The sequence below is a fragment of the Colletotrichum phormii genome, assembly GCF_030913505.1.
Source record: "Colletotrichum phormii strain CBS 102054 chromosome Unknown BDP81scaffold_27, whole genome shotgun sequence".
Lineage (NCBI taxonomy): Eukaryota > Fungi > Ascomycota > Sordariomycetes > Glomerellales > Glomerellaceae > Colletotrichum > Colletotrichum phormii.
The window spans coordinates 1-211304 of NW_026851469.1; the positions used below are offsets into that span (position 1 = coordinate 1).

General features: G+C 52.1%; 71 protein-coding genes and 4 non-coding genes across 75 annotated transcripts; 45 read left to right on the top strand and 30 right to left on the bottom strand.

Moving 5' to 3' along the window:
• Positions 1 to 2059: 2059 nt before the first annotated feature.
• Positions 2060 to 3094, bottom strand: BDP81DRAFT_454141 (uncharacterized protein; the record flags this gene model as incomplete). Its single annotated transcript, XM_060592902.1, has 2 exons — positions 2060 to 2559; positions 2647 to 3094. The coding sequence occupies 2 exons, from the start codon at positions 3092 to 3094 to the stop codon at positions 2060 to 2062; spliced, it is 948 nt and encodes a 315-aa protein (XP_060439678.1).
• Positions 3095 to 3955: 861 nt separating this feature from the next.
• BDP81DRAFT_331235 (uncharacterized protein) lies at positions 3956 to 4317 on the top strand (the record flags this gene model as incomplete). Its single annotated transcript, XM_060585487.1, has 2 exons — positions 3956 to 4154; positions 4217 to 4317. The coding sequence occupies 2 exons, from the start codon at positions 3956 to 3958 to the stop codon at positions 4315 to 4317; spliced, it is 300 nt and encodes a 99-aa protein (XP_060439679.1).
• A 338-nt stretch (positions 4318 to 4655) lies between these two features.
• On the top strand, positions 4656 to 4750 carry BDP81DRAFT_t320. Its single transcript has one exon. It is a non-coding gene; the product is annotated as a tRNA-Leu (tRNA).
• A 590-nt stretch (positions 4751 to 5340) lies between these two features.
• BDP81DRAFT_t321 lies at positions 5341 to 5427 on the top strand. The gene has a single exon. It is a non-coding gene; the product is annotated as a tRNA-Glu (tRNA).
• Positions 5428 to 6779: 1352 nt separating this feature from the next.
• Positions 6780 to 7220, top strand: BDP81DRAFT_116383 (uncharacterized protein). Its single transcript, XM_060581545.1, has one exon. The coding sequence runs from the start codon at positions 6849 to 6851 to the stop codon at positions 7116 to 7118; it is 270 nt and encodes an 89-aa protein (XP_060439680.1). The 5' UTR covers positions 6780 to 6848; the 3' UTR covers positions 7119 to 7220.
• A 101-nt stretch (positions 7221 to 7321) lies between these two features.
• On the top strand, positions 7322 to 9105 carry BDP81DRAFT_331376 (cytochrome P450; the record flags this gene model as incomplete). The annotated part of the gene is made up of 3 exons (XM_060585498.1): positions 7322 to 7426; positions 7556 to 8373; positions 8424 to 9105. 3 exons carry the CDS (start codon positions 7322 to 7324, stop codon positions 9103 to 9105), a joined length of 1605 nt encoding a protein of 534 aa, XP_060439681.1.
• Positions 9106 to 10636: 1531 nt separating this feature from the next.
• BDP81DRAFT_331291 (uncharacterized protein) lies at positions 10637 to 11593 on the top strand (the record flags this gene model as incomplete). The annotated part of the gene is made up of 1 exon (XM_060585491.1): positions 10637 to 11593. The coding sequence occupies one exon, from the start codon at positions 10637 to 10639 to the stop codon at positions 11591 to 11593; it is 957 nt and encodes a 318-aa protein (XP_060439682.1).
• Positions 11594 to 11664: 71 nt separating this feature from the next.
• BDP81DRAFT_116400 (methyltransferase domain-containing protein) lies at positions 11665 to 13202 on the bottom strand. The gene is made up of 2 exons (XM_060581546.1): positions 11758 to 13202; positions 11665 to 11699 (listed from the first exon to the last, which is right to left on the bottom strand). The coding sequence occupies exon 1, from the start codon at positions 13169 to 13171 to the stop codon at positions 11795 to 11797; it is 1377 nt and encodes a 458-aa protein (XP_060439683.1). The 5' UTR covers positions 13172 to 13202; the 3' UTR covers positions 11665 to 11699; positions 11758 to 11794.
• A 544-nt stretch (positions 13203 to 13746) lies between these two features.
• Positions 13747 to 15495, bottom strand: BDP81DRAFT_331377 (uncharacterized protein; the record flags this gene model as incomplete). The annotated part of the gene is made up of 3 exons (XM_060585499.1): positions 13747 to 14566; positions 14623 to 14804; positions 14869 to 15495. The coding sequence occupies 3 exons, from the start codon at positions 15493 to 15495 to the stop codon at positions 13747 to 13749; spliced, it is 1629 nt and encodes a 542-aa protein (XP_060439684.1).
• A 1297-nt stretch (positions 15496 to 16792) lies between these two features.
• BDP81DRAFT_270161 (uncharacterized protein) lies at positions 16793 to 16990 on the bottom strand (the record flags this gene model as incomplete). Its single annotated transcript, XM_060582925.1, has 1 exon — positions 16793 to 16990. A coding segment is annotated over one exon (198 nt), but the record flags the coding sequence as incomplete, so codon positions are not given.
• Positions 16991 to 17419: 429 nt separating this feature from the next.
• BDP81DRAFT_484650 (uncharacterized protein) lies at positions 17420 to 19009 on the bottom strand (the record flags this gene model as incomplete). Its single annotated transcript, XM_060595114.1, has 6 exons — positions 17420 to 17526; positions 17632 to 17938; positions 17990 to 18063; positions 18118 to 18757; positions 18829 to 18887; positions 18984 to 19009. Coding segments are annotated over 6 exons (1213 nt in total), but the record flags the coding sequence as incomplete, so codon positions are not given.
• Positions 19010 to 19809: 800 nt separating this feature from the next.
• BDP81DRAFT_358466 (uncharacterized protein) lies at positions 19810 to 21869 on the bottom strand. The gene is made up of 4 exons (XM_060586358.1): positions 21449 to 21869; positions 21108 to 21391; positions 20899 to 21023; positions 19810 to 20846 (listed from the first exon to the last, which is right to left on the bottom strand). The coding sequence occupies exons 1-4, from the start codon at positions 21753 to 21755 to the stop codon at positions 20174 to 20176; spliced, it is 1389 nt and encodes a 462-aa protein (XP_060439687.1). The 5' UTR covers positions 21756 to 21869; the 3' UTR covers positions 19810 to 20173.
• Positions 21870 to 22110: 241 nt separating this feature from the next.
• Positions 22111 to 24299, top strand: BDP81DRAFT_484652 (cytochrome P450). The gene is made up of 4 exons (XM_060595115.1): positions 22111 to 22535; positions 22594 to 22744; positions 22817 to 24065; positions 24122 to 24299. The coding sequence occupies exons 1-4, from the start codon at positions 22370 to 22372 to the stop codon at positions 24155 to 24157; spliced, it is 1602 nt and encodes a 533-aa protein (XP_060439688.1). The 5' UTR covers positions 22111 to 22369; the 3' UTR covers positions 24158 to 24299.
• A 123-nt stretch (positions 24300 to 24422) lies between these two features.
• Positions 24423 to 25196, bottom strand: BDP81DRAFT_502524 (uncharacterized protein; the record flags this gene model as incomplete). Its single annotated transcript, XM_060595570.1, has 1 exon — positions 24423 to 25196. The coding sequence occupies one exon, from the start codon at positions 25194 to 25196 to the stop codon at positions 24423 to 24425; it is 774 nt and encodes a 257-aa protein (XP_060439689.1).
• A 510-nt stretch (positions 25197 to 25706) lies between these two features.
• BDP81DRAFT_t322 lies at positions 25707 to 25801 on the top strand. The gene has a single exon. It is a non-coding gene; the product is annotated as a tRNA-Ile (tRNA).
• Positions 25802 to 27169: 1368 nt separating this feature from the next.
• On the top strand, positions 27170 to 28937 carry BDP81DRAFT_410385 (family 10 glycosyl hydrolase). Its single transcript, XM_060589122.1, has 4 exons — positions 27170 to 27472; positions 27545 to 27600; positions 27656 to 27904; positions 27965 to 28937. Exons 1-4 carry the CDS (start codon positions 27218 to 27220, stop codon positions 28629 to 28631), a joined length of 1227 nt encoding a protein of 408 aa, XP_060439690.1. The 5' UTR covers positions 27170 to 27217; the 3' UTR covers positions 28632 to 28937.
• A 1416-nt stretch (positions 28938 to 30353) lies between these two features.
• Positions 30354 to 31539, top strand: BDP81DRAFT_399064 (zinc-binding dehydrogenase; the record flags this gene model as incomplete). The annotated part of the gene is made up of 2 exons (XM_060588537.1): positions 30354 to 30540; positions 30638 to 31539. The coding sequence occupies 2 exons, from the start codon at positions 30354 to 30356 to the stop codon at positions 31537 to 31539; spliced, it is 1089 nt and encodes a 362-aa protein (XP_060439691.1).
• Positions 31540 to 32185: 646 nt separating this feature from the next.
• On the bottom strand, positions 32186 to 33619 carry BDP81DRAFT_465051 (oxidase; the record flags this gene model as incomplete). The annotated part of the gene is made up of 3 exons (XM_060594227.1): positions 32186 to 32516; positions 32581 to 32755; positions 32809 to 33619. 3 exons carry the CDS (start codon positions 33617 to 33619, stop codon positions 32186 to 32188), a joined length of 1317 nt encoding a protein of 438 aa, XP_060439692.1.
• A 2093-nt stretch (positions 33620 to 35712) lies between these two features.
• BDP81DRAFT_358480 (CFEM domain-containing protein) lies at positions 35713 to 37638 on the top strand (the record flags this gene model as incomplete). The annotated part of the gene is made up of 8 exons (XM_060586359.1): positions 35713 to 35823; positions 35880 to 36018; positions 36075 to 36259; positions 36317 to 36353; positions 36408 to 36475; positions 36530 to 36912; positions 36966 to 37033; positions 37088 to 37638. The coding sequence occupies 8 exons, from the start codon at positions 35713 to 35715 to the stop codon at positions 37453 to 37455; spliced, it is 1359 nt and encodes a 452-aa protein (XP_060439693.1). The 3' UTR covers positions 37456 to 37638.
• A 1555-nt stretch (positions 37639 to 39193) lies between these two features.
• Positions 39194 to 41410, top strand: BDP81DRAFT_475400 (uncharacterized protein; the record flags this gene model as incomplete). Its single annotated transcript, XM_060594733.1, has 4 exons — positions 39194 to 39252; positions 39318 to 39585; positions 39641 to 40282; positions 40337 to 41410. The coding sequence occupies 4 exons, from the start codon at positions 39194 to 39196 to the stop codon at positions 41408 to 41410; spliced, it is 2043 nt and encodes a 680-aa protein (XP_060439694.1).
• Positions 41411 to 47523: 6113 nt separating this feature from the next.
• Positions 47524 to 50538, top strand: BDP81DRAFT_438688 (glycoside hydrolase superfamily). Its single transcript, XM_060591337.1, has 3 exons — positions 47524 to 48033; positions 48090 to 48408; positions 48459 to 50538. Exons 1-3 carry the CDS (start codon positions 47808 to 47810, stop codon positions 50413 to 50415), a joined length of 2502 nt encoding a protein of 833 aa, XP_060439695.1. The 5' UTR covers positions 47524 to 47807; the 3' UTR covers positions 50416 to 50538.
• Positions 50539 to 51321: 783 nt separating this feature from the next.
• On the top strand, positions 51322 to 52874 carry BDP81DRAFT_484658 (uncharacterized protein; the record flags this gene model as incomplete). Its single annotated transcript, XM_060595116.1, has 5 exons — positions 51322 to 51510; positions 51565 to 51813; positions 51853 to 51936; positions 52024 to 52378; positions 52441 to 52874. 5 exons carry the CDS (start codon positions 51322 to 51324, stop codon positions 52485 to 52487), a joined length of 924 nt encoding a protein of 307 aa, XP_060439696.1. The 3' UTR covers positions 52488 to 52874.
• A 459-nt stretch (positions 52875 to 53333) lies between these two features.
• On the top strand, positions 53334 to 54883 carry BDP81DRAFT_484659 (UbiA prenyltransferase). Its single transcript, XM_060595117.1, has 2 exons — positions 53334 to 53781; positions 53848 to 54883. The coding sequence occupies exons 1-2, from the start codon at positions 53689 to 53691 to the stop codon at positions 54721 to 54723; spliced, it is 969 nt and encodes a 322-aa protein (XP_060439697.1). The 5' UTR covers positions 53334 to 53688; the 3' UTR covers positions 54724 to 54883.
• Positions 54884 to 55070: 187 nt separating this feature from the next.
• On the bottom strand, positions 55071 to 55247 carry BDP81DRAFT_271689 (uncharacterized protein; the record flags this gene model as incomplete). The annotated part of the gene is made up of 1 exon (XM_060582934.1): positions 55071 to 55247. A coding segment is annotated over one exon (177 nt), but the record flags the coding sequence as incomplete, so codon positions are not given.
• A 1307-nt stretch (positions 55248 to 56554) lies between these two features.
• Positions 56555 to 58157, bottom strand: BDP81DRAFT_410392 (uncharacterized protein; the record flags this gene model as incomplete). Its single annotated transcript, XM_060589123.1, has 5 exons — positions 56555 to 56783; positions 56831 to 57257; positions 57324 to 57388; positions 57443 to 57930; positions 58002 to 58157. 5 exons carry the CDS (start codon positions 58152 to 58154, stop codon positions 56750 to 56752), a joined length of 1167 nt encoding a protein of 388 aa, XP_060439699.1. The 3' UTR covers positions 56555 to 56749.
• Positions 58158 to 61408: 3251 nt separating this feature from the next.
• On the top strand, positions 61409 to 62195 carry BDP81DRAFT_502564 (uncharacterized protein; the record flags this gene model as incomplete). The annotated part of the gene is made up of 1 exon (XM_060595571.1): positions 61409 to 62195. One exon carries the CDS (start codon positions 61409 to 61411, stop codon positions 62108 to 62110), a length of 702 nt encoding a protein of 233 aa, XP_060439700.1. The 3' UTR covers positions 62111 to 62195.
• A 1602-nt stretch (positions 62196 to 63797) lies between these two features.
• BDP81DRAFT_438698 (uncharacterized protein) lies at positions 63798 to 66021 on the top strand. Its single transcript, XM_060591338.1, has 5 exons — positions 63798 to 63850; positions 63927 to 64067; positions 64121 to 64457; positions 64516 to 64745; positions 64798 to 66021. Exons 1-5 carry the CDS (start codon positions 63812 to 63814, stop codon positions 65884 to 65886), a joined length of 1836 nt encoding a protein of 611 aa, XP_060439701.1. The 5' UTR covers positions 63798 to 63811; the 3' UTR covers positions 65887 to 66021.
• A 5504-nt stretch (positions 66022 to 71525) lies between these two features.
• On the bottom strand, positions 71526 to 72949 carry BDP81DRAFT_383924 (lipase/esterase). Its single transcript, XM_060586943.1, has 3 exons — positions 72743 to 72949; positions 72664 to 72679; positions 71526 to 72611 (listed from the first exon to the last, which is right to left on the bottom strand). Exons 1-3 carry the CDS (start codon positions 72823 to 72825, stop codon positions 71631 to 71633), a joined length of 1080 nt encoding a protein of 359 aa, XP_060439702.1. The 5' UTR covers positions 72826 to 72949; the 3' UTR covers positions 71526 to 71630.
• A 1106-nt stretch (positions 72950 to 74055) lies between these two features.
• On the top strand, positions 74056 to 74241 carry BDP81DRAFT_268806 (uncharacterized protein; the record flags this gene model as incomplete). Its single annotated transcript, XM_060582914.1, has 1 exon — positions 74056 to 74241. A coding segment is annotated over one exon (186 nt), but the record flags the coding sequence as incomplete, so codon positions are not given.
• A 113-nt stretch (positions 74242 to 74354) lies between these two features.
• Positions 74355 to 76091, bottom strand: BDP81DRAFT_358504 (GDSL-like Lipase/Acylhydrolase). The gene is made up of 3 exons (XM_060586360.1): positions 75420 to 76091; positions 75273 to 75354; positions 74355 to 75207 (listed from the first exon to the last, which is right to left on the bottom strand). Exons 1-3 carry the CDS (start codon positions 75739 to 75741, stop codon positions 74751 to 74753), a joined length of 861 nt encoding a protein of 286 aa, XP_060439704.1. The 5' UTR covers positions 75742 to 76091; the 3' UTR covers positions 74355 to 74750.
• Positions 76092 to 76799: 708 nt separating this feature from the next.
• On the bottom strand, positions 76800 to 77573 carry BDP81DRAFT_438703 (uncharacterized protein). Its single transcript, XM_060591339.1, has 2 exons — positions 77536 to 77573; positions 76800 to 77368 (listed from the first exon to the last, which is right to left on the bottom strand). The coding sequence occupies exon 2, from the start codon at positions 77329 to 77331 to the stop codon at positions 76936 to 76938; it is 396 nt and encodes a 131-aa protein (XP_060439705.1). The 5' UTR covers positions 77332 to 77368; positions 77536 to 77573; the 3' UTR covers positions 76800 to 76935.
• A 203-nt stretch (positions 77574 to 77776) lies between these two features.
• Positions 77777 to 80825, top strand: BDP81DRAFT_438704 (PX-associated-domain-containing protein). Its single transcript, XM_060591340.1, has 3 exons — positions 77777 to 78885; positions 78950 to 79195; positions 79262 to 80825. Exons 1-3 carry the CDS (start codon positions 78269 to 78271, stop codon positions 80418 to 80420), a joined length of 2022 nt encoding a protein of 673 aa, XP_060439706.1. The 5' UTR covers positions 77777 to 78268; the 3' UTR covers positions 80421 to 80825.
• Positions 80826 to 81441: 616 nt separating this feature from the next.
• On the top strand, positions 81442 to 82856 carry BDP81DRAFT_331344 (cation diffusion facilitator 1; the record flags this gene model as incomplete). The annotated part of the gene is made up of 4 exons (XM_060585496.1): positions 81442 to 81594; positions 81628 to 82456; positions 82515 to 82729; positions 82830 to 82856. 4 exons carry the CDS (start codon positions 81442 to 81444, stop codon positions 82854 to 82856), a joined length of 1224 nt encoding a protein of 407 aa, XP_060439707.1.
• A 1489-nt stretch (positions 82857 to 84345) lies between these two features.
• On the top strand, positions 84346 to 89761 carry BDP81DRAFT_116619 (uncharacterized protein). Its single transcript, XM_060581549.1, has 5 exons — positions 84346 to 84869; positions 84922 to 86451; positions 86509 to 87318; positions 87381 to 89657; positions 89713 to 89761. The coding sequence occupies exons 1-4, from the start codon at positions 84576 to 84578 to the stop codon at positions 89508 to 89510; spliced, it is 4764 nt and encodes a 1587-aa protein (XP_060439708.1). The 5' UTR covers positions 84346 to 84575; the 3' UTR covers positions 89511 to 89657; positions 89713 to 89761.
• An 823-nt stretch (positions 89762 to 90584) lies between these two features.
• BDP81DRAFT_465062 (glycosyl hydrolase family 53-domain-containing protein) lies at positions 90585 to 91753 on the top strand (the record flags this gene model as incomplete). Its single annotated transcript, XM_060594228.1, has 3 exons — positions 90585 to 90683; positions 90849 to 91405; positions 91531 to 91753. 3 exons carry the CDS (start codon positions 90585 to 90587, stop codon positions 91751 to 91753), a joined length of 879 nt encoding a protein of 292 aa, XP_060439709.1.
• A 1175-nt stretch (positions 91754 to 92928) lies between these two features.
• Positions 92929 to 94735, top strand: BDP81DRAFT_454168 (uncharacterized protein; the record flags this gene model as incomplete). Its single annotated transcript, XM_060592903.1, has 3 exons — positions 92929 to 93533; positions 93595 to 94307; positions 94353 to 94735. The coding sequence occupies 3 exons, from the start codon at positions 92929 to 92931 to the stop codon at positions 94733 to 94735; spliced, it is 1701 nt and encodes a 566-aa protein (XP_060439710.1).
• A 2690-nt stretch (positions 94736 to 97425) lies between these two features.
• BDP81DRAFT_286469 (uncharacterized protein) lies at positions 97426 to 97818 on the bottom strand (the record flags this gene model as incomplete). The annotated part of the gene is made up of 2 exons (XM_060583032.1): positions 97426 to 97587; positions 97657 to 97818. Coding segments are annotated over 2 exons (324 nt in total), but the record flags the coding sequence as incomplete, so codon positions are not given.
• A 7156-nt stretch (positions 97819 to 104974) lies between these two features.
• Positions 104975 to 106082, bottom strand: BDP81DRAFT_438717 (uncharacterized protein). Its single transcript, XM_060591341.1, has one exon. The coding sequence runs from the start codon at positions 105837 to 105839 to the stop codon at positions 105315 to 105317; it is 525 nt and encodes a 174-aa protein (XP_060439712.1). The 5' UTR covers positions 105840 to 106082; the 3' UTR covers positions 104975 to 105314.
• Positions 106083 to 107950: 1868 nt separating this feature from the next.
• On the bottom strand, positions 107951 to 110015 carry BDP81DRAFT_438718 (uncharacterized protein). Its single transcript, XM_060591342.1, has one exon. It carries the CDS (start codon positions 109701 to 109703, stop codon positions 108348 to 108350), a length of 1356 nt encoding a protein of 451 aa, XP_060439713.1. The 5' UTR covers positions 109704 to 110015; the 3' UTR covers positions 107951 to 108347.
• Positions 110016 to 110523: 508 nt separating this feature from the next.
• Positions 110524 to 111152, top strand: BDP81DRAFT_116679 (uncharacterized protein). Its single transcript, XM_060581550.1, has 2 exons — positions 110524 to 110919; positions 110982 to 111152. Exons 1-2 carry the CDS (start codon positions 110667 to 110669, stop codon positions 111038 to 111040), a joined length of 312 nt encoding a protein of 103 aa, XP_060439714.1. The 5' UTR covers positions 110524 to 110666; the 3' UTR covers positions 111041 to 111152.
• Positions 111153 to 111861: 709 nt separating this feature from the next.
• BDP81DRAFT_454172 (uncharacterized protein) lies at positions 111862 to 113362 on the top strand (the record flags this gene model as incomplete). Its single annotated transcript, XM_060592904.1, has 3 exons — positions 111862 to 111895; positions 111944 to 113019; positions 113075 to 113362. The coding sequence occupies 3 exons, from the start codon at positions 111862 to 111864 to the stop codon at positions 113360 to 113362; spliced, it is 1398 nt and encodes a 465-aa protein (XP_060439715.1).
• Positions 113363 to 114694: 1332 nt separating this feature from the next.
• BDP81DRAFT_465067 (uncharacterized protein) lies at positions 114695 to 116895 on the top strand (the record flags this gene model as incomplete). Its single annotated transcript, XM_060594229.1, has 3 exons — positions 114695 to 115057; positions 115144 to 115698; positions 115747 to 116895. 3 exons carry the CDS (start codon positions 114695 to 114697, stop codon positions 116893 to 116895), a joined length of 2067 nt encoding a protein of 688 aa, XP_060439716.1.
• Positions 116896 to 121087: 4192 nt separating this feature from the next.
• Positions 121088 to 121594, bottom strand: BDP81DRAFT_454174 (uncharacterized protein; the record flags this gene model as incomplete). The annotated part of the gene is made up of 1 exon (XM_060592905.1): positions 121088 to 121594. The coding sequence occupies one exon, from the start codon at positions 121592 to 121594 to the stop codon at positions 121088 to 121090; it is 507 nt and encodes a 168-aa protein (XP_060439717.1).
• Positions 121595 to 122098: 504 nt separating this feature from the next.
• On the top strand, positions 122099 to 122841 carry BDP81DRAFT_116755 (uncharacterized protein). The gene has a single exon (XM_060581551.1). The coding sequence runs from the start codon at positions 122309 to 122311 to the stop codon at positions 122735 to 122737; it is 429 nt and encodes a 142-aa protein (XP_060439718.1). The 5' UTR covers positions 122099 to 122308; the 3' UTR covers positions 122738 to 122841.
• Positions 122842 to 123517: 676 nt separating this feature from the next.
• BDP81DRAFT_454175 (uncharacterized protein) lies at positions 123518 to 124417 on the top strand (the record flags this gene model as incomplete). The annotated part of the gene is made up of 1 exon (XM_060592906.1): positions 123518 to 124417. The coding sequence occupies one exon, from the start codon at positions 123518 to 123520 to the stop codon at positions 124415 to 124417; it is 900 nt and encodes a 299-aa protein (XP_060439719.1).
• A 416-nt stretch (positions 124418 to 124833) lies between these two features.
• Positions 124834 to 127291, top strand: BDP81DRAFT_454176 (uncharacterized protein; the record flags this gene model as incomplete). The annotated part of the gene is made up of 2 exons (XM_060592907.1): positions 124834 to 125225; positions 125416 to 127291. The coding sequence occupies 2 exons, from the start codon at positions 124834 to 124836 to the stop codon at positions 127289 to 127291; spliced, it is 2268 nt and encodes a 755-aa protein (XP_060439720.1).
• A 1904-nt stretch (positions 127292 to 129195) lies between these two features.
• BDP81DRAFT_502655 (uncharacterized protein) lies at positions 129196 to 130880 on the bottom strand (the record flags this gene model as incomplete). Its single annotated transcript, XM_060595572.1, has 2 exons — positions 130163 to 130880; positions 129196 to 130101 (listed from the first exon to the last, which is right to left on the bottom strand). The coding sequence occupies exons 1-2, from the start codon at positions 130757 to 130759 to the stop codon at positions 129196 to 129198; spliced, it is 1503 nt and encodes a 500-aa protein (XP_060439721.1). The 5' UTR covers positions 130760 to 130880.
• A 3468-nt stretch (positions 130881 to 134348) lies between these two features.
• Positions 134349 to 134714, bottom strand: BDP81DRAFT_454178 (uncharacterized protein; the record flags this gene model as incomplete). The annotated part of the gene is made up of 1 exon (XM_060592908.1): positions 134349 to 134714. One exon carries the CDS (start codon positions 134712 to 134714, stop codon positions 134349 to 134351), a length of 366 nt encoding a protein of 121 aa, XP_060439722.1.
• A 1810-nt stretch (positions 134715 to 136524) lies between these two features.
• Positions 136525 to 137902, top strand: BDP81DRAFT_438741 (heat-labile enterotoxin alpha chain-domain-containing protein). Its single transcript, XM_060591343.1, has one exon. It carries the CDS (start codon positions 136895 to 136897, stop codon positions 137630 to 137632), a length of 738 nt encoding a protein of 245 aa, XP_060439723.1. The 5' UTR covers positions 136525 to 136894; the 3' UTR covers positions 137633 to 137902.
• A 1926-nt stretch (positions 137903 to 139828) lies between these two features.
• BDP81DRAFT_331456 (uncharacterized protein) lies at positions 139829 to 140650 on the top strand (the record flags this gene model as incomplete). The annotated part of the gene is made up of 1 exon (XM_060585508.1): positions 139829 to 140650. The coding sequence occupies one exon, from the start codon at positions 139829 to 139831 to the stop codon at positions 140648 to 140650; it is 822 nt and encodes a 273-aa protein (XP_060439724.1).
• Positions 140651 to 142001: 1351 nt separating this feature from the next.
• BDP81DRAFT_454181 (vacuolar protein sorting-associated protein 35) lies at positions 142002 to 144897 on the top strand (the record flags this gene model as incomplete). Its single annotated transcript, XM_060592909.1, has 4 exons — positions 142002 to 142138; positions 142246 to 144469; positions 144521 to 144667; positions 144733 to 144897. The coding sequence occupies 4 exons, from the start codon at positions 142002 to 142004 to the stop codon at positions 144895 to 144897; spliced, it is 2673 nt and encodes an 890-aa protein (XP_060439725.1).
• A 536-nt stretch (positions 144898 to 145433) lies between these two features.
• On the bottom strand, positions 145434 to 148991 carry BDP81DRAFT_358536 (PA domain-containing protein). Its single transcript, XM_060586361.1, has 2 exons — positions 146068 to 148991; positions 145434 to 145989 (listed from the first exon to the last, which is right to left on the bottom strand). Exons 1-2 carry the CDS (start codon positions 148588 to 148590, stop codon positions 145783 to 145785), a joined length of 2730 nt encoding a protein of 909 aa, XP_060439726.1. The 5' UTR covers positions 148591 to 148991; the 3' UTR covers positions 145434 to 145782.
• Positions 148992 to 151543: 2552 nt separating this feature from the next.
• Positions 151544 to 152685, bottom strand: BDP81DRAFT_438749 (uncharacterized protein). The gene is made up of 3 exons (XM_060591344.1): positions 152494 to 152685; positions 152378 to 152400; positions 151544 to 152235 (listed from the first exon to the last, which is right to left on the bottom strand). The coding sequence occupies exons 1-3, from the start codon at positions 152589 to 152591 to the stop codon at positions 152006 to 152008; spliced, it is 351 nt and encodes a 116-aa protein (XP_060439727.1). The 5' UTR covers positions 152592 to 152685; the 3' UTR covers positions 151544 to 152005.
• A 5001-nt stretch (positions 152686 to 157686) lies between these two features.
• BDP81DRAFT_331452 (SET domain-containing protein) lies at positions 157687 to 159904 on the bottom strand (the record flags this gene model as incomplete). Its single annotated transcript, XM_060585506.1, has 4 exons — positions 157687 to 158346; positions 158407 to 158985; positions 159034 to 159432; positions 159713 to 159904. 4 exons carry the CDS (start codon positions 159902 to 159904, stop codon positions 157687 to 157689), a joined length of 1830 nt encoding a protein of 609 aa, XP_060439728.1.
• A 2153-nt stretch (positions 159905 to 162057) lies between these two features.
• On the bottom strand, positions 162058 to 164281 carry BDP81DRAFT_438759 (uncharacterized protein). Its single transcript, XM_060591345.1, has 7 exons — positions 163998 to 164281; positions 163388 to 163945; positions 162974 to 163290; positions 162622 to 162895; positions 162481 to 162532; positions 162216 to 162413; positions 162058 to 162164 (listed from the first exon to the last, which is right to left on the bottom strand). Exons 1-6 carry the CDS (start codon positions 164016 to 164018, stop codon positions 162397 to 162399), a joined length of 1239 nt encoding a protein of 412 aa, XP_060439729.1. The 5' UTR covers positions 164019 to 164281; the 3' UTR covers positions 162058 to 162164; positions 162216 to 162396.
• A 609-nt stretch (positions 164282 to 164890) lies between these two features.
• BDP81DRAFT_358546 (carboxylesterase) lies at positions 164891 to 169566 on the bottom strand. The gene is made up of 11 exons (XM_060586362.1): positions 169134 to 169566; positions 168793 to 169074; positions 168558 to 168733; positions 168131 to 168486; positions 167489 to 168069; positions 166728 to 166940; positions 166473 to 166648; positions 166373 to 166420; positions 166075 to 166259; positions 165676 to 166017; positions 164891 to 165613 (listed from the first exon to the last, which is right to left on the bottom strand). The coding sequence occupies exons 1-11, from the start codon at positions 169304 to 169306 to the stop codon at positions 165035 to 165037; spliced, it is 3111 nt and encodes a 1036-aa protein (XP_060439730.1). The 5' UTR covers positions 169307 to 169566; the 3' UTR covers positions 164891 to 165034.
• Positions 169567 to 170094: 528 nt separating this feature from the next.
• On the bottom strand, positions 170095 to 173307 carry BDP81DRAFT_358550 (uncharacterized protein). Its single transcript, XM_060586363.1, has 6 exons — positions 172943 to 173307; positions 171750 to 172878; positions 171557 to 171682; positions 170616 to 171480; positions 170371 to 170558; positions 170095 to 170310 (listed from the first exon to the last, which is right to left on the bottom strand). Exons 1-6 carry the CDS (start codon positions 173167 to 173169, stop codon positions 170206 to 170208), a joined length of 2640 nt encoding a protein of 879 aa, XP_060439731.1. The 5' UTR covers positions 173170 to 173307; the 3' UTR covers positions 170095 to 170205.
• A 225-nt stretch (positions 173308 to 173532) lies between these two features.
• On the bottom strand, positions 173533 to 175495 carry BDP81DRAFT_358554 (cytochrome P450). Its single transcript, XM_060586364.1, has 3 exons — positions 174876 to 175495; positions 174503 to 174806; positions 173533 to 174446 (listed from the first exon to the last, which is right to left on the bottom strand). The coding sequence occupies exons 1-3, from the start codon at positions 175455 to 175457 to the stop codon at positions 173704 to 173706; spliced, it is 1629 nt and encodes a 542-aa protein (XP_060439732.1). The 5' UTR covers positions 175458 to 175495; the 3' UTR covers positions 173533 to 173703.
• Positions 175496 to 175949: 454 nt separating this feature from the next.
• BDP81DRAFT_331349 (homogentisate 1,2-dioxygenase) lies at positions 175950 to 177473 on the top strand (the record flags this gene model as incomplete). The annotated part of the gene is made up of 2 exons (XM_060585497.1): positions 175950 to 176264; positions 176328 to 177473. 2 exons carry the CDS (start codon positions 175950 to 175952, stop codon positions 177471 to 177473), a joined length of 1461 nt encoding a protein of 486 aa, XP_060439733.1.
• A 269-nt stretch (positions 177474 to 177742) lies between these two features.
• Positions 177743 to 178996, bottom strand: BDP81DRAFT_383983 (uncharacterized protein; the record flags this gene model as incomplete). The annotated part of the gene is made up of 3 exons (XM_060586944.1): positions 178885 to 178996; positions 178437 to 178828; positions 177743 to 178375 (listed from the first exon to the last, which is right to left on the bottom strand). Exons 1-3 carry the CDS (start codon positions 178988 to 178990, stop codon positions 177743 to 177745), a joined length of 1131 nt encoding a protein of 376 aa, XP_060439734.1. The 5' UTR covers positions 178991 to 178996.
• Positions 178997 to 181142: 2146 nt separating this feature from the next.
• Positions 181143 to 184025, top strand: BDP81DRAFT_475433 (uncharacterized protein; the record flags this gene model as incomplete). The annotated part of the gene is made up of 7 exons (XM_060594734.1): positions 181143 to 181490; positions 181615 to 181668; positions 181727 to 182688; positions 182778 to 182878; positions 183061 to 183321; positions 183547 to 183893; positions 183926 to 184025. 7 exons carry the CDS (start codon positions 181143 to 181145, stop codon positions 184004 to 184006), a joined length of 2154 nt encoding a protein of 717 aa, XP_060439735.1. The 3' UTR covers positions 184007 to 184025.
• Positions 184026 to 184294: 269 nt separating this feature from the next.
• BDP81DRAFT_410415 (uncharacterized protein) lies at positions 184295 to 185162 on the top strand. The gene is made up of 3 exons (XM_060589124.1): positions 184295 to 184596; positions 184662 to 184773; positions 184841 to 185162. Exons 1-3 carry the CDS (start codon positions 184556 to 184558, stop codon positions 184922 to 184924), a joined length of 237 nt encoding a protein of 78 aa, XP_060439736.1. The 5' UTR covers positions 184295 to 184555; the 3' UTR covers positions 184925 to 185162.
• Positions 185163 to 185814: 652 nt separating this feature from the next.
• BDP81DRAFT_331561 (uncharacterized protein) lies at positions 185815 to 186639 on the top strand (the record flags this gene model as incomplete). Its single annotated transcript, XM_060585515.1, has 1 exon — positions 185815 to 186639. One exon carries the CDS (start codon positions 185815 to 185817, stop codon positions 186637 to 186639), a length of 825 nt encoding a protein of 274 aa, XP_060439737.1.
• A 940-nt stretch (positions 186640 to 187579) lies between these two features.
• BDP81DRAFT_454193 (uncharacterized protein) lies at positions 187580 to 189339 on the top strand (the record flags this gene model as incomplete). Its single annotated transcript, XM_060592910.1, has 4 exons — positions 187580 to 187692; positions 187729 to 188476; positions 188695 to 189176; positions 189279 to 189339. 4 exons carry the CDS (start codon positions 187580 to 187582, stop codon positions 189337 to 189339), a joined length of 1404 nt encoding a protein of 467 aa, XP_060439738.1.
• A 404-nt stretch (positions 189340 to 189743) lies between these two features.
• BDP81DRAFT_454194 (uncharacterized protein) lies at positions 189744 to 190241 on the top strand (the record flags this gene model as incomplete). Its single annotated transcript, XM_060592911.1, has 1 exon — positions 189744 to 190241. The coding sequence occupies one exon, from the start codon at positions 189744 to 189746 to the stop codon at positions 190239 to 190241; it is 498 nt and encodes a 165-aa protein (XP_060439739.1).
• Positions 190242 to 191682: 1441 nt separating this feature from the next.
• On the top strand, positions 191683 to 191763 carry BDP81DRAFT_t323. Its single transcript has one exon. It is a non-coding gene; the product is annotated as a tRNA-Thr (tRNA).
• Positions 191764 to 191792: 29 nt separating this feature from the next.
• On the bottom strand, positions 191793 to 192307 carry BDP81DRAFT_438775 (uncharacterized protein). Its single transcript, XM_060591346.1, has one exon. The coding sequence runs from the start codon at positions 192272 to 192274 to the stop codon at positions 191828 to 191830; it is 447 nt and encodes a 148-aa protein (XP_060439740.1). The 5' UTR covers positions 192275 to 192307; the 3' UTR covers positions 191793 to 191827.
• Positions 192308 to 194318: 2011 nt separating this feature from the next.
• BDP81DRAFT_278097 (uncharacterized protein) lies at positions 194319 to 194819 on the top strand (the record flags this gene model as incomplete). Its single annotated transcript, XM_060582984.1, has 1 exon — positions 194319 to 194819. A coding segment is annotated over one exon (501 nt), but the record flags the coding sequence as incomplete, so codon positions are not given.
• Positions 194820 to 196600: 1781 nt separating this feature from the next.
• Positions 196601 to 198759, top strand: BDP81DRAFT_454196 (uncharacterized protein; the record flags this gene model as incomplete). The annotated part of the gene is made up of 3 exons (XM_060592912.1): positions 196601 to 196691; positions 196783 to 198196; positions 198255 to 198759. 3 exons carry the CDS (start codon positions 196601 to 196603, stop codon positions 198757 to 198759), a joined length of 2010 nt encoding a protein of 669 aa, XP_060439742.1.
• A 1540-nt stretch (positions 198760 to 200299) lies between these two features.
• BDP81DRAFT_465080 (uncharacterized protein) lies at positions 200300 to 201256 on the top strand (the record flags this gene model as incomplete). Its single annotated transcript, XM_060594230.1, has 2 exons — positions 200300 to 200446; positions 200519 to 201256. The coding sequence occupies 2 exons, from the start codon at positions 200300 to 200302 to the stop codon at positions 201254 to 201256; spliced, it is 885 nt and encodes a 294-aa protein (XP_060439743.1).
• A 735-nt stretch (positions 201257 to 201991) lies between these two features.
• On the top strand, positions 201992 to 202816 carry BDP81DRAFT_117105 (uncharacterized protein). Its single transcript, XM_060581552.1, has one exon. The coding sequence runs from the start codon at positions 202101 to 202103 to the stop codon at positions 202773 to 202775; it is 675 nt and encodes a 224-aa protein (XP_060439744.1). The 5' UTR covers positions 201992 to 202100; the 3' UTR covers positions 202776 to 202816.
• Positions 202817 to 202858: 42 nt separating this feature from the next.
• Positions 202859 to 203695, bottom strand: BDP81DRAFT_331336 (uncharacterized protein; the record flags this gene model as incomplete). Its single annotated transcript, XM_060585495.1, has 1 exon — positions 202859 to 203695. The coding sequence occupies one exon, from the start codon at positions 203693 to 203695 to the stop codon at positions 202859 to 202861; it is 837 nt and encodes a 278-aa protein (XP_060439745.1).
• A 54-nt stretch (positions 203696 to 203749) lies between these two features.
• Positions 203750 to 203983, bottom strand: BDP81DRAFT_331546 (chaperonin 10-like protein; the record flags this gene model as incomplete). Its single annotated transcript, XM_060585514.1, has 1 exon — positions 203750 to 203983. A coding segment is annotated over one exon (234 nt), but the record flags the coding sequence as incomplete, so codon positions are not given.
• Positions 203984 to 206997: 3014 nt separating this feature from the next.
• Positions 206998 to 208050, top strand: BDP81DRAFT_331435 (GDSL-like Lipase/Acylhydrolase; the record flags this gene model as incomplete). Its single annotated transcript, XM_060585504.1, has 4 exons — positions 206998 to 207404; positions 207462 to 207540; positions 207603 to 207688; positions 207747 to 208050. 4 exons carry the CDS (start codon positions 206998 to 207000, stop codon positions 208048 to 208050), a joined length of 876 nt encoding a protein of 291 aa, XP_060439747.1.
• Positions 208051 to 209219: 1169 nt separating this feature from the next.
• Positions 209220 to 210402, top strand: BDP81DRAFT_117145 (kinase-like domain-containing protein). The gene is made up of 2 exons (XM_060581553.1): positions 209220 to 209709; positions 209774 to 210402. The coding sequence occupies exons 1-2, from the start codon at positions 209480 to 209482 to the stop codon at positions 210207 to 210209; spliced, it is 666 nt and encodes a 221-aa protein (XP_060439748.1). The 5' UTR covers positions 209220 to 209479; the 3' UTR covers positions 210210 to 210402.
• Positions 210403 to 211304: the final 902 nt, after the last annotated feature.

Consider the following 211304-nt stretch of genomic DNA (forward strand, 5'->3'; position numbering starts at 1 on the left):
CCCGATCCGGAAGGCCCCGTCGTCGTCGGTATAACCACCAGGCCCACCCAGATCACGTGCGTGAAGACTGGGCATCTCCAGCCTCACGAGCCGCCTCACGATTCGACTCTCTCGACGAGAAGTGGCAATCCTTCCTCCGTAGTAGTATTGAGCAGTCGTGGCAAAAGCTCTTCTACTACTATGACAAGTTAGGGGAGTCACCACTGTTCTATGGTGCGATCATTCTCCATCCGTCATATGGGATCTCATACTTACGAGATGTGGAGGCAATACTACTGTATTGGATCTGATGATGATGATGATAGGAAAAGCTGAGCGCTGGCTGGGCTGGATATCTGGGCAAGGTGTAGGTGGGGCAGCTCCGAGATGTGAAGGAGCTGCCTCACGTGACCCACCTGCACCTGCCACACGAGATGTATGGAGTGATGACCACCAAGAGGGATGGGTCGACAAGGCTCAGAAATAACAGGAACGTTAGGTGAAGACGGTAGCCTGTAATATAGTTTAGATTAGTATAGACCATGTCGGCATAGCGCCCGGCACGTCCTTTTGTTACCAGACGTTAAATACATCATCATCATCATCATCAAGAGGGATGGGTCGACAAGGCTCAGAAATCCCTCACAGAGTACTATGATAAGTGGTATCGGCAGAACGGCCCGGAAGAGAGTATCTCCGGCCACAGAGGGCAGCGCGGAGGCCTTGCCGTTGACCCCGGGGCTCGAGATGATGACGACAGTCACTTCCGGCAGTGGGTTAATAGCCGGCGCCGGCAGACCCCACCCCGGATGGATGAGCTCGATCTCTACCTCCGTCAACCTCCGGAGGAGACCTCCGAGCCCTTACGGTGGTGGCTGGACCATTCGGATACCTTCCCGACCCTCTCTCGGCTCGCGATCGACATCCTCGCCGTCCCAGCGATGGCGGCCGACTGCGAGAGGGCTTTCAGTACTGCTAAGTTAACCCTCACGTCGCAACGGATGAGTATGAAGCCAGAGACTATAGAAATTCTCCAGCTGTCGAAAAACTGGCTCAAGAGGGGGGTTATGCTGCAGAACAACGGCTTTGGACTACTGGGCCTATCGTGAATAGCTTCATATATCTCCCGCTTAGGTAATTGTAGATCACGTGTTTTTATATGGCGATTGATTGAATAACTTGCAAGTTAGCCAACTAATCAAAAACACCAAGAAAAATCTCATCAACAGCAAGTATGGGGGTCAAAATTGACTTGATTGCACTTGCGGGGCCGCTGATACCAGCTGGGTGCTTCAGATATGACTTGGCCATTGAATTTTACATCCACATCAAGGCAATGGAAGTTACCACGCGTAATGGATAGCCAGCTCGCCGTCGTCGGGTCCTTTGGACACCGCTACTCCCATTTCTCATCCTCCAATCCTCCACCAAAACGAAACCAGAAGGACCCAAGACAATGTTTGATTGCATGAACTCGTTTTCAAGAAAGATGGGATCACAGAAAGGATGCATGATGTCTTGGCCGTAAGCTGTAAATAGAGCTAAGTCGGGATCGGGAAAGCCCTGGGGTTCAGGACGTTGGAGGGTCAAGGAGAGAAGGCTGGCTTATCTGACAGGTTATATCTCGGTGTGTAAGAGCTAAGCCTTTCTGACTTTTACGAGCCATCAATCGATTCTGACGATGACATCAAGAAGGCCATATAACAAGACGGCAAGCCAACAAACATCTCTGTCGGATTGGAAGTCCAATTCGGCCGCGAGTAGGGGCAGAGCATGGGCCACCTCGAGGGGGTACACTTAGACCTCGACTACCCACCCAACCTCCGGTTGGAATCTCCCTTCTACTCCTTACGCAGAATCAATCAATACAGAGATATTGATACTTCGTCACCCCCAGGACCCGACGGTTCGAACCAAATTCCCTGTGAAAGGAATACCAACAATCTCCCTAACAAGGTGGCAAGTAATAGTGAAAGCCGGTATGGGGAAGTGTACTCGTGTAAATGGTGGAAGATTTGGGAGAAACCACATGGGAAGGCGTTGACCTCAGCTCGGTCATGTGAAAGATTTCAACTTAGATCTACTGTCCTTTCTCGATCTTTTCCATTTCCAGGTAAGCATCACCAGCGTCCTTACGCGCCTTCTCATCCAACCCGACAGCATCCCGAATAACCCCGAGCCTCTCCTTCCACAGCTGCCACCGTTCAGGACACAGCCCATCAGTTCCCTTGACCTTTCGTCTCAACTTGACAGCTTCTTTCTTGTCAAGCTTCCACAAAGGTCCTGCTGTTGTCCCACTTACCACCTCATCGCGCCCATGTAAGAGACGACCGGCGTGGATCATCCAGGCTGCGGCAGTACGTGTCTTGTGTGTGATATCCTCGACTGCGGCTGGGTCTGAGTTGACCTCGTCCGGAGCACCATGTACTGGCTTGACACTGCCTTCGAGCGCATCTACGAGCGCCCAGGTGGCGTTTGTCTCTAGCGGGACGAGGCCTAGGCCCGCGATTCGGGCTGCGTATGCTTGTAGGTTCACCTGACGGTCTTTTCTTGTGTCGTCACCAGGAGCTCTTAGGTCGCCTAAAGTTCTCACATCAGCAAGTAATCTATCAGAGCAGGGATTCTCAAAGGTATTTGCAAGACCGAAAGCGGAGGGTATGATCTTACCGTCACTGAGCGTCTCGTTCAAGGTATTCGCAAACATGGGGAGATTCTGCCACACATCGACCGAGCTCTCACTCGCGTCTCCCCATTCTTCGCCTAGAACCACCGTTTTGGGTGGGATGCAGGTAAGCACCTTGATAACTGCCGCCAGCTGATCTTGTTCTCGCTGGTCGTAGGGGATCTGGCGGGCTAGGACGTGCATGAGGTCCCAGAACCACCAGAGGAAAGACCCTGCTGTGCCATGTTCCTCGTAGTCTGATGCGAAGAGTGATTCTAGTGCAACGGCAGCTTCTTCGACTGAGACGCTGTTCTTTGGGTCAAAGGCAAAGTTGAGTATCTCGACCACTCTAGCGGCGAATGGAGGCGCACCGGGGTCTCCTAGAGAGCGACAGAACGTCCGAGGAGGCCTGGAGATAGCATAGAGAGCCCGTGGATTTATGAAAACGAGCATTCATATTAGGCGTCAAGGAACAACTTCCAAGTAGACTTGATATCCCAGCACCCCAGGCAGAGAATGGTGGGCAGGAGTTGAAAGTGTTACATCTGACCAGGGGTTGGATGTAAGGTACCACCACATCGAATCATTTACAGCCAGAGACAATGCATAAGGTAAGACGTGAGAGAGACTTTTGTGAGGTGGTTGACGGGAGGTGCCCAGGGCTCCTGGCCGGACAAATACCTCCTCCCTTTCCTAACGGAAAGGGCTGAGAAGTAGACAGGGGCACGGGGGCAAACGTGGCTTGAATGCGTGATGACGGCAGCCACAAGCGAGAGACAATATCCCTTCCTTCCCGCCCGGACAAACCACTCCGCTCTGTCCTCCTTCCTGTGGTGGGTTGAGTGTACGTACCTGCTCCTGCCGCAATTATCAGTGGTATGATTGGAAGGTTCCTTACCCTGTAATCTGGCGCCTTCTTCGAAATGCAGCAGGAGTGGCTGGAACGAGGTTGTGTGATTGCCTGTGTGGCTGGTGACGTCACGATGCCGACGTCACCCGCGACAATTCTCACCACACACGGCGGTCACTGGCGTCGGCTCCTGCCTCCCCCAACCCGCCGCTTTGGTTCGGTTGGGGTTAGGCAAGTCTCAGGCGGCAGCGCCCATCGCGTCACAAGGACGTTGTTTTTCGTCCGCGTGGGTTCTTTGCTTAAAGTCAACGGTGCGGCCAGATCTCCATGGACCTCTCAAGCTGTTGGAGCTAAATCTGAAGCTTCCATTTATTCACCTTTGCCCGACACGTCCAGAGCTCCCAAGTTTATTCACATACTGCCCAACGACACCAAAGACCAAAGCTATAACACACAACGTCAACATGGCCGTCTCCAACGCGATCCAGGATCTCTTCAGCAGCGTCTACGAGCTGCTCTCCTCCATTTTCAACGCCTTCTACCACGTCCTGCAGACCATCTTCAACACCATTATCGGCTTCTTCACCGGGCTTGTCAACCTCATTACCGATGTATTCCAGGGCGCAATCGACGTTGTTGGCGGACTCGGCAAGTTCGTCTTGAGTAAGTCCCACGCCACCCACATAGCTGTTAGTTGTCATGTGGCTAATTCCCCTTCTCAACAGGCAACTTCGTCATCATCGGTGTCATCGCAGCCGGCGGCTACGCATACGTTCGGTACACCTCCCAAGGTCGACAGGTCGCCACCGGCAAGAAGACTGCCTAAAGAACTTGGCCAATACAAAAATTCTCGGCGGAGAAGTTGCGCATGAGTTCGACGTGGAAGAGACGAAAGGTTAAGCCTGGTGGGAGGCACACGGGATGAACGTACAGGGATGGGCGTTGACGCAGCAGCAGAGGATTCGATGATACCACTATTGTAACTGGTTTTGATTTCCACCGAGATACCTATTAGCAACGCAGCAAGTTTCGCATTCTTTTCTTACGTTCCGGTCGCTTATTGCCTCGTGGGCTGCTGAGTCCACTCCGTCGCGATGTCTTGAGACCCTCCAGCCGGGCCTCACTCCGCAGCGGGTCCCAATCCGCTTCCGCAATCCTCATCATGGCAAGATGGCCGAGCGGTCTAAGGCGCCAGCTTCAGGTTCAACTTGGCTCTGCTGGTGTGGAAACACGCGCGAGTTCGAATCTCGTTCTTGTCATACTCCTTTTGATCCTGGGCTGTATTTGTTGCTTTTTGACTAAAGCGCATGGTCGGCGAACTGAGTCTGCGGCCGATGACCGAGAAGACGGACTACTTGCCACGCGCCCAACCTGAACAGACGCGATGCGGGACCAGACAAAGAAAGGCATGCGTCTCTTGGCTGCATCGAATGCTACCTTGGCACTATCACATCGGATCAGCGAGGATGTGTAACGGTACTTCGCGCGCTTAGGTTGCCGTCTGGCCAAACATTCCGGAGCCGATTCCGTCCGCAGTTACGCCGATTTCTTTGTCCGTGAAACGACTTGGAGGGTTCCGTTTTGGAAGTGGTGCATCTCATTTGGACCAAAGTCTACACTCTAGGATGCGCCATCTGCTCTCGTCTTTCTCTACGTCCTACTCAGCTTGACATTCTTATTGAACTTTCAATGTCCAGTGCGACCGATGTAGACGAAAACGGCGCGGCTAACCGCCGTGACACGCCCTCACTGGCACTATCCTGGAGACCTAGGGCCAGCCCAGCATCACTGCTCTACTCTCACAACACAGGATACTGAAGCACCAATTTTGCGGCAACAGACATGAACATCCGATATGGTGTAGTGGCCAACATGATGCCCTCTCATCTCTGTGAGAGGTTAGGCATAGCCCCGAGTTCGATTCTCGGTTTCGGAACCTTTGCCTCTTTCATAATAGGTTGTGATACTCTTTTGACAGGCTGTCGGTTGGGTGGCATTCTTCCTACCCTGCTGACGGGTGATGGATGGAATCGGCACAGTTTTATTTCACGCGGCGTGCGTTGAGATTACCTAAGTACTCGATGTACGTTGGGTATCACAGCAGACAAGCTGACGTTGAGTCGTTGGTTGAAGGTACTTTGAGTACTAACCTATCTTTATGCGCCGGTCTGTTCCAACATTGGAGATGCTCAACTCTGTTGGTGCTGCCAAGATCGTAGCTGTGCCGCTGTCCAAGAAAGCTTAGCATCTGCTGAAGAAGCAGGGGTTCGTCCGGAGTGGTATTTTTTCTCTTCTTTTTCACCCCCACCTCTGCCCCTCCCTCCTCACACGCCGGCGGCCGAGGGTTCGCTTTTGCTCCTCTGTGGACCGCCTGAAGTTCATGCTGCAAGCAGCCAGAACCGTAACACAAGATGCCGCTGTTGGACTGCGGCATAGGAAAACTTCGCACTGCTATGCGTAGTAATTAAGCTGTGCTTCGTACAGCTACAACATCCATTGCGGGCTTTGAAGCTCGTGTTGACCGAGACTCCCCGCTGTCTCCCCGTCTTGATGAAGAAGACGCAATTCGGCAGCCCAGCCAAGGCCCTGTGGACCTCTCCCACCGGCGGGATGTGGATTGTGTGGTGGATTGTCTCCGAGAATGAGGTTCTCAGATTCCCCCGTCATTGAATCTGGCATCTAATCTCATGCTCAGGCATTTTGCAGATTTGGCGCTCTTGAGAGTGTGATCATGTATGGCAAGCTCCCTGTGTGAGGTAATCAAAGAGCTTACCCAACTTTGTATCCTTCATTGCGGTAGATGATAGCCTGACGCGCCGGATCACATTCGCAAACCTTTTCTGAATCCTTGAAACTTTCTCGGTCACCGGCCACGCATCGGCGGACTCCCACCCACATTCCGCCTAGCTCTCTGCACGCAAAAACATAATGGATACAACGTACCATCCAGCAATACCAAATAGCCACGGAGATGCAAAAGTCCAGCAACGACCAAGGGAAACGAAGAAACTTCTTCCGGGGCACTTGAGTCTTTTCATGGCCCTCAACCAGCAGTTCCCGGTGGCTGGGCCAAGAGGCGAAGCAACGCCGCGGCGTCACCAATTCTCGAGTGCCGATGAGCGGACCGGACCGTTGACATAACAAAACTGAATCCTCCGCACGTTGACTGGTCGAGCCCTCTGGAAAAAAAGCCTGCAAACTCGCGCTAAAGAAACTGAAGCCATTGAAAATGGGGCCGCCGGCGTTTCTGACCACCATCCACGCCCCCTCGTTCATCACGACATGGAACCAATTCCGGGAACTTCCTCAAGTTCCTGCGTGGCCTTTTACTCATCTCACGCCCTCCCCTTCCCACCTATGTCGACCATTCTGAGTTCATCCAATCCGGGAATACTGATCTCTTTCAATCATCTTATCAGATCATCTAATCTGATCCTCTCGACCCCACCGTTCAGCAAAAGGATGCGACCTTCTCACGCATTGCACCCCCCCCCCAGTAAGACGTACTGGCGGGAGGACGATCACATCGAAAGGACCAAACTTACAGACCCCCCCTTGCTGAAGAAAAGAAAAAAAAGTGAAAGCGAGAGAGGCGTTTTTGCTCTGGTTATTTTGCCCCGAATCTGACATTACGTAGAGCCCAGGATTGGTAGGTCGTAGATGAAATTTGACCCTAATACCCCGCCATCTTCTTTCGCCATGTAGCTTTTTTCTCTCTTCTTGTCCTGAGTGTGGGCAGCAAGACTCTTCCGCCTTTTGTTTCTTTCCCTCCCTTTCGTCATCTTCCCGGCAAATAGCTTGGCGATACCCCCCAAGCTTTGAGGCTCACGATGTTTGGCGTTTCCAACTGGTTGATCGCGGCCAGCGTGGCTCTCGCCACGGCCGTGTACTGGGCTTTCAAGGCCGTGTACATGAGAACCAGATTCAGAGGATTGGTAAGAGCTTCATTCCAACTTAACCTCACTCCTCGATGGCTCGCGCCCGCGGCTATGAAGACGTGCGCAAAGCACACATCGCACAAGCATCACAACGCTGACTCTTTTTGATGTTTCCTCGAAATTTAGCCTCAACCGCCAAAACACTCGTGGATCTGGGCACACACCATCATCTGGGAAGAGCTGGCAGCCACCCTCCCGCTCTTCACCCACCCTCAGCACATCTACACCATCATGGCGCAAAAGTACAACCTCGGCGGAATTTTCTACGTCGACATGTGGCCCTTTGTCGAGTCCCAGGTCATCATCACCGACCCGGACGCCGCCCAGCTCGTCCTCACCACGAATCCGTACCCCAAGCACCCCACCATCGAGCAGTTCCTCCGCCCCTTCACCGGCAAGGACAGCATCGCCGCCTCCAACGGCGACCGCTGGAAGTACAACCACCGCATGGTCGGCTCTGGCTTCACGCCCACCTATGTCAAGCCCATGGCCGGCATGATTGCCGAGCAGGTCCTCATCTTCCACGAGCGCCTGCGCGCTTTCGCCGCCAAGGGCGAGTCGTTCAACATGGAGGAGGAGTCGGCCAAGACGATTTTTGATGTCGTCGGTAAGATTGTATTTGGTGTCTCACTTGAGGCGCAGAGGTCTGGATCGCCGTTGCTCGAGGATTTGCGCAACTCGATTAACCCCGCCACCACCTTCATCGGCACCCGCAACCCGTGGAAGAAGCGCAAGGCGCAGCAGAAGTTGCAGGCGCTCAAGGATCGCGTTAGAGATACCCTGGCTGGGGAGATGAAGGAGAGATTGCGCATCCTGCAGGACGAGAAGGAATTGCCTTCCCGGCGACAGGTCAAGAGTGTCCTGGACCGCATCGTCCTTGACAGAATCCAGAGCGGACCGGGCATAGGTCTCGACGACGAGTTCATCGACACCGCTGTCACCAAGTAAGTCTATCCCACGCTTCGCAACTGTGTCTCGCTAACAACCAACCCAGCCTCAAGGCTCTCCTTCTCGGAGGCCACGGCACCACCACCGACACCTTCACTTGGGTCACAATGTTCCTCTCCCTCTACCCCGACATCGTCGCCCGCCTCCGCGCCGAGCACGACGAGCACTTCTCCCCGGACCTCGACACCACCGTCGAGATGCTCACCGCGAACCCGCAAAAGACAAACGACATGGACTTCACCAACGCCGTCATCAAAGAGACGCTCCGCTTCTTCCCCATCGGCTTCACCATCCGCCAAGCCCCGCCCGGAACAACCCACCTCGAGTGGAACGGCCGCCGTTGGCCCGTCAAGAACCTCATGGTCATCCCCTGCGCGCACTCGACGCACATGGACCCCAAGGTCTGGGGCGAGGACAGCAAGAGCTTCCGGCCCGATCGGTTCCTGGGCGAGGATGCCAAGGACATGCACCGCTTCGCGTGGCGGCCATTTGAGCGCGGGTCTAGGGCTTGCATTGCGCAGGATTTGGCCATGGATGAGCTGCGCATCATGTTGTTGCTTACGGTGCGGTGGTTCGATTTCGAGACGATTGTGAAAGGGACTACGCAGAGGGTTGATTATATGGATATCGATCACAAGGTGGGCGATTTGGCTTTTCAGATGGTTGGTATGGAGGCTAGGCCGAGGCACGATATGAAGATGAAGGTGCTCGTGAGGGAGAGGAAGTGAGTGAGCTGGTCGCCGCCGGCTTGCTGGCCTGACTGAAGCTTGGTTTCTTGAGGCGACTTCTCCGCGAGTTCTGCCTTCGTAAACACCTGCTGAGCGATCTGGACGTCGTGCTGGCTTGAAGGACCGCAGTGGTGCCTCAACCAGGAGGATTGAGGAGTGAGTTGAGGGCACACAGTGGAGAGCATGATGGTGTACATAGGATGGACCATTGTCACACATTAATATCACTCTCAGAAGTTTATGAGAACTTGACGAGATGGTTTCAGGGTTATAGACGATGTCTGCCTACCTAGATTTCTCCGCATCCTGGGTCAGCAGTGTGATTGAAGCTGGGCAAGTCGCTCAGCTATCCATGATTAGACCAAACTAAATTGAATGAAATGACAATTCACTACAAGTGTTGTCGATATCGCGTGCCCCATTGTTATGGTGGTATGGGTATCATCCTGTCCGCGTCCGTACTTGTCGTTCATGTGCTCGTATTTTAAGAGAAATACTCAATTCCATTCAAGTTCCAACGACGATTGTCATTAGGTAAAGTATGATTCGGTTGATGATTGTGGTAGCACATCCCGTCCTGTTCTTTCTGCGGTAACTCCCCTGATCATCCAACTGCTTTTGCCAATAGAGGAGCATTGACTTTTCTTGAAAAACAATTCTCTGTCGGAGTCCATTCCGAACCATTCGGCCCGCTACCATCAAGTAAAGAGACGACAGGGAAAACCTCGTATCAGGCGCCCTCCCTTGACTCCCTTCCACGATCTGTGACATTCAAGCGGGGGCATGCCAAATAGAAAGTGTTCAGGAACATGACAGTAACTCGTTAGTATGGATAGAACATTCCAGCCCGAGATGAATTCTGGGGTGAGACCAAAGTCCGATTGACGCACGATTGACGTTGTTGATTTGATGGCCGTAGCCGAGATGGCGTACACTCCACGACCGTGGCGCCGAGGCTCGCCCCTTTTCTTGCCTCTTCCCCAGGAAAAACCTAAGACTTTGGCGTTTTAAGATTAAATAGGTGGACGTAGGTAAAAGAAAGCATAGCAGCGTTAGTCGTTCGGCGAGCCTGACGGTTGAAGCGCTAGCAAAAATACAAGAGACTAGGAGCCAAGTTCTCGAGGAAGAATACGAGACGCGACTAACTGAATTCTTGCAGTAGAACGAGGCACGTCAAACACAACAATGCTGGAATGTAACTGTCATCCAGACCGGATGCGATCCGAGTTTTACCAGCAAACTGCCCCTTGGCCATCAACGCTAGCTGAAATGTTTACGTTTAATCAACCGTCTTGGCTTCAAACTCGAGGTCCTATAAATGTTTACCAAAGTTCCCTTGCAGACTCAAACGTCCTTCACAACTCAACCCTCACACTCATTTACAACTCTGACATCAGTCTACCACACTCTTTTACACACGGTCTTCACCACTAAACTCAACAACATGTCTTCTCACGTGGCTCCTCTCCTAGCCGGCCTCATCCTCGGCGCCGTCCAGCTCACATCCGCCTCCCCCGTCGCCGACGCGCCCATGCCCGTCGCCGCCCTCCTCAGCAACGGCACCTACACCCAGGTCGTCACCGCGCTCACCACCTACTGCCCCGAGCCCACCGTCATCTACCACGGCGAGCACACCTACACCATCAAGGAGCCCATGACCTTCACCATCACCGACTGCCCCTGCACCATCACCCACACCGGCCCCGCCCCTACCGGCGTCGCCCCGAGCCCCGACTGCCCGGCCACCTGCGCCGCCGCCTACGACAAGTGCCGCAGCGCTCCCGACGCCAACCGCGCCTCTTGCGCTGCCGAGTACGCCGGCTGCCTCGGCTACAGCCCCTACGGCCCCGATGGCTCCCTCGTTACCCCCACCGCTTGCTCCGGCACCGCCGCGGTCCCCACTGGAACCGCCGTCCCTACCATCGTGACCGGCACCGCCCCGCCTACCGCGCCCTCCGGCCCTGAGTGCGCCGCCGCCTGCGCGGACGACTACAACAAGTGCCGCAGCGCTCCCGACGCCAACCGCGCCTCTTGCGCTGCCGAGTACGCCGGCTGCCTCGGCTACAGCCCCTTCGGCGCCGACGACTCCCTCGCCACCCCCACCGCTTGCTCCGGCACCGCTACCGCCGTCGCTCCCACCGCCACCGCTGTCCCCCCCATCGCGACTGGCGTCGTTCCCCCCGCGACCCCTACTGGCGCCGCTTGCGTTGCGGGCTGCAACGACTCGTACAACAAGTGCCGCAGCGCTCCTGATGCCAACCGCGCGAGCTGCGCTGCTGAGTACGCTGGCTGCCTCGGCTACAGCCCGTTCGGACCTGATGGTTCGCTTGTTACCCCCACTGCTTGCTCTGCTTCTGCTACGGGTGCTGTACCTACTGCTACTGCGAAGCCTTTGCCTTCTGTGGTTCAGGTTGCGTCTGCTGGACGTGCATCTTTCGGTGTCGCTGTTGCGGCTGTGTGTGGTCTTGTTGCCCTTGCTCTCTTCTAAGGGATGATTGGAGGAAGTGGAGTCTTTCGAGATTGCATCTCGGGTTTGTGTATTGGATTCTGTGTAGATAGTTGGCTTTAATATATTGTATTCATGAGACCGAATCCTCGAAGACCACGCATTAGTTATTATCCGCATGCACTCGGCGTAAGTAAAACGGTTACCTGCCGGTGAATCGTCTACTCAATTTGATGTATCAATCTATCCCTTGTCAGCCACAAACATCAGGTTCCGTGGTGATATCTTGTAATCAAATATCGGCACAACGTCAACATTCTGCCCTCCGTTCTCCGCCAGGAACAAGTACCGATCCAGGGCAATCACGCTTTCAACCACCTTGCAGCACAGCACACTGAGCGTCCACAAAATCGCTACTTTGCCCTCTTGACCTCGATACCTCTCCTCATAAGCAACAAGGTCGGCATCGCTGATCTTGCTCTCTTCCACGCCGAGACAAGCCATCGCTCTGCGTGCGAACGTGGTAAAACTGGCCATGTCACCTTTCCGCACACCCCACACAGGCCTGTCCTCTTTGTCGAGCTCTATCCCTTTATCGTGGAAGATCTTCTCTAGGAGGGCTCGATAGAAGCGCCGTTTCGAGTACACCGACTCTTTTTTACTCGGATCTGCCCTTTCCCAGTTGTTCGGCGCCTGGCAGCCCGTCATGAGCGCCATGGCACTCAGCGTGACGTCTTTTGCGCGCATCTTTGCACTGATGGGGAATCCATCAGGACAAGCAGCAGAACGCGGGACGATGTGGTTGTAGCAGCATCCAACGGCGCCAAGACATACGATGAACGGCACAGTGGCGAAGTATCTCAACATATGCTCCGAGAGGTTCCCGCACGCGTGCAAGCCAACGAGCATGCACTTCTCGTCTGCGGCCCAGACGGCAATCTCATCGGCAAGCGGCGGTGTGCCGTCAATGTAGCGCCGCATGTGCTGGATCCTGCTCTGGGGGATTCCCAGACTATCTGCGCAGGCTTTTGAGGCCGCAATCTGGGATTCGCTGCCGTCGATTGCTAACACGTGGAGCTCTGGGAAGAGGTATGCTAGCGCTACGGAGAGATATCCTTGGCCGGAGCCCGTGTCGATGATGTGGGTTATGCTGTTGGTCTGGCAGACGCTGTGGATGTATTTGACAGCGGTGGAGACTTCTGCAATCTTCTTGGGTTTCATGCGACTTGATAGGATCTCTGGTAGGTTGGTGGCAGTGCCAGGACGTTGGTCTCGTGGAAGTGCGAGAGACTGGACATTCTTGAGCCACTTAGACAACGACTCTGGCCGGTCTGGTAAGGGTAAATGTCGTTTGTCTTCATCTGCTTCGTCATTTGGTGGCGATGAGGGGTCCAGCTCTTCAATGCTGTCGATCAAGTCTTGTTGAGCTATTCGATGGTCTGATATTGACGCCCACCAGGATGTCCAGTCGGTGGGTAGGGCTTCCCATGCATTGTAGATGAGTGAATCGTTGACGTGGATATCACCGGTGATCTGGCGGACCAAGGGCGTTTCGCTGAATTCTATCAAGTCCCCCGCATACTCATCGATGTTGCTGTATGATCTTGGCAGTGTGATCATGTTCTGGGAAATTTAGGTTGTTTTGTTGGTGTTGTGTTACCGAGGTGTGGAAATATTCAACACTTTCAGGTGGAAGGCAAACCTTGGACGCTCTCTTGAGTGGAAGCGGTATGGGGCGGCAGAATTCGATATGGCAAGTTATCGAATGCAACGATATTGTCAGGCCCATCCCAGTACACTCGTTACAACGATTGTCACACTATGCCTATGAGACAATATGGTCTTACACAAGCATGACTAAGTTTGCCAAGGATATGCCAGTATAAAGAGTCTTCCCCTCACTATATAGATAGTCGGGATATTCCCATAGCCACTCGTTCTTCATACTCATCAATACATCCCATTGACCCCCTACCTGATAATCGCTGCCCAACAGATATATTGAATTGACTAGAACAAGGTCTTTGCAGTCTATCTTCGAGCTAGTCGAAGAAAACTTCCCTTATAACCTTGAATCTCAAGCGAAAAGTATTAACACATACATTAATGAGTTATTTGTTTGCTTCCTCTCAGTCTTTTCAATGCCCAGAAAACCTGAATCTCTAATCCACTCTGCACTCAAGATCCAAGTTCCGCTATATCCTTGCTCCCAAGGATCGAACTTGTATGAACACTATGTCCAAATGCTCGCCAGATGTGGAAGACTCGACTTCCATCGAACCACCTTCTTCCACCTCCTTGTGACCGACAAGCTCTCCATTTTCGTACACGGCCCACACACCTGCTCTCAAGTTGCGAATAGTTGGCTTCACAGTTTGTGTCTGGCCATCCCATGTCTCCATAGTCAGGACTAGTGCCTTTTCTTCATCATCCCATAATAATGCGCGCAGACAGTCCACATTCTGTTCCAGAGAAATGCCATCAACCCAAGGTTTCGAGGCCAACGTCTCACGAGTCCATGGCTTCTCCCACATGATCTTCTGTCCGTCTTTGACGTTGAGCCGCGCATATCCCAGCGCTGCATTTCCCGTAAAGGGGTCCATGTGAAAACACTCGCCATTTTCGTTGGCCCGATTGTTGTTTCGAGCATAACATAGGCCGCCTTTCTCCCAAGTAAAAGTTGGTTGAGGACTAGAGTCGGCATAGTCTAGAAGGTCTCGAAGTTCCTTCTCTTTTCCAAGTTCGGAAAGCCATTGAACGACGTACCCAAGGTATGGCGCAGTGAACGGAAACGGTCTGGGTGGCAGTTTCGCAGCCTCAGCCCTAGCCTTCTCGAGTACTGCCGCCCCGTCGACTGGAGCCTGTTCCTCCTTCAGTAGCTTGCGGTAAATCATGGCAACCGCTGGGTTTTGCAGCCGGACCCCGTTCTCGGTCTCTGCGATGAAGCCCAAAGCCTGTTTCTTGTATGAGGCGTAGACAAAGTCAGAGTTCCAGGCATTCATGAAGGCGTTTGCCCTTTGCGTTTGATATTAGTATGTCGCCGCAAGTGCTCGTTTCCAATGAGAACTTACCATGCAGCAGAAGTCACCCCTTTTGGCATATCCACATGATCCGGCTTCAAGTATAACCACTCGGCGTACAGACCATCGGAGCGCACCAAGCCTTTCTCGACGATTGCAGCCTTGTATTTTTCCAAGATTTGAGTCATGGTATCACGACCATCACGTACGTCATTGTAACGCATTGCAATAAGCTTGAACCGTCAGTTACACAGCGTTTCGAGTTGTTCAGCGCATGGATTGGATACAGGTACTCACTGGAAATTGGTTGCAGACAACAAAGACTCTGTTCGGCTCGCAGCACACCCCAACCCAGTTGTTACGTTCCATTTCACCAAGAATGACAGCCTCCAGACTACGGTTGTCGTAATGGTAAACCTCTGGTCCAAAGCCCCAGAAGATCGGGGCCCACGTGAACGTGATCCATCCCGGCTTTTCAAACTCGTCGTCGTCGAAAAGCATCGCATAAAGAATAGTCATTAGAAGAAGGTGCCCGCTGTACATGATTTTCTCAGTCGCAACGGGATCGGCCCATGGCTTTCTCAGCTCTTTGATATCCGGGTCGACGAATTTTCCAGACTGGCTGGTGAGATACCAATAGCCCCAAACTTCTGGTCGGAGCATTTTGTGGATGATGCGTCGAATGAGAGGCTTGAAGAGGCTCCTGGCGGCGGGAAGACGGTGGTAGTGGGCCACGGCCGCGCCGTAGCACATCTGGGCCAGTTGGTACCGGTAGGCGTCGAGGAACTCTTGGTGTGCGTCTTGCTGGGATCCCATTCCGTGCCAGTCGCCATCGATTTGAGAGACGAGGTTGTGCTGCTGATCATCGAGCTTTTCGTATCTTGACACATCGAGAGTCAGTTGCTGACTTGAACGGGACGCCATATTCGCCTGATTAGATGTAAGCTGTGGAAACAGAGATGCTTGACAAAAGTTAAGCAATGAGCTGCCACTCTGAATGTAATTATCGTCGACTCCATGACGATAGAGGCTTTTATCTATATGTTAACTCAAGGCTTTACATAATAAGCCAGGATGCTTGATTCCCTGGTCTTTCTGTAGGAAGAAACCCTAGGCCGAGGTGCCGCGGATATTGCCCACCTCCTCCATTGAATCTTTTGACTTGAACAAGACGATTCAGTTCTCAAGTAGGGCGGGGTTGACTTCGGGATAGCTGTCTCCTACAAATTCCGTATGAGCGTGATAGTCTTGGTGGGTGGTTGAATCACTGCCGATGTTGTCTGCCGACTTGTAAGAGCTGATATTGTGTGGTGGTTTGAATTGACCTGGAGCCATGCGATCGAGATTCGAACATCGAGTGTTAACCAGGCGCAAACGGTTTCCCAATGCGGTAGTGGGTTCCGTCGAGGCTTCCGCTCCAACAACAACCGCCCGAACTCTGGACCCGGAGCGATGCCCCGCTCCTACGGGGTTCGGGCTACATCCCGTGCCGACTAGGGAATACACAGATTCACAACCTCGGCGCTCCCGTTTTATAGGTGCGCGACTTTTTCTACTTGATCTTCTGCCCGTATTTCATGTTGAGCCATGAAGTTCCCGCTGCTTTGCTTGCTTTGCTTGCTTTGCCCACTTTTCAGCGCGAGCAACTGACCCGCCCCTAAATGCTCACAATGACTTGGATTTGATTTCAATTTCTTCGGATAACGGTCTAAAGGACTTGAAGCTGTGAACCACGCCGATTCACTGCAGTATGCTATCTACCTTCAACCAAGGATGTGATTACTCTGTCCGTGGTTTTGACGCCTTCGACCAATTGCGTAATGTAAAAGATCAGAAATAACGGGATTATATGCATGTTGTCATGCCCGTGAACCATTTGAAAACGTGGTTGATCCAGTTTTTCATAGTCGTGATGTTCTACTTTCGCTTTCAGCAGCATCTAAATCCGTTGGTTGAATGCTTCCTTTCACTTGACTCAACATCAAGCTAGACTGTAGTAGCCGAGACGTTCATTCCATTGAGTGTGTGTGCCCCTACATAATTCCATTCGAAACGAGATATTCTAGTCATTCTGCCCTCCCACCACGTTTCCTTCTCCCAATTCGAGCTTCTTTGTATCCCAAAATCTCCTATAACGATCCACGGCGCCCTGGCCATCTTCCTTGCCAATTGATTCAAGCCACCCCTCGTCAGCTTCGGGAAACTGATGGCAATCCGGCTTGGCCCCGGCGCCCAGCAGTATCTCGACGAGGTCCCAACATCCTTCGCATATAGCCGCATTGAGTGCGTTTCTGTATTTTCCGGCCCGAATATTGGTGTTCGCGCCCTTCTTAAGCAGCAGCTCGACGGCTTCTGTCTTGCCTTCGTACGTTGCTGCCTGCAAAGCCGTGCCAAAAAAGCCGCCTGTCATGTTGACGTCGATATCGGGGCAGTTGTCGAGGAGGTAGACGAGGCCATGGATATTCACGCGTTTGTCTAGTGTTGGATTCACAGGTGGAAAAGGAAAAGACTCGAGTATCGTGGGTAGCAACGATCACCGACTGTAGTGGTGATATTGCTTGTTCTTGTTGTCGTAGCCTCAGGACGAAGAATGAATACCTCCGCAAACTCCTCGAGACTCAACGGCTGCCTCGACGTAGCTAGCCATTTCATTGAGTCAATAACCTGGGATTGAAAGGCGGTGTCCAAGCTTAGGAACAGCCTGTTGTATGTGTCGTCAAGTCCAAGTGGGAGATTATCGAGAGCTGAAAGTATGGAATCTTCTGAATTCAAGTGTTGAAGTACTTCGAACTGGCAAACGAGGTATTGGAACCTAAACATGATGTTAGCTATGGTAATGTTTCCTTGTTTAATCCACTCTATTGACTTGCATCCCATCTGCCCTCGAGATCAGTATGTCCTTCGCTGTAGTCTTTGTCTCGGCGGGCCACAAGGCGTACGTTCCGGTAGCTAAGACTACGTCGATATACAGACTCAAGTCGTTATTCAAGCCCACGGAATGTTCCGTAAGATTAATGGCATTTTTACTCGGAAGAGGCAACTACTCGTCAATCTTGGTACAGATATCTGGCTCGGCCCTACTTGTGCAAAAAATATGGAGATTATCCGGCATTGCGGTGATGATGCTACTGAGGCAGTCCAAGAGCCTAGATCGCTCCCCATCCAGAGTCGGGCACTCATCGAGGGCATCTATAACGATGAATACCGCCGAAAACCCGCGAATGGTAGCCATTAGTGCATCTTTAAGTGCGTCTAAGTCTGGACGCTCGCCCCTGGCAATATGGTTCTCGAACCGTTTGATCGGCTGAGGCGTGTCTGGGCGACTCGCACACAGTTGTCTTACAATTGATGAGAGCATAACGGTCACCTTTTGTTGCTCGAAGTTACCGAAACTGAAAAATTAATACGCAAGCGCAACTTCGGGGTCCTGTTCGTGCTGGTCTTTCAAGTACTTGATGACCGATGAGCTCAGTATCGACTTTCCAGAGCCAGCTGCGAGTCGTCAGCGTGTACACCCATCGGATTGCCTAACTATGCATGCCATACCTTTGCCGTGGAGCCACAAGGAAGACTGTGGGGCTTTTTCCCACGTCTTGAAATCTTCGCTATCCTTGACCAGCCAATCGCAGGTGCCACTGCGGTGTTTGCTACGCGCAGTATTGTACTGCACAGAAGTGTCGACGGTACAAAGCCAGTCGAGCAATTCTTTGCGCTTCTTGTCATTCTGTATTTCCTCGACTCGTCTTCTTAGATCAGAAACATCCGTTCCGATGTTCTGCCAGTGAATCATGGCTTGTTGATGGCGCGCCTCCGCGTTTTCCCATTCGTCCCTATAAGTCTGGTCCCGCATGTGATTGCTTACTTTATCGAATTCGGTCTCCTGATATTTGATCTGTTTGAGCAGCTCCTCCCAATCGTGATGCTTCACCGAATCGAGTGTCATGCGAGAGGCAGTTTTGTGACTGTGGTAGCGATAGCAAACGATCTGAAACTTGAGAATCTCTCTGTACATCCTTTCCAAGACGACTCTGTAAGCAGCATGCGGCTCCGATAAAGTTTCATTGTTAAGAATCTCGTAACGCCGAACATAGAGATCCTCCCACATGGAGCTTCGCACTATGAGAGATGAGATATTTTCTAGTCCTTTGGCTAGGGCGGCAGCTTGATCTAAGGGGTTTAAAAGCAGCTGTGTGGGTCGTCCGGAATATATCAGTTTCCCGCAGCCAGCATCTGTGAAGAGCCTTGGCAATGACTTACCGGCAGTAACAAGCTCACACCGCTCCAAGCAATTGACGCATAGGGATTGGAGATCACAGCTTTCGCCACGAAGTCATTAGCCCAATCGACCACAGCCAGGATGGGTTTTACAATATCCTGGACTTCAACCTCGGAGCTCCCAAACTTCAACTTACAAGATTCTCGGTTGACTTGGTCCATCTTGTGCTTGAGAATCGTTGCCAGCCAATCTTTCGTTCCGGCCTGTGAACGTATGCCGGCGCCAAGGCCGGCACTCAAGTTGCCACATATCTGATCCTCAAACTCTTGGACAAGATTTTCTTCCTGATTTCGCAGGTTTTGATATGCCACATCCCACAACTGCCGAATAGATACTCCGCTGTATTTATGAAGCGCTGGCTTCTCGGTCGGCCCGTTTCGTGGATCTTCCTTGGGCGGGTTGAGCGGTTCGGTAGCTGAAATCGGTCGCGGCGTTCCTGACGAATCGGTGGTGCTGGAGCTGAGTGCCTTCTCCGCCAATTCATCTGCCTGCTCCTGAGGACTCGGCGGGCTATGAAGGGCTTTTTTGGAGGCGTCATTATCCTTCGAACCACGGATGACTTTCCTCCACCCCTTCCTCAGATCCAGGCGCATATTGACTGACTCACTGATTCAGGAATGATGTGGAAATGTCAAGAATGGGCTGCCAACTTCGGCGGCAATATTCCGATGAGGGGATGAGGGGGATAGGCAGTTGGACTACCCAACGCCCTCGCGAGCCTTCTGGGTGGCCAATAGAAATGAGGAAATTGAGTCGCGGTCGGTTGTATGCGACCAGCCACCGCCCCTTATCAGTGCAGTTGACATTGCCCAACTGGGCGACGGCTCCAACTTGCCAAGAACAGGTCGGCCAGCCAGCAGCAAGATCACATCAGTACTAAGTAGGTAAAAAGTCGGTTGTTGTTTCATATCGCAAATGGAAGGCGATAAAAGCAAGTATGTTGAAATTACTTAAGGATATGTGTTGAGCATTACATGTGTTCCGTAGCAGTGGTCTGAGAAACAGTTTCATAAATGATTCCATCCTATTTTGGCGCATTTCCTCACAGGGCGCAAAATAGCACGCGCTGAGAGCGCAGGATACAACCATTTACGGCCCTCAGCATTTGATGTGATTGATTGCGAAGAATGTTCACTACTACCTTCAAAGAACCTGGTATGTCCGGACTTTGAGGCTTCACTCGCCGGTGCAATGTAAACCTATTCCCTCTCTTACTCCTATTTGAGTTACTGGTCATGTCTCAAGCTGGACTAGCCCCTCGTTGTGGTCAATCAATCAGTACATCTGCACTTTATTGAGACTCAAAACATGAGTATCGACATTTTTTCAACTTTGAATTCCTAGAATAGTGTCCCAATGTGGTCGGAAAATGTCTTCGCCGTGGACTATGTCCAGCCAGAGAACACTTTTGAGATGGGCAAGCACACTGACCCAACTCTTCACTTGGTTGAATGCCACAACGTCTCTTGCCAAGCCAGTCAACCAGGTGTAATGCTGTGTCCCCTGTGAGGCAACCATGCCTATGTTCAGAAGCCAAATGAAGAGAGTGTTGTAGGACTGGGCGTAGGGCGCTAGGTCTTTCAGACTTTCCATAAGCTGATTGACAATCGTGTTGAATATCACAGCGTGCGAGTAATATGTCGGACCCTGAATGATAAATATGTAGAGTACAGTCGCTAGACGGATGCTTTCACTAGTTGCTGAGCGTGGCTCTGCTGATCCTGGCACTGATAGCAAAAGTCGGTGTATGACGAAACATGAAAGATCATGTAGTCTTGTTGGTTGTAGCGGTACTTGCTGCGCGCGTCGGAAAATACTTTGAAGCCGTATCAACACGTTTTCGACCTCGTTTTCGATCTTGATATCGCCAAGATAGGACAGATTACTGTCCAACACAGTTGGGTCTATCTGCCACTCCGGAGGCATAGACACTCCGTCGCCAATGCCCGCATCGCTTTGCGTTTCGAATTGCGGCAATCCGGTGACGATCATCGACACCCTTTTCCGACGTCAATACAGAATTTTCGGCTTAAGCAATAATTCAAACATACCAGCTAACCATTCTCGCAGTAAGAGGACTAGTTTGTCTTACTGAATTGATCCCTCCCCGCACGTTGACAAGTCTTTTCACTCCATCAACGTGCATTTTGCTCACTTGGATGTTGCCTTTACCAAACTGATGCATGGAGAGGGTTAGTGAACACGCAAAAGCTTTCAGTCATCCTGACACTTCGGGCTGAGATGATAGGCTGAGGCTCACCTCGATAGCTGCTAAAGTGATAACAGAATTCATGGTTCCATCTTGGATAGCCATTGAGTCGTCTTGAACCTTCCGGCGAAGTAGAGCAACTGAATCCGCCATCAAGATCTCTGATGACTGGAAGCCTTTTTGAGCCAATAACTCTTCGTCGAGACATGCTGTTTGTAAAGAGACGTGAAACAAAGCCGGATCGCCGAGGGCTAGTGGCCACCAGGAGACGAGGAATGGGTTTGACGTCGCGTTCAAGTCTAGAGGGTAGTATTCGAACGCGATCTTGTGGAGAACTACGTGGGTTGGTGAGCTAAACGTTGACCAATGAGCTTTAGTTGCGATGTGCTTACAACTGTGAATAAGACGCTGCACTTGCTCCCGTGGAAGTCTGGTTTGAGGATAAGAGTCAAAAGGATCAAGAGAACCGAATCTGTAGTTGGTCAAAGCACCGGATCCGTCCAGCGGAGGTCCCGGCGACGTTGTTGCGCTGCCCCCCGGTGCGGACCCGGAAGCTGCCGGCGCAGCCGTCAGGGGTTCGTTGGCGTAGGCGCACAGGACCCTGCGCTTGATGCAGCGGGAGCACCGCGGCGTGCGGAGGTCGCAACTGTGTTTAGACTTTGCACACGCAGCACAGGACCGACGTAGGGTTTGGCGCATGTTGTGCGAAATCGACTGGACTGGGGGATGAGGACATGGAGGAATTGGACTGAAGTGAGTCGATGGTCCCCCGGTGATGAGAAGCAACGAAAGGAGGGAAGATGAAAGTGATCCAATGGTGGAGACAATGGTCTGAGAGCTTCGCCCGCGTATCCGCGAGAGACTGAGAGAGCTGGCTCCCGCTTGTGAGTTGGCTTCTTGCGGTGCCCTGACCGAAAGGGGTTTAGTCGCCGCAGTTTCAATCGATGAGGGATCTCGCTGCTCAGTTCCCCCCCCCCTTGTCAAACTCCAGTTTTGTTTGCTGACAAACGTCGAGTTGATTACCGAAAGAGGTTTAGTCTCCGCAAGTCATTGAGATGCCAAGACTTCACAGGGCTGGCTTCTCCCGCGGTTTGGGAAGAGAAACGAACGATGTCTGCATGTGGTCCAACCAGACGGAGCCCAGTTGAAATGAGACTGTTTTTGGTGGTGTCGACAGTATACGAATACGCAAGACGAAGACCCCTTTGACGTTTTGATGGGCCTACTGGCTTCCTTTAAAGAGATGCTAAGATGCCCCTGTGCTGTTCCCCTGACGGGAAAGACGGTCCAGCAATGCCACTGTATGCTTTAAGATGGCTTCAGCAATTGTCGACACGCATATTTTGCAGCCTGAAGTAAGGCAAAAATGGTCTAACGAGACAGTCCTCCCGTCTGGCACGCTGCCGGCTTTCTTTTCGGGCTGGTCAACATGGCAATACATCGTCACTTTTCTTCTCGGCGTGGTGGTGTACGATCAGGGTACGGACGAACTTAAAGCTCCTCTATGGCAATACAAACGAGACTAACGCATTGCTAGTGATGTATCTCAAAAGGAAAGGCTCGATTGCGGGACCTACGTTTAAGATCCCCCTCATGGGACCCTTCATCCAGGCTTTACACCCCAAATTCGAGGAGTACCTTGCACAATGGGCGAGCGGTCCTCTCAGCTGCGTATCAGTCTTCCACAAGTTAGTAGCCATTTCAAGACTAGAACTTCCTCAAATCCATGCCGGCGGATTTACTGACAATTAGTGTTACAGATTCGTTGTTCTCGCTTCTGATCGCGACATTGCTCACAAGGTCTTCAAGTCTCCAGCCTACGCCGAGCCTTGCATCGTACCCATCGCAAAAGACATCCTCGGCCACAAGGCCTGGGTCTTTCTCCAGGGTAGGGAACATGCCGAGTATCGAAGGGGCTTGATGCCCCTGTTCACCAACAAGGCAATGGCAACCTATCTCCCGGTTCACGAGAAGGTGCTGGGCGAGTACTTTGACAAGTTCGTCGCCGCCAGCGAGGCAAACAACGGAAACCCCATGGCTTACATGGCTCTCTTCCGCGAAATCAACTGCGCGCTCTCGTGCCGTACCTTCTTTGGCGACTACATCTCCCAAGACGCCGTCAAGAAGATTGCCGACGACTTCTACCTCGTCACCGCAGCCCTCGAACTCGTCAACGTCCCCCTCTCGATGTACATCCCCGGAACAAAAGTCTGGCTCGGCAAGCGTGTCGCTGATCAGGTTCACGCCGAGTTCGCAAAGTGCGCCGCCGCGTGTAAAGCCAACATGGCCAAGGGCGCGACACCGACATCCATTGTCGACCACTGGGTGCTGCATATGATGGAGTCCAACAAGTATCGCGAGAAGGTTGCTGCTGGGGAGACTGATGCCGTGAGGCCTTCGAACATGATCAGAGAGTTTACAAATGAGGAGATCTCAGAGACGCTCTTTACCTTCCTCTTTGCATCGCAGGATGCGTCAAGCAGTGCCACCACCTGGCTCTTCCAAGTTCTCGCGCAGCGCCCCGATGTCGTCCAACGCCTTCGAGAGGAGAACCTCGTAGCGAGAGGCGGTGATAGCACGAAGCCCTTTGATCTACCCATGCTGGAGTCCCTCACCTTCACCAACGCCGTCATTAAGGAGCTCCTCCGCCTTCGGCCGCCCGTCATCTTCGTTCCCTACCTCGCGACAAAGAACTTCCCCGTCACGCCGAAATACACCGTCCCCAAGGGGTCCATGATAATTCCATCGTGCTACCCGGCCCTACACGACCCCGAGGTCTACCCCAACCCCGAGTTCTTCAACCCTGACCGATGGATCACCGGAGACGCCGAGTCCAAGACCAAGAATTGGCTGGTTTTCGGCGCTGGGCCACATGATTGCCTCGCAAGGAGGTATGTGCCGCTGACGATGGCTGCCATGATTGGCAAGGCGGCGTTGGAGATCGACTGGAAGCATCATGCAACGGAAAAGTCGGAGGAGATTAGGGTATTTGCTACTCTGTTCCCCATGGTAAGTCTTCGGCCACGTCTAAATGTCTAGATTGTTGATGCTAACTTTGTTTCAAGGATGAGTGCCAGTTGAGCTTTACCAAGCGACAGTGAGACGAACTTGCTGCAATAATATTCGCTTGTCTTGATGTGCTACTTCTACTTGAGCACGTAGTACTGCTCGTAATCATGGTTACACTAGAAAGCTTAAAATCATAAGACTATCATCTTAGAAACGAAAACATTCCAATTCGCGTTCAAATTGTTCTAGACTTCCTCTTCCTCATGTCCATTCCCCAACTAAAACTCCCTCCCCTATGTTGCAAACGAGAAAGCCCCAAACGCCCAAATAACAGTCCAATTTTCTCATACCCAACAATCAAATACTAGAATCCCAGATGTCAGAAAGGTCATCTGCAGCGGCCTCCAGCGCCTGCTGCTCTTCCAGGCTGGAGGTCCAATTTCGAGTCCCAACAAGGTGAACTAATTCAGAGTACTGAGGTGGGGGGGTTATCGGGGACGAGGGGAGTCGCTGGGAACTGCTGGAAACGCTGCTGACTTCCGAAAACACCGGCATCAAGGGGACTGGAGCAATGCTGTCTCGATAAAACATTTCCATCCGTCGCGAGCGGAGAGATGGTGAGAATGGCTCGCCGTGGAATCCAAATTGTCGATGGGACGCTTCCCCACCAAGCGTAGAACTCACCTCAAATTTCCGACGGCCTCGCGAAGACTCTGGAGCTGAAAGATTCAATCTGTTGGAGGGGTAATGGTTAGGACGGCTGATCAAGGCGGGCACCAGAGATCCTGCGTCCGACGATGTCGCACTGTTGCTGGTATCAGTTGGACGCCAAGGTGTGATCACGAAGGGGCCGTCTACTTCGCACTCAATCGTCATCGAACCTTGACCCAAGTAGCACTCCATGTCAGGAAGTCTGATGACGGTGCCGTTGGCTGCGATTGAGTCTGAGTATTCGCTTGTGCCAGCGTCTTCTACAGAGCTCGCTGCATCGAATTCGAGCGGTATAGCCCGGGTGGAAACTCGCAATGAAAAGTTACCAGCGCGACGACGTAATCGCCGACTACCCGGAAGCGTGCGGCTGGTTGCGGAGGATGGCGCCTCAGATCGACTGCGCTCAGATTGGAGCGACATCGTGGGTCAAGCACTGCTTGGGCTTCTATGGTGTAAGTTGTTGCCGAGTTTTGTGTCAAGACAAGTTGAAGATGCAGTTTACTAAAGCTACTGCATCAAGTCTAACTGCAGATACAAGTACTCTTGAGTTATTCTATATAAGAAACTAATGTTTGTTTTTAGAATTCTATAGCGAGAGTTGAGAGAGTTGTTAGACTTGACTTGTAGCTATGAGAGCGTTCGAGGTGCGGCCAAATAAAGGCGACTTCCATCTGGCTGTCGGTTCCGCCTCTAGACAACTCTCGTAGAGTCTATGCCAACAATTCAACCAAAGTTTCGTAAAGACTGTTGAATCAAAACTAAGAAATCTTCAAAGAAGCGGACTTCAGTGAGAGACAAGGTGTTGCAGCTTTGTCCTCGATCTTGCCCCCTTGTTCGGGGTGAATGAGCCCGCAGGTTGTTCTTGTGGAGCCGAGGGCAGCTCGTCCCGTCTTGAGTGCCGTCCCGCTCTCGATCACCAATTCGGAGACGGGTCGGTTAGCTCAGTTGGTCAGAGCGTGGTACTAATATTTCACCTGAAATGTTGTGTAATGCCAAGGCCGGGAGTTCAAGCCTCCCACTGATCATGTATTTTTTGCTGAGGGCATCATTCACAACTTTGCTGAAATGCCTGGTGTTGAGGAGAGGTTCTTGACAGATGTCTATGTCTGAGCGCGCTTGGGGCATGTGGAACGCAAATTTGCGTTTGAGTTTTGGAAGTTGCCGCTACGTCCAGACTAGAATTGGAGAAGAAGGTGCAGCTAGCTGGAGTTCCATCGCGATTAATCTGACTCCCTCAACTTCATGATACGCGTCAAGCAAGTGACCACAAATCGTGTACCAATCTTGCTAAGATCGGAATACCGGGACTGCAAATAGTTACGAAAATGCTCCACTGAACCTTTCACTGCCCGTCGATCGCATGCTCAAATTGTTGCGGTTGATAGCTGGCGGTGGCCGATTTTCCATTTCCAAACAAGCGCGTCTGCGACATCAAATTGGCTGTCCTGCCAAGCATCAGACGCCTGCTGCGATGTAACTCCAACGGGAAGGCAAACGAAAAGAAATTCAGGCTAATATGGGAGTGCGGCAATGGGCTGACCCTTGACTTTCCCGTAGCCACGGTTCCCTGACTATCAGGGCGTTCACCAAAGACCCTCGAATTTGAATTTCAGTATCGCACCGTGGGTGACTACTGGTGGAATATCCTCAGATCTCGGTATCTGGACCCAGACCTTGAAATGAGCTCGTCGACGCCCACCACTTGCGTACCATGACAACCTTTCTTTCTCGAATAAACCCTTTCTTCTGTTTCCTCCGTCTGCGCAGCAACCCCGCGCTCACATGCGACCATGTGGAAATCCTTGATTATAGGCCTACGGCGCAGGCGGGATGCCCACTTTCTCCCTCCTCGCGCTAGCCCAGGCACAGAAATTCTCGGAGCATCCTCCGAGCGCCAAGTCAGTTTGCCAGACATGGCCACGGCACTGCTGCTGTTGCTCCGTCTGACTTGCGCGGCCAGTGTGCCCATTTGGTACAGTGAGACACCAAAAGAGTTCTCAGCAATCTGCACATGACGCGATCGAGAGAGGTTGACTCCGGGTAAAAAGGTTGAATGGGTTTGCAGGAGATCTGATGGCCCGAACTGCTTGATGCTGAACGCTCACGATGATTTCCCCAACTTTTGCGAGTGTGGTTAGCAGCGGGAAGCACATCCTTCGGGCCGGCGATGCCACACCCCACGTGGAAAAGTTGACAATGCAAGACTATTCCAAGATCATGTCCGATGGTCAGACATCCTGATGAGAGCCACGACCGGAAGCTGAACGCCATGCAATGTGACCCCGGCTGGGAACTCGGCGGCGATGGTGGTTCGAGACCATCTATAAGTCTACGGTGCCCGTCACATGGAAGACGTCAGTTGGAGGTGATGCTCCAGTTGCCAGACGCGTGCGCATCGATCAGATAATCGATCATCACTCAATATCAGAGAGCCAAACATCATGTACGCCAAGGCTGTTCTCGCGGTTTTGCTGGGCTCCGGCCTCGTGTCGGCTCAGCTCAACACCCTTGCCGTCCGCGCCGGTCTGAAATACTTCGGCACGGCCGTCGATGAGCGCCGCACTACCACGGATGCCGCCTACATGGCCATCGTCAACAACACCGCTGACTTCGGTTCCCTGGTACCTGAGAACGGACAAAAGTGGGCGTACACCGAGCCTACTCAGAACACCTTCTCTTACACCTCAGGAGATGTCGTATGTGAAGCGCCAATCGCTGGGATCCGAATCGCTAGACTGGACGCTGGCTAACGAGATGACTTCGCCAAGATCCCGAATATTGCAAAGGCAAACGGACAGATTTTGAGATGCCACACGTTAACATGGTAAACCCCCCTCACATCTAGGTGTTGGTGGTGCGCAACTCTGACCAGGAACTAGGCACTCTCAACTCCCAAACTGGGTCTCGAGCGGATCATGGACAGCAGCAACTCTGACTGCCGTCATCAACACGCACATTTCCAACGTTTTGAAGCACTACCTTGGCCAGTGCTACGCCTGGGACGTCGTCAATGAAGCCGCAGCCGACGACGGAAGCTGGCGCACCAGCGTTTTCTACACTGTTCTCGGCACGGATTACCTCCCCATCTCCTTTAGAGCCGCCAGGGCCGCTGACCCCAACGCGAAGCTGTAAGTCAAAAAGGCATCTACCTCTCGCGACTAAATCCCATCACTAACGCAACGACTTAGCTATTACAACGACTACAACCTAGAGTACAACGGCGCAAAGACCAACCGCGTCTATGAGGCCGTCACCATTGTCCAGAATGCCGGCGCCCCCATCGACGGCGTCGGCTTCCAGGGCCACCTGATCGTGGGCTCCACCCCGGGCCGCAGCGCCCTCGCGACCGCCCTTCGCCGCTTCACCGCCCTCAACCTCGAAGTCGCCTACACGGAGCTCGACATCCGACACTCCAGCCTGCCCGCCTCCAGCGCCGCCCTCGTTACCCAGGGTAACGACTACGCCAACGTCGTCGGCTCCTGCCTGGACGTTGCTGGGTGCGTCGGTGTCACCATCTGGGGCTTCACCGACAAGTACAGCTGGATCCCCGAGACTTTCAGCGGTGCCGGTGATGCTCTGCTCTGGGATGCAAGCTTTAACAAGAAGCCTGCGTACACGTCTGTTTCGTCCGTTCTCGCTGCTGCTGCCACTGGTGCCGTTCCAACTACGACTTCTCGCGCGACGACTTTGATTACGACAACTACTTCTGCTGCTGCGACTACGAGTACTGCTGCCTCTGGCACGGGGCAGGTTCGCTGGGGCCAGTGCGGTGGTATTGGCTGGACTGGGTCTACTACGTGCCAGTCTCCTTACGTCTGCACGAAGTCCAATGACTACTACTCTCAGTGTCTCTGAGAATCTGCAGTCCATCAACCATGAGATCACTCTCTCTTTCTCGGGTAATGAGCAAGACGTAGGGAGGGTATGGCACTTTCAGGCATGGCGGGGTAGAGGTGGGGTTGGGTTCTGTAGGCCCTGTTGGTTGAACGAGATGTAAATACTTCACCTTCATGTTCATACTTACTTAGTACTGTCGAATCATGGCGAATGAATTCAACTGTGTACTCTCGTCATACACTCCTCTGGGTGTTGCCGGTTCTTTCGATGCAGTGTTTGATGTTTTGTGCAACCATCAACGTCACGATTGACAATCGCAGGGAGGCTCAGTCTTTCACGGGGAAAACACACTCAATCTCGCTCCCGAGCTCCCAGACTAAGCGTGTGGTTGTCGCTACCTCGCTTCAGGATGGTGACTACACGTAAGCATCGAGGTTGTAGCATGTTTGCCAATTGAATTTCCTGATATCATGCTGTACCTCGGCTCGTCGTCGTAGAGTTCAGTGCTCTTAAGTCCGGGAGTATAAAAATAACTTAGTTGGTAGAAACTGAGGTACGGATAGGCACATTTTAGAGACGTGAGACTGGAACCAGCTTCACGGCTAAATCAATCACCCCCCGTGGAAATGTATCATGTCATGCAGGGTAAACGCCGATGGTAACCTCCCTCATAGCCTATCACCGATGGATATTAGGAATTTGTAATGATGCCGCGGAAGCGGCGTAACACAAAGGGAGGGCAGCCAGGACAGCACAGGCTAGCTGAGGGGAAATCAAAGGCTATTCTGCGAATCTGCGATGCGATCGAATGACACGCGACGCCGGCGTCCCGGACGATCGGCAATAAGCATCTTAGTGCATACCAAGCACACTAACGCACATGTCTGCGTACCCTTAGGTTGGAAAGGGAACTAGAAACAAGCCAGCGAGCCAAGAAGAAAGTCTGTCAGCGCCTCCATCAGCAGGCTGCAGCAGAAAGAATGGAACCGATCTTTCAGTATTGTTCGGGAGGAAGCGTACGGAGTACATACGGATATTACGCTTGGCCTGCATTGTCCATTCACTGACAGGCTGTGCTACGCCGCACAACAGCATGGAAACGTCAGCTTATCTGACTCGCGCTTGCCCCGCGGGCAAAGGAAATCCGGACTTTTGGCCGTGGAGGGGCATTGGGGTTAGAACAAGTTAATCCAATTACATGTCTCAGTTTCCAAGAACAACCCCACTGAAGATTCCACCCCTCCTCTCTGCGTCATCATCTGAAGTGGCGGGCGAAGCTAGTCCTTTCCGGCCCAAGCACCACCGAGCTTGGAAGCTTGAAAGCTGATAGAACCACCAAAAAAACACGAACCCGTCCGACGGTCCGCGGCATTGACGGTTGCCCCTGGGCGTCGGAAGACTCCGTAAATATGCCGGCAAGCTGTCCAGACTGTTTCCACTCGGTATAGTGCCGTCTTAACTCCAGCTAGCTCCGGTTAAGAAGGTTCTTGATGACATGATGAGCGGAGGGAAATGGGTCCTAGCTCGCGGCATTTGTGGATGCCGTCATGGACCGTGGATTCGGAGCTTTGAATTCGAAAAGTTCATACATAAACTCAGTTCCCCTCCCAAGTTACTGCGAGTATCTCCTTGATCAATTCGCGCTCTACAAGCTTTAAAAACGAACATCGACTCCGATAACACCAAGTCAACAACACGAGCCAGCTTATCGCAGCCCAACACCACAACACACACATCATCATGTCTGACATTAAGTTCGAAGGATGGCTCGGCCACAGCCCCGACAGTGTCAATGGAAAGATGGAATGGGGCGCGTTCGAGCCCAAGAAGTGGACTGAGGACGATGTCGACATTGAGATCTCCCACTGCGGTATCTGCGGTTCTGACCTTCACATGCTCCGCTCGGGCTGGGCTGAGACCCCTTATCGTGAGTTTTCCCTCTTTACCCCGCCTCAATTCAAAACGCGGGGTTTCCAAGGACGAATTTGTCGATCGATCTTTGCTAACATGTGTCTCTTCTCTAGCTTGCTGCGTCGGACACGAGATCGTGGGCAAGGCCGTCCGCGTCGGCAAGAACGTGAAGCATGTTTCCATCGGTGACCGCGTCGGTGTCGGTGCTCAGGCTCGCTCCTGCATGAAATCCGACTGCCCCGAGTGCTCTATCGGTCGCGAGAACTACTGCGGCCGCGCCAACGTCAGCACATACGGCTCCGTCTACCCCGACGACGAGGGTAAGGCCATGGGTGGCTACGCCGACTACAACAGAACCAACGGACACTTCGTCATTAAGATCCCGGAGGGCATTCCTTCTGAAGATGCCGCGCCGATGTTGTGCGGTGGTATCACGGTCTTCTCTCCGTTGAAGGAGAACGGCTGCGGACCTGGAAAGACTGTTGGTGTCGTTGGTGTTGGTGGCCTTGGTCACTTTGCTGTGCTCTTCGCCAAGGCCCTTGGTGCCGATAAGGTCATTGGCATCTCCAGAAAGGCGTCCAAGAAGGATGAGGTCCTGAAGCTGGGAGCTGACGAGTACATTGCGACCGACGACGACAAGGATTGGTCCAAGACCAATGCCCGCTCCATCGATCTCATCATTTCTACCGTGTCAAGCGAGAAGATGCCTTTGCAACAGTACCTTAGACTCCTGAAGGTTTACGGCACCTTCATCCAGGTCGGTGCCCCAGACGGTGGCAACCTGCCCCCCATCAACGCCTTCACTCTTCTCGCCAGCGGTATCAAGGTCGGTGGTAGCGGTATCGGCTCCCCCTCCGACATCAGGGAGATGCTTGAGCTTGCCAAGGAGAAGAAGGTCAAGCCTTGGGTCCAGAAGCGCCCGCTCAAGGACGCCAACAAGGCTATTGTTGACATGGAGCAAGGCCATGCTCGTTACAGATATGTTCTGGTCAACGAGAAGCACGCCAAGTTGTAAAATTATCAAAAGGATTGGATTGGACTATGTAGATTAGAAGATGAATGATGAAATGATGATGCGTTGAAGTACAATTTCTGTGAATATTGTTGTCGAGCGTGCACGCGCTTTCAATAATTTCACGTCGCTTTCGACGTCGTATCGAAACATAAGACGAAGTATGAGGGTTGTAGGGACTTTGGGTTGACCAACTGCTGATCAAACAAACTTGGTACCGTACTTGAGCATGCGTACTTGATTTCTCAATCGGATCAATAGTTACGAAGGGTATAGTGGACCGTCAAGTACAGTAATACACGGCTGTTGCTTTTATAGTCAAGTGCTACCTAATCATATATTAGCGACTAGTGAACACACTCACTTCCCCCGCTCAGTTCCATCGGCATGTATGTCGTTGGTGACTCTCAGGCCATTGACAATGACAGTAAATTTAGAATGTGGGAGTTGGTCGGAAAAAATGATCAACTCGCGTTCACAATCCAAGTCTCCCTTAAATCCAAAGAGCGAAAGGTAGCAGTTCGATTGCCTCAACGGCATGGTTATGAATTAAATGGGGTAACCATCGGCTGATGATAGTCTTGTCGCTTGTACAAGTTTGGTTCTACATTATGCTGAATCATGGTACTCAGAGACGAGGATGATCATCTCAAAGGATGTTGTCAGCCATCTTTGCGCCGGGGTACTGTGCCTTGAGTCCTTCATCCAGACTCTTCCCGCCTACGGTCATATCCTTGAAGGCCGGGCAGGCCAGGTTAAGGATAGCCGCGCCAACGGTGTCAGTAACAAGCTTTAGAGGTGCCTCAATGATGGTGAAGATTGTAGACAGCGAGTTCGGAGAGGCAGTCTTAAGAATCTCAAAGACGAAGCACAACAGGTTGTTGCCTTCCAAAAGCTTGGTGAGATTCAGCACACCGCCGGTGAGGTCAGCTAGGTTGACTCCCGCAAAGCTGTTGACTTTTCCCATGTTTCCGCCAATGCTGTAGAGCGATACTCGTTAGCGTGATGCTTCTTCACTTATGGAATCGGATTGAATACACGTGCCTTCCCAACTCGGGGTACTTGGCGATCCAGGCGAGGATATCCAAGTTCAGCTGGACCAAGCCGTAGTCCACAGGAGTACGGTACCAGTTCTCTGGAATACGTTCCCAACCTCTGTTGTACGTGAGATTGCCCTCTTCACCCTCCACAGCGAAGAAGCTCTTCAGAGTTGCTTTGTCTGAACAGAATCAGCATTTTGCCCCCGTCTTGGATCTGGAGCTGATCACTTACTCAAGAGGCCTGTGGGGTTCTCGGAAGAGTGGTTTGCAAACAAGCGGCAAGCAAACAAGAAACCCGCATTGCGAGCAATCATGCCGGTAAAAGGACCATAGTAGAAGTTCGGGTTGGTTGCAATAGTCTCGTTGAAGCGAATAGAGGCTCTGTCGGCGAACAGCTCAAAGTTGTAATCACCCTCGCCGGATGACATGTCGTAGAAGGATTGGAACTGATCCATAACCATGGTGGAAGCGTCTCCCGTCATGTACAAATCGGCTCTGGTGTTGGATGAATCTCCCTCGATGATATTGTGGGAGCCATTCAGTCCGCGTGGCGTACCAAGGAGACCAATAAGATTGCCCAAGATGTTGTTGGATCCGCTGGCAGCGTCTCCGATGGAGAACCCTGGGTTGAGGGACAGAGGGTTTCCGACGAAGACAGTTCCCATCACTCCCAAAATCGTGGAAAGCTCCAATCCCATGCCAAAGACCGAGTTGATGGCAGCCGTGACCTCGACCAAGCTCGTCACGCCCTTGCGGCTGATGTAGCCGTGGTTCGCCAGGGCGTTCAGCCCTGGGCAGGGACCACGCTGGGCGCCGTTCTTGAAGTCGGGTGCGATGAACTCATGGTCGCCGCTGACATCGATGGGTGTTGTCAATGGGTCGAAAAGAAGCCTCTTCTCGTGTACTTCGTGGAATGCGCTGACGATGTGTCCGGAGAGCTTGGATGAGAGCTCTTCTCTGAGAGCATCAGCCGCGTATGCAGGGAACCCAAGAACGCCGCTGCTGAAGTAGGGCAGAATAGAAAGAGCGTAATGAAGCTTCATATTGAAGAAGCCAAGTCAAAAAGAGTGTGAGAATCGAATGATATGACGTGGGGTTGGAAGAGTGACGATGGATGACTGACGGTTGCCGGTGGGCGCGTGTCAATGATCTAGAGGTGGAGGATTTGAAATCGGAACATTATTCTTGGCCAGTCCCTTTTACTATGGGAGTTCGACGGGCCGCTGGTTCCGCGACGTGCGGAAACCAAAGATTGGGATCAACTTGAGTTGGCCTAATCGTGGGCATCGGAAGACTGCCGGCTAGGAGAAACAGCATGGGTGGGCAGTTATCGTCGGCTTCACTGTTGCGGCCCCCAAATCCCACCAGCACTTTCGCCTTCCTCATCATGCTAGGAAAGGATCTCTCCAGGCTCTTTAGCTGCTAAATCTCAGAATCAAGCCATTGGGAATCTGGTATCAATCTGTTGGAAAGCGCAACTCTCACCAGGGTGATAGTTGGGGGTTGCCCGGTTGGTTGCTGTCAAGAGAAACTTTACCAGTTTAGCTTCAATGCCCCCCTGGCCAGCATGTAACCCTTGAGAAATGAGCAATTGTCATATCGAGGCCGCCCGGGATTGATAACTCAAGCGATCTGCATTCAAATTCCCCGATGGCCCCATTTTTGAACTCTGAGGTCTCCAAAACTTTGACGGACTTTCCGGGAACGTAGCAAACTTCTGTCAACGTCTTCTAGTGTGAACAGTAGGACCTGTACAACTTGGCTGTCCACTGATCGGCTGGTAGGAACTTAGACTGGAGAAAAGCCCAGGCTTACAGAGTTGCATCAGGGCGCCGAAATCCACAGAATGCCGATTCGGGTTCTCACACTTCCCGAATAAACCGCACACCGCTGGTCGGCGCCCCTGCACGGTGCAGTGGTCCCGGTTCCATGGCTCAACGGATGCGATGTACGGAGTACATACTGACCATCCGCAAGACATCAGGGGCAGATTCCTATGAGCTCCAGCCGCTGGGGCAGTGTCAGACGCAATTGGGTAGTTGCTTGTCATTCCTTGTGTTCCTGGTCCCTATTCTAGCACCATACGACGAAGATCTCCAACAAAAACCGGGTATGGAATGCAGAAAGAATTTGAGAAAGAAACATCCACTGTACCGGGTCTCCGCGATTACTCCATCCCATCGCCTTCGCCGTCGCCTCACCACCTCTGAGCTCTGGCATCTCACCAGCCGTGCCAGCTCAACCCACAGTCCGTGGGCATGAAGTCGTGATGGCAGAGTCTAGGATGACTAGCATGTGGCCCAGTCGCAGGGTCTGAAACAGACCCCTGTCTGTCATAATTCACGATGCACCCCGCTAGACATGGGATCCCGGAAAGCTGACCGCTCCATATTTGATGTGTTTGGCAACGGTCTTTCAGGAGAAGAAGGAATGCGACATTCTCGCCTTGCCGCTTTCGAAGTAATGATGTGTAAAATGACTTTCAGAGAGGGTTACATAGACGATTAGGGGGCGTTCATTATGCACATGGGTAGATATACCAATCGAGCTAGTAGGGCTTGGTGATTTTCGCCAAGAAGTGGCAAAGACCAACAAGGACTCTCTTGCCATGGGAGGTAAGAAAGATCAGGGCCCGTCTGACGCAGTTCATTCAATGATCCAACGCGTCCCGTATCTGTTGATGGGCACCCGCCCACAAATCGAAACAAACCCTGCCGCCAGCTAACTTCCCAGAACCTGGTTTTGTCTTCGATGAAATGGAAACAATAACGTACGCCGGGATGTCGGCAGATGTGGCACAGATTCGGGGCCTTTTGGATCAAAAGATGAAAGAGCCTTGAATATGTTGTCGCAGCGCCACATGTGGCGCTGCCGGTTACTGCCGTACGATACCGCTTTCCACAAGCCGATTACCCGTCTTGTACGGTATATAGATATGACCCTCATACGGATCTTCCACTTAGAGGAATCAAGCCACTTTCTACTATACAAGTCTTCCACTTGCTACCTCGCTTTGTGATATAAGTCTTCATGCCAACGGGATTCAGTCATTCATTCCTCCTTCTCCGTCTCTTCTCCTTCCTTCTTTCGTCTTTTCGAATTCCGTCTCCTGCCCTCAAAGCTGGAACTTGAAACCATGAAGTTCTTTGCTTTTATTTTGTTACTTTCGGCGTGGTGTCAAGGCGTGTGGGGTCTGTCCAAAACAGTTGAGACCCCCGCGTCCACGGAGACTCCTCCGTTGTGCGGCGTAAGTCATAGATTCGGCTGGCTGCCGAAGGCCTTTTTGAACTGACATTGAAATAGTTGCAATGCATTCAATCAGTTACTTTGGCGACACAGCTATGCTCGCTTACCAACGCAACTTGCATATGCACAAACGTCGAGCTGAATGATAAGATTTCACTCTGTGTACACTCCAACTGCACTGTTCGGGAGGCACTACGTATGTTGATACTCGCTAATATTGACTGAAGTTTGACATGCTTACAAGATTACTAGAGGTTCAAAGCTACTCCAAGCATACTTGCGGCGCACCGTCACGAGATCGAACTGCCTTAGTATGGGTCACCGGAGTTGTTTTCCTTGTTCTTGGCCTTTTGGCGTTCGTGTTGAGAGTCATGGCCCGACTTTGCTTGGGTGGCCAGTCTTGGGGGCCAGATGACTGGGTTATGTGCATTGCCGTGGTGAGTCAACTCTCCTTGAGCCCTAGGCAAATTGTGGAATTACTAACAGAATGCCAGAGCATGATGATACCATTCAATGCTTTCTCGGTTCCAAGTAAGTCTCTCCAAGTTCAACCAGGATTTTGTGATGCTGACTCGTTGCCAAAAGTCTCACAAGTTGCTCTGGGCAAAGACATTTGGAATGTCCACCCTGACGACGTAACACAATTTCTCTATGTAAGTCTTTTTCTGCACGATTTCTTCAGTATCATGACTGACTTCCGATAACAGCTCTTCTACTGGGACGAGCTTCTCTACATTGGAGCTCTGCCGGTGACCAAAATCTCAATTCTGCTCTTCTATCTCAAAATCTTTCCCAAGAGAGAAATCAGAATTGGTTGCTGGGTCCTTATCGGGCTCAATGTTGCATACTTCATCACGTTCGAGCTCATCTCGATCTTCCAGTGCCGTCCGATCGATGGGGCCTGGAGAGCATGGGACAATGAGTACCCGGCAAAATGCAACAACATCAACGTCCAGGGTTGGGCCGCAGCGATTTTCAACATTCTTTTGGACTTGGCAACATTGATTCTTCCATTGAAAGAATTGTACAATCTTTCGCTGTCCATGAAGAAGAAGCTTATGGTTATTCTCATGTTCAGCGTTGGTTTCTTGTATGCTTGACATCTTTCCTCTTCTGGGGCATCTTGTGCTAACGGATACATAGTGTTACTATCGTGAGTGTAGTACGGTTGCATTCACTAGCCAGCTACGCAACTACCAGCAATGCGACGCGTAAGTTTCCTCTCCACGAAGCCGTGAGAAAGATTCATACTAACATTATTCCAGAGGACTATGTCGAGATCGGATACTGGAGCACTATCGAAGTCCCGGTAGGCATCATTTGTGCCAGCATGCCGGCCATCCGCTCTCTGTTCAGTCTGGTCTTCCCCAAGGTGTTTGGCACCACTCAAAGGGGCAAGTTAAACTACGCCAATCTTTCAAGCCAACAGAAGAATCTTTCCAACTCCCAGAAAGTTTCATCCAAGGGTTCATCGAAACCAGCCATCCAAGTACTCAAGGAGTTCTCGGTTAGGTCGAGACATCGGGACGATGTCTCATACGTCGAGCACGAACTCACGACTGGGCCTTTCACTGACCCCAGTTCACGCCCGTCATCAGAAAAGAAGCCAATTACTCCACATGAGTCTGTGTGAGTATGATGTCATGAGGAATTATACTGGCCGGCGTTCATTTGCCTTTTCTTATTTTCACTCCCTCATTCCTTTTCATGGTTTGGCAATATTTAGACACAGAAGAGGATCGATCCCGCTACCATTTTGTAATTCTGGCAGCATAAAGCTGCACTGAGATACCACATACGAACATAGAACATAAACATAATTCACACCGTCATTACGGAAGTCAAACCTTGCCCTGAGACTTTCCTGCAGTCCGCACTACCCGCCAGGTCAAAGTCCGAGACCCATGCTCCACGCCATCCAAATCTAGTCATGTTTCCTTGGAAATGTTTCTCTTGGTTAGCCCTACCCCAGACCTAGCTGTCGAGCTTACGGATACGCTAAAATCCCGAACGCCACTTGACGGGATGAAAATCCTCTTAATGGCCGTTGACCACTGCGCTAGCCAGTATGAGCGTTGAGCAGAAAACGTAAATGCTCGAGTGGAGCAAAGTCGTTGGAACATGGGTTGTTGTCAAGGGTCTCTCCTCAACGCATTGCCGATCTTTGCCCGTCTATGGCCTTCAAGAGGCTTCATGTCTTTCATTCCTATTTCGCCAAAACTTTCTCTACAGAGCATATCCCTCCGCCAGGGTCCCATTCTCATCTTCCTCCCCTGCGAAATCAATCTTTCTCGAAGGTTTCAGTGGCATGCAGTGGGGGCTATGCCATTTCCATCTTGGGACTTATTGAGGGTCTGGCCCCCCGTTGTATCTGTCATTGCGATCGTCTACCTTGCAGTTTTAGCCCAGCCGGGGGCTAGGAAGCGGTCCGCAGAAAGACTGCCCGCAGCAATGTCTGAGTCAACCTTCCTGCAGAGCCATTGTCAGAGCGCACATCGGCTTCCTCGCGCCCATAACCCTTGTTGATGCCGAAGCATCACGAATTGCACCAATGTCAGTCTAACGATGAAGTTAGTCTCATGTCTGCGTTGCATCGTCAGAATCAAGCCCTTGGCAGCTTTTATGCCAACGGTTGGTCTTGCTCGCAAGAAGCCTAGACAAACTTTCTGCTGCATGATCTAAGGTTTCTCGTGGCATTGCTTCCTTGTCGCTCATGGTTCTCCTCAAGTGACCAAAGTTGGATGCGGAAGCCTGCTCAACCTTGTATTCATTCAGTCCCAAATCAGTCTTCTTGTCCCATTCGCAATCCATGTATTGGAGGGTGGCATCGGCACTGAGAACTAACCCACTTGCCTTCTGCCTTCGTACGAATGAGCAGGGCCTGACACTGACAGGCTTGGGCTTTCCGTATCCATGAGTGCTCCAAAGTTGAGATCCTGGCTCATGGGAGAGGAGAACACAATTGCCCTCATGGCCGTGCCGTGGAGCAGTCCGCCAACCCGAAAAGGAGTCGTCATGGAGGACGATCAACATCAAGACCCGGTATCTTGAAGCGGAGCACGAACACGGCATCTCCTGAGCTTGTCACCTCGGACAATTCCCATCCCCTAAACTGGCAGTCTTCCGATGGGCCTCACTTCCACAAGACAGGGCTTGAATATCAGACCGCCTATCAACACCGCTTAGCTAATGGCTGACCTCTCCTTTCTTTTCCATTCGAGCTGTCTCATCACTGTCGTTGGCCCAGAATATCAAGCTTTCCAACGCGACTCGTCTTCGATCTGACTCGATGTTCTGAGACTTTCGTATCCATCCGACCCATTGTCACTCTCTTTTCACTTCCCAGCAGCCCGTGTTGCCAAGCGCCCAAGATGCGCATTTCACTCCTTTTCACACTCGTTACTGTTTTGGCCGACTCGGCCTCTTCCATGTAAGTGAAAGTCTTCATCGGCAGATTTCTTACTTAGGAACTCAAGAAGCTGACCTTGGCATTAGTGCTGTTCCATGGAAGACTACAAGACAACAACCACGTCATGAGCCCTTCATTGGTCGACGTGCCGCCAACACCACTCTTGATAACTACGACTATGTCGTTGTTGGCTCCGGTCCTGGAGGAGGCCCCGTTGCGGCCAATCTTGCCATTGCCGGCTACAAGGTGTTGCTGATTGATGCCGGAGGAGATTCGGGCGACGCATGGACGGAGAAGATTCCGGCTCTTCATCTTATGTCCACTGAGTTCGAAGACACGAGATGGAACTACTTTGTGAGTTTTTGGCGCGAAGGACTTGCTGGCAAGTGCCTTGACTAATGCCATGTAGGTCAACCACTACCCCGACCTTGACCAACAGAAGAGGGACTCCAAGATGACGTACGAGATGCCCGACGGTAGTTTCTACGTCGGACTTGATCCTCCAGCTGAAGCAACCCCTCTCGGTGTCTGGTACCCTCGCGCCGGAACGTTGGGTGGCTGTTCTCGCCACAACGCTCTTATCACCATCAATGCTCACGATAGCGATTGGTCCAACATTGCCACCCTCACCGGCGATGATACCTGGAGCCCAAGCAACATGCAGTCGTACTTCCAAAAGATTGAGAAGAACTTGTACCTGCCATCCAGCATCATCGGACACGGCTACAGTGGATGGCTTGGTACTTCGCTCACTTCTCTGTCACTCGTAGTCGAAGATCAGAAGCTTCTGTCGTTGATCATCGCAGCTGCTACTGCCATGGGAAAGAGTCTTCTTGGACTGCTGCTCAGCACCGTCGCTGGTCTCGGCCAGGTTCTACTTCGTGATCTGAATGCCCCCGGCCAGACGAGCAAGACTGGATTGTACCAGGTTCCGCTCTCGATGACTGATTCCATTCGTGGTGGTCCCAGAGACTTGATCTTGGATACAGCCAACGCTGTCAACGCTGATGGATCGCGCAAATATCACCTTGATATCAAGCTCGACACTCTGGTATGCCCACTTGATCCAGGGTTCCACGGGTCTTCATTTACTAACAGTGCGTAGGTCACGAAGATTCGATTTGATGAGAGTGGCGACACGCCTCGCGCTGTCGGTGTTGACTTCTTGGAGGGCTCCAGCCTTTACCGTGCCGATCCCCGCTCAGGAGCTGCTTCCTCAACCGGCTCTGGCAGTGTTGATGCTTCCCGTGAAGTCATCATCTCGGCTGGATCCTTCAACACACCACAGCTTTTGAAGCTCAGTGGCATTGGTCCAAAGGCCGAGCTCGACTCCTTCAAGATTCCTGTCGTCGTTGACCTCCCAGGTGTCGGTACCAACATGCAGGACCGATACGAGGCAACTGTGATTGGCAAGACCAACAGCGACTTTGTTATTACTAGCAAGTGTACCTTCTTGGAGACGTCTCCCGATCCTTGCCTCGAGGACTACAAGAACGGACTTGAGCCTATCACAAAGGGCGTGTACGCCACCAACGGCATCGCAATTGCCGTCATTCTCAAGTCCTCTGTCGCCGAGAACGAGCCCGACTTGCTCATCTCCGGTGCCCCGGCCAAGTTCAAGGGCTACTTCACCGGCTACGCCTCCGACTCGCTTGCCGATGCACAGCACTGGGCATGGATCATCCTCAAGGCTCACAGCAGAAACAACGCTGGTACTGTGACTCTGAAGTCGACCGATCCCAGAGACATGCCCCTCATCAACTTCAACTACTACGACACGGGCGTCAACAGCAACGGAGAAGCTGACAAGGATCTTCAGGCTACTTACGAGGGCTTTGAGTTCACCCGAAAGGCCTTTGACAGCCTCATCCCGCTCGACGGAAGCTTCCCCGAAGTCTGGCCTGGTACCAACACCTCCACAGAGGCAGACGCGAAGCAGTTCCTGAAGGACGAGACATGGGGACACCACGCCTCGTGCACTTGTCCCATTGGTGCTGATGATGACCCAATGGCTGTTCTCGATACCAACTTCAAGGTTCGCGGTACCAAGGGCCTCAGAGTCGTTGATGCCAGTGTATTCCCCAAGATTCCCGGATTTTACATTGCTTTGCCTCTGTATATTGTGTCTGAAAAAGCTAGCGACGTCATCATCCAGGAAGCCAAGGTGTCATCGGCTTAAGCACTCCAGAGCCATCCGTAGAATTACAGTAGTTTGTTGCGTTGGGCGCAACTTTGTCCCAACAGCACCCAAGGTTAAATCGGCTCAATATTCTGAATTAATAATTCAAAGATACCATCGTTCATTTCAAAAAGAGAGTTGCAGGGTTATGTGATGAATAGTCGGGGAAGTGACATGCAAGAAGCGGTGTCAGAGAAGAAAAAACGAATGCCACACTCACTATTCATGTTGTTTGTGCCAAAATGACACAGTCATCGTGGATAAGGTCATGACGAGGTTTGGATGATCTGTGATAAATTAATGGTTGCATGGTTTTACATAAAGGTTTTACTACTTGTCGCATTGCCTTTTTGCTTTTCCATGTATTTCGCTGTTCACTCAGTTTCTTGAGTCAAATAATACCTATCCTGAGCTAACATTGACTGACTGCCAACAGAGTACATGGCGTGCGTGACGTCTGGTGCAACAGAAAACCAGAACCATAAAGATGGAGAACAAATCAGATTGTTTGCTGACTGGGAGCATCCTTTCCCGAGTTGCTGTGAAGCTCTACAAACCAAATATTAATGAACCTATAGTTAGTGGCTTATCAGAATTGTTATCAAGGCAATTTAGACCAGTTTCAATGGCTTAAACAGCTTGAGTCATTAATAAGGTCAATTCTAGAGTCGGTGCATCATCCTGCACGTGACTGCTAGTCACAATATAATATTGAAAAGCTTACGGAACCTCATCACCAGAATGTGCCACACTTTGGTGGATCTTGCTCTCCCACTTATCACAGTCCGAGTAACTAAGCTATATACTTTGCTTGACACCGGGACAAATCAGATGCTGTGATTGAGAGTACAATTGATCTAAGCTGAGTGAATTCAAAATTTAAGTTATGAACTACCTAGGTATAACTGGAACTTGAAAGAGAAAGACACGTGTCTCGGCGGAGGAACTTCGGTAATCACAGTGACGAGCTACTGTCCAGTACTCATATACCGGGTTTGCCGGTGCTCTTCAAACGCAACAAAAGGACAGGTCAAGAAGCTTCAGGCGCGTGGTTACGTCTTGCTTGAAAATAAGACCAGGCCCTGTTGGATAGGTAGTTGTGCCGATTGCCAGTGCTGCGGCCTATCTCAGTCTTTTGTACTATGGCACAGTTTTAAACTTGCAGAGAGTATTATGGCTTTAATAATTTTCTCTTCTTCAGCAGCCTGACCGAGGGAGTAGCTTTTAGAAACCCAACTTAATGTTCTCAATCATTGTCATTCTCATAAACTTGGTGCTTCTGGTTGACCCTACACCTAGCTCATGGATGAGGAGACTAGGCCTGATACATGGAGCTTACGTCTCTCGACCGGGCGTGAGTGTTCACATGATTGGCACGATGACCCTTCAGCCACTCCGCTACTCACACGACCATGACCTTACCCAAGGGGGAATAGAATGGGATTGTGGTAGCCGTCGTAAGGAGAGCCGCAAACGATCGACATCAGTGGTTGTCTGCAAGCAGGGTCAACGGACCTGGATTCCTTCATCTTGCAGATGTCCCATGGCGACAATTAGTCAGGAACAGCTCAACAGACTGAGCCTCAGCGGGGCACTTGCACCTAGCATCACACGACATTTCAACACGTCTGCCCTCATCGTATACAGTTGTAGATGTTTCCAAAGATAATCATGTGGCCGTTCAGTGGACTCTTGATCGCTTAGACGTTTTACCTCGGCCAGTGAGAAAGGGTAAGACTTCTTTGGATCCATCAACGGCTAGTAATCAAACCCAGCCAAAAGGCATTTTCAAATGCTCTAATTGTAGGGCAGACCTTTCGATGTCCGAGTTCTAGGATGCTGGAAAGTAGAATACCTCGAACGAGTGACGATCAAATATGTGCCCACAGCGCGAGACCGCACGTCATTAAAGAAGCGGAATAGTAACTAGAGGTCAAGTTGGACAGAGTCGACGGGTCGGTAGACAAGAAACACGAGTTCAAGAAGAAGAAGTTTAGAAAATTTACCAGTTGTCTTTTCGCTTCAATCGTGCAAGCAAGGAACCATTCACTTTCACTCCCCACCCACACTCGCGATGTCGGAACCCGGGAACAGCGCTTCTACCGAGGTTGACCTCGGCTATGGAATGAACACCAAAAAACCTCGATGACTCTGTATAAACCCATTGTGTGATTTTATCTGTACTATGGCATGACACTCACTATCTTGGCCCCGTAACATGAGGTTATGGTTAAAAGCTGCGCGTCCAATTTCCAATCCATGATGAAAAGGGCCGAATAGATCAACGCTTGTGCACTTCCCGCCTCGACCCCAGTTTACAAACAAGAACCCCAAACTCCGCTATCCCATTGACTGCTGCTTAACGTCAGCGGAGCCCTTGTGCGGGGTACAGCCAATAAGGGCATACAGGCTCATCTGTGTCAGCCAATAATTAGGCACGTTTTAAGGTACTTATATTGTCTATATATTTGGGTTATGCCAAAGGTACCAGCAATCTCGGTCGGTACATAACGATACATCGCAATCTAAGCAGCCTTTTCGAGTATACCTTCGCAGCTTTCTAAGATTATTGCCAGATATCTCGCCTAGAGCCTGACGGGATCGTAAGGCTGTTATATTACTACAATAGGAGCAAGGCGAACAGGACTTTCTCGATCCCTTGCGATAGTGCTGCCAAGGAATAGAGGTATTCCTTTTATCTCTTGTTTGCTTAGGTCGTGATCTTTGCCGACCCCCTGCTAATAGTCCAAACTACTGGATAAGCTGGGCTGCAAGTAGTTGCCGCCATTGATACTACTTTTTAATAGATCGCCAACTAGGCTTACCCCAGAGCTGCAGTAGATAGCTATTCATAACGATCACTTCTAGCAGAAAGTCCCAAGCAATTGCCTGCTAGCCCCCTCGCCGGATAGGGTGGCCCCATTGATAATAGGACCTCATCTGGTCACTAATATCAACGCCGTTCATCTTATGATTATACTCGTCTATTAGTGCCGGTACTGACAGGTTCTTCCGGACGTCGGCGCCGAAGACTTTCCGGGCAGCCCGCTTTATAGTAGTATCTCCGGCCGGTCGGCGCCGGCTCTGGATAACATCCTGGCCTTCTCGGAAGACCGTTATCAAGAAGAGTACAATAGCATTGTCTTTCCAGGTAAACTGGTTGACCTAGAAGAACTGATTAGTATAAAAATCCTTAGAAGGTAGTTTTTATAACACTATACCTTCCCATCTAAAGTAAGAATATAATGTATCTTGCCCCAAGGGATATCTTGTCCTTCAGTTGCTTTCTCGGCAACAAGGGTCTTATCTATCCCGCTATCTTTCCGGCAAGTGCTAGAAGCTCCGACTTGCTGCTTCCGGAGAGCCCGGAAGAGCTGGATAGAAGAAGAGGTTATCTAGAAAGACGTGGTAGATTGTTGCCGGAAGTAGGGTAACTAGGGTCGTTAAAACCCGTTGCGTTGGCGTTAAAAGGGCCTGCTTTGCTGCCTCGTTATCCGGCGCTGGCCGGGCCTGTGGGACTAGCCCGTACGGGCCCTTTCCGTGGATATGCCAGAGCCACCGGAGACAGTAGCCTGATTGGGCAAGAATCCATATCTTGAAGCCGGTCGGGATCGGCTTAGTCGGGATTGTTGTTGTCTCAAGGGACCGGCCTGTGAATCGGACCATAGCCTCGTCAACGGTAAGGTCAGAGCCGGCCGTATAGAAGGAGTCCCCGGTATCCTAGATATGGGCCGACCACCCGTTAACCTTCCGATACGTATCCGGCATTGGATTTTCCTAGGGCCGGCGTCGGTACCGGCCATAGCTAGACTGACTAGGGAACTCAGAGGTATCGAATATCCGCAGCTGCCGGGATAGTCTTTGGTAACGGTTACGGGATATAAACCGGGTAAATAGATGAATAGGGTCCTCTTTCTCTTGCTGAGTTGCCCAGTATCTTGATAATTCATATTCCTTATGGATTCCCATATAAATACGGATTCCTAAGAAGAGGTATACCTCTTCTATAGAGGTCTTTTTCCACTTATACACTCTTGAGTATCTAGGCTGAGGGCCCTCCTTAGAAATCGGCGCTGCATTTGTCCACCGGACCCACTGCTCAACAAGGCTCCGGGGAACGTATCGGAGGAAAAGGTTAATCGGCGTTTCCGGTAGGTCCTGTATTTGCTGGTCCCGGGCCGGTATATCAAAGGGTATAAAGGAGCCGGGCAAGCCAGGCTCAGCCGGAGGCTCATAGGGCCGGACTGTGCTATTATCGCACTTCTCCGGGGTACAGTCGGCAGTATAGCCGACTTTAAGGTCTTCGGGAAGGAGCTCAACAAATATACAGCTCCGTACAGAGGTATCGGTAGCTACAGAGGCATCGGAAGCATCAGAATCACTGGAAGACATCGTAACATTGGTTGAGATAATGGTTTTGGTGGTGATAGAAGTCAAAAAAACATAGGGGTAAATGATGTTTCGTCTTGTACAGATTGAAGTGCGGGGTAAAAGCGGGTATTAATATGGGTCCGGCTCCGCTGACGTTAAGCAGCAGTCAATGGGATAACCATCATGGGAACAGCATCGGATTCCGAAGGAGCCTCAAGGACAAAAAAGAGTGGAAAGCTGCGTGACAGGCAAACATCAGTCAAGGTCCCCGCATGGCAGCCCAGGCTCCAGCTGAGGGCTGACAAACCCTGAGAGGCGGTAGAGGTCTAGTTCTCCAATACTTGCATGGCCAACTCCACAAAACTCAACTGTTTCCCCATGGGTGTGGTCTGCTTGGGAGGAGTGGCACAGTGATTTGATGGGGCCTGGATATCCCACAAATTGCTGTATACAGTAGTCTACTAGTATTCGAATGCCGGTGTTCTCCCCGGGTGTGGAATTATCATGACGTAGGCGCCGCTCACGAGACCTCCCGCACCGGGACACTGGGACTGTCGGGAGACTGGAGTCGGGCACGCAGAATGTTTGCCATGTTCGGCATCGTGAACGGCTTCTCTCCCATGGATGAAGACGGACTCTTGGCGTTAAGACCGGACCCCGCGCTAATCGGCCGATTAACCTGCTCAATAACCGTAGTTTTACCGGCGGCAGGCTGTTCGAGTTCTCTATGACATGTTCCACGGGCCACGAGGCTCGGTTTTCAGTGTAAATCATGACCCGAGGGCGAAGAACAGGGCCGATTAGATGTGCGGGGAAACCGGGGACAGAGTATTGTTTCTCTCCGATTTGGGTCGACCGGTTCCACGGCCTTGGCCCTCGTCGTCCCCTCAATTATGTGTGATCATGAAGAGATTCCCCTAAAGAGCTACTCCAACCGCCATCATGAAGAAATTTCAAAGAAAAAAACCTGCGTCTCTAGACCTCTAGTGTCGGCGCAATGTCGGACCTCCACACAAACTCGTGTGTCCCAGTGGTCCACTCACCTTCACGGCGGGGGCGGGGTGGCCGGGATCAAGCCGGGGGCGGTTCTTCTGCCTCGTGGAAAGCCGGTACGGAGTAAGCTTTGGGTGAGGTGAGTGAGTGTCCGGACCGGGGGTTCGCTCAGAAAACAAAAGCTTGGAGTCTCCAGGTTTTCCAGCTGTCACCCGATCCGCATCCCCTACATATTGGCTCGTGTTCCCTGTCCAGCCCACAGCGGCAGTTCTCCGGAAGTTAACTTTGAATGCTACGGCGGAAACACCTACAGTCAGGCGCGCCATGTGTAAATATTACTCGATTATACTCTGTAGACTTCGCCCATCGGTAAAGCGACCCCATGTTGACAGCCAGCAGTCGGCCTGATGCGGAGTTATCGCTGGTAGTTCTGGAAGCCGGGCGGTGAAGAGAGCTAAGACCTGTCGAAAGAGTCGATGGCTTTAGAGGCCCAATGACTTGATCTTCCCGCTTAACAGCTGTTCCAGCGATTCTATGACTAGTCATACCCGCCGTTAATGAGAATTACACCCCACAACCCATATGACGATGTGTGGCCACCTCTAATCAGACTGGGGACTCGGCAAGATTCCGCCTCCCCACGTGTATAGCAGAGCCTTTTCCGGTCCTCGCCGTCGGTTTGGCAACCATCTAGAGACTAGGCCTAGTGTAGTCATCGCGTGCGTTTCTTGGAAATCTACGGCTGATTACCCTGCCCAATATCCCACACTTCGCGCCTTAGTGAGCACCTCTCGGGTGTCAACCGGTGCGGGGCCGACTTCCGGACCATGACGATGTGCATTGCCAATGGGAGCTCGATCATGATCAGGTTTTCCCCGACTTTCTCATTGCCCGCGCGGAGGTTACGGGGAGAGGAGGGGTCTATCCAGGTCACCGGCTAGCAGAGTGCGAGGGCGACGAGGATATGGTGGACTGACGTTACGGCCGACGATGAACAGGTAACATATAAAGGACGGCATGTAACCCCCAATCGATGAGCTTCTTGGGATCTTCAGCACAAGCCGCCAGTCAACAGCTCAAGGATTTCACAATGTCCGCAGCTTTGTCTCTCTTCCTATCCGGCCTTCTGTTGGCACCCTCAGTCAACGCTCAGGCGTATGACTCTGGTGACCGATCTGAAGATGCCTTCAGCTGGATTCAGCCAGCGAACACCACCATCCTCGGTCCTTACGGGGACTCTGAGCCCGTCTACCCTTCTCGTGAGTTTCTCCAGTCAGATGACTTGAGGTTCAAAAACATCTAACTCTTTGTGAAGCCAACATCACTGGTACCGGTTGGGAGGATGCCCTCGCTAAGGCAAGGGAGTTTGTCTCTCAACTGACTGTTGAGGAGAAGGCTGATATGGTCACCGGTCAGCCCGGTCCTTGCGTCGGAAATATCGTCGCTATCCCTCGTCTCGGTTTCCAGGGTCTCTGCCTCCAGGATGGCCCCCTGTCCATCCGTGTTGCCGACTACGCCAGTGTCTTTTCCGCAGGTGTCTCTGCTGCAGCTACCTGGGACAGAGATATCCTCTACGAGAGAGGTCTTGCCATGGGCAAGGAGTTCAAGGCTAAGGGTGCCCACATTGCCCTCAGGTTCGTTCATCTCTCCCCATTGTGCCCAAGCTCTACTAACCTCCTCAAAGCCCCGTCGCCGGACCCCTCGGCCGCAGTGCCTACTCCGGCAGAAACTGGGAGGGCTTCAGTCCCGACCCGTACCTGACTGGTGTGGCCATGGAGGAAACCATCACCGGTCACCAGGATGCTGGTGTCCAGGCTACTGCTAAGCACTGGATCCTCAACGAGCAGGAGACTATGCGCAACCCGACCTTCGACCCCAATGGCACCTCCACAGACATCGAGGAGCAGGCTCTTTCCTCAAACGTCGATGACAGAACCGCCCACGAGCTCTACATCTGGCCTTTTGCCAACGCCGTCAAGGCTAAGGCCTCCTCCTTCATGTGCTCTTACCAGCGCATCAACGGCTCTTACGGCTGCCAGAACTCCAAGTCCCTGAACGGTCACCTGAAGACTGAGCTCGGATTCGACGGTTATGTTATGTCCGACTGGGGTGCCACCCACACCGGTGTTGCTGCTATTGAGGCCGGTCTTGATATGGATATGCCCGGTGGACTCGGCAAGTACGGCATGGATTGGCCCTCAGGATCTTTCTTCGGCGGCAACGTCACTCTCGCAGTCAACAACGGCACCCTTAACGTCGCCCGCGTCGATGACATGATTGTTCGCATCATGACCCCTTACTACTGGCTCAACCAGGACAAGGAGTACCCCACCGTTGACCCCTCCACCGGCGAGCTCAACACCTTCTCCCCCAGATCCACCTGGGTTCGCGAGTTCAACCTGACTGGCGAGAGCAGCCGTGATGTTCGCGAGAACCACGGTGAGCTGATCCGCAAGCACGGCTCCGCCGCCACTGTCCTCCTCAAGAACGAGAACAAGGCCCTTCCCCTCAAGGCTCCCAAGTCCATCGCCGTCTTTGGTAACGATGCTGGCGAAGATACCCAGGGATTCTACAACCAGGCTGACTTCGAGTACGGCACCCTTGTCGCTGGTGGTGGCTCCGGTACCGGTCGTCTCACCTACCTCGTCACCCCCCTTGAGGCCATCAAGGCTCGTGCCTCCAAGGATGGTGCTCTTGTCCAGCAGTGGCTCAACAACACCCTCATCATCAACTCCAACATCACCGACCTCTGGGTCCCCAAGGCCCCCGAGGTCTGCCTTGTCTTCCTCAAGACCTGGGCTGAGGAGGCCGCCGATCGCCAGCATTTGAGCGTCGACTGGAACGGTGACGACGTCGTCGAGAACGTCGCCAAGAACTGCAACAACACTATTGTCATCACCCACTCCTCCGGCATCAACGACCTCCCCTGGGCCGACCACCCCAACGTCACCGCCATCCTCGCCGCCCACTTCCCCGGCCAGGAGTCCGGCAACTCCCTCGTCGACGTCCTCTACGGCGACGTCAACCCCTCCGCCAGACTCCCCTACACCATCGCCCTGAACGGCACCGACTACAACGCCCCTCCCACCACCGGCATCAACACCACCGGCTGGTACGACTGGCAGAGCTGGTTCGATGAGAAGCTCGAGATCGACTACCGTTACTTCGACGCCCACAACATTTCTGTCCGCTACGAGTTCGGCTTCGGTCTCAGCTACACCACCTTTGAGGTTGCTGACTTCGAGGCCAGCCCCGCCGAGCAGGACATCACCTCCGCCCCTGAGCAGCGCCCCGTCGAGCCCGGTGGAAACCCCGCCCTCTGGGAGACCATCTACAACGCCACCGTTTCCATTACCAACTCTGGCGATGTCGAGGGTGCCGCCGTTCCCCAGCTCTACGTCACCTTCCCCGACTCTACCCCCGCTGGCACTCCTCCCAAGCAGCTTCGCGGTTTCGAGAAGGTTCCCCTGGCCGTCGGCGAGACCAAGAAGGTCGGTTTCGAGCTGATGCGTCGCGATCTCAGCTACTGGGACGTTGTCTCTCAACAGTGGCTAATTCCTGAGGGCGAGTTCACCCTCAGCCTCGGCTGGAGCAGCAGAGACTTGAAGACTACCGCCCAGATCACCCCTGTGCAGGCGTAAATCTTTGATTAATTGGCAGATATTTTGGTGGAGGAATGATACGATGGACGAATTATGACTCTGGATAATATTAGTAATAATGTCTGGATAACAGTAAAATAAATCTTTTTCACGTTCAAATAACTTTGGCTGCCGATAGTGAACATCCCATGCGCGCAGCTCAAAACACTTGAACATCTTGGAATGCATGGTTATTAAATAAAGTAGCCAGTCGTAACGGAACATGCTCTACTTCGTTTAGGTCAACATCGATCCTATTGGACAACGTGTGCTGGAGAGCATCCTTGCAATCAAGAACTCGTGCACGCCTATTAGAGATATGCCCCGTCCTTCGTGACTAGTGTCTACTTGTCCGTTACAGCTCAGCCAATTGCCGGCTGTGTTCATTCGATACTTCCAAGTACGAGCTGCGAGACTGGCCAGACCTACAGCCTACCTCGTCTTTCAAAGTCTTTCTTGCCATAGGTACGCTTAGCAACTGAGCCTCACTGATTTCTGCGGCTGAAACGCGAAGCTACGGGACACTCTCAGCTGAACAGCCTAGTGGGACCAGAGTAAGACAAGGTCCAACCCAATGTGCCGCTAATATGTACAACTGGTCCCTGGGCGCGTTGGCTCAAAAGCAGGAGAGCCTGAAAAAGATGCAGCCGACAATTTTCCCCGTTCTTCAAGCAACCGTCTTGACGTTATCCCCGCATCTCTCACCCTTGACTGTTGATACTCCTGGGAACGAGCTCTCTGTTAGCTCTCTGTCTTCTTCAACTGGCCGATACTGTTCTAAAAGATGACCTAGTAATCGAAATGGCATCAAATGTCGATGGAAACGAAAGCGCGGGCAACGTGAACACCACCGTCCATGAAGGACCGCCGACTACGGATGAGCATGATGGTCATGCTGATAACGGCATGGTTCCAATCAGCGCCTTACATGTGCAAACTTCACTCGGAAAGCGAGCGCCAACAGGACCGATTCCAGAAAGAACTTGGAATTTCTACCTGAATGCCTCCACCGGGCTCCTGTCGTACGAGAATATCCATGATCAACGAAATCAGTGTATACGATCTCGACGAGGGCACTCAATGTCACGATTCGAAGTGCACGACTCAGTAGCCCCCATGTCTGCTCAGGCCACAGGCGGAGGCAGTTAGCCGTATCCAGCCGAATATCGAAGGCTGGCGAAGTTGGACGGAGGGCGCGATATTGAGACCAGTGGCCATAACCCATCAGCCCAACAACTACCCGGAGGATTTACAACTGTGGTAACAAAGGATGCGACAATCAATAATCGCCTGTTTGGTATATCTCGAACATCTGTCAGAGTCTCAGTAGCCCGACGCCTACCGGTCTACATGGTTTTAGGCATTTTCCCCTGCGGCCAACCCAACCCAGTTGAAAAAGTAATGTTTTGTCATCAGCCTAAATATTTATTCCGACAGCTTGGACGGGACATTTTCCGTCTACGCGGTTTCTGGAAGACACTATTTTCCCTCAGACACGTAAAAAGATTCCGGGTATACAAAGTAAGTCTTCTAAGCGCCAAAAGCCTTTGCTAGATAACATTTAATTACCTTATGCAGTGGAGAGTATGTCACTGACCTTTTATGCAGTGTAATGCGCAGAACGGGACTCACGAACGCATCGACCTTGACAAAAACGGCGCTGCAGATTTGCAATTGCTCCTGCATACATACAAGCAATGGCGAGTCCCCGAGAACATTGCACTTGCTTGGGCAGACTGGATTCACCAAGAATTCAACAACGACTCACATGCCGTACTCATTGGAAAGTACTCACTTGAGATTGTGTTGGGCTGGTCTGTCACTAGGATTGTCGTCGTGATTCTCACACCTGTGTTGCTAAGCCTTGTTATCGGACTCTGGTTCAACTCGAAGGACTGGACGGATCTAACCACCATCCAGACCGCTTGGTCTATTGCATCCTATATTGTGACGGCAGGAGGCTGTAAGTATTTTCTGATCTTCTCATTATGTGAGCTTCGAAAGGGACGCGCTAACGGCCTTTAGTCATTGCCGCTCTTCTTGGTATTATGAGCAGTCTCGCGGATAAATAGGTCTTAGACGCAAAGAGCGTCAATGTCATGGCCGATTGACTCTGGAAGATGGTCAAATTTGACTTATATGACTTGGTTCAAATGTTCCTGCTACATCCGGTTGGCTCTGACTATGCTGCAGTCATAGTGTGACATTTTGTGAGGTGGTCAACATAGTTTAATGGTATTATGGGGGAGGCTCGGAGAGGTGGCCCACTTGTCTGTTGCCGATATCAGTAGCATCGCTTTTCCTCAATGCCTACTTTAGACTAACGAGTGAGTTATGTTTATCAGAAGCTTGCTAGCCCCTCCTGAATTCAAGATTGTCGCTTCCGTTGCCTTTGGAATGTGGTCGAGTGCCCTCAAGTAATCTTACACGTGATGCCATTGAAGAGCCGAATATAACGGTGAGCCCCGAATTGATTATATCCATCCCGTCCATGTATTCTCGGCCTGACAAGTAATTCGACAGCTTGGACACAGCTCGCCAGTAAATCAGTGCTCGAGGTAGATGCACGTCTTTTCTGCATGGAACTCTGGGCGGTGAACATATTGATAGGTTGTGGGGCGCAGCTAGTCCAAACGAGACTGTGGCGTCGAAGTTGGAAGCTGAAGCTTATCACCATAACATGCTCGTTACCTAATGAGATGCCGCGGACTTTTCAGTTCTCCACAATTTAGGTTAAGGACGTGTTCGATGTTTGTAACATGGGCTCAATTCGACTGAAGAGGGAAGTGCTGCGGCTGTGCGGCGAGCCCGAGACAAGCTGTGTTTGTTAGTTCAACCCTCAGCTAAGCTACAAGGCAACTAGAGTTCAGCTTCCCGTAATCTTAAACCAGGATTCGACTTGGTTTAAAAGAACTATCTACAACAAATGTCTCCGACTGGATTCCTATTTTGGAATTCGTCCCGCAGTTTCGGGTAATCCGGCCTGCCTCACGGAAACTCTCCAATGGTATCCTGCCAGGATCCAGTTCCCAATGTTGCGAAGCGCGCAGAGACAGCAACATCAGACGATGTCGTCACATCCACATTTTTGGACTATCCGGCCGAAGTAAACTGCTATCTTCGGCGCGGACTTCCCCACGCCTCTGGTAGTCAGGCGACTGGTTGAAATAGTAGGCCCATTTCCCCCTCCCAGCCATCATCACCACCATTGACAGACTGGATCCTCATCGACATTTTGGTTTGGAAGGAGATAACTGTCATATAATCGACATCATGAAAGTTGTCGAGAACAGCGTCTTGGGTGAGAAGCCTTCGAGTGCTCCCGTACCAGAATTTTACAGATCTGCAACGAAGCGCAGAACTTTGGTAAGAGACCAATTCCGCTTGGACGCTGCGCAAAGCCCCCATCAGCATCGTATTGATCCTTCTCAGGCACAAGCCGCATCCTTTCATCTCAAAACACTCTACTTATTCACCAGAAGCGACATCAAGACTGTACTAGCGCCTCAAATCATCTTCATCCTAGCAGCCGTGTTTAGTCGCGAATCCCTCACGACAGCGTTCGATCGAACAAATTGCTCAACTTTTCAAAGGCTACCTCTGGCAATTCTGTGGATATGGCTGAACCTGATCGTGTGCGGTATATCGAATCAGCGACTCGCGGACTCCATCGTCGAAGATGAGCACAACAAGCCCTGGAGGCCACTGGCTGCGAAGCGGTTAACCCCCCCACAAGCCCAGCGACTTCTCCTCGGGATGATACCACTCGTGGTAGCTATGAGCGCAGTACTGGGTGGCTTCAAACCGACGATATCCATGATGACGCTTCTGTGGATGTACAACGATCTTGACGGAAGCAGCATCAACATCTGGGCTCGCAATGCGATCAACACAGGCGGTATCATGTGCTTCAGCGCAGGGGCTTTAGAGGTTCTTTCTGGCGCAGATCTCCTTCCGAAGGCATGGGCTTGGATTGGGGTCACCGGCGCCATCATTGCCACAACAGTTCAAGCGCTGGATTTCCCAGACATGGAAGGAGATAAGGCTAGGGGTCGCAAGACCATTCCGCTGTTATATGGTGAAGGAGTCGCTCGTGGCGGGCTGGCCGTGATGGTTCTGCTGTGGTCTACTGCATGCCCGTTATTTTGGAACCTTCAACCAGCGGTTTGGGCGGCTCCTCTGGGAGTAGGAGTCTTGATGGCTGGACTGACAGTCGTAAGGCGGGACGAGAAGTCCGACGATGTTGTGGCGAAGCTGTGGTGTTTCTGGTTAGCTGTCTTGTACGTCTTACCTCTTTTCGCAGCGTAGGAGGCTTGTCCTCAGCATAGAATAAGAACAAGAACAAGTGTATCTAAGAAAGTCTGGTGTAACCTCAAGCCCCGATAATGGGGAAGGAAGTCCTCCCTACCAGACGGGATGACCTTGAGAGAAGTGAGAATGGTGAGGTTGTTTAATCGCATAGTTCTTGATGTAACGTGAACTTATTCTTGAAAGACTACCGACGGTGTCTCTTTGTGAATATTATTCCCAAACTTGACTGGGCGAGGTGACGTCCACCCAAGATCCCGCATCCGCCACCTTTCCCACATCTATTTTGCTTCCATTCTCAATGTATCTAAGCCTTCTGTCTCCTCCACAGACTCAATTCCAGGAACGCGCCAGTCGCAGCCGCAGGTGCAGCCCCAGGAAGCATTCTCGCATTCGGTGTGGCACTGATCGTAGCGAAGCTTGCCAGAGCTGTCGCAGCGGTAGTTGTAAGGGCGGTACTCGCACCAGAGCTTGGTGAAGGGGCAGACGATTTCGCACTCTCGGGTCTTGAGGACAGTGGCCTCATTCTCGGTGTTGATAGTGTCGACTCCATCTCTCTTGTTGAGGTCCAAGCGGATCTTCTGGGGGTTTATGCTAGGACCGGCGGCGACGCTGACGGCGAAGGCGGCAGCGCCAGTGAGGAAAACTGTGGGGTTACTGTCAGACCTTCTTTTTTTCTCGATGAATTTATAATTGGATTCCAGTGAAATTACCTTGGAATCTCATTTTAGAGATTCTGATGTCTGAAGTTTGGTTGCGGTTGTCGGTGTGAGAAATGGACGGAGGTTATCACAACGGGCAAGGGCGGTGGAAGGTGACTCAGGTGAGGTGCCGAAGGAAGGCATGGGAGTCTTGAGCTATTGGTCGAATATTTAAATGCTCAATGAGTATTCCGTGAAGGCGTTTGAATCCTCCAAACCGTCCAGGATTTTCCACTGACCGCTCTCACTGCCTGTTAAGTCAGGCTATTTGAGTAACGAGGGAAGGAGCAAACCATAGCAACCAAGCCTAGCTGTCTTTGCTCTTTCCTTGGACGAACCCACTTTGAAGATCTTAATCAAGGTATCCTCAGTGCATCAAGTTACAAATGTAATGATGAGGCTGCTCAGTTACCGTACTTTGTTCGCATGCAGATCGTTTGTGGAACATGAAGTAGCCCCTTACTATCAATCATCAGCGCAGACTGAGAGTTGAGACTCAGCTCGTCCGAGATTACAACCTCGAGTTGGAAAAGGCAGAAAGATTGCTTCTGGCAATCTCAGATTGTCTGAGTTGTTGGCGGTCGACTGCACAGAGACCGTGACTACTATAATATGGACATGTCGAGGTTCGAGGGGAATACTGCACCTACGAAACTTGAATGACGGAAGGCAAGATGGAAACGAGCTTGTCTCGCCCCAGATAGATGCTGGCAATTTCTCTTTGTCTATGTCAGTTGCAGATTGACAGTGCAAAGTGTTTGCCAGGCAAGTTCCGAGCAACATCAGACAAACACAACCCATGCAAACAGTGACACTGTCGGATTGGAAGTCCAATTCGGCCGCGAGTAGGGGCAGAGCATGGGCCACCTCGAGGGGGTACACTTAGACCTCGACTACCCACCCAACCTCCGGTTGGAATCTCCCTTCTACTCCTTACGCAGAATCAATCAATACAGAGATATTGATACTTCGTCACCCCCAGGACCCTACGGTTCGAACCAAATTCCCTGTGAAAGGAATACCAACAGTACTCTGCAATCCTTGATTGACATCTCGGTTACCTTTGTGGCCAATCTCTTGTTAAGGGGCACATGCTGTCGAACATGAGCAAGAGAGGGATGACATTAGTTGGTAGAATTGCTTCATGATTCTCATTACTATCATTACTTTATAGCGGAGGTGAGACCCTCCAGGTATCATCAAGCCTTAGATGTTAGAGGCCGTGGCTCTCATTCAAAGACATCAATACAACAGCGTCAGTACTTGCTTCATTTGCGCGACTGGCGATTTCGGCGCTACGCTTTTGGCGCCCCTCCTCGAGACAATCATAGCGCTCTTCCATAAAATTCCCGCTCGTCTCTGCGAAAAATTAGATCAAGAATCATCGCCATCTCGGGCCAACATACCTGATCTGTTCCTGATTATGGCTTTTATCGTTAATCCGATCATCATTACTGTAAATCTGATCATCGTCTGATCCTCCTTGACTTTCTTCATCCACGCTCCGGGCTCGCACAATTCCCTCAAGTTTGAAGTCTGGTATGTCCACCAAGAGACAGCTTCCGCTCCGTGGGAGGTTTCGTGCGCAATCCAGATTGGTCTCATCTACCGTCATTAGGGTACTTTTCCCAGTTGTAGAGGTAACTACGCTCCGGTACGTGTTGAGTTCGATGTTGTTCGAGTTTTCGTTGCTATTATCGTGGTTGACCTTGTTATCGTAGCCTAGGGTAGATGCCTTTTCTTTGATGAAAACTCGTAAGACTGGGATGGATGATCCAACTATTGCAGTAGCCGTTTCCACGGCGGTCCAGATGGTGACATCCTTTCCGTTGACTTAGAGGAAGATATTAGCAACTTGGAAAAAAGTGCTTCATGTTCAAAGGCAGCTGATCAACTCACAAAAGAAGTCACCTTGCTCCAGCTGAACGAGATAGATGCCCTTGATAATGGCACACACGCCTGCCCTATGGATAAAAGTCAGCATAAGGCAGCACAGCAGCATAATGACCTCAACATACAACCAGCCAAGGCTCATAGCAAAGCAAACTCCGAGCTTTTCGTGTTTCCTCAACCGCATTCCCCATATGAGCTTCCATGGGATTATCGCCAACACAAAGTCCATGAAAGCGCACCAGGCTGCGTTGAAGATGCCGTAATTAAGTGTCACCGACTCGTCCCAGCAGGTTCCCTCCATCTGCCTGTTGAAATTCTTCTGCACAGGGGTGCACTTCAGCCATGTCAAGGTTGCGCTGGGAAGCATGACCACTGTCAAGGTCGCAACGGCGAACCAGACGAATACCCTGAACCAGCCGGTCGTGAGCCGAAGGAGAGTCACACCAAACCCGACCTTGCTACCAGTTGAAGCAAAACACGATATTGACGCGCCTACTGAAGTGTATATGGCTATCGTCAAGAGATTGGTCTGTGGAGTGATGTCGTAGTAGTGACGGCCGAAACCTAAGTTGACGCCCATATGGGTGATGATCGACTCGACGAAGAGACAAGTCTATGTCTTCCTGTCAGTTGAGTTGCTAGATAGACAAGGTGCCCCACTGAAGGTTTCGTTCAATCACGTACCCACGAGAATAGGAAGATGTAGTCATCCCACCATAGCTTTTGTCCCCGACTCAACTTCGCGTACACTCGTAGTGCCAAAAAGGCACCGCAGAAGAAGCAGAGGAACCATGTGATCCCCGCTATCAGAGGACCATTGCTCTCAATTGGAGCCATCGCAGCCGCATTTGGATGAGAAGCTTCACGGCCCCGAACTCGAGCAAGTCGAGTTTGGAAGGTCGTCGGAGGGTATGAAGAGAATTCTGCCCAGGAGAGACCAAGGCCTAGAACCAAAGCGACGGGACCCTTTATTGGCTGATCGGCGCAAGTGCCGCTGCAAAGGGATGGTTAGACATTGATCGTCACTAGCTCAGCCTTTGACGATTTAGGGATGGAGAAGTCGTGATGAGATTGGGTAGGTCTCAGTGAGGTGTGTAATGCTAGCGTAAATACGATGTAACGTACACATACCTAGGCCGTTTACTGCGATGCAAACTCTTTGGAATACTTCAACGGATATGACTCGAGCCATGACGTGGTGAGAGTGGTTGGTAAGTGTTTCCGGGTGCATTCGTTATATCGAAACACACTGGGCAGACGGACTTTCGTCTGCCCAAAACAGGAAGCAAAAGCCGGAGCCGCGCCTTGCCCCCTCACGAGCGAACCTCCTCGTTTAAATTTCACCTTGAGGCGCACGGTGGCGGGTTATGAGCATTTCCTTCTCGAGCTGAGGCGGGAGTCGTTGCTTTTCCGCCTTCTCAAGGACACCTTCATCGTGCCGAACGGGGACACCGTTGTCGGAGCTGTCCATTTGGGGAGGCACATATCAGATGACTCTCGGGCGGTCCTCGGTGACTGTTGGATCTCTGAGCAGTCGGCAGAAAAGGTGGATCTGGAAGGCGGTATGGGCACTTACAAACGACCCCTTACATACCACTTCTGAGAGGCCGTGGGCTCTGCCCACAACCTCCTCCTTCCACCTCAAGACGCAGCAATAATAGACCATTATTGACACTTCGTTCCAACCGTACGGTTGCCCTGCTGACGTGTATACCAACAGTGACAGTGCTGAAATGGGTCGATCCAAACATTGTTCCAGACCACAGCACAAGGTTGTAAGATTCGGGGGACGAGCCGATGGCGGGAAATACTATCTATTTTGCCTAGAGCTTATGCAGAGTTGGGATGTGAGAGGCTCATGTTATTGGGCAGCGAGACCGATGCGGCCAGGCGAAGCTCCAGCTCGGTAGGGGCTTCTGATGATCCAGGACGAGCCAGCAAGATGTGAGTCAGTTTTTGGAGAGCAAATCACGCAGCAGCTCTTGCTCCGTGAAACGTCGAAGTACTCTAGGCGTTGCATGTGGCGTCAGGCTTCATTTCGCCATTACTTGTATCGATGTGTCCCCTCAAAACCCCTCTGAGCCCCCTCTTCCCAAGATCATCTGAGCTAGAAATGTTTTTATATCGGGCTCGATTGTCACCGTTGACCGAAGTTCAAGATAATCGCAACATCAACACGAAGTTCGGTACAAATCTGACTTTCTGGCCTGCTGCGTCTCCAACGCTGGTGAGATTGGGCCGAATCCACCGACCACTCATTTGCTTCCATGAAGATTCGAGACGCACACAATCTTGCTGTACAAAGAAAACCCAAATGGTGCTCGGACACAGATCTGCGTCAGCTAATGTGACATCTGTGCAGAGCATCAGATGCCGGCTCGAATGAGAGCACTCACCTCCTCGGTACGGAAAGGTTTTCTTGGCAACATCTCAAACCGCTTCAAGCTCGGTATTGACGTCGAAGTTTAAAAGCGCGATGCAGCCTTACCAAACTTGCCCACCACAACACGTTATTCTTATGTGATGACTTACGCGATCAGGCGGGGGTTTGGCCTCCGCATGAGCTTGAGGCGTCGGACCTCGTCTAGACCCCTCCGAATCTGGTGTTCGAAGCAAACCAGATCGCCAAGACGGGCATAATATCTTCTTGTGGATTCTCCGCTACAACCTAAATGACGAATAGGTAGATGAATCATAAAAGTAGAGTCAGATGTGTTCGGCGAGCGGTGGAGACAGCGGCTATTGAGCTGGCAAATCTGTCATTGAAGTAGGTACCTTGTGGCACGAAGGCACATGCTTCCTTCAAAAATTGAGGCTTCACCAAGGTTCATCCAGTATCTTCGATATTCACTCGTCGAGCCTTACAGGCGATAATCGGACCATTTCCTAGTCGTGAAACATGGTGTTTGGAATGATAATTTCTCACGATGTCCGGACCTCTCTGACACGATTTACCAGCGGGTTACGTCTCACTCTCAGTGATCGATGCAGATCGCCGTATAGGCTCTCGCAGTGCGTGCCGAGATCGAATCTTGACCAGCGCAAGTCACGAAAGAGACAACTTCCCAAATACCAAACCTCCTTTGAAGATCGTAGGCATGGCACGTTTGTTTGTAATACTCCGGAGTGAGAGGTCAGTGATCCAGCGGGGCTTCGGAAGACGGTACGGTCCGCTCAACGGAACCGAGGCCCGTTCACGTCCCGTGAGCCACTTTTCCAGGGCTACGGGCTGTGGATAACAAAGAGGTAAAGGTCCTCGGTTGTATCTGTATTCTAGGTAACATAAGAATGAGTTGGGGAGTTGCCAACTTGCTGTAGTCATGTATTTGTATAGTCCACTTAGCTATGCCATCGCAAATCGCAAGGAAAACAGCACCACTCTAGGTACCTTAGTAGAGCGTATTCCATGGCAAGAAACCATACCTTTCTGATCATCACCCCAATGGCCGTTTGAGACTTCAAGGCCGGCGATGACTAAACAAACGGAAATGGCACTCTGAGGGAAGTGGGGGCTTCGGAGGATGGCTCCGAGCCCGTAGTACCGATGCATCCCGCCGGATGAGCGTTGCGGCCGGACTCGAAAAATTGGCCGCGGTTTTGCTGCATCCTCGATTCGTAATAGCATACCCGTCGCTCTAGTCTGTTCCCGTTACCGGACTTGTAAGCTATGCCGGGTGTGTTTGACGGTTGAACTAGTGAGACGAACGGAAAACTTCTAGCGCTGCCGTCTCTCAGCTAACGCATGTGATGACTCCTAGTTTCTTCCAGTGACGTGTTCAGACGCGCGGAAGCCGTTGCGCCAGTCGAACTTATCAGGCCAACGGTCTTGAAATAGGATGGCAGATGAGAGGCTCGACCGCAGAGTCGCTGTCCTCGGCGATCCCTCAATAGCTCAGTTGGATCCCAGGGGCCTTCAGACCTGTTGCAAATCCGGTGGAGGCATAGGATATAGACCTGACCTGGAGATATTTGTAAATCATAACCGAACACCTAGGTGCTGTTCACGATTCGTGAGCATGCGAGGTTGGTAGGCTTTGGGCATGATACCTGTTGCTGCACGGCAAGGCGGGCAAAGAACGCCAATTGACGAAATGTCAACTCAAGCTAATGGCATCGTTTCTAGACCACCGGAAAGTCCTCATTCATCTAGTCCCTTGCGCAGTGTCACGCAGTCAAGACAAGAGATCCTGCAGGCCTGTCAGCTTCCCCAATTGGCACTGTTCAATCTGGTAGATCTTGTGAACCCGCCCCTGGAAGTGCTCGCAGGATTTCACACTAGCCATGCGCCTTATGAGCAGGGCGAAGTGGGAAGCGTCCTCCGATTCGCAGCAAACTTGGGGGCAGTAGGGGTCAACATGCACATGTGTTTCAAGTCGGACCCTGATTGGAATGTTCGGCTTGCCACATGTAAACTCTTGTTTCCTTCCAACCCCCTCTTGGTCCAGAACCTGCCTAATCACCACCTACTGACATGGTGGAAAGCAGGACAAATGTATCGTGATCTCGAGGCAAGCTGGCGGAGTTCCCCCGTTTCAACCCAGCTGAGCATCTCGCTTGATTCCGTCGCTGTCAGCACCACACAGTTCAGTCGAACGACTGACAGTTCAGTCGAACGACTGAAGATGGGCGAACGGACCAGCACCAGCCGCCCTACTTTTCAGTCTTTCCATCCGCACCTTTTCAGCGTGCTTCTAGCTGTGCAATTCTCTCTCAGCGTTGCGTGCCGTCACGGCTACGACATTGCTGAACCGTGCTCGACAAGGGGAACCGGGAGGCCCCTCCAAGCGACCTAAATTGGGAACTCAATCCTGGCGCCGAGTGATAAGGCGGTCCAATAAGAGAGTGGCCCCTCACGGCCAGGCCACATTTCGATAGCCGGTCTCACTTTTTCTGGCGCAGGCTGATTGAAGATGTGCAGTTCCGTGACAGCCGTTGCGACTCATGTTAAAAGCTAGTTCTTTGGGCCGAACACGTGCCCCATCTCTTTCACACGCTCATAAGGCACGACTGGTGTTAAGAGACAAGTATCTGTAGCCTCAGATGGTTCACTAGTGTGTGTGGTTATCAACTTGAAGTTTACTCTGCATGGCTGGCCTTTGTTAAGGAGAGCATGTTACAGGACGCGCGGCGCGCCAACTTTGGCTTTGAGAGACTCTGCAGAGAACCTCTGCTCTTTAACCGCGAAGTCGACCTTCAGGCTCCTGTAAGTCTGGCGCTGCGCCGTACTTTATGTACTGCGGTCGAATCTCCTCTTTCGTGATAACCTAACTGATCGGGCAAAGCTGCAATCAAGCACTGCCGGGCGCCCACACCGGAAGGTTTAACAAACGGATACTTCCAATGTTCCTAACTTCCCATAACTCATCGGTCCACTTGGCGTTCAGTCCAACACCTAGAATGACGGGGATCATGCAAACAGGCGACAGCCGTGCTAATTAATTCGTTGCCAGAATTGTAACTGTAATGTTAGGGGATGCTTTCCCCTGGCTTTGCCTCAGATCCTTAAAATACTTTCTATTAGTAGCAAATTAAGCTTCGGGTATCGATCTCGAGGCCGAATAAAATCATTGTCCCTCCCATCTCGTCAGCGTCGTGTTCTTGAACGAAACTGTTTACAACATCGAAGTCGCCCGCGCTGACTGACGAACCCCCTTTTTCGAGAGCCGTCCACATCCGTCCTCGCTCCACGCAACCGAAAGCTGAACGCTGACGATCTCGTACCGGCGCGTCCGCGGCGTGGTCAGATTGGGAAATTCAAGCTCGATTTCGATTCTCGTCCCCTGTCAAGTCCCCGGTTTTAACCTGGCCCCCAGCAGATTCCGTGCGAATCGCCCTGCGATTGTCTGGAGGCCGAGGTGACCTTTCTTGCGACGCTGATCGCCCCCGCCACGACTCGTATTTTCGCAGCGAGGAAAAAAGGGCCAAGCGTTCTGTCCTCTTCTTTTCGACTCGCGGTGGTTACGAAATCATGACTTCTCGTCAAAACTGGTAGAAAACACAACGGAAAGCGATCGAGATAACTCGCGCCGTCGCCGCATTACACTCCTTTCCTTTCTTCTCTCGCCATGGCCGTAAACCGGTCCATCTTCCGCCGAGCGCTGGCGGTAGCCGGGTCCGGTGGCGCCGGGCTGGTCCCGTGTCTCGCCGCGCTCGGGCTGGTGCTCCTACAGGTCGGCGCGGCGGTCAATCTCTGGAACTCCCGCGAGCGAGGGCAGTTCAACTTTTCGCCATCTTCGAGCTTAACGATATCCGAGTTTTTGAGGTTTTTGATTGCGACGCTTTTATTGAAACGCGAGGTTCGCAGACGAAATGCCAGCGCCGAATACTCATCGCTGGGCAACGGGTCGGAGGATTTGGATCTTGGCGGTGATGAAGAAGGACGGTCATCTGGCGAGTACGCCGCGGGGAAGCTATCGAGACAAGCTCCACGCATTGGAGGTGCGAGGGCACTCTGGCGTTATGTCTGGGGAGACGCGGACCTGAGGTTCGGACTGATGAGGATTGCTTTACTGCAAATGCTCAGTAACAACTTGGTATGGGACGTCAAAGCGCTTGGCACTTGGCGCCGGCGCAACATTGGATGAGGCAAAAGCTGATATTTTCTTCAAGCTGTTTCTCAACTATTTGGTCACCGATCCAGGCACCGTATCCATCACGAAGAGCGGTATCGCAGTCGCAGCTGCTCTCGTCACGACGCCAGCCCTTGGACTGAGGGGCCCAAAGGCTCGATGGATGGCTTTCTTGATTCAGGTAGGACAACGGCGCAACATTCCATCGACCGCTGTATCGCTAAACAGGAGTAGACGTCAGGCCTGGTCCTCTCCCAATTTTACCCGCAACATCGCACGAGGGCGTCAACATACCAGCTTCCCCTCTACGTCAGCATCGTCGGCCAAGCTAGCTTCAGTGCCTTGTCCGACATTCATAGCGAAAAGCTTTTGAAGGGTACCGACCTGAGCCCGAATGGCGCAAATATTGTGCTGGGAGCCTTTGGTGCGATCCTCAACTTGTTCGTGCATGCGCTTGTGCGACTATACAGCTCCTTCGAACCCACTTTCTTCGGCGGCTACGACAGCAAGGGCTTGTCGGTGGTCTTTTTGACCACTCTGACAGCTTTGGCCAGTACTGCAGCACACAAGAGTAGGTTTTAGACGAAGTTTGACTGTAGACTGTCGAGTGGATTGCTGACGTATCACAGAGGTCGACTCGTGGGTGAGATGGTTCATCAACGACACCACTAGCGTCGTGTTGATGCTTGTGTCCGCACACTTCTTCCTGTCCCGATACAGCATGTTCCTTATACCCGGTACAGCGCTCATCTTCATCGCTTCGCTTGCATACATCAAGTATGCCCCGTTGAAAGAGTACATCAGCTCGTCTCCAGTGGATGACGCCCCGAACACTTTCGCGCCACCTCCCTCCTATAAGGTCACTTGTCTTGATAGAGCACTTTGATGAGGGCAAACTAACACTCCTACAGAAAGCAAAGTTCGGCCTTCTTACACTTTTCAGCTTCCTGGGTGCAGGCATCATCCCCTACGCAACCCTCTCCGAACTCCCGCATACCCCCGAATACCGACTCGTCATGAGAGACGACACCGACGGACACTGCTCGACACCACCGGCGGAAATCATCACGCCCTTCACGGATAAGCAAGAGCCGTACAAGATCTCCACAGGTCCCGGCAACCTCACGGCCTCACCTTTTAGCAACACACTCGCCATGATTCGCTGGAACGCGAAGCGCATGGAGCGCGTGCCCCTCCTCATGAAGTACAAGCCATTCTATCACACCGTTCACATTTCCATGCCGGAGATGATCGAGGACAAGCCCGAAGACTGGCACAACCTCACACACTCCCAATACACGCATCACGAGACGATCTACATGCAAGTCGCCAGGACAATGAAGCTCATCCTCGACGAGCAACCCGATATCGAAGGCCTCATGTACTTCCACTTCGACTCCTGGATCGACCCGATGGCCTGGGTCGACGAGAATCGCGAGTCCATTTGGTTCCCGACATCTCACAACACGCGGCAATTCGAGGGCGACGGCCCGCGGTACATGTGTATGACCGACTGGCAGAAGTTCCCCCAGTGGTGGGGATGGTATCATAAGTGGAACGAGAAGGCCGTCACCGTCAACGGCGAGATTATCCGGATGAACCGCGGTTACACGATCGAGGAAGACGAGTTCTGCGTGGGTTGGTCAGATATTTTCTACATTCCCCGACGATTCTTTGCCGACTTTATCTTCCTGTCATCCGTGTATGGTTGCGCAGACCTGTTCCACGAGGTCGCAATCCCGACGATGCTCAACATTATCGACCGGAGCCGGAGGAGCGAGGAGGCCAAGTTCCAGTCGGTAATTGACCGAATTGGAGATTGCTGGGGAGGTTGCTGCGATGATTCGGCGACGGCCCATGACGTCAAGTGGACAAGGTGTGGTCACAGGTTGAATTACTTGAACCAGGAGGTGATTGATGCGCATTACAGCCGGTTGGACGAGCAAACTGCATGGCTCGGTCAGGCCGAGAGACAAAAGTCTGGAGGTAAGAGGCGTTGAGGGTTTGCTTTTGGGTAACACAGGTCTATGGGAGCATTAAAGTGGATATAGCGGTGTATTTGCTTCTGGCCCCTGTTACATTATATGAGGCGCAAGAAGTATCTAGCATTGAACTGGACATAACCTTATGTGGAGGCAATACTACTGTATTGGATCTGATGATGATGATGGGAAAAGCTGAGCGCTGGCTGGGCTGGATATCTGGGCAAGGTGTAGGTGGGGCAGCTCCGAGATGTGAAGGAGCTGCCTCACGTGACCCACCTGCACCTGCCACACCGCCCCTCAGGCCAGCCACAGTGAAAACTATCGTACATGTGAGAAGCAGGCTCAAATACCGACAATCCCAATTAGTCCTCCGCTGTATCCCATGCTCCGCCTATATCCTCCGTCCTGTGCCTGAGCCAAATAATCCTTTATCCCTTGTTTGTTCGGTCGGGTATAAGGATATCTATATGCTCATTTGCAAGCGATTTTCGTAAGGCCAAGCATTTTGACGAAGTTGGCGTGCTTCTCGTGATTTAACGGCTTCGTGAGTCCGTCAGCAGGCATGTCATGTGTTCGGATAAGTTTGAGGTTGAACAAGCCGTTTTTGACTTGATCGATGATCCACTTGTATCGTAGATCGATGTTCCTGGTTCGCGCCTGGTTTAGTGGATTCGTTACGTTGATCAGCGCGTTGCGGGAATCAGTAAATAGGACCGTAGGACGAGGTTGAGTGCAGCCGAGAAGTCTCAGCAGCTTATGAACCCATTGGACCGAAAGTCCCGTTGGAGTAAGGTTAATGAATTCAGCTTCCGTGGAGCTGGTTGTGACGTAAGTCTGTTTCTTCGACTTCCATATCACTGGGCCACCGGCAAGGATAACGACGTATCCTCCAGTGCTCACTCGGGTAAGGCGACAGTCGCCAAAGGCCGCGTCGCTGGCAGCATGGAGTCCGAGGTCATCAATAGGCATAGAAGCGTCAAAGGTGATGCCGAGGTCGACTGTGCCAGTGAGGTATCTCATGAGGTGCTTGATTGCTGCGAAGTGGTGCTCACCAGGGCGGCTGTTGGCTTCGCAGAGTTTGCTAGTTGCGTAAGTTATATCGGGGCGCGTACCGGTCGAGAGGAAATTAATAGAGCCTGTCATTTGCAAGTACAGCTTGCAACGGTCAGTTTCAACTGGTTCATACTCAACTGGCTACTTGGCGACGATATTGTGATCTATTGGTGTGCGGACTGGATGGAGGTCCACGTATCCGAACTTCTGAAGCATCCTGCGACAGAATTCGGCTTGTGATAGGTGGAGGGTCTTGGCTCTCTTATTGCGACAGACTTCGTAACCTAGGAATCTCTGAACGTCTCCCAGTTCTTTTATGCTGACAAATGACTTAAGGAGATCCTTGACTTTGCGAATAGTGTTCCGGTCTGGAGCAGCGATGACGTTGTCATTAACATATATTAAAACAATGTAGTTGTACTCGTTATGGATAAAAAGGCAGACTTCGCCTTCAATAGCTCGAAAACCGAGGTCAGTCATGTGACCTTTGATCTTGTTGAACCACCATACAGGTGCCATGGGGTGGCCGTAAAGGGCACGCTTGAGGAGGCAGACTTTGTCTCCTTGGCGATAGCCATGGGGCTGCTGGACGTACACCTTGGTATCGTCCGGGATAGAGGCGTGAAGAAAAGCTGTGTCGTAATCGAATAACTCTGCGATGTAGGTCTTGGTTGCAACAACAGCAAAGAAAACACGGATAGAGGTTGCATTAGCGACAGCTGCGTACAATTGTTCAGCGGACCAGTCAGATACCGCGTGGTTGCCACAGACAACCCATCGGGCACGATATCTGCCGTCAGACTTGATATCGCATATCCATTGGCCAGGAAGAACCTTTTCTCCGGTTGGAGGGTCAACGAGTTCCCAGGCTTCGGCTTGCTGTAGCGCCTTGATTTGCTTATCAAAAGCAGGTTGCCACTTGTCCCACTCAGGACCCTCTTTGGCCTGCTTGAAAGTGCGAGGTACGGTTGGACCAGCGAGTGCGGCAGCGGCGATGGCAGATAATACTGGAGGCTGGTTGTCTTCCCACACAACTGTGTCAAGGCTGACATAGGCTTGTTGATAACCATCAGACTTGCCATACGTGTTGCCTCGGAGAGAGCAACCGCTGAAACCGCCCCTCTTCTTGACCCAAGTGCCCTGTGAGTTTCTGACATGCTCACGTGTTGAGGCTCTGTTTGGTTGGCTTGGAGGAGGGCGAGATTGACGAGTTCGTCTAGTTGGTTGTGTTGTAGGTTGAAGATCGTGATCTTCTGTGGCAACTACTATAGTTGCTTCATCTATATCCTGTTGGATAGCTTCTTCGATAGCGTTATCGAAAGATGTATCAGTATCGTGCTGTTGAACAGTTATGTTAGCAGACATCTGCTGATCAATAGGGCTGTCTGGTTCAGGGGTTGGAAGAGGGTTTTGGGTAGTTGCCTCTTCGGCAGACTTGTTGTCAGTGGTTTCGTCCTGGCGGTCAGGAGTGCTGGACGACTTCTGTGCTCCTTCATACTCAACAGATGAGGTGCTGGTATCTGGATCAGCAAAAATGGCATCGTGATCAATGGTTGGGTCATTGTCTTCGTCCTGGTGCTTGCCCTGTTTATAGAAACGAATATCGCGGCAGCGGTATACCTTGTGGCTTTGAGGTACGTAGACGTAGAAGAGATGGCCGTGAAGTGAGTCGTATCTAACGAGATATCCCTTGATGGCTCTTGTCTCCATCTTGTTGGCGCGGGCTGGTTGCAATGACCCCTTGCGGTGGAGATAGGCAACGCAGCCGAAAGTGCGGATATGGTGGATATACGGTACGTGATGGGCTTCGTCAAGATTGAGATCTTTCGCGAGCATCTCGTGGGGGCTGAGATGGCCTGGATTGGTTGCTTTGGGCAACAGGTTGGCAATCGTGATGACTGTGGTGACGGCATAGTCCCAGAGATAATCAGGAAGGTTGGCGTCAATCAGCATGGTTCGGGCCGCCTCTGCAAAAGTCCGGCCAGCTCGCTCTGCCTTTCCATTCATGCTTGGGGTGTCAGCAACAGTCAATTTGACTTTAATGCCTCGTTTGGTGTACAGCTCCTGCGAAAGAGCATTGAAAAGCTCGGTGCCGTTGTTATTTGAAACGCCTTAATCGAAAGGTTGGTCTGGTTTTCGAAGAAGTTGATGAATTCTTCGATACGATCAAGCACTTCGTCAGCAGGCTTGCTCTTGAGCAAGTATCGCCACTGGAAGCCTGTACGCGCGTCGATCATGTGAATTAGATAACGTGACTTTGTATAGGACAAGGGTTCGAATTGTACCAAGTCCATGTGAATGAGATGACCGGGCTGGGCCTCTCGAATGGGGGTTTCTCTGCTGATGAGTTGTTGAGATTTGCCTAGGTGGCAAGCCTCGCAGTGAAAGGTGTCAATTTCTTGTTGAGGAAAAGTTATGCCCACACGACGGCAGGCTTCAACGACCCTGCTCTTGCCCGCGTGGCAAAGTCGCTTGTGCATAAGGTCAAATGTGACTTTGTTGTTATTCTTGCTTACCATAGCAAGGTTAAGGGCCGCGTTAATTTTCGGGCCTTCGTAGTTGTTGGTGACGATAACGGCAACATTGTTATGCCAATCGAGTTTGGCGATCGCGACGTTGTTTCCAATGTGGATAGTGTCGTCGCTGACCTTGTAGCCCTGCTGACGGAGTGTGCCTTGACTCAGCAGGTTGACTGGGCAGTCAGGGCAGTACTGTACATCCTCAATTGACCAGTCGACCACCTTGTTGCTGTCATCTGGATCAACGGCAGTGAAGTAAACCGTGCCGTAACCAGCTGGCGATGCGTACTGACCGTTGGCGACTTCCATGGGTGGCAGTATTGCCTCGGTGAAGGAGGTGAACCAACTGAGGTTGTTGAAAGTGGTTCGCGAGCACCCGGAATCCAGGATAATGTCGTTACGGTTAATTCTGCCCGTTGCTATCGAAGTTGAGCACGGTAAGACTGTATGTCCCATTGTGTTCTGGTGGAGAACGTTCGGCGTAGCCTTGACCGCGACTGCCTTACCCTCCCGGTATTCGGAGGTACAAGTATGAGCAGCAGCTTTCTTGAGTAGGTTCTTACGGTACTTATGGTTGGATGGGATGAGGTCGGGATGGGCGACCTAGCAAGAGGTAGTCGCATGTTTCTTGCCGCAGTGTTGGCAGTCAGGACCATTGTAGTTGTTGTTAGGTCGCTGATTGTTGTTTGAGGTGTTACCGGAGGCCTTGTTGTTGCCGTTGCTGTTGTTTCCAACGGCGACGTAGCCCTTCGCGGCATTGAGTGAAGCAGTCCTTTCGGCATTGGCCTTGAATGTGAGATCGCGTGTGAGATCTTCAAGGGTCTTGGTGTTGTCCTCGACGTACTTGTCGTAAAGTGCTGGATATTCTTGTTGGTATCCGTTGAGTAGGATGAACATGGCTTTCTTGTGCTAAGAGGGGACCAGCTCATCGATACGACGAATGAGATACTGGCCGCGCTGGAGATACTTATGGGTATCTGAGAAGTCCTTGCGCTTGAGGTTACAGAGCTCTCGAACGAGCTCGGCGACGGCATCCTCTGAAATCTTAGGGATGATGGTCTTCAATTTGTTCATGAGAAGGAAGGGGTTGCGGTCAGCCGTCTTGATGTCGTATCCATCAGCGAGGAGACGATCGAGGACTTTGCTGATTGATGCGATGATGATGCCGTACGTTTCAATGCGCTGGCTCTTCCAAGTAGTGAAGGCCACAGCCTGCGCTGGAGTGATAGGATCATCGCGATGGGGTTGAGAGACGTCTTCATCGACGTACTTCTCGTAATCGAGAGTCTCAAGGGTGAGATGCAGTACTGCGTACCATTGGTCCCAATTTTCTTCTCCCTTGAGGTCGGGCACCTCCCAGCGGGCGCGGTTGCCAGCCATGATGACGATGGAGGTGAAAGATTCGTGATAGTGTGTGTATAGGTGTAGACGGCCTGTACGGTCGCGTCTGTTATTGTTTTTTTTTTTTTTGAGGAATCTGTACCTCTGCCGTTGCCAGTCGCGACGCCGCGATCTCTGGTCGACAGATTAGTAACTGCTCAATTGAACGGGCTCTACGCAGAGCTGGGCGATCAATTCATATGTGGTAAAAAGAAAAAGAGTCAACGCTGGGCTCTCATAACCTGTGGAGGCAATACTACTGTATTGGATCTGATGATGATGATGGGAAAAGCTGAGCGCTGGCTGGGCTGGATATCTGGGCAAGGTGTAGGTGGGGCAGCTCCGAGATGTGAAGGAGCTGCCTCACGTGACCCACCTGCACCTGCCACACCTTAGGAATTTAAACACGAACAATATCTCTTAAGTTACTATTCTATCCTCAAATTTTTAAGCAGATTGGTGTCTTCGGGTGTTTGAGCTTGGAACTAGCCATTGAGGCTGGCTGGACAAGAGATCCCAAGGGCATCCGGCGGTACTGTGCATCTTGTGCAACTGTGTCTGTTGGTATTCCTTTCACAGGGAATTTGGTTCGAACCGTAGGGTCCTGGGGGTGACGAAGTATCAATATCTCTGTATTGATTGATTCTGCGTAAGGAGTAGAAGGGAGATTCCAACCGGAGGTTGGGTGGGTAGTCGAGGTCTAAGTGTACCCCCTCGAGGTGGCCCATGCTCTGCCCCTACTCGCGGCCGAATTGGACTTCCAATCCGACAAGTACTTTATGTGATAACATCCTAAAAGCTCTATTGTCACCGGAACACAGCCTCATAGGCCGATGACGAATTCTTCGGAACGGTCATGAAAGGATCCGCAACGACTGCCTTCTCAATCTCATCCTCCGAGGCCTCCTGCTTGAGAAGCCATCCGATTCCCTTGAAGATATCGATGTTTGCCTTAAACGCGGACTTGATTCCAGGGAATATGAAATGTCCATGTGGAGCACCGGGATACACATCCAAGCGGGTTTCAACCCCATGAGCTCTGAGAGCCATCTCGTAAACCAGCCCGTCGTCCCTGAGGAAGTCTAGACCACCGACCTGAACGACTGTCGGCGGCATCCCGACATGCGGAGTTTTCGAGTTGAATGGCGAATAGCCCGCTGACTTGATGTCTGCCTTGTAATTGGCTGCGAGATAACCCCAGGCCGCTTTACTGAAGATCGGTGCCTCGGCATTCTGCTCTCTTGCGAGGAAGATACCCTTGTACTCTGGAGGCACTATCTCGTCCTCGAGGAAGAGCGGAGCCAAGAGCCAGATGCCGGTGAGAGGGGCTCCGAGCTTCGTGGTGCCATCGACCGTCTTCTGGGCCATTACAGCCGCCAAATTCGCGCCGGCGGATGGGCCTCCGATGATGAACCCAGCACTTAGATCGCCGCCAAGCGTGTGCGCATTGTCAGAAACCCACTTGAGGCCATCTTCAACATCATTAGGGGCCGCGGGAAAGGGGTGGGTTGGCGCCAGGCGATAGGAAAGGTTGATGACTGTGGCGTTGAAGAGCTTTGTGGCGATCCTGGCCCAGGGGCTCATCTGACGGCAGTCGCCCATTGTGAAGGCACCTCCGTAGATCAGAATAATGACTGGGGACTTTGCGCCCGTTCGCGCGGAGGGCTTGTGGATGCGAGCTTCTTGTTGGCGGTCACCATCGCGCATTGGGATTTGGATGGAGTACTCGAACTCCGTGTCTGGGGCTGGGGGAGCTGACTCTGGTAGTGGATGCTCAGCTGCCAGGTACTGGAGTATGGTTAATCGTCAGATCTCGTTATATGGAAAAAACTTAACCAACCTGTGCGATCTCTGGGCTTCAGCGAATAGTCAGTTGACTTTGTTCCAAAAGTCGGAAATTTCTCACTACAATCACTTACTCAATGACGCTTAAAGCAGCGAGCTTTTCTTGCGTATCGTACTTCATCTCGTTCACAATGGTTTTGGTATCGAGAGAGCCCATCGTCACAGTCCTAGACTCTAATACCTGAGCAGAAATGCAAGTTTCGGGGTAGTATGGAAGAGCAATGCACACGAGAAAAAATAGAATGGATTGAGAAAAACTTACAACAGCGAGCAGCCACCGTCAATTTAAAGCAAGGTCGCTACGCTTGCTTTATCTGATGTGACGGAATCTGGGTTCCAACAGAGCTAAAAGATTACATGTTTGTCTAGTCCCAACGACAAGCGCGACTAAAGGTCGGACATGGTCTCCGCACCAATTGTCCGAGGGACCACAATGTCTTCGCTTCGATGGTCATTATTGATCGGCTCAAGGGTAGAAAGCGTATGCAGCAAATGAAACGAACCCCCCCCCCCCGCGGAAAGCCCCTCTTCCAGTGCAACGAATCATCCCACGTCAGCAAAATAACCATGCGACATTTCGGTGATTGTCCAACGAAAAGTCCTTTTTGGCAAACCCAACCCAACGGTCTGGCTGCAATTGAGGTTACATTGGAGATGCGCGTGCGAGGCCCAGTTCGGAGAAAGTAAGTCTTGGCGATGTTTGTGTCCCACAAACATGATTCATAAAGAGCAAAAGATCCTATTTACTCGGGACCACAAACATTTGACCAAATCAAGGCACTTATCTGCGATGCTCCAGAGGCGGTATGGTATCTAAGCACAATTTTACGGCGCGTCCTGCGTGTGTGGGAACTTCGACATTTTCCTGAGCCAGTAGTACCTTACCTAAGTCATGGCGAGATCGAATAGTCTGATTCGTCCCGAATACCTTGCCTGAGGTGAAGGACTCCTTTGTAGTGTTCTTTGACCTGAGAATCCAGAAAGGGCACTGAAGAGGTTGTCAGAACAGAGTTGAAGGAGTTAACTCGAAAAGACTGATTCAGCCTCTGTGCTTCAGAACACTTTCCTCTTTCACAAGGAGCAGGCGACAATGGCTCATGTTACCTTAGTCTAAGGTGTCAGTCTGAGCGATGGAACAAGACTTCTTCGCACCTATGAGTCTTATTGAAAGACGATACTTAGCGTCAAGGTCATGGCCGAAAATTATAAAAGTGCCTCTATTAAGTGGTCCTGGAAGCTTCCTCCAACTCATCCTCAACTCATCATTCTCAACGCATCAACCCCAGTTTCAAGTTCTTCTGGCTCTACAAACCGCTCACCACTTGACACCATCAGCTCCAATCATCACTCGTACTCGACAAGTTGCAAATCGCTCTACATCGCAACCATGTGCAACTATGTCCTCAACGTCACCAAGTGCCGTCAGTGCGGCCGCACCATCAGTTCGTCTCAGTCCGATTTCGTCTACTGCCCGTCTTACAAGAACGGCATCAGCTGCCAGACCATCCAGCGCGACTGCCGCACTCAGCTTACTTGCTGCTCGAGTTGCCAGAGCGCCTATCATCTCGAACCTACATGTACTGTCAATGGCCTCAGCGTCTTTGGTGACAAGGATTACGGTTCCGACTCTGAGGATGGCTTTGCTCCATCACAGTAGGTAGTGGAAACAGGTTGAAGTGGTAAGTGGGCTTATATACGGTTAGTGAGCACTTTTTCCTCAATTATTTTGGCGACTGTGTCTGCTATATTCCAAGTTTAGGTCTAGTCTTTGGTGCAGTTAATCCAAGTCTTTTCTCACAATTTCAAACAAATGTCGAGCCACAATCAGTCGCCAACTTTGAAGGTCATTCTTGACAACACTTACACAGTGAAGCTTTTGAAAAGTGATTCGCTGCACATGGAATTTTACTGGTCCAGCCTGCCTAAATCTTCAGAGATTGTGACCTTCCTATCCAGTCGGGCCCTTCGGTTTTCGCTAACTGACTCGTGACAGCACTTGACGTAGTCTATTGACTCTAATGATTGAAGTTTGCAAATTAAATGATAATACGCTTATCCCATCGATGAGGCCTTCTGGAGAAATTAGATGGGCAAAGTGGCATTAACCTGAAGGCAAGTCCCCAACCTATCGCCCTCCAGTCTCGACGTAGCATTAACAACATACTCCTGCAGCGTCGACGTCCCGCACTTAAGCCCCAAAACAAAAGCCCCAGCAAACGAGTCCGCCAGCTTTGGTGACATGTGCACGGCGTCCATCGGGTAGCCCTCGACAGCGGCCTGCTGGCCCTGCACCTGAAGGGCCTGGGCGCTGTAGTTGCCGTGCGGGACGTAGTAGATCCCGGCCGCGGGTCCGCCGAGGGACTCAACGACGTACCACGAGTACCACGAGTAGATGGTCGGCGTCCACAGGAAGATGCCGGTCGAGTAGGGGTTGATGGGGGTCGAGGTCGAGATTACTACGCGGGCGCCGAGAGAGAGGAAGGTTGAGGAGGCGTTGCGGAGGTAGGTAGTGTAAGTCCGTACAACTTCCGTTTGATTGCTGGAGACACTTAGATCATCATCATTTGGGAATGATATAGCCGTTATCAAGATCCATGGACGTACTTAAAAGGCACAGGACAGACGTTGTCACCGATACCGGGGCAGTCAACTCGGTTCTTGACTGTATCGTTGATTGGGTTTCCGGCTAGACTTTTGTTAAAGGGATTGTTCCATTGCTAAGGGGAAACCAGGCAAAGGCTAGATACATACGTCCGTCATTGTGACCAAACTCAATCACAACCCAATCACCAGCCTTGACTTCGTCAATGATGCGCTGAAATCGGCCCTCTCTTGTAAACGTGCGCGCGCTTCTTCCAGCGTACGCAGAGTTGTTGACTCGGATCTTTGATGAATCAAGAGAGTAGTGCAGGTATTCTCCCCATCCCTGGGTGCCGTTATGTCCACCACCCGGTGCCATCGTGCTGTCGCCAGCAAGCCAGAGTACTTGTCGGTCATCGACATCTGAGCGCTCGGTAGGTGCCGCGAGTGTCGATCCAGCTCCCAGGAGGAGGGAAACAACGGACAGCTTCATCGTCGGTTTCTTTCCTTCTGTGTGGAATGGATACTGGTAGAGACTGATGCGAGAGCTTGCGAACTGCCAGGCTAGAAAATCCCATCAGGGAGTCTCTTTCTTTTTTCTTTTTCTTTCCATGGCGAAGGTGTCATTGACAGCGGATCTCGGCACCCAGCACCATCTAGGGTGCCAGGGATACCGTTATGTCTCCCCGCATCTAACTGAACTGACAAGCCTCTGAGCTGGCATTTCCCCGCGTAATCCAGGGGTCATTTGGAGGCAAAAGACGCAACGGCGGGACCGCTAAGCTGGATGAATGCTGAAAGGCCGTTGCTCATTTTGCGCACGAGTGGGAAAGCAATTGAATGGTATTTGATGAAGCGCTCCTCATTCGTGGGAAGAAGGTGGGTGGATTTTGACTCGGGCCAACAGGGGCCGAGTCCACCATGAAGTAGGCTTTCGGCCGACCGCTTGCCGAGTGAACCCGGGCAGATGGATCATGACCCCGTGGGGAGATGATCGTTTAGGGTCCGTCTGATCCGGGGTTGATTAGTTCCGCTGCACCCGGAGCTACTTTGTGCTTCATGTGATGATATACAGGCCGCAATCATTTCTCGGTCTCCTGAACTGAACTCATGCACAGCGAATTGAGTGACTACTCCTGACGTAGGAGTCAAGACGAAGAGGCTTATGTCAATGTCATGTGCTATAACCCGGATGATGAGCAGGTCTGCCAGGCAAGGTTGCACAAAATATCTTGGTCCTCGAGGCAATTCAAAAATTGAAAGCTGATAGCATTGTTGTGGCTTGTTCTATCGTGAGATCGGATCTAGTCCTGTGGCTTTGACCTTAGCTGCTGCGGCCTCGGATCCATTTGACAGCTTGTGACGCGGCCCGATCTAGAAAGACGAGTAATCCGATGGATTGCTACATTCGGAAGCGGGATAGCCATCAGATCCAGTGCCGTCCGATTGCGAGTCCGACTCGCCATTCCAAATGAATGGTTATCATCTATTGGAGTGATCCTCCGATGGACATTGCAACTTCGCACAGTTCAGTTGTAGCTGATCTTACTGCCAGAGGCAACTTCGATGTGGTTTTGCTAGTCACCCTACATGAACATTATAGTTACACTACTAGAAGACATCATGTCGCCATATGAGTAAGGTAAATTTCTCTATCGACGATGATATCAAACCCGGTTCTTCGGGCCTAGACGCACGATATCAAGCCAAACGGGACTGGCCGCCACTGGAAAGATCGAGGATTAGCCTTGGTGTGATTACCTGTTTGGGCATTGAGCTCGTGCTTTGACTCGGGCCCTCGGACGTGTTCCTGGTGTGGGGGGCAAACATTGACTTTTGCCATGACAGGATTGAAACCCGACGCATTCGGTTGCGGGGGTTCTCGAGGGTCGCATTTCATGCCGGGGGGAAGATGCCGGCCGGGGGACCGAACACGAGGTGAATACTGGATCCATTCTGAGGTGGATAACAAACGCGAAGTCAAGCCAGTGGGCGCATTGAGCCAACCTCGGGTTTGTGACAGATGATTCTTTCGAATGAGATTATCTAGTATAGCCGGCCGGATATGAGAATGCGTCTTCATTTGAGCTTGATGCTGAATAGCTTCCACCCTCCGCGCCCTGCAGAATGTGCTTAGCTCGAATAAGTTTACACAGCCACAATACCTCAACATCCCCAGCCAAGGGCAGTAGTTTCCCACAGTCCAAGGGAGCTGGATGTGACGAGGCATCCAATCATTTCAGAAAACGGACGAAACTTGTAGGAGAAGGCATTGAATGACACGTACTCTGCTTGATATATGCAAGCAATGGGAAGCTGAGCTGAGCTGAGCCTGCATATGATCCTCTATGCCTCGGGAGGAATCTTAGTGCACATGCCACACATAGCAGTGGGAATGAGGTAGATCCAAGGCAGGTAATGCACCAGAATCAGATGCTTGGAAAGAGTCAAGTCAGATCTAGGAGTCTGCACTGATGCAAGGTGCTGCAGATAGCCGAATAAGAAAGGAGGGTCGCTCAGACAAAGCCGACAGGGGCAGGCCAGAGACACTGGGGACTCTGGCACTTGACACGGCGACTCCCGCAGTCTGTTCGCTGTTTCTATTCAGAGAACCCATGAATCAAAGAGAATATTTTTAAAATCCTTAAGTGGTGAATATTCCCCCCCTCCCCTACCTCTACACGCATCCTACGAAGAACAAACCAGTGACATACAGTCTCGTGACGTCACTTACCCGTGATCCACAATTCAACCGGAGGACCGGTGACCGAACACGATCGCGGGGACCTTCCAGAAACGCAACATCCTTTTCACCTCACCGGAAGCTGCTACCACCTAGCTCCTGCCTACAAAATAATTCACATCGCCAACGTGAAGTACCGACCCGACCGGATCTTTCCCCCAACCAACCGCCGCCGCTACAACTCACCATATTGTCAACACCGTTCGAGAGAGATAGCCAGAGGCAGAGGAAGCTCCAGCAATAGATGGCCATTGGCATATCGTGAATACTACCCATCATGGTGGCCCAGCAGCCCTCCGGCCTCACTGCCGAGCAGACAAAGGCCCTGTTCAACATCCTCACCCATTTCGAAACGTACCACGAGATCGAAGACTTCAAGAAGCCAGAAACCATTTCCGACTATGGCTACCCCTTTGCGCAGAGCTCCGAACCCGGCGAGGCCGTCGCCTACGCCCCAGAATCCTCCGCGCCCCTCCTACAATCACTCTTCACCAGATTCGTCCTGAAGCTGCCAGGCGTCTCCTCCTTTGTCCCCGAGTTCTGGAACGTCCGCGTCCAGGGTATCCTCAAGAACTTCGCCGAAGCCGAGCTGTCCGAGAGCTATGAGAAGGGCGCCTTGGGTACTAGAAAGACCCTGGCGACCGCCTCGTCCACTGTAATAGAGACCGTTGCGCGTGGCATGATTGGTGGCGGACCCTACAGCGACCCGGCGACCCGGCTAAAGCAGTACGATTTGGAGAGGGCGGAAGACCTGGCGCAAGCGTGGGATGATGCTATGCATGACCTTGTGTACGAGGACCTCTGCGACAGCTTGCTCGACCATCTTGCTGAGACGGACGATTTTGAGTCGCACTCTCCAATGACCAGAGCGGCGAATGAGTACATCATTGTCCAGTCAGTATTGCTCCTTGCGAAAGCAGTTTGAGGAAGAAAGGCCAACTAACACGGACTTTTGCAGCCTGGCTGGACTTGCCCACCAAGTCCTAGTTGACTCCCCCGAGGGCCAGTACCTAGTCAAGCTCATGGAGCAGGTTCACAAGATGGTGCCATACAACATGGTCAGGCAGACACTCAAGGTCGGTAATGCTGCGACCATGATTGCAGGCATGATGAAGATCTTCCTGGCCAAGCTCAGCGTCGGCTCGGTCTCGAACTGGTTTGGCCTCACAAAGGATGCTGCAGACGGCATGAATCTTATGCAGAGGTTCGTTTTCCCCAAGCTGAGGGTCGTAATACCTTGAGAGACGTAGAGAGACTAACGCAACTGCAGGATCATCTCCGTCATCCTCGGCTGGGACTGCGCAGACTTCAAGAAGACGGTCGACAGGATCGCCAAAGACAAGAACAGGCCAAGCAAGGGCGCCCTAGACGCCATCAAGACCCATACCCAATCACCTCCAACCGAGCGCGAAGTAATCCGAGCCATGAGCGCGCAGCAAGACAAGTCCATCATCGCTGTCATCCTCGAAACCGCGAACCCTATCCTCTTATCTGACCTCAGCGAGGAAGAGCATACGATGTGCCTGGAGTACTATGCAGCGCTACTAGCTATCCGCGACCGGGAAGAAATCATCAGCATCCTCTGCAGGCAGAGCCCGGACTACCTCACCCAGGCTGTCCGCGAGGCAGTAGCGGGGATGGATCCCATCATCCGCGCCGTACACAATAAGGTCGACCTCTCGGACCACGTCAGGGATTACCACATGTTCCTCGACCAGCTGATCGCCTGCAGCAAACCGAAGAAAGGAAAGAACAAGGACGATCCGGAGACCATGCCAACCGTGGAGGACTACGTCAAGCTGTGCAAGAACAACAAGCACCTCCTGTACAAGTGGCTGCACGCTGTGGGTGGTAAATGCCCAGAAGTGATGGACCAATTCAGAACGTGGGCAAAGGACTCCCTGGTTGCGTTCCACAAGACCAAGAATGGCGGCGCGAGCATCGAGGAGCAGCTTGGCGATATTTTCAACCAGGTTCCCGACAATAGCAGGGCGGCCCTGCTTCCAATCATTGACGCCCACGCCGTGTACCTGCGGGACCTGGAAAGACTGTCCTTGACGCGGATGCAGACCATCATTGAGGGCAATTCGACAAGCATGGCCGGTCCGGGTATCTACTTGGTGCGGTGGCAGAACCTGATGGACGACACTCTCATCACGCCGGTGAGGCCCGTCGGCCCGGTGCGATTAGGCAGAGACGTCAAGGGGGCGGCGCCGTCGCAGGGTAAGCGGGGTTCCGCGTCGAGCGATGCCGGCGAGATCATTGCGGCGGTACGCGACATGAATCTGTCTTCTCTACCTGAAGCGCCAGATGTGCAGGCCGTCATCCAAGCGCTAGGGCCTAGGTTCAAACAGATGCTCACGGTAGCGTCTAGAGCCAACGGTCCTCCAACGAATGGCGCGGCCAATGGAAATGCTGCGTCAGTCTGAGCTTGGATGGACTGCAGACGAGTACCATGACATGTTTTTGAGGACTTCTTTTGGCCTTTCGGGGTGGATTAGCATGGTGTCACATGATGACTACTACAAACGACTTGCATAAGAACATGGTTTGATGGTCTTTAGGGATTGGCCAGGCGTTTACGGGAATTGGTGTTACCTTGGACTTGGACTGGACTGCTAGTACTGGACGGCAGGCGGGATACTTGCTGTAGAGCCAGCCATAGACATTGAACAGAGATGGCACAAAGTAACCGGAATATCGCAGTGCTGTGACAGTGGTAGCCTGAGAAAACTCGCCGTGGCAACGTGAGGTATTCGACGAGCCAAGAGCATTGGCATACGTGTGCGAAGCTTATCCCAGCCTTGACTGGCAGAACGAAGTACGCGTGCCTAGCTGCCAGTCAATTTCGGATGTATCCATCAGTCTCCGAGACTGTGTCATGACAATTGGCCGTAGCATAGCCTCACTCTCACATTTCTTCTTAGCGTTCATCCACCCGCACACAGTTGACATGGTACAGGTAGATCATCTTGGCAACATTGTTGCGGCAATCAACGGCCAGGAATTGTCAGCAAACAAGCATCCCGTCATCCAAGAAGCAGCGGCAAAGGTTTGCCGCCAGCCCATACCAAGTCAGGTAGCTCGTCGAGATCATCTGGCGTCGCTAACCGATTTGCCCCAAGCTCATCCCTGTCTAGCGTCGAAGAAGCGGCGCACATGGGGATGTTTAGACGAATGATCCGCCGTCAGCTCGCTTCAAATATCCCTCACTCATCTCGCTTTCGTTTAGACTTGCCCTGGAACTGGTTGCCTCCCTGGTCGGGCCCACTGGACTTTCCCTCCCTTCCGACCTCGCCCGCCTCAACTTTCCCTGCCTCATTACACATCATCCTCGTCTTAATTCTTGGGATATTTCTGTCATCTCTCTCTCAGAGCTCTTCTCAATACTACACAACTCTATTGTGACAACAGCTTGCAAGTCTTGTCTATCAAGTAATTCGTCTCATAATGTCTACTACAACAACCACCACCCGTGCCCCAAGCACGGGCATAGACCTCACCAACCTCTCTCCCTCCCAGGACCCAGACTCCAGCTCCTTCTCCTCAGAGATCAACGACCCCTACAACCTAGGCACACACATCAAATCCGACGCCGACATAGTCCAAATCACCTCAGCCTACAACACGAACAAGCCGCGAAGCACCAACACCAGCACCCGAAGACGCCTAATCCACCACAGCTTCACTCGTGGCGGCGCCAAAGATGCAAAGCTCCAAGACTTTTACCGTGCCCAAAACGACAAGATCCGCTCCTATCTCAAGAGCGTAGACGACCACGAGCGCGAGGCAAAAGAGACGCAGGGCGACAATAATCTGAAGTACCAGATCGCTGTAAAGGGTAGCTTAGCGGCCAATGTCGTTCTCTCGGCGCTGCAACTTTACGCTGCGATTACCTCTGGCTCGCTTTCGCTCTTCACCACCATGGCCGACTCTGTCTTTGATCCGCTCTCGGGTGTCCTGCTGCTGCTTTCTCATCGCGCGGTGAAGAAGGTTGATACGCAGAAGTACCCCTCTGGCAAATCACGCATCTCGACGGCGGGAAACATCGTCTTCTCATTCATCATGTTCTCCGTCTCGTTGGTCTTGATCGTCATGTCGGCTCGGGACTTGGCTGCTGGATCTGAGGAGGATACTAACGAGTTCCACTTCACATCTGTCATTGCCGTCGCCATTGCGTTCGGGACGAAGTTCTGTTTGTGGCTGTACTGCTGGTCTATCAAGGATATCTACTCCCAAGTTGAGATCCTCTGGCGTGACCACCGCAACGATCTCTTCATCAACGGGTTTGGTATCTTTACCTTCTCAGCTGGGAGCAAGATCAAGTGGTGGATTGATCCCATGGGCGCCATTCTCTTGTCCTTTTTGATTGCGGGGTTGTGGTTGAGGACTGCGTATGAGGAGTTCCAGTTGTTGATTGGGGTGTCTGCTGAGCCTGAGTTTTTGCAACTCATCACTTACATCGGTAAGCCGGTCTTGACCTCTCCTGAGAAAGAACTGGGAACTAATAGACTTGCCCATAGCCATGACCCATTCTCCCGAAGTCAAACAGATTGACACTGTTCGCGCGTATCACAGCGGGCCTCGCTACATCGTTGAGATCGACGTCGTCATGGACCGCCACGAGAGACTTGAGATTGCCCATGATGTTGCCGAGGCTTTGCAGATCAAGATTGAGAAACTTCCAGGAGTTGAGAGAGCTTTTGTCCACGTTGACTATGAGACGAGTCACAAACCTGTAAGTGGTTTTGGTCCCCATTCATTTATATAAAGTAGACTCCATTTGACATTAATGTTCTCCCTTCATTATTTTTATCCGCTGACGCTGGAAGCAACAGGAACATGACTTGAAGAAGGACCTATGATAGTTCGTAGTTTGAATGACTTCGGGATTGCTGCTAAAGCACCTGGAAATAAATATTGGGGGTTTGTTGTCTAATTAATCTGCCCATAATTGAGGTACAACAGAATTCCAAGTTGCTGTGACATAAGGTAGGTACTAAGAGAACAAAAAGTTCCTGAACTGGTGATACAACGTCAACACCATATAGTAATCAAGCGACTAATCAAGGGACACGAGATGCTTCAAACGACTGTGATCAACTTATCAGGCCTCAAGCAACAAGAGGATATCTAATCATATTTACCGATAAGCCTTCTATCACAAAGCGAGGTAGCAAGTGGAAGACTTGTATGGTAGAAAGTGGCTTGATTCCTCTAAGTGGAAGACCCGTATGAGGGTCCTATCTATATACCGTACAAGACGGGTAATCGGCTTGTGGAAAGCGGTATCGTACGGCAGTAACCGGCAGCGCCACGTGTGGCGCTGCGACATCAGTCCTTCCATACAGGAGAGAGAATCAGAGACAGGCTCCAAGAGCTTGTAGATGAATATGATGAATACATCAGAGAATGCTTACACATCATGGATAGGTTCAGCTTGGCAACTCAGCTTGTAAGTTGGCCGCAGTCTGCAGCTCGTTCCAGGGGCGTACCGTTTATTGATATATTTCGAGTAGGAAATCAGTCAAATTGGCCGCAGTGATGCCAAGACGAACCAAGAGATATCACGAGTCAATCTGGATGTTGCCCAAATGACACGATGGGACGGAAGCATCATGAAATCAATCGCGGTGTTAGGAATGATTTTCCTGCTTCTTTCGCAACGGTGCGTAATCCAGTTTCTCAAAGAGTTCAAGAGATGCGAGGCTAAGATTATCCGAGGCATTCTTCTCCATGGATTTTTTTGATGAATTTCTTTGATCTTCCGAAAGAAGGGAAAGAGGGAACATTATCAACTGTTCTGGATCTACGTACTAGCCGCGGTCCTGTTGACGTTGGGCACGATGGCTATCTTCTATTTCTGTATCTTGAAGAAAAGGACCACGGAGGCTGGAAGCGGCAGGAGATCAACAACAGTTTCATTCGCGTAAGATATCATGTTATGTCGCGGACATTTTGATATTGACAAGACGAGCGGCTTTTAATCCCTAGTTGGGTGACCGGGCTAAGACTTAGCAGGCAAGTAAGCTGACCTCAGATCACACCCATTGAGTAGCTCTAAACCTTTTGGCCAACTGCCTATGTTACACAGTAATCGAACATTCGTTAGTGCGGGAAGAGACGATTCGACGCATGCAGCGGCTATTGGTTTGGTACTTTAGGCACCCATGTCGGCTCAGCCGCAATTTGGCAGCTCGTACTCCGTACTCGACTGAAAACCCTTGTTGGTAATCACCCCCACCATTTGTCGCGCAAGAAGAGGCTTTTGGCGCTGCCAGTAACGTCAGATCAGGCTGCAGGATTGCTGGCGAGAATTGGTCAGTTCCCCACCTATGTGCTCAATCTGTCTACTCGACCGCAAGATCGTCTACGCGCTTTGTACATCAACAACGGACACTTCTTTTCCTCTTCTCATATTTGGAATGTTCTGTTGACTCAGGCCAATATCAGCAGTCGTCGTAGCTCCAGTTGTCTCTTAAGACACTGCGAGAACCAAGATATCTGGCGGAGCAAACTCCTCCACTCGGCGCTGCTTCTTTGCTCCCATCTACTAAATACTTTGCTTGAAGAAAAGCGATACGATGAGAGAACAGGACCCATCTGATTCGCCGGGGAAGAAATTCGCCAATGGAGACAGGCCCATGCATGAGATTTGGGCGGCCGCAGCCGAGCATTTCCGGGAAATATGCGGCGAGTCGCTGAACAAGGGCGAGCTGAAGAGCTTCGAAGACGTACAGAAACAAATCGAGAACAGCGGCAAAGTCAATACGAGTCCGATTCCGGAAGATAGCTGGGAGACAGCTAAAAGTGTCGGCTTGAGTTCTCTTAAGTACCTCAAAATGCTCGTGGGAGTTGCTTCGCAGGCCTCTTCATTTGTGAGTATTGCTAAAGGCCATCTTTACAAACCTGGTTTTCTGATGTAATTAGATTCCCATTCCAGCTGTGGCTAGTAACACTACAGCCAGTGCGCTATCATTCGTGTTCGACATCCCTCAAGCTATCAAAGGCTACAATGATGCAGTAGATCAAGTCTTCAGCGAAGTGTCATCGGCGCTGTCTCAATTTCAGATCTACCAGTCCATGGATAGCGTCGATCGCCTGCTTATCAACCAGATCAACCTGGTTCTCATACGCTTTGTCGAGGTTTGCGCTCATGTTGTCAAGCACCGTCAGGGCCGTAGACGGGACCGAGTCTTCCAACGAGTCAATTCCATCTTCGACAGCGATACAGACTTGGCTGGTGCTATGGCTGCCTTCAAAGGGGCCATGCAGGGACAGCGCGACGTTGAGGGGACTGTCACTCTTGCTGTGGTTGTAGAGACGCAGAGGGCGGTGCAAGAAACTCACAAGGGTGTCCAGTCTCTGACAGACGACGCTGACCGCACAAGGACATTGACCAAGATCCGCGATAATCTTGGCGTGCTGTCAACGGTCCGGCTCGACACCAATACCACGCAGACCGTTACCACCATCTCTGACAAATGTTTCAACGGCACAGGTTCTTGGATATGGACACACGAAGCATACACGACTTGGACAGCATCCAACGATAAAGATGTCTTGGTTGTGTCCGGCCCTAAATCATCCGGCAAGACATCAGTCACCGCCCTCGTCACCAAACGCCTCGAGGAACAAAAAGGCCGCACCTACGTTGCCCATTACTTCTTTCCTGTCAGTACTAAGAAGTCTGAAAGTGACAAAAACCCGGTGCAGACGGCGTTGAAGTACATGGCTTTCCAGATTGCTCGTGTTGATGTCACGGTGCGGAAGGCCTTGAGCAAGGCATGTGACGCCGGTCCCGCGGCGTTCCGTCGCTCGTCGACCACCGAGAACTTGGAAAAGCTGTGGTCGGACCTTAAGATTGGGGCTCCTGGATCGGGAGCTACATACTACCTCGTATTCGATGGCATTGAGAATCTGCATCTGGATCAGTTGAAGATGCTCCTTGAATTTGTCTTTGGTTCTCGGACGAAAGCGAAGCCGACTCGGCGAGTGCGCATCTTGGTGAGTGGCATGGACGAGAATTTGAAGACTGCTTACCAGCCCAACTTCGACGATGCGTTGAGAATCCAGATGGATAAGGAGAACGAGAAGGACATGCGGATCGTCATCCTCGAATCTATGAACAAACAAGGTGTGCTTCCAAACGCTGGAACCAACTCACAACATCAGAAGGCAAGGGACAAGATTCTCGAAAAGCTTCCACAGAATGTCAACGGAAGATACTCAACATTCCAGCCTCAGCTAGACGGAGTCATACGTCTCTTGAGCACACGTATGGCTACGGTCGAAGAGCTAGACCGCATGCTCGATCAGTCAATGAGCGGCCTCGAAGCGGCGATCAATGATCTCCAGCGGTCATTGACAGCTGATGAGATCCTGGAGCTGAATGAAATGCTTAAATGGGCCTTGTACAGCGACTATTATCTCACGCTGGACCAACTTGAGTCTGCCATGGTAAGGAGTTCTGCATTGATTTCTTAGTTGTATAGAAGCTGACATAGATAAATGAAGAGGCTACTTTCGGGCATAGAATCTCTCACGTCTCTCGAGTACGTCATCAGAAATAAATACTCGGCTCTGTTGATGATCGATGAGGGTAGTGTCTATCCTCAAGACGGTGTTGTAGAGTATCTCCAGAAGCAGAGAGAGCTTGCGAACCGCTCGTCCAACTCCAAAGACCGTCCCACCATCAGCATGACCATCACCATCAATAACGTCGACCAAGAGCTTTGTGGGCACTTTCTCTGGGATCTTGCGGATATGGCGATCCGGGACAAGTTCAAATTTGATTTCAACAACTCGGGTGCCTTACACAACAGCGCCCAGCGTATTATTTCAGTGGATGAGTTTGAGGCCAATCAAACAATCGTGACTCGAGCATTTCATTACCTGAAAGGCGATCCCCAAGAACAGACCAAAGACATTGGAGAGTATCTCATCTGCTGGCTCCCCTACCATCTGGGCCAACTTCGACAACTCGAGGACGAGGGCAAGGGAGAACTTACTACAAATGAACGGGCCGAGATTGGAAGTAACTTGTACAATCTTTTCAAAGATGATTCAGTCTTTAAACGGCACAAAGCAACTCTTGGAGAGGTCTATTGGTGGGCAGACGAGATGACAGACGTTCAGAAGTGGTTGACCGACCCAGCAGTCGTCCGAAGGCTCGACAAGCCATGGCGCGCGAAAATGGAGCGTGCACGATATCCCCCGAGAGGATATCTCAAGGAACTCGTCAATATGGTCGTGCGGGGGTTCCTTAGAGAAAGGAGCTGGGGTATTCCGAGCGCTTGTCGGTGGCTGAAGGAGTTTATGGCCGCGGTAAGCCTCTCTCAATTATCCCTCAGAAGACGTTCAGCCTATTGACGTGGGTATGAAAACAGGACAAAGACGAGGTTGAAACGCTTCCAGACACCTCAACCCCCAACGGAGATGATGCGAACCCAGATGGCTCATCACCTTCACCCTCTTCCGCTGGGTCCAGCGATGAAATAGACTGGGATGTCGCCAGCAAATGGTGCCAAGAAATTCTCGGGCTGTCAGATGCAGGGCTTGATTCGCTCTGGTACGAAAGACTTGCTGAGGCATCGTCTTGCGTGGGGAACAATCCCTATCAAGCACTGTTACTCTATCAGAAAGCTGCTCAACTCAAGAACCCAAGTTGGCAATGTTACCACGGCCTGGGTGTGACGTACTACAACCGAGATCAATTGGGTCAGGCCATAGAACAAGTTGAGCTTGCTCTGAAGGAGGCTGAATCAGAGAACACAATGCCGAAGCCAGATTCGAAGGAAATCACCGAGTTGCATTTATTGCTGGGAAAGTACACCTATGAGGCGCAGAACATGGTCACCGCAGCAAAGCACTACTTGGTGGCATCTCGAAGCGACGACACCGAACAGGCGGTTGCCGGACAATTAGGTCTCCTGAAGGCAAATCTGATGTCATCAGATGTCGCAGAGGCTGCACAATTGCTGAAGACCATGATTGCTGCAGAAGGCGGCGAAAGCAAGATAACTAATATTCTGAAGAAGATAGCGAGGGACTCTGAGCATGACACTCTCGCCTCAAGCATGTTCAGAATCACCAAAGACGATCCCGAGCTTCTAGAGAAGATGGTCCACACAATGTACTCGGCCACGCAGAAGTCCACCGCGCAAGAAGAACGCAACACCGAGCCCTCTAACGCGGATGCGCAATATGAGGAATACGAAGCCCAAGGGGTCCTGCTCTATGACCTAGGCCTCGCAGCCTACAAGTTTGGAATCACACTGGATGGAAAAGAGCGCGTGAGCGAAGCTCTGCGTCTTTGGACCGAGAGTCGAGACCAGCTCGCCAACGTGGGCGGCCGCAACGCCTACGTCACACGTTCAAACGCCACCTCGGCTCTTGCGAATCACTACTTATTAAACCGAGGGAATGGGAAAGACGAAGAAAACCTCGAGGCACTGGCCAAACTCGCTAATGACGAATTGCATGTGTACGACGACTCTCTGCGGGCACACTTAGCCGCGCTCCACGCGTTACGAGGGGAGAAAGACAAAGCCAGATCGGTGCTCAAGACACGAGTAACACAGGCTCTTCAGATACTTTCTGATGAGATGCCCGACAATGATTACTATGGCTTCTTCCTCCTCCGGCAAGTCATGAAGAGCTACCGACAAGAAGACTTCAAGGGCGCGTTCATCGCCCTTAGCTTGTGCGGCCAACCAGACCTTGTCACGGACAGTTTGAAATTTGCAGCCGAGGATGTGAAGGATGATAAAGTTGCAGACAAGGAAAAGGTTCTCGAAATTCTCACAGTATTGGCGAAAGAAATTACCCAGCTTGCGAGAACTCAAGTGCCAGATAGTGCGTCACAGCTACAACGCATCCAAGCTGCCAAAACACACATCGACTCTCTTGTCCTCGCAAGTCAATCGAACCTCGCCTCCGAGGCTGACACAAGTCATCAAGACAAGCCGACTATCCCGGACAGCACTGGCTCTGTAAGTGGTGTTGCACATCGCTTACTCCAATCGCGTATCTCGGACTTGCTGAACAAGCACACGCCCAAGATCGAGGTCGAAACCCATTGTTTCTGCGATGGATATACTTCGGAGGGGGAAAAGTGCGAGAAGCAAGGCGATTTTGACCAAGAGTTTTACCATTGCGTCTACTGCTGGGACAAAGACTTTTGCAGAGAATGTCTGGCGCGGTTACGTGACCCCAAATCCGACCTCATTAACGTATGCAGTGAAAAGCATCAGTGGATTCGGAGACTACGACAGGGGGAGGATGCTTGTGTAGGCCCAGCGGCGAAGACTGTTCCAGTGCCAATCAGCGTGGTACCAGTTGATGGCGATGCGAACGTTCTACGAGCTTGTTATTCCGAGGAAGGTGGGCAGGTGATCTCAGTTGAGGAATGGAAAGAGATTGTGGCAAGAGAATTCGAAATCCCAATGGACGAGATAAAGAGTGGTGTGGCAGCGTTGAATACGCCGGAGGATGATGGCAAGAGCACTAATACCTGATGGAAAGGGGCCCAGCTTTGAGTTACTTGGCCATGATCACTCAGGCCGTCAAATGTAAAGTACCACGGTTAATCGTATCAGCCCAGTAGTACCGAGTTTCCACGCATCATCCCCTTTGAGAGATTTGCCATCGTTCGAGTTTTATATGTGGCCAAAGGTAAGTTGAAGGAGACTCCAGTTCAACGCGATCAACGCCAACTTACTTGAACTGCCCAAGGGGCCATGGCTGCTGGTTTGAGTTTGAGTTAAGTTCATGACGACGACAATATCCACATGGTGGGCAGCAGATTGGCGTGGATATGAGCGTTTGGGAGAGAAGCTCCTGCATCGCCATGACAGGAGTGCATGATGATGCCAGTGCTTTCCTGTCGCGGGAGCCAGCTGTTCAGTTCACCAGACCTTTGAGTTATCAGTAGTTGTCCTGTTGCAAAGAGTTCTTCATCATATCAGCGGCTGAGGATGGAAATGATACTTGCAGGAAACTCAGAGGATCCTTGTTTCAAATAGACGCTGGGAACACAAGGATTTGAACTGTTCATTGTCCCAACCAGCTCAGGGGAATAATCTCAAACTTCAATGAGGAATTCTCGGGCTCGGAAAGTACAACTTATGTTTCCAAGATACGAATACATTTCCTGCATCAATCGTCAAGTCCCTCGGGTGTTGTCAACTTGTCAATCGTTCGCCCGGAAATCGATATCCACAACATCTCAAAGTTAAGCAGCGGTCCTGGCTTACTTCAAACAAACGGCTGTGCGCCTAGCAAAGTTCTAGTCCCATTAACGTTAAACAGGCCCCACCAACACCGGCTTCAATCGTACGAATTGCGTCAACCTGATAAATGAGCCGTCCCTGGAATTTGACAAGCGCCGCATCTGCCGTGCCGATGTGCGGTCTCGTCCGGGATCCCTTCGGGTTGCCCCCAGTCCTGCCCCTTTCATCGGGCTGGACCATCAGATGGCACTTTGACAGCTACCGCCTACCGCCAATAACACTGCTGCTCCTTGTCAAAATCATTGATCCGCAACTAGGCTAGCCGTGCCGAGGTGCTGGTGAAATGAACCAAGCAATGAGATGTCGGAGCAAGATCGAAAAGGGACGGCATGCCGCTGTGGGATAGTCGCCGGCTCGAGAACAAAACGATCGGCCCAGCCGCAAAGATTCGATGCATCTGTAACTTGTCGCTCGCTACCAATCCGCAACCATGATGAAAACGCTCTTTCTTACGGCATTGGCTGCTGGCTCAGCTGGTAGGTCGCACTCTAAACCCTGTCCCACATACGATTCGCGGATACACCCCTAACTAACTCCCGTCCCTTGGCCGCGGCGAACCTCAAGGACCATGGAATCGACTGGTCGTCCACCATCGTGGAGGAGCGTGACAAGGGCGTCACTTACAAGAACGCGCAAGGCGTCGCGAAGCCCCTGGAGGAGATCCTCGTGGCCGCCGGCGTGAACATGGTCCGCCAGCGCGTCTGGACCGTCGAAGGCGACTACGGCATCTCGTACAACCTCGAGCTCGCGAAGAGGGCAAACGCCTCCGGGCTCATGTTCGGCCTCAACCTGCACTACAGCGACGGCTTCACGAACCCGGGTCTGCAAGACATCCCGACCGGCTGGCCCACGGCCACTGACGCCCTCGAGGCCCAGGTCACCAACTACACCGCCGAAGTGTGCGCGGCGTTCGCCGCCGCCGGCCTCTACCCCGAGATGATCACCATCGGCAACGAGATTGACAGAGGCATCCTCTGCTCCACCGGCAAGTACGATCAGCCCGAGAACCTCGCCCGCCTGCTGCACGCTGGCTCGGCCGCCATTCGCGCCTCTGCTTTGGGATCGACCACGAAGATTGTCACGCACCTTGCCCACGGCTACGACGCCGACCTGCAGGACTGGTGATACGACATGCTTGTCAAGACTGGCAAGTTCACCACCGCAGACTGGGACGTCATCGCCGTGTCCTTCTACCCCTTCTGGAGCTCGGAGGCGACATTCTCTGCCCTCGAAACTGCGCTCGGAGGCCCTCAGACCAGCTTAGCATTCCGTTGAGCACGGCAGGCCAGACGGAGTACATCACCATGGTTGCGGATACCCTGAAGAAGATTCCTAATGCCACCGGTCTCAACTACTGGGAGGCTGCTTGGATTTCCAACGCCGTCTTGGGTTCCTCTTGCGAGAGTAACGTCATGTTTGGTGGCACTGGAAAGGCTTACGACAGTCTGGCTGTGTTTGGCACCATTTGAGATAGTCGCCCAGTCTTATTCTTCTTTGATAGAAGAGTACTGCGATCATTGTTCATGTACATATTTCTTCAAGGTAGTCCTGTCCATCCGACAGAGGTCAATCACATACCTTAAGTACATAAGCTACCTATTGTCCTCAAACTCCCAGCACGTCCGGCAACTGTTCATCTCATCCATCGTTCGCTAAAGGTCTCCACTTGAGAAGTTCAATGTGATTCCGACCCTTGCCACGTTTGTGTTTCTACATATAGTCTTGCTCGGAATAGATCGATGGGGACTGTGTTCGTCATGCAATTCAACTGATAATAGGCAAGAGAGCTTGCTTCAATCTCTCCATCTACATGACAACTCCTCTTCTGAATAATGGAGCCACAAGGCACGAAACTGGCGTATTCCAATTTTTTCCGCAGCCTGACGTATTCTGCATGAACACCTCAGCCCCAAGTGTCAGCTCGTTGTCTCGGCAAACTCAGCTGGTCGAATCACAACCAGCCAGGGACAGACCATCGCCCCCCTACCCCGAAGTACGAATATCCTTGGACTACGAGCCTGCTTGCGCTTACCGAGTGGCTTGGCGGCTCCCTCAATCAGAGAATGAATAGGGGCCAAGGCGCATATGCATACACGAGCATGGTTCATGGCACGACAACTGGTAAGTCACTCGCGTACCTTGACTTTAACCGGAAGAGTGAGCTAATCCAAGCAAAATTTCAGGCAGTGTCTTCAGGAAGAGTGGTGTGGGGGTTCTTGGAAGAGGGTGGGGAGAGTCGTCAATTACCATAAGAGATATAGTTACACGTGCGTAATGAGACAAGAGCCTGCTTCCATGAACACCTCACACATTGCCTCGGTTTCTGCCTACACAAATAAGGTAGCAGCCATCATCCATCGAAGAAACTGTGATCGGCGGATTGGAAAATGCGACATCGCAACTATCGAACGCTGTGACTCCGAACCTCCTATCAATGCTAAGAAATCGCTGCAGGCTGACTTACATCACTACACCGGCGATCTTGGCAACTCCAGGCCAGCTCGCCTCACACTTCTGTTATAATGCCCCATAGTGTCCTTGTCAATATCTAGTAGTCACAGAGTAGATCCTTACCATCAACTCGCTCACATGTATCTACCAAACTTTGTACTATCGTTCATCTCGTTGGAAACCCTTAGTCATCATGCCATCTGATCCGATGGAGATGGGGGAGGTGGACTTTCATTCCCTCGACATTTCCAGATACCAGGGCTCGGAGTATTCTGCGTCGACCACTAAAATCGGGTTAACAGTTTCGGATGTGGGTGCAAAACACGAATCTCGCGAGGAGCTTCTTCCCAAAGACACTGGCTTCTCACAAGGCCCTCGAAATACAAACCATGCTTCAGCAACGATACAGCTCAAGACCAAGTGGTGGCACAATGTCGGCTCACCACGAGACCTATGGAACTCGTCCTGGAACATGCACCTGTTCCTCTTCGTCGGTATTGGCTTCGCAATTGGTCACCACGTCTTCTATCGGTCCTTGAAAGGTCGCTTAGTTCAAGATGATGAGCAAATCACTAGCATGCGCTACGGAACAGCACTAGCTTTCGCGGCAAAAGCAAATCTTGTCATGGCCGTTTTGTCAGCGTTTCGGGAGCAAGTCTGGCTCGTCGTGGGCTCAAAATTCCTGAAAGTCACCACCCTCGACGACATGTTTGACGCGCCAGAAACCCCCCTGTCACTCCTGAATTGGGAGTTCATCAGCAAGGCTAAGATTGCAGCCGCCCTGACGCTGTACTGCTGGTACGTTGCCACCCTTGCCACTCTCATTGCCTTATGCAACTCAAGCTTACTCGGCAACAAGGGCATCGCCTCTTGGTGTCATCTTGACCACAAACACTCTAGCGGCCGTCCCAAGCGAAGAAGTCCAAAACACAACGTGCCCGGGTGTCCGAACACTAAACTTCAGATTCGAAGACCAAACCGACTGGCGCAACGGAGGCAAAATCGAGGATCTGAGCCAGCAGTCTTTAAGCTACTGGAATAACACCAGGAGCAACAAGTCTGATCCGTATTTTTTCGACTACTACACCGCCCCGAGCGAAAATGCAGAAGAGTTCATGCATGCGAGTACTTACTTGCAACGCCCCATCACGGATCAAGACAACACCTTTGAAGTATGCGAAAGAGGGTGGAACTGTACAGTCGAGATCTACTTTGTTGGCCCAGCCTACAGGTGTAGGGAAGTAAGTCGAGGGGGCAAGATGAACGACACGTTGTCTAGCATACGGACTTTTGTTCCTCCATTCTCCATGGAAGATCTTGCCCCGAAGGGTAATTACACCTACATCGCAAACACACTCCAAGGAGAATACGCATTTCCGCAAATGGCCAAGATGAAGAAAGGCGGTATACCCGTCATGCCACCCCCCTACCCAAAACACCTCGATGCCTTCCGAACCGAGCCGGTAATATGGATCGGATATTCAGAGCTCAACGAGGCCTTCACGTCCGTGTATCTAAACAGCAGCGAGCCCGTCCAGAACGAGGGTGCCTTCACCCCCGTGCTCGTCGCGTGTGAGCACTACGAGGCCAATTACACCGCTTAAATCATCTACCGAGATAACATGCAATTGCCAACGATCAAGTCACGCAAGCTTCTCACTCCAGTCGTAAACACAACCTTCTTCCCGGGGCTAGACGCGGACGACGGGACGATGGATAAGACTATTGCCGTCCCGGAAGGGAACTACATCTTACCCCAAGACGTCAAAACATACAGACGAACGGCGGGGTACCACTCAATGGGCCTCTTCCTACGCAACAAACTCAACGGGACGATCCGTGAGCCGGGCAAGGTTGAGGAGACGGGCGTGGTGCAGACCAGCCTCATCGATCACCGCTTCCACTTTGTCTGGCCGAATCTTATTAAGCTCATTGAGGCGTGGTACGGCAATCTTCTCATGTCCATGTTTGCGAGACCGAGATTTCAGGCTGTTGTCTAGGCGGCGAGGACGAATGAACAGACTAGGATTCGGCGGACGGGGGTTGGACCGAAGGATAATTATTTGTACCCGTGTGTGCGTTCAAGGCCGGCGATACGGTTCCATTATCGGGTGTCTATATTGGTAGGTGTGTATGGGATTTTGATTTCTTTGGGTTTATTTGGAGTCGTGGCTGGCGCTGTGGCTATTCGGAGGAATGGTGGGTCTAGGGGGGACGAGGTTTTCTGATATTGTTGAAGCGACAAGAGGGTCGGCCCTGGATGGGATAAGTCAAACCCCCCACTTCCTGGCACCCCCCTGTTTCTGGCACCACAAAAACGATGGGATCACAACCCGACCTCCTCATTACTATTAACTATTGATCCTCAACCACACCCACTACAATACAGCTGCCAGCCTCACTAGGGCATTCAGAGTCGCTGGATTCAGCCGTGATAACCTCCTTTTCACCCGCTTCGATTTGAGCCCGATGGATATCCCTGATGTTCGCGAACTTCGTGTTGGGATCGATTTGAACAGTCTTCCTCTTCCTCACTGCAGCGTTGGTAACTTGAGCCCTCAGGTGAGCTAGTTGCTGCTGGGCAGCTGCCAGTTGCCAGGCCTGCTCTGTGAAGCCTTTTTTCACCTTCCTGAATAGCAGCCGTTGAGTGCTGGTATCATTGTCGAGTTGGGTGTATAAGTGCAGTTGACCGCTGAGCTCTGCCAGCTTCCTGGGTGTCGACCAGACCACTGCAGAGGAGGCAGAATCCCATGGCTCAACAGGGGTAGTTTGTTGACCATTATGGCATCGCTTTCTGCCCTGACTAGTTGGTTTGGGTGTGGTGGGCTTAGCAGGAGGCTCAGGTAGCACCATAGGGTTCATCAGGGGCTTAACCATCGCCACAGGGTGTAGACCAGTCCACTTCCAACCACTTCTGATGTTCGAGACTGATAGACCAGCAAGTCGAGCCTTCTGGTAACAGTCCAGGAAGTTCCTTTTACCTATAATGGTAGAGTCGTTCCATTGAGACAAGTAACCGAGCTCCTTCCGATAGGCTGACTTAACAGGGCTGAAGACAGACTGGTCAAGAGGCTGGAGGACATAAGAGGAGTGTGGTGGTAAGAACAGTAAATGGATATTGTTAATATAGCAATTCCACATGAAGTCTGTCGTCGTATGACTCCCATGCCCATCCACAATCAGCAGTCGAGCCTCCCCCTCAGCCTCAGGCATAGTCTGTGGGATGAACACCTTCTCTAACCATTCAATGGCAGTTAAGTCTGTAGTCCAGCCATTATCTGTTGCTGTGAACTCCCACCCATCGTATGGAACGAGATGTAATGGAAACCACTGCTGTTGGACTGTCTTCCCCTTGAAAATGATAAGAGGACGAAGTGCCCTACCCAAGGCTGAGATACACTCAATGATAGAGAACCATGCCCTCGACCCAGGTTGTTTCTTGCGAACAGACGTCGTCTCAGCCATACCCAGCACTAACCCATTAGCTCCCTGACCCTCGAGGATGCCAGTCTCATCCATATTATATCTGTTGGCTGGTTTGATGTCCTTGATCTCAGGGATAGCGAGGAACTTAAACCAGTTCCTAATGACCTCAGTAGATGCCCCATTAACGCGTCTAGAATCGATAGAACGACTTCTCTGAACCTTAATGATAGGGTTCCTTCTCACAAAGGCATAGATCCAGCCTTTTCCCAGTGGTTTGGTATCCCCAGCAGCAGCCAGAACTCGCTCTGCGAATTCCTTCACCTGTTGGTGCGTTGGTGCGAGGCCCAGCGAAGCCTGAATGCGAACCCATTGTGCCAGCTTACTCTCCTGGTCAGGAGACAGCCTCTGCCAGTCAGCAAAAGCCACTTTCCTAGTCTGACCACCTTGGAGACGTAGTTGGAGGGTTGATCGTGGTATCCCATACTCCAATGAGGCTCTCTTTTGACTCTTGCCGTTTGAGATGTCCTCGAGAGCCTGACGAAGCTGATCTTCGGTACATTGAGGCATTAGATATAGAAGAAGGTATGTGCAAAAGATGAGCCCATTTGGACGCGAATTGAAAATGTTGTGATAAAAGGAGGTTGGGGGTGGGCATTGGGTTGTGGTGGATTTTCGCGTTTTTGTGGGTGCCAGAAACAGGGGGGTGCCAGGAAGTGGGGGGTTTGACTTAGTACTTGGAGGTCATGGAGCGAGACTTGGAGTACTTGCGAAGAGCTTCAAAATTTTCAGGCTTGGATATGGATTACTTAAGTCGCCTGGTGATGATAAGAACGGGGCTGGCCATGTGGTGATGCCAACTGTCGACCCTGGATGGAGGTTTGGATTCGGATCTGAAGGAGAGGTGGAACAATCAAGGGGTAGCAAGAGATGAAGGAACAGAGCTTCTAGGTTGGTCAGATTGGGACCTCAATGTACCTACCCCAGACTAGGCGATTGATATGCTATCCTTATATCCAATCAACTGCTAGATAGCGTCATTATATCCGTCTCTAGTCTTTCTTTAATTTTACTCTATTTCTCTTATATTCGCCTATAAATAATCTCGAAATAGATCAAACTTAGAGAAAGACTGGAGGCAAATATAGTGATGCCATCTAGTAGTTGATGGGATAGTCATTAGTCAATACACGAGTAATTTGGTATCATAAAGTACAAGTCCGTCAAGTTCATCTGCGCTCATCATACAAGTGCCAGGACAAAGACTCTACAGAGCCTTGTCCAAAGTTCCCTTCTTCACAAAGTCCTTTGTCGCAAACTCTCTCTCGCCACCAGTGGTAACGTTCTTGTTCTTAGCCATGCCCTGAGGGTCTCCAGCTGCCGTGTCAACAGCAGAGTTGAACTTTCCACGAATTACTTCGCCCATTCCCTACAGCTCTATTATCAGCATCCCAATCACGTCTTCGACCGTGGCTTGATATATGTGGGTGGTACTTACATGTCCCTGCGCAAAGGCACCCTTGATCTGCTGCCCGATGCCGCCGCTGTGCGTCGTCGGCGCATCACCGCCACCGATCGTGCTTGTAGCGGCTCTGGAGGTTGAGTGCGCTGCTGGAACCTGGCCGGTTGTCGTAGTATGGGAGGTTGCCGTGTTGACATTGGGGTTTTCGTATGTGTTTGCGGTGCCGGCGGTCTCGGGGTTGAGAGCTGCGGGATTCGTGTTCGTGGCCATGTTGACGGTTGTTCTGATAGATTGTGGTTTTTTAACTTTGGGTTAAGTCAAACCCCCCACTTCCTGGCACCCCCCTGTTTCTGGCACCCACAAAAACGCGAAAATCCACCACAACCCAATGCCCACCCCCAACCTCCTTTTATCACAACATTTTCAATTCGCGTCCAAATGGGCTCATCTTTTGCACATACCTTCTTCTATATCTAATGCCTCAATGTACCGAAGATCAGCTTCGTCAGGCTCTCGAGGACATCTCAAACGGCAAGAGTCAAAAGAGAGCCTCATTGGAGTATGGGATACCACGATCAACCCTCCAACTACGTCTCCAAGGTGGTCAGACTAGGAAAGTGGCTTTTGCTGACTGGCAGAGGCTGTCTCCTGACCAGGAGAGTAAGCTGGCACAATGGGTTCGCATTCAGGCTTCGCTGGGCCTCGCACCAACGCACCAACAGGTGAAGGAATTCGCAGAGCGAGTTCTGGCTGCTGCTGGGGATACCAAACCACTGGGAAAAGGCTGGATCTATGCCTTTGTGAGAAGGAACCCTATCATTAAGGTTCAGAGAAGTCGTTCTATCGATTCTAGACGCGTTAATGGGGCATCTACTGAGGTCATTAGGAACTGGTTTAAGTTCCTCGCTATCCCTGAGATCAAGGACATCAAACCAGCCAACAGATATAATATGGATGAGACTGGCATCCTCGAGGGTCAGGGAGCTAATGGGTTAGTGCTGGGTATGGCTGAGACGACGTCTGTTCGCAAGAAACAACCTGGGTCGAGGGCATGGTTCTCTATCATTGAGTGTATCTCAGCCTTGGGTAGGGCACTTCGTCCTCTTATCATTTTCAAGGGGAAGACAGTCCAACAGCAGTGGTTTCCATTACATCTCGTTCCATACGATGGGTGGGAGTTCACAGCAACAGATAATGGCTGGACTACAGACTTAACTGCCATTGAATGGTTAGAGAAGGTGTTCATCCCACAGACTATGCCTGAGGCTGAGGGGGAGGCTCGACTGCTGATTGTGGATGGGCATGGGAGTCATACGACGACAGACTTCATGTGGAATTGCTATATTAACAATATCCATTTACTGTTCTTACCACCACACTCCTCTTATGTCCTCCAGCCTCTTGACCAGTCTGTCTTCAGCCCTGTTAAGTCAGCCTATCGGAAGGAGCTCGGTTACTTGTCTCAATGGAACGACTCTACCATTATAGGTAAAAGGAACTTCCTGGACTGTTACCAGAAGGCTCGACTTGCTGGTCTATCAGTCTCGAACATCAGAAGTGGTTGGAAGTGGACTGGTCTACACCCTGTGGCGATGGTTAAGCCCCTGATGAACCCTATGGTGCTACCTGAGCCTCCTGCTAAGCCCACCACACCCAAACCAACTAGTCAGGGCAGAAAGCGATGCCATAATGGTCAACAAACTACCCCTGTTGAGCCATGGGATTCTGCCTCCTCTGCAGTGGTCTGGTCGACACCCAGGAAGCTGGCAGAGCTCAGCGGTCAACTGCACTTATACACCCAACTCGACAATGATACCAGCACTCAACGGCTGCTATTCAGGAAGGTGAAAAAAGGCTTCACAGAGCAGGCCTGGCAACTGGCAGCTGCCCAGCAGCAACTAGCTCACCTGAGGGCTCAAGTTACCAACGCTGCAGTGAGGAAGAGGAAGACTGTTCAAATCGATCCCAACACGAAGTTCGCGAACATCAGGGATATCCATCGGGCTCAAATCGAAGCGGGTGAAAAGGAGGTTATCACGGCTGAATCCAGCGACTCTGAATGCCCTAGTGAGGCTGGCAGCTGTATTGTAGTGGGTGTGGTTGAGGATCAATAGTTAATAGTAATGAGGAGGTCGGGTTGTGATCCCATCGTTTTTGTGGTGCCAGAAACAGGGGGGTGCCAGGAAGTGGGGGGTTTGACTTAATAGACTGAATTAATATGAAATATTCGTTACTTGCTTCTTCTCACAATGTCATGTACAACTCCATGATAATACCTTGATCACTTAAATACGAAAATGAGTTGGTCGTTAGCTTCTTTGAACCTGGTCTTGTGATGCGCCAAGGGGTGACGTCACGATAGCGCAAACTTGCCTCGTGGAGGTCGTCGATCTGTGGACCCTCGGATCCGGGTTGCCGCATGGATTGATGTCAGCCTCAATACATCTCGTGACTTCTATCACGCTTATTTCGTCCGTTTAAGAATATTCCATGAAACAAAATCGATCATACCGGCATATTATGATATTTATTCCGCCCAAATCTAGATGGTGAAAGTGTCGGATTGGAAGTCCAATTCGGCCGCGAGTAGGGGAAGAGCATGGGCCACCTCGAGGGGGTACACTTAGACCTCGACTACCCACCCAACCTCCGGTTGGAATCTCCCTTCTACTCCTCACGCAGAATCAATCAATACAGAGATATTGATACTTCGTCACCCCCAGGACCCTACGGTTCGAACCAAATTCCCTGTGAGAGGAATACCAACACTGATCAGTGGTTAAATTCCACTATCGCAGATCAGCAAGGCATCCCACGAAAGCAGAAGAGGCGACCCTCTAATACCGAACGGGATAGAGGAATCGTGCTCCCTTGACCTCTCGAATCTCACGAGAGGAGGCGTCCATCACGTCAGCAACGCCTTTGACGGTCGACCGGCCAGACGCCTCGAGCGCCCGACGACCGACGAAGGACCCTTTACTTATACCGACTTCATCGCGGGAAGACCGCGAATTTAAGTCTGTCAAGTACACCAACCGCGACCAGACCGCGCGACAATTATATCTATTTTCCGCAGCCTGCGACTTACGCCCGCGAGACAATATACCGACTATACCTTCCAACGCGTGAAGTACGAGCCCTTCGACCAAAGCACAAAAGGGCACCACGCGACCAAGGAAGAAGACCAAGATGGCGGCTGAGCCCGAGGAACCCACGGCAACGAGGCTAGGAGTAACGACGAGATCTAGCGCCCGTCAGCAAGGAGAGGCGGGATCGAGCCAGACCCCGTCTAATCAGGCCAGCGACGACAGTCTGCTGCTGCCACGCCCGATAAGCGGCTCGACCCCCAGTCCACCAAGATCAAACACACCGACTGTCTCTGATACGAGCACTAGCCAGGGTACGGTTATAAGCGAGTCAACCAGAATGGCGATGACTAGGGTACCCATACCTCTCAAGTGGCTAGACATCAACAATTCATACTGGGGAAAGTGGACCTTCAGACCATCGGATACACCAGATAACGAGCGGGTCGACGCTGCCCTCGTTTTCTTAATGGAAATCTACGCTAAGCAAGGACTCGAGGGGCAACCCCTGTTTTACCAGATTACCGATGATATCGGCCACTGGCCAGGCAAATGGTTTGCAAGCGCCAACGACGGTATCGTCAGAGAAGTCGTCAGATTCCTTCATGGCCGAGGCATATTACCAGATTCGTCAGCTACGAGAGAACCTCACGAGACCCTCGCAGCCACACTGTCGGCATCAGAATTTACGCCTTGGAACCAACAGCAAGTCGACCGCGCAATATACCGGCTTAGCGAGTTCAGGCAGCGCATTACCAAGCCAGAATTTCTCTTGATGATCACCAATGGCGCAATCGGCCCCTATATGAGACAAGCCAACAGCGGCCCACCTCCAGAAGTACGTCAAGCAACGGTTCCTCCAATTGCAATTACAAGCCCAAGGTTACCGTCGACATCGCAACCCATGGGCCAAAACGGTGATATGCGAATAGAACCACATTCAACTACACAGAGCCAACGATTCAACTCGACACCACGCGAATCACGCGAGGAGCAGGATCCAATCATCGCTAACCCACGGCAATTAACGGACCTCACGAAGATATTCCCAAAAGAGAAGAAGTATGCAGGGGGGAAGTACGAGGTCCTACAAGAGACCCTGACCATGTTCTACGACTACTGCGAGAAGGCAGGAATCAAGGAACACCAATACCACTCAGCTATCACGATTGTACTCACGGGTAAGGCAGAGGAATATTACTACCTCGCGGTGCGTACACTCGACAAATCAGACTTCCTCAGCGTTGTTGACGCAATCCGAAGCCGCTTCGAGACACACGATAGGAGCCTCGAGCTCCTCGCCGAGCTAAGGGCACTTTCATATGGATCTATCGCTCGCGGAATGGAGGGCAAGCCACGCGTTGAGATTCTCGAGGAGCTTATCGACAAGATCGACAAGTTGGCCAAGACCCAGCCAACGGAGGGAACCAACGAGAGAAAAGTCGGATATCTCTGTACAGCGGTACAGCGAGTCCCCGAGGCAAGGATGACTTTGCACGCACCGCCAACCGACTACGAGACCCTCTGCTCACGGCTGAGGTCGAGTTTCAACATCGAGGCCAGGATGCCCAGACAACAGCAATTCCGAGCAGTTGACGCACCATATCAACAACACTGGGTCGACCGTACATACAACGGCAAGGGAAAGGAAGCCAGATACGGCAACCGATCCAATGAGCAAGAGACACGAGGAGGATCAACAGCAGCCACAAGATTCAGGCCACGCGGAAATCAGCCTCGCGGAAAGTGCTGGGTCTGCAAGAAAGACGGCTGTTGGTCGACAAGCCATACCCAAGAGGAAAGGGATAAGTCGTACGAGAAATACAAGCAGACGAAAGGCACTGAGGGCAAGTCGAGCCCGGGCCAATTCCAGCAATTCCTCATCGACTACGAGGGAAAGGGCCCTTCCACACAAGGGGATCCTGATCACGAATCTGACATCGATGAGGACATCACTCCCTTCCTTAACAGAATCGACGATATCGTCGATAACGATTTCGACGACGTCGACGAGGTCCAACACGTCTTCTTCGCTCCCTCATCGTCAGGAGGATGTTCCACTCTGAATGACAGGCAAGCGGTCAATACCCTCAACGAGGAGGCATTCTTCCATGGTTGTCAAGGCAGATTCGTACGAAGTAAGGGATCATCGGCCCTATACGAAGGAAGCCAAGGATCAAGCAAAGCCTTGAGTGACCACAACCTGGCTAAAGAAGCATTGGGTGATCACACCCGTACCGAGGGAAAAAGGAAGACAAGCTCAGGGGCCTCACTACTCCCCTTTTTATATCCACCAGATGAGCCAGACGAGGGGACGGCCCAGATATACCATACCCAGGAAAGGTACGGGCCAGACGTCTTCCAAGGGATTATCCCTGATACCGGAGCATCACATTGGTCTACCGGGGGACAGGGCCAGTTGGAAGCGCTACAGAAGATCTACCCAGCAGCGCTCGACAGGTCGAAGGCAGGCATCGCCGTTATCAGCTTCGGCCCAGGGGACCAACTGGTGGGAATTGGTACGGTGAGCATCACCACCACCTTCGGAACCATGACCTTCCATATCCTTCCGGTCAATACACCCTTTCTGTTATGCCTCAGAGATATGGACCGGTTAGGCATCACATTCGAGAACCTCAAGAACCGGGTCTCCAATGGCACGCACTTCGAAAAAGTAGAAAGACGATGGGGCCACGCATTTATGAAGCTCGAGACCGCAAGCAGGTCGGTATACTACTTGACCGAGGTTGAGCTCAGGAGATTACACAAGCGTTTTGGGCACCCATCCGTCCCGAGATTACAGAACTTGCTCAAGCAGTCGGGCAACGACGTCGAGACCGAGGCCTTGGAGCACATCACGAAAATCTGCCATCAATGTCAAATGAACGCCCAAAGGCCGCGCAGATTCCGCTTCAAGTTGCAAGATGAGATTCACTTCAACTGGGAGATCGTTATCGACATCTTCTACCTCAACGGCAAGCCGGCTCTTCACATCATTGATTCGGCCACATCATTCCAAGGTGGACAGTTCCTCGACGACCTCCAGGCGAAGACGGTGTGGGCAGCAGTCAAAAGAGCGTGGATCGACACGTACCTCGGCCCACCTGACGGCATAAGAACAGATGCCGGAACCAGCTTCAAGTCCACGGAATTCAGGGATAATGCGAAATCATACGGCATCCAACTGAAAGTGGTACCAGTCGAGGCACATCACAGCATCGGCAAGGTGGAAAGGGCACATCAGCAGCTGAAAAGGGCATTCAAGATAATCAAAGACGAGAATCCCGGTGCCCCTGACGAAGACTGCCTCCAATCAGCATTCAAATGCTGCAATGATACCATGGGACCAGAAGGACTAGTCCCAACGCTCCTCGTCTTCGGTGCTTATCCAAGAACGACCACAGCCTCGCCACCGTCACTAGACGTAGTCCAACGCGCGAAGGGCATCGAGAAGGCCATGAAGGCGCTACGCGAGGTCAATGCGAGGAGGCAAATCAATGAAGCCCTGGCTACACGTAATGGACCAGACATCTCATCGAACCTCGACATGCCACTAGGCTCAGACGTGAGAGTCTGGAGGTCAACTACAAATCAATGGACGGGACCATTCAGACTAATCTCCGTCGACGAGCGATCGTGCGTCGTAGCCAGAGATCGAGACCAACCGTTGGAGGTATCGATCACTGCTGTACGACCCTACTTGAGAGACGACAACGAGGAGATCGCAGATCAACCACAAGAAAGAGGAGAGCCAGGGGAAGACCTACCTCCACCCCCTGAGATTGAGCAGGAAGTTGTCCTCGACGAAATTATCGTCGCAGCACCCTCAGACGATGAGGACGACGAACCCGACGACCAACAAGCAGAAGACGAAGAGCCACCTACCCAGCACAGTCCATCGCCGACGCCGCCGCCAAAGCGAGCCCCAACCAGGGATTGGAACACTTCATCGACAAGGGGAAGGCCACGGTACGAATGGAGGGATGGGTCACACGGAAGGGACCTCGGAAGGAGGAGAAAGGGGCACATTAGACAGCACTGGTCTTACACGCCTGATACACGACTTCGCAGCGTTCGAATTATCCTTCCAACCGTACCAGTTAGACGTTAAAAGAGAGAGATAGTCAGTGTCGGATTGGAAGTCCAATTCGGCCGCGAGTAGGGGAAGAGCATGGGCCACCTCGAGGGGGTACACTTAGACCTCGACTACCCACCCAACCTCCGGTTGGAATCTCCCTTCTACTCCTCACGCAGAATCAATCAATACAGAGATATTGATACTTCGTCACCCCCAGGACCCTACGGTTCGAACCAAATTCCCTGTGAGAGGAATACCAACAGAAAGACTATCTGAAAACATGCCATGAACAGGCCGTGTGTTTCTGTGAGACTAGTTGTAGGTATTACAAAAGAAAACGCCTTGCTGGGAGGCCGGTGAGAAGCCCTCGTCTATGCAAAGAAAACGTAACATCCACCTGTCGAGGGTATATGATACCGAAATGCCACCTTGACAAAGAAAATGTTGAAACGTGTTTACCCTATCCACATCACCATGCCCCTCGTTCCCTCGACACTCATCCAGACGACGGTTGTCAGCTACGTTGGCTTTTACAATGCTCCCAAGACGAACACCATACCAACAAAGGACCAAACCCATCTAGACACCTCAACCCTCTCTCCAGCACCATAGTATCCGCGGCCGCCGCCCCAACCACCCCCACCATTGCCCCAGCCCCAAGAGGTATCAAGTTCACACTCCCCATCGAAATCAATGGTATCCGTCCTTCCAATAGGCGAGCAGAGAGGCGGTGATGAAGACGATGACTCGGCATCGTCATTGCTATTCCCGGTGCACGAGTTAACGGGGCTCCATGTCCCGTTGAGGCAATACTGGAATGAATCCGAGAGACAGTTGTATTGGCCCTCATACCCCTCGCAGGACGTCTCGGCAGCGATGGCAAGGTGCGAAAGGTCCTCCATGACTGTTGTGTCTCTTGCTTGTTTGTCGAAACCTGGTTCTGGGACTGGGGAGGGTGTCGCAAATGTGCGGTCGACTAGGAGGGCTAGGAGAAAGAAGACGAGAAGGGTCGAGATCACGCTTTTGCGTCTGCATGGTTGGAGGCGTGAGAACATGGCGAGACAGCTTTCAGAAATATGACTGAAGCGATTGTCTACTCAGTACTCTGAAGAAGAGGAAAGGTTTGGGTTTGGGAAGACAGGAGAAAGAGAGAGACCGGTTCTTCTTCAGCTTGATGTAGAGTATTGTGCGCGAGAAGGCTGAGACGAGCGCGTAAGTCGGCACATTAGCATACAAAGCTTACTCAAGGAGCACCCCGAGTATATACCTCCTCTTCCCCTCTTGGAAGTAGCTGAAAGACCATGCCTAGAGTTAGCCGAGAAAGGACCCGAGGCCAGCCCAGCCTAACAAGTTAGTCAGACCCATCGAGGAATGACGAAGTTGATCAACAGTCTCCTTTACTACCTCCGGATTCTGTGTCATCCTGGCAAGCTCGTGAAGAGACTATGACTGTCAACACATGTCGAACCCCCCTCGCTCCCGCCATATTGTCTCAGAAACTAGCTCCTCTCGCCGTGAGACTGTCGGAGCTTGGGCTCGTCGGAACAAGGCACCAGACCGTCGCTGAGTTGTCAGCTGGACCATAGTAGTCATGGTCAAGACGTGTAGACGTGCCATTGGGCCGTGGTGTTCTAGCTCGTTCACAGAGTAAAACTTCAAGGTGAAGTTTCCCATCAACTTCATGCGCAAACAGCTGCAGGAGAGAAAATAGCATGGATCCTGCAAGCTCTAGTCATGTAGATCGGCCAAGCAAGCTGTATCTTTCTTAAGCTTACACTCTAGCTTCCCTACCAAAGCCTCCTACCAAACTCTCCGGGAGTTGTCATGCATAAACGGACTCCCGTGGCACGGATTCGTCGGCACAGACTTGGCTCACCTTACGCACGCCCTCTGCTCCATATCGATTGTAGAGGTTGCGAGCAGGCCCGTAATCCTGCAGGAACCCGACTCAGAGCACAATTGTCCAGGCAAGACATGACGAACATCTTTTGATTCCTAGGTATGGGTGACTATTAATCTCGAGGTGTGAAGCTAAACAAAAGTAGAGTATGAACGCATCCCAGGAAACCCATGAACCGGTTCGTGATGTCCAACGTGTTCTCGCGTTGGTTGATGGTGCTAGTCGGTTAGCGTTGGCGCTACTTTTCCTTCCACGCACCAATGAGGTGACCGATGCCTACAGTTTCTGGAAGGCTAGCCAGCGCATAGTTGTCTACTTGTTTGAAAAAAGATGTGAAGCGGAAATCCTGGTGTTGTGGTAATATTGCAGCTATGTTACGCTGAGCTGCGGCCTGGCATGCATTGCTCTACGTGACCCGACTTCCTCCGCATGCATGTAGAATCGTTTCCCGAGACAAAGGCGAAGCGACAATTAAAATCTGAATGAGAAGGATTCTCGTCCCTAACGGATTCCAAAAACAGAGATTGTAATAGACAGAAGTCTGCCTACTAAGGCAAAGTGGCGCAAACGTCCAAGCCGGAAGCAAGTCGGGCTTCGTGAGCGGGAGTCGTCCCTCTCACACATGCCAAACCTCCACACGTCTAATTTCGTCATCGAAACTCCCTAAAAGGCCCTCAAACAACCAACCCCATCATTATATCTGCCCTATGATTCTCCAGCCGTGATATCTCCCCGCACTCGCATTGTGCACACGAAACGGAGGACTAAGACGGCCTCTACGCCGCCTTAGCCCGTCTTTTGCGTGTAATCCATGCCAGGAGATAGTGCCCCCCAATACCCAAGATCAAGAAGCCGGCAATGACGAGAATAGGACTCGCAATAGCACCTGGTGGCGCAGCGGGCATGGTGTTGGTAGTGTGATGTTCACTCGTGTCATTCCAGCTAGCACGTGTGTTTCTTTTCATAACAAGGTGTTTGGCGGCCATGATCTCGACTGGTAGATAGTACTCACCATGCCGAGGGTGATTGGCGCTCTGTATTGCAGGTGAGATGCGTGTGGCTGATAAGACAAAGTCTCAAGATGGTGCAAGCCACACCTCCTTGATGGTTTTGGTTTCGTACCTGATCATCGAAATGAGGAGCACTTCTCTGAGAGTAGCTGAAAATGCCTTGGGATGGCACACACGCGTGAGAAACTTGCCAAAGTCTGACCTATCCTGTGGTTTCATGGAGGCCGAATTATAGCCATCGACTACTCCGTCATTCCATAGGCGAGGCTCTAGTCGGTATTGTAGATGACACTAGAACCACGGCATTCTGCTTCGAGCACGTGGGAGGACGAGGTATCATACGTAACGGTTTGTTGAGTATATACAAGTTCTATCTTATTAGACATTAGGAAACCCATTGACGACAGCGCTTTCCAGCTCTTGGTCTGTGCTGCTGTGAGCTCTCTTCCCACAGTCCGAGATGGCCCTTGGCCCTAATGCGTCGTTTCTCAGGTCTCGTTTGCACGCGCTGCTCATGCTTTATGAAATCAAACAACCTCCCATGTTCTAGCAGAACCAATTACGCCATGCTAGGGATATGCAAAACACTTGAACAGTACATCAGACATAACTCGTCTCTTCAATAATAGATAAAAGGAAACCGGACCTCCGCTTCATCGGCGATAGCGAGGGGTCGCGCTGGCAGTACCGTTCCACTCGGGATACTTGGTGGTAGACCAGTCACCATCGTCAAAGCTCGTCGTAGACTCCGGGATCGAGGACGACGTTGTCACGCTGATGATGCTGGTGACGAAGGTTGAGGGTTGAGGGAAAGAGCTGGGCGTCTGCACCCATGATATTTGGTAGGTGGTCTCATAGATCTGGGTGGGAGTCGGAGGCGTGTAGGTTTCCGTGACACTCGTGCTAGTAGAGGACAAGGTTGTTGTCGTCGAGATTGAGGATGATGAGGTCGTGTTGGGCGGATGGACAGAAGACGGCTCTACAGGAGGAGCTACATAAGACGTCGGCTCAATAGGGGTTGCCGTGGGCGGGGGAGGCTGGATGACAACTGCAGAAGACTCAATCGGCGTCGATGCCGGCTCACTTGGAGCAGCCCACGTTGCTGATGACTGAGGGGGCACCGCAATGACCTCGGAGGAGCTGGAGAGTGCGGCTGCTGAGGATGATGCTGGAGATGAAGCAACAGATGTCCACGTCGAAGGAAGAGGCTCAACTGCTCCCGTGGAGGGGCTGACAGACGGCGCCGGAGACGCACTTGGAATAGCCTGAGTTTCAGTCGAAGGAGGAGGAGGCACAACAATGGCGGTGGACGAGCCGACGGATGCTGAAGATGGTGCCACGGGGGTTTCTGTGGAGGGTGGCAGCTCGATAGCAGATGTCGATGGCGACGAAGGCACTGGCGAAGATGGGTCAGGCGATGCCGACGTCTCGCTTGATGAAGGAGGCACCACGACAGGGGTGCTCGAGGATGGTGTCGGGGTCGACGAAGGAACGACAACGCTCGATGGGATGTCAGGCGTTGTTGTTGATGAAGGAGCTGGCTGGGCAGACTCTGATACTTGAGTTGACAGTGCAGCGGAAGACGGCGCTGGCTCAGCAGAACTTGGCGGAGGGGCAGCTGGTGGTGTGGTTGCTGCTGTCGTGGGCGTGGCAGTCAAATGTGTTGATTCAGGGGTAGGCTTCACACTTGGGTAGACAGTGACGGTTGCTGGGCCGCTGTCTGTGGTGCCATCGACGTTCACGATGATGAGCGATGTAGAAGTTGTCTGCACTGGAGACGATATCTCGGTGACGGTATCCGTGACTCTCTCTGTCACCGTGGTCTGAACTGGCGATCTGGTGATAGTGACGACTGCCGGGTCGGTGCTGGGACTTCCCTCAACATTGACGACCGAGTAGGTCTTTGTTGGTTTTGTGCCACGAAGATGTAGAAGACGATCAATGAGGGGGATCGCGTTTGCTGCTGTGGAGACGGATAGCAGCAGCGGGAGGGAAGCAGAGGGGCGCATCTTGACGATGGGCCAGCAGCTGCTGGCGGTGTAATGTGTTTGAGAGAACTCGTCTCAAGTCTGGTGCTTCAAGTTGACAGGCCTGGTAGATGCTGTGCTTGGAGCTGCTGCAGGATGAAGGACGGACACTGACAGGATGGTGGATATCGATGCCGATCGAATACGAATAGTTGCAAAAGCGACTGTACTCCGTAGGGTATACGAGAAAAAACTGGAGAAGCAAAAGGAAAAGCAAACAGAAGGATGCGTGGGAGCCATGGTGGTTTTACTACGCTGCACTAGCAAACGTGGATGGCTGGGTGAGGGAAGCTCGGAAAAGATCGTGATGGGAAATGGTGGTGGTTGGGAGGTTGGAAATGGCTCCATTTTGGTGGTAGTGCAGCTTCCAAGGCGATAGGCTGGTTGGCCAGGGACATAGCGACACAACGGCACCAATGGCGGGGGAGCAACAGGCCCAAATGGCCCCAAATGGCCCAGGAAGGTGACGGGAGGTGGGCAGCAGCCAGGCAACGCGTGGGACGCCAGGTACGGGCTGGGTTGAACGACGGCTGCCCAGCCACCCGCGTTCCTGTTGCTGTTGCAACTCAGCTAGGTAGGAGACTCGACACACCTCGCAAGGAGCTGTGGAGAATTTGTCCAACGTTTGGTAAAAGTGGCAGATGCAAGAGTGAAACCGTCAACGGCAAGTGGTCACTAGTGACGAGGTTTCCATTCGGATTGCAGGCTGGTGGCGTACCTTGTCAAACCACATCCCAGCACATGCTTTCGATGCTAGTATAGATTCCTAAGGTAAGGAGGCACGGAGGCTTCGTTATGTAATCACTAGCCACCGGGGAGCAGCCACCGTGGAGTAGCCACCAGCCACCAGCCACCAGCCACGAGTCCCAAAAGCCACTCGGAAAACAAGGCCGAGATCTGTCAGCAAGTGGCTGTGCGGCCGGGGAAGCAACTCGCCGATGGCCCATGCATCGGAGCCTTGGCCTGGCTTGCCCCTGCGTCTTCCTTTTCCTCTTCCAGACGAACCCTTCCCTTCGACTCTCCGCTCCGCTCCCACCGCAGCACCGCAGGCACTTCTGTCTGCCCGGTCCACCTCCTAAGCTTCTTCACAAGAACCACCCGCCAAAGTCGTGCATGGGCAAGGAAGCTCTGGCCCCCAGGGCCCAGCGTGCATGTCATCTCGTAGGGCAGCAGGGTCGTCGTCGATCACACCTTGCGCGTTTGTTTGCTCTACTTCGTACTCCCTAGCTCTGGATATTTGGACTGATCTAAGGTCTGCAGCATCTCGAACTATCTCTTTATACATCGAATCAATGCCTCTTTCATCGTGCAGTGAATAGGAAACATGCATACCCCAACACCCTCGCATCGGACTGCAGCAATGGCGGACAGGAGCCGAGACATTTGGCAGTGTTACCTCGATTACGCATCTCTGTGGCGCTGACAGCAGCTCAGCAGGGTTGGCGCCTTGGAGGATGGAAACATTTGGACGTTCTGGTCGCTTTCTGTGGACCTCATCGCACTGCCCACGCCGCCCAGAAGTCGTTTTTAATCTTCCAGGTGGATGACGTTGAGTTTCTCTGCTGGGCGCGTGCCTACTAAGCCACCACACCAGCCTGGGCAGACCGTCTCGCAGCCCAATTACTTTGGCTTTTTGCTGCTGACTGCTGGGGAACAGCTCCGCGTTCGGGTCGACTCGTCGGATTCGATCTACCACCTTAGCTCAAGCTCTTACCACCAAAAGGAAGCAGGTGACGGCCGGAAAGGATCACCTCCAGCTTCCCCTCTCAGCAATAGCAGAGGGCCCAAACACGCAATTCTTGCCTCAGCAGCAGACTCACAGCCACACACCGGTCTCGTCGTCGTCACCTCGCTTGACTCTTGAGACCCCGTCGTGTCCGTCCGCCGCATGTAAGCTTTAAAATAAGCTACGCCGCCCAGTCCCATCTACGATTCTCTCATCCGACTTTCCGTCTTCTTGCATCTCGTCACCTTGTGCTGCCCCGCAGTCATTTACACAGTAGAACACACCTACGAATACGCAGTTCACCTTTCCCTAACATCCAATACCCCACCCCCGCTGACCTCTGACGCAAACGCGCCCCCGATTCACCCGGCATCGTCAACCGATCGAACTCTGCACGTCGCATTCTAGACTTCAATGTCCTATCCAGGCCAGTACGGCTACGGCGCCCGTAAGTTGCATTCCGCGCCAATGCGATCCTCCTATGCTTGTTCTCTAGAGCCTGACACCGATTTAGAGCCTCACGGCCAGGGCTACGGCCAGCAGTACCCGCCTCCTCAACAGGGAGGCTACAGCGGATCACCATACCCCCCTCAAGGAGGCCAGTATCCTCCTCCTCAAGGTCCTCCACCCGGCCAATATGGTGCACCTCCTCAACAGGGCGGGTACTATCAACAACCTCCTCAGGGCCAGTATCCCCCGCAAGGCGGACACTACCCCCCTCCCCAAGGTCCTCCGCCGGGCCAGTACCCGCCCCAGGGCGGCGCAAACGGCGCACCTCCCCCGATTCCTCCTTCGCCCTATGGCGGACACTCCCCCGCGCCCGGAGGCTACGGCGCACCACCAAATCAGTCATATGGCGCTCCCCCGCCTCAGCACTACGGACCCCCGACCCCCGCGTCTATGGGATACGGCGCTCCGCAGATTATCCAGTGGGATGCCACACCTGACGCGACAACAGCGCGCAACGCAATGAAGGGCTTTGGCACAGACGAGAAGACTCTCATTCGCTGTCTGGCTACCAAGGACCCTCTGCAGATCGATGCCATCAGAACGGCGTTCAACAGGAACTTCAGACGCGATCTCGAGCAGGATATTAAGAAGGAGACAAGCAGTTGGTTCCAAAACGGCCTGGTGTCTGTCGCCCGCGGCCCTCTCCGCTCCGACATCTACAACCTATACGAGGCAATGGATGGAGCCGGCACAAAGGAGAGCGTCCTCAACGACGTTCTCCTTGGCCGGTCAAATGCGGATATGCAGGCGATCAAGAGCGCATACCAGCAAACCTTCAAGAGGCGCCTGGAGGACGACGTCAAGGGCGATCTCAGCATGAAGACAGAGAGGCATTTCCTCATCGTCCTCGGTGCCAACAGGGCAGAAGACTCGGCGCCTGTTGTGCCGCAGCAAGTCGACTCGGATGTCATGGAGTTGTACAAGGCCACTGAGGGCAAGGTTGGCACGGATGAGATGCTTGTTTGCAGCATCCTGAGCACCCGCAACGACAACCAAATCCGCGCCATTAACCAGGCCTATGAGCAAAACTTTAGGAGGAAGCTTGAGGAAGTTATCAAGAAGGTAAGCCAGCCCACTGAATATGCACATCATACCTAATACTAACTTTACGCGATAGGAATTCTCTGGACACATGGAGGACGCCCTTCTCTTCCAGCTCCGCAATGCTGTTGACAAGTACATGCACGCCGCCAAGCTCCTGGAGGACTCGATGGCCGGGCTCGGCACCAAGGATCACCTCCTCGTCGCGCGCGTGGTGCGTTTCCACTGGGACAAGAATATGCTCGCCAACGTCAAGGGCGCGTACCAGGCAAGGTACAACCGCAGTTTGGCGAGCAGGATCAGGGGCGAGACGAGCGGCGATTATCAGAGGCTGATGTTGGCGTGTATCGGCGAGAACATTTGAGCAGTGACACGCGCGCGGAGTGCGAGACCGAATGATACCCCTGGGCTGGGACGGACTTTTCATGAGATAATGGCCGGGAATGATGGATGGATGAATGGGCTGGGAGGCTGGGAGGCCGTGAGTGCCTATGATGGCCGAGCTCGCAACGAGCAGAGATAATCGGACACTCGGTATGGTTATCAATAGTTTACTGTAATGACATTCTGGACTCTGTTCTGGATTTGCAACACAACAGCTCTTTCAAGGTGCTCTGGGTGGTGACACAATACCTCCATGTTTGTTCTCGGCGCCAAAGACGCTGTCAATTTCTTGTGCGTACCTTGCCTTACGCAACAAATTCGGTTGCACCTGATCGTCGATGTCGCAATGCTTTGGAATCGCTCAAGTGCAGACCTGGTTCTTACTGCTCATCATGGTGGCCCGAATGATGTGCGCCTGCGGCCTCACAGGTTGCGACAATATGTGGAGAGACTTTATTGCGACTTATTAATAACTAAATGGGCTAAAAATGTTACTTTTTCTGCAGTAATTGCTCCAATTTAACGCCGAATCCGGAGCCGGACAATCTGATTGGGTGCGCCGAGTCCAAGCGTCTTATGTGCACCGCGGGCAGTCGCGAATGTGTGACAGATTCTCATGTCATGACAAAGCATTGAAAAGTGCACCCAATCAAAACGGATCTAAAGGGGTAAGAGCGGGTCTTTCCTGCCAAAAACGCTATAGCAGGATATAGCACCTTCTCCAGCCCTTACTTATAGCGCTCTCAAGGCCCCCCCCCCCCCCCCTCCTTCTGAAATAGTCACTAATTAATTTTTCTACTAATCAAGACGTGGCCCCTCCTCCGCCCTAACTTTTCCTACTTTTTTCACCTTTACTTAACGAATCCGTGCTCCACCACGACTGCCCGCTTGTTTGCGCAGAACGGCGCTTCGACGACGGCCACGACCTGGCACCACGATCAAGATCGCGAACTCGGGATCGACGTCAAAGAACGCGTTTGATAGAAAACTGACGCGTCAAATCGTGGACAGTGAGCAGCTTCTTCTTTTCGCATCATTGAACCGCCACTGACACTCAAAAAAAAAAGGTTGCACCTGACCGTTTCTGGTCTATGGACGACGATCTTATTCAACTTAGAGTCGTTCTTTCTTCCACCAGTGTACTTGGCTTATTAACCATCATCTTCCACCTCTCGGCTTGGCCACAAGATCACTTTCGACAAAGTAACCAAGAGGCTGGCCAAAGATGGCATCACCAATGATGCAGCAGCCTCCCATGCCCAACGGCGGCGCATCCAACCATGGACCAGTTCGACAATCCGTATCACCAGCTATGCCGGCAAACCATCTGAATGGGAACGGCGCCTGTCCTGGCACCGCTTCGCATTCTCCCGCCTTCCATCAGCCGTCGCAACCAGCTTCGGCTCCCAAGCAAACACCGGTGCCTGTCCCTGTACCAGGTGCCGCGAATGGAGCCAAGCCCCCTGTGGTCCCTGTCACCTCGGATATTCCGCAAGGAACTCAATCAGCGTCGCCTCAGCTTAGCAGCAATCTCGATAAGAACAAGAGATTTCACGACGACTATGCTCGCCTCTCCGCTGCGATCCAAGAGGCTGACCCGGATGCCGTTAGGCGTGCCATTCGGGACAACCATCCCAAGTGCCTACTTGGCTCACACTATCACCTGGCTTTTCTTGTGAGTACTTGTCGCGGGTATCGCACATTCTAAGAAGGAGACCTGAGAGGCTCTTAACGGATTACGCATGACTGACCATTGGGCAGATGAACGTCACCATGCACCAAGCCGACGTGGGAATCTTCCAGAGAGCCGTCAGGGACTTTGGCGCAAGGTTTCTGGAGGCCGGCAAGCACGAGCTTGTCAATGCCATGACCCCGGCTGACATCGACGAGGTGGCGGACAAGATTCTCGCCAAAGCCTCGGACACATTTCTCGACAGGGCTCTCGTAGCTCGTCTACGAACCATCCAGGCACGCCGACTTGTCAATGCCCTGGCGCGGGCGGAGAGACTCGGATACGATGCTGCAGACATTGTCGAGAATGAACATGTCATCCCCTCCTTGCCTGGAACCACTCCTGCGGCTCCTGCTCAACAACAACAACAACAACAGCAACAACAACAGCACCTGCAGCAGCAGCAACAGCAGCACCAGCAGCTTCAACAACAACAGCAAGTTGCCCTCGCGCGAACGAACTCCTTTAAGAGTGTCAACCAAAAGCCAGAGCTCCCTGTGCAACCCCAGGAGCCAGCAGATCCTGCCAACCCGCAGTGCATCTATTGTCATCGGACCTTCCCAGGGGTATCCGCCTACCAGCATGTGAGTGATGGTCCCAGTGGTGATCATGACCAAGCTAACCGTCTGCAGCACGTCAAGAAGAAGATCTGCGTCAAGACGTCTCCGTTATCAAGATCAACTAGTGAGGCGTACATGTGCTCTCACTGCGCACAAAGATTCGGCGGCATGGCTGGCTTGCAATACCACATGCTGAACAAGGTGTGCGGCGACTTTGGGGAAGTTATCAAGGATGATATTGCTTCGATCCCAAAGTCGTCCCTGCCGCCGCCCATTCTGAACCCCCCCGTTAAGCGGCCAGCGCCAGCTCCCGACAGCACCCCGACGTACATCGCGTCCGGAACCAACAGCCCGGCGTACACAACCCCCATGCCATCAAACACCCAAACACCTCGCGCCAGCTCTCAGGTAGTTGATCTCTCCAACGCTCCATTGGGCACTCCTCAACACAAGGATATGGCCCATCTCACAGTTTATCAAATTGAGGCACTCAAGGGCGAGCTGCAGCTAGCCGAGAAGCAGTTCAAGATGAAGATTGACGGTGCGCAGAAAGCCGGCGGTGACCCTGATAAACTACAGAAGAAGCTTGCGGGATTCAAAAACTCATACGCATGCAAGCAGTCCACTATTCGCAAGAAGTACGGCATCAAGCTACGCCAGCGACGTAATCGCGAGGAGATGGAGGCGGAACGCCAGCGCATGGGCATGCCTGATGGTGTACCGCGCACGATACCAACGCCGAGTAAAGAGGGCCATGCTGACAAGCGAGCTCGTCTCAATGGCGAGGCTGATGCGTCAACGACGCAGACTTCGCGGAGCCTCACCCCGATCCAGACAGTTGCGGTGACGGACATGGCAAACGGCCTTAACGGTTCCAACGCGACGGCCGCTACACAGGACCCGACGGCGAGCATGTCGCAGCCGGCTACTTCCGCACAGCCTATACCCTCACAGCCGGTGGCCAGTCGGCCGCCGCCGTCGACATATCATCAAGGCAACTACAGAGTTGAGGTCCACGTTCCAAGCCCGTCGAAGAAGGCCGGGTCTGCCGCTCCGGACGAAAGTTCGATGGACAACACGCCATCGAGGGCGTCGTCCAGTGGCGGTATGACGGCAGAGCAGCTTCTCAAGCAGATGCGGGGTGGTGATGGAGCCCCCTTTGAGCTGGACGACGAAGAGAGCTCCTCCGAATCAGACTCTAGCTCTGACGAAGAAGAGTGAGCGCATCGTCAGATATAACACGTTTGCTTTTTGGCGATTCTTCTTACATCAGCATTGTTTCGCGACGAGACTTGCCATTTCGTGGGTCTCGGCAGACGACTCTCTCCGAGGGATGAAGAGGGAGTATTTGCACTATCTGGACGCAAACATCCAGTCACTATTTCCCGGATTGCGAGCATCCGGATACCCCTGGTTTCCTCAATTTCGGTACAGGCATCGGAACATACTAGAAGGCGTTGAGGCATTAGCGATGGTTATTTTTGAGACTTTTAGACAATCCCACGGGAGACGTCGATTTCATTGAAGAGGTTCGTGGTCTTTGCTGCAATGGCTCTGGGGTCGCATCATCCTTGGTCTGTCTACAAGAGCCTTTAACCTGGGAGGCTTGGAAGGGACCATTAACGTACGGAGTACAGGGGTCCAGATGACCAACCTACAAGGCGGGCAGACATTTCAACGTTAATTGCAAATAAAGACAGCGATCACAAACATGTGCCTGTCCCCTTAATGAATGGGATGTGGCTCGGAGATGTGTGATCGACAATCATGCAGGGTCGGCATTGAAGACTTGCCTTAATGTAATTCATGTGGCTGTCGCATGGGCTCGCCGACTCATGGTCCATGCTCCCTGCCTACATCAACGGACATGCCAGATAATTCGCATTCGGAGGGCCAGGCATTCGGGGGGAAGAAGTCTTAGGAGGTTACTGTTTAGTTTTGAGATGCTCGCTTTTGGGACAAAAGTTTAAATGAGGCCATGGAGGGAGGCAAGGGAAACAGAACGGGCGGTTGTTTTCATAGGTGATATGGCGAATAGCTTTAGGGGTGCAGGGCGAAACGAGCACAGCTGTTGGGTCTATTTGCGAAACCGTGCAGCTTAGTTAGGTCTCGAGCGTTGCAGATGCAGCAATGTCTAGAGATGGAAAGCTGCGGACGCAAGTTGGCTTGACCGAGGTGAGTGAACGGCCTGTGATGTGATGTGATGGCAGGTGACGGGTGGTGCGTGCTGAGCCCGTACCCGTGCTGTGGGCGATCAGACGGGTGTCCACTGTCAAGACTCTGAGAGATGTGAAGATGGAGGGTCATTCATGTCATGGGAGCTTGAATTTGGGTATGTAGCCCAGACTACTATGCGAGCATTCATGATTGTTAGGGATTGTGGTTCACCCGACCATAGCGGCTCTACCTCAGCTGACCCGACCAAAGAATGCATGGTCGGAACACCTTCACTTCATGGTCGGGACAGGTCAAGTTTCTGGTCAGCTCAGCTTAGATGCGGGAGCATAGCTGAGTGGTCATGGAAACCGGCTCTCTCTCCTTACACTGACCGGATCTCACTCATGTATGGAGCATACGTCAGGTCAAGTGAGCTTCATGGTTTGGGTCAGATCAGGTCAACTCTCTGGCTAGGTCAAGTCGAGTAAGTGCCTGGGCAATGGCTGGTTATGAGTGGACGATTGGGGATTGAAGTTGTCGTGGATTATCGTGATCATATTATTGTCTATGTTTCGTTCTCTCCTTTCCAGATGCAGCCAGGAATATCCCTCATCTGAGGCACCTGGATTCCTGCATTTTCATTGGTTGGTCTCACCCAGATTATTATGGGTTCAGATTGCTCGTTCTGGTCCGAGCATACCCGCCCAATTCCACTTCCGCACTTCAACAGAAGTTAACCTGACCTAAGGTATAGTGGGGACCTAAAAGTCTTTATACACCCACTAATGGCCTAACCACTCGTATTATCACTTAGAATATTTACTAAAAATTCTAAAACTTATACTTGATTAGTACTATAAGAGTTACGTACTTAAGAAGTTACATGGTAATAAGAGGCTCAATGTTACGCCCGCCGCAACTTGTCACTGTGAGCGCGTAGCCACATAACGCAGAACAAGGGAAAATGATGCGGAGTCATCATTATCGAAGCTTTTGCTTTGTGCCACAGTTGGTTGCCTTGACCTTCTCGTAACACTCAACCGAAGTACGTATCTACTCAGATACAACGCTTTGTACCCACGTACAGCCCGAACGTAAATACGCTTTACATATACATGTTAAAGCGCCGACAGGCACATATGCCCGTATAAACTTGATAAATGCTCGGACTTAAGCATCACATGTGATTACATGTGATTACATGTGACTACATGTAATATTCCTATATTATATATAGACTATACTTTCTCATCATATCATTGAATAATCATCAATACAATCAATTCTCTGATTATCTCAACTCGTACCTCAACTTATTTACCTTTTCCCTTTTTGCCTATCTCTAACCTCTTAGTTAAGCAATGAAATATTCTAGCTGGAGGATCTTATGCCTATATAAGAGCATCTTTTTACCTACTTAGACCTTTCGTTAAGCAAGCAACTTCTCATATAGTAATCTAACTATATACTCTCTTTACATTTATCAATCTCTTTTATATACGCTTAACTACCCCTATATTCATATATTCTTGCTTCTATATAAATATTCACCATTTAATACTCTTGTTTAAGAGTCTTATCACTTACCTCTTAAAGCTATCGTGCCAGATAAAATCATAGTTTATATTATATTAAAAGAACAATTAAGTAATATGGCTACGTTATTATAGTTTTTATTAATATAATAATATATATTTATTAAAATTCTATAAATTTGTAATTAGCTTAATAATTTTCTAATAATTTATTTTAAAAAGTATATAACTTAATTCAGCTTTTATTTATTTAAATTATAGTAGTTTAAAAGGAAATAAGTGTTTAAGAGAAGACGCGTTAGGATGCGTAAATGGGTGGGGTGTATGAAGACTCTTGGGTCCCCACTGTATGCTCCGCATGCAAAGATGTTGTGGTTGGTCCAGGTTCAACTCACGTCAGGTCAACTCATGGTGCCTACGTCAGGTCAGGTCAAGTTTCGATGGGTCGGGCCAGCTAAAGTGAACGTTAGCGAGCAATGGCAGATTGCGATTGGAGGGCTGGAGGCTCAAGTTGACCTGACCTGACGTATGGCCCATACCTCTCCGCACCTGTAAAGATTTCATGGTCGGGTCAGGTCAACTTCATGGTCAGGTCAGGTCAAGTATGTGAGCACTGAGCCATGGTCGGCTCAGCTGTGGTCTCCCCCAAAGTGCAGGGCTCACACAGCTCGCCTCGCACCGATGAGATTAAGCGTATCGATTTGAGTTCCAGGGGTTGTTCATTTCATCAATCAGGCCCGGGCGTCCGAGTGCAATGAGACTTTTGTTGGAATTGAATTGGGAAAACCACTCGTGGGTTGTGAGTGAGCAGATACCATGCTGGCCTAATCACAATTACTTGCACGCCGCCGCACTCACTCGCTCTCTCTTGCATTCGTCTCGAAATTTGACTGCGCATTCTTACTCGAATCACGGCTGTTTTGTCATTTATGAAGCGATGAGGATAATGACTGGCTGAGAGGCGCTGTGAGTGTGAGGAAATCGGGTGGTGAGGTTGCATGAAGGGTTCGGGGGCATCGGGAGGAGGGATGAAGAGGGTGGTCAATGTGAAACGCAGGAACGGTCCCTGGAAATTATGTGTTAAAGTGGCGCTTTGGAATGGTTCGTGGGCACGCGAAGGTTAAGATTGAATGAGATGGGGGGCGGCACGCCGGTTTACGCCACTCAAGAGTGCCGCCGATGAGTGGGATTCACCCAGTCGAGACCCCCCGATCTGAAGGACAAGCACGACAAGCTCTGATGGGAGGGGGGGGGCTCTGGTTAGTGGATGTGACGCTGGTAGGATTGAGTCGTTCAGCGTTGGATTGGAGGGGATGTGGGTGGGATTGATCATTGAAGTGAGATGTTTATTTAATGAAACGATGGAACATTCCAACGGCATACGGCATTACTGAAGTGAAGAATTTGTTCATCACGCTCTCTCTTCATCCGTTCACGAGTGAGCCAAGGATCGTCAACGCCATGTCACCAAGCCAAGAGACGAGCTCGTGTAGAGAATCCTCTACGAACATGTTCATCGACAGGACCAGTGTTTATCCTCAAAACCCATCCCCTCGCATGAAGTCTAGTCACTCTGCAATCTGTAATGAACATCCGTCACTCAGGACCATCGACTGTGTTACAACCCATAACGCGGCAAAATGTAAGAAAAGGGGGGTCCAAGAGGGGCCGCTCACGGCGCGGTAACATCCAATGAAGCGCCGGCCGGGAAGGGTACGGAGTTACTTGGCGTCGCTAGCCCGGGACAGCACCTCAGTAGCTCCCCGGGCCCTGGGCCCCCTTGAAGAGGAGAGGATAGGCATCCCAGTGTCGACTTGCACGTTGCACGAGATATTCGTTGGCTCGGAGGTATTATTCGCTACGGATACTTGGACTGCACTGCACATCTGCAGTGCCTGCGGTGCCTGCATGTTGCCTCCCGCGTCCTGCATGCTGCGGTCGTCCAGGTTCAGGCCCAGCGGTTCAGCAGTTCGCACTCTCTTAGCAAACATCATACAGAAGGAAGCGCGGAGGTCCCCTGGTCTGAACGTCGTCGTTCGGGGACGAAGCTCGGGAGGAAGCCCCGTCATTTGGCTGAGGCGTTGGCCCGTCGTCTGATGCTGAGACAGTTGCTGGAGGTTGAGCACTGAGCAGTGGCACTCGTGGACGGACCCCTGGACGGGGGGACTCGAGGAGGGCTTTAGCTCCTTGCCTGACTGATGTCTGCCTCTTGTCTCTACGTTTGGCATGTTGACTGGTCTTCAATGTTCCCGTCCGTGTCTGGGCCCTGGGGGCGGCGGGCTGGATCATGGATGGAGGGGATGTGTGGTGCCAGACGGACGCCCGATGAGACTCTATCCCGCCCCAAGGTACCGTGGGATGCAGGGTAAACTTGGCCCAAAGGCTTGCTTGCAGGTAAGGTACAGGCAGGTCCGTTCCTTGGTGATCTTCCCGCGGGACGAGTGGCAAGTGCCGGGTTATGTGGTTTTCCCTTGTGGAGATGATGGAGAGTAGTGTAGCTCCGTCGCTTCGTCTGTGATTCATCTTGAATTTGCGTTGGATTCTGTGGTCTCGACTCTTAAATTAGGCCCTTGGATGTTTCTTGTTTTCTCGTTTGTTTCTCCCTCTCGTCGTTTCCTCGGCTTTTGTTGTTCCTCGACTTGACAAACGAGGCCTTCTTTTCATCCATTTTTGAAGTTGAACTTTTGTTCGTGGGGTTCGCCAACTTTTGTTTGTGAATTACCCTTTTCAGCCAGCCAGCCTGTGCTTCCGAATCTCTCCCCACCACGCCCATCATCCCGAGTCACGAAACGAGGAACGGCACTTGGCCTCTGCGACGGCCTGCCTTTGGACGTGTTGATTAGTCCAGAGTTTCTGTTTCCAGATATCATCGGCCGGAAACGCGATCAATCGTCTATTCGTTGCTTGACGACCACCTTGAGCCAGCCTCTGGTCGTCGTTGTATGCCGAGTCCCCGCCGGCATCGTGGAAAGTATATCGGAATTTTGAGAGATCCCATCGGACTCCGCTGCAGTATACCCACACCGCCGAATTCGAACACGACTTGCGAGCGAGCCGGAAACCTTTATGGTATTATTCGAATCGTATACTATCGACCTTGGAACCCATGGAAACCTGAAGGAAAGAAACCTGGCATTATTCATCCGTCGTTTGGTGAGCAGCAAAAAAAGAGTAGGTCCAGGTCCAGGATACAATTAAGTGCACGCACTCGAGGAGCCCATCACCGGTCACAGCGTTCGAAACGAGGAGACCCCCCTCCACTCTTTTCCCGGCGGACGAAGGAAAACCAAAGACAAATTCATGCGAAAAACAGGTCGATAAGCATATCCAAGGAGATCCTATTCGGGAGCAGATCCGAAACATCAGACTGAAGTTGTGAAGCGCGGACGACAGCGACGCTGTAAGAGAGGGGCAAGGGACGAGAGGCGCGGCGGGCTGTCATTGACTGCCTGGTCTGGTTTCTTTTCCTGCGTCTGGCTGCGGTCTGGCGTGTTTGCGAGGTTTGAGTCTGGTCAGTGTTTCCCATTGGGGTTTCTTGAGTCGAGGTCCGGGAGTCCATTTCGGTCGCCGAAGGGATACTTAACATCTTTGTTTCCGGTTCCCTTTGAAGGACTCTTTTGAGAGAAAGAATTCAGGTGTAAGCAAGCAGCTATTGCTTTGCTTCCCCCGTCTCTCGAAACGGTGCAACAAAAAGCAGCAGCAGCAGCAGCATCGACTCGACCACGGACCGTTGCGACAATCAAAATCGACTACGACAAAGTCAGCGAGCCGAGGGTGTTTCGCCAACTCCAAGCGAAAAAAGGGAAGAGTTTGGTCCGCGTCGCATCGCATTTCAAGCCACTTCTTTATGGTGTTGGGTGCACCACGATTGGTGGGGTTGCAATCTCTCGACGAAAAGTCTGAGAGAAAAAGAGCGAGTGGATTTTGGAAGAGACGGGCTACCCCTGGAGGGAAATTGTACGGCTGCACTGTTGGTGCTTGATCGCCGCCGGCTGTCACTTTTGCCTTTCTTAACAGCGGTGCTAAGAAAAGCTGACCTAAGAAAGGGAAGCTTAGGTAAGGAGGGGCAGCACCTTGGAGCACCTCGGAAGCGAGGAATAGAGGGAGAAAGACGGCCAAAAAGCGACAAAAAGAGAGAGAAAGGCGACAAAATGTGGGACGCCTCTTCAGGTGAAAGTCGCGGTGGAGCGGGGGCGGGGCCAACCGCTATAACGGGCCTGCAATTAGAGGGCAGGGTGGGTCCGGGGACCGATGCCCTATCAAGGTCCCGGTCAGGTACCAGCAACGGTAGCGGTGGTGCCGGCGGTGCTGCTATTAACGGCCATGGACAAGGTGGCAGTGGTGGTGCAGGCGCAGTTGGTGCAGGTGTTGGTGGTGCAATTGGCCGTCGGACGAGCAGCCTGAAAACGACGGGCAGCCCTCAAAAGAAGTTGACGCCGCCGCCGCAGCTAGGCGAGAGGAATCTCCTCAGGTCTGGCTCTGTTTCTGTCTCTGCTTCTCTCTCTTCCGTCACTGGCTCTGTCACGCGCGAACGCGAAGGACACCTTGGAGGAGCTCATCCCTACCACCGCCAATCATCCACTTCAACATCCCAGCAGCCACAACCACAACACCAACACCACACGTCAACTTCGACATCATCCTCGACGACAACGCAACAAATCAGGGTACATCTACGACGAGGAGGAAGCGCCGGTCCACACCAGCCCCAGCAGTACCAACCCGTCCAGCCATATCAGTATCAGGTCCCCGGACGAGAACGAGGACCACCACCAGCTCCAACATCCGGAGCTGCATCTCGAAGTCGAGACACCATTGCCAACTACAACAGGCTCTGTCGCGAGACCCAGCACAGCTCCACGAGCACTTTGCACCACCAGAACTACTGGCCCGATAACTTTCGCAACCCCCGCGGCGGACTCGGCATCGAGCACAGCAACAACGCCACCAGATCCAATTCAATAGCGACGAATCCGAGAAACGACAACCAACCACGAACCGGTGGGATCCAGAAATTGGCCCTTGAAGAGAGTGGTGTTGCTGAAGAGTGAGTATTTCCACATGCGTCCCCACAACTACACGATTCCACGATGATCCACCCCAAATACACGATACAAGTGTGACGAGAGCAAAGAGGACAAAGGAAGGAGCAGGAGAGGGCGAAGAAATGGAAGGGATCATCACATCACGGCAGGGAAAGAGCAGTTTGGAGCTTGGACACCGTTCCTGCCTGTTGCGATATTGACTTTTTCCCGCCCTCTCCCCACGCGCCTCCTCAACGAAGGTGCGAAGCTCCAAGCGGCGGCCACGCTCAAGCTCAAACCAAAAATCCCCAAAATCTCCAATAATTTGCAATCGACGCGCCCGCCACGAGCCTTCCACCCGGACGACTGGATGGCTTGACTGCCAGACGAAGCTCCTTCTCAAGGTTTCCTGGCGTCAAAGCCAGTCGTTCGATGGGCTCACCATGGCGGCGGTAACCTCGTCCTCGCGCATGCTCCTCGCCCATCGCGACTTTTCCCGCAACCTCGACCACGTCTCTAACATCTCGGCCTCCTTCACTTGCAACCTCACTGCCCTCCAAGACACTCTGCAAACCACCTTCCAAAACGCTCTTGCTAACATCCCGCGCTCTCACAGCACTCTCGACGATCTCCTTCCCCCACGCAACCTCTACAAGAACCACAGCGATAACTCTGGCATCTGGCGCCCTGCTTCCTCCATCTACTCCGACGGCGACAACTACACCTCCCCGATCTCGCCAAACTTCGCAAACGTGGCTGCCCGAAACACCTACACCTCCGCCGTGGCGGACATCTCACCTCCGAGCTCTCCTGACATGGAGGCTCACAGGGATGGGTAAGTCAAGTCCAGTCATTCCTACCCAAACGCAGCGTCAGACACAGGAACACAAAACGTTTGGGTTTGTCTGAGAAGTCTTCTTCTCTCTCTCTCTCTCAAACCCCACGTGGAATGTCTTGTCTCGGCTCGCTTTTTGGATAGTGAAGCACTTGCAAGTCGGCCACTAACCAATGTGTCTCTACTTCAGAACCCCCACGCAGGGCCGTGGCAATGTCTCGCCCATGGACGAGAGCCCGGACATGTCGCAGCTCGATATCAACGGCGCCCACCACCAGGCTCAGCAAAAGACAAATATCCCCATGATGCGCCGCGAACGTCGCAAGAATCAAGAAGCAGCCGCCGCTCATACGCTCCGAGAGACCAAATCCCAGCAACGCTTGCGGATCCAGCGCGAGACCAAGTGGGATGACATGACGGGCGAACCCACGTCCCGGACCACGGGCCGTGCGGGTCAAGTCAGGCCACAAGAGTATGCCCAGGAGTTTGGTGCAAATTCGCAGTTCGGCAAGTCCCCGGCCGCAATGAGAGCCATGCAGAACGCACCACAGGCGCAGCAAACCTTTGGTGATCGTCTGCGAAGATTGAGGCCCGTCAGCGGAAGCCCAAAGCAACAGCAACAGCAACAGCAACAGCAACAGCAACAGCAACAGCAACAGCAGCCGCCGCAGTCGCCGCCCCAAGCATCAACGGCACCCGATGTCATTGACGAGCGCCCACCATGGCGAGGTGCAAGCGGACGAGCGCCCATCGTGAGCCCAGTCCGTGACACAAAGCCTGCAGCACCTCTCAACATCCCTCCCAAGAGCACCAGACGCGCCGCCGTTGGGCCTCGGCTGCCCATCGCAGGTGTCAATTCACCACTGTCCCCTGTCAGCCCCTCGGGATCTGAAACGTCACCACGGTCGAGGACGCCCACCATCAGAACTGTCTTCAACGCTCCCCGCCAGCTGACTACTGCTTCTAACGCTTCCTCTCCTACCGCCGCTCGCACCCCTCCACCCGCACAGTCGGCATATCCCAGTCCTCCCAACTCGGGCGCTGGAGTCCAATCGCCCGTCCATGCGACGCCCGAAGCCACTAATGACGCCAATGTCACGAAGAGACAGCCCCCATCCCTGACGGGCCTGCCCGCTGCCCCTAATGCACATCTCGGCCTCGACAGGGCTTTACGAAGAAAGCCTCCTCCTACCAACTCGCATGCGCTTCACGCTCCGCAGCCCTCCTATTCCTCAAGCGTCTACTCAGAACAGACTGTTCACGCACCCGCCAGCACTCACGAACGATCGCCGCCTCGCGCTCCTGCAGCAGCCCAACGCGAAGCTGCCGCTGCAGCCAAGCAAACTGACCCCTGGGCCCAGCCTCCCTCGAGATTCAGCGTTACTACCTACGCGACTTCAGCCGATCCCGATACGCCTCGCGAATCTGCAGAGACGGATCGGCCTCCGGTACCATCCCTCCCGACGCCACCGCAACAGCAAAAGGACGGTGTAATGAACCGCAGACGACCACCTGTACTCAAGTCCACGAGCCCTTCCATCAACCCAGACCAGCCCATTGTCATCTCCATGTCGTCCCCCTACATGTCGGGCGCCTTTACTGAAGACACGTCGCCGCCGCCTGCCCGAACCCAGCTGCCCAGCCAGAAGCACCCGCTGCCTAGAACGAGCTCTGCCAGCCTGTACAGCAACTCGAGCCGCCCGGAGTCGGTTTGGTCTACTAGCAAAGCCTTGCCTCCGCCGCCGACTGAGCTCTCCATGGTCAACGATCGCGTGGGCTACCTCAACGCCCGGTTGGAGTCGTTGGGCAATCGCCGCATCAACATCAACCAGGCCATCAAGCAAATGACGGAGCTTATGCCGACCGACAGTATCTTGGCCAGCGAGGCCGTCCTTAGGAAACGCGAGGCCGAGAAGCGCAAGGTGGAGGCACTCAAAGTTGAGCTTGCTGAAGTCCAGCGAGAGGAGTACGAGATTGGCCTCAAGTTGCACAGAGCATACAAGAGGATGGATCGCAACGCAGAGTACGAGCCGACGACGCTCTGGGTGCGGAGAGTTACTGGCTAGCCAATCCTAGCCCGTCACGGTGAGAGGAAGAGTGCTTGTATGATATTTCCGGGCCCTGTTCATACCGGCAGTTCGGACGGCCGCGTTTTGGGTTTTTTTTTTTTTTGTTTTTTTTTTTGGTGCGATTTGGGTCGCGGACACTGGCGGAAGCGTTTCAGAGGAGTTTGCGCCGTTGAAAAAAAAAGCTGGACAGCACAGTTTATTGCGAGCACGGAGTTTTATGGCCCTGACTTGCGCTTTTTCCTGTTTGTATTACCCTCTTTTGGGAATCAGGTTGCGAATCGGGCATGGTTTAATGGGATGGATCGGGCGTCTCTTGGGAGATGAAGTTTTGTTTCTATTCTTTTTGTTTTTGATACCTATTTTTCTCTGAGAACGGTAGAACAGAATTCTAGAAAACCTTTTCTTCTCAATCAACCTCTTCAACTCAAGTACTACTATCCCAACCAGAGTTTGTCTCGTCTGTCTCTCACGTGAGGCCGTTTGCTTGGTGACCCGGTGTTTTGAAACAGTGACATGTCGGGATGGAGAGTATTGGCGCATAAACGTGTGGAGGGATACGGAGATAGTATATGTGCCTTTTTTTTGAGGGCTAGAGATCCTATTGAAGCCGATGGAATCTCTGAGGCTTTACTGGGAGTTATCAGTCTAAAGTTGAGGGGTTTCCGAGGAGGGGTGTATGGTGCGATAATGACAACCTTTCGGTAAGGACTCTACGAGCCTTTTGAGATGACTGCTCGGCAACATAGAGGGCGTTTTTCCAGCCTTTGTCGCTCTCATAGGCTTCCTGTTATTATGTCGTCGGGGCAGTATGCAGAATGGGTGTTGATGTACTAGATTCGATGGGATATCTTGTAGTTTTCGCCATGGATGTCGACCTACATTTGCTGCAACCAAAGCATCAAATCAATACAAGGTGTTCTTCCAGCGGCTTTGCGATGCAACGACCGGGATGGAGTTAAAAGCATTATTCGTTAGTAGTTTTCAAGGCATAGTTGCTGGCAAGTTGACAATGCCAATCATTGTTTCCTGGACGAGGACTTTGGTTTCTGAACATGAAACTGGGACACAATACCTGCACCTTGGGCCTGGCGGTCGGACTGTTGGTAGACAGGCAGCGTAATCTATCTACAACAGTTAAAGTCGACACACTATTCGCCGCAGCCACTGAGCCACGGATTGGTTCTTTGTTCCGCGTGATTTATCCCAGATCCGCCTCGTCTACTCAGATCAGAATACCCCTAGGCCAGTAGCCAGCCGTCACTTTCGAAATCGAAATACTTGAATAGGCTATCTTCTGCCATCACGTGGAAGGTGATATGGGTTGGGCAAACGGCCCTTCCACAGAGCTCCTTCCACCTCGGAGGAGCTTATGACGACTGCTTCCTCCTTGCAGACCCTATAGACGTAGCATAATACACAAAACCATATTTCGTCCCTGGTAAAACGCTGCCCTGCAGACGAGTATCCCATCGGTTCTGGAGAACGACATGTACATGGGGACGTAGTACCTATTCCATCAACTGCTAGATGGCGTCACTACATCCGTCTCCAGTCTTTCTTCAAGCTTGATCTATTTCGAGATTTTTTATAAGCGGATGTAAGGGAAATAGAGTAAAATTGGAGAAAGACTGGAGACGGATGTAGTGACGCCGGGATAGAAAGGAGTAATAATTATTCCAAGCTATTCCGTATCAAAGACTTGATCAATACGACACCTCTTCAAAGCAGTACAAATATACTCAGCGTTGGAGTGTATCGGAAATAAAATTGACGCTACGTGTATCTAGCAGACGAGAGAAAACATTTCCAAGCAGGAGTCCTCTTGTGTTTGTGGGGGCCGAAGATGGCCTGCACACCGAGATTTATGTCAATTGGTCAAATTTGCCTCGTTGTTGCTCCCATTATGTTTCAAAACTCTCCAAGAATGTCATTGGCAGACGTCTTTGTGGGAACTCGAGTCCTGGTTGCGCCTTGAGGTTAAATAAGACCTCGTCAAGCGTATCCAGAATATCCTCTCTGCAACCCATAGATCGGAGCTCTTTTCGTACAGCAATCGGCGTTTGATGAGAATCTTGATCGCTCAAAAGCCATGAGCTACTCAAATAGGTGACGTCAAGACTGGACGCGAAATGAACCAGAGCTCCAGCTTGGAAATTTGCACCAAGGATGAGTGAGCACTGCAAAAGCCATGGGAGACCATTGGCATCAAAACATTCTTCTAAGATATGTCGGAAGTGCCGGAATTGTTGTGCGAACTGACTTGTCGATGTCATACAATCTCCATCTAAAGCAGTGGGCTTAGAGGCTATTGATGTGTGCAGAAGGTCGGCATACAAAACCACGGGTATCGTCTTGGGTGTCCTCGGCAGCGGCACAGACCGAACCGAGACGGTGCTTTTCAGGATGAGATCTACGATCTGCAAAAGTCTCATCTGCACCTGCCATGTAAGAAGCGTCGAGCTCGACACTGCGCCAACCATAGGGAAGCCTCGGGCTGTGTCCTTTTTGTCAAGATGCGACAAGGCCCCTGTGATTTCTCGTAGAGACAAAATCAAGTCTGTCATTGGAAACCTCGAGTCACGTGGATGCTTGAGAAAACTATCCATCGATTCCAACGAATTTCGAAAGTATTCTAGGACAGTCGTCTCGCCTAATGTGACTGTACCTTGATGCAAATCTGATGCGTTGAGTAGATCGCGACAGTACAGCGAAACAAACTTCCGTGTTGTCGTCGCCAAAAGGAAAATACTCTTGCTGCTGAAATCGACTCCGGGACGGCTTAAACTGTATATAGTTTTCGATGTTGCCTGCAGCGTGAGGTCCCGTGTCAACGACAAGGGTTTCCAATTTTTGTTCCAATGAACGCACGAAACCATGGGCTTTGGTAGGTCGAAGGCTAGCACCTTCGGTCATGAGGGTTCCGATGGAATAGAGCCGGCACCAGTCGGACTCTCTGAAAGCTGCAACGTGTATCGGGGCGAAGTCGGTAAAAACGGGCCCAGAAGAAAGAGCATTCAGAGCTACCCCGCGACTCGCCTTAGCCAAGAATGCGATGCCTTCAAGGTCGGCATGTAGGACGCAGAAGTGAGCCAGCTCCATTCTTGAACAAAACCCAACCAAGCCCTCTGCGGAAGCCCCATGCTCGAGCAGCGTCGATGCGAGGTGCCAGTGTCTCAATAAGACGGCCCGGTGAAGTGCTGAGCATCCAGAAGCATCGACGCCGTTTGCCGACGCACCGTCAGTCAGAAGCCAAACTGCTAGTCTGAATCTTTCTTCGGATATGGCTTGCAATGTAAGGTTGATCTCATCACCCCTGTATACCGGGCGCAAGAACTTCCTCACGTGCCGTGTTGTCGCCGACAACACGGCAGTCGGCCGCGTCTCAACGGCCATGTCGAAGTGTCCCATGAGACAAGCACGACGGAAGATTTTGAATGCGCATCTCGTCCTCCATGGTATCCGCATTGAGCAGCCGTTCTTGGAGATTAACAGCGATAAGTGGATTGAGCTCCTGAGTGTCCATCAACATCTTGAGGATTGAGTAAACTTTCAAACTGCCCAGAGCTCTGAGGTCTACCTGTCGCTTCTTGATACACGAAGAACCATTTCTTAGTAGTATCTCGTGTGGAATTTAGCTTTGAAGTGTATAGAGAAGTGCTTGAGATGCTGATGTTGAAGAGGCTGACAAGTCGTGTCCGGGATGTTTTGGCAGAGGTCTGTAAGTTTGAGATACATCTAGTGTGACTGGGAAGCCCCTTACGCCAGCTGTCTGTGTCATCGTCGCATCCAATTCGAATACTCCAGGAGATCCAGATACTTCTGGTCGTTCAAGCACTTCCAGCGGTTCAAATACTTCTGGTAATTCAAAAGAGCCTGCCTGGGACTCAAAGCGGGATATACTCGGGTTCGAGTCATTGCTGTATAGACTAAAGATTTCGCCAATTTCTGGATTGTCTTGGCTGCTGATGGCTGGCTCGCTATGGGACTTTATCCATCTGGTAAACGGCAAGGTTCTCAAGGGCCGTGAGATACCGAGTAGACGTTCGGCCATATGTCGTTCGATAAAAGGAGGGTCATTTTCCAAAGGAGTTCGAAGTGCCAAAATTACACTCTGTCTGAATATCCGACGAAGCGCCAGTATACGCATTGACTGTGATCGAAAAGACGATGCGTGTTGACCCAGGTTGATAATACGATCAAACATTGGGATGTGGGAGTTCCGTATAGACCAAAACACACCTTCAAGATTGGCTGACTCTTTTGGAAATCTTGTATTGGCCCAGGCGGCTGCCACGAAGGGATGATCACGAAGATCTAATAGGTCGATATCATCGACCAGATGGGACCACAGGCGTTGAACAGATGGCATGATCGAAACCCGTGTGTGTAGTAACCAAAACTTTCTTGCATAATGCATATGCGAGAAATAGATGGCCAGGGATGATGATGCCAACATCGTTGGAGTTTTGCGCAAGAACACGTCCAATCTGGCGGCTGCGTCCTACCTTTGACTTGAAAAGGTTTCCTGCCAAGCGTATCCCGTCGAGTGCTGTTGGGCTACAGATACATTGCTCCACTCTTTTACCCACTCTTAACCCCTCACATCAGGAATACATGACAGTACGTCATTTACCCCTAGGAATCCCTGGCTTCCCTTCACCACCAAAATCGCCTATCTACACATGCCAATTCGTCACGATGGCCTCGAGCGACGATAGTGACTCTGAAGGGTCTGTGCATTCCTGTATCAACGTTGCGATACTTCCTGAAGACCTCGCAAGCGCCTGTACAGCTGACTGTACGCCCGAGAAGTGTGATAGCGCGACTGTACGCCCACATGAACCACCTTCGCTGGAACGAGGCATACTTGTTAATAGCTTCTTTCTCCAGCTCTGGGGCGAGCCGGAATGGGCTCGGGCCAACTCTCAGTACGAATGGCGAAGGACCCTTTCCACCCAGCTAATTCAGCGCTTTGGGCCATTAGTTCATGGGAGGCAACGGGCCCGGCCCCAGAGGGCCACTGATACAAGAGAGAATTCCATTCCATGGCAACAACATGCGAGGGTATCACGGAAGCCCTCTGCTTGCTTGTCTTGTAACAACAAACGAATAGCATTAGGCGAAGTCACACGGAACTTGCGAAGAGATAGGAGAAAGAAGACGAGGTCAGGATGCAAGCAGTGTGGGGTTGCGATTTGTAACTCTGATGATTCCTGGTACCTCTATCACACTCAAAATATATAGGCAACCGAAGTACCTTTCAAATAGGGCCATTGATTGGTCGAGAAAACTCTTGGCTGCCCCTGAGTGGTCAGGATCCCTTCTGTGAATGTATCTGTAGCCCAACAGCACTCGATGGGATAGAGCGCGGTGAGTCGTGAAATGTTTGACGTATCCCATCGAGTGCTGATGGACAGCACTTTCGCCAAGGGCGGGGTAGAGCCAATAAGGGCGGGGTAGAGCCAATAAGGGCTTGCAAATCTATTAAGTTAACCAATAGGGCTGCAGAACCTCTATTTCCTTCAAATTTTGGGTGTGCCAGAGGTACCAGCAATCTTTGCTAATACATAACGGTACATTACAATCTAAGCAGCCCTTTCGAGTTGTCTGCCGTCGTTGCCGAGCGATGGCATTCCCAGATATCTCCTTTAAAGCCTTCCTATTACCACAATAGGTACAAGGTGAAGATACCTTTCTTGATCCCTTCCTATGCTGTTCCCATGGAATAGAGGTATTCCTTTTGTCTGTAGCCCGTCTAGCCCTAGGGCCCTCCCTAGACAACGGTGCTGTATTCGTCCACTGGGCCCACTGCTCTACGAGGCTCTGCGGAACGTATTGGAGGAACAGTTCAAGCGGGCTTGCCGGCAGCCCCCGTATCTCTTGGGCCCGGGCCGGCACGTTGAAGGGTCGGAAGGAGCCCAGAGGACCATGCTGAGTTGCCGGAGGTTCGTGGGGCCGGACTGTAGCTGCGTCACAGCGCTCGGGCGTACAGTCTGTATTACAGGCAGCAGTAAGGTCTTCTGGGTGGACCTCAACTACTATACAGCTGCGTGTAGAAGCAATAGAAGCATTAGATGCAATAGAGGTATCAGAATCACCAGAAGACATCACAGTATCAATCAAAATGGTAATAATAGTGATAATAATAGGCAAAAGAGCATAGGGATGAGTGACGTATCGTCAAGTACCCCTTTAAATGCGGGGTAATAGTGGATACATAGTGGGTATTTCGTGGTCTTGGCGAAAGTGCTGTCCATCAGCACCCGATGGGATACAATTACACGGATCATAAATAGTATCAACCGAAAGCGAAACTCGGCCTGCCAATGACGACGTGGGTGGGGCATAAGGACTTTTAGGTTTCACATCTTCGGGGTATTAAGATGAACCACCATATAGACTCTTGAAACCCGGTCCCTGGCAACTGAATTGTGGAACTAGCCTTGTTGCTTCAGCATTAAGGTTGGCCGAGAGTCCGACTACGTTGCCGATAAGAAATCTGACACATGAGCCAGGAATAGACTTTGGGCAAATGCCAGCACGTGGACAAGTTTTACGCCCTTTCACGATTTCGCGCGTGTTTGCAGTATATGAGAATCGCCGACGAGCAACTGCGGGAGCCGCCTGGGCGAAAAGCTTGCGGACATACGGACAGGGAATTGACCCGACTGTCAACTAAACACCTGAACGAGAACCCAGAAGCCGCGGCCTTATCACGGCCCTGCCGCCGTTACTCTCAAATGAGTTGGATGAGCAGTGCCTCGAGCTAGACCATTCTTGACATGGAAGTTATATCGGCATCATACGAGGCAAACCTAGTTGAGTTGATGTGCAAAGATCGACCGACGTGCATTGCTTCTTAAGGCTGAACATGCACGGAAGTTACAACGTTAGCGCCTCAAGTGTTCTAGAAGATATATGCATAACGCCACTATGGCATTTCTCTGGCCTAATAAAAGGTTCGTTAACATCGGGCTCGGTTTATTTCCGTCCGTTTATTCCTACAACTGGGAAACTACATGTACCATCTTGGGAATATCTCAACTCGCGCAGCTCACAAGTCACAGCCCAGCACGCCCCGGCAGAGTTTAATCGCTAGTTCCTTGGCCTCTTCCTCAGTAGCGAGGAACTGACCCTCTCCCTTATCCCAAGTGAGTTCGGTTATCGTGGCATGGCGTTCATCGGTAGGTGCCGTTGCATCGCCCCCATCTGGAGCCGCCAAGACCAACTTCATGCGAAACTGTTCGTCCCCAGTCCAGCTCCTGTGTAGGTGCACTACGAAGTCGCCGCGGGCGTCCGGCTCATCCGCGCGGCACATCCAGCGGTCCTCCATTTGCGATGGCTTGAAGCCTTTGAGGAGCTTCTCGGCGTCGTTGTGAGAGACGCTGAGGTTCCAGGTGGTGGTGGCGGGGTTCCTCATGGTTATTGATGTTGTGATGAGTGATTGAATGGGTTTGAGGTTGATAGCGGGCCTTGTGACGAGTCTGAGAAGAGGAGACGTGGGGCTTCTTATACGGCTAGAAGGTGGGATGTGTGAGATTCGAGATGACGAGAAGAATAAGGGTATTGCTCGATTTTGACGACTTGGGACGATGGAAGAGGGCTGAGGTGGGCTTTGGAGACCTCGGAATAGACCCATCTACACATGAGTCTTGATATACTTTTCGCTTACGCCCAAAGTAGCTAGCCCTGAGCATTGGTAACTCTGGCGGCATTATTTTCCTGTTATGGATTACAAGGCAGTCGGAAGTTTTGCGGCCGGACAGGATGCTTGTGCGGCCTCTGCGGGATCGGAATCGGGGGCTGAAATATAAAATACCGCTAGGGCCATCACATCAGGGGTGGTCAGGAGTATATTAAACAACACACGGGATCTGGTATGGGCCCAGGCTTACAACCTCGGGCCATCATCTCATCCACGCAGTATTGGACATCGTGCTGAGAGATATTTGTTTTCTCACCCATGCCATAAGGCCGTCCTTTCAGCTGCGAGTGATCCATATCGTCCAATAGCCGTCGACCTCATCCTGGCCATGATGGAAATCGTATGATGTGAGAGACTGGGATAGCCATTCTCGGGTAGCCCTTCAAGGCTGTCTTTAGGTGCCAAGAAAAACTGCGACCGCCAAGAGCTGTCCGTATAGCTAAATACGAGACATGTCTCCGCATAGTTGTGATAAAGTTTTTGGGGGTTGGAAAGAATGCTAACGGCGTTGAAGCCATGTCAATAACGCAAGAGGTGATCCATAGCTGAGTGGAGGTGCAATAAATTGTGTATGTTTAATTGGCAATCTTTTGCGGCTGTGACTATAGCTTATGTCTGATGACAACTCGTCTCGTCTTGACAGAGCCAAGCTGGAGTAGAGGCTTAGACAAAAAAACTTGAACGGAATTGTCGTGCCGGCAGTTCGTCTCGGTCCAACCTCCACGAAACATCTCTCCAGCTTGGCACGGGCTGTTAGTGCCATGCTAAGGAGGGGCCCCAGTCCCCGCGGTTTGCCGCTGCTCGCTGGGGTGGATTAGCTATACGCTAATCAAACCCTTAACAACGCACATTTTCCCCTCGAATCGAGCCGACGATTATTCAACCTAACGAGCCGCCGTCCACTCGAATTCGCCTTCCGCAGGCTAGACGAAGTCTTCCTGGTAGGGCAGGGAGCAGAGGTTCCATCTAGCCTCCCGAAGGAGACGGGCGACTTTCTTTCCCGGCGCAAGTGGCGCTTCCGGGCCCAAATTGAACATCACCGACCGACTTTTCGACTTCGCTCTCTCAGCACCTTTGCCCCTTAAACGATCGAAGACTCCCTCGAAGAGACGAAACGACCATTGGGTAGCGATGTATAGCCGCGGCTATATACAGCTATGCTCGTTACAGAACCTAACAGCAAGCCCTACAACCTAGTCTTACGAGGTTTTGCCCCTTGTAGTTTCCCTTGTGGCGGTATTACCTATTACGATATACTCCGGACGGTTACTGGAACGTTGTGTAAACCAGAAGCCTGCGGGCTCTGGGTCGAAGGATAGGAGATACTGGCGGAATTGCGTTCTAGGGACGACCATAGCACTGTCTCGGGCAAGCCAGCGGCACCCAGAGACAGGTTAAACACATAGTTACCTTTGGGCACGATTTGGAGGACGAGCTGGACTGTATCTAGTGATAGCTATAGGCCTACGGCCCTCCACGCCATATACCCTTCGGGAGGTCTGCCGCAAGGGCGGCTGCGCCCTTGCCGCTACGGCGTTAAAATACAACAACAACAACAACAACAACAGTTCGTCTCGGTCTCGGCATGCCCGCCATGCCCCATCTTGACTTGACGATGTTCGGCGACTAGAAGCCTGTCACTGAGATATCAGGCACAATAATCTCTCAAGACAGCACCACTAAGAATCATAAGCAATAGGGTAAGTATAAAGATAGGATGTCTTCTCATCGACTCACTTACATCTCATATCATCACAATCATCACACTCTTTATCAGCTCAACTACGAGCCTTACCTCTATCTCTCATTGACTTTGGCTAGTTTCCAAGCCTAGTCTTACACTCTTTTTCCTTCTTCACCAATTTGTCTGACCGTTTATACGAATCGTCATCAACATGATATCTCTCAACAACCTTTTTGTTGTGCTTCTCCTCCAACTATGGACTGCCGTCTGCAATTCCCAGTTCAGCGTGTGGCGCGCCGACACCAGAACTCCCACCGAGATGCGCGCCGCCGGCCTCTTCGCCCCTAGAGGAGCCAGCCAGATCCTTCAGATCGTCCCCAACGTCAGCATGTACAACCACGCCGTCGGAGCGGACAACGGTGCCAGCCGCGACAACGATGGCTACGTCTCCACCACCGCCAGCGAGACCACCGCCATCGGCTTCCTCAACAACATGTTCAGAGGCAACGGCTACGTCTACGAGATTGCGGCCGCGGCCAACTTCATCCAGGTCTCCGGCACCCTCGGCGAGTTCAGCCCGTACCCCAACGAGCAAGAGTACGCGGCGCTCGGCGGCTTCAGCTGGGACCAGGTCATCCGCTGGAGACATTACACCAACGGCGTTGAGGACGGCTCACTGGAGGATAACAGAGAGTATGAGGGCGGAATCTACAATGGCCTGAGACCCACCAACACCATGCCTAGTCTTGCTGGCTTCCCCGCCGGTCACCGTGCCTGGACCTTGTCTCCCTGGAACACGTTTGCTCAGGGTGGCGCCGGCTGCGGTGGTGGTAACGCTGCTCGCACTCTCTTCGTTCGCCAGGGTACCTGCAGCCCTAAGGAGGATGCCGACACTGTTGCCAAGAGGTTCATTGATGAGAATTGCTGGGCCAAGTCTGACTGCGGTTAAATATCGAGGATCGGCTATGCCGGTTGAGCATTCGGTCTTGAAGGGATTATCTGACAGAATCTAGCCATGCCTCTCAAGGCAGGAATGGTAGATTGTGAACGAGGAATACCCAATCCGGGTCGAGGCCATCGGGGGATTGGATAGGAGATGAAGGGTGGAGAGTAGAGGGATAGTCTAGGGGAGGTTGCTCTGTCTTTACCATTGCTGATATTGTTTAGGTGTGATTTCTCTTTCACTAGGTGTCTCTGTCGTAGGGTATATATGGCGTTAATTGCTGCCCGTAATTAACGGCGGCGTTTTTGCGACAGTCTCTTTATCAGAAGATAGTAAAGAAATACATTTATAAGAAAATCCTGGGTTTCTTTCGTGTGAACTGTTCAAGACTTCCATTGAAACTGGGATGCCAGACCATCACATATAGATCCAATCTACTCAAATAAGCACAGGAAATCAGCTACGTATGCCTAACCGGAAACAGACCCCTTGGGAGACCACTTTAGGTTCGAGGCTTTGTAATGTGCAGTAAAGGGTATTCGTGGCTTCGGAATCGCCCATAAGCTTTGCGACAGACACCGGGCTGACTTATAGCCAAAAGCTCGGCAATCGTGGCCTTACCCAATGGACCTCTTGGGTCGTACAGGTAGGAACAAACGGCTTTGGTATGGAATCATGCTCAAGCTTCGAATATCTATGACTGTAGAGAGTTCAGTGCGAGTCAGCCGAGTGTTGGAAAGGTCTGCAGATTCGAAGTTCCAGTCGGTACTAAGCCAGGCCGTCAACAGGCTGCTCAATGAACGGCAGGATGCACTGGTCGAGATCGTAAGACGTACAGATACTAGTTAGAATTTAGAGACCTCATGACATCCACTAATGAAGTGTAGCCACTCAGAGCATTCAGACTCTTCAACTCTTGGTCGTATTACAATGTGAAAGACCAGGCCCCCCTTGGTTGAGGCTCACGATAGCCTCCTACAAGCAAGTCTTCTATCAATGACATATGTCTCAGATCGAGGAAAATATGTAATAATAATAATCATCTGAGCTCCGAATATCTGAGGATTGGAACAAACATGAGGAATACAGGCGTTTCACTCGTCTACATAGGCATCGTAGAGCTGACCTCGGAAGGGTGGCTGGCGGCGGGTATCGGACCTTGGAAGCGGAGGTATCCCGGTGGTCCCCGTGATCCTGAAATTGTGGGACCCCGGGTGAGGGGCGGAGCCGTGAGCGCTGGTCCGAAACAAGGGTCGAGGCATTGGCCGGCGGACAGTGTTGGTTGGAACTAGATACGATACAAGACGCTCCATAAGGTAGGTAAGTACCTGAATTGCACTAGTGGATGAAGGATTGCTTATCATGCTCGCGAGGAGTCAGCCGATAAGCACCCAGTGGAGCATTGCATATTGTTTGCTGTATGTTGCAGGGCTGATTGTACATGTTGCATTCACGCTGATTCGGTTGGTTTGCGCAGGTGTTGGTGTATTGGTGAGTCCCCGTTGTGCAGGGTAAAATAGCTCCCACACCCACTCTCCAACGAGGGATTCTGACTGCCCAGCCCAGGCCTATGAGAAAAGGTAAGTTGGTACCACCGGAAGGTGAGGTGAGGTCGGGGAGATCCACACCTCCATCCCCAACAAGGGGACCTTGACGGCCAAGGTCGGGACTCCGCGTGTGCATGCGGCACAGCGGTTGGATGTTTACACCTGCAACTGCGACTGCAACTGCAATTGCAACGGAGTTTTGCCCATCAAAAGGAAGAGAAAGAGTCATTGGCCGATGGGATGTTTCCGACTCGGGGGGAAGGATCACTTGGGCAGAGACAAGTGCAAATGCCATCAACTAAGAAGGTACCTTGATGGATCCCTCTCCTTGGCTCCTTCTCGGAACGCGTGGGTGTACCAATTCGGAAAGACATGTCACGCTCACCTTCGCAGGGGCACCTGCCGTCCACGATGGATGCCATAAGACCAGCCGATGGCCCTCTTTCCATCTCTTGTGTTTTCCAATTCCGCCCTTTTCTCTCTTCTTCCGATTCCGTTATTCTTCTCCATCTGCATTGATCGCTGCTGTGCTGTGTTCAGATATCCAGACAACAATTCCATTGACCCGAGGACTGTCCCCGCGTCTAACCCACCCGAGTTCCGACCCCAGATTTCGACTCCAAGTTCCCACACCTCGTAACCCCACGATTTCATGATGGACGAAGAGCAATCCCCCTTGATACGGATCCCCGCCGAAATCCGCATCATGATTTACGAATACCTCCTCGATGACGCCGGCGAAAGAAGACTTGCCGTCCGCAACAAGGCAATGCACCAGCTGCATACCGGCGCCCTGAGCACCTACCGCCGTACCTCGTACCGCATTATAGAGAGGTCGTTTCACAGGCAATGCTTCGAGACGACATACGCACACCACCACCCGGCCAGCACCAAGTCCATAATGCACCCGGAAATCATGGCCGTCAACCGCCGCATCCACCGCGAGACGAGCCACCTCCTCTACGGCCGCCCTCACGGCTTCGATTTTGGTAGCGATGTTGAGGCCGTGGTGCCCTTCCTCAAAGACCTGACGCCATCCTCCCGCTCTGCGATCCAGGAACTCACGATCCGCAAGGACGGACCTGTGATGCATTGCAATAATGAGAGCGACCGACTCGACTGGGCGACAATGTGCGCCTACCTCCGCCGGCTGGATAAGGTGATACCAAGGCTGCGCATCGTTGTCGAGGGCGGACGACCGACGGCAGCGTGGGAGGGGCCGCAGGCGCTGAGCGTCTCGGACCTGAGGCTGTTGGCGCTCATTAAGCACGATAGCATGGAGTGGGTCGCCGAGTTGGCCAAGGTCGAGGGGATTGAGAAGCTGGAGATTGTGCCGAGGATACGGCATCTCCCCGCGCCCGGAACGACTGCGACGCTGCTGTTTGCTGCGTTTTCCGCGTCGATTGATACGGCGCTTGTTGAATATTTGCAGACGGACTGCGGACTTCCTGCCACGGCTGCGTCTCTTACAGCTTGAGACTGTTGGGCCTTCCACTCGGGAAATCGGGCGAGTACCTATGGACACGAGCCCATTGATTGCGGGGATGGTGCAAAAATGGAGAGAATGCGGAGTACTATCTGGATTTGGATGGCGTTTTGTTGGAGTAAGGGGTTCATGAATATATCCTGCATGATGCAGCAATGGCACATGGTTACGGAGTAAGCACACGGCATGGTATTATCTGGGTATGTGAAGATACAGATTTGCAAAGGTGCATCCTGAATTTACGGGTACCATGCACTAGCAAGCTACGTAATGAGAGAAACTGAAACGAATAGACGAATTGACACATGAAATGTGAGAGGAACTTTTGTCCGTCGGTGATGTTACCCGAGCCATATCAGCAGACTGAGCTAACTGTGCCTGTATTGATTGTCAAGCTGTCAACTTGGTTGGTTTCTGTTGAGAGGCGGAAAATGAAGTGCATCCACAGGCAGATGCAGCCAAGGCGGGGGGGCGCTGGCCGGAACTTGGCCCCGTGCCGTTGGTACTGGACCACCGACCGGAATAGAATGTTTGCTACCTACCAATATTTGCAGCCTAGCATCCTGCCCAGTCTCATCTCTGAAGTGAGAATTCAGAGTTGACGCGAATGTGGTAAGAGACTCAATACCCCAATGAGAAGAGAACATTATCATTCGCTTGAAACGGGCATGTCTACCGTACTGGAAGAGACCTTCCTCCTACCTTACCGACCCCATTTATATTGTGGCGCTAGAACAAGGTAGAGAGACACAAACATGCGGCTGGTGAGAAGATCAGGCGTGAAAGATGCATATAGCAGGTGGGTCTAGCACGTGTTCCCGTGTTATCTTATCGCTTTCTTCGGCTGCCTTACATAAGAACATCTTACATAATCACGAATCTAGGCAGCCCGATTCTCCGAGCTCCCACTGGCGGGCATGTCACAAGCAATGGAAAGAGAAGGTAACAGTCTCCACTCTCTCGTCCACGCCAGCCAGTGTCTGGCCTTCACTCCACTGCTCCAGCGCCATTCTCCAGCCACGGCCCAGTCCACCGAGCTCGCATCGCACAGCAGCACTGCCCGGTCGGTCCTTAGCACTCGCCTCGAGCCAGCTACTGCTAACCTGACAGGACTCCATCGTCAGCCTTCCAACGAATCCCCCCGGACCTCACCTCGTAACCCTTTTCGCAGCCGCGCGCGCCGACGACACACCTCCGATATCTGCGTCCCCATCCATCGCGCAATTGTTCCAACTGCAATCGATCTCCTCCGACGCTGTCGTTTGTCCTCTCCATCAATGAGCCGCAACTGAGCATCATACGTCGCCTCGATCGATAACTACCCCGCCGGTTCGACTTCGATATGTCTGCGACTCCCGTGCCGCCGGAAGACCAGGCACGCCTCTTGGAGGATGCCTTGGTCGCGGTGCGCCAGCAGACGGCCCTCATGCGCAAATGCCTCGACACGCCGAGCAAGCTCATGGATGCCCTTAAGTGCTGGTACGTCATCCCCGTTTCCCGGATTCCCGGGAGCTCCTAGGCAGCTTCGCTCGATATCCCGATAAGCTTCAATGGTCGAGACTGACAGTCCAATGCACCTCGTCCAGCTCTACCCTAGTTTCTGAGCTGCGCACGAGCAGCCTGGGCCCGAAGCAGTACTACGAGCTGTACATGGCCGTCTTTGACGCCTTGCGCTACCTCTCCGTTCACCTCCGAGAGAACCACCCCGTCAACCATCTCGCCGACCTGTACGAGCTCGTCCAGTATGCCGGCAACATAGTCCCGCGCCTGTACCTCATGATTACCGTCGGCACCGCCTACATGTCTATCCCCGACGCTCCTGTCAAAGAACTCATGAAAGATATGATGGATATGAGCAGGGGCGTACAACATCCCATTCGCGGGCTGTTCCTTAGATATTACCTTTCGGGCCAGGCCAGAGACTACCTGCCGACAGGAGATGGTGACGGCCCCGAGGGCAACTTGTCCGACTCGATCAACTTTATACTCACCAACTTTGTCGAGATGAACAAGCTCTGGGTGCGGCTGCAGCACCAGGGCCATTCCCGCGAGCGCGAACAACGGACAAGAGAGCGGAAAGAGCTTCAGCTGCTGGTTGGAAGCAACATCGTCCGACTGAGCCAACTCGTGGACCTGGAGACGTACAAATCAGGCATTCTTGCGCCTCTGCTAGAGCAGGTTGTGCAATGTCGCGATGTCCTGGCGCAGGAGTATCTGCTCGAAGTCATCACCCAGGTCTTCCCCGACGATTTCCACCTGCATACTCTGGACCAATTCCTCGGAGCCGTTTCACGCCTGAATCCTCATGTCAACGTTAAAGCTATTGTTATCGGCCTCATGGATCGCTTGTCAGATTACGCCGAACGCGAATCCAAGGACGACGGAGAAGGGGACCGCGCCAAGCTGGAGGAAGAGGCACTATCCGCCCTGCTGGAGAAGACCAAATTGCAGGCCGAAAAGGCATCACATGCGCCAGGTGGGAGCTCAGGTGTGGACGAGAACGGGAAACCCCTCGACCTCGATACAAACGGTGCCGCGCACGAGAGCAGCGAAAACGAAGCCCGTGCCGCAGAGGACCTCCCCCCGCCGGAAGAGCCAGCTCCTTCGATCGCTGATACTGAGGCGACTGCCGTCAATGGAGAAGGGGCCGACGCAGAAAAGGGCATCCCGGAGAACGTGCAGCTGTACGAGATTTTCTTCAGCCAAGTCAAAAACTTGGTGGATGCGCAGCACCTCCCCATCCCAGACACAATAGCGTTGCTGTGCTCACTGACAAACTTGGCACTGAACATCTACCCCGAGAGGCTAGACTTTGTGAACCAGATTCTCGAGTATGCCACGATCAAAGTCCGGGAAAACGCAAACAACGCCGACCTTCACTCTCCTCCGGCACAGCAAAGTCTCTTGGCTCTATTACAAGCGCCTCTCAACCGCTACCTTTCCATCTTTACCGCTCTCTCTCTTCCCACTTACGTTCCCCTTTTCCAGTCACAGTCGTACCCGACTCGCCGTGCTGTTGCTGGCGAGGTGGCTCGCACTCTTCTCCGTGATCAGACACGGATCTCCACCCCAAGCCAAATGGAGAATGTTTTGGAGGTTCTGAAGGTGCTCATTAAGGAGGGCTCCCAGACACCCTCCAACTACCCGGGCGTTGCACAGCGCCGCGCCGTCGAAACCGACGAGACTATGGAGGAACAAGGTTGGCTGGCCAGAATTGTCCACCTCATTAATGGCGAAGACAACGACACACAGTTCCGCCTGTTGCAAATGACCCGCAAGGCGTACTCCGAAGGCAACGAGAGGATTCGCACGACGACACCACCGCTCATCACAGCTTGCATGAAGCTCGCAAGACGCTTCAAGACGCGCGAACACTACGAGGACAACTGGGAGACCCAGAGCAATGCCCTCTTCAAGTTTATGCACTCTGCTCTGAGCACCCTGTACACCCGTGTCAACGGAGCCGGCGCTGCCGAGCTCGCCCTTCGTCTGTTCTGCGCATCCGGTCAGACAGCCGATATGACAGGCTTCGAGGAGGTGGCATACGAGTTCTTCGCTCAAGCCTTCACCGTCTACGAGGAGGCCATTTCAGACTCCAAGGCGCAATTCCAAGCTGTCTGCGTTATCGCGACGGCGCTGCACCAGACAAGAAACTTTGGCAAGGAGAACTACGACACCCTCATCACCAAGTGCGCTCAACATGGCAGCAAGCTATTGCGAAAGCCGGACCAGTGCCGTGCCGTCTACCTGGCTAGTCACCTGTGGTGGGCCACGCCCATGGCCGTCAATGGCGAGGCCGACGAGACTGGAGTAAGTTTGGAGCGCGTACCTGATCAAGCGAAACTTGCTAACTCTTCTTAGCTCTACCGCGATGGCAAGAGAGTGCTCGAATGTCTCCAGAGAGCTCTGCGCGTTGCTGACTCTTGCATGGAGACGGCGACGTCGATTGAGCTGTTTGTTGAAATTCTTGACCGATATGTGTACTACTTTGAGCAGCAGAACGCGGCGGTAAGTTTCTGCTCTCTATGCCGAGATCTTGTCTCTGTGAACATTGTGTACTGACATGACTACAGGTCACCACCAAATACCTCAACGGCCTCATTGAACTCATTCACTCCAACCTCGCCGGCAACCAGCAGGATTCGGCTTCGGTCGAGAACAGCAAGCGCCATTTCTACCACATCCTCGAGAGCATCAAGGGGCGGCAGTACGACGGCATTGTCCTGTACCCGAAATAAGCACCGGTACTTGGGACCCGATTAGTCCCTCAAGCCAGCAGGAAGCACTAATCCAATTACCACATGAAGACACACCTTACGAGCGCAGGGAGAATGAAAGGAGGGGATAGGGAGAGGAAACGGAAGAGAGGTTTCTTAATCAGCGGCGAAGGGACGAGAGGCCAACACGGGTTGTGAGAACCTGGTTGAGGTTTGGAGATTGGAGCAGAAGGAGAGGAGAGTGTGTGAGAGTCAAGAAAAAACGTGTTCATACGATAAGCGCATGCAATGAATTGGAACAAGACGAATCTGTGGATATGTTTATGCACAGAGAGAGGTATGAAAAAGCTTTGCATGTGACTTGTGGCCTTGATTGTATATACGTGTTGTCCGTTCCGTTTTCCACTGTCCAATTGAAGCGATCAAGCTTTTGTCATACCATGCTCGTGTATACATCCCACTGACAGAGCGATCAACACGATTGACACCACGGGGAAACATGGCTGCAGTTACACGTACGCCACAAGACTGCGGCAGTGTTGAAAATTTCGACTATCGTACCTTCGGAACATAAAAAAAAAGAATTTCGGAATAATGGTGTTGAGTAGCAGGATCCCTCCCTAAACTCCTTGCAATGCCAGAAACAACAAACAGAGTCGGCAGCAGGCTTTCGCGACGGGCGCTAATAGGCCATCAAACCCCAGAAGAGCCACCAAACGGAGTTTTTTGAGAGAGAAAAAAAGACGTACATAAAGGAATTGAGAGCAAGCGGCCCCCTTGGTACATGCACGGTGTCATGCATTCAAAAAAAATTTGTGACACTCAAACACACCCAACACACTCCAACCTCATACAAAAACACACAAGAAAACGAAATCCTCCCAAGCAACGGAGGCGGTGTTAGGATCAGCTGCTCTCTGCAGCCTTCTCCCATTCGGACAGCGAATTTGTCGCGTTCTGGATGATACGCGCCGTCTTCTCGACGAGCTTGTTCGCGAGCTCCCAGTTGCCGGCCTCGACGGCATCGCGGATGGCGGCAAAAGTGACGGGCTTGTTGCCGGACCAGGCCTGGGGCCCAAAGATGACGTGCTTGAATTGGGTACGGTCGGGCATCTATAATTCCGTTAGCATTTTAAGTCAAGGATAGCATGAACGAAAACACGTCACGGGAAAGGAAGATATGAAACTTACACCACCTCCCTGCTCAAGGTCCAGCAACGCCGTCTCAAACTCGGCCATGTGGTTGTTGAACTGAATACGCTTGTCGCCCATATCGCCCGACTCCCAGCCGCCTCCGCCCATGACTGTGCTCTCCCACGTCATCTCCCACATGGAGAAGCCCTTGACGTTGACCTTGGTTGCCGCAATGAGCTTCTTGAGAGGCTCCAGCGAGAACTTGTCTTGCGTACCCGCGCCCATGTGCTCGCAAAAGTTGGCCAGGTCGTTGATGTAGCGCTCGATGCGCTCGCTGTAGCCCACCATGTCAAATGGTAGAATGGGCTTATCCGCAAGCTCCAGGATTAGGAGGCCGACAATCTGGCCCATCATGACGTGGTACGCGAACTCTGGGTCACCGATGCGCTGGACCCATTCGTAGTTGTCATAGCTGGATTGCGCGGGGAATCGTGCGCCCCTAAAGCCGAGGTCCAGAGAGCTGGTGCCGGCAATGTTCTGGAAGGGAGCCCAGTCGCCGTCCATTCCGAGCTCTTCCAAGTCACCTTCTCGTTGATTCCAGAGATCGCGGACGGTCGCGTTCAGGCTTGCGTCGAAAACGCGGTCGATGACGCGGAGAACAGCCTGTTTGAAGACGGGGGATCCTGCGGCATGAAACTCGCTGCCTGCTACGGCAGAGTCAAGGTTGATGTAGGCAAATGCGTTTTGCCTGAGCAGTTCGTCGTTGTGCTCAACAAATTCGGTGGAGCCGATCATGTTGTACTCCTCAGCATCCCACGACATGAATTCGATACTTCGAAGAGGACGCCATCCCTTAGAGACGAGTGTGCCAAATATGCGTGCCATCTCAATCAGCACCGCCGTGCCCGAGTGAGGTTCCGTCGCACCGAAGGACCAGGCATCTCGGTGGTTTCCAATGATGATGGACTTCTGATCCTGCTCAATGCCCTCGATTTTGCCATAAACGTTCCAGATACCCTTCTGCTCCACAACGTCGTTGTCGTTCTTGAGTCGTACAATGGGCGAAGATAAGTTACCCGTCCACCACTCGGCAATATCGGGAACGCCTCCTGCCCATTCCTTTGGTACCTGCTCGCCATGGCCCTTGAGATGCTGAAGTAGGATCTGTGCATCGCGCCATGCGAGGGGCAGACTGGGAATCTTGGTCAGACCCTTGCTCTCATCGGGCTTCATGCGCGGCAAGTTCTTTTTGCTCTCCCAGCCGGGTGTCAGGGGGTCACCAAGGACCCAGTTCGATAGCCCGACGGTGCCTCTCTGAACACCATCGGCGGGCATGAAGCGACCGTTCGGCGCGACATCGCCCAATCTGAAGCCGTCATCCGCCGGATCGCTGTACACGATGCAGCCAGCGAAACCAGCGTCCTCTGCCGCCTTGACCTTCAAAGCCAGGTTTGCCTGGGGGCCATAATAACGAACAAGAGCGATCGCGCCCTTGGTGTCGATGCCGTGGTCCGCAAGTTTCTTGAAATCAGACCTCGCACCGTAGTTGGCGTAAATCAGGGGTCCCTTAACGTCTCCTGACTTGGAGAGGCCGTGGAACACAAAAGTCTGGTATCCAGCTGCTTCTCCTCCAACTTCCTCTTCCTCCAGCTTCGCAGTCCATTTTGGCTTCCCGTCATCGCCCATTATCTCCACGGCGCGTCCTCCGGCCTTTGGGTAGTTCATGTATACGTAGTATTCGTCGACGTTGACATAATCCAGCCCGGCTCTGGTGAACATAGACTCGACATCCATAGCCAGAGCGTAGTCGCCCTCAGTTCCTGCCATGTGGGCGTATTTGGTGTAATGAGCTACCGACGCCTTCAGCCGGCGGCCCTCAACGTTTTGTTGCACGTACAAGCGTACGTCCTCGGGGTTGAAGCGCAATCCGCCGTTCATGCGCCTAGCCATGCTCGTGAAAAGATCGCTCATGAAAAGTGCGTAAAGAATGCCCATGACGAAGACAACAGCAAACACCCGGGCAAAAATGATAATGGCCGTCCGCGCCTTGTCCTTGTTCCATTGAGGGAACGTAAACCGCGGTCTCGTCGTCGTCGCATTCGCCTCGTTCGAATTGTTGGAGTTGTCGCCCGAGCCCGAGGGCAGTCGAATTGTTGGACGCAAATTTGGCATCCGCCATCGCCAAGACCACTTCCAGCGTGATAAGGAGAGGGCGAATGGTATCCGTTTCCCCCATATTGACGGGCGCGATCTGTCGTCGGCGTCCCCTATCTCGAACTCTTGCATCTCCCGGCGCACGTATGCCGTCTCGTCGCCATCGTCGTCGCTGCCCCATGAGCTATCTTCGTCATCTGTTTCAACTGTTGGCGGCCTGTAACCGTTTGGGCGACGTGATGAAGTTGCGACGCCGTTTCTGTGTAGCAGCGACTGCGATTCCGTCTCGGCCTGAGAACGGTCGTCTAGCGGGGAGCGCGGGGGTTGCCATTCGGAGGGGTCGGCCGGGCCGCTTGTGGCGAGGGCTTCATCGTAACTGGGGATTGGCGGTACAGATTCGTACCGGTGGTCGCGATCCGACGGCATCGTCGCGGTTGTCGCCGGTCAGGTACAGGAATCAGAGGTGCGCTGTATCAAAGGGAAGTCGAAAAAAGCTGTCTATCGGCATCCGTATAGCAGCGAAGGTGAAACGAGCGGTATCAAGTCGGTCGGATGAGGGCGGAGATAGAGGGAAAAGGAGTGTTGGAAAGGCGCAGCAACACACGACGCTATCGAAATACTATGACGGAAGAGAAAGGTGTCCCATGGATGCTGCTGGGGAGCAGGCAGACATTGACCGGATCGACAGGATTAGGAAGAGCTAGGTGATGAGGCTAGTTGCGATGTCGAATCCGCTGGCAACGACTGAGCTCGATGGAGGTGGAATTGACTCTACGGCTGGCGATGTCGAAACACGAAGGTTTGTGATTTGGCATGGATGAACATGGAGGTGCTACTGTCCCGTCTTCCGTGCGGCAGTGGGCCTGTCCCCAGGCAGTTCCAGTTCCAGTCCCAGTCCAGTGCTGGCGACCAGTGAGTGCAGCCGCAGTTTAGTGACTCTGCCCACTGCAGAGTCCCCTTCTTTGCCAGGGCTATCCAATCAAAAGTGACGAGTGTCTTTCTGGGCAGCGAATTCCTGATTACGTACAGTGCTGGTTGTCCGTGATTACCTAAGGCAGTTTACGCGGATTCGTCAAAGAAAGGAAACCGCGGGATGCCATACGGATTACGGATACGTACACGATACGAGAGAGGGAGCCGAATAACAACCGGCAGGTGGTTACATAAGCGGGACCCCCATGGATCCGATTATGTCATCAGCACAGCCACTCTTGGCCCCCCCTCTTGGCTGTCACTTCTCTCTATTGCATCTCTGATTCCCGTCTCCGTCTCTGGATTACAAGTCCCACCCCTCCCCCCCTTCGTCTTCGTCTTCTTCCCTTCCACCCCTTGCAAGTCTCGAGTGAGGAGATATCCCTGCTGCCCCCTTTCTGATGACGAGACTCCCCACTCTTCCCCCTGCTCTCCACCGACGGCCACCTGTTCCCAATTTCAATGTGACCCAACAAACCCCTGTGTGCGTTTGTGCTCCATCTTTCAAAACGAAGTTCCTCGGGACCTCTCGCACGGGTTTCAGGTCGGCCCGGGCCCCGGATCGGCGCCCAAGAACCGGGAGAATCTGCCGTGGCTGGCCCCGGCGATTCATCCTGCCGTCCCCGGATTCAGAGATATCACGGATATGGCAAGTATGGGTACGAAGTGCCACTAAGAGCTGATTTTGACTTTAATCCGATTGTCGGATACGATTAGATGTTTATATCTTGGAGGTGCTCATGGCTTGCTCCGGGCTAGCAATACCCGGATGGGGGTTGCGCCCTACTGAAATAACTAGGCCAGACATCCTCCTCGTGTTAGACTAGTGAACAGACCTCCCGCTTACACCTTTTGCTGGCTTTCCATTTGCAATGTTTTTTTTCGTGTTGTTTTCGAGGGCATCGTAATCTTTGCCGCCGTGGGAAAGTCTCGACTTTTTCTTGTAAGTAAGTCTCTTGAACGTTCAACTGACAACCGTATCAGCCAGGCATTGCGTACAATTACAACCCTCTCCTCGCGCTACTCCGATACCGACTAGTCGAAGCCATCACCTGACGAACTCGAACCTTCACTCGAAGTTTCCAGCTAGAACACTCGAACTAACCCGATCCCGACGTAAGCACAGGATCCTCCTGAACTTGCTTGTCAGCCGATCCGAAACCACCCACCGCGATCGATTTCGAGGTTATCGACGAACCCTTCCACTACACCCCAGAGCTCCACGATCCGATTACAAATTCCCTCGGAACCTTGCGTTCGTCCCTCGCTTCAGAGCTTGCTGCTACCACGTTGGGGTTCCCTGAGATAGTCACATGTCGCTGTCAAAATCCGATGCTTGCGCGAATTCTTGTGCATTTGGAGTACCCAAATTGCCACAACGTTTCGTCCTACCCGAGCTCTGGATTTTGCTTCCTAAACATCACTCATGGCTGTTTCCCTCAGTAGACTTCCTTTAGCCTTTGGCCACCACTGCATGGCGTTTGTGTGACTTTCTAGAAGCGTATCTACTGGTGACACAAACGCTCCCGTCTAGGAATGGTAAACTGATGATCGTAACACAAGACACCAAATGCTGTACGCAGTTGTACGCGAACGAACACAACATCGCGAGATCTCCGTGTCACCCATCACTCGTAGTCTTTTGCCCGGATTGAACTAAAAATGCAACGGCGCGGTCGATTTGACTTGTTCTGGCTGCTGTGATCTCGCGCGACACCCTCAATTCGGAAATGCCGCTGTGTCAATTTGAACAATTGGCCGTTTATTCCCGTCGTCGGACACGCTACGGACATCTCTTTCCTCCTGGATTTACATGTGTTGATGCGAATTTTTCTGGTTTGGTCGACTTTCCATTGCCTAGATAGCTCTTAGTTCTTGGTGTCGTGCCGTTGTCCCGTTCAACACTTTTGATCCACGGCCTTTGGAGGACTCCGTTTGACAGTAACCGATTTCGGAGCCGTCCAACGCAAATTTTTGGCTCCGGGATAACAAAGAAAAGCCACGTATTTATGCCTTCAGCAGCCAGTTTACCAGCTCGAGCCCCGAACTGGCCTGTTCCTCTGCCCTAAAAAAAGACCGTTTTCCATTGATTCAGCCTGGTGAAGTACAGAAAACCGCGGCGTTCCCATGCTGGCACCTGTTAGGCCCCCTTAGTGCGTCGTGCTTGAGGCGCTATCGTCGTTGGCATTCTTGGGGTCAAGTCTGTCATCCCTCACACAAGACTAAAGTAGTCTTGCTACACAGAGTCCGATCCAAGGTCACATGTAAGCTGGGCTAGATACCGAGTCACTGCTGATATGATATTTCCCGCAACGAATGCGCGACGGGAAGCAGTACCGGAAAGCACATCTGCTTGGCAACTTCCCATCGCTCCGGTGGAAGCTTTCTAGCGAATGTCGCTAAATATGGTCCTCCACCCTAATGTAGGCAACTTTTGCATTCCCTCTTTTTCTTCCCCGTTGACGACCTTCTTCCTTTAAGCCCTAGCCGCAGCTTGAAAACGTGGCAGGCAATATAAGGTCTGCCATGGCCCGTTTCAATTGTCTTGGGCTATGGCATAAGTCTACGTTGATCCGGGTTGAAGATAATGGCATCGTCGTTCAAATCAATTTAGCCTAAAGTAGCATTTGCGATCCTAGCCTGTCCCTAAACTGCAACTCCGATTGCTGCCGAGAACCATCTCGTGCGCCATGATACGGTGATAACCACTGCAGTATTCGCTCTCGCTCAATCCTAGCAAGTAAACGAGTTCAGCCCTTCCTCCACGAGTCCGTCTTCCAACAATGCCGAAATAATGTCAATGATCAAACGCCGTTCGTGCCCAGGCATGCCCAGAAAAACTCAATGACAGCCTGCCGTCGGTGCCGGCTCATACCCTAACGCCCTTGACAATCGCCATCTGAACCGTATCATTGCTCATCAAACACGCCAGCTCCAGCGTAATCGCATGGTGAAAGTACGCCGCCATCGTCCCCGGGTGACATCCCGCCTCGTTCCTCGCCGACTCCGCCACGAGCTCCGGCAGCGTGTGCCCCAGCCCAAGACGCCCGATAATCAGTTGATTCGCTTGGATAACCAGCGGCACGTCGGGATACCAATCTGTCCCAGAAACCCGAGGGTTTCCCAATCGTCAGCGAAATCATTGCCCAAATTGGGTAGAGAATTGGGCCATTTTTGCCGAGCGACATCGCCCGCGTGCTTTTTCGTCTCGGCCGGCCCGGTCTGCATGTTATCAACGAACCTCGGTCAAAGATGAAATGTCTCCTGCCAAAGCCGTTAGCATATGTTTCCTGCAGCTGCTTCTCCTTCGCGAGTCCAGCCTCGGACGAGGAAAGTGGGAGTAGCGGCTTTGCTCACGCTTCCTGCGTCCCCGACGCTGAACCCGTCGACGCGCTCGAGCGGCTTGAACCGCTGCAGTTGCTCTGTGCTCTGCCTCGCATGTTTGAGGATTCCATATCAATTCACGTTGTCTGCACACGCCCGGCGATCATTGCGGAAATACTGCTCTTCTTCACGAACGCCCGCAAAAAGTCTGGGGAAAACGCCTCGATCATATATCTATATCTCTGTTTTTTTATTCTGCTCACTGCGATAGATGTGGCGTCGTGTAAAACGTTCGGTCGTGAGCGTGTTTGAGCAGGTAATCGCCTAATCAGGAAAGGGGCCATTTTTTCCCTCTTCTATTCAACTCAACGCTCTCCAACGCGAGTTGCCATTATTTGCTCAGCCCAAACAGTATTGATTGGCCACAACTGCCAGTCAAATTCTCGGAGACGTTATTGGTATAGCACAATGTATAGACTTTTTCCACTATGAATTGCCACCGGTGGGAATATCTGAATCGGCTCGTAGGGGTAGGCTCGGCGCCCGCGGATTCGAGTGTATCGGCTTTTGAAATCATTGAACTTACGAAGAAGCTCTGTAAAGCCGACAAACAGAACTTTACAGACCTCCGTCGCTTGTTGCGCATGAATTCGATAGGAGGCTCCGCACGTGATTTGATACAAATCTGTAGGAACTAGAAACGCTGTCAGCCATCCGATCTGGTCTACGCTGCGAACTTGCGGGGAGAAAGAGAGGGCAAGCCTGCGAGGTCAAAGCATGGAACCGTCCAGGCTTCTCCCAGGTTATCGTGAAAAGGCGCTGATTCGTTGATATAGTCCGCAAAGGAATTGCCATTGGCTCGTTGTTTGCTTTGTTTTCCGTATTCGTATCGTGTAAAACCTGACATAAATGTTTGTGAGACACTTGTGTAAGACGTCGTGCGACTACTGCGGTTGTCAACATCGTTCTAGGACTCTCAAGTCGGATCCGCGGAACTGCGCTTTTTCGATTCGACCGACGCTAAGGCAACCTGCAAGTCTCAGTATTGTAATATTCGGAACCCACGACTCGTAGGAGAGCCAACCTGAACAACTGCAGCTACTCTCCTGTGCTGTCGGCATCGATTCCACAACGTTCTGAATCATCGTACAAGACACGGCCCACCGTTGAATAGCCTTACTTGCCTCTCCACGGGCCACAGGACACGTGAGAAACAATCTGTGCCTCTGAACGTTCTTGAACAATACACTGGGCTTTGACAGCAGGTGTTTCCAACACTTGACCTACGGATCAACAGCTGGCAGGAAGTGTAAGAAACAACTGATTATTGGAAGTTGGCACTTACAAAGTTGCTCTAATCGCCACACGTAGACTTAACGAGAGTTCATGACAAATATTAATCAAAATGTCAACGAACTTCGAAAATCGTGCAGAAGACAAGGAAAATCGCTCTCAAGTTGTATTCTCGTTCCGTCGCGTCGTTGGAAAGTGTGTAAATTGCTAACTAAAGACAGATCGCAATTAGTAAAAGCTTTTCAACATTCCCAAATTTTACGGGATCAAAGAGTAAAATCTTCGTAGAACAAATGGATCTTGCTTACTGGTCCAATTTCGATTTCTTCTCCTGGCAATCTGAGAAGCTCTCGATATTTCTTGCAAATTCATAGGGCCTGCATTCCTCGGTCGAGGTCATGTTTTCGCCAATTGTTTTGGTTAGTAGCGACAAAGGATTGATAGCAAAAGGCTTTGGACTTCCAACGCTGTTTCTTGGCTTGTTGGAGTTGACTCTGTCAACTACTTTGCCTAACACCAAGAGCTTAGTTAGGCAACTCCGACAACTCGAACAGTCATACCACGACCGCCCGCATGCTGCATAGTTGTGGCTGACAACTTGCAACAAGACTTTCACCATATTCACGCGTCGTTCAAGTCCCGACATTCGGCCAATATGGGCCTTGCCGCGAGTTGTCCCGACGAAGGCATAGCCGGCGGGAACCGCTTGGATGCCATTGGGCCTCTGACTGCATGCCCCCGGAGTCGTCCGTCGAGGGGGATCGATGAGACATTGATTGCCTGCCAGTGTGGCATACCGATCGGGAGTTCGTTCCCGGCGGGAGCAAATCGTGATTGTTGCGTGACACTGCAGTACTGCTTCTCAGCCCCGGAACCTGGCTGCCTTTGCTCGCTGGCTGACTTCTCTTGGCCAGGTTTATGTTTCTTTTTCTGGCCGAATAGGAGATATGACCGAGCCATCATCGCCTTTTATTCGCTCCTGCAGAAGTTTGTTGGGTAGCAATTCCACCGATGGCTGGGAGAAGCGAGACGATCCAAAGAGTCAAAGTTCACAACTTTCTTGGGCCCGGAAGTCTCTGGCCAAGGTCCCGGATGAAGGGGAGTATCAAGTGATGGAGAGAGGGGATTGTTCAGTCGACGGGATTCGATCGATCGTTGCAAAAGGTTTTCTTGGGTTGTTGGATGCTGGAATCTGGGATCTTTGGTGATGCTGGGGTGGACTGGAGCTGGGTAAAATTGGTTCATGCTGTAAGTAATTAGCTCAACAGACGAACATGGTCATGTCTATAGGCTTCCTAGTACCACAGGGCCTCGTCACACAAAGTCAACGTCTTGCCTACCCTGCGGAACAGCATTTCGAAGAACTGGACGCAGGATAGGACACGGCTTCGTCCTACAGGTATGGATAACACCTGGCTTAACTACTTGACTGATGATAAAAATCGATTATCAGGCCCAGACAGATAATGCTGGCTGGTACGTGCTGGCGAACTCGTAACCAGGGGGTGTTCTGGCAGGATGAAGAACCTTTCTCTCCTGCTGTTAGTGCCCGACGGCGTCTCCGCCGAACTTCGTAGGCGGGATCCTCAGCACCACTATCGCTAGACTTGTACTACTTAGCCCACTCTCGAACTTGTTCAACGGCTCTCGTTCTCGGCAATTTTTAGAAATAGCCATCAAGAACCATCCGAGAACACCAAAGCGAAACGGTCTAAATGGGCCGTTTTTCCAATGTCCGTTCGTCGAAGCGTGATGTGAAAAGAAGGGGGGAGGGAAGCCTGAAGGGGGGGGTGGGTGTGGTCAGCCCCATCTTCTGGAAGTGAGGGAAGCATGTCAAAACGGGCGATTACACATTTCAGAGTTGACGAGGACCATGGGACGCCAAGGAGACGGGCAAAAGACTGTCTGACTGCTACACGGTCAACCCAAGTTCGGGGACGCATCGGTGCGGTTCGAGCTGCCCAAGAGGTGTCAGCTCGAAAAAGGCTACTTGCCCGGTTCTCTGTGCCCTGCAGTAGTGTGAGACGACGCCGTCCGTCAGGAGACCTTTCTGTCACCGTGAGATTTTCGGTCTGAGCTGCGTAGCGTCTTTGTTCATTGTTGTCTACGTAGCCCACCGCTAATAGTTGCCTCAGCGAAGTCTGCGAGGGCCTCTGCGCATCGACACAATATCTGAAAGTGTGGTATTTCCCCCTAACTGCGATATGCCGATGTGTCAAGCGCGGGATGGATCAGTGGTAAGCATTGGCATCGGCGCCAGTAAGAACCAGCGGTTGAGGGACACGGTCTCAGAGGAGCGGGAAGACTCCCGGATGAGGCCGGCGCGAGGTAATACACATGTTCACGCACGCCAGTGATGAGGAGCAGCATTCATTAGCGTCGACGCCTAATAGCTATCAATATGCTTCTAGATCTCATCATGAGGAATCCTGCAAACCCGTTGAAACTGTAAAGGCAACGGTCTACCCATAGTTGACACGAGAGAGACAAGAGACACGAGACGCCACAAGACCAACCGAGCCTACTGAATCTGATGGGCAATACAGTCCCACACCCGCATACCTATCTCGCTATCGCAGACACATCCACTAAAAGCTAAAGTTTTCGGGTACGAGGTTCTGAGTCCTAACGAGTTCCTAACAGGAGCCCAAAGGCTGGCTGGGAAGGGGGACACAGAAGAGATTGGGTCCCCGGGGCGGACAAGACCTATGGTCCGAGAAACGAGATCCAGTGGACTCTCTATTACGTCAAGACTTTGTTACACGCTCCGTTGCTGAAGCGCTGAAGCTTATCACACTCTCGTCGGGTAGCGGGACGCAGCGATGACAAAAAAATGAGGCCATTTCCCACTTCACGAGCAGGCGGGAAAAAGGGTTCGTTCATAAGCCTCGGAATACACAGGGCTTCCAGATCCTGACTTCCCTGTTTGACGCGGCGGCGGTCCCATGGTTCACAGACCGCCTTGGGGGTGGGCTTCAAAGCTTCGGGACAGACTCCAAGAAGGGAGAACGGGCCAGTCCGCCGTTCCTTTTGGCGTACTTTTGGCAAATTATAAAATTTTAGTCGTCGTAGTGGTCCAAGAAGAGACTTTGGCGGAAGTTGAGTAGGGAAAAAGGACCCAAAATGAAAATGCTGGTCGGGGAATGGCGGCCCTAGCTAATGTAGTTCGAAAGCATTGCGATTCAAGGGGCACGTTTTAGCCGCTTTAGCGTAGGGCGTTGGCACAAACCTGGAACCCGCTGGCTGACACGAACTTTGCGAGCCAGTGAGTGTGAGCTAGAGACAGACGGCTAGAGAGATGGACAGACGGACAGGACACATGGCTGGGTTTAACGAAGACTGGAATGTAGTGTAGATCAAGCGGAATTTATCAACCTGTGGCATATGGGCTAAATGTCACCACCTGGCGCTCGGCATGGCCCCATCCTTTCCGACCCTATGTCCCCCTCCATCCCTTCGCTAGGTAGAACATCGACTCACTCGATTCAGTTGATTCAGTCGACTCAGTCGCGGAGAACGAGAAGAAGGGAGAAAAAAGAATGTTGTCAGTCTCGGATGCTGCGGCGGCTGACTGGTCAATCTGACTTCGGATGTTTTAACCAAATAGGATTAGGAACGAGGAAAGGCTTGCGATCAATAACCTGAAGCATCTGTTCGCCTAACCGTCCACGTCTGTATCTCTAACGAAGACTAGTCCTAAAATCGTAAAAACGTGATCGGTAGTTGAGAATAAAATTTTTTTTCTTTCCACTGGAACATGAGAATCGGGTCTTGTTCACACCCCTCACAGCCGCAGCCTCCGCCGCCGCTTCGTCCGTGTGTGTGGTGTGGCTTGACTCAACCCCGTTTCCCGCCTCGCGCTAATCTTCGTAGTAATAACTCTCCTCTATGGATGCAGAGGACGGAGACCGCTCCATCGCGTTTACCTTCCTCCTATCGAGCTGCGTTCCTATACCGACAGCATGACTCTCCGCAGAGACATTCTTTGTCCAAACCGCGCCAGTAGCTCCCAGAATAATCCACCGTGACCTCGTGCCCCGCCTCAATGCCCTTGCTCACCAGGATGATGCGCTGTGTGCTCATCCACACAAACTGCTGGAATTGCGCGTTGGACTTGCAGCTGTGGTTGACGAATCTCGTAAAGTTGCCTTGCCGTCCCTGCCAGATCTGGTAGGCGCGTACACCAGTCGAGCTGTCCATGACATCCATGTTTTGCAAATCTTTTGTGATGAGGCCGACAAACTCTCCTATCGCCGCGCCGCGCTCAAACGGACAAAGAGCCATCAGGCCGTTGTTGCGTCCGTCAGAGGTCCGGAACACCTGCACCGGGCAGGGGCTCCGGCGCCCGGACCCGAATAGCGTCGGGAAGCAGTAGCACGAGTTGATCTTGGGGTCTTCGGATTGCTCCTGGCCACACGAGTGACATGTGTGCATGCCCTGGACGCAAGCCACGGCGTTCATCGGCGGCACCCACCGCGGGTCGTCGGTGCCCCACGCGCTCATGTCCATGACGGAGTGTTCGAGCTGTTCGTAGCTGAAGTAAGGGTCGTATTCGAGATATGTCGACCGGAGCGGGACGGGATCCGAACCGTCCTGGCGGACAACCCAGTCATGCGGGTGGCCGCAGAACCGACTCTGCGCGCCCTCGCCGACAATCATGAGTAGTTGGCGCCACGTGGGGTGCAGCGTGTCGGCGGCGACCTCGATTCGCGGCCGGAGGCACCGGAGTCGTTGCATGCTATCTGGGTTAAATCCAACTCGGTACTTGCAGAAGCGGTAGAGTCCCATGCCGGCGAAGACGAGCGCGGCCCAACCTCCCACATCCTTGATCTCCTTGTAGCCGCGCCAGATGGCCATCTTGTTCCGCAACTCCTTCTCAGACCACCCAAAGTCGTTACACGCCTCGATGAGCGCCGCCTTGCGGCGTTTGGTGGGGGACATGCCCGGGTTCGTGATGGCGAGCAACTCGACATACGAGTCGAAGTGCTCGATCCACCGCGCTTGGACAATGACCTCGATCGAGCGGCACGCGCGGCTGGCTTGCGTAACCTTTCGGCAAAAGATGTTGCTGCGGTTGAAGGTCCCCTCCATATCGATCTCAGTCAACGTGCCGTCTGCCGAAGGCGCCTGGAGCAAGCCGAGCTCAAGCTGCTCGGGAACGTGAATCTTGCCGGCGTTGTTGATGGTTGCTGTTGCCGCCGTTGCCGTGAGTTGCCACTGTTCCAGCAGACTCTGCGGATCTAAGCTGATGCCGCCATGGATCTGCTCCCAGACGCTGACGACGAACTTGTCAATGGAAGACTGCTGCGGGATGAAGACGACGTCGTTTTGAATCTTTGCGCGTTTGGGAAAGTTGTTGGCAACCTGCATCTGCCTCTGGCTGTCCGGCTGCTCTTCCTCCACTGGGGCTGCTCTGACTGGTCGTAGAGCTCCCGTTCCTCTTCTTTGAATAAAAGCATTTGCATCGGTCTCGGGTGATAATTGCGGTGGTCCTTGGGATGGCGTCCGTTGTGTCCGGACAAATGCCCGGCTGGCGCTTGCCGCGACGTTGTCCATCATCAATTGCGGGCTGATGGTGGGCGGTGTCGGGTGTTCGATGGTGTTTTCTCTTCCCGCATTGCTCGTATTCGGACTATTATTTGCGCTCTGTGAAATGATGCCAGACAAGTCTACCATTTTCTGTATAGTTGGTGGTGGTGGTTAGCAGAAAAACCTCTCGTACCCAACCAACTACCCAACCACCCATGCCACAACACGGAGGAGCAAGTGAAATAGACCCAGCAGTAAATCAGTTGATGCTGAGTCATCCACTCTTTATCTGTCTTGATTGGGTATCTCCGGGATAGTCTGCGCTGTAGAACTGGAGTCCCACGGGCAGCACGAAAGCTGAACACTTGCACGCATTCCGGCGCCAACGCGCGGTCCAGCCCGCGATGATAAACATGGAGATGCAACTTACCGAGACCACGGGAGAGCGGGGTGTTTGCCCCTGCGTTCCCGGCTCGCCGTCCTGGATGAAAGCTTCAAAGCGAAGCACCGGGTTTGCCAAGTTTCCAGACGAATAATCCCGCAGGGTTTCCGCAAGCTGGTCTAGAATCACCCGGCTAAGACCCTCTCGCAGAGTGTCCATCTGCTGCTCCGGGGACGTCATGATCCAGTTGCGTTGGCGGTAATGATCGGTCGGCGGGAGAAACACCTTGACGGCAAAGGGATCTTGCTCGCGCTGGAAATCAACTAGTCGGCGCTTCAACACCATGTCCGGGTGGGTTGACGACGGTAAATCGAAAGAATCGACAACCGTTTGTCGAGGGTTAAAGGATCAAGAAAAATAAAAAGGAACCAAAAAACGTGTCAAAAGAGAGACAGCCTAAAGAAGGACGGATCGAAGCTTGTCTCTATCGTTGTCAAACGGTTGATTACTGGGTATCATATCTGGCCTGCGGGCGGGTAACGGGACCAGGCATCAACTTTCAACCGAAGAGTGTGGGAGGCCAGCACAGTTTTAACGGCGGAGAAGAGAACGAGGACGCAGTGAACTGAACTGTGAGAGATATTCAGGGTCCACCTTCCTGCTCGTCTTTGGTCTGGAGGTGGGGTCAGTTGTGCCAAAGCAAGGTAAGCCGGGCCTGTCTTAGTCTCTCCTCCTCCTGGGTGTGTATACATGTATCTATGGCTGAGGACGAGAGAGGTGTGGGTGGTGAACCGTGGCCCGGTGGGTGTGTTGGGAGTGAGCATCAGCCGAGAGAGACGAGGAGAGTCTAGCCCATCAAACGCCAGCCTAACCTGGTCGAGCAAGGATCGTCGATGGGCAGATAGAACCGAATTGCTGCGTGGGCAGAAATTCCAAGGCGGAAGGGGGGGTGGAACTGGGCAGAACGATCCGCCTCGGCATCATACACTTTTCGTCGCTTGTTTTATTTATTAGCGGCGCCGTCACAGCCACAGTTGCAAACGGCTCGACAAAAAGGGTTTCTCCTCACGTGTTTTTGGCTACTGCTGCACTGATACGGAAGCATGCCCGAGAAACGGGCTGGCTCCACCTAGTCTCCCTTTCGGCGAGCAACCTTTCGCAACTTGACACTTTTACAACTCAACACTACTGCAAATCAGAGTCGTGACAGTGACGCTTGAACCCGAGTTAACCCCTTGTATGACCCGATAGACTTGACATGAGTCCATGACTGACTTGACTGACTGGTGTACTAGCGTCGCCGACACACACACTCATACACTCTCACTCAGAGGACACGCACAGGGGCTCAACCTTTGGAATACAAAAAAGAAAAAGCGTCATACAAATAGAGTTTACGTGGCGTCGGATAGCCGACGTCATCCCCGTCCCAGTAAGGCTGCCTGGAAACAGTCAGTCTGAGCCCAGCCACAATTCTCGCTGTTAGGGCTGCTATTCAACCGTCTGTCTCTTCTCGTGGAATTTGGATCGGGGACCGGGACCGACTTCTTGGCCTCAGCTTCTTCTTCTTTTTTTGCACACCAGCGCCAGCAAACCCGAGAGAAGCCTGCCGGTGGGCTCAAATTGCCGTCAAATGCGCCCTTCGGAGGCAGCCTCAAACCTTATTGTTATCAGTTGAGCCGCCGACACTACATGCCAAATTCCCCCGAACATTTCATCCTCTTTCCCTTATGCCCTTTTTCGGGCAGCTGTGTGGTTTCACATGTCTCTTTTAGGTCGCCATGAATCTCAGGCTCGGTCAAACAGGAACAGCCTTGACTATCGCCAGCCCACACACCCTTCCACTTCCTTACGAATCCCTATGTGCTATCTTCCACATCCATTCCTGTCGTATAATCCCCCGCTGGTATGCTGGCTTCCCCGCTTGAGACTTGCAGCGTATAAGTGAGAAGTGATGGTCACCGTACTGGTCGACCTATCACTGTTCCCTCCCAATCGGACCGCTCCGTGGTGTGTCTTTACTAAGGTTCAGCCATTGCACGGCGACCTGGTAGGCGGAGGTATTGCCAGACAAGAACTAGCCAAAATTGCCCACTTGCTGGGGAATCATTCGAGAGGCTTGCACGGGTAGCTATTTCCCCCTTAGGTTGCGCAAAGCTAAATGAACCAGAAGCTTTCAGGGATAGCGAAAGCGAATTACCGTGAGATCAAACATCCGGCGAACTTTCTTTGCGCTTCTCGTTGATTTGACAGCTCCTGCGCTTATTATGGCTCACGGCGCTTGTCTCCTCCCTGCTTCCCTTGAGAGGGCACAGTTGCGAGCCGACTCTGTGCAGAGCAGAAGAAACGGATCACCCAGCATGTTTTCTCGTCGCTGTTTCTTTCGATCAGAGGTTCTCCCTACACACCCTCCCCCCCAGTCCCCCCTTGTGGGTTGCGAGATCTCGTGTGCTTGGACGAGCTTTCCATCGGGTGTCCCGAATGCAGTCTGTCTGTTACGCTTTTCAAAAGTTTAGTTGTCGGCAATTCATCCTTAGTAGCCAGTACGCACAGAGCTGACCAACGGTGTGGCAGAAGCTATCATTCTGCTGGTTCAGTTTGACAGTTCATGCATTGTCAAAGATACGACAACATCGAGCATATTTGCATTTAGCCTATTGCGGTAAACAATGTTCCCAGTGCCGGGTCTTTTTTTGCTGTGCTGATTCGGCTTCTCCCGAGAACCAATCGATTTAGGCCGGTGAGTCTTCTTTTTTTTGCTGCTAGCTCAGCTTATTTGTTGCTAAAGACGAGTACCTACTCCTCCTCCTACTCACCATCTCCAGAAGTGTAATGCTTCGTAAAGTCATAGCCAAGTGCTTGTGCGCCCTGCCAGTAGAACCTTTTTGTGAGCCTAACTGCGAAACTGAAAAGAAATAACGATCAAAACGTCAGAGTGGCCTGTCATCCAAACTCACCTTGCTCAATTCTTTCAGCTTTTCTTGATCTGATTCAGCGTCTTTGCAAAGCTTGAGGAACGGGTCGGAAGCCAGCACCTCGTCGGGGTGGACGCTGAACATGCGTCGCAAATTGTCGCTGGATATCGGGTCAATAATGTCTTGATACTTCTGTCGACGCACTTGGTCGTAGACTTCCAGAATGCTCCGGCTCGCCTTATTGCGATACATCCCGGACAAACACTCGTAGAGACCTTCGACGTCGACGATGCCGCCGGTGAGGCCGAGACCCCCACTACCATGACGATCGTCAGCACAACCTGCGCGCTACGGGCCACGGAGATTACCGAGCGAAAAGAGCAAAGATGCCTACAAGGGGTTGCAGAGGTGCGCTGCATCTGCAGCGAGCAAAATCCGGCCGGCAATCATTCTCTTGGCTAGCCGTTGATGGACCTTGTATGGGCTGATACTGACGAGCTTGTACTCGTCCGGTTTAGGGTGTCCAGGTAGTATACTTCTAAACCTCTCCGGCTGCCTGCCGAGAATCTCTTCGGACGTCGAGCCCGTAGCTTCGCCATACGTTACACGCCATAGGCCGTCTTTGGTGATTTTGGCCGCCATGAACCAGTCCTTCGAGTCTAGAATGAAGTTGGAGTCTGTGTAGCCAAAGCGGCCAAAGTCGTAGTAGACCTGTGAGCTCATCAGTTCGTCGACCTGACACTTGAGCACCCGGACTTCTCGATCAAGAGAACCACATAACAACGGGCCGAAAGAGGGTATAACCTACGTTCGTGGCCACGATCTGCTCGTCCCATGTCCTACCAGGAAATTCGTTCCCAAACAGCGATCGCCGGACAATACTGTTAGCCCCGTCGCACCCAATAACAAAGTCCGCAAAAAGCTGTGACTTGTCCCCTGTGTCCCCGTTCTCCACGTCCACCCAGGCACGGGAATCGTCTTGACCGATGGCTGTCACCCGATGATGAAACAGGTACGTGACTGATGGCAGATGCTTCGAGTGATCGTAGATCAACCGCGCCAGGTCGCACAAGGGCAGTGCAACCATGCGATCTGGATCATCACCGTCAATCTCGTTGCTGATGCCCGCAATGCGCGTCCCGTCTGGCTTACGCCATGCGACTCCATCGGGAAGAAACCCGTCTTTCCGCAGGTCGCTCCCCAGCCCGGCACGATTCAGGACTTTCATCGCCGGTGGAGCGTAGTGTGTGGCTCTCGGCTTATCGTCGAGCTCCAATGTCTGCTCGACGATCGTAACGGGAATGGCGTCCCGCCCCAGAAGCAGCCCTAGCAGCTGCCCAGCAGGGCCGGCCCCGACAATGATAACCTAAACGGTATGCTCAGTCAAAGTCTGATAGTGGACAGGCCAGAGTGTTTACATTTTTCAGCCCTGGGCACATGGCTAGCTAGTCAGTACAGAGTAGGGGGAGGTGTGCTTGTCAAAGAAGGTTCGGTCACCCAATTGTTATGGGGTTATTGCGAAGAAAGGAAGCTCGGGAGGATTCACTCGGAAGATAATTATCTGGTAAATTTGATGTACGGTGTACCCGTACGTGTAATGATGTATGGTTCAAGTCCAATGTAACATACAGTAGGGCGTGTGCATTTGTGGTTGTAGGGGACGGAATACACTCAGGGTCTGTTATGAAGTAACGTACTCCGGGTCTGTTTTGAAGTAAAAGAACCTTTGCAGTTATGAATTCGTTGGAAGTTACATTCGATGATGCGTTGCTCACTCACTCTACGTCTCATGTGAATACCGCATGATCCCCGTTCCCCCGCGCCCATCACCGGCGCGGGCACCGGAACTCCTCCACATCCAGGATGAACGCTCGCCGGACTTAGCCTCCACAAACACCCGTGGACCCCACCATCCATCAACCAGCGATGTAACAATGTTTTGTGTGTCCCCCACATGGGGTACTATCTAATTAGATTGCCTTAGTTTTCTCTTCATCAGGCACCTAGGTGGCCCACTGATTGTTGGCCTGACTATTTTCGGCATGGCTGTATTTCAATAATCGAACGGTTTGTGGAGTCTCTTTGTCAAAAAGTAGCGAGTTAAACCCCGCAACCGTCGTCCCGTCGGAAAGAGGACCCATGTGAGGCAGGTGGAAGCATCTTGAGAAGCCGACACGAGCAGGCATATGGACATGGTCCATGAACGCACGTATTGCAGGGCAGGCCACAAGCACATTTTAGTCTAGTTTGGCATCAGAGCGATCCAAGATGCCGTCAAGTCTGGTTGGGCGAGTCATATGTCTCGGATTCTGGGCAGTACCAACAATAGCGGGAATCTGGGAAATCAATTCTGGGAAGATTCGCCAAACTTTGGAAATATTGAGACTACCACACTACTACTGAACTACTACTCGTACGTGTTTTCGTACTAATGTGACGCGCTTTGTAAATGCAATCAGTTTAGTAAGCTAATCCTCCCGGCGGCGAGGGCAAAGAACACCTTATCCAAGATCTCTGAAGGAACTGAATGCAGAAATTCCGCCTGTTCCGATCGTCTTCGGAGCTTGACGCCGGCGCTATCAAGTTCTTGAAACATTCCGTAAGGTCCGAACGCTGCATAGCTACCCAACTGCCATGGCTCCTGGGAGTGAAGGAATTCGATCACTGACTTGCGCATCTGCTTGCCAGTCCGTTGTGCACCGGGAGCGAATGAAAGATCGAATCCACCAAATAGAAAAAGCAAGTCCACCGCGTGATGAGCTCCATTTGAGGGTTGCCAGGGATTGCACTCATCGACGAGATATCGATAGGCGGGTTTGTTTGCTGCCCTAAATAGGCGAGCAATTTTCTCCGCTGGGAGAAGAAATTTGTAGTCGTTCATGAAGTCCAATGCTCCTATCTTGGAAGAGGACCGTCTGTCAGCGTGAATGTTGTAGAGATTCTTGAGCGTGTCCTGACGTTCGCCGGCATAGTTGAAAGCCTGATCAATCTCAGAAGCTTCCATTTTCCAAATGCCCTCCCGCCAGAGAACGGCCTGTTTGTGAACGTTAATTGAAAGAAGCATAACTAGTTGGAGCCCAGGGGTTCACCACATACCTCGTCTTGAACATCACCTATCATCACGCTCTCCGCAGCCCCTATTGCCGTCTCCCACCCAACAAGAGAAGGATCCACCTGGAGGAACCACGAATGTATTCCAGCCAGTTCCATGGCCTTGACCAGATTTTCAACAGGGGCTGTGCTTAAGTCACAGTCACCCAGTGTACCAAGGTGATTCAGGAGTGTTTGGCGTAGAGCGGAAGCCTTTGGCCTTGGCTGAGGAGGAGAAAGGTACAGCGAGCCGGAAGACAGTAGGACTCTTCTCACTCGAAGGCCGGCCGCCAAGTGGGCGTGGCAGTATACCGCTCCAGCACTTTCTCCAGCCAGTGAGACATCATTCTACGGAAGCTCGTCAGTGGTTTCCCGCCTTTGGCTGATGGGAATGTGACTTATTACCGGGTCACCTCCAAAATCCGGAACGTGATCAGTGACCCATCTCAGAGCCAATGATTGATCTTTCAGGGCGAGATTACTCGAGCTACTTTCGCTTCCGAACGCGAAGATGTTCAGTCTATACTGAACTGTCACGACGATGACTGGTTTACTCGAGCTCACAGAATCTTCCACAATTCTTCTCGTGTCTAAGTTTGCAGCTGTCAGTGCCTAGTATGCTAGCGCTAATGCGATACATTTCACGAAGGATCTTTTGGGTATGGATAAGGGGACATAGCGGAGAGCAGGGCGCAATTCGTACCGCACACGCCAGAGGCCGCGCTTCCAAAAGTAACCGCCTGTGAGCCGCCTGAGATGTCCTTGTTAGTCAAAACATCAGCCCCTTTTGATGACAAGCATACCGTGTATCCAGACCAAAACAGGTAATCTTTGGTCAGTCAGCAGCTCTTGTGATTTGGGCACTGTAACGTCCAAGTTGAGGCATCGAAACTCGTCTTCGGCCTCAACGGGTAGCCTGTGCTCAGGAGGTATGCGCAATAGATGCCCTACATCAACCTTGACTTGAGGACACCGAGGGCTGTGAACACGAGAACTAGTCAGCCTTCCTTCACCGAAAACTATGTGGCATGTTCAGACCGAACGTCAAAAGAACTTACCCAAACTCAGTACAGTTGAGGTCTTGCGGCAAGGCCACTATTGGCTCGGGTTCCGCAAATCGCGAAACAATGTTTCCATATGGGATGCCTCTAAACTGTGCGATCGTCCCTAAATCAACGCCACGTAGAGTTGAACCCAGAGATTTGCTTTCTATTGTATAGGCCATCGTTATTCCAACGGCATAGGAAAGAACAAACAGAGTTACGCTAATTCTGGCAGGATTTCCCAACTGTAATCCGAGCTTTAGGTCATCTCCGTGGGACAGGATACACCGGACGAAAGACCAAGTGTCAAGTGGAGGACACTGGATGAGTAATGGTGGTTTCCCCGCGGCCAGGAGCTCTATCTTCGCAAGTCGACCCCGCATCAGGTGACTATTTCCGCGGCAAAGACACACACATAGATACACATAAACACACACACCCCCTCTGCTTCAACGTTGAACTGCAGCTGAACTATCACTTAATTACCAAGAAATCTCGTGATCATTCGCTTGAAGGTACTGATCAGGAATTCCGATGATCATCGAAAGCACACAGACATAGTGAAAGGGTGCCACACATAAGATTTTGAGGCAGCAAGTGTTTGGTGTTTTGATCATAAATTCACAGAGGAAAAGGCCGTTGGGAATATGACCAGTAAACGTGCCGAAAATACGGGAGATTCTTCTAGAGACTGATAAATACCACCCGATGCCTTTGACCAGTATCCCCTCGCCTGGAGCTCTCCAGTTGGTCCGTGGACCGTCTATTGATGGAACAGGAAAGCCTCCCAACCCTTCAGGAGTGTATCCAGCCCAATCTTTTCACCCAACTCGAGGAGCAAATCAAACCGTGCCGTGCTGGCCCCGGCCTCCTTGTAAGCTCTCGTCCCATCTTGGTACACCACCCGCCCGCCGGCATCTTGAAACCGCTTCCATGGAGCTTGACCATGAACAAAGTCAATTATATCGGTGACGAATGATTCGGCGGACTTTCGCTGCGTCTCTCCGAGATGTTCGTTATAGTTTTGGAAGAGGAATGCCACGTCGAGGACATGGGTGCTGTAGCCCCTAAATGGCCCTTCCCACGGGTTGGGCTCCGCAAACTCCAACAAATAGGAGTCGCCGTGAAAGCTGTTGGCAAATGACTCTGCCGGCGCCCGAAATCCGATATCAGAGGCGAATTGCAGAACTCGGATGAAAGCCTCATCGTCGTTTGTGGTGTCATTGATGTCGTATGCCTGCAGAATCTGCGCAGCTGTGCCGGCATGGTGTGACAAAGCTGCGTTGATGATTTGCGTGAATGAGGCTGCGATGTTCTCCTTGCGTTGGAAAAGACCCATAAACCCAAATATGCTCGCCTGTGTGGTTGGTTTATTAACATTAAGCCGAGAGAGAGACCGAGATGTTGATGGAACTCACATCCAAGGGAGCGTACCCGACCATGACAGCTTTACAAGAAGTTGTCTTGGGAACTAACTTCCCAGCTGATGCTGTTTCGAAGGTCGGCACGAACGGGGCCGTTTCTTCATCAAGAACCGGTAGAAAAGGAAGGCTCCTGCCAATCTTCGAGGAAAGCTCCTCGGGGGATGCCCTTGACAAGATCTTGATACGTTCACTCGAACTCACATCTTCAGCTTCCGAAGCTTTGAGAACGCCTTTGTAGGCCTGCTCAGCCACTCCGAGATCCAGGGGTGGGAGGGATGGCGGCGAGCCTCCCAAGATGATGATTTGAGAGGCAAGAGCTTTTTCAGAGTATAATAGACGGCTCGCCGAGACTAAGAAAAAGTAAGAGATGCACTCTCGGTTTCGAGACCGAAAGGCCGAATGACCGAAGGATGAGACTTACTGCCGCCAGCGCTTTCACCCACAACGGTCACACGTTCAGGATTTCCCCCGAATCCCGACACGTATTTTCCCACCCACTCCAAAGCCGTCCTCTGATCATGGTGGCCTTGGTTGCTCTTGAACCCCTCTTTGCGAAGCTCTTCTGATGTTAGAAATCCAGGAATCCCGAGGCGGTAACTATAGACATATTAGTTGCGAAAGTTAGAACGACTCGTGTGATTGGAGATATGTCATACTTGATGTTGATAGCGATGATGGGCTTTCCAAGCTTATTAGCCCTTTGGACTATGCGCTTGGTGTCATACTGAGGCCACCAGTTGGATCCCGTGCCGAACCCTCCGCCGTGAATGAAAACTAGAACCGGCACTTGCTCTGAGTCTCCAACATTTAGGGGCGCTGTCAAATTCAGATTGAGACACTCAGTCCCCGACAGACCGGGGAACTCGGCTGTTGGGAGCGACTTCTGAATGATCATGTGTTCATTCTTGACACCCTCTGGATCGGATATGGCTTGCGGTCTGATAGACGCGATTAACTAAGTGATTTGACATTGTCGAAGAACATGCGGATACCATACCCATGGCGTGTAGCGTTCATTCCACTACCATCGTACTGGACGAGTTTCGCATTGTCGAACCAGTGCTCCAGAGTAGCATATTTGAGACCGAGGAACTGGATCACGCCGTCGGATGCTTGACCCTTCACTTGCCCAATAATCGGGTGATCGAAATCTTGTGCGGTTGAAGCCATCTTGCTCTTGGTACTTCAGTGCTTTTGGAGAGTGAGACTTGCTAGCAAAGGAGTAGATGTCAAGGAAGGATTGGTTCGTTTGATCGGCGAGCTTGATGCGCCTGAGGTAACAAGTAGACGGAGACTCCAGCAAAGACTTCAGAAATATCATCAACTTGGCGGCTTGGAGCAGAGTCTGGTTTATCGACTTGGCTTCGGATTGATAATCGATGCTGAATTCACACCCTCAAGGCGAGCAACCGGATCACCCGGGAAGCGGATCACCCGGAGTGATTCCAGCAATGCATCTCGTCTTGCTGTCGAAGCTCCTGATAGCTACCCCACATTACCCCGCATGGAATTCGAGCAGCTTGATAGCTCCCCCACATTGGGTTGCTGTGAGAATCGCGTCAGTAACGCGTCAAGCCGCCCAACCAGCGGCCACCAGCCTTGAGCATTGGCTACGAGTGCTGGTTTGACATCCTATTGGTGTATTAGCTGCGAATCAAGCTCGTCAGTTCAACTCTGGTGGCATAGTGGATTCGAGCTCGCTTGAAGTGGGATCCGGAGGCTGTGGCATCAACAGCATGCAGCCTAAGTATGTGACACTCCAGCGCTAGCCTCATCAGTCACCTTCCAAACAACGCTGCTCTGGTTGCGCTTTGATATGCTTTGAAAGTCTTCATGGCGATGAAACCGTGTCTTATCTGATGATGACGTTGGGCTAATCGCGAAGTTGATTGGCCCGAGTTGGAGAGTTGTTGCTAGTAGGGAAGCACAGCGAAGGATCATGCCTACATAAAGTTATTCGTTGGTTTGTTGATGACTGATCACACGCCGGCGGGACGGTACACATTTGATATACTTCCTGAAGTCTGGTATGATGTAGATCAGGCCTGCTAGAATGCGCTAGTCTGGTTCTAAGGTTGACAAGCAGGCCCAGCAGCCTCCATCTCTCGCTCGTATGCCCCTGCCAATCGTTCCAGAACATCGCCCATTCTCACTGTGATACCCCAGACCCATACCTAGTTGCACATTGTTAACAATAACCTGAGGAATAGACAGGCACTAAGAGGGGACCTTACATCTTGAAGGAAGAGACTGCAGGTTTTAGCTAAGCCTGCAGCGATGGATGCGCTCTCATTTGCATCATAGTCTGCCTCCTCGAGAATGTCTTTTATCTTCATGAGGAGGTCTACTTCGGCTGCACTGGGCTCGATACCTCTCCTCATATCTAGTTCGATTGTGTGCGCCCATTTCGTGGTGAAGAGGACTATTAAATTAGTTCGCTTTAAGGCTTTCACGTTGTGTTTTACACGGTAGAACTCACCATTGTCCCAAGCTGCAACCGCATGCTCCACGCTCCATCGGAAAGCAGCTGTTTTCCGTATGAGCATATGCCCCATCTTCACTGGTAGCTGAATTCCTTCCAGCGTTTTCTCGATGGCCTTCACACAGTCGACGTTTCTTTCCAGCTTCATGTTCGTAAACATGGTGACGGAGCTGTCAACGGTACTTGGATCTTCTGCGAGCAGACTGAGACGATCAAAACTCTTGGTGTTGTCAAAGAGCCGAATGTAAGCAGCCCTGAGTATGGCGTGTGAGCTAAAGCATAGCGATGTGATGTCGTTGTCGTCCATATCCTCAAGCTGGCCTTCTCTGGTTTGCTTCAGCAGCCCGTGACACCTGTCCAATGAGTTCAGGGCATTTGCGAGAAGAGATTTCCCTAAAGAGGAATTCCCGGTCTTTGATTGAAAGGAGAAAACTGCCGAGGTTTGCGAAAGCTGGGAGAGCTGCCAGGTGTGTATCAAGACGGCATGCATCAGAATGAGCGCAGAGAACGGTGAGATGTTGTATGACTCAAATCTGGAATCATTAGTATTCTTAGACAAGACATCTTCTAGAATATCCTTGGTGGTTCTTGAGTTCCTCTTTCTGTAACTGGCACGCAGCTCTCGCCATTCGTTGGCAGATGAAGCATTCCAGAGGTTTTCGTCATGGAAGTGCTCGATTTCAAGATCCTGGCTGGCATTGAAGGCAGGACTGAGGCCGTATATGATGGTGTTGACCGTACTCGCCACGTATATGGCACCGAGGAGTCTCTTCCATGATTCGCGTTGTACCCAGTCTGCCCAAGTTGAACTCAGGAGATCCACGTTGTCTTGTTGCAGCTGATGCCGGACCTTTGCGTATAACTAGAGAGTTGTTATAAGTGGTAGTTCGGGACTCTGAGCTAGGCTCTAGCAGTATCGAATCGTGGCTGGAACTTACCAAGGTATAGTGACTGCTCTCTCCTATAGACTGGGCCGCCAAGTCATTATCGCCACTGAAAATAGCGAAGAAAGTCAACAGAAATTTAGTTTGCATAACCCAGAGTGGACAGTCTCTCGTAAGGATCTGCGAGATGATCATCAGCACTCAAGTTCGCCTGGAATATCATCATACATGAGAAGAGACAACCCACCGGCTCAATCAATCTCAGCGCCAGGTCCCAAAGACGCCGTGCGCGACGGCGATCTAAGCGATACAGAGCGCCAATACTGCACATAGCAAGTATCAGGGGACTAGGAATATCACCATGCGAAATCGTCTGGATGTGAATCAAAGGTAGGTGACAATGAAAACACTCCACGTAACTAGAGAGAAAGCTTTGACAGGCCTTCAAGGGAGGAATGTCCTTTGATATGTCAGGACCGGTAAGCCGCTTATTCACGTCTCTACAGATTGAGTCGTGCAGGGGCTTATCCATGGTGAGACTTGGCTTCGGAGATCGCTTGTTCTCAAGCAGACGTGGAAGGTTGCGCTCAGAAACGGCTTGAGACCTGGACTTCAAGGCTCCTGACTGAGACTGCTTATCTGCTTGATGTAGACTCCTTTCCGATGAGCATGGCTGCTCTAGAGAACTGGCATTGGAATCATTTGAGGCTTCAAGGCCAGTGTCTGGGTTTGATAATCCCATCCAGTCCGGAGCGTCGAGGAAGCCAAAGTCGTGCGTGTAATCAAAGGTTTCCTCAGACATGGGCAATATTGGCTGTGAAGTTGGATCTGCGAGAAAAGAGTCCAAGGGACCAAGACCTGAGCCATCTTCTTCTGTAAGCTGAGGGTGACCGTTTATCATACGGTCTCTGTCCGTAGTGCCTTCGCTGAGTTGATTTCGTAGCCGATTAAAGACAAACCCTTGGGTCATGGGTAGGCCTTGCGGCTGACTATGGCCAAAGATTATGCCGGGATTCGTGTCGAAAAACATATCCAAGGCGTCTGCTGAGTTCGAAGTCGAGGCATCGTGCGTTTGCGGAGGAGTGAGAGCTGCTTGTCCGCGTGGTGGAAATTGTTGAGTCTCTCTCGACTTGCTCTTGTGCTGCGTTGCGACCACGATGCTATTGGAAACTAGAGTTGACGAGCAAGAGTCTCTCCTTGGGCCATCTCCTAGCGAGGGCTGGCTCAAAGGGGTGCGATAGGCGCGATGTCGCTTAGGGGGATGATCTCTTTCACTCGAAGTTTCCTCCTCCGATGCATCATCGTCGGACGGATCATCGATGACTTTGCTATTGTGTTCCGCATGTAGGGTCTTCTCATGCCGTGTCACGAGATCTCTGCCTTTCGATTAATCACTGACCATTGCCCAAATAGCGCTGGGTCATTTCAAGGGAGCCTCACTTTCTTGAGTACGTCTTCAAACAGTACTGGCAAGCATAAGGCTTCTCGTTTGTGTGACTACGCTCATGACGAATGCAGTGCTCACTGCGTTTGAAGACCTTTGGGCAGTGGGCACATTTGTAAGGGCGAGTAGCACGACGAGCACGCTTCTCCCCTGCTTTGGTGGTCTCGGTTGATGCCTCAAGTTGCCCTGTCGCGTCCGCAGGCAAGGATGTGATAGAAGACATGGAGAACAAAGTTTCTGGGTTCGGTGATGGACGAGGCAGGCAAAGTATACAATGTTTTGTCGATAAGGTGTAGGACGGGTATCTCGAGAGTAAAGTAAGTTGAGCAGTAAATTCTACCGCGTTGTTGGGGAGAACATGGGGAAGCACGATTCAGTTTGTTGGAGTATCGTCCACAAGCGACCAACCAGACCGCATCGTCATCGAAGATTGACATAATAGCGCCAAGACGGACACGGGGAACGCCCGCGGGCCGCCGCAGCAAGTTGATCAGTAAGTTATTATCAACTCTTCGCTGCCACGGTGGTTGCGGGGAAAAGTGTGGGGTTCATCGCATTTGTGTCCACCGGCATTGAGAACGTTGGACCTGAGAAGGATTTGTACAAATATGCTAGTTGCTATTGGCCTTAATGCTCCGTTTGACCCATGCAGACGTGTGGACCTTGTATGTTAAAGCTCGGACGAAACGCAGCCAATGACTCGAAAGACGGAACACGGGCGGATCGCTCTCCGTTGGTTCCCCGTCGCGCTCTACTGCTATGCTACTACCATGCCCTTCGTGTCAACCTTGACGCTTCCCAAGTAGAATCCGTCTCTTTCTGCTTGGAACCACTCAGATTTGAGAACTTCAGCTCTTCCGTTGTTGCGTGGCTTGAATCGGACTTTGAAGGGTTTGGGAAGTGTGTTGATCCCCGGTTCATAAGCTTCATCGGATAGATCTACCGGCAGTTCGCTGCCGTTCGGATCCAATGCCGGCTCGATCTTGAAGGCCCACAAGATCTTGGCCAATGTGATGAACAGGCTGTTCTCGGCCAAATGCATGCCAGGGCAGATGCGCCTCCCTCCACCAAAGTCAAAGTGGTCACGAGCTTTGGCGTCTCCCTGAGCGGCGTAAAAGCCAGCCTTTTCAGGATAAGCCAAATAACGTGATGGGTTGAAGTCTTCGGGGTCAGTCCATTTGTCGGGGCTGAAATGCAAGACATATTGCGGGATGGCAACAACAGTATCTTTGGGGATAAAATAGTCCTTGTAGACAACGTCTGATGTCGTGTAATGCGGGCTCCCTATTGTGGTGACTGGCCGGATACGAAGGACCTCTTTCCCAGTTGCTCTGATGTAGGGCAAACTAGCTTCATCTGCAAACGTTGGTGATCTATTATCGCCGATCACTCGCGTTAACTCCTCGTTGGCAATATCCTGCACTCTGGGATTTGCCGCCAGATAAAGAATGCAGCTATTCAACGCCGAGGAAGTTGTCTCAGAGCCGGCCTCAATCATGGCTTTACTAAGAGTCAGTTCCTGAATAAGCAATAAGGGAGCCGGAGAGGGTACTCACAGCCTGCAACAAAACCAGCCTGGACGTCAGTGATGCCGAGTTTCTCAAAGTCTGACTCCATAAATTGTTTCACGAAGCACTCTGGGGCTTTCTTCTCAGCCACCGATGTCTTCAAGCCATTCCAATAATGCATCCAGATTTTTCTCTGCCTTCCGTAAGCACGAATAGCAGCCGGTCGCCACCACTGAAGAAACGATGGAAGATTGGCAAGCGGAGGAAACATATCCGCGATGTAAGCGCCAGGCTCTGCAACTTCAGTGAAGTCTTTCAAGAGCTCGTAAATCTGGCGCACATCTTCGCAGTCCTGTGTTTTCAAACCAGGGGTTAGCTACATCTTCCTCTAAGAGAAGTTGATCTAAGAACGACTACGTACCCACTTAGGAACACGAAGTCCGTATGTACTGGTAAGCACAACCGATGTTGTATATCTGCGCACATGCATGTAGAAACTTTCTTGGTCTGCGTTATCGGTCGCGATGTCGTAGAGGAGCTGCTTGGCTTCAAACTCTTGGGATGGCTTGTACGTGTCCGAGGCTTTCGGCGTGAGGAGCTTGTGCACGATCGTTCGCAATTGCCGCCATTTAGTCCCATAAGTCAAAAGTAAGAGTCTGTTGCTCCCAGACAAAAGGTCAGATAGAACCGGCATCGGCGACCTTCCAGAGGTCTTTGCCGATTGTTTGTCAAATATTTCGCGGACGGCGTCTGGACTATTGACGAAGACCCAGTTCTCCCAGCCAAGGCGAACTTTGACAATCTCGCCATAATCCTGAGCCCATCGTTGGACTTGTCGATGTGGTGCTGAGCCTAGCTGAGGCGCATTGCCTACTAGAGGCCATCCCTTTGGTCCTGGGATGGTCTTGTACCCCTTCGGAGTGGCAGTTGTTCTGCTCTTGATGTAAAAGTGAGCTACAACTATGGTGATAGAGAGAAAGCTTAGTAACTTGAGTAACGACATTATGTATAATCACGTCGTGGTCGCAATTAAAGTCTGCCCTGATTGAAGTTGATGCGAGATTGTGCAAACCTCATTCTAATAGCCATCTTTCATAACAAGTGTTGCTTCTTAGTCCAGCGGACACTATGCACACTTACTTGTTGTGCCCGCATTGGAGCACGAGCCCACTTCGGCGACTTTGTCAGTCATGACAGAGACACCACATCCCCGCACACTAGGAGACTTGTCCGGACTGGAATCCCACACAGGTCGTCTCAGGGCGACAACGAAGCTCTCCGAACCTCCACACGCTCCAACTTACGGACTGCTGTGAAGGCCGTGTGGAGTAGCTGCCCTAGCTCAGATAGCTCCATGTGGGGTGAAGCTTTCCGCAATGGACAGGGGAGCATTTCTTACAAAAGCGACAGATAGCTCCATTGAGCCGTCGTCATCGTCAGCCCCTCACCAGTAACCCCTCCACGCACTCAGATAGCTAGCTATCTTAACTTCGTCATGGCAGCGCCAAAAGATCTCCAGCCGAAGGACTTCCAAAACGCCTTTCACTGGGCGGCGACGCAGCAAGACGGCGCAGTTCCTTCGTTTGCGACGCGCCCGAATGATCCGTACTCTTATCAGCCTGGGTTCAACAACAGCTTCGAGTCTGAGGCTATCGCCGGCACCATTCCGAGGGGCCAAAACAGCCCGAGAAGCATTAGATATGGATTGTACGCCGAACAGGTGACGGCTTCGGCCTTCGTCGCGCCCAGGCATTCGAACAAGAAAGCTTGGCTGTACCGATCGCGACCAGCTGTAGCTCACCAGGGATTTGTAAGTGCCTGATTCATCAATTGGCTTTTGGTTCCAAAAGGGTTGCTAACTCTACTCTTCGAGACCGATCTTCCCGATAACAAGGACACTGAGTCGACTTTCATCCCGATCAACCCTCGAGTTCACATCTCTCCCACTCAATTGGCATGGAAGCCGTTCCCGGTTCCTGAAGGCAAAGACCTGGACTTTGTGGATGGTCTCAAGACTGTCGCCGGTTCCGGAGATCCAACTCTTCGAGAAGGCCTCGCCACTCACGTCTATCTTTGCAATAAAAGCATGACAAAAAGGGCCTTTGCCAACTCCGACGGCGATTGGCTCATTGTGCCTCAGCAAGGTGCTCTAGACATCCAAACGGAGTTCGGTTTCTTGTACGTGCAACCGGGTGAGATTTGCGTCATTCAGCGCGGTCTTCGCTTCAAGGTCAACGTCGAAGGACCAACTCGTGGATACATCCTGGAGATCTGGGGCTCAAACTGGGAGCTCCCTGAGTTGGGTCCCTTGGGAGCAAACGGGCTGGCCAACGCTCGCGACTTCCTGCACCCGGTTGCCGCATACGAGGTCACGAAAGACGATCCTTGGAACATCGTGTACAAGCTCGGCGGAAAGTTCTTCAACAGCACACAACGGCACTGCCCCTTCGATGTTGTTGCCTGGCACGGGAACTACGTCCCGTACAAGTACGACCTTACCAAGTTCGTCAACGTGGGCTCTATTTCCGTAGACCACATCGATCCGTCTATTTTCTGTGTCTTGACATCCAAGTCCCGAGACCCAGCCGCGCCCCTGGCCGACTTCTTGATCTTCTCCCCTAGATGGGACGTCGCGTCTCACACCTACCGACCGCCGTACTACCACAGAAACTGCGCTTCTGAGCTGATGGGGCTGATCTATGGCGAATACGGAGGCCGGTCTGATGAGTTCCAGCCGGGAAGTATCTCATTCGAATGCGGATTCGTGCCTCACGGCGTTGCATACGAGCAATTCGCCGCTGCGTCCAAGGCTGAACCCCCTCAAATGCAAATCTCGCTCGGCTCCATTGCCTTCATGTTCGAGACGAGCCGAGCTCTCACTATCACCGACTATGCCTGGAACAGCAAGGAGAAGCATGAGCACGATCCCAAGATGTGGGATGATCTGGTGGACAACTTCTCTCAGTTTGAGATTGATCCTAAGCTTTTGAGATCTAACAAGGCAAACCATCTGAGCTAAGCGTGGTGTTGACAAGAGACCATTTGAATGAATCACGTGTAACATGTTACAGCGGCTCGTTACCGCAGAGTACGCTAGTATAGAATAAAGAAAGGCAACGAATCCTTCTAAAGGAATCAGGCGCAAGAGAAACGTCAAGGAGACCATTTGTAAACAATCCCAGAATGGAATAAGTCTGATCTGAACTTTGTATCAAACAGCACACCTGCACACCGGACCTTCTGGGCCCCTCCTTCCACGAGTACCAGGAAGAAACCGAGGCTCAAGCCTCACATTATAAGATTGTAGAACCTCATGCGATTTGGAGGATCCCATTTCGCCTTCAGTTCTCTCAACTTCTCTAGTCTCCACTCGTCCCAACCATAAACAGCCTCAAGGGACTCGATTCCATGGGCATAATTCACATAGGCCCTCAGACGCTCTGGCTCATGGCTCGCCTCAAGTAGGTGCCCTCTCAGCTTTTCTCCGTACTCTTGAGCGAGTGCATCAAGAGACGCATTAGGCTTGTACATAATGTACGACGTTACCAGAATGTTATCATCTCGGTGCGGGCAAGCTGAGCTCTTTTCATCGACGGCTTTAACGCCGTGAGTCGAGTACCCTTCAAGGAGGAAGAATGATCCGGCAAACTCTGGGTTGCGGTTTGACATGTCGGCAATGTCATCGAAGACTCTCCGGACGACAGGCAAATCATACGTCTTGAGACCGATCGGATATCTCAGGCCCGTGTAGCCTTTGGCGCATCCGACACTATCACTGCTCATAAAGGTCAAGCTTGCCAAATCTGGCATAGGTGCTGCGCCAGCTTCGACATTTATGTGATCAATGTTATAGAGCGGCTTCGCATATTCTGTCGATTTCTCGAAGGTGTCGTCCGATATGATGGCGTACCAGATTATGGGCTATTCCATTTTTAGCAATCGGAATCCGCTTTGAAGACGTTCTACATTGTCATGGACTCACTCGCTTGGGGTCGATCTCTGGTATGTTGACAAAATACATCCAGTGCGTGACTTCCGCAGGCTGAGTCTTCATCATCTCGTTGGTCAGACTGAGGACTTCCTCAAGTTTGTCACCGAGGTAGATGAAAATCTGGTAAGACCACTTCGTGTTTTTGACATCGTAGACCCGGTACTGCCATTCAGTGACGATGCCAAAGCTGTGCCCGGCTCCCCTCAAAGCCCAGAAGAGATCGGGATTCTCATCATCAGACGCTGTGACGAGCTTTCCATCCGGGAGAACAACTCTTGCTGAGATGACTTGGTCCGAAGCTAGGCCATACTGGCCCTGAAGCCATCCTTGGCCGCCTCCTAGAACCGGAGCAGATATACCAACGCACTCACAGATTCCCGTTACTTTTCGTCGTCAGTATCAAATCATGGGATTCGAAACGGCTTCTAACGGGGCATACCTGTTTGCTTGCCTGCTGTCCACAAGGTGTTGACAACCTCCCTGACACTCGCTCCACCTCCAATCGTAGCAATCTCGCCATTCCCAGCGATGAATACCTGGCTCATACCGCGAAGGTTGATGGACACCACGTTCTTGGCCAGACCCAGGGACTCTGTCGCACCGTGACCCCCGGATCTAGCAAGAAAAGGGAGCCCTTGCTCATTGGCATAACGAACTCTGTGGCTGCGAGGGTCTCGTGAGGTTCTCTCGTAGCCGACGAATCTGGTAATACGCCTCGGCCATGAAGGAATCTGACGACTTCTCTGACGATACCGTCGTTGGCGCTTGCAAACCATTCGTCTGGCCAGTGGCCGATATCATCGGTAATCTGGTAAAACAGGTGTTGCCCCTCGAGTCCTTGCTTAGCGTAGATTTCCATCAAGAAAACGAGGGCGGCGTCGACCTGCTCGCTATTCGGTGTATCCGATGGTCTGAAAGCCCACTTTCCCCAGTATGAATCGTTGATGTCTAGCCACTTGAGAGGTATAGGTACCCTAGTCATCGCCATTCTGGCTGACTCGCTTATAGCTGTACCCTGGCTGGTGCTCGTACTTGAGACAGCCGGCGTGTTTGATCTTGGTGGACTGGGGGTCGAGCCGCTTATCGGGCGTGGCAGTAGTAGACTGTCGTCGCTGGCCTGGGTTGACGGGGTCTGGTTCGATCCCGCCTCTTCTTGCTGACGGGCGCTAGATCTCGTCGTTACTCCTGGCCTCGTTGCCGTGGGTTCCTCGGGCTCAGCCACCATCTTGGTCTTCTTCTTACTCTGTCTATCTCGTCTTTTCGTACTTCGATGGAGCAGATTGCGGGTAGCCTGACGACGTCTCGATCACGTGGCGTTTCTCCCCAAGTAGACACCCGGGAGGCGTATACGTACGTTAGACGAATTATCGCTGATCGGTGATCTGCTTCCAATCGATTGGTATGAGAAACAACGAAAAGAATCCTCTACGCGTCGTAGTTCGCGTTTCGCGATTTTCTCGGGAGTCGGTAATTCGGTATTGTCTACGGTAAGGTCGTCGGATAATTATCGAGATCCGTGGTGCTAATCAGGGCTTGTCTGGGATCCAGAGACGCACTTGAGATCTACGCTTCAGTCTGCTTGAAGGATCTCCTTTCTTCCTCGGTCGCGTGGTGCCCTTTTGTGCTTGAGTCGAAGGGCTCGTACTTCACGCGTCGGAAGGTATAGTCGGTACATTGTCGCGCGGGCGTAAGTCGCGGGCTGCGGAAAATAGATATAATTTTCGCGCGGTCTGGCCGCGGTTGGTGTACTTGACAGACTTAAATTCGCGGTCTTGCCGCGAGGAAGTCGGTATAAGCAAAGGGTCCTTCGTCGGTCGTCGGGCGCTCGAGGCGTCTGGCCGGTCGACCGTCGAAGGCGTTGCTGACGTGATGGACGCCTCCTCTCGTGAGATTCGAGAGGTCAAGGGAGCACGATTCCTCTATCCCGTTCGGTATTAGAGAGTCGTCTCTTCTGCTTTCGTGAGATGCCTTGCTGATCTGCGATAGTGGAATTTAACCACTGATCAGTGTTGGTATCCCTATCACAGGGAAGTTGGTTCGAACCGTAGGGTCCTGGGGGTGACGAAGTATCAATATCTCTGTATTGATTGATTCTGCGTAAGGAGTAGAAGGGAGATTCCAACCGGAGGTTGGGTGGGTAGTCGAGGTCTAAGTGTACCCCCCTCGAGGTGGCCCACGCTCTGCCCCTACTCGCGGTCGAATCGGACTTCCAATCCGACACTAACATCACGTGCTGAGGTTTGGTACTTGGGAATTGGGCGACCTGCAAGCCAAAGTTCCTTAGATAAGGGTGGCCTGGCTGATGTGTTAATTGCAGCAAGATAAATCACTCTTAAAGGACTTTTGTGAGGGAAGACCCATAATGCAGTGGTGTGTACCCGACAATGAAGCTTATTCCATTGACTGATGTGCTGAATGGCGTCACTACATCCGTCACTACATCCGTCACTACATCCGTCTCCAATCTTTCTCTAAATTTTCTCTATTTCGAGATTATTCATAGGCGAATATAAGGGCAATAAGATCGGATTATGAGATTGTTTGCTATTCTGGTTCATAACTTACAACTGTGAAATAGGAAATCAAAGGCTGCAGGTGCTTAACGCATGATACACATCTACGATATTTCTCGAACAAAGCGACAGTCATCTTCGAGTCTCAGGTTTGTTGAGGTTCTCGAGCGCTTGAGTCAGAACTATGGCGCTTGCGTTACGCCAGGCTTCTCTGTTGAAGCCAGAGATACGACTGGCACAAGCAGTTTCCGAGTTTGAAACTTTGCTCAGCTCTCCACAGAAGGCATCTTTCAGGACTGAGCGTTCTAAAGCCTGCACCAAACCCCCGACCGCAGGTGACGTGATGCGACTTACGGCCGAGATTGATCATGAAGCCCGCCAGAGGCGACTTTCATCCCGATGTTTTGGGCCTCGTCTGACCAACCTGCTACAGGCAGTCCAACAGTTTGCTACCTTGGGTGATGTCGTGGTAGGCGGATCTCAAAACCTCGTCGCGTGCGGAGTATGGGCAGCGGTCAGAGTGACCTTGCACGTAAGTAGATCCTGGTCAAACGAGCTAGGGGTATAACAATTGAAAAACTAAATTTGCTTAAGATGTGTATCGGCTTGTCTTCGTATCTAGAGAAGCTGTCCCTCCTCTTCATGACAGCTTGTAGACAGGCACCGCGACATCAGGCAATGGCTTTGATCTATCCGAAATCCAAAGAGTTGTAAGACCACCTCTGCGAATATTTCATCGTCGTCACTCGTATCTGCCATCGAGTTCAGTCCTTTGTGCGGAAATCAACGCTCAGCCAAATGACGAGTTCCCTCAACGATTCAGACATCAAAGACTTTCAATCCGATCTTGTCCTATGGTCCACATCCATAAAAGAAGAGGTCGATCTATTGCTCAACCAACATCATGAGACCGAGGCCCGGTCAAACGCCAAAGCACGAGCACTAGCAGCTCGTTGGTCGTCCTCTACAGCACACCGGTTTGACGTCGAAAAGAAATCGAAGTGGCTTGATAGTTGCTCTACCTACGATTTTGAGACAACATGGAATCAAATGAAAAAACTGGGTTCAACGTCATTGCTTGCAACCTCAAGCGAGTATCAGCAGTGGAAGAATCTTGGCTCGTCAACATCAATTCTCTTTAGCGGCAGAATCGGCGCCGGCAAGTCGGTCACAATGGCAAACGCTGTGAGCGATCTCAGTCATGACGAAAGAGCTATTGTGCTTTATTTCTTCTGTCGATATGATATCCCAGAGAGTTTGAATCACCGGACGATCCTTGGTAGTTTGGCAAGACAGTATCTGACCTGTTTCCCTGTCGGGAGTGATGTCTTCGCTGAAGACTTATTCTCTCCCCAGATGGGAGTCGAAGATTTTGCCCATGTTTTGACACTTAAGTCAGGAAGAGAAACAAAGAAGTATATAATTGTGGATGGTCTGGACGATTGCATTGTAGAAGAACGCCGAATCGTCCTGAAACAACTCAGAGATGCATGCATTCAACCATCATCGAAGTGGCACTTGGGAGTTTCCGCCCAGTTATCAGCCGACCGCTTCATCAGGAACCAACTGGAACCAACATGGGAAATCTCACTTCCTAATGAGAATCAAGATATTAAGTATTTTATCGATTTTGAAATCAAAGCTCGTCTCGAGAACGGCGTTTTGGCCGTTGGAGATCCCGGATTAGTCTCAGATATCAAGACCGCTCTGATTGACGGGTCAAATGGGATGTAAGTAATACTAAAAAAAGGGAAGGAACATTAGTCGCCCTCAGTTCTTTCCTCAATAACAATACCCATGTGTACTAAATGCAAAATAGGTTTCTTTGGGCGGCTCTCCAACTTGACGCCATTTGCTCAGAAAATCAGACCACGACATACGAGAAGCAATCAAATCACTTCCTCGAGATCTCGAAACAACGTACGCTCGAATATTGGGGAAATCAGCGGCTCGAGATCCTCAGAGATACCATAATCGAATTCTCAAGTTTCTCGCCGCAGCATATGAGCCACTGACATCAACTCAAATACGAGAGATGGCAAGCGTGACCATAGGCGAGGAGAAATATGACCCTAAAAGGCTGATAAACAACATCAACAAAGTCCTTGGTTTCTGCGGCAGCTTGATCGTGATAGACGAAGAGGAAGGTACTGTTCGATTTGTACACCACAGTGCCAAAAGCTTTTGCCAAGGCTCTCTGGGTCATATCTCGAACTGGCAATTCACGGAAGAAGAAGCCCACAATGAGCTCGGCGGAACGATCCTGACATATTCGAACTACTCTATTTTTGAAACCAAGCTTTCGAGAAATGTCATTCCGGAAATTGACGCTGGAAAAATCTCGACTGGGATTATCCCATCGGGTGCGGATGGACAGCACTTTCGCCAAGACCACGAAATACCCACTATGTATCCACTATTACCCCGCATTTAAAGGGGTACTTGACGATACGTCACTCATCCCTATGCTCTTTTGCCTATTATTATCACTATTATTACCATTTTGATTGATACTGTGATGTCTTCTGGTGATTCTGATACCTCTATTGCATCTAATGCTTCTATTGCTTCTACACGCAGCTGTATAGTAGTTGAGGTCCACCCAGAAGACCTTACTGCTGCCTGTAATACAGACTGTACGCCCGAGCGCTGTGACGCAGCTACAGTCCGGCCCCACGAACCTCCGGCAACTCAGCATGGTCCTCTGGGCTCCTTCCGACCCTTCAACGTGCCGGCCCGGGCCCAAGAGATACGGGGGCTGCCGGCAAGCCCGCTTGAACTGTTCCTCCAATACGTTCCGCAGAGCCTCGTAGAGCAGTGGGCCCAGTGGACGAATACAGCACCGTTGTCTAGGGAGGGCCCTAGGGCTAGACGGGCTACAGACAAAAGGAATACCTCTATTCCATGGGAACAGCATAGGAAGGGATCAAGAAAGGTATCTTCACCTTGTACCTATTGTGGTAATAGGAAGGCTTTAAAGGAGATATCTGGGAATGCCATCGCTCGGCAACGACGGCAGACAACTCGAAAGGGCTGCTTAGATTGTAATGTACCGTTATGTATTAGCAAAGATTGCTGGTACCTCTGGCACACCCAAAATTTATAGGAAATAGAGGTACTGCAGCCCTATTGGTTAACTTAATAGATTTGCAAGCCCTTATTGGCTCTACCCCGCCCTTGGCGAAAGTGCTGTCCATCAGCACCCGATGGGATAGTGTAGATCACTTGGTATACCCTTACACTGTATTGGATGTTTAATAAAGTCCTGCCGTATGTGTACTAGACTATAGCTCAGGAGTCAGTCGTTGTGGTACGATGCTTCTAACCCGGTCTTTCCGACTTGAATCCGCCAAGCTCGTAAACCTCGTTTACATGGCTGAGCAAAGCTGCGTGTAAGCAGAGATTTGTAAGAAGAGCTTTCTACAGTAGGCACGATCAGACATACATGTATCAATTCAGATATTAATATGCTGTCAACGTCGCTCGTTACTGGCCACTGGAAAACACCCATCAGCCGTCCATCAGCACTCTCTCTTCATCACCACATTCACTAGAATCACACTCACTTAAACCTCTACTCAATCACCCGCTGTCAAAATGCGTGCTGCAACCCTCATCGCCGCTTGCTTCGCTGCCAGGTTCGTCTACACTTGACCTCGTTTCCTCCGACATCGGCATGGCTAACCACATATTTTGCTTCCAGTGCCGCAGCTCAGACGATATACTGCTGCGTTAGCAACGACCAGGACCAGGTTGTGCCCATGGACGATCAGACTGAGAGATGTTGCCAGGCTTCGGAGGGTAACATGCAGGGTGTAAGTACTGGCCCAGTGGACCCTCGACTTTCTTGAGTTGAGATCAGGACTAATCTCATGGGAACAGCAACACGAGTGCGCGCTTGAAGTAGGACTCTTCGGCTTCAGCCAATGCTGTCGCCAGCAGAGCACGTCCACCTGTAACTTCTGATTTAAAGGGCGCGAAGTTCGGTGGCGCAACGGGGGATTACCGAGGCCTCTCACACATTATCAATGCTGTTGGAAATCGGAATTTGGATATCATGGGCGGCAGGTTTTATGAAATCTACCTGAAGCGACTTGGGGTTCTTGTTAGTGAGCTCGGATCTTGGCTGAAATACAACTCGATCTGTTGATAAAACACAATGCGCCATCCATTATATATGTGAAGTGAAATTACTCAATCGCCCAAGTCGTCTACGTTGTTCCGAGTCACCTAGTGCGATAACCATGCACGAACATTGCTTTAACCAAAGATTTGTCAGCTCAATGCCTCCCCCCCCCGTATGGTTGGTGAATGTATTTAATTCCAACCTAAATTCGTCATATACAATGTTCTGTCCCCGATCGTATGTTTCCAAAACCTAATACGGCCTTGATAATGTCTAGACACTAGCCAAAAACGCCCCGCCGCAGCAGATGCTGCGCCGCCGACCTCATTTTTGCGACAGGTTCGGAGTCCAGCGGTCGCCAATTAGCGGCTGCCGTTGTAACACCCATTGAGTGACAATAATTATCCTCTTAAGGCTTAGTGCCTGGTAGTGCTCACTGCCTCCAGCACATTTCCCAAAATGGGAATAGCCTCCTTCTGTCAGTCACAACGTCACTGTTACCCAAATCTGCTATATATCACTTGCCAAGGGACGCCGAGACGTCCCTCAACTTCATAAACACTTGTTTTAAGACAGTTCAACGAAACTATCACCAACCAGAACTTCTCAACGCTAAGCCATCAACTTAGCCAAATTCTTTTCCTCAACAAAAGTCGAACAACTCGCTCCATCATATTAAAAGCACGGCAGTCGAGTCTTGCTTATTATTCCCATATCCTCAATTTCAATCATGAGCTCAGTCTTGTCTGGAAACTCGGACTACGGTGACGCGCCTCCTGGTTACAAGGAAGCGCTTAGTTCAGGAAGCTTTGTGTCACCAAGCGACAGTGGTACAATCAGCCAACTTGACATCCATGCCATTGGCTATGACACGAACCAGGCCCTCACGGGCAACGTGCTGGAAAATATCCCCGTGTACCGTTTTGGCTCTGGAGAGCTTGAGTACACATCCATTCGGCTGAAAAAGAACTCCAACTCCTGTGCTCTCGTCCGCGGGTCCGACTCTAGCCAAACACCTTTGATATCAACGATTTACCGCTGGGGCCCTGGTCGGCGTCCCAGAATGAGGATTCTATCCCCGGGAACTACTGCCACAGTGGAAGAGGCAATCGAATCGGACCATCTCGTCTGCGAGGTAGTCGAGGTCAAAAGTCGCAACATGATATCGCGCACACAGGAACTCAAGACGTCGTTCGGCACCTTCGAGTGGCGCTACGGCGGGCGTGATGAGCGCAAGGAAGCCTCCGAAGCGTCCTCACTCCTGGTTCTGGAACGCACCGACGACGCCGCATCGGCCTTGGCCAGTAACGGCAAGGTCGGCAAGCGCGGCGTCCCAGTCGCTCAGCTTGTGCGCAACGCGGAGCTTCGTACCCAAGGCACCAGTCGCTGGATGGGCGGCAATGGCGGCCGCTTGATCATGAACCTTGGAATGTGGACGGATGACAAGAAAACAACCATTAAGGACGCCGAGGCTTTCATCGTCGCCAGCTGTATCCTCATGCTCAAACGAGAAGCCGATCGGTTCAAGGACAACCAGATTGCTGCTGTAGTCTAAGCCAGGTACGGCAGCAACATGACTGCGATCCAGATGGGAATCGGGGGCGTGTAGAGGATGAGCCTGCACTGCCAACTAGGGGCTGGTGAGCGGCGAATTGTACTTTTTTCAGCGGATAAATGTAAAATGAAGTATTGTAAGAAGACTAAACTGGCAACCAGGTGAGGTCTAGGCCTTTTCTGACACTTTGGACAAACACTAGAACAAAGTGTGCACTTATATGAGTTGAGAGAAAGTGTACCGTACCTATGAGGCCTATGCTAAGTGATCTGCGGACTCTTAGGTAACCCCTAATAGCCATTGAACTATCACCGTTCTTTCAAGACCGATAGATATAGCATTCTCACGTTACGACTTTGATTCTAGGTTTAATCAAGAGGCCCTCCTGTTCAGGGGTGACGATGGTGCTTTGGCCTCTCGCCTAAGTCCTCGCGGTTCCCACGGTTCCCAAGGCCGTTCCAAACTCTATAGACCCTGCTTCACCAACGCTAAAACAAAGAGATCTTGACTAGATAAACTACAGAATTTGAGTTTACTTCATACTTCGAGAAATTCTCCATGGTCTTTGTGACTCTAGCTGGTCTTAGCTTTTGGCAATCCATCAGGCCCATGTTTCATAGAACTTGCCTAGCGGTAACACCGATGGCGCTATCACATTTCACATCCAGCACCCAAAACTCAATCTCACATCTTCTGAATTGAGTTGTTGGTCTGCCCACAGCGTCGACTCATTATCGCGAGGGCCAAGTTGTGACACAAGCACCCTGCTTACCTGATGTATATGGAGTGCAACGCCTAGTAAAGTGAATCTCGAGTACAATTTGACTCATCGCTGCCCGGCTGCCCCAAATAGCATGGGCGGAAATCAACAGGACACGTGTCGATTTCATATTTGATTCTTCTCAGCAACAAATTACATATTTACTCGAGAGATTATGTCATGGGCGTATGCGGCACAGTCTATGGTGGCCAGCCAGAGCAGGCTGCAGTGAGGAGTCTCGAGCATATCAGCTCCACAATCAGTCTCTTGGCAGTTAGGAACCAACAGCCAAGGTAATTTCACACGGGCCGTGTTGTGTTATAAAGTAGGCAAGCCTACTATGGAGCCGTCAACATAACCTACCTCAACTTCCGTGTGCCTCTTTACATTCTTAGACCGTTCACCTTTGTCTCAACGCTTGAAACAACCGTCTCCATTGAGTTAATGACAATGCCAACCGTTATTCGACCAAACGACGTAGTCGTGGGCAAATTTACAGAAAAGCCATCCTCAAAACAAGAGTTCTACGAACATATGTCTCTCCAGAGTGGTGATTGTGGGCAAGATTCGATCCAAACATCCGTCTGCAATGCAGACAGTGACACCATCGTAGCCTCCAAAAACGGTCACGTAAACACAGTCCTCCGCGCCTGGGAACAACACTTACACCTCGAGCTAAGACCCGATGACGTCTGGCTAGCCGTCCTCGTCCAGTTCAGCTTCTTCGTCAACGGGCCTGGTCGCGCTGAACTATTGCGCGATCGTTTTGTCGCCCATGAGGGCAAGCAGGACCTCGTCGTCTTCGTCGAACACGGGGCCACCGCTCAAAACATTGACATGACAGCGTTGACGGAGAAATTGGTCGATCTTGTCAAGGAGCGGATGGTTGATGAAACCATGGCCGACAGGCTACTTCCGACCTTCAGCACAACCTTGCCGAGCGACCGCACGATTGCGGCCGCCGTGTTTCTCGGGACCATGAAGCAGTACTTCGCTTACGGCGTTCAGGTCGAGTGTGGATTTCCCTCCGTCACCCTCCTCGGCGAATGCAGTGACTGGGCCGACCTCGCGAGGCGTGTTCGCCCGGCTGGCAGGATTTGATGTCGATACTTTGGACGAAGAAGGGTCATCTATATCCGAGTGGTCGCGCTGTCTCACCGTGGTGGTTGATAGGATGGTGGATAGCTTTGACCGGCCAGAGGACGACGACGTGCGCGACTTTTGCACGCGGGCGTGTCACTCGGGTGGAAGCGGCATGTAGGGATCGGTAGTCCATCAGTCTGGCTGGCTAACAGCCTTTTTGCTGGTGGCGAGCCGATGGGATGAGGCAGAAGGCGTATAGCGACGAGGAGTCGCAGCGGGAATACTCTTGGGCTGATGAGAAATGGCAGAGACTGGAGGTATCCGGGGTTAACGGGTTTCCGGTCATCGATCAAAGTGAGATACCCATCGGATTGGCGAGGGTCCCAATCGCCTTTGGCAATCAAGTCGTTGGAGAAGAGGGGTTAGGTGCTGATGGTACGGAGACGATACTCCTGGCAGGGTCTGGTGGGATGAAGTTGCTGGACGGTCGGGAGTTGACGAGGGTAGCGCCGTTTTCGAGCTGGTGGCTCTTACAGAGTAAACTGGAGCTACGGGAACGCAGACCCCAAATTGAACCAAGGCCGAAGGGACTCGTGGAGCGCAAGTCAGGCTTGTATCAGAAGAATTCTGGTGGAGTTGTGGTTAAAAGGACATGGATGACTAGGGCGTATGCCAAGTCCCTTGCGAGTTCTCAGTGAGTCTGGAGATGTCTAGAAAAACAAGGCATTGCAACTACCGCAACAAAGGGAAGATACTTGAGTTGTTGAATCAGAGACTAAAGAAGCTCAATATATAGGCATAGACTCGTTGCTCGTGCCTCCTATTTTATCTCGCTGCTTTCCAGACAGGAATGGTGATGGTGTTTTCTTGTAGCCTGGATAATCGAGAACAATCTTACGGAAGGTCCTCGAAGCTGCGCCAGCTTTCTCGAGAATAAAGCCATGTGGGAAGTTCCTTCCTTTCATGAATCTGAGGTGCACCTGCCTTGGTTAACTGCAGCTGTTCTTTCCGTTTGCTGCTCTGCTCACGACCGGTGCCCCTTCGGCCTTTCTTCCTTTCTCTCGCATACAAAAAAGCTTCTTCCTCTCTCCAAGCCTTGCCTCTTTCTTCAACCCGACATATCAAAGTCACCGTGCCTTTCATACTACTACTTCACCAACTCTATTCCCCCCATTCATTAATACAACCAGTACATATCTTATCACCATCAGTCCCTCCCTCTATCTGTAATTCACGAGCTCTCTACCATGTAGCTAACATCATGCACAAACAGACAGCCATGCCTCCCCAGAAGAACTCCGATGCCGATGCTGCCGCCGGTGGCCTCGACCTTACTAATTCCGAGATCAAGCTCATGTTCGCCATGATGGAGATCATGAACCGCCCTTCCATTGATTACGACGCCCTTGCCGTCAAGCTCGGCTCCGCCAGCGCCAACGCAGCTCGCACCCGCATCGCTACTGCTGTTAAACAGCACCATACCTGGTTCACCGGCCCTGGTGGCCCTTCTGCCACTGACGAGGGCTCCTCCACCACTGGCAATGACGGCGGCACCCCGGTCAAGAAGCCCCGTGTCAAGCGCACCCCAAAGAAGAAGGCGCCTTCCGACAAGGAGGATGGCGAGAATGGCGAGGAGCAGGACACGCCTTCCAAGAAGAAGGCTCGTATTGCCAAGGTCAAGGAGGAGCTCACGGATACCACTGCCGAAGATATCAAGCCGAAGCTGGAGAACCCTGGTGTCATCGATGGCCAGATCTAAGGGAAGGAGATACCGAGGAGGTTCAGGTTTTACACATACTTCACTTGGATTGTGAGCAAGTTGCTTCTAAACTTGGAGAGATCGTCATAGTGCCACCAAGGAATCGGGTTGTCTTGAGGCCTTTCGAGACCTGGGCTGGGTTTGGATGGATATGGCAAGGTGGACTGAAGACCTTAGGGATATTCGTACATCGACAGAATTCACTACATTGAGTTTTCAACAAAGAATTTCTCAGTTACCAGTGCTGTTTCTCCGTAAACCCCAATTCTTTTGTGAATCAAAGCCAGTTGATCAATGTTACTAAGATGGTGACCTAGGCCGATATTCACAAGGGCTACATCCGTCGCGATGCCCGCTGAAACATGCATCTCGGCCTCAATATACCAATAGCAGAGGAAGTGCATGTTACTGCCATGGATAGGTCTTAGGTTTGCATCCCTTAGGCTGTCTTTGTTACATTGAATGGTTCAGAAACCTTTGGTGCTTGTACAAATTCTGCGAATCTCCCCTAAATAGAAAGGGAAGCTAGGCAGATGAAAGAATGAAGACACCTTGGATAAATATGGTTGCGGGGTGTGCTCCGAAAAGAATTCCATCATGGTTTCTCTTCAACAACCTCCCCATCACGCCATATACCCTTCGGGAGGTCTGCCGCAAGGGCGGCTGCGCCCTTGCCGCTACGGCGTTAAAATACAACAACAACAACAACATCACGCCGGCCATGGCCCATATCTATCTTGCCGCCACCACGTGTAGCTACCACGGGACCCACGCAAATCCAACCACGACCGTGACTGCCTTCCTGCATATCACGTGGTTCCTGAGATGAATATTTTGAATAGCTCTATCTGCATGATGTTTGGCACAGACTCATCAATCTATCCTCAAAGGTCATTCCACGCGGACCTTGGTCTACGTACAAGCAAAACTAGCCCATATCATAACAAGGTTTGAGAGGGCATTGGCTTGTCTTTGAATGGATTAAGATCCAGAGAGAAGACTGACGAGAAATTATAGAAAATTATTATCATCATAATATTTCGTCACAATTGCAAGCCGAGAACCAGTCTGCCCTGACTCGACAAGCATGTAAGGACAAGCACGATATATTGAATTACGGAGGAATCAAAACAACTGAAGAGAAGAACGATTATGAGCGAACGGCTCTGCGCATGGGATCCAGTTCGCCATCCTTTATGAAAGTCTTTCCTCGACATGTCGAGATCTTGATTTGTGATGTGGACCTGAGAACTGATCTGACGGCCTCTGGGACCGGACATGATGATAAGATAGGAAGACTGGAAGACGCCAAATGATACCCTACGACAAGATCACTACTTCTGGGCGGAAGATTGAGGTAACGATATGTCGTCGCGGCTGCAATGCCCCGCGCACCTCGCGCGAGGCTCCTCAAACTTTGACAAGCTACCCATGATATATCGCCTTGTTGGCTAAGTGGTATAGCGTCTCACTAGTACCTAGTGACATGAGAAGATCGGCGGTTCGATTCCGCCACGAGGCATTTGTTTTGTTTTTGAGAAGTCCGACGAACAGGATTTTGATGTTTATCGACTCACAGCACCTTTCTATACTTTTTTTCTTCTTACTTTCTCATCTGTTGTTGCGCGTGTAACTTTTGTAGGTCCTGCCATCTCATCCGGAGACCGCGAAGGTTTCGCCTGGTAGGGCTGTCCGCCCGCGTGCACATTCCACCCACCCATCCATCCATCCATCATCCAGGAACGTGACCGCTTGTCACACACGTCGCATGAAAAGTCAAAACAAGGACAGCTCCTGTTCTGCTCCATTATCCAGTTGAGCGAAAATGGAATTGACACAGCCTTGCGGGTTTGCCATGTCCAAATTGTCCACAGCCGCAGGACTCCAGCAAGGTCCAGCCAGCAAGAGCCACAGGGAATCAGGGATGCCGATGGAGAAGAGCAGCAGAACTGAGAAAGCCGCGGGAGGAAAAGCCGAGCTGGTCGCACGGCGGCTGTGCAGAACTGCCAGAAACTCCATCCGCAAAACCCCATTGAAAAGAAGGTCTCAGGGATGGACCGCTGCGCCCCTCCAGAAAGTGGGCAGAAAAACACTGAGACAGAAGGGAAAGTCAAGCTGAGTCTGGCGGCCTGGCCTGGCGTGCCCCCCACCTCCTGAGAAATCCATCCCCCCTGTTCTTCCTAATTGAGTCGACAGATGGGGTGTCAAAAGTATTGGATGATCCACGGGGGAGGGACAGAGTTCAATAGCTTTTGAAGTTTGGAGTGCCTTGCATATCCTGGATAAGAGAGGGCGCGGCTGCGAGCCTGCAACAGTAGGAGGGTCACACGGCATCATATAAGAGCGTGCCGTGCATGCGGTATTCACTCTCCCCCCTCCAGATATCATAAGTGCGGCTGTTATTATGAATTACTCGCTTCCAGAGCCGTGGGAATCGGGATCATTCTTTACGCGAGTTGGCGAAGCATTGGGTCCGGCCCCGGCCCAGAATTCGATCCCGCTCACGGGCCTGGGGATGGCATCATGGCCGTTGCGCTGGCTTGGCCGCTTAGCCACGTTTCCGATTTCCCACAGTTCCAGATGTCTCCATCCGCCAATTGACACTCTCACGAATACCCACTTGGTATTCCCTATGAAGAATAAAACGGCATTGTTGGAAATTCACAAAAGGCCGACGACGGAGTAACTCGAGCAGAAAATCAGAAACCCGCTGGGATGAAGGGTGGTCTTCATCTGTTAGCGTTTTATTAACGTTACATTGAATTTCACGTGCCTATGTACCACGCCTACAACCACGATCCAGTTTCTGTAGTCGGCCAATTGGCCAAATCTTGGTAAGGTTGATGAACCGTCTGCGCATTAGTGATTCTCGGCCAAGGACCGTCTTGTGCCAGTTGTACACTAGACAGCGGTTCCATACGCCACCTGACGTCAAGTATGGTTCTGTTCTTCGCTGTCTCGGGTCAATGGCACAATTAGGTAGGTGGTGAACAGAGACTCTAAGAAGTTTGAACCAGAAAAGGGCAGAAAATCAAACCACCAGCGACCACTACGCGAAAAACCTCGTATCCATCGCATTCTCTCGCCGATCTGAACCATTTGCAAAGCAAATCAAGCAACCACTCGCACAACAAGCGCGGGCGACTAGCGGTTAGCGGCACCTCGAGTCTTTATCTCGGCTAGCACCAGACTTGCCAGTTTGACACGGACAACAGCGAACAACACTGGGAATCCAGAACATTATTACGACACTTATGACGGCGGTGGAGCCGTCCCCTGATCGCCCCCGATTATGACTCGCGCTCGGAGCGCGCGCCCGCCCAGAGAGGAAGGCCTCCCAAAGACCAAGAATTGGAATTGGACCAGTTTTTTTTTTTTTTTCTCTCTTGCTTCAGACCCTCTCTACTCTCTACGGACTAGTTCACTACAGTACTGCCATCCGTAGCAAGGAGGGGGTGGGATGGTCCCTGTCCCGAAACCCTTGGTGTCCCCGGCCATCGGATAGCTGGGAACTCTGTCCAAGAAGTGTGTCCAGGTAGTGTAATCTTTTGCTGTTTACTCTTTGGGAACCTGTGCTCCTGTTTTTCTGCCAATTTACCATCTTAACTTTACTGCCCTACCTATTGGGTCGAATTTGGACGACTCTTCACCGTTGATCCAAATTTCACGAGTATTGCGTCTTGGAAGATCTCCCGCCCGCGTTCTTCAAGACTTGTTGATATCTCACCGGGCGGCCCACACCAAACGTTGCTCGTTGCCCCGACGGACCCTTCGATTTCGGGGATTTTGGAGAAAAGCTACGGGACCATCCCACGAGGCCAAGAACACAGCACCGGTTCTGCACTCGTTTTGCGATCTGGACTTCGTACTCAGGGCAGGATATGGACTAAAAGGGGTTGAACTCGAAAAGGATTCGAAAGCACCAGAGCAAACAGTCAAGGCAGCCTTTACCTTGGATTGACTTTTAGTTCAATCTTCTTACAGAAAGTAAGAAAGACAGCAGTAATCGGTCTGCTGCTATTCTCAGCGCGTGGAGCGGCCCAAGATTTCCCTCCCATATAAACGAAAGATACCCAAATGACGACGACATCCGACCCGAATCCAATGACAACCCAACGAGGCGCGGCGCCGCTGACGACCGTCTTCACGACGCCAGACTTTTGCAATTCCCTCTACTGGACAAACACAATCACACCGCCCCTCTCGAGCGTGGTATGCATGCCGACATCATGGCACCAGGTCAACGACTACAGCTGGGGCTACTACTCCCCCGGCATCTGCCCGTCAGGCTACACCGAAGGCTGCGCGTTCCCGACCTCGCTCGCGACATCAAAGGACGGCGCCGTCGGCATGGGCGGGCCCGTCACCGTCGGCGAGACGCCTAGGCTATGCTGCCCGACGGGGTACGTCTGTTATACAGACACCAAGAGCTACGGGTACAGCAAGTGCATCTCGACGATCCCGACGACGTCGTTTTATAATAGCGATAATCAGCCTACCTCGCAGCTGGCGCTGGTGTACGCGGTGCAGGTGCGGTGGGCGAGTTCGGATTTGAGTATTTTGGAGACGGATCCGACGGTGCCGGGGGCGACGTTTACGGGGGCTACGGCGACGGGGAGTAATTCGCTTGCGACGGCGACGGCGACGAGTACAGACGGGGCGGGTACCGGATCTTCGGACGGAGGCGGAGGGGGTATCTCTGTCGGCACGACGATTGCGATCGCGGTTGGATCCGTAGCAGGGACGCTCGTGCTGGCGCTGCTGGCGTTTATTCTCCTCTGGCGACGCCGTAAGAGACGACAGGCACAAAAGCTAGCAGCAGCAGGAGAGAACGGCGGCGGCGCAGACAGCGACTCGAAATCAGACTCCGTGGCGCCGTCGATGGCACATAAAGCGCCCGTGGGGAAATCGTCTCTAGACATCATGTCGCCTAGCACGGCGAGGCCGGGGACGGGGACGACTGTCGTGGGCGATGAGGCGCTGCACTCGCCGCAGTCGCCGACGACGACGGCGCAGCTTGACTCGACGACGGTGATGGAGATGGAGACAATGGAGAGGCCGCAGGAATTGCCTGATACCAATGAGGTTTTCGAGATGGAGGGCGATATGCCGGGCCCGCCTTTGTATCGGGAGAAGGAGGGGTGGCCTCTTAGGTGAAGAGGGAGTTTGAGAGTTGGAAGACGGTGTTTGCGGCATCTATCAGCGATGTGTATATGTTACCATCTTGTCTGTCAGGATATACCTACTTATTGTGGTTTACTGTGTTGATTTTCTTGTAGCGCCGGAGTTCATGTAGAGATAGGTTATGGGAAGCCCCCGGCCCGCCTCAGTCGGTTCCTTGAAGGGCCTTGGAGGAGCAATACTCTAGAGAGCATTATTTTGCAAATACTGCAATAAAATATAATCGAAATCAATTCTACAATAGGATGGGTTCCATGATAACTTGTCGACACTCAGACGCTACGATTGTTCACGCGACGGCACGATGGTTTAGCGTCCACACAAATGGTAGGACATAGTGGCGTCTAACAGCAAGAACTGTCTGCCTTCATGTCTGTTCGAAAATGAAGGTCCCCAAACAATCATACATCGATGCGGCATCGCCTTTCATCGAATCTTACGTCTTCTACTTAAAGACCTTTCCTCGCCTCATGCATCTGGAAAACATTCACAGCCCCGCCACTGATTCAAAGTGGCTTCCGTCGCTCTACCTCTTCTCAAATTAGAAGCTTAGAGACTTGGAGAAACAGAGCAGAGCTGCGACCGATTTCGACGCCGGATTCCAAAAGCTTAACTATGCCCAGTGCACATGAAGCAGTAATGTTCTTGAAAACGAGAACTGGATAATTGTGATAATGCTGGCTTCATGGATGAGCACTTTATATAAAGTCTAGGACATTCCCTGATCAACTGCAGTCGACTCCTGACTATGCCATTCGTTACTTCAGTTACCTAGGCACACTCTCATGGCTATGTCCAATAACAAGCACCTCTCGCCCTCGCTCATCAGCCGCTTGCAGCGACACACAACATCGGCAGCGGTGCCCGTTTTGGACCGCTCAAGCCTACATTCCAGGCTACTGGCGCCACTAAGATGCTTCTCCCTCCCGACGCCCCGGCGTGCCCCCTGTCTCAGTTCACCTCGCTGATTCGGCGGAGGCGACAGGGCTACAATAGGCAGAAATGGCGGGGCTTGTAGGATTCTCGTTCCAACATCCAACATTTGATGTTGGTGTTGGACGGCGCTGACGGATATAAATGAGTGTCTTTGGCTTAATTTCACGTTTTCGTAGCTTTACTTTCATTTTCGATTCATTTGTGCTTCATCTCACTTCGTACCGTTGAAAGAAGTCATCAAAATGTCTCGGCGATCCGCAGAAACGATGAACATCCCGCGGGGTGTCGATGTCGTGAATCCCAATTACATACATCCGCATCTCGTCATGATCGGTAAGTACCACTGATTTATTATGAGACTGTTCTCACAAACAATGTCCGAGACCTCACTACGCAACAATCTTACTCATATCTGCATCCCTAGCCGACGTCAACGCCCTCCCGCTGGACCTCATAACCCAATTCTCCTTCCTCCTCATGGGAACCGGCCACCTCTTCAGCGGCAAACCCTCAACACGATCACCCTCACCACCAGAAGACGAAGACGAAAAGACGCTCTGCGCACGCCCCTACAACGACTGGGCCCCGGCACCCTACAACACCTACAGCATCCGCGCAGACTCCTTCCTGAACAGAGCCATGACCGCCGTCTCTGGCTTCGGCGACATGCTCGAGATCGTCACCTCCACCAGCACGGAGTGCGATCGCGACCTGCACCATATGAAGACCCGTCTTCTCTCTGGTGCGCCGCCCATGTCGATCGCAAGGTGGCGCCAGAGGGGTCTACATGAGCTGGACAACATTCAGCGCGCGTGTCAGCATCTTTGTGCTGTGGTGGATGCGTTTGAGTATCTTAACCTTCCGCATAACGAGGCGCGGATGCGGAAGGCGTGTAATAGTGTTTGGAATGCAGGTCACGACTTTGGGAAGGCTCTCAATGCGTACCGGAGGGAAAAGGGGCGCGGGAGTCCGGTGCCTGTGACGGCGCTCTGGGAGGAGTATATCGTGGACTTCTTCGATACCGTGGCCGCGAGGGCGCATGCGTGGGTGATGGCGCGGATAGGCGAACTCAAAGAGGCGCTCCTTCTCCAACTACGGCAAACCACACCCGTTTCCGACGGCCCAGCGTCCGCAGCGCAAATGGAGATTTTGGATCGGTTCCACGACCTCACTGAGATAACGAATAAGGCAGACACGAAGATCATGGTGCCGTTGTGGGGGTATACCCTCCGCACTCTCACCTCTGCGTCTGCGGCGCCGAGACTGAGGGATGATTGGAATGGGTATAACGGGCGGGAGGCGATGACGGCGTATCCGTATGATATGCGGTTCCGGTCGAGAATCTACGGGATTCGGTGCCGGTACCTTAGTCGAGCTGCGCAAGTGCAGCGCGCGATGGAGAATGTGAGGCTGGGGAGGGAAGTGCTGCCCATGTCGGATCCGACGGGGTTGGAGGCGACGTGTCGGGCGCAGATGAGGGAGTATGAGCAGGCGAGGAGGGAGTTGCGAGGAGGGAGTTGCGAGGAGGGAGTTGCGAGGAGGGAGTTGCGAGGAGCGGTGCCGGGGGTGGGCGATGAGCCGTGGATTGCTGGTGTGAAGGGGATTATGAGGACGGCGGCTCATCAACCGTTCAGGGTTTGGGGGTTTATTGGGTATCGTGTGTCGTATGGGCATTCTGATGAGGAGTGGAAGGCGTTTCTGGGGAAGTTTAGGGATGATGTTACGGCGTGGGGGGAGGGTGTTGATGGGGCTGGTGATGTAAAGCCTATGTGCAAGGTGCGGTGGATTGATGGGCGGGAGCATGGGATTCCCGAGGGGGACGTCGAGGCGGCGAAGAGGTGAGTTTACTCGTTGATTGGGAGTTTGATGTGAGATTCGGTTACTGACGTTTCTCAGGCATTATGGAGAGTATTGCAAGTCTCCGGCATGCGAGGGCTTCATGACTATCAGCGGAGGCGTCTTCCTAGTCGCGGATAAGGCGTCTATGGATTCATACTTGCACCCAGTCAAAGATGATGCGGAACCGATCATCCCACGCGGTGACCTGGGACCTTTCGTCTTGGTGGCCAAGCCGGATGCCGAGGATAGTGAAGCTAGGGCTCCTTCATCGGGGAGCAGGGGGCCGCATCGAGACATAGATGCAGCTGGAAGACCGACGATAAGGCGGGATTGGAAGTTTGATGGCACTGTGAGAGTACTCGGGACGGTCTTGTTCGACGATGTTTGGGCGCTGTTGTCACGGAACTCTGTGAAGCTGCCGGATTTGGCACAGATGGCGCAGGTTCACCCAAGGCAGGTCTACGTTGGGCCGAGTGTGCCGTTGGAAAGGGACGGGTGGCGGACGGCGGGTGAAATGGGGTTGACGGTTTTCAAGTCTTTTGAGAAGTGGAAGAACTCGTGAGGGCGTCTTGAATACATCTGTAATTGTATGCGATGATGAGCTGTAATGAAAAGATTCCCGTGGCCGCTCAGGTGAGCAAGGTAGCAACTGTAGGGCTATTTGAGACGAGGAGCCCATCGAGACTGCTCACTTGTCCGTCTTGTTCGTGAGTCTGCGGCACTAAATATGTTCACTTGACATAGAACGCGGGGGGGGGGCTCTTTACTCCGATGCGTCGTACTTTGGACAATGGCTATCGAGGCAGCATGGTAGACGATGAGCCATGGGCACCCATTGTGATGTAAGATGAGAGCGCGTGTTTTCTAGTAAGCGATTACGTCTACATTGGGCTGGCATTGCCATGCACGTTGAAAGCCGATCATCCACACCGCGATACCGCAAGGATACTCCGAGGTTAATTGAGAATCTCAGACGTGAATGATTGTCTGCGTGCGTCAATCCAGCCTCGAACACCCAGTCGTTGAAGTCTCTCCATCTCACAGGGATGACGCCCTGTCAGCTGTAAGCCGTCGCCTTAGCAGTAAGCTTAAATGAAAGCTCCACCAAGCTCAATCATGTTTAAGGCATGGATGCCTGGACGCCGACTCACCTTCTCCCGTCAATGGCGCTGCTAATCAATGGCAACTTGAGTCACTTGCACAGAAGATGCGCCTGAAATTCTTCATTTGAAAGGGGAAATGCCGTCGTTCATGAATTGTTGTGGTATTTAAGACCAATGCTAGTGAGCGTAGCCCAGCTGTGTTGGCGGGCTGATGGCGAGACAACATGGGCGACTTTGAGAAGCCTCACGAGGTGTGGACGAAGTTGTTTCATTCTTGTCATGCCACGTCTGATTGGTACGTAGGACCAAGTCCAATGAGTGAATACGAGGAAATAGACATTTCGTCCGTGAGGGGGAGGCGAACAACATATAGACTTCAAATTTCGTGAGTCAATGTGAGCGGCATTGAGATGCTTAGGCGGACCTCCGCAATCATGCGACACGAAGGGCGCTGAGCGGCGAAAAAGACTCCTGGACGGTGGCGGTGACCATACTCATTCTCAACATCGACGACAGCTTCGTTTGTCTTTACACAATGTTATCATAGGCTCCCGCATACACGATTGAGATTTAGATCTTTTCGATCGAAGGCATCTTAGGCACCTCCAAAGCAACCTTGAGAACATGAACCGCAAGGTTAGAACAGGCCAATAAACTAAGAATCCTTCCCGGCGCTTGTGTGGGATGGCCATTATTGTTAGGACGCGAGGAACTCCGCAGCTGCAGCACAGCACAGCCCCCGAGCTGAAGCTGACTGAGACCCTACCACCAATAACACAGATAGAAACTCAGTGAAGATCGTCCATCTCCCTTGGAACAAAACCCATCAGTTTCCCTGGTGAGAAGCTCTTGGGATTCCTGGTGTTGTGACTCGTAACAGCCACATCGCCGGCAGCCAAGTAGAGACCTCGACTACACAACATCCACGGTTGAAATAGAACAGTCGCAGAAATGGATCATTCAACAGTAGAGCCATTATCGCCTGTTTCGCGGCATCTCATGCGACCGGTACTACTCGTGCTGGCGTTCCTCTTCGCGCTCTTCGTCGCTCTAGTCCAGATCCTCACTCTCACGGCCGGCACCTGGGTAGTTCGCGGCAGCAACGGAGCTCAACATCTCGGCCTATCGAGCCTCGCCATTGTAAAGGTAAGCAGAAGACTCTGCCGCGACCTGTCACGAGAATCCCGCGAACTTGGAACTAACCCCACAAACCCGCAGTTCGAGGGCATCATCCCATCAGACACCAACCCAAACGCCTATCTCGTAACAATGCACCAATTCGCCGCCTCCTTCGCCTACACCTACCCATCCAAATCCCTCGCAGGCACCCTCGACTCATCCCCCCACCTCCCCTACGACCTCGGCGCCGTCGCCCACGCCCTCCGCCTCCCCGAATCCGAATGGGCATGCTACCACTACGCCCAAGACGCCTGCGTCAACAACCCCTTCCTAAGCGCCTTCCGCAACTCGTGGCTCATCCTGCCCACCGCGACAGTCAACATCGCCCTAATCTACGCGCTCGTGGTGGTATCCTACCTCTTCATCACGGAGCTGCTCATCGCCGTACGGCCGAGCTGGCTGCGGTGCCAGTGCTACTTCTCCTGCATCAAGCGCGTGTGTCCTTGTCCGCGCGGGACGAGGGCGGAGATTGAGGCGCTACCGGCCGGGTTTTGGGATCGGTATCGTGGGTGGTGCTGGTTTATGTTGCCGGCTGCTGCGTTTTTGCCGGCGTTTACGTTGAGGATGAATGGGATGCTGCTGAAGGAGTATGTTAATCGGCCCAGGGGCCTGGAGGGAGATGTGAATGGGAGGTTCGGGACGGGATTTGTGGTTTTGCAGGCGCTTTGTTTGGGGGCTTCGATTGCGGGGGCTGGGTGTATGGTGTTGAGGAGGCGGTTGGGGCGGAAGAGAAGTTGGATGGAGGAGCAGGGTGTTGGGTTGAAGAGGGGGGCGTAAGTTTGAGATCTTCGAAAGTCGAGGTCAAAGAGAAACATAGAAGAATGGGTTACCTCCGGTTGAATGAGAACTTTGAAGCTCTGATCCGATCCGATGCCGTGCCGGTCCGGGAGAGAAACCGGAGTTCCTAGGTGGAGTGTAGAGCCGGCAACCCGCAAAATGTCCACTTAAAGCCGGCGATGTGACGCTCGGCACCGCTCCACTGCGTCAGATCCGATCTGATCTGATCTCAGCCATGTAGTGAGCATTGGGTTACCTTGTGTGCGTGTATGCTTGTGTGCCTCTCAAGTTGTCACTCATAAGAAATCGCACCTGTCCAATTCGCACCACGCCTCGTCTCCAGCCCACAGATGGAAATGTCTCACTAGCTCGCCATTCTCTGGAGAACGGGATGCGACTAAGCCCCATTGACGAATCATGGCCTCATCATTCATGTTTGGTCCCTGCCGATCGGCTGTGGAATGTCTGTTGATCTCCGCAAGCGCATACCGCTTGCACCACATGCTGATGTCATTGCCCGCCTGAGAAGCTGTCATCGATTTACGCCTCGCATGAGACACCATTGCGCGAAAGAGACAGTGAGAAACCTAGGTTAAGCGGGTTAGCTGGTCTCGCGGATGATGCCATGAACTCGTCACAGGCAGTTGATTAAAACAAAGCTGAGCTCTGAGCTTGGTAGTCATCGGTTTCGGAGCTCCTATTCCTGCCCTTACCGGGTACTTTGCATTACTTACATCAACACATTGGCGAAGAAACTCTACAGCACTTGATCTTGTAGCAAACTTACTTCATCTCAAATTCAATTCTTGTTCGTCTCTTCGAAACAAAGAATACAATCACCAAAATGTCCCGCCAAAACTACGCAGTCCCCCTTATGGGCGCAGCAGCCCTCCTGGGAGGCGGCATCTACTACGTCCGCCAACCCTCCTCAAACCCAGGCGACGCCGCCCAACAAATCGCAAACAACGCAGACAACTCCCGATCGACCTCCGATGCCGTCACCGAGCAGCGTAAAAAGGCCGCGGACGCGAAACGCGACAACGGCCTAGGCGGCGCTGGCATCGGTACCAACACGGGCGCCACGGGCGGCGCGGAGTTGAGTACCGGCAATCGAGGCGGCAGTGCCGCCGACCGCGATACCCCCAAGGGGCCCAAGGACAAGTTTCCCTCTGACGCGGGCGAGATTGGAGGCGGACCTGGCAGGGGCAACTCGAATACTAGGGCGATTGAGACGCATGGTCCTTCTATGACGCCTGGGTCGAAGACGTTGACGGGGGCATTGAGCGGGAAGAGCAACGGGCCGAGTACCTCTGGAAGCAGTGATAGCGGCAGCTCGGGAGAGGGAATCGGGTCCAAGATACAAGGCTTCTTTACGAGTTCGAGTAAGGGGAACGAGAAGGTCAGGCAGTCTCCGGTTGACACCAAGATTGTGAGCCATTCGCCTGATACTCCGACAAACCGTGGTGGAAGTCCGTGGGATAAGGAGCGAAGGGACGTGGTCAACCACAACCGCTCATAAGCTTAATAAGACAATGACTTATTTGTACTACAGTCATCAGCATTAAGAATGAGGTCGTTTTTGATGTCGTTAACTCAAAAGTCTCAGAACCTTGCACCAAGCTTCTTCTCATGCTCCATCTGCCGCTCATCCACCACAATAACAGCCTTACCGCTCATCTTCCCCGTATGCACAAGCTCAACAAGCTCGTGAATCTTGTCCAACCCATGAAAGACATTCGTCTTGAGAGTGATCCCGTTCTTCGCAACATGCTCCATCAAGCCCACACTCTCCTCCCTCGAACACAATAGACTGCCCTTAACCCTCACATCCCGAAACACCAACTCCTGAAACGGAATCTTCACCTCGTCAGGCTGCGCAATCTGTACCACAGTCCCATGCATCCTAGTCACCGCGCACGCCAACCCCGCAGCAGAGTCCGCATCAGACAAGTTGAGCGTGGCATCTACACCCTCCCCTCCATTCGCGGCATCCCGCGCCTCCTTCAAGACATCCTCCTTTCCCCTTCTCGCATCAAGAACCACATCCGCGCCGCTCGCTCTCGTCAACTCCAATCCTTCATCCCTCGCATCGATGCCAATAACACGCAAGCCCAGAGCCTTGGCCATTTGGATCCCCAGATGGCCCAACCCGCCTCCTGACCCAACGATAGCAAGCCACTGGCCTTTCTTCAGCCCGGCCTGCACCACACCCCTCCAGACCGTCCTCCCAGCACAAGCCAGCGGCGCGGCACTGAGGAACGAGATTGCCTCTGGAATTAGCACGGTAGACCGGGAATCAACTTTGACATACTCCGCAAAGCAGCCGTCAACATGGACCCCGACGTGGCCTTCGATGCGACTGCAGTACTGCCGAAAGGTCTCCGGCGCGGAAGTACAGTCGAAGCAGGAACCACAAGGATGGAGCGGGAGACCGCACATGACTCTGTCGCCAACTTTGAAGTCGAAGTCCGGGGACGCGGCCGAGCCGACGGCGACGACGGTGCCGGAGCCTTCGTGGGATGCGGTGCAGGGGAGGGATGTGTTGAAGATACCGGAGGAGACCATGCTGTCTGTGTGGCAGTAGGATGCGACTGCTATTTTGACGAGGAGATCGTGAGGCGCCAAGGAGGTTGGTGAGGGTACGGGTATGGTTTGAATCTCGTAGGGGCTGTTGAAGGATGTCACGCGGATTGCCTTCATGGTTTTGGGGACGTTTGAGGTGGCCATCTTTGCGGTTTGGGTGATTGGGATTTGACTGAACTTTTGGAATCTTGGGTGAAGACAAAGGGCTGTTGTTCGTTTCGTGGGCAAGTAGATGTGCTTTCTTGCTGATGAAGTTTTGGGTTGAGATAGGATGGTGTTGTTGAAGATGTGATGACGTCGAAATTTTGAAATGGTTTGTTTAGCTTCCCCCGCCGGATCCAAGGCGGTCCGAGGCCGACTATCCTGGGCTAGGATATCGGATCCGATGGTTCACCATGGATCTGCCGAGTTTGATATTCTAGGAGAAGGCGACGTCGTAACCTTAAATCTTCTGGACCATGCACCGATGTAACATCACGTCGTCGGCCTCGTACAGATAGTTCGATGCTCTGATAATATTGCCGTTGGAACCTGGAGTGCCGAGAGATTCAGAAACTGCCCATCTACCGGATCCCATGTTGATAATGAATGCCGTAGACTGTGAGTCGCCTCAATGCGCCTGGAACTCATTGATGCCAACTGAGCGTTTCGTCAGACAGAGGCAGTGTGGGGAGGATTTCAACGGTCGTCAGGGAACTGAAGATTCTCCAGGTCGACGATGGACTTGTCTGTCACTTCCCTCTGCCCAAGATTCAGGCGCCTCTATCAACGGCTCGCCCACTGTACATGCATCCGTCTGCCTGTTGTTCTAACTTGAGATGGATGGCCCTTTGCCGGAGATCTTTCTCGGCCCAAGATGACTGCGCCCTGCGGAGGAAAGTGCGGAGGAATTCAAGCTCCGGAGTCTAAGCCATCCACCCCGGGAAGCGGCCGGCGTTCGGTGTAGCCCCGCCAATCGCTCCGGCCACCGGGTCCGCACCGAGCCACCGACGGGTCGGGTCACCGAGTCACCGGTTCACCGAGGTGAGTCGAACCCGCGAGGGTTTCTTATTCCCGTAGCGCTGCAGCATCGCTGCTCACCCTGCAATCTTCTTTTAAGCTGCCTACCCCAGTTTCAACCTTTTTAAGTAACCAAATTTCCGAACGCGAACTCCCACCCACCCAGGCATCGCGACAAGCATCTAGACCAGACTATCGACCTCGTCTGCTTTATAGGAAATATCAGGATAATGAGAGGACGAATGACACCATAAACACTAACCGAACATCATCCCCAAGCCCCCAGCTGTCCCAGTTCCACCCTTGGGTACTCCGTATTCGTCGACTGACTCTTCTCCCATCGCAAGCTTTGCGCTGACTGCGCGCAACACGGGATTCCTCGACTCGTCCTCTCGTTTAAGCTTTGCCAACCCTCAGGATGACCCCTGCTCCGAATCCCCAAAAGCTTAGAGACACCTCGAGACGTTTCACCGAGAATAATTTGCACCAATAAGCAGAGCGCAACCCCCCGGATAGGACGGCCGTGTTCATCTGATCACAAACCCTTTGAGAATCCGGTTAGCCGTCTTTTAAACGAGTTCAATAAAGCTGACTTGCGCCCCATCCCTTCACTTTTGTGCGGCGTCACGCAGACCAGGACCAAGTGCCGGCATCCCGTCTTGGGCCCGCGTCTGGGCAACTTACCATCATTCTGGAAGAAAAGAACTCCAGGTCCTATTCAGGAACAGGGCACACACCGCACGGCGCGAATGGGTCCGCCGTCGTAACCCTCTCTTAAGCCTTACAAGCGCACCCGTCGGCGGACCCGTTCCAAAGGGGAAGAAGTTGTGCACTTCAACGCAGGGTTACTAGTTGGACTCAGCTTCGTCCCTTTTTTCTCCCTCCCTTACTCTCTGAGTCTCTCGCGCCATCTTTCCCACGAGGCGCCAGACGCCTCAACTCGGGCCACAAGAGGGGACGAGTTTGCTCCTTTTACCTTCTTCATTAATATTACCTCCAGGTTTACTACCCGAGTTGCTGTGTACGGCGACTCGGGTCGTATTTGCGCGCCGAAAAAGGTAAGACACCTCCGCTGGGAACATCTCAGCTTGGAAGCTCCATACTCCGCCCTCAGTCCGCGTGGTCGGTGGCCCAACTCTCAGTCTCCACGATGTTGAAGACGGGCCACTCTCAACGATGAGAGCCCGCGATTGGCGGAGATTTTCCTTGCTCGACGACGGCCATCGTGAAACACGAAAGACAGAAAGCCCCCCATCCCCTCCTACGCCCCTTTCTTAGCACACAGCAGCCACTGAACCAGATTGATTGTATTGCGCCATCGGCTGGCCTTAAGAAGTGGAGAGGGGCGAGGGATGGCTGTAGTTTGGACGCTTTACGCTGGCAATCAACGGCTCGGTCTCTGCTTAGCAGCAGTGTCATGAGAGTACTACGACAACCAGTCTATCAGGTGAACTGTGTATGCCCAATGACAAAAGATCTGAACAGGCCTCTCCCCTTTACACTCATAGCTCAAGTCAGCGAGATGAGCCAGCGACGGAGATTCGAGGAACACAGCCACCAGGCCTTTTCGAAACGAAGCAGCGCCGTCTCTCCTCCGTGTGCGGGGCGGTGAGGAGCCCCGATGTGACCTCAAGTGCCGCTGCGAGCCTGCGGCTCGTCTGATTGTTGGTCTTTCTTTTCCTTGCCCTGCAGCCGCTCGCTAACGTAAAAGTCTACTTTATATGGCACACCACGAGGACCGGCCCCCTGTTGTCAACCTACGCCGCTTTCTCGTGATCGTCGTCTCGCCCAGGACTCGACCGAGAGGGGAGGTCCCGGTCACCCGGACGAGTGGAAACACCCTCGTTGACTGTGACTGGTGTATCTTCCATATTGGCGATATTGAGGAGGCGTATAGGCGATCGTTGGAAACAATTGAACCGGGGTCGAGGGGTTGCACTAGTTGATATTGGCTGGAAGATGGGATTTCCCACGTATCCCGGCCCTGACGGAAAGCTTGTCAAGAGTCAGTTAAGAGCCACTCTGCTGTAAGCCATTATAAGGCAACGCTTCCCATCCTGTGAAGGTTTTCGTCTCATCTCCTCACGGCACACACATCCCTTGCCTCGGTCTGAAACCTCGTCACTCTTTACAGTCATTCTCTACTACCAAACGATACGATGCGCGCCAACATCGCCCTTGTCGCCGGCTTCCTAGGCCTGGCCTCCGCCCTCCCCACCGATACCGAGAGCGTCGAGAAGCGCCAGACAGTCCCGACCATCTACCTCTGCGGCGACAGCACCACAGCCAAGGGCGGCGGTGGCTCCGGAACCGAGGGCTGGGGCCAGTTCCTGCAGTACTCCTTCTCGACTAGCAAGGCCAAGGTCGACAACCGCGCCATCGGCGGCCGCAGCGCGCGCTCCTACACCCGCGAGGGCCGCTTCGACACCGTTGCTGGGCTCGTCAAGTCGGGCGACTGGGTCGTGATCGAGTTTGGACACAATGATGGCGGCTCGCTTACGCCTACCGACAGTGGAAGGACGGATTGCTTCGGGGATGGTACTCAGACTTGCTCGACTACCTACAAGTGAGTTTTCCTGAGACCTCCATTTCGTGAAGAAAAAGATGCTGACAGTTTGTGTAGTGGTGTTGCCGAGACGGTTCTCACCTACCCTGCGTACCTCAAGAACGCTGCCAAGAAGTTCAACGCTGCTGGCGCCAAGGTATGATCACCGACTTGGATCTTTGATCTCACGTCGACGTTTGACTTACACTCATCTCACAGGTCATCATCGCTGCCGCGACACCCAACAACGTCTGGGAGACTGGCACCTACAAGTTCGGATACGACCGCTTCTTCTACTACGCATGGTAAGCCCTCCCATCCACTTCCCGTCCCTCGACGACCAGACTAACATCGTAAACCCAGGCTCGCCGTTGAGCAGCTCGGCGGCCCCTCAAAGGGCTACTACTTCGTCCCGCACGGCGAGTACGCCGCCCAGGCGATGAAGGGCCTCGGCGCGACCACCACCAACGCAAACTACCCCAACGACCACACCCACACCGCGCCCTTCCTCGCCGACGCCATTCACAAGTCCTTCGTCCTCGGCCTCAAGTGCGGCACCACCGCCCTCGCCTCGCTCGCCAAGAACACCACTGCTTCTCTGACGTCGACCTACCTCGGCGGTTGCGTCGACACCTACAACTCCACCGTCCACGCTCTTCTGCGATAAACGGACTATCTTTCCCGTTCATATTTGTTCAAACCTCCATCTCAAGTATATAACACTTGAATTCATGCACATACTACTTTAGGTCCTCGAAACTTGTTCGGAGTCGATGGCGATTGCTCCTCCGACCGGGGCGTACATACATCAATGCACATAACACTTCTGCTCAGCCTCTCATATTCTTCCCGTGTAACTTGTGACCTCGATTTGATTCCTCTTTGATACTCTGATGATCCCATCCGAATATCATCCAATAGAAAGCGCGTGTCTTGGCGACCTGATGACTAAATCTATTCAGATTCCAACTGAGTGTGTATATATGTGGGGTCACGTATCCCCCAAATCTGAGGAAAGTCACTTCACCAACAACACCACCGGTCCAAAGCATTTGCCGATACCTTTGAACATCTATGCCATCACATGTAATGTCGACTGCCGATATCTCACCTCCACTTATGAGCTTCAATGGAGTCTCCGCCGTGTCTACTCAGATGACAATCTTACCCGAAACAAGCTTTTTCAAACAGGGGCGTGCGCCTGTGTCACGAAAGAGGTATCCCATCGAGTGCTGAATGGCAACAGTACATCCCCCCCCCAATTATTACCCACTTTTCCCCCTCACAACAGCGATACATGACGGTACGTCATTTACCCCTATGGGTTCCTCCCTATTTTCACCACCAAGACCGACATTTTCCTATGTGATGAAACGTCGCGATGACTTCTAGCGATTCCGAGGGGTCGGTACGGTCGTGTATCAACGTCGCCGTACTTCCCGAAGACCTAGCCGCTGCCTGTACTGCTGACTGTACACCCGAGAGATGCGATAATGCGGTCGTACGCCCATATGAGCCCCCATCCCTCGAAAGGGGCAGCGTATTCAACCCCTTCAACGTACCCGAGCGGAAGCCGACAATACGAGAAATAACTCTGTTCCGTGGCAACAGCATATAAGGGTCTCGCGGAAGAGCGCCTCCGCCTGCGTTGCGTGTAATCGGCCAAAGAAGGCGCTTAGCGAAGTCTCAGGAAACTCACGATCCCATAGGAAGAAGACGAGGTCAGGGTGTGAGCAGTGTGGGGTTGCGATTTGTAACTCAGAAGATTGCTGGTACCTATTTCATAACCAGAATATATAGACGGAAGAGGTACTAGAAAACTAGGCCTTTTGATTGGTTGGAAAAAGGCTTGGCTGGTCTCTGAGTGGCTATTACCCCTCACTGGATGTACTGTTGCCATTCAGCACTCGATGGGATATGCTGATTCGTGACAGCCTGCGCTTCCTATACCAGCTGAGGTCAGGGCCCGCAACGAAGAGTCGGATGATATCTATGGTACGAGCTTCGATCGCTCACCGCCTGTTATATTCTCTTCCCTAGGATTGTTTGTCAAGTACGGGGGCGATGTCACGATCATCGAGGCCCAGACCCAGAAGATGGTGTACGAGCGATTGCAAGGCAAAGTACCCGTGCCCGAGATCTTTGGCTGGGCGGAGGATGACGGGCAGAGGTTTATGTACATGTCCTTGATAGAGGGAGTGACTTTGCAAGACAGGTGGCGCGACTTGATAGAGGACGAGAGGCGCGTCGTTTGTGAAGAACTCAAAGGAATGGTAAGGGCGCTGCGAGCTTTGAAGCAAGATAGTCATGATCGATTTGTTGGCGAGTGGATCAAAAGCTCCGTTATACTTTGCAAGCCATTCTAACATGGCGTCCCGTCCTTCAGGCAGCCTGGGCAAGCAACCCCTGAACGAGATCTTGACATCCCACCCAGATCTCAGAGGACCATTCGTAGGCTTCAATGCCGTTCAGCAGTTTCACGACGCCTGCGATATCGAGATTGATGGCGACATGCAAATTGTGTTTTCACACGACGATCTCGTCCCGCCCAATGTCGTCTTATCGCTAGGGCCAAATCCGAAAGTGGCAGCCATCATTGACTGGGGCCAGGCAGGATGGCTTCCCGCTTGCTGGGAATACTGCAAGGCAAAGCAGGTGAGGCTCAATCCGAAGGATTTCAGTGATGTTGTCGGCCATTTTGGATCCGGTGGACGACGAGACATACTACCATCCTTGGCTACGTTTTGTGTTGTCCAAGGGCATTTAATTAGCACCTCTTTACTGAATGAGTGTTCCCTCACAAATATGAAGATGATTGTGATGTAGAGCAGAATGTCGTTCATTGATCATGGAAGGTAGTAAAAGTTACATGGTGATCTGACATGCTGCCCGTGACCGTCTATACTACCGATAAATCCATCACACATAGCAGGCATGTGTCAAGTTGGGATGTTGACGCAGGGTGGAAGCTCTCAGAGGCCAACTGCAGTTAGGGGTAGAATGATGAATTACTGAAATCTACTCCTCCCTCGACGTGTACTCCCTGCGCTGTATATATATCTGAGCTGCTCCTTTGTTGCTTGGACTCCTTACTACCTCTGACTAGCCCCTATCCGGGAGGGCTCTGACAGCATGATACTAGGAATGATAATACACGCGAACATTGAGACCAGAAACATGCTGCACTAGTCCTTCCCTCGATTAATAGTCTTGAATGCAGAAAAACCCCTCCACGCTAGAGAATGAAAGATTCACTTCTCCAAAGGGTTTCCGTTTGCGACATGCGAAGTTGGGTGACGAGGGGACAGAAGAAAGAGGTTGATTTTGTTAAGCTCCAGCAATGAGATACGCTGCAACTCTCCTTTCTCTTCGGTGGTGAGTAATGAGTGCATTTGGCGACGAAGATGTATCAAGAGTCTCTTTGTCTCGTTGCTTGCTGATAAGCTTGGAGTAATAGGATCCAGCTTCCAGTCAATTTTCTCCTGTTTAGTGTTCCCTTTGACCCTCGAATAATTCTGTCAAGACACTTTTGCAGTCCGAGAATCCCCCGCTATGCTACCCCGCTAGTGTGCCGCGTCCCCGGGTTGACGCCATAACCGCGTTTTCGGGATCAACCATCCATCACGTTCGCACCACACCGTGTCACCTTGTGGACACACACTAGCGATGCTGTCTCACCCATGAACTCAAAAAGGCGGTTGCGAATGGTTATCGAGGCTGACTGGAATGCGCCTCCATCAGCAAGGGGTCCTGCGGTTGCCAGGGATGCTCTCATTGCTGACAGCCTTGGACTAGGACGGATTGCAGCTGGCGGAGCTGAATGCTTATCGGAATGCTCATAATTGGCCAGAATACGGCCACAGGAATTCCTGCGATGCGCCGAGAAACGCGGGTGCCGGCATAATGGAGTTGATGTGGTCA

Coding starts and splice junctions, on each gene's coding strand:
- BDP81DRAFT_116383 (XM_060581545.1), top strand. CDS start 6,849: ATGTCGACCATTCTGAGTTCATCCAATCCGGGAATACTGATCTCTTTC.
- BDP81DRAFT_116400 (XM_060581546.1), bottom strand. CDS start 13,171: ATGATCACACTGCCAAGATCATACAGCAACATCGATGAGTATGCGGGG.
- BDP81DRAFT_358466 (XM_060586358.1), bottom strand. CDS start 21,755: ATGCGCCAAACCCTACGTCGGTCCTGTGCTGCGTGTGCAAAGTCTAAA. Junction 21,392..21,448: donor GCAGCGTCTTATTCACAGTT/GTAAGCACATCG, acceptor CAACCCACGTAG/TTCTCCACAAGATCGCGTTC. Junction 20,847..20,898: donor ACTGCGAGAATGGTTAGCTG/GTATGTTTGAAT, acceptor ACGTCGGAAAAG/GGTGTCGATGATCGTCACCG.
- BDP81DRAFT_484652 (XM_060595115.1), top strand. CDS start 22,370: ATGGCTTCAGCAATTGTCGACACGCATATTTTGCAGCCTGAAGTAAGG. Junction 22,536..22,593: donor CGTGGTGGTGTACGATCAGG/GTACGGACGAAC, acceptor ACGCATTGCTAG/TGATGTATCTCAAAAGGAAA. Junction 22,745..22,816: donor TGCGTATCAGTCTTCCACAA/GTTAGTAGCCAT, acceptor TTAGTGTTACAG/ATTCGTTGTTCTCGCTTCTG.
- BDP81DRAFT_410385 (XM_060589122.1), top strand. CDS start 27,218: ATGTACGCCAAGGCTGTTCTCGCGGTTTTGCTGGGCTCCGGCCTCGTG. Junction 27,473..27,544: donor CTTACACCTCAGGAGATGTC/GTATGTGAAGCG, acceptor GACTTCGCCAAG/ATCCCGAATATTGCAAAGGC. Junction 27,905..27,964: donor GCTGACCCCAACGCGAAGCT/GTAAGTCAAAAA, acceptor GCAACGACTTAG/CTATTACAACGACTACAACC.
- BDP81DRAFT_438688 (XM_060591337.1), top strand. CDS start 47,808: ATGAGCTTCTTGGGATCTTCAGCACAAGCCGCCAGTCAACAGCTCAAG. Junction 48,034..48,089: donor TGAGCCCGTCTACCCTTCTC/GTGAGTTTCTCC, acceptor CTCTTTGTGAAG/CCAACATCACTGGTACCGGT. Junction 48,409..48,458: donor GGTGCCCACATTGCCCTCAG/GTTCGTTCATCT, acceptor ACCTCCTCAAAG/CCCCGTCGCCGGACCCCTCG.
- BDP81DRAFT_484659 (XM_060595117.1), top strand. CDS start 53,689: ATGAAAGTTGTCGAGAACAGCGTCTTGGGTGAGAAGCCTTCGAGTGCT. Junction 53,782..53,847: donor CAACGAAGCGCAGAACTTTG/GTAAGAGACCAA, acceptor GATCCTTCTCAG/GCACAAGCCGCATCCTTTCA.
- BDP81DRAFT_438698 (XM_060591338.1), top strand. CDS start 63,812: ATGAGGATTGCTTTACTGCAAATGCTCAGTAACAACTTG. Junction 63,851..63,926: donor AAATGCTCAGTAACAACTTG/GTATGGGACGTC, acceptor ATTTTCTTCAAG/CTGTTTCTCAACTATTTGGT. Junction 64,746..64,797: donor CGCCACCTCCCTCCTATAAG/GTCACTTGTCTT, acceptor ACACTCCTACAG/AAAGCAAAGTTCGGCCTTCT.
- BDP81DRAFT_383924 (XM_060586943.1), bottom strand. CDS start 72,825: ATGGGCTCTCTCGATACCAAAACCATTGTGAACGAGATGAAGTACGAT.
- BDP81DRAFT_358504 (XM_060586360.1), bottom strand. CDS start 75,741: ATGAAGCTGTCCGTTGTTTCCCTCCTCCTGGGAGCTGGATCGACACTC. Junction 75,355..75,419: donor GTTTGGTCACAATGACGGAC/GTATGTATCTAG, acceptor ACAAAAGTCTAG/CCGGAAACCCAATCAACGAT. Junction 75,208..75,272: donor GTCTGTCCTGTGCCTTTTAA/GTACGTCCATGG, acceptor AAGTGTCTCCAG/CAATCAAACGGAAGTTGTAC.
- BDP81DRAFT_438703 (XM_060591339.1), bottom strand. CDS start 77,331: ATGAAGACGCATTCTCATATCCGGCCGGCTATACTAGATAATCTCATT.
- BDP81DRAFT_438704 (XM_060591340.1), top strand. CDS start 78,269: ATGGTGGCCCAGCAGCCCTCCGGCCTCACTGCCGAGCAGACAAAGGCC. Junction 78,886..78,949: donor AATGAGTACATCATTGTCCA/GTCAGTATTGCT, acceptor GGACTTTTGCAG/CCTGGCTGGACTTGCCCACC. Junction 79,196..79,261: donor GGCATGAATCTTATGCAGAG/GTTCGTTTTCCC, acceptor ACGCAACTGCAG/GATCATCTCCGTCATCCTCG.
- BDP81DRAFT_116619 (XM_060581549.1), top strand. CDS start 84,576: ATGAGAGAACAGGACCCATCTGATTCGCCGGGGAAGAAATTCGCCAAT. Junction 84,870..84,921: donor CTTCGCAGGCCTCTTCATTT/GTGAGTATTGCT, acceptor TGATGTAATTAG/ATTCCCATTCCAGCTGTGGC. Junction 86,452..86,508: donor ACCAACTTGAGTCTGCCATG/GTAAGGAGTTCT, acceptor AGATAAATGAAG/AGGCTACTTTCGGGCATAGA.
- BDP81DRAFT_438717 (XM_060591341.1), bottom strand. CDS start 105,839: ATGTTCTCACGCCTCCAACCATGCAGACGCAAAAGCGTGATCTCGACC.
- BDP81DRAFT_438718 (XM_060591342.1), bottom strand. CDS start 109,703: ATGCGCCCCTCTGCTTCCCTCCCGCTGCTGCTATCCGTCTCCACAGCA.
- BDP81DRAFT_116679 (XM_060581550.1), top strand. CDS start 110,667: ATGCATCGGAGCCTTGGCCTGGCTTGCCCCTGCGTCTTCCTTTTCCTC. Junction 110,920..110,981: donor TCGTCGATCACACCTTGCGC/GTTTGTTTGCTC, acceptor TAAGGTCTGCAG/CATCTCGAACTATCTCTTTA.
- BDP81DRAFT_116755 (XM_060581551.1), top strand. CDS start 122,309: ATGCCGAGTCCCCGCCGGCATCGTGGAAAGTATATCGGAATTTTGAGA.
- BDP81DRAFT_438741 (XM_060591343.1), top strand. CDS start 136,895: ATGATATCTCTCAACAACCTTTTTGTTGTGCTTCTCCTCCAACTATGG.
- BDP81DRAFT_358536 (XM_060586361.1), bottom strand. CDS start 148,590: ATGCCGTCGGATCGCGACCACCGGTACGAATCTGTACCGCCAATCCCC. Junction 145,990..146,067: donor ACCTTGAGCAGGGAGGTGGT/GTAAGTTTCATA, acceptor ACGGAATTATAG/ATGCCCGACCGTACCCAATT.
- BDP81DRAFT_438749 (XM_060591344.1), bottom strand. CDS start 152,591: ATGGAATCCTCAAACATGCGAGGCAGAGCACAGAGCAACTGCAGCGGT. Junction 152,401..152,493: donor GCGTCGGGGACGCAGGAAGC/GTGAGCAAAGCC, acceptor CGGCTTTGGCAG/GAGACATTTCATCTTTGACC. Junction 152,236..152,377: donor ACATTTCATCTTTGACCGAG/GTTCGTTGATAA, acceptor TTTCTGGGACAG/ATTGGTATCCCGACGTGCCG.
- BDP81DRAFT_438759 (XM_060591345.1), bottom strand. CDS start 164,018: ATGTGCCCAGGGCTGAAAAAT. Junction 163,946..163,997: donor TGTGCCCAGGGCTGAAAAAT/GTAAACACTCTG, acceptor CATACCGTTTAG/GTTATCATTGTCGGGGCCGG. Junction 162,896..162,973: donor GCGCACCTCTGCAACCCCTT/GTAGGCATCTTT, acceptor TCGTCATGGTAG/TGGGGGTCTCGGCCTCACCG.
- BDP81DRAFT_358546 (XM_060586362.1), bottom strand. CDS start 169,306: ATGGCTTCAACCGCACAAGATTTCGATCACCCGATTATTGGGCAAGTG. Junction 169,075..169,133: donor ATGAACGCTACACGCCATGG/GTATGGTATCCG, acceptor CGCGTCTATCAG/ACCGCAAGCCATATCCGATC. Junction 166,941..167,488: donor AAGGGTTGGGAGGCTTTCCT/GTTCCATCAATA, acceptor AAATCCTGCCAG/AATTAGCGTAACTCTGTTTG.
- BDP81DRAFT_358550 (XM_060586363.1), bottom strand. CDS start 173,169: ATGTCTTCTATCACATCCTTGCCTGCGGACGCGACAGGGCAACTTGAG. Junction 172,879..172,942: donor TTGAAGACGTACTCAAGAAA/GTGAGGCTCCCT, acceptor ATCGAAAGGCAG/AGATCTCGTGACACGGCATG. Junction 170,311..170,370: donor GCAGTCTCTTCCTTCAAGAT/GTAAGGTCCCCT, acceptor ATGTGCAACTAG/GTATGGGTCTGGGGTATCAC.
- BDP81DRAFT_358554 (XM_060586364.1), bottom strand. CDS start 175,457: ATGTCGTTACTCAAGTTACTAAGCTTTCTCTCTATCACCATAGTTGTA. Junction 174,807..174,875: donor GACTTCGTGTTCCTAAGTGG/GTACGTAGTCGT, acceptor TTGAAAACACAG/GACTGCGAAGATGTGCGCCA. Junction 174,447..174,502: donor GGCTGGTTTTGTTGCAGGCT/GTGAGTACCCTC, acceptor CTCTTAGTAAAG/CCATGATTGAGGCCGGCTCT.
- BDP81DRAFT_410415 (XM_060589124.1), top strand. CDS start 184,556: ATGCGTGCTGCAACCCTCATCGCCGCTTGCTTCGCTGCCAG. Junction 184,597..184,661: donor GCCGCTTGCTTCGCTGCCAG/GTTCGTCTACAC, acceptor TTTTGCTTCCAG/TGCCGCAGCTCAGACGATAT. Junction 184,774..184,840: donor CGGAGGGTAACATGCAGGGT/GTAAGTACTGGC, acceptor TCATGGGAACAG/CAACACGAGTGCGCGCTTGA.
- BDP81DRAFT_438775 (XM_060591346.1), bottom strand. CDS start 192,274: ATGGGGTTTTGCGGATGGAGTTTCTGGCAGTTCTGCACAGCCGCCGTG.
- BDP81DRAFT_117105 (XM_060581552.1), top strand. CDS start 202,101: ATGTCCCGCCAAAACTACGCAGTCCCCCTTATGGGCGCAGCAGCCCTC.
- BDP81DRAFT_117145 (XM_060581553.1), top strand. CDS start 209,480: ATGGTGTACGAGCGATTGCAAGGCAAAGTACCCGTGCCCGAGATCTTT. Junction 209,710..209,773: donor CATGATCGATTTGTTGGCGA/GTGGATCAAAAG, acceptor TCCTTCAGGCAG/CCTGGGCAAGCAACCCCTGA.